General features: G+C 53.4%; 1 protein-coding gene across 1 annotated transcript; it reads left to right on the top strand.

Moving 5' to 3' along the window:
* Positions 1-24,449: 24,449 nt before the first annotated feature.
* Positions 24,450-222,848, top strand: GSG1L (GSG1 like). The gene is made up of 7 exons (XM_012759022.3): positions 24,450-24,881; positions 99,300-99,347; positions 155,867-156,019; positions 182,671-182,782; positions 195,124-195,291; positions 210,002-210,072; positions 221,679-222,848. Exons 1-7 carry the CDS (start codon positions 24,551-24,553, stop codon positions 221,774-221,776), a joined length of 981 nt encoding a protein of 326 aa, XP_012614476.2. The 5' UTR covers positions 24,450-24,550; the 3' UTR covers positions 221,777-222,848.
* Positions 222,849-228,418: the final 5,570 nt, after the last annotated feature.

Below are 228,418 nucleotides of genomic sequence, written 5' to 3'. Positions count from 1 at the left end.
GAGGTGGGGGTCTCTTGATGGATTGCCTGGCTAAGGACAGAGGACTCTGTGAGGGATGGCGAGTGCATGGGACTCTGCTCTAGGGCGAGTCTGAGACTGGGACCTCGCCCAGCCGTTCATGTGTGGACACAGCACTTGCCCTGGAATTTCTCAGAAGAACTTATCGACAGCTCCTTCTGCTCTACTTGTCACAACTGGACAGGCAGGACCAGGGTAGATTCTTACGGGGAATACAACACCTGTCAGGAAGAGATTTGCTTACCTGGCAGTGACAATGGGGTTATCCAAGAAGGGGGAGGGTGAACATGGATTGGCTTGTTGGTAGAACTGGGGAAGAAGGCAGTGGTGGGCACATGACCTCTGTCTCTGAGGCTTTGTAAGAATCACTTGCGGGTTGTGGTGGTTTGAAGCGTGTGTGCACGTGCACGTGTGTTGCAGTTCTCTTGCTCCGTGTCAGTTAGTCTCCCAGCTGCAGCTGGCCTCACTGCAGAGTTCAGAAAGGAGGGAATTGAAACTCTGTTGCTCTTCTGCAGAAAGGAATTAACATTATAGCATGATTATCCCCATGCTATAAATACACCTTACCTGCTTGCTAGGGAAGGCCAGGGGTGCTGTCACTGCCTGAGATGGTGAAAGGGCTTTTTGTATGCCTGGAGAGAGGGTGAGGGGATGGGATTTGTCTCTTGTGAGCCCCAGACAACAGAGCACAGGCCAACAAGAGCACAGGCGGGTCTCCAGAGAGTAGAGGGAAGGTCACACAAGCTAGGTGGGCTGGGCTGGGGTATTTCTGTTCCCAGGCTGGTGGGCATGGCCGTTCTGGAGATGTGCAGGCAGGTGCCTGATCTGGTCCCGCAGGTACAACCACAGTGCCCACATGGGGCCTGGCACAGGGCAGGCCTTGGGGAGTGTAGGGGGAAGTGGATGAGTTCTCAGGCCCTAGACAAATCTGGAAAACGTCTTTGTGTCCTGAGGAAGGGGACGGGGAGAGGACAGAGATGGCCAAGCGTGTGGCTTGGGGCAGTGTCAGGTGGGGGCTGGAGTGTGAGGAGGCTGTCCTGCGTCGGAGACTGGGATGGGGTCTGCTTTTCTTCTGGTTTCTGTCTCTCACATGTGCCCAGGGCACAGCCCCTGGCTTTGGGAGGAGATCTGATGAAGCTTTATCTTCACAATTTCCAGCATTTGCCTCCACTGCCTACCATTGGCCTCAGGCCACGGTTGAATTCTTTTTTCTTTTAGTCTGCCATTGTTGCCTATGAATTCTTTTTTAATGGCATTTATTTTTCTCTTGACAAAATGTTTGCTGTGAAGTAAGTGAAATATGCAGAAAACTCTAAAACATAGTCATCGAATTCCACTGCCCAGAGAAAAACCACTGTTAATATTTTGGTATGTTTTTCTTTCCACATTTCCCTGTGTGTGCAAATATGTATGGCTTTGGCTTTTTCTTTTCCTTTTTTTGGTAAAATTGAGCTCCTTCTGTTTTGTAGACTCCTGTTTATTTACTTAACATGTTGTGACCGTTTTCTCATGTTACCGAATATTCTGCAAAAGCACGATTTCTAACAGCAGGTGGTATTCCATCATATGGATACACCATCATGTGTTCACAGTTTTTCTTCATTATAAGTGACGCAGTGGTGAGCATCCTCGTGTAGAAATCTTCGTGCCTGTCTGATTGATTCTGTACGTTAAATTTCCACTCGTGAACTTGCTGGGCAAATGTTTTTGAGGCTTGTGATGGGTCTTGCTGGGGCCTGATTTCTGTTCTAAAGAAGGATAAATGTTACAGACGTGGCTGTAGAACGTCTGTGCAGTGAGGCTCCATTGGGTCCATTTGACCCATTTCTCCCTGGTTTTGTGGATCTTGGAGATCAGAGCTCTTACTGCCTAGTGGCAGGGCCTCGCTGGGCTTCCTGCTCACTTGCGAGCCACATCCTCTTCCGGTGCTCCTGCAGGGCAGCTGAGACCAGGAGAGGAAGGGAGCTGGCGATTCTAGCTGGCTCTTTGCACCTTGGTGGAAGAACCATGACTGGTGGCCGTTCATTAATTTAATAAATGTCATTTGTTGAATTCTCCTACAAGCCAGGTGCAGGGCGGCAGGTGAAGGACTGGGAGACTAATAAGATACCTCCTGTGCCCCCCAGGACTTCACAGACCAGCGAGGGGAGAAGGACAAACGGACTGGTGCAGAATGATGTGCTGAGTACTGTGATGGTGGTGGGGGTTGAGGAGGATTTTAGAAGGAACAGGTGAGGCTAAAGATCAGGGAAGGTGCCACTGCAGGTGACAGTCATCTGGGCCAGTCCCCAGAGCCCGTGGAGGAGGAGCTCACCAGCAGGCAAGTGGGTGGGGTGGAGAGGGCTTCCTCTGGGTGGGGAGAAGGGGCAGAGGTGTGACAGTGTCTTCAAGACTGGCATGCCGGCTGCAGCTGATGGGAGACATTGAAGGTGGCCAAGAAGCTTTGCTGTGGTCATGGGTAGCACGACTGTAAATTTCCCTCCCAAGCCTGGATGAGTTGAGTGACAACTGGTGTAAACGGGGACTTCTGTCTCCCTAGTCACGGAAAAACTTGGGGAGGCTCCTTGTGTCGCCCAAAGTAAGCAAGGACAGAGTCCCAGGAGTGCTCCTTCCCCTTCATGTGCAGCAGCCTGGCTCCTCGGGAGACGCCCATTCCGAGTGGCTGAGCACCGAGGCAGCGGCGTGCCCTGCCCGTCCAGTGTGTGGGTGGACGCAGTGTGACCAGTCGGGCTCATCGCCACGCCCAGTCCTGGGGGCAGCCAAGGTCTCCGTGGCTCCTCAGACTAGCTGGCTGCGGGCCCAACCCCCCTCCCAGCTGCCACCCCTGCTTCTCTGTCCTCTGTGACGCTCCTGAGCGCCCCCGCCCCCTCACCGCCCATGGCACCCTTCTTGTCACCAGTGCCATGGTGTCACCCCACCAACATGAGGACCCCAAAGCAGGGGCTGTGTGTCCCCAGCACTCGGCGTAGGGCTTGGCTCAGAGCAGGAGCCCCACGAATGTTGAGTGTGTGAGGATTTTTAAGATTTATGCAAATAGATTTTTCCTCACAGGAAGAAGCCTGGAGTCATGCTGAGGTGTCTTCTAACTAATTTTCTACAGAATGAAACTGCGTCCTTGGTGTCTGCTCGGCACGCCTCGGCCTTACCTCTCAGGCTCCTCCGGGAGAAGCACTTAAGCGAGAGGCTCTTCAGTGGAGAATTTCTTGAGCTCAAGGACTCCCTTTCCTGCGCCTTCCTGTCTGTGTCATTTGAATTCCATTCAGAAACGTCTTTGAAAAGCCTGGGTAATTAATTGGCCAGGCGCTTGGGGGTGGCTTTTTTGGTGGTGGCGGGGTTGTTGGGTTGATTGTGGGCGTAGGTTTTGTGGCCTCCTGGGTGCGCGGAGAGCCCCTGGTGGTGCCAGTCTGAGCCTGGCTCGGAGCCCCCAGGGCTCCCTGAAGGGCGTCGGGACCTTTCTGGGGCAGGGTCAGGGTCAGGGACCAGGCACTGTGGTGGAAAATCATTTAAATGAATCATCTAGGAGCTCCACAGGCCCAACACAGGCGGCATCTTGGCAACAGATTTTCTTTTAAAAATAAGCTTAGTTCTTTTTCCCTTCTCTTTATTACAGAAATAATACATCTTTGCAGATAAAAAAAAAAAAGAAAATAAGACTTTCTCTTAGTCATTTAATAACATCTTAATGGGTGGCCTTCCAGACCTTTCCTTGTATTTATACACATGCTCGTCCACACCTCTTTTGGTGGGAATAAGGTCAGGTTACCTGTGTGACAGGCTCTGCCACTGAGGTGCACACACCTTCTGGAGGGTCTCATGGCCCCAGAGCCCCCTGCTGTGTGTGGCTGCTTGAGCCCAAGCCGTGCGCTGGGCCACTCAGGTGGACGTGGCCTCTGTAGAACATTGTGGGAGGTGATCCGGGGCCTCGTCCCTGACCCGTGCTGCGCCTGGGGCTTTTCGGGGGTGCTGACGCCAGTGACAGGTACTGTTGTCATTCTCGGAGCCCCTGAGGATGGCGTGTCCCCATTTTGCAGAGGCAGAGCCTGAGGTCTGGAGGCTGCCCTGCCCCCTGCGCCCTCCCCTGCCCCGCATGCCGCGCCAGACTCGGTCCCCAAGCTCTGGAGTCTCAGCAACCTTGGTTGTAGCCTCTGAAGGGCAGCAAGTGACAGTGATTCAGACTCTGGGGAAGGATGCGCACGGCATCTTAATCTCCCCTCACCACGCCTGCCTGGGGAGGGCCCAGGAGCCCCGACGAAGCTCTGGTGACCTACCTGTGTTGTGGCGTTTCCAAAGATGGTTTCCCTCTCCCGGGGCAGGACTGGGATACCAGCCTGTGCTGCCTTGCGCAGGCACTCACCTATCCCCTTAGGATTCCCTGCGCTCAGAGCAAATGCTTGTCCATGAGGCAATGGAGGCTCAGAGAGGGGAAGTGACTTGCCCAAGGCCACACAGCGAGTCTCTGGCAAAGCTGGGGTCCAATTTCAGGTCTGGGTTCAGAGCTGCTTTCTTTGTGCTGCGCCAGTGCTTGCTACAGTCTGCTTCTGCTCGGCCACACTGAGGACACTGTGCGCGCCTTGGGTTTTAGGGGTCTGGGAGTCCCCTCTGTGCTCACCACAGTTATTCATGAACTTCACGTTCTGATGGCTCAAGGAGACAGGGCATTTGTCACTGTTCCCAGTGAACAGGAAGGACATGGAGGCCCAGCAGTTACGAGACTTGCCTGGCTCTGTACCCAGTTGGTTCTGCTTCCCCTAGTGGTTCAAGAGCTGTTTGCAGAACCAGGTTTGCAGGTGACCCGGGCGGGGCTGTGCTTGTGGGAGGCCCTCGCACTTGGCTCCGTCCCTGAGTGTAAGGTCCCTGGGTGTCTCTGTGGACAGGGCTGTGTCTTCCCTTTGCAGATGGCAAAGCATGTCTGAACTTGTGCTCCCACTCTGAGCTCAGGGACACATCTCTTAGGCATCAGTCTTTCAGTCTTGTCACTAGACATGTCCTAAAGCTCTGCTCTGTGACAGGTACTGGATCCAGAAGTAGGAACAAGGCATGGGTGACATGGTTTCTGCCCTCCAGAAAGGAAGGGGTGGGCTGGATTAGGTTGCTTTTTACATGAACATAACTCACGTGCATATGCGTGCGTGCGTAAGGCGGTTGGAAAAAGGTACTCTGTCCTCTGGCTTGACTCAGATGTACACAAAATGTACCTGTTATAACTGCTCCTGTTTTGCACTGAAAACTGATGGCAGGAAAAATAACATTTAGAAAAACTTGCCAGTTAAGCAAAGCTCATTCTCACCAGATATAAAATGGCCTCTTCTGAATAAAATATTCAGTTAAATTTCAAACTTTAGACAGGTTTTGTGGAAATTTCAAAAGGCATCTCTTTCTTCAAGCAGCTGGTACAGCTGTGCCAGGTGAGTGGACAAGGTTCCAGCCACCTTTGCTTCCTTGCACAGAGAGCAACCTGTGTAGCTGTCCATGGTCGTTTAGTCAGACTCCCCACTGAGACTATTTGGTCTCAAGAGGTCTCCCTTCTCCTTCCTCTCTCCTCCTCTTTCTCATGCGGCTTCCGGGGAAGCAGCTCACGTGTCTGTGGGGTTGGGAGAGTGACTTCTGGCCCTCGTTTTGGACTTTAGGTCCTCAGATCAAAAGGCCATGTCTACCTCAGGACTGAATATCCAAAATGGACTCAATTCTGTCTCTGAGGCTGGCTCCTCTGCAGGCCACACCCCCAGAGTGCAGGGACAGGAGGCCACTGGGGGCTGGAGCTGGGGTGGGGGAGAGCTGGCCAGCAGAAAGGGGCTGAGCAAGGCTGTCCCTGCCTTCCCTGGTCCTCCCAGGCTGGGGCGGGTGGCCGATGGACAAGGCAGAAGCTGCAGCCACTCCCTGCCCCGCCTGTGGGCCTTGTCTCGGGCAGGCCTGGGGGCCTGGGGCTCTTGAGTGGCGCGTTTCTTCCCCTACCCTTGAAACCAGACTCCATCCTCCGGCCAGGTCACCTCCCTCCAGTCCACCCAGGCACTGGGGCCTTCGGGGCTTCCCACCCTCAACCACCCGCTTGGGGTCCAGCTCCCACTGCCTTCCAGATAGCTCTGGAGAGGCCATGGCCATTGAAAAGGGAGCTGGCAACTACAAGTGACGTCAGAGGGGCAGGGCCCCAGCTTGGGGCACAGGTGGCACCAGTTCTACCCTGGGAAGTTCTGAGGACACCAACGGGAAGCTGTGCTGCTGTGGCTCTGGAGGGGCTTTGCTTACTTGCCAGCCTTCCCTGCAGCAGCTCGAGCTGCTGCCGTCACCATGGTGATGGGCATGGTGTTGGGCGTGGTGACAGGTGGCGACTGCTGCAGGTCCTTGGTGACTACATGCTCCTCCCCTCTCCTCACCTGGCCCCTTTCCTCCTTGTCCTGCCTCCCCTCTCCCCCTAGCCCTCCCTCCAGCCTCCCAAGGGCAGTCTGGGGGTCAGTCCTGGACTTACATTCCTGCAGGGACAGGAGCTTTGTGTGCTGCCCGAAGGGGGTGAAGCAAGGGAATGACTCCTGGGTTGGGAAAGGGCGCGTCCACGATCCAGTCGGAATAATCCCTCCCCTGCCCCAGGGCAGCTTGGGATTGCGGAAGAGGCTGCTTAGAGGATCCTTAGAGAATCAGGCTGGGAGTGGCAGCACGAGGGTCCTCCTCTGGAGCATTGGTCACCGGGGACTCCACCTCTCCCCAGTTGGACCCTGTGTGGGTCCGTCCGATGGTGATGGTGGCGCCTGCATCGTTGCAGGTGAGCACCATCTTCCATACTGGGGGGGCCAGACCCAGAGTGTGGAACTTCCCCTCTACGCAAAGGCTCCTTAGAATGTGATGGGCTGCCACACATGTGACCTACGCCCACCAGGTGTCTCTGGATCCCAGGGAGGCCCATAGACCCTCCCTCAGGGCAGGGTGGGCACCAGCGCAGGGGGAGCTGGCCTGGGCCTTCCTGGGGGCCCACCCCGTCTTCCCTCCCAGTCCCAGGCCCCTGTGGAGGTGCCTAGGTAGCTGGAGAGGTGGGTGTCCGGGAGCTTGTGACGGAGTCCATCTGTCCTCACCATGGAGGCCAGGGTCGTGAGAGCCAGACGCAGGCAGACCTGGGTTCAAGTTCACAGGTTGTGACTTACTAACCTCGAGCCAGACCCCAAGCACCAAAGTGTAGCGCCCACTGCCTGTCCCACCTCAAAGTCATTGGAAGCCCAGACAGTGCTAAGCTATTGAACTAGCTTCACTATTTCAGAGTGATGCTGCACTGCGTGGCCTGAGTTCTCTGAGCACACGGCAGTCAGCCCAGCCACGGGACCTCAGGCACTTCGTTAAGGCTCAGGCCCCATCTTCAAAGGGGAGCTGGTGCGAGTTCCTCCCAGGGGTGCTGAAGGACCACAGGAGATGACGGACGTAGGATATTTCGCTCTAAGCCTGGGCCGTAGTGAGTTGCGTGGGAAGCAGTGGGCCTCGGGGCTGTCACTGATTTGAGCTCCGTGGTGTGTAAGCCACAGCGCAGTGGCCTGGCCTCAGCGAGCCAGCAGCGGGTGTAGACATGAGGCAGTTTGTACTCGATGCGTGTGGCTTTCCCATCATTGTCAAGTCAAGAAATTGGAAGTTGAACGTTGTAAGTCAGAGACTGCCTGTATTATAGCAATTAATAAAAAATTATAATATCACAGGGTTGTCCTGAAGATGAAAAGAGTTGTTGAATCTAAAGAGCCCAGCACTGCGGCGGACACACAGGAAGCCGTGTGTGTGCATGCGCGCGCGCGCGCGTGTGTGTGTGTGAGTGGCTGTCATTAGCATTAATTACATTACTTTTATTATTCGAGTAGCCACCCTCACCTGCACTCTGTCCCCAGTGGCTGGTCGTCTTACCTGCTTGGCTCTGGGTCCCTTCCAGCTGTTGGAGCAGTCTCACGTCTGAGCCAAGGCCAGGCCTGCCGTGGGCAAGCCCCGTTCTCCAGGTGGGCACAGGGCCCCCGCCCCTGCAGCCCGGAGCCGGGCCTGGACGCTGGAGTGGGTCTCGTGGGGGGGTCAGCCTGCTCTTGGGTACTTTCGTGTCCCTCTCCCACTTAGTAGCTCCTCAGGGTTGGAGGCAGGGAGGAGCTCTGGGGAGGGTTGCACAGAGGTCCCTGTAGATGGAGTGGGGGGAGTCCCTGCATGAGCTGTGAGCTTGGTTCTCCTGGAGCAGAGACCAGCTTCACCCTGGACCCGTTTGGCATTGAGACGGCCAGTATTTTCCTTCCCGCCCCTTCTTCCATGGTCCAGTCCTTCATTATTTTCTCAGGGTGGAGGGTCTGTCCTGTGCTCTGGTTCTGTGGTCCCTGGAGAAGTCCTGTGGCTCCCTCTCCTTGTCTAACCTCCGTGGGGACAGAGGAAGTCCTTGCCCACCCCGTGAGGGTCACAGAGGAGAAATGTGACCCCCCTCAGTCTCCCCAAGCACACACCCCACAGGCGCTTCCAATGGAGAGCAGTGTCCAGGCTCCCAGGGCCGTCCCCAAACTCCAAGAGTCAAGCGTTCTGCAGCCAGGAGCGTTACTGACTCAGATTCTACCCCTCCCGGTGCCTTGTGACTTGCGGCTCCGAGGAGTACTGTGTCTCCTTGCCCTTTGGCCTTGAGTTGGGACACATGGCTGGCGTTGGCCGGTGGAGTGAGGCAGGCGTGACAGGTCTGAGGGAGGCTGTCACAGGCCTCATGCTTGTCTTGTTGCACCTCTGCCGTCGTCATGAGAATGTGCCTGGACTGTCCCAGGGGGAGGACAAAGGACACATGGAGAAGAGAGAGCTGAGCGGCCTCAGCCCAGGCCAGGCCAGACCAGCCCCCACCAGAGATGGGGCTCAGAAAACGGCACCCTGAAACGAGGGCCTCAGAAGCCAAAGTTCTCCTCTGCTCTTCCTTGTCCTCCTGCCTCTGGGTCCCACTCTCCCCTGCGCTAGCCCTAGACTAGCACCCCTCCTCCCCAAGGCAGCTCATAAAAGCCAGAACCCCTTTTCCCAAAAGCCAGCCATAAAACCTGAAGTTATTCTACGCAAAAGCTGCCATGGAGTAATTATCTGACCCACCTTGTTTGACTGTAGGCCATAAGACCCCCGTTCCAGGAAGGGCCCTGCCCCGCACCCGGAAGGAAGGATGCAGCTCAGAGAGGCCAAGAAGAATCTAGACAGACAGGCCTTGCTGGGTTCCCCACGCAGCGTGTTAGCATTAGATCGCACACTTTCTGTCCCGTCGTGTGTCTACACGGCTGTGCCTGCTGTGTTGAACCTAAGCATAGAAATGGGTGAATTCCTCTGTATCTCTGAGTTTTCATTCGGAAGCCTCTCATGTATACATGTTACAATAAATAAATCCTCTCTTGTTAATCTGTTTATTGTGAGTTTTCAGCGAACCTCCTGAGGGTGAAGGGGAAGTAGTCCCTTCACCCCAACACCAGCCTGCTGCGGACACCCAGAGAGCCCACGGAGGTCAGCCCAGGGCGGGGAGCAAGCTGACTTGAGGTCAGCAGACCTCGGCCATTCCCCAGACAGAGGAGGGGCCCAGGCAAGATCAGTAGAGCTGTCCCAGCCAAGCTATGGGACATTCTAGATCATCCTACTGCCGTCAGCTGCCCCCTCCCCCAGCTCAGGCAGCCCAGAAGCCCCGTAGCCTGTCTGCCCCACGTAGGGGGCAGCGGACCCCCGGGGAGATGGCTCCAAGGCTATCTGCCAGTGTGGCCCGCCTGGTGCGGGTGACACACCACAGATTGCCAGTCACCCGCTGGAGGTGCGCTTGTGGGGACTGTTTTCTGGGACGATTGGCCTCTTTGAAAGTCACAACAGGACAATCAGCCGGCCCCTCCCAAGCTGCTCCGAAGCCAAAGCTGCCTGCTGTCGTGGAAAACTCATTTGCCTTTAGCCTGGGCCGGGCTGCATTTCTGTTCCCTCCAGTTGTCCTCCCTTTTTCTTCTTTGTTTCTAGAAAGCCCCTTCTGCAGGTGCTGTGAGGAAGCAGTGGGGCTGGGCACCCTGGGCTGAGATGCCAGTGCCATGGCCTACTCCCCAAGTGACCTCCCACGAGTCACCTTACTGTCCTTGTCAAAACAACGGTAGGTGTTTTAATATTATCATCCAAAGAGTGGGCATAAACAAACTTCTAATGGAAAAAACAAATAGCGCTTTTCTCTCTACTCTCACACTGGACACAAAACACTTCTAGGTCCAAAACGTGTGGGGGTTTCTCCCGACAACCCGTTCTCCTGTGGACACCGGCGGGTGTCCTCTGATTCGGTTCAGTTCTGACATTATCCGCCTGAAGTTAGCGCCAGACCCCACGGATTGAGGGCTCCGTCTTGCAAGAGGCCCCCACGCCAGATGCCAACCCCCATCCCCGGATGTGACCTGCGCTTCTGACCCCCCCCCCCACGGCCCCCTCCTTGGATTGGATAAATTTGCCAGAGCAGCTCACGGGACTCAGGAAGCATCAGGTTTGTCCATTGTTACGAGGGGTGATGTTACGGCCCAGCCAGGTTCATTGCCCGCTGCTCAGGTGAAGCCAGTACGCCGAGACAGCAGGTTACAGCAGAGAAAGGGTTTAGTATCGCAGGCGCCATGCGAGGAGATGGGGGGACTTTCTCAAATCCATCTCCCCCAAAATTTGAGAGGAAGCATTTTGAAAGTTAGTTTTGGGGGGGCAAAAGGCGAGGCAATTGGGTCTGCTGGTTGGCTGGGTTGGGGGCGAATCATGGTGGTGCAGCAATGTCGTCTTTGCTGCGTCTGTTCTTGGGTGGGGGTCGCAAGACCATATTAATGCTACAACTTGCTGCCCTCTTTGAGGACAGTGGCCATGTTATGATTATTGTGGTTACGGTGGTGATTCGATTGCTCCTACTACAACCATAAACCTCAGGACGCCCACACCCGCAGCCCCACACACACCCAAGGAGTAAATCTGTTTTAGCCACCCGGCTACCAGGCTGCGCCTCCTCCCGCCGCAGCCCGCCGCTGTTTGGTTCCACCCAGCCCAGCCAGGCCACCTGGTCACCTTCGGTGGCAGGCGGCAGGAAGGTGACATTCAGGTTTCTGGAGGGACAAAGCCATGCAGGAGATGGAGAAGTGACCGGGCACACGCACCCGTGTCTGATGGAAGCGGCTGTCACTCGCGTCTGCCACGGAGGCAGCGCTTGTGCGGAGGAACCTTGGGAAATGGAGGTGGCCGCCGGGCTGCGCTCTTGGGGCCTTGGATGTGCTCGGCGGGCAGACGGCCCCTTCTGCCCACCCCTCTGTCTCCCGCTCATGTCACAGTGCCGTCAGAATTGACGACTGTGCCAGGGAAGAAGGATTTGCTCTTAATGAGTCTGCCCAGAGCCGCCTTGTTTTCTTGGCGTAGACAAACTATATCCCTTAATAAAAGTTTCATGGCTCAATTTAGCGTGGGAGACAAGTCATTCCAGCCCCTCCTGCCCTGGAACCAAAGATCGTCTCTGAGTCTCGGTCCCAGGGACACTGCTGGGTTTGACGCAAGCTCCGTCTTTAGGGACACGGCCCCAGGAATCCAGTGGGGTGTCGTCCTCAGGCAGAAGGCGCCGCCTCTGGCCAGGGCTCTCTGCCATTCCCTCTTTCTGCCCCCTTGTGGTGGTGGCAGGTCATTCTGGCTGTCCAGATCTGTCCTGGTCACCTGTGGTAGGTTGTTGGCAGAGTCAGCCACAGCTGTTCCTCCCATCCCAGCAGCCCTTCGCAGCGTGCGGTATGCAGGGCCAGGAGGTGGAGTCTCATTTCCCCTGCTCTTAAATTCAGGGCACGTTGCTTTGCCCAGTAGCGTGTGGCAGAAGTGGCTCCGTGTGAGCGTCCACGAGAGAGCTGGGGGCCTTGTGGCTTCCACCTTTGCTTTCTTAGACCCCGATGCTGCCATGCAAAAAAGAAGTGCCACCTGCCCGCTGGGGGTGAGGGCTCGCGTGGAGGAGAACTGAGGCTCCCCCCCCCCAGCAGCTGCCAGATCGCGAGTGAGGCCACCACTGACCCCGTGGGCCCAGCCACGCCATCGGATAAGACTGCAGCCTGTGAGTGATCCAGGAGAGAGGAGAGAGGAGAGGACTGCCCAGAGTCCAAGCCACAGAATTTCAGGGAAACATAATTGTAATTTAATAATAATAATTTAAGCCACTAAGTTTTGGAAGTTTATTATGCAGCAATTGGCAACTGATATAGCCACCTCTCTCAGTCTCAGCCGGGACATTGGAGGGAATGCCCTCCTCCGCCAAGCTCCGAGGGTGGGTCTAGACTGGCGTAAGCCAATCAGGACACCCCATTCTCCCTGTCCACGGTGACGTCAGGAACCATTTGCAGTGGCGAATTGCTATCTGAGAAAGGGATGGTGTGGTGTGAGAACATGAGGTCAGGAATCAAGGCAGCATTTTGCTCTCACGTGGGACTTCCACGTGGAGACAGAGGACAACAGGATGAAGTTCACACTGAGGAAAGTAAATCAGAAGGCCAGAGAGGACCCAAGTCCTTGACACCTTTGAGCTGCTAGATCAAGCCATACCTAAAGCTGAGCTTTTCAATGATGTAAGCCAATGACTGCTCTTTAAGTGGTCATCTCCTCCAAGGTGTGGCCAAGTATACACAGGGATGTATTTATAGTTTTTTTTTTTTTTATAGAGGCATAGACAAAGAAGCATATTAAAGGACGTGCATTAGAACATTGTTTCTATTAAAAACCTAGAAATAACCTCAAGTGATCCTCCTACTTCGGCCTCCCAAAGTACTGGGATTACAGGTGTGAGCCATGGCATCTGGCCAATAACAGGAGATTTTTAAAGGAAAAATCCACACAGTGAAATACCCTGAAGCCGTTAGGATACTATAGAGGCCATCAGATCTGAATTGAAGTCTTAGCCACATCACTTATTTACTGTGTGATCCTGGGCTAGTTATGTAACTTCTCTGAGCCTGTTTCTCCATCTGTAAAATTGGTATAGTAACACTGCCTACTCACAGGATTTTTGTGAAACTTAAATGAATATATAAAGAGCTCAATACAGTGTCTGGAACATTCCTAACCGTTTCATTAATGGTTATTATTATTATTAACATCTAATGGCATCGAGCAGTGATCATGATATGATTTCAAGTATAAAAAGCCGGATATAAAACTGAGTGTGCAGTGTAATTAAAATTTTTATAAAATGTACATAAAATTTCACATGAAGATGCTGAATTATCCGCCAAAATGAATATCAAATAATTGTGAAATTGTTGACCACTTAAAAATTCTTTTTTGATTTTTCTGTAACACATTACCTTTATAATCAGAAGAAAGCGATTAGAAAGGAAAGAAGGAAGGAGGAAAAGAAGGAGGGAGGAGAGGGGGAGGAAGGGAAGGAGACAGGAAGGAAAGTGGTTTTCAGGTGGTAAAAATTTCCAAAAAGGTTGAAGTCTGGCCTGGAAGTCAGTTTTCTGTGGACTGGTGTTGGTCTGCTGACCAGGTGTGGCAGGCAGCCTCCAAGGTCTCTGTGATTCCTGCCCTGTTACTCACATCTCTGAGCACTCCTCTCCCACGCTGGCTAATCCTGACCTGTGTGAACCATAGGGTATTGAAGAAATGAGAGTGGGTGCCATCTACCATCCTAAATGTTTAATGAGTGGTTACTATTATTGTGAGCATTGTATGTACATCAGGAAAGACACACCGTTTTCACCTTGCTTTCCCTGAGATCACGCTAGGGGAAGCTAGTCAGCCATATTGTGAGGATGTTCAGGCAGTCCTGCAGAGACATCAGCACCGCAGGGGTCTGATGGTTTCTGCCAGCAGCCTGCATGAACTTGCAGACCAGCCGTCTTGGGTGGACCTTTCAGTCCCAGGCAAGCCTTCAGAGACTGCAGCCCTGGCTGACATCTCGACTGCAGCTCCATGCGAGACCCTGAGCCAGAAACCACCCTCCTAGAGCAATCTCAAATTCCTGACCCAGAGGAACCATGAGATAATAAAGGTTTATTGCTGTTTTAAACTGCTATGCTTGGGGTACTTTGTCACAGAGCAATAAATGACAAACGCACCCAGAGAGAGAAGACCATATTTTTTGAGCACTTGGATTGTTCCAGGAATTTGCAAACATTGTTTTCATGTCATCCTCTCAACAGGAACCCCTCAAGCACTATGTAGCACTTATTATGAGTCAGGTATGGTTTGAAGCATTTCATATGTTGTTCATTTAATTCTCACAACTGTATGAGGTGGAGGCTATCATTACCCTCATTTTACAGAGGAAGAAACTGAGGCATGGAAAGATGAAATGGCCAAGGTCACACAGCTATTGGTGGTGGAACCAGGATTCAAACCCCGATGGTCTGGCTGGAGACCACGCACTTGCCCATTGTGCTGTTTGCCAGGGAAGGTCACGGTCAGAGCAGCCGGGTATCTGTGAGGACAGCTCTTTGCTCCCCCTTCCCCATGGCACAGGGAACATTTGTTAACATCTCCGGGACACATGGTGGCCGTGGCAGCTCCTAACACTCTTCAGATCGCCTGATCCCATGTACTTGGTTTTCAAAGAAGCTTTGGGGGTTCTAATGGGGAGATGCCTCCAGCTCCCTCTTCCCGTCTCGCTGGTCTCCTGCCTTGCTGAGCTGCTGCCTGGGTGCTCCGGTCTTTCCCACTTGTTCTCTCCTCGTTGGGGACGTGCCACACACACAGCAGCAGGGAGAGGGCTTGGGAGTCAGAAGTGTGAGAGAAATAACTAGAACTAATAACTAGAACACGGATGCCCACTGCATCAGTTAGCTTTTGCTCCCAAAATGCTACATGACAAATGACCCCATGAGTTCACCCTATAGCAACACTCACTGATTTATTCTCGTGGGCCCGTGTGTGGCTTGGTTGCCTGACCTAGGCTGGGCTTGGCAGGGAAGCTATGTTGGTGTTGGCTGGGCTTGGTCGTGTAACTGGGGGTCGGCTGGGGGCTGCTACTCAAGGTCCTCCTACAGGGGCCAGTGGGCTACCTGGGTCTGTTCTTGTCATGGCGAGGACAGAGGTGCACCTGGGAACACGCATAGTCTCTTGAGGCCTAGACAGAGAACTGACCCATCAGCAAAGCAAGTCACACGGCCAAGCCCAAAGTCAAGAGGCAGGGAAGCAACCTGCCCACGGTGGAAGGGCACACAAAGAAGCATGGCAGACGGCATGGACAGGCCAGGGAGGGACGCGGACCCAGGGCCAGCAACATGATCGGCCACAGCTCTCCATCTCAACCGTGTTGCCCCGGCCTCCTTTCGTGTCTCCCCAACCACACGGCAGAGCGCCAGGGCCAGAACAAACAGCGAGGCGGAAAGGCCACGGTAGTGACAAGCCCGTGCTGTGCAACTCCAAAGCCACCAAGAAGCCAGGCTCCTCCCCTCCAGGGCTGAGGTCCCCCAGGGAGCCAGGAGAGCTCCCCTGAGTCCCACCTGTCAGCGCCCACACCCCATCTACTCTGGCTGCTCTAGAGTGAGATGCAGGCTCGCCCCGCCGAGACATGCCTGAGCTCGCGGACGTGGCACGATCGATCCCTTTGACTCGCAGCCCAGATCCTCCCTCCTGGGAGCCCAGCCGGCCCCCGCGCAGGCCGGCACCCTCGAAGGCGCTGCTCCACCCTTGCCACGGGGCTGCACCCCGGCTGCGTGGGGGCGTGCCTCACTCTTGGGGAGCAGGAGGGGACCGCCTCTGCTCCTCCTGTGTCTGTGTCATGCTTTTCTTTTCTTTTTTTTTACTCTTCACAAATTGCCTTTAGCTGCTTTCCTGACTTCACCTATTAATATTTCAATGAAACCCTCTTGTAATGAATAGACTTCTTTTCTCAAAAACTCTCAATACACAGAATGGGGTTGACCACGCAGAGGGGTCTTGGAGAGGCCTCTTCTCGAGGTGACACCTGCCAGGTCGAGGCATCCTGGGCCACTGAGATTGGGGTCGCACACCTGGAGTTGAAGCCTAGCTCTGCCACCAACCGTGGGCAGGTCACACCTCTGTCAGCCTCAGTCTTCTCATCTAGAGGATGGGGGTGTACGAGCACCTGCCTTATAGGGCTGTGGCCAGGAGTAAATGACGTCGCGTGTGTAAGGCCCTGGGTCCACTGTGTGGCACTCAGTAGCTGTTCAATAAATTGTCTTTCTCTTTGCTTTACTTGGGAGACTGAACCAATAAAAGACGTGCAGGGGAGCGTGTGTGAACATCTGCACTGGTCAATACACGCTTTGTGCGGCGAGAGAAGGGGAAGGGGCTGCAGACGACATGTCTTGATCATCTACCCGCGTAGAGAAGGCCGTGCTCACTGAAAGCAAAAATTCACCCTTTCCCACCGGGCTCTGGGCCCTGTCCCTCCATTAGAGCCCGGGACTTCGTGTCCCTTGTTCCCTGGGCCATAACCACAGGCCTGGACCCAAACCTGCTGGAAACTCACGGTGTCTCCTGGGCGGTAGGGGAAACTCTGGTTCCCTGGTTTGAGGGTCCCCATGTTCTCAGACTGACCCACCAACAGTGTCCTCTTTGAGGGTATCCTCTGTCACAGTCACAACAATCATGTCCTAAAATGCTTTCCAAGGGACCTCTCCCAGTTCTGCCACTTCCGTGCCTCAGTTTCCTCATCTGTCAAAGAGGACTAGCATCATACCTGCCTCACAGGTTGTCTGTGGGCGTGATGACTCAGGACCTGGCACTCTGCTTACCACAGTGCCCGACACAGAGGCAATCCTTTTTATTGTTATCTGTCATTGATACCGTTACTACTCAAAATGAGACCTTCCTGTAGAAGACTCTTCACTGGTACTTTGTTACGAGGCGGGGAGCGGCTGCAAGGCCAACTCCAAACAGCCGCTGAACCTGAACATGTTTTGTCATGGCTTTCCTTTATGTAAAAGACAAATAACCACATTTACTGACCTCTTCTGGGGTGACACGTGACTGTCAGCTATTTGCCTGCCCCAAAACAAAGCACCTAATCTGCCTCTTCAAGAGGAAGGTGATTTTTAAACAATGAATGAGAAGGTAACTGTTTTTCCGAGAGAAACTCATGTTTTGGAAGAGCCATTTTGAAAGCAAATATTTGGAATGCTTCCATTGTTGTGAGGTTTTTTTTTTTTTTTTTGTTTGTTTTTGTTTTTTTTTTTTGAGAGTCTCGATGTGGGTAGAGTGGTGTGGTCACAGCTCACCATAGCCTCAAACTCCTGGGCTTAAGTAATCCTCCTGCCTTAGCCTCCCAAGTAGCTAGGACCACAGTCATGTGCCACCACACTCAGCTAATCTTTTCTATTTTTTTTTTTTTTTTTAGTAGAGACAGTGTCTTATTCTTGCTCAGGCTGGTCTCTAACTCTTGAGCTCAAGGAACTCTCCCTCCTCAGCCTACCAGGGTGCTAGGATTATAAGCGTGAGCCACTGCACCCGGCCTGTTAAGAGCTTTTATTGCCAAAAAGCAACGAAAGTGTGTTTCTTTTTAAAAACTCTCCATGTCTGCATACTTTAAGAACTGGGAAACAAAAAATTCTACCCAATTTCAAAATCTTCCAAAAGAAAACTTTTAACGCATTTTGAATCCATTTGTTAAAAATCCATGAATGCCAATCTTCTGATTTGTTTGTAAGACCACACAAGGGACATTAGGGAAGATGGATGTATACAATATAAGCTAAACTTCAGCAAAAAAAAAATACACTATTTGGCAAATGGGATTAAAATATGAGTGTTGCTATTCAGAAAAGTACAGCCTTGAGACACTGCTTCCGTTTGGATTTACAAATCTCTGTAAGGCATTGCTTTTAGCTGTAAAAGCCACTGAAACCAAGTATGGGAATGACCCTGCAAAGAAGGGAACCCTTGAATCACCATAGCACTGGTGCTAGCCCAAGCATTTTGAAAAGTGAAAAAAGGCAGATCCAATCTCATTGCTATCAGTAAAAAAATTAAGAATGTTTAAATGAAAGTCAACAACAGGTTTGTTTGTACTGTTGGTAAATGAAATAAAAACATTTAAAAGTAGTGCTTATTTAATCTTTATGTCCTCCTTAAACAATTTCTAGTTTTTATACAAGTTGAACATTGTAAATCTGAAAATCTGAAACTACATGATGCTCAGAGGAAATGCTCCACCGAGCATTGTGGATTTCTGCTCTCTGGATTTGAGATGCTCAGCTGGTGGGTATGAAGGAAATATTCCAAAATCTGAAAAAATCAGAAGTCTTAAATATTTCTGGTCCCAAGCATTTTGGGTAAGGGATACTCAACCTGTATATGATTTATATGCTGTTCACGGTATATTTGTGCATCATCATGTAGTTTATAAATATTTCTACCCAGTTGGAAACCTCTGCTCTTAACCACTTAATTGAATCCCAGCTCCCTCTCCCTGGCAGTTTTTGTTCCCTCCCATGGAGGGCTGGAAGGGGTCTCTCTCCTTGGTCCAGGTGAGCCAGACTGCTGGCCCAGCTCTTGGCCACTAGGGGGCAGCAGAGGGAAGCAAACAACAGCTTTGAAAACACCAGAAAAACAGCCCAAGACCGGGAGATACATTATAATGTCTGCTTTCTCCCCAAGCTTCCTTGCCGTCCCTCCTCAGGACCAGAGTAAAACAAACCAGCTCCAGAGGGGTACCTGGAAGGGAGTCAGTGACCCTCGTGGCCCGTTTTGAGCTTTGGGGCTTTAACCTGAACGCGTGATTCGTCTGAAGACGACAGAGGGATGGATGATGGGTTGAGGGGACCCAGGATGGCCCTGGACTCTGAGTCCTGCTCTGGTACTTCTTAAGCCTCAGTTTCTCCAGCTGAGCTCTAGCAAGAATTCTATAAGGGTTTATTTAATTTCATCCCTTTGGTCAAAGTGCCTGACATACAGTTGGTGCCAAATCAATGCTCACAGACTCTGACGTGAGTAACTATTTCTCATCGTGATGTGTTTCTGCTGCGTCTCACCAAAATCTTCCCTGACCTCGCTCCGGCTTTCCTCCTGGCCCGGAGGTAGGGGTCAGGGCTCCTTTGCTGGCGGCCGTGTTGCTGGGGTCTGGCGGCACTGTCCAGCAGACAGACGCGCTGGAGCCCTTGCATGGCGGGACTGGGGAACAAGTTTGCGGCTCCTTCTCAGCTCTCAGAGCAGGCTTCGGTGCCCGGCATGGACCACGTGGGAGCCTCCTGACCCATCTCCACGCACCTCACCTCCCAGCCACCTGCCTGCCAGCCCCGACGGCCACCTTCCAGAAACGCAACCCTGGGGCACATCTGGCACCTGCCCCACGGTTGCCCATGTGTGGAAAACTCTCCTGTGGTGCGGATACTTGGCACGTGTTGATGCCCCTTCCCTGCCCCATTTTACAGATGAGAAAACCGAGGCTCTCAGACGGAGGTTTGGGAACGGGTCCAAAGACGCACAGCCCAGATGTGGCAGAGTCAGGATTAGAATTCAGACCTTCCCACCTGTGATCTGGAACAGCTTCTAACTCTTTACAGTCCTTTTTTTTATTATTATTATTAAGTAATTTTTAAAGTTTACAATTAACACACAACAATTCTGCATACTTACGGGGCACACTGCGATGTGCGGATGGCGCATTCGCACGTGGTGTGTGACGATCTCTTCCCAGGGATTCCCTTTCCCTCCCTCCCCTGCATGCACCACCATCTGCGATTATGGGATTGATTAGCTGCTTCCTTGTTTATTGCTGTCTTCCCTTCTAGAATGGAAGCCCCATGAAGGAACCGGCCTGGTCTGTCTGGTTCACTGAATGCCCAGCGCAGAGCAGGGGCCCAATGAATACTTCTGATGAGTGCCAAAGAGCTAGGACAGTTTCAAAGAACACGCTGAGCTCCTGCTGATCATGTTCTGATGAAGCTGGTTTCTTTCTGCCAGGGAGAATCTACCCCCTGGGGTGTCTTTGATTGCACACAGCCCCAAGGCCTTTCTCCCCTGGGACCAGCCGCCAGAGAGCAATCTCGTAAACGCACCGGTGCTGTGAGTCCAGCTTTGCCGGGGAAACCCAGAGCGATGGGTTAAACAGGGTAGTAAAATGGGCATTAAGCCTCGATACCTTGGGAGTCAATGTTTAAAAGACCTCCCTGATCATTGGAAATTGGCTAATCTCCTTCTATAATTAGGACGAGGCTGGGATGTTCGGTTTTCCCAAGCTCTGTTTTGAAGGTTTAGGAAACAGGAAGTGACTTAGGAAGCCCCAAAGCTAGTGCATGTCTTTGTAGCAGCGGACCACAAGGAAAAGTGGAGAGCGAAATGCATCTGGGACACGGCCCTTCAAAACAGATTCACATTTCCTGAAAAATATGAACTTCATCATTAATGGCAACAGTTTTTCTGGTAAATTTCATGGAGCAGAAAGAAATACACAATTTCCAACTGTATAGCTCCATGAGATTTCAGAACCTGAATGTGCTCATGTGACCGGCCCCCAGAAGTCCCCCTCATGACCCCCCCCCCAGGCCCTATTCCACCTCCTGAGGGTAATTGTCACCTGACTTTCAGCATCATACGTTGGTTTTACCAAGAACGTTTTGGGCTTTAATAGCAGGTTCTCAAATTCAAATGCTCCCAGGGGCTGGACAGGTGTCCTTCCTTAATGCCGGGAGGGCCCGTCTGCCCCTGTACAGGTGCGCTCACCAGCGGTAGCCAGGCAAAGACTCGGGCCCAGCGTCGCCAGGTCATTTGATTATGCAAGAGAAGCTGGAATCTACATGTTGATGTGCAATCGCATGATTCTGGAATGTTGGCAACTCATGAAAATTTAACGAGCGGTGGAGGCCAACTCCATCCAGGACGAACAAAACATGCTTACGGGCCAAATGTGGCGGGCAGGGTGCCAGCAGGGACAAGCTGGAGGGGCCCCCAGATGTGTGGGGAGACAGCTGTGACATCCCAGTTCAGAGGGACTCACTGCCATCGAAGACCAGTGGAGGGGTGACCGACTGCTGGGGCGTGGTGGTGGGTCAGGGCGCTCGGCAGTGGCAGTGAGGTTTGGGTGGGTGCCCTGAAGGGTGACACCAGGGTGAGGACAGCGAGGACCTTCCAGGCAGAGGCCTGGGCTCAGTCTGAGCATTGGGCGGTCGGGAACTGCAGAGCGACCTGGCGGGACAGGCGCTGAGCCTCAGAGGGGGTTAAGCAGAGGCACACGTGGCTGCTCTCTCTGGCTGCAAGTGCGGGGTGGGGATGGCTAGGGGACACCAGGGACACAGGAGGCTTCTGTGGGGCCTTGGCTGATAGTTGTGGGTCAAAGAGAGGCTGCCAGAGCCTTGGGCCCCAATTTGTGGCCTCCTAAACAAATCTTAGCCCCTGCCCACCCTTGTCCATGCCCAGGGCAAATCCAACTATATGACTATTTGGGATAAAAAAAAGTCCCCATCCTATCTGAGGGGCTTGCTGATGAGTTTGGATTCGCTTCAGGAAGGCTGCGTAGACACCCTAAGTGGCAGATCTGCTTCCGTTCCACGCAGCAGCCCCGTCCCTGCAGGAGCTCTCTGGACACCGGGGAGTCCTACTTCTCTCCCACCCCACGTCCCGTCCTTGAGCAAATCCTGCTGCATCTGCCTTGAAAGCCAGTCCGGACTCTCCACCGCCGCCGCCGCCGCCACCACCCTGGTCTGAGCCCCGGCATCTCGCGCCAGGGTCCCCGCCAGCCCGCAGGCTGGTCTCCCTGCTTCTGCCCTCCTCCCTGCGGCAGCCAGGGTGGCCCCATCTGGCCCTAAGCCAGACGTGGCGCCCTCTGCAGGGACCCTCCACCGGCTTCTGCCTGGTCAGAGTGAAGGCCCGAGGCCCGGTAGGGGCTACGCAGACCTGTGATCTGTCGCCCCCAGCACCCCTCGCTCACCCAGCTCTGGCCATGCCGCCCCGCAGTTACCCCTCCCCACCCAGGGCCAGGCAGGGCTTCCGCCTGGCTGTCCCTGCCTGGAACTTTCTCCCCCGGATCTCCTCGTGGCCTGCTCCTGTGTCTCCTTCAGGTCTTTGCTCTGCTGTCACCTTTTCAGGGAGGCCCTCTTTGAGTCTCCCCCTCTTCCCTCCCTCGCTGCTTTAGCTTCCTCCCCGGCCCTTACCCCTGCGCGCTCGCCAGCGTTCCTTCTTGTTAAGGTTGTTGTTCGTGTTCTCACTTCTCCCCGGTGCCGAGCGTTCAGCGGGTGCTCAGTGAGTGGACAGAAATGTCAAATCCCTCTGGGTGTTTCTTAAAAGAGTGTGGTCCCTGAGACGTAGTTCACCTGGGCTCTCCTGGCTCTGGACGCCCCGGACAGGGTTCCCAGCCAGTAGGGCCCCCGAGCCCCACACATGTGCGCACCAACCACAGTCTTAAGCCCAGAAAAGCACCTGCTGGAGCACACATGGAGGGACTGGTTTTCAATGGCATTCACACACTCTTGTGATGAATGTTGTGTGCCTGTTTAAAAGTGCTACTGGGTTCCTTGTAGCTGTTTGGCCATGATACATTTCCTCTGTCAACCAACGTCCTCAATGTCACCATTAATACACGGAAGTCCTTTCCCTCAAAATAGTTGGGAACCTGTTGCCTGGAGCCAGAGAAGGGCTTTAATAAGCAAGGCCGGAGACCCCTGGCCATCCTTCATGTGGGCTCCCGCCGGGCACACTGGCCACAACACTTTACTCTCACCTACCCCCGGGCAGAGTAGCCGCAGCTGACAGCGAGCATGGGCTCACCCACAGGAGTAAGGCAATTCATACTCTGTTAACCTTGAATTCTGCAAGCCCTGCCACTTGGCAAGCCAGGGGTTGTTGGAACAGTTCTCAGCTTGGGCAGAATTCAAATTAGCTCTTGCAATCAACATGCAATTAATTGTTGCATATCTTGGGCATCCGGGCACTCTGCGCTGTGCAGTGTGAGGGGAGTTCAGGGAACATGGTCATCTTAGAGCAGAGGTGGGGATGAGGGGGACACAGTTCTCACTGGGCACAAGAGCGCCTAAAAAGGTTTGTGTGAATTTGGCCAACTTATCTTGTTCAGATGTTAATAATAGCGGCTAGCGTTTATTGAGTCTAGCATGTGCTAAATGTTTTCTACAGGCACGATCTCATTATAGCAGGCCAGTGTGATATACCTCTGAGGCAGGGGTCTTCAAACTACGCCCACAGGCCACCTGCGGCCCTCCAAGGACATTTATCCAGCTTGCAGGGTGTTTTTGCGGCTGCTGCCTGTCCTGCTTAGCAGCCAACTTGTCCCGGGCCCACAGTGCGCATGTGTGGAATGCGCCCCGCACTCTCCAATGGCCCTCCAACAGTCTGAGGGACAGTGAACTGGCCCCTGTTTAAAAAGTTTGAGGACTCCTGCGTATATTTCTCCCCTTTTTATAGTTATGGAAATTGAGGCTCAGAGAGGGTAAGTGACTTGTTCAAAGCCACATAGCTGCTCAAACCCCAGGTTTGCCTGATCCCAAAGTCAGTATGCCTGACCCTTCTGTCCTCCCCAACCTTGAAGATTTCAGGTTGGCAGCCCCTGCAGGGTACCCCACAACAATATTGTGTCTGGCCTGGGGCCTCCTGGGGTCATTGGGTCATGCTGTTCAGGATCTTGGAGGGAGGGTGGCGAGAACCTGCATGCAGAAGCCGTTTGTCCCAACACTTGCCCCCCTGTAGGGCTACGTCTTTGCCACTCTTCCTGCTGTTCCATGCCATGACAGAGAGCACAAATGACTGCTTCGTCCTTGGACGGGAGCTCTTCCCAGACGCTGGAGGTGACCCCTTCTCAGACACTGGAGGTGACCCCCGGGGGTAGACAAACCTTTCAAATCTACAACCCTGCGTTCCAGGTAGGGAACCCCCTGACCATTCCTGCAACTCCAGGTCCATCATGAGGCGTCCCTTCCCGCGGGCCCTGCAGCTCCTGACCGGCAGCCCTGCGGGCTCTGCAGCTCCCACCCTTTGGAGAGCTCCTTTCTCAGGGTCTGGCGTGGGGCTCCTTTCTGGGACCCCTTCTGGAAGAGCGTTCTGCTGGTCTGTGCCCCTCCTGGGGAGCCCCAGCAGGCTTGCCCCAGTCTCCCCTGGGCAGGGCCTCTTTGGGTCTCACGTGAGATGCCCCCTCCGGCCGCTTCTGTTGCCCCACGTCCAGCTGTGGGGATCCCTCTCTGGGAGCGCCTAGCACCGTCCTTGCTTCTCAGCCCCTCCACTCGGGCGAGGGTCTCTTTCGGGGCGTCCCTTCTCTCCCAGTCCCCCACCCGCGCCCGCGCGGGCGCCCCCTCTCCCCGTGCGGGCGGGCGCCGGAACAGTGTCGCCGGCCGCCTGCAGGTGTCTCCCCACGGAGGGGCGCGCGTCCCTGCGCCGTGGCCGCTGCCAGGCGCCAGCGGCTCCTCGCCGAGGTGCACTCGCGCTCCGGGCTCCGGGCGCGCCGGAGCCGCTCCGCCGCCGCCGCCCGCCCCCCGCGCCCCCCGCGCCTCCCGCGCCGCGCCCCCACCCGGGGGGGCCATGGGCCCGCGCCGCGTCCGCCGCCGCCGATCGCAGGCGCCCCAGCCCCGGGGCGCGGCAGGCAGCGGCCGCTGACGCGGGGCGCCGGCTGCCAACTTCGCGCGGAGCTCCCCGGCGGTGCGGTCCCGGCGGCGCGGGCGGCATGAAGACGAGCCGCCGCGGCCGAGCGCTCCTGGCCGTGGCCCTGAACCTGCTGGCGCTGCTCTTCGCCACCACCGCCTTCCTCACCACGCACTGGTGCCAGGGCACGCAGCGGGTGCCCAAGCCCGGCTGTGGCCAGGGCGGGCGCGCCAACTGCCCCAACTCGGGCGCCAACGCCACGGCCAACGGCACCGCCGCCCCCGCCGCCGCCGCGGGGAACGGCCCCCCTGGCGGCGCGCTCTACAGCTGGGAGACCGGCGACGACCGCTTCCTCTTCAGGAATTTCCACACCGGCATCTGGTACTCGTGCGAGGAGGAGCTCGGCGGGCTCGGTGAGTGAGCGGCGGCGCCCGCGGGCTCGGCTCCGGCTCCCCCGGGCTGCGCGGCCCCCGCGGCCGAGCCCCAACCCGCGCTCCCTCTCCCGGCAGGGCGAGGGGCCCCGCGCCGCCGCCGCGACACGGATCCCGGCGCTCGGCGGGGCTGGGGACGTTCGGGGCGGGGGCCGCGCGTTCGCAAGGTCCGGGGCCAGAATGTTGGGCGTCCCGGACGCCCCGCGTTTGAGGTTCGAGGCAGCGGTCCGCCGTGGCGAACGCCCGCTGGCTGCTTTGGGGACGTTGCCGCGCACCGGGAAGGTGCGTGTTCCGGCACCCACCCCAGCGGCCGCTCGGAGGGGCGCGCGTTCCTCTCCGCGCCCGAACTCATCTCCGTGCTTGCCCCCTCCTCTTCCTGTCCCGGGTACTGGGCACCCGCACCCACCCCGGGGCGCCTCTGGGGGTGGCGGTGGTGCAGGGACTCCTGCTACGAGCCACCCCTCCCACCGCAGATTCTCAAAGCCAGGAGCTGAGGGGTCATTCTTCTACCCCCACCTTCAACCGCACCGCACCTCCCAGACGGGAGTGGGAAGTGGGGGGAGTCCCGCGGGTCCCCGGGGAGCTGACCCGCCCAGAGACACCCCCATCTGCAGAAGCCAGCGAGCCCCCGTGCCCTGGCCCTCACCGGGGAGAGGACGCGACTGGGGAGAACGGAGGCAGGCGGGAAAGCATGGACCATCAGCGAACTCCAGGTTGTGGAGTCCGAGGGGCTTAGCTTAGCCCAAGGCTGCGATCAGAACGGGGGGCTGACTTTTCAGAAGCCGAATCGAAGCCCCCTTGCCTGTACCCCTTTCTCTGCCCTCGGAGGCAGCAGGGCTGGAGTGTCCCAAGGCAGACAGCTAGGCAACGGCAGGGCTCAGGGGATTGAGGGTGGTGCCTGCCGGCAAGATCCGGTCCCTTTAAAGGGGTGCTGCTCCACGGGCAGGTGTGGGGACCCTCCTGAGTGAATTGACCTCTGTCCCCAAGGTTATAGCTCCCCCAGGCATGCATAGTCTCCCCTATGGACATGGCATGTGTGTGTACTCAAGGGTAGACGGGCGACAACGCCAACTCATAGTTTGCCCTGAATGAGCAATTGGCCTAAGCGGCTCAAAGGACAGAGGGGTGAGGGTGTAAACCCAGGAGCTCCAGCCCTTTGCACTAGCTCCCCCCCACCTGGGGTGCCCTTCCAGGCCCCATAGTTCCCCTGGCTGGCTCCCCAGTGGCTTTGGTGGGACTCTCCTTCCTGCCTTCCGAGGCATGATCCTCTGCAGAGAAGACCTTGGGACCCCCCCTTTGGAGGCAAGTCTTGTGGTCTTTGGATCTCACCACTGCCTTTATCTCCCTGTCATGCTTGGCACAACCTGACATTTTCTGGGGCCCGTCTTTGATCCCAAGCTTGTCGCCACCCTCCGCATAGGATGCCACTCTGCAAGGGCCAGGCAGGGTTGGTCTCATTCACTGCTGCACCCCCTGCCTCTGGGTGGTTTCTAGTGCATAGCAATAGGTTTTCAATAAGCGTTTGCAGGATACATGTTGGATGAGGTCTTGGGACGATGGACCACAGGAGGCTTCCTGGGGTGCTGCTGGCTCTGGCTCGATTCTGGGGGCGTCCAACAGAACTTTGCTGCAACTCTACTCGAACGGTGCTGAAAGATACGTGATCTTTGAGTAGATCCCGTCCCCAGCTGGTTCCATCCCATCAGACTTACTTCTGATGCACACTCAGGACTTGAAGTTTTACTGTGGGATGCAATAGAACAAATTAACTTCAAAAGGTATCTTGGCTAAAATTCCCTGCCCAACTCTGCCCTGTCCTACAGAGGCCTTGTCCTCGGAAACATCTGTGCCCTTCGAGGCAGAGGTCCCCACACATCCTTCTCCAAGTTCAAGATGTTTCCAAGGTTCGGGACTGAACACCTCTGCCTCTCGCCAAGGTTCTCGTTTGTGGGGAATCCCAGCCTCCGAGCTCCCTCGCTTGGAACTCCAAGGCCACGCCTGGCACCGGCGCCGTCCCCACCTCCGTGGAGTGTCCTGGCCCAGGCTGGTCAGCTGAGCCTTGTAATTGTCCGAGGTCTCTCTCGGCCTGAAGGTCACGGCCCCGACACTCGAAGTTATTTCCATGTAGCTCATCCAGGGTTGACTGGGGATGTTTAAGCCTGAGCAATTAAAAAAAAATTATTAATTGAAAAATATTGAAAAACAATGTCAGCTAACATCGACATAGCCCTTAGCATGCACCAGGACCTGTTAAAATTTCTCACTTCCAGAATTTTGTCGAATCCCAGCCACCACCTTTGAGGTAGGCATTTCTTGGGGAGGGGTAGGCCACTTGATCAGATGAGGAGGAATTGGAGGCTCAGTGAGGTTTCTGGCAGGGGAGCCTGGATTGTCTCCTCGGGGACAGAGATGAATCCCAGTAAAGGACTCGGAGGAGAATGGCACAGGTGGGGGAGGTCAGAGAAGGACACATTTTGCCCCCCCCCATCCCCGCTAAGACCTTCGCTCCCAGTCCTCTGCTAGTTAAAAACACGGATGGTTCATTTGTTGGGTAAATAAATGAAACAAACCCACAATTTTCTCTTGGCCGCTGTTGGCTAGAGATCATCCCTCTCAGAAAATCACAGTTTTCCTCTCTGGGAGCTTGGAAAATAGTTATCGGCTTGTCAGTGCCGGTGAGAAATTTGGAAGGCTCGAGCCGGCTGGGGTTGGTTTCTGGGGCTGATCCCACAGGGCCCAAATCCTGCCTTTCGCAACGCTGCGGTCCTAAAAGGATGTTAGGAAGTACCTGGCCGCAAACTTTTGTTGCCATGACAACCCTTTTTGTGGGTTCTGCGACCATCGTTTCTTTTTTTTTTTTTTTCTTTGACCTGAAGAGGGGAAAAAACCACCTCAACAATCCCCTGAACAAAACCCTGCCTCCCACCCCCAGACATCGAGGGTGCACTAACTTCCTTCCGTCCCCTCCCGTGAAACTGCAGGCGAAGCGTCCTTCCCGTCTGTGTTTTCCGCGCGCCCAGATGAAAACGCCAACCCGCAAACCCTCACCTCCCCGCGAGAGGCGGCTGCTAACTGCTCCTTCCTTCTCCAACGCCTGTTCGCCTGTTCGCGATTTCTTTCTGTGCTCGGAAAAACCTCTCCCCACTCTGGGCAGCCACAGGGAAATCGAATAAGCCCTTTTTCCCACACTAAAAATCTCCAGCGTTCACAAAGGAGCCTGCAGCCTGCCCTAAGCAGACACACTCTCGCCAGGCCCCGCACAAAGGAACCTTTTCTCCTCGCTCCAAGAGGGAGCATCTCGGCCTTCCACTCGCAGAGGGAGGCGCGGCCTTGACACAGACTCACCCCAAGCCCTTCACGCAAATTGGATTTCTCTTCTGGTTTCGGTGTGCCGCGGGGAGGATGCGGTGGGGGCGCACGCGGGCCTTCTGGGGGGGTGGGGGTGGGGGAGCGGAGGAGAGGCCTGGAGGAGGGAAGAATGAGGGTCTGGGCTGGGAGCGACGGCGGGGCAGGTGGGGACTTGCGCCAGCTGGAAGCACAGGTGACATTCGCGGGCATCGGGCCCACGGGTTGCACTTCATCCTGCACCCGATCGAGCCTGAGAAGATAGGTGGCTTGGGAAGACTGGGGGGGCAGCAGGGTCTTGGGGGGCAGGTTGTAAAGCTGCCAGGAAGGAAGTGGGATCGGAGAGAGAAGGGAGAGACCAGTCACAGGGCCAGGTGTCCGGGTGTCCAGCCAGAGGTGCAAGCGGGACCCAGGCTGGGAGCCAGCGCGCCCCGCACAGTGGTGGCCCCACCCACAGGCCCAGAGACTTTGGAGGAGAAGCACGTTTCCATTGGCCTCTAGAGCCACTCTCCCCTGCAGAACAGGTGGAAGTTCAAGGCCGGGCTCCGCCTCTTACTAGCAGTGTGGCTTCAGGACAGAGCCTCCCTCGGCTGCCTGGTGGACGGGGATCGAGCAGCTAGCACCTGCCAGAGGTGTGAGGAGTCAGTGAACACCCCGGGCACGCTCGGGCCTCAGGGCCTTTGCATAGGCTGCTCCCCCGGCCTGGAATGCTCTTCCTGCAGACGTGCCCAAGAGCATTTCCCACAACTTCAAGCCTGTGCTCAGCAATCTCCAACCACCTGATTCAAGACCGATCCCCCCACATCTCCTGCTTAACTTTCAGCCAAGCGCTTCCTGCCATCGACCTCCCCTCAGTGTCACTTGTTTTGTGAATTGCACTGATGTTCCATCTGCACCGCTTGTCCCGGGTTCCCTGGTGCTCACGGTGCGGGCACGCGGCAGGAGCTCAGCGAGTATCTGTGACCCCCACTTTGGTGGTCGTCACTGCCGTTGCTGCTCTTGGGATCCGGTTCTTTCCCCAGGCTGAGGTGGGGGTCAATAGGGGACCCTCCCCTTCTAGGGAGGCGCCTCTTCCACGCGCTCCCCCTCCTCGCGTGAGCGTGGGAAGAGAAGCCCCCGCTAGCCTCCCAGCACCTCCCGTGCCCCCTTCTTTTCTGCAGCGAATCCCAGCTCCTCTGCCCAGTCCCCTAAATTATGCTGCTACATTTTCACCAGCGTGAGGACCCGTGTGATGTCCCCAACCAGAAGGCTTTCAGTGCTTGGGAGTGTGTTGGTATAATATATACTTTCCGGCTTTTTAAAATTTTTAATTTCTATTTTGTAAATTTTAATACATTGAGGGGGTCCAAGTTGAACTGCATGACATGTATATTTTGTATAGCGGTGGGGTGTCATGTTACGTTAGCCAGGCTTCCTGCGGGAGCATGTGACGGGCAAAGGTGGGGACTTTGGAAGGTGTTGCTCTAAGCCCTCCACAAGCGTTACTTGCTTTACCTCCCTAATAGCCCTATGAGCTGGGTGCCATGGTCACCCCCATTTTCCAGATGAGGAAACTGAGGCACAGAGAGGTGAAGTGACTTGCCCAAGGTCACACAGCTAGGAAGCTCCAGAGCCTGGCTGTCACCTGCCCCCCATACCCACCGCCATTCATTCAGGCTCCCTGTGCTCCTACGTCCGGCCCCATGGGGAGGAGTCACGGGCTCAGGCTGGACTGTGGGCTCTGATGCCAGAGTGCTGGGTGGCTGTGGGTGAGTCACCGCCCACCCCGGCCCTTTCTTTCTCACATGCAAAATGAGGGCTTTGTTTTGTTTTTTGTCTGGATGATGGAGGTGGCTGATCACTGTTCTCCTGATCACAGGCTTTGGGGCCAGACACTTTGGGTTCCAGTCCCCAAGTCACCACTTGCCTGCTGTATAGCCTTGGGTAGGGGTTTGCCCTGACTGGGCCTCAGTTTCCCTGGCGGGGACCTGAGGTTGATACCTGCCTCGACGTCACATCGTGTTTGCTGTCACCTGACCCTCGTGTCAGAGGCTGCACGCAGCTGGCCCTCGGTCAGACCGAACTGGAGCTTTGTCTTGTTTGGCCCTGCAGTGTTGACGGCGTGTTTGGATGAGCTGCCAACATATGAAAAGTGAGGAGCTTCACAGAAACATCTGGATTGAAGGCTTTTCTTGCAAAGCTGGCCAATCTGTCGGTAGCAGGCCCAGGTTCCTGTGGGAGGGGGCTGCCCCCTGTTCTGCCTCCTCCCCGTTTTCATGAACTGCCACCCGCCAGGTGCTCGGGCCTCTGTGTCCTCACCGATGCCCACGTCTGGTCCACTGGCCAGTCCTGCTGGCTGGTCATTCCTCGTCCAGCCCCCGTGCCCCCCGTGGCAGCCCTCGCAGGGCCCTGCTTCTGCCTTTGGCCCCCAGGGTCTGCTCTCCACCCAGCTGCCAGAGCGGCCCTGTTACACCCGAGCCAGATGGCCTCTGGCCTCTGCTCAGGACCTCCGATGCTTCCTGCCTCACTCAGGGTCACAGCCTAAGGCCTTTGATGCCTGCCAGCCTGCTGTGACTTGCCCCACTGCCTCTCCAACCATCCCCTCTCTTCTCCACCCCCACGGTCACTCCGCCCAGCCTTGCCAGCCCTCTTGCTGGGCCTTGGGCAGGCCGCGGTGCTCCTGCCTCAGGACCCTTGCACTTGCTGCTCCCTCTGTCTGGGACTCCTCCCCCAGAAACCCACCAGGCACAAACACAGGGACACACTCAGGCAGGTCACTGCTCAAATGTCCTCTTGTCAGTGAGGCCCTCCTGGCCTCCCCCACTGAAATCGGCCACCCCATCGGCCTCAGCACGTCCCCCTCCACCCAGTTTCCCCGGTGCTCTGTTGCTGTCTGGCTACACAGCACGCTTGTTTCTCCTTAGTCCCCTGTCCCCTGCCGGCGCCGTGGGGAGGCCGTGTCCGTTCCACATCACGCTCCATCCCAGAGCCTGGGCCTTAGTGAGGGTCGGTGTGCCAGCCGGTCCAGGCTCTGGGGCGACGTTATGCGATCGCACCGAGCCTTGGGAAGGGCTCTGAGAGTACTTGCGTTTGGGCTTCTGGGAACTTCTGTGTGCAGAGAGAGGCCTGGGCCCGTCCTCTGTGCCCCGTGTTCCCTGGACTCATCGTGTGTTCTTTCTTCCCTCCTCCCTCTCTGGTTTTGCTCCTGAGAAGAGGGACACCAGAAGAGCTGAAGGGACTCATGGTCATCCCGTGTTCAAATCCTGGGGTGCCAGACTCAGAACCATCTCCCGGGGGTGCTGCGACCTCTGGCCTCTGCGCTGCCTGCAGGGCTGGGGTGCTTAAGCTCTTTGGGTCCCAAGCGACAGCAGTGGGCTCGACCCCAAAGAAGAGTAACAGGGAGTTTATTAGGACAGCGCTGCTGCTCAGAGGAGCCAGGGGGAGGGGAAATGCCAGCCCTCAGGCATCAGAGCCAGGGCTGCTGGGCTGCTGGGGGCTAGACCCTCCTCCTGGTCCAGGGCCACCACCCAGAATCTTGCGGGGGCCAGGCCGGAAACCTAAGAGGGTGACGCGAAGAGGGAGCGGTGGGGGCTGGGAGGACGGGGGCACCCGCTCATCACTCCAGGTGATTGTCGGCATTGCAGGACGGGGGCCCAGGTGGTGCCAGTTGTCCATTGTTGTCAAAACTCCAGGTTTTTCTATGATTGTTAACATTTGATGATGAATTCAATGTAAAGAAACGACACCTGGTCTGCGGGCCAATAGCAAACACGCCCGGGAGGTGGGCAGACCCTCGTCCCGCCAGGCTGCAGCTTCTAGGCCAGAGGTTTGTGTCACAGCCCTGGGGCCAGCTCCAGCGCCCGCGTCTGATGGGCCGCGGTCTTGAGAGAGAGTCTGATCGGACAGTGCGGATCGGGCGGCCCCGCCGCTCTGCGCTGGAAGCGGGACGTCTGCCGCACGGCCCCGTCCTGCGGGCAGCTGAGCGGAACCTTGAGACGGGTGGACGGACCGGGCCTTGGGCGCACGACCCCAAAGGAGCAGCCCTGGCGGCCAGGACTCCAGGGCTCCGTGCCAGCGAGGGCTCAGTTGCAGTGGGCGCATGGAAAAGCGTCTCTCGTCTTGGAGTCTCACGGTAGAGAAGCCCAGGGCGGTGACGTGGCTGGATCGAGCGATGCTATTGGGACTCTGTCTCTTCCTGGCACTTGGCTCTTTCTACCTCTGGGTTAGTGTCATCCGCAGGTGGCCCTCCCTGTGTGGAAGTCCCTAAAGACTTTGAACTTACCTCTTAACCTTAACTTGAGGGGAGAAGAGAGCTCTCCCTCCCCAAGGCGTGCACGAAGTCCCAGCCCTGGTTCTCACTGGATCAACTTGGACTGTGTCCTCACCCTCACACCTGTCGGTGGGGCCAGTGGGGATGGATAGTGTTGAAAGGGCCAGGCCTTGGTCACACGCCCACCCTGGGACGGGAGATGAGGACAGCTCTACCTAAACCATGTAGAAGAGAGGGTGCATCGGTTAGCTGTTGCCACCGCCACGCTGTGTAACAAGTGCAGAGCCTCAGTGGCACACAGCTGCAAGTGTTCATGCAGCCGCAGAGTCTGTGGTCAGTAATTCAGGTTGGGCTGTGCTGGGCCATTCCCACGTGTGGCTTTTCTGGAGCAGTGCGGGTAGCTGGGCGGTGTCTCTTGTCCTCCAGCAGGCTGGCCCGGCCAGACTCTCGTGGCGGTGGCACAGATGTGAAAGCCAGAGCGAGCCATGCAGTGCCCACGCTTTTCAAGCCTCTACTTACATCGCGTTCGCCTATGTCCCATTGGCCAAAGCAAGTCGCCTGGCCGAGCCCAGTGTTGGCGTGGGAGGGCGCCTGCCGGGTTACAGCCACCAAGGGCCTGGGCACAGGGAGGGGCGAGGAATTGGGTCATTGAAACAATCACTCGTGGCCGGGCACAGTGGCTCATGCCTGTAATCCTAGCACTTTGGGAGGCTGAGGTGGGAGGATTGCTTGAGCTCAGGAGTTTGAGACCAGCCTGATCAACATAGCAAGACCCTGTCTGTACAAAAATAAATAAGTAAATTAGCCAGGCATGGTGGCACAAGCCTGTAGTCCCAGCTACTCGGGAGGCTGAGGCAGGAGGATCGCCTGAGCCCAGGAGTTTGAGGTTGCTGTGAGCTAGGCTGACGCCACAGGACTCTAGCCAGGGCAACGGAGGGAGACCCTGTCTCAATAAACAAACAAAAATCCGAAAAACAATCACTCTGCTGCAGGTGGTTCCTCAAAATTGGGGATGATTCTATAAAGGGGTAACAGGTGCTGAAGGAGTCTGTGGCCACGTCCTCCATCTTTTTAGCCAAGTCATTGCAGCTGTGAGTTCGGAGTCTTTATCGTTTGGTGCAAGGGGACGCTATGAGCACGCACTGGAACCACAGACCTTCCTCCCAGAGACGTGCATCCTGGAAACACACGATTTGACCCAGGTTTTCCTCGGCCCCGTCACCGGAGCCCACCCCAGGCGAGGAGCTCTGATCCATCTGGTGAGTTTCAGACTTGCCAGGGCCACAGGATGATTGAGGGGCCTTGGCGAGATTTAGAGGACCAGGGCCTTGCCCTTGGATCGTCCGCTTGGTGGGTCTGGGGGAGGCCCCAGAATCTGCATTTCTAATCGGCTCTCCAGGGCTTCCTGGAGCACAGCCAGGCAGGGGCCGGGGTCCTGGTCCCCTTTCATTTTGCAGCCCAGAGTGGCCGGGCTGCGTGGGCTTCTGCAGCGCCTGGGGCAGAGCTGGGCGTGGGCCAGGGCCCTGCCGTCATCCGGTGCTTGCTCTTGGTCTGGCCCCTGCCACTGCTGTGACCTCTCCCGGTGCCACCTTCCCTCACTCTGCTCCACCTTGCAGGCCTCCTGGCAGCTCAGGGGACACACCAGGCTCATTCGCCACCTCAGGGCATTTGCTCTTGCTGGTCCCCTGCTATCTCCTCCCAAGGTCTCTTTCCTTCACTGCATGAGCCACTTGCTGAAGTGACCTTGTGTCGTTATTTCTGCCTGTGTTCATGGTTCGTATCTCTTGTCCTAAAGTGAGCGCCTTATGAGCAGAGCAGGCACCGTGGTCAACTTCCCCACTGTGGTGTCCCCAGGACCCAGTGGCCCTTAGTAGGTGGCAGAATCCCTTTGGATGGGAAAGCTGATACCCGTGTCCCGCCAGGATGTCTCTGGTCATTCCGTGGAATGTGCGCGTTACCTTGGAAATGCTCGAAACTGAATTAAGAGCAGGTGTACGAAGCAAAGCATTCGGGGCCGCTGGGAGCGGGGGCCGCTAGGGGAGGGGGGAGAGGTGGCTGCAGGACCAGACAGACCAGGGCAGACGCCCTCCTGGGTGCAGCCGGACTCCAGGACCCCTTGACCCAAGGCCCGGCAGGTGCTCGAGGGTCCCGAGGAAGGTGTGGTCCGGGAGGGAAGGGGTGGAGACAGTGTTCAGGACGGAGGGAGCTGGAGGTTTTCGGGGCTGTCAGAGGAAACTCGAAGTTTCCTCACCCAAAAGGTGGGGATCATAGTGGCACTGAGCTCTGGATTGTTCCTTCCTGTGATTCCTGATTGCTCTTTACCTACTACAGCTGAGAGGCCAGAATCTCCATACCAAAATAGTCCACTGACTCCAAAAACTAATGCAATGACACTGAGCTCTGACATTGGATTCAGCAAGGTGTGGAAGGTGGCCTGGCCCCAAATGTGGCTGTGGGAGGCAGGGTCTCCTCTCGGGGGCTGTCCCTCTCTCTGACGGTGGGGCCTGGGCTCAGGTGCCTGAGTTCAGCTTCTGGATGCAGAGGGTGTTCAAGACCCGGGGCAGGGCAGCGGCTGTGGCAGCCTTGTCCTGTGTCCCAGCCTCCCTGGGGGGTGGGTCAGGGATGGCCGTGGGGCAGGGGGGAAGGAGACAGGTGCTGTGAGGGCTGACAGAGACACAGAGGGCGTGACACATGTACTCAGGGGACACATGAAATGGCTGAGACGGGGCAGAGGGAGCCAGAAGGGCAGGCGGCGGGGATAGAGACAGAGTGGGAAGGAGACGCAGGGACAGGGAGACGTGAGCAGAGGGAAGGAGGGGGAGAGATGGAGGCCCGGAGACAGACAAGGGACGTGGAGGAAGGTGGAGGCACAAACACAAGGACACACGGGGAGATACAGAGAGAAGCTGAGACAGAAACAGAGACGGAGACACGTGTGCACACGCATGCACACATACACGCACACACATGTGCTCATGCACAGGGAGGGGACAAGTGAGGGGAGGCGGGCGGTGCACACATGTCCCTTCCACTCTCTGTCCCAGGGCAGGTGTCTAGGCAAGAGGAGGCCCCTGCAGGGAGGCGGGCGCGGGCCAGGCCCTCCCCCAGCCCCTCCTCCGCACCGAGGCGGCAGTGGGTGGGCACCGTGTTTGGAGGAGGGGCTCCAGTTCCTCTCCAGCCCCTGTCCAAACTGCCCAACTCACAGCAATAACAAGTCTTACGTAAAGTATGAATAGAACAGTAAAAACATCCTAGGAGAACTGTGCTATTTATACGAGACTCTCACTCTAAGTAAACCTGGTCCGTGGGGAGTCACTCGGAATGTGCCCCGTCCCCTCTGGACGCGCTCGTGGGGCCTTCACTCTCCTGTCTGTATCCGCGCCTCCCGTCTCTCCACCCTACTTTCTCTGCAGGGTCTGACGCTGGAAGGAGGGGAGGCCACTGGCCACCCTGCCTGCGGCCTTGTCCCCGCAGCCCCACCCTACGGGAGAGCTTGGGGGTGGTCCCGGAAGGAGCCAGGACCTGGGCCACCTGGGCCACCTCCCCAGGCCACGGTTGGGTGGAGCGTGGGGACAGGAGACTTGGACACGAGTCACTATGTCCCTGCTCGGTGGCTCTCTCCCTGTGGGGGCCTCACAGGCATCTCATGTTAAGTCCCAAACCAGCCACCTGCTCCTTGGCCCTCCTTGGCCAGATCTGCCGATCCGGGAGTCTTCAGACAAGTGAAGTTTGTTTCTTGCTCAGGTGACATGTCCTAGCAGGTCAGCTGGGGCCATCTCCTGCTGTCCTCTTCTGTCTCTGGGTCCCCTGGCTGTCAGGCAGGGAAGGCAGAGTTCTTGCCTGCAGGTGGCATGTACCATGCTGCCTGCATGTCACCGGCCAACTCCACCTGCTCAGGGACTGGAGAATTGCAGTCCTACCGTATGCAGAGAAAGCGGAGAGCTGGGGACATTGGCGACAGCAAGGTGACGCTCCTACCCCCACGCGACCCTCCCTCAGTCCCGTCTCCACACGTGGCAGCCTCCTCCTTCCAGTTCTCAGGCAAAAGGCCTTGGACTCTTGTCACTCTCCTTTTCTCTCGATCCTTCTCTCTCTCTCTCTCTCACACACACACACACACGCACACCCATAGTGTGCCAGTCCACACAGCCCGGCCATCTCTCCCTGTCCGTCTCCTCTGCCACCCAGCCTGCACCGTCTCTTGTCTGGACGACTCCAGTCCCCTCCCTGGTCTTCCGGCTGCCACGTGTCCCCACAGTCTGCTGGGCAGTCCCCCTGCCCACCGGGATGTCCCTCTGCACAGACCCTCCAGTGGCTCCCCTCGCTCTCTGGGCAGAGCCAACGTCCTCCCAGCGGCTCCAAGTCCCGTTGTCCCCTTCTTTTTTATTTTATTTTATTTTTATTTTTTCCCAGCATATTGTGGGGGTACAAATGTTAAGGTTACGTATATTGCCTTTGCCCCCGCTACCCCCTTGAGTCAGACATCCCCTTCTTCTTCTTCTTCTTCTTCTTTTTTTTTTTTATGAGACAGAGTCTCGCTTTGTTGCCCAGGCTAGAGAGAGTGCCGTGGCGTCAGCCTAGTTCACAGCAACCTTAATCTCCTGGGCTCAAGCAATCCTCCTGCCTCAGCCTCCTGAGTAGCTGGCATGCGCCACCATGCCCGGCTAATTTTTTCTATATATATTAGTTGGCCAATTAATTTCTTTCTATTTATAGTAGAAATGGGGTCTCACTCTTGCTCAGGCTGGTTTCGAACTCCTGACCTTGATCAATCCGCCCGCCTCGGCCTCCCAGAGTGGTAGGATTACAGGCGTGAGCCACCGCGCCCTGCCATACATCCCCTTCTGTTCTATTATCTGACCTACCTCTCCCCCCCTCCCCTGCTCCAGCCCCACTGTCCTCTCACCTTTTGCTCACACAGCTCCAGGCTGCTCCTGCCCCAGGGCCTTTGCACTTAAGGTTTCCTTAACGCTTTCCCCAGTTTCCACTCCCTCCCTTGGCCCAGATGCTCCCTCATGACTAGTGCGGTCTCCCCTGGTCACCCTGTTGGAGATTGCAGCCCCCGCCCCCAGCCCACACCCTTTTCTACTACGCAGCTTCATTTAGTTTTTCATAACAGTTCCCCCCCCCCACATGCTGCCGGTGGCTGGATCTCCCTCAGTGTCTCAGCGAGGAGCAGCCCACGCCTGGAGAATCGCTGTTCGCATTAACGCTTTGTTTTACCAGCAAGGAGACTCAAGTCTCTGCAGGAAAAGACCTTTCCCAAGCCATCCCCCAATCACTGGCAGAGCTGGCTGAGAACCTGGGGCCTTGCTTTCTGGTTGCTGCCCTTTGATTAGCCCTTAGGGATCCACTAGACCTTGCCCTTCAGCTTTATGACTTACGGCCTGTTCGTCAGAACGACTGTTCTTTTCAAAATGCTCCCACACCCCACCCACAAAAGCCAAATTTCCTGGGACAGGTAGGAAATGAACAGTTGGAATTACTTAGAGGAAAGGCTTTGAATTCTCATTCATTCTTTTGTTCGTTTTCAGGAGCACCTACTATGTGCTAGGTTTTGTCTAGGTGCAGGGGATTTTAGCAGGAAACAAGACAGATGGTGGTTTTACATTCAAGAGAAGGAAAACAGACCACAAGAGTCTGCTTATCCATTCCTGCATGGAGACTATATTTACTGAGCCCCTGCCAAGGCCACCGTGGATTCAGTGGTGGGTGAAGCAGACAGAGCTCTTGTCTTCACAGCTTACATTCCAGTGGGGACAGACAATGAGAACAGATACATTGGTGACTGTGGCCTAGACAGCACCAGACTCAGGCTAAGATTGGCCCCTTGGGACTCAAGGGGCCATAGGAGCGGCTGGGCCCCTCTGAGGGGTGGAAGCTAACAGGCTCTTGATCGTGTAAGCCAGTCACAGCGTCTCTGTGACTTTTGAAGCCTGTATTTAATTCTTCCTCTAATTGTAATGGAGTAGAATTTTGAGACCCATGGTCAACTTCCCATACACGGACCCTCACCTGCCGGCCGAGTTGTTGGGCCCTTGGAGTATTTTCTAGGACTGTTATTACTATCTTTAAAGATTTACCCTCGTTTATAGCATAAGAGATTCCTTGGAAGGATTTTCTGGAAGCTGACTTGCTTCCTTTGGTCTCCACTCATCCATCACACATATGCCTACCAGGAATATTGGTGAACATGAGAAACACGGTCCCTGCCCACAGGGAGCTTCCGTTCCAGTGGAGGGAGAGCAAACGAACAAGTTAAAATGTAGATAAATCGATAGTTTCATACAGACACCAGTGCGGTGAACGCTGCGAAGCGGGGCCATGAGGTAGCTTTTGAGGGTGGAGCTTTTGATAGGATGTCTGGAAGTTTCTTTGAGGGTGACATTTGAACTGAGACCTGAATGGCCGGAGGGGGCCAGCCACACGGAGTTCTGGGAGGTCGTGTGTGTGTGGGGGAAGCATTCCTGGCAGAATTAGTTTGTCCTGGGTGATCGGTCACCAGTTTTCTACTTCTCGAGTCAATTTTTAGTGAGTTATCGTTTTCTCAGAAAATCATTTCTTCACCGAGAGTTTCAAGTTTATTTGCGTAAAATTTAGCTTTGTATATTCTAGGGATTAAAAGAAAAAGCCCCTCTATAATGAGTTTTCTTTTCTCAATTCTCATTCTATGTATTTGTGTTTTTTTTTTTACTCTTTCCCTTGTCTTGCCCAAGTCTGTTTCGGGTGATAATCACTTTGCAGAACTTCCAGAGAGAGAAGACTGGCTTGGTGATTTTGTTGCAATCACTTCTTTTTTTTCTCCTCCCCCAGTCTCGATCTTGCTAGCTTGGCCATTTTATTGCTCCCCACCCATCCCTCCCTCCCTTAAAAAAAAAAAAAAAAAGAATCCTACTCTTGTATTTATTGATTCTGTTTGTTTAAATTTTCTGATACAGCCTTGTTTTCTTTTGGCCTACTTTTCTGAGCTTTGTTCTTGTTTTCAAGTTTTGGAGTTGAAAACTTTATTTTCACAGTTAAAAAAATAATGAATGCATTTTAATGCTATGAGTTTGCCTCTGAGCACCACTTTGGCTGTATGCTATGAGTTTGAAAATGTAGTGCTTTCTTTGGAATGATTTTCTAAAAATTCTGCAATTACACTTTTGTTTCTAAAAGTCCCGAAATTTCAGTTTTGTTACTCTATTGATCCAAGAATAATTTGGTAGAGTGTTTAGAAATTTACCAGTGCTTTGTGTTCTTTTGCCTACATTTTTGTCATTAATTTCTGATTTTACTGAAGGGTCGAGGGGCAGGTAGCCTGTGCAATTTCTGCTTCATATTTTTTTGTTGGTAAATGTTTTATTTGAAAAAGCTGGCATATTCCCTGTGTGTAGTTTAAAGCAGCTTTATAAATAGCATTATTTAAGGACTCTATATTATTTATTTATCTTTACTCTCTCGATCTGCCAAAAACAGAATGAGGTAGGTCAAACTTTTTCTCTTCAATAGGATTTCTTCCCTTTTTGCTTGAATTTCTGATGGTTTTTGTTTTTATAAAGTTTGATTCTATGTTATTCATCACAAAAAGATTCATGACAGTTATATTTTCATTGTGGAATTGTGGATTTTATCTTTTGTCAAGATAAAATGACTATTTTCCCCTAGTGAATGCTTTTTACTTTGAATTCTATTTTTTCATATTTTAATATTGCTGTCCCTGCATTCTTTTGTTTGTGTTCCCTTGATAGATCTCTTAGTAGCCTTTTTATTTTAACTTTTCTGTGTCTTTTTGTTAGGTGCATATCTGGGAAGAACAGTAAAGTTGACTTTATTTATTTATTTATTTTTGGTGTAACCTGAGGGTCTTTACCAAATAACATTTATTTCTATAACAAATGCATTTGATCTCGGGTCTTCCTTTTTTTGTGGAATGCTTTCAATTCTTAATTCTTTTTTCTTGAAACATTTCCTCTGTTTTATCTTTTACTATAGATGAGGTTTTGCTGCTTTTTTCTTTACTAATGATTTAAAAAGCATATATACTGATGCTAAATTCTGTTTATAAGTGTTAGACTTCTATTTCTCTTATAATTACGAAGAACAAAACTGTATATGTTGCATTTTCCCTGGTAGAGTGAAAAAATTAGTTGCTCTTGAATGCTGTTTTTCACTCATAATAATTGCAACTGGATTCTGTGCTTAACTAATTTCATTGATAATTGCAAGTCTGTTTAGTAAACTTTTGCCCTCTTTTTATTCATGCGTCTTGGTGGTTTTGGAACGATAGATATGACGGTGCATGGGCTGGCCACGGGCTATGCTGTGTGCCAGATCCCTGCTGGTGGTTAGAGGCAAGGAGGACCACTAGCTTCCTGCCCTTGTGGAACTACCGATCATGTGTTTGTGTTCATGTGTGTGTGCACGCTTGCACATGTATGTACATGTGTGTGAACGATACACAAGGAAGCAAATTCATCCTCCTCTGAGGAAGTGACATGTAAGTTCGACTTGAAGAGTGACAGGAAGCCAGCCATGAGCAAACAGAGGAAGTGGTGCCCAGACAGAGGACACGGCACACGCGAAGGCCATGTGTTATGGAGCAAAGGGTGGCGTGGCCGGAGTGCCGTGAGCAAGGGTGTGAGTGTAGCGGGAGAGCGAGGCTGGACTCTGTCCTCGGTGCACGTGACACCCTCTCAGCTCGTTTACCTAAGAATATCTCCGCCCGGCCTGAGGCTGTGGGTGGCGACAGGGGGACAGAGAACCTGCAGGTTTAACCCTCCCCCCAACATCTCCCAGGCATCGCTCCCTCCTTTCTGGCATCTACTGTTGAGGAAGAGATGTCTGAGGGCAGCCCAATTTTGTTCCTTTGTGGGCAACTTATTGTTATTTTTTCCTGAATTCTTATATGATTTTTTTCCCCATTCATCCTCAAAATAGAGAATTTCTTTTCTTTTCTTTCTTTTTTTTTTCTTGAGAAAGAGTCTCACTCTGTTGCCTGGGCTAGAGTGCCGTGCCGTCAGCCTAGCTCACAGCAACCTCACACTCCTGGGCTCAAGCGATCCTCCTGCCTCAGCCTCCCGAGTAGCTGGAACTACAGGCATGTGCCACCATGCCTGGCTCATTTTTTCTATATGTTTTTAGTTGTCCGGCTAATTTCTTTCTATTTTTAGTAGAGACAGGGTCTCGCTCTTGCTCAGGCTGGTTTCGAACTCCTGACCTTGAGTGATCCTCCTGCCTCGGCCTCCCAGAGTGCTAGGATTACAGGCGTGAGCCACTGCGCCCGGCCAAAATAGAGAATTTCATCATGGAATGTAGACATGTTGGTTTTCTCATTGGCCTGGTACCTGTTGAGGTCAGCTTAGGAAGGCTTGACTGGATTATCATAACTTTATTATTGAGGAAACTTTACTTTTTAAACAGTTTTAGGTTCACAGTGAAATTGAGCAGAAGGTGCAGACATAGCCCACCTACTGCCTCGCCCCACACAGCCTCCCCCATTGTCAACACCCCTGCCAGAGTCGTGCATTTGTCACAGCTGATGAACCCACTTGACTCATCATCACCACCCAAGGTCCATAGTTTACATTAGAGTCCCCTGCGGTGGTGTGTGTTCTGTGAGTGTGGACAGCTGTAGAATGACATACATCAGCTACTACAGCATCATACAATTGTTCACTTCCTTAAAAATCCTCTGTGCTCTGCCTGTTCATTCTTTCCTCCCTCTAACCCCTGACAACCACTGATCTTTTTACTGTCTCAATCAGTTTGCATTTTTCAGAATGTATATAGTTAAAATCATATATAGCCTTTTGGGATGGTTTGTTTCTTTTTTTTTTTTTTTTTTTTTTGAGACAGAGTCTCATTCTGTTGCCCGGGCTAGAGTGCTGTGGCGTCAGCCTAGCTCACAGCAGCCTCAAACTCCTGGGCTCAAGCAATCCTCCTGCCTCAGCCTCCCAAGTAGCTGGGATTACAGGAATGTGCCCCCATGCCCGGCTAATTTTTTCTATATGTTTTTAGTTGGCCAATTAATTTCTTTTTATTTTTAGTAGAGACAGGGTCTCGCTCTTGCTCAGGCTGGTCTTGAACTCCTAACTCAAATGATCCTCCTGCCTCGGCCTCCCGGAGTGCTAGGATTACAGGCGTGAGCCACCGCGCCTGGCCTGGATGGTTTCCTTCACTTAGTAATATGCATGTAAGTTTCCTCCATGTCCTTTCCTGGCTTGATGGTGCGTTTATTTTTCATGCCTGGATATACTACAGTTGATTCTTTCACATCCTGAAGGACATCTTGGCTGCCTCCAAGTTTTGGTGATTATGAATACAGCTGTTATAAACATCTGTGTGCAGTTTTTTGTGTGGGCGTAAGTTTTCGCCAAAATACTAAGGAGTGTGATTTGGGGGTCGTATGGCAAGGTTGTATTTAGTTTTGTAAGAAAGCACCAAACTATCTTTCAAAGGGGCTGTGCCACTTTTCATTCCCAGCAGCAACGAGTGAGAGTTCTGTTTCTCCACATCTTCGCCAGCATTGGGTGTTGTCAGTGTTCTGGGTTTTACGTTTTACATTGTTTTTTATCATCCTCTTTCCTACTTCTTCCTGCTATCCATCCAAGGTTTTCCTGAGGAGCACCACTTATTTATGGGATTGGTTTCTGTTGTCTGACCTCTTGCCTATCATTTTAATGTTCTTTTTGTCTCATTCTTTTGTACTCTGTAGTTTAGAAAGTTCGTTCTCCAGCTGTTGGTGTCTCCGAATGTTCGAGAGAGAGGACTCCCAGCCTCTCAAATCCTTTATCCTTTCCTCCACTAGTCATCAAAGCCAGCCTCTGCTAGACCAGCTTTGAGGATGCCTTTGTCTGGACTGAGAGCTCCCTTCCTTGCTGCCTCTCCCCTGCGCTCCAGCCTGACTCCTGTTTGGTCTCCTAAGGACGGGAAATGAGGTACTTCCACCAAAGCGGGAGAAGGCTCTAGGCCCTAGTTCCAGTTCCAGCTCGGAGAAGACACATAAAAGAAAGAGAAATTCTCTCTGCCCCTAGTGTTGTGCCTAATTATGTCCCTGACTCATATCAAAATGCCTCCTCCTTGGCAGCGAATTCACTTTCTAGAGCTCAGTGTCACAAACACTCTACATTGTTGATTCAATTTTCTGTAGGATTGAGTCTGCTCTTTGCTGCTTCAAATGTGTATTTAAACGCTGCTTTTGCATTTTTAGTTCCTTTGCAGTCCTCCCTTTCCTCATTTGGCTCCTATTTCACCTAGACTGCCTTTCTGGCAGCTCTCCGTAACTAAATCTGTTGTCTTATCTTCCAATCTGCCAAGTTTTAGTTATAGCGTTTATATTTTCTTAGGGACACAAACACATGCTTTCATGAATGATTTCGTGTTTCCCGTAATAGTTACATTTCAAAGACCTGCTTTTATTCTCTACCTTGTGTATATCCTTCCTCTGGTTAGGTTGTAGAATTGTCCCCAGTGTCCCACTCGTAGTGATTTTCCCTCTTCTCCCCTTTCTTCTGGGCGTGGACCCGTCTCAGGCCTCGTGTTTTACTCGTAAGTAGGGTGAGTGGGTTCTCTTGGATTCCTCTCCCCTTTCATGGGGTTGCTGTCAGCCCTCCTCTCCCATGGTACCGCTGGCTGGCATTTGTGTCACCAAACAGATTTCCGTTCTCTCAGGTTTACATTTTGTGACTTTGCTAGCTTGAGGTAGGATCTGCTTCTCTCACCTCCTGGCGGTTTAATTATGGAAGAAAAGGAACCATCTGCGTGTTATTTGGAGCACTCTGGAGGGCCTTTCTTAACAGAAATGGTTAATGTAAAACCACAATTCCCAACGTGCCCCGTTTCTGCATTTCTTCTAGTTTTTGCCCAGTTTTCTTTTGCGACTCTAGATGCGGAGTGGGTGGGAGCGGGGAATGCACGGTCCTGGTCTGCTCAGAAACTCCCAGCCATTCAGCGGCTGCTGCAGGGAACGAGCCTGGGGTCTCGAGCGGCGAAGAGTTTAGTGCTAAGACGCCAGCCAGCGTTGGCACCGACGACATGAGAGGAAGGCTCGGACGGCAACCAGGTGAGAAATGAGGTGGGTCAAAGGACAGCCACCTGCTCCATTCGTGAGTAAATGTTAGGCCGGGAGACACCTGGGAAGTGTAGGTTTTGATAAAGGGCAGGGGGGAGAGTGTGGCAGGCGTCACCACAGGCTTTAGAATCAAAAAGATGTGAGCAGAACTATGGTCCATGTATGCATTCACTGACTTCCTCATGCACTCGTTCCTTCCGTGAGCGCGTGAGTTTAATATTAGGGGCTCTGTCCTCGTGAGTATCTTTGTCCCGATAGCTGCTGGGAGCGAGCCACCAGGCACTGGGTCTTCGTCCTGTGAGGAACCCTGCCTTTGCTAGTTCTTGAGAAAATGGCTCCACCTGATAGTGCCTCATTTTACCCAGCAATAAAATGGGGATGAAGACCAAACATCTCGGGAGCTGTCCTGCGGTTGGGAGGACACGGCACACGACACACGCTTGCACACGACACACACACCTCGAGGTCTGTTTAGGCTCTCGGAATGCACAGAGATGGCCTGAGAGGGGACGCAGGTTGGGACGCTAGAGTTTGGCTAGATCCGAACTGATTGTAAGGGACGCCGGGCGGCCAGCAGCACCCTGTCTGCACGTCCCCCACCTGCCTGGTGGCCAGAGGGGCTGCCTGGCGGAGCCTGGCGGAGGGAAGGTTCTCAGGCTTAGGGGGGCTGTGAGCACATCCTCGTCTCCTGGCAGTCTCGGGTTGCTGGAAGGGCATCTGTTCTTGACATTTCATTCATTCTTTTATTAAAATTTCTTTGAGTACATACTGTATGCCAAGCACTGACTTTTTTTCTTTTTCTTTTTTTTTTTTTGAGACAGAGTCTTACTCTATTGCCCTGGCTAGAGTCCCATGGCATCAGCCTAGCTCACAGCAACCTCAAACTCCTGGGCTCAAGCGATCCTCCTGCCTCAGCCTCCCGAGTAACTGGGACTACAGGCATGTGCCACCGTCCCCAGCTAATTTTTTCTATATGTTTTTAGTTGGCTGATTAATTTCTTTCTATTTTTAGTAGAGGACGGGGTCTCGCTCTTGCTCAGGCTGGTTTTGAACTCCTGACGTTGAGCGATTCGCCCGCCTCGGCCTCCCAGAGTGCTAGGTGTGAGCCCTTGCACCCAGCCTGTTTTTGATTTTTGATACGGAGAATACAGTGGTGAACAAGACAAGATCTCTACTCTTATATATTCTTAATTAATTTGGAGGAGGCGTGGCAAGGCAACAAATAAAACGGTTTTAGAGAGCGATAATTACAACGAAAGAAAGAGAAACAAATATTGATGGCGTGGAGGGTCACAGAGGAGCTGCTATGGTTGGGTGCTCAGGAGAGGGAGGCCTCTCTTGAGACCTGAATGTTGAAAAGGAGGCTCCCTGTGACGATCTGGGGAACAGATAGCGGAGGGGGGCAGCAAGTGCAAAGGTCCTGAGGCGGGTGCAGGGAGTTGAAGGGAGGTGTGCGTGGCTGGGGCCCGGTTAGGAGGTGATTATAATGGCTCGTGGAAGAGATGATGGCAGCGGGAGCAGGTGTTTCCCAGGAAGAACTGGCTGGACTTGGTGAGGCCAGTGAAGGAAACAGGAGTCAGGAGTCCAGGGATTTGGGCCTGGGAAACTGGCAGGTGATGTCATTTACTAAGATGGAGAAAAAAAGGGAAGCAACAGGTTCAGGGAGAAAATCGGGACTTTTGTTTCTTACGTATGAAGGTCTGGATACTCACGTTCGCTTCCGACCTGCCGAGGATGGAAGACGGAAGCCCACGCTGCTGTGTGTTCGTGTGTGGGTGTTTGCTGGGAGTTTCTCAACCTTGGCACCGTGGACGTTTTGTACTGCATCGTTCTTTGTGGTGGGGGCTGTCCCGGGCACTGTGGGGCTTTGAGAGGGCTCTATGGCTCCTCCCAGCCAGCTGCCAGTGGCACCCACCCCAGCCGTGAACGTCTCCAGGCATTGCCAAATATCTCCCGGGAGGAAAATTGTCCCTGGTTGAGAACCAGCATGAAACCTTCCCAGGGACATTTACTATTGTCATAGGATGGGATGGAAAATGCACAGCACCAGCTCTGGCACCGCCCCTTCCTTGCCCATGGTCAACATCCTTAATTGATCACATTGCTTTTTCTTACAAATCTCAGGTACAGCCTCAGAATCCTCCTTAACACAGCTGACCACGAGCCATTATCAATGACTCTGACTGGCATGTAGATAAAACCCATTTATACTCTCTCATCTAGAGTTAGATAGAGGAAAGGGACCCAGAATGCTCGCCGTGGCCCCCCTAGGGATTTGCAGCCAAGCCCTAGACAGCACTCTTTACACATCGGTGCCTCAGTGTCCCTGTATGTAAGTGAAAACAACCCGAACTGTTTTCTATGGATCTGACAGAGCCTTAAGTGGGAGGATCAATGAGATAATCTCAGTAACTCAATTCGAGTTTTTGGAGGTGGGCAGAATATTACAGAAATGTGCAGCAGGAGCGTTATCGCACGAGGCGCCGTGAAGGCGAACCTGTAAATAATTAGAAAACATTTAGCTGTTATAAAGTGCCAGGTTTAATAACGGGAGTGATGAAAAGGGAAGGCTGTCAGAAGCGGGGGGCAGGTAGGAAGGCCTGGCAGCCGGCTCTCGGGCTGCCGCGGCAGGACGAGCCGCGGTGTTCAAGGCTGCGGAGTCTGTGTGTGATGTTTTGTTCAGGCTCAGGGTAACCATGGAGACAGACTTTCCCTCCTCCTTCCCTGCAGCCGACTCCACTCTCCTGCGCAGACGCAGACGTGGGCGCAGCGAGTTCGGCTCCTCACTCCCTCTGCCCCGGCTCCCTGTGACTTGGGCAGAAGAGGGGAGTCAGGGGAGACCCCCCCCACCCCCCCCCGGAGGCGCAGGCTCTTGGAAGCTGGACTCCAGTGTTGGGAGCTCAAGTCCCGCCTCTGCCCCTTCCTGAGTGTGATCTTGGATAAGTCACTTGGCTTCTGGGCGATGCCTTTCTTCAGCTGTAAAACGAAGGTCAAGTCCGTTTTCCCCAGCAGGGTGGTTGGGAGGGGTCCCATTCTATCCATCAGCAGTGGGGGAGCGCGGTCGGCTCTCAAGCATCGCCGTGTGGCGGGCTTGCCGTGTTGGGATGGACCTCAGAGACCCAGAATTACAGTCATCAAAATCTCTGGTTATGGCCGGGGGCGGTGGCTCATGCCTGTGATCCTAGCAATCTGGGAGGCCTAGGTGGGTGGATCACTCAACGTCAGGAGTTTGAGACCAGCCTGAGCAAGAGCGAGACCCTGTCTCTACTATAAACAAAAAGAAATTAATTGACCAACTAAAATATATATATACAAAAAAAAATGAGCTGGGCATGGTGGTGCATGCTTGTAGTCCCAGCTACTCAGGAGGCTGAGGCAGGAGGATTGCTTGAGCCCAGGAGTTTGAGGTTGCTGTGAGCTAGGCTGACGCCACGGCTCTCACTCTAGCGTGGGCAACAGAGTGAGACTCTGTCTCAAAAAAAAAAAATAAATAAAAAAAATTGGTTACAATGAAACAAAACAAAACCAAAGAAACCAAACCCTAGATTTGCCACGTCCTCTCACCCAGGTCTGTGTGTGGCTTTGCTGTGTTTTATTTGTGTATTTAATAAGAGCCCCTGAGCGCTAGACCCGTGGCCTGGAGTGGTGCTGGGTGCGGGCGCTGGGGCCAGCCTGCTGGGCTCCGTCTCGGCTCAGCCTTACAGGATGTGGGACCGCAAGGCCACGCTCTGTGCCTCAGGCTCCTCGTCTGTGAAGTGGGATGAACCTGCCCCTGCCGCAGAGGTCCCAGCCTGCTGATGGGGACACATTTAATCCATGATCTGCAAGAGGGAATGGGGCACTTCAGGCTCAAATGTGTAGATACCAGGCAGTCCCGGGAGGGCTTGGGGTGCACAGAGATGGGAGAGGCTGGAGTTGGCTGCATCCCACTGGGGAGGTATTAGATGGAAAAAAAAAAAAACGTACCTTGTGGCACTTAGGTACGAGCAAACAGACAGGATCTAATGGGTGAGTGCAGCAACACGTGAGAGACTCCTTAGGGCTTTGGTGAATTTGGCAGGAGAACAGGGCCTGGCACATAATGAAGATATATATGGGTCTTTATATTGTTATTGTTGTTGCTGCTGTGATTTTTGTTATTGTTATTTTGTATCAACAGTGAGAAATGGTTTCCAAAAACCAGAATATGACCTTAGGTTATATCAATAGGAACATTATATATAGCATGAGGGAGGTGATGGTCCCTCTCTTCTCTGCCATAGTAGGGGCACACCTGAAGCATTTAGGTTCAGTTCTGGGTGGCTTCTATTGAGAGGGACCTTAATGAACTAGAATCTTCTGCAGAGGGACTGGGGGGTGACTTATCCATGGGGAAACAAGCTGTGTTTTATTCATCCACTAATGGCTTGTGGTTCTAAGAATTAAGAAAGACACAAAGAAGAAAGTGCCCAGGCAGAGAGCACAGTCTTCTAGGGGCTATGAACCAGGCACGCGACTCTCTTACCTGCGGGAAGTGCGTTGAAAGGGTGGGGAGCACGGCGTGGCGTTTTAAGCCAGGGCAAGAGGAGAATGGGAGTGGGGGGCGTCTGGGGGTCTGGGCGCTGTCTTGAGTTGTCAGGGGCTTCTGTGGGGAAAAGGGCCTGACTTGTCCTCCGAGAGCCAGGGTCACCATCAGAGGGAGACAGTGATGGGGACGATGTAGTGAGGACCCAGCTCACACTGAGACCGAGCGGCTTGGCTGTGACAGGGCTCCCCCCCCTCATGAGCCAGTCAGTCCCTTGGGGCAACTCGGACTCCCACTGCAGGGCCCTGGGGGCTGGGGCTTCCCCACGACTCCCACCGCCAGTGCTCCAGGGCTTCGCTGGCTGGGCACGTGCTAGGGCCAGAGGGAGCCCCAGGAGCTTGCAGCTGGGGACCTCTGGCCTTGCGAGGTCTGGTGAGTGCTCTGGGGGTGGTAGTGAGTTTCCTGACACGGGGCCATGTAAGTGGCGCCTGCCTGGATGGCCACTCGGCGAGGAGTCGGGCCGCATGGACTCTGGCAACGGGGAATCTGTAGCACGTTCTGTGCGTGTTGCCCACTTGGGAGATGATGTAATCCCGGACCTCGTCATCCTACAGATGATGTGGGAGCTTGCAGGTGGGTGCGTGCGGAGGAACAATAACTTTCCAAGCTGTTTTTTCTCCCCCTACACCTCCCACTCCAGCCTCTCTCTCGGGCTCATTCCAAATAGGGGAGCCCACTCATTTGCTCAGCTTTCGGTCACAAGTGCCCCTTTGCCGACCCGATCGAATCGGACCCCGGCTGCTGGTGTTTTCCCGAGGCGGCGTGGTCTGGCGGCAAGGGGGCAGCAAACCAGGAGGACGGCTGTCAAGCCGGCTGTGTCCTGCGCGCCCTGCGGCTTCAGCCGGTCGCTCTCCCTCGGGCGGGAGGAGCTCAGCCTTTCGGCCTGCGCACAGAGGGGTTGGGCGGGAAAGCCTCTCGTTCTGCATCTGTCCTCCTCGGCCTCTGGCAGACTTCGAACCAGACTCCCGGTATTTCACTGATCCACCAGGGCCCCGAAGAAGCCCCGCCGCCTGCCCTTGTGGGGGCGCAGACACGTGCCGGGAGACCACCAGGCTGCGCGCGGGGCGACTGGACGGCGAGGGGTCTCTGTCCCTGAGGCGTGCCACCGAACAGCTAGCAGTTGGGATTCCCATGGGAGAAGGACCCTCACCTATTTTAATTTAAAAGGCACTCTAAAAAATCGTTTAACGTGTACATACTTTAAAACATATGGCGGCAATCGGTGCGTGCCGGGGAGGGGGCAGTTTATCTCCGTGCTGGGCCCTCCTCCCCCCGCTGTGCGGCAGGGGAACTGGCAGTCAGAGAAGTTATTTGCCTGGTACAGGGGGCATGTACTGTGTCCCAGGGGACATTTGGCAACGTCTGGGGACATTTCTGTTTGTCGTGCCTGGAGGTGGCGTGCTGCTGGCATCCAGGGGGCAGAGGCCAGGATGCTGCTAGGCGGCACCGGGCGGCTCCCACAGAGAAGGATGCAGCCCCCGAGTGTCACCAGTGCCCAGGCCGAGGAGCCCTGGCCCCGCCGAGATCCCCCGGGTCCTAACCTTGGCATCTCGGCTGCCTTCGCTGCCGCCCCCAGTCCCGCTCGGGAAGCTTGGGAGCCTCCGTCACTGACCTCTGAGATGGGCTGGGGCTGGAGCTGAGACCTTACCGACAGTTCCCACGTTGGCTCCCTCGAGAAGGGGTGGGAGCGAAAGACCCTCCCTCCTCAGCGGTCTCCACTTTGCACTGCACTGTTTTCTCTTCTTAATACACTCGTTTACAGGCTGCTTCTCCATTAATTATCCTCATAAGCCTTTCTCCACATTCCCGCAGTCTTCATAATGATCATTATTAATGGCTTCATACTACTCCCTCCTATTCACAAAGCACTGTTTCCTGAGTCATTCCTGTGTTGCTGGACATTTATTTTATTTGTTTCCTTATAGTTTAATACACAATGGTTATTTTCTTGAATAGAACATTTTTGTTTGTTGAATTATTTCTTTAGCACAATTTCCTGAAGCTATTTCTCTTTCTCCTTCTCTCTTTTCCCTCCTTCTTTCTCCCCCTCCTTCCCTCTCTTCCTTCCTTCCTTTCCTCATTTTATTTGATTTAATTAAAACGTTTATTTGAATAATAACATATGGGCGTGATTTAAAGTTCAAAGGTGTGAAACAATGCACAGTAAAAAGTCTCCTAATTTCCAGCCACTCACTTCTTCTCCCAGGGGCAGCCATGGGTAGCCTTTTACAAGTGTTTGTCTACATCAGTTTTTTTTTTTTTTTGAGACAGAGTCTCACTCTGTTGTCCAGGCTAGAGTGAGAGCCGTGGCGTCAGCCTAGCTCACAGCAACCTCATACTCCTGGGCTCAAGTGATCCTCCTGCCTCAGCCTCCCAAGTAGCTGGGCCTACAGGCATGCGCCACCATGCCCAGCTAATTGTTTCTATATATTTTTAGTTGACCAATTAATTTCTTTCTATTTATAGTAGAGACGGGGTCTCGCTCTTGCTCAGGCTATTTTCAAACTCCTGACTTTGCACGATCCTCCTGCCTCAGCCTCCTAGAGTGCTAGTGCATCTGATTTTTATGAATGGCATCACACTGTCTGCACTCTTCTGCCCTTGTGGATGCGTATGGGGAGCAGATCTCCTTCAGATGGGGAGGACAGAGGCCTCTCTGAGGAGGTGACACTTGAGTTACCTAGAGGATGGTCAGAGTGGGAGGAAGAGCGGTGCAGGAAGAAGGGGTGGCAGGTGCAAAGGCCCTGGGGTGGGAATCAATGGGCAGATTGGAAGAACTCCAAGGAGGCTAGTGGGGCTGTTGTGTAACCCAAGAGGTCAAATTGCTTGGGAGGGTCATGCAGAGCCTTGTTGGCTGTGTATATGATTTGGACTTTATTTGAAATATACTAAAGGGATGCCGTTGAGGGCTTTAAAGTGGGGAAGTGTTAGGATATGATTTGCATTTAACAAAAGAGCATTCTGACCGATGGGTGGAGAGTCCCGCACAGAGGCAAGCAGAAATAGAAGGGTTAACAGGTCCAGGTGAGAGGTGCTGGTGGCTTGGTCTTCGGGGACATGGAGAGGACTAGGCGGCTTCAGGATGTAGTTTGATGGCGGAGCCCATAGGACCTGCTGACCAATTAATTCGACGAGAGTAAGGAGAAAAAGGCATTGAGAATAACCCCTAGCTTTTTGAAGAGATAGTTGTGTCCATTACTGAGATGGAGGAGATTGAAGTGGAAACAGATTTTGGTGTTTGGTTGATTATTTAGCGGGAGGGGAGAGATCTTGGATTCAGACCTGGCCTGTCACGTCTGTCACATCTGTGTGACAGCCCAGAGGCAGTGTCAAGCAGACAGGGGAACAACAAAATACATCCCGGAGCCCAGAATGCGGTCCAGGCTGGAGACGTCGTCGGCGTGGCGTGAGCTCAGGACCGGCTGGGACGACCGGGCGGGACCCGGTGCACGCATCTCTTCGCTGCCCCCTAACTACGCCAGCGTCGTGTGTTATGTTCATTTTTGTTATGTATTTTGTAATTTTCCAATTTTCAGAAGCAAACGTGGCCTACAGTGAACGTAAAGAAATTGTGCGGCCGCCTGTGTTTGCATTCTAGGGGCCTTTGTGCTTGTTTTAGTGGCTCCACCTCATCCGAGGTGAGAACCCGAGTCTGACGGATACTGAAATTAAGAAAAGCAGCCTTTCTGGTTTCCCCGCCATGTTCGTGCGTCTCCAGCTATCTCTGGCTCGGGAGTGGAGGTGCTCACTGGAGGGCAAGCTTCCCCAGAAGCGCCGGAGCTGTCTCCTCTCCCGCGTCTGCTGCGTGCCCGAGAGACGCGGCTCCCTTGCGGTCTCGCCGTGGTGAATTCTGGTCGCTTTGTCAGAAGTCCTCACTCCCTCCCCTTCCAGATGATTTCCCTTTCCGGTGGGGTTATGATTCCTTGTGGAGGCGCAAGAAGCCCCGGGACGTATTTTTTCCCGCCCTCTGACTTCAAGGCAAGGGATTAGGAAATGCACGAGTAGTGGCTGCTTGCCTGGAAGACCGCCTTCTGTCAAACACAGGTCTAGGCACATCCAGATAGTGACTGTCGTGCTTACGGCAGCATTTCCACAAGGTAGCACTAGCTAATCTAACTAACAGATATTGATGGAGCACCACCGTGTGCTAGGGATAGAAGGGAGGTGTCCCTCAGCTTACCACTGAGAATCTGGGATCTCTAGGAAGGCAGGAAAGGGTAGGTCACCCCTCCGGTCAAGCCTGTCACAAACGGACAAATGGTGCACCCTTTTATAACCAAGCTCTTGGACACCGAGGTCCGGGAACGTTAACAGGTGAGGGCAAGCCACAGTGTTCCCAGTCTCAGCCAGGCGCGGTGGCTCAGAGTCGTGGCCTGGGCGTTGGGATCCAAAAATGAATTAGGAAACCTGTTTGTTTGCAAATGACAGAATCCAACTCAAACCAGCACAAGCAACTAAGGCGAATTTTTACCCGCTCATGTGGACAGGAGGGTAGTGAGGCCGCAGCTCAGCCGGATCCAGGTGCTCACATGGCGTTGGCAATCCCAGCGTGTCTCTCCCTCTTGACCTCTCTGCGTCCCTCGTCTCTGATTTTTTTCTCTGTCCTCCTGTGTCTCAGACTTCTGCATCCTCTGTTGGTTTCCCCTCCAGCGGCTCTCTTCATGCGGCGGCCCCAGCAGCTCCAGGTTTCTGTCCACCCAGCTTAGCACCAGTGCAGTCCCCAGAGGGTCCGTTGCCACCCCCAAGCCTGCCGCTGATGCGCAAGGGACGGGGGGCCCCGGCGGGCCAGGCCTGGGTCATCCACTGCCCTCTGGAGCCGGGGTGGGGCTGTCCCCAGCGGAGTCTCAGACTGACCTCCTGGCTCCCGAAAGGAAGGTCAAGGCGCGGTGACCAGGGAGGGGGGCAGGGACGCTGGCAGACAGAGCGCAGACGAACGCTCCGCTCCCCCTTTCTCCAGAAAGCTGCTTCACGCCCCTGTGCCTTTTACATGCAGTTCCCTTCTGAAATGGCCTCGTCTGGTCCTCCTGGAAAATTCCTCCTTGCTCTTCCCTCAGGGTTGTCTGAGGCTCCCCCGCCTGCCGGTCTGTGATGTTTGCTCCTCCCCACGGCCCCGAGTGTCTTCCTGGGCCCTGCTCTGGGTCTCCACAGCCCCCAGAGACGCTTGGAGCCGTGAAGGCGCCTCTCTGCCCACATTCCCTCGTGACTGTCTGTTTACCAGCCAATGCACAGCCCGCACGAGGGTGAGCCCCCGGAATATTCTGGACTGTGTGCTCTGCAAGCCACCCCCAAGACCTCCGGGTGGTCTCCTACGTACTCTTGAGGCCTTAACTCGAAGTCAAACACCACTCCCTTGCTAAAACTTTCTCCGCCCTCATAGACGTGGTTGGCTCTTCCTCCTCTGTGTTCCGTTGGCGAGGTTAGGCAGAGGGGCTGCGAGTTGGGACAGGCCAGTTGACCACCTGTCGACAGGATTATTGCCCTGTCTCCGTCTCCGGCCCAAGGAGGCCCCAAGAGACCTACGGTGAGGCGGGCAGGCTCTGAGCCCAGCCCATCATACGCAGGCTTTCTAGAGCATGGGCCACTCCAGGCGACAGAAAATTCTGGGGATGGGCAGTTAGCGAGAGAGCTCTCATTCCCAAACATTCTGGAAAATCCTTCTGAGCTACATTAGTGCCCCGGGACTGTGCAGTGTTGAACAGCGCAGTGGGTGCCTTCTCAGAGGGTCGTTCACCTTGATGGACCGGCAGCCTCCTGAACACCAGCCGTCCCTGCGCGGGGCTGGGCGTAGCTGGTAGGAGACACAGGAGCGCGCAGATACGCGGAGGGCGTACTCCTGAAATTGATTTCAAAGTACACGCTTGTTTGAAAATTTTTCCCCACAACCTGCTTTCTCTGCCAAATTCTCCCTCCCGCCAGCAGAACCAATCAGCGTGCTTGCGTGCATGCGCGGTGAGTGTACACGCACACACACACACACACACACACACACACACACACACACTCTCTCTCTCCTTGTGGCTGAAGAGTTTTGTGTCGTCGGTGTCCAGGACTAGAGTAAGGTTCCGACTCAGCAAGGGTCGCATCCTAAACTGCATTTGGGTTTCATCACCTATCCAGCATTTATCCACCTACCCATGATCCATCCATCACCCACGAATTCATCCTCCTGAGCATAACACCCATCCATTCGTCCATCCACGACCCATTCATCCATCTACCCATCACCCGTCCGTCCACCCACCCCCGACCTCTCCTGGCACCCACACATCCACACCTCCAGCTATCCATTTATCCCTCACCCATGACCCATCCATCCGACAAGTATTTTTGGATGCCTCTGCCGTGCCAGGCACTGCCTTAGGCAGTGAGCTACCCAGATGGATAAGAAAATCCCTTTCCTGGAGAGCAAAATACGGGAGGGAGACAGACACAGAAACAAAGGTAATCCAGAATGAAACAGGTGATCCCTTCTCACTCTAGTGTCAGTGACTTCTGTTGATGATCCCACTTATAAATAATGCACTTGTGTTCAAGAAATGCAAAGAGCAACCGTCACATTTGTTCAGTTCTTCACAGAGCACGGCGTTTGTTTCTTAGGACTATTCTTTTAGGGGTAAATATTGTTCTGTTTCTCAGATAAGCAAACCGAGGCCCACAGAGGGCAGAAAGCAGCTCAAGGACCCTCACCTTGAACCTGATAGAGAAGGTACCTTTGGCTCCTAACCCTGTGCAGTGAGGCAAGGTGCTTCCTGCAGTTCCACCTTCCGCAGGTCGAGGGGCTGTTCTTTAGCTGATTAAGGCTGTGGGGTCGCAGAAGGCTGTTCCCCGGGTGCCCTGCCGTCCATCACCCTCCAAAACATGCCTGGGCCAGGAAGAGAGCCTGGCTGGCTACTGGTCACCACTGCAGGCTCTGAGAGCTCCTAGAAGCCCAGGCCTCCCCTCTCTAGCCACTGCCTTTCTGGCTCCAGGGAGCCACAGCAACTGTAGAGGGAGGCAGTTCCCACATAAGCTCGGGGTGTATAGCACAGAGGTTAAGCACAAGGCGTAGTAGGTCCCCTCTAGACACGAATGTCTGCTCTGAGCCTGAGGCTGTCTCTCTCTTTGTTCAAAAGAGAGATTAGCAAGTGCTCGAGAGGCATTAACGACATATCAGCACCAAGCTGAGACTTTCTCCTTGGTATTAACAGAAGGACAGGAGGAACATTAAAAAGGAAATCGTTTTCTTTCTCTGAGAGTTAAAAACTGGGGCTCTGAAGCAAAACTGCCTGGGATTTAAACTCTCGGGCATGCAATGAGTGCTAACTCTTATTAATATTACTCTCATTGTTACTGTGCACAGAGTTTAAAAGCCACAAACAGACCAATGCAGCAGTGAAGAGTGTACACACTGGACTCATAGGCCTATGTTCCAATCCCAGCTTTGTCACCTCTTACTTTTGCTGATTTGCAAGTGAATTACCCTCTGTGAGCCTCAGCTTATTTGCCTTGCGAGATCAGGTTAAAAACAACAAAAATATTCAATTCAATATTCAAATATTCAAAAACAACAAAAAGATTCAATGGGAACATTGACTCTGTGCCTGGTTCCGTGCTAGGCAGTTCACTTGCAATAACGCCCTTGGCCTTCGCAGTGCTGTAAGGTTGGACTGCCATCATCCACACTGGATGGATAAGGAAACTGAGGCAGCTGGAAGTTCAGTCCAGAGCCCCACAGCCAGTAATGGGTGAAAGCGAGATTCAAACCTAGGTATCTGACTTCTGGGCTCAGGAAAGGTTAATGAAATGACACATATTCAGTGATCAGCCGGATGCCTGGCACGTGGCATGGCAGAATAACTAGAGCAAAGGCATTAGTGGAAACACCTGTTTCTGGCGATGGAAACACTACTAGCTTAAGCAAAACAAAGAAAGTTCTTTGCTCTTACAAACTACCAAGTCTAGGTGGCATCAGGTTCATTTGGACTCAGGGGCCCCAAAATGTTACAAAAGGCTCTTTTATTTCTTAGACTCCCTCTGTCTCTATTCCATGCAATACGGTAGCCCCTAGGCACATGCAGCTCTCAGATTGAAATGTTGTAAGTTACTGAAAACCAAATAAAGTTTCAATTAAACTCCAAATAAAATTTAAAGCTCAGTTCCCCATTTGCACCAGTCACATGTCACATGTGGTTAGTGGCCACTGTGTTGGACAGCGAGGACATCTCCATTATCACTACCAGATTGGGCTGTGCTACTCTCTGTGGAAATCGGTGCAGCCCCTTGTAAGCCCTGCACTCGAACCCCACCTGCCTTAGAACCCTATAGGGAAGCAGGCTGCTTTCCCATAACTTCAGCAGAAAAGCTCAGGGAAGACTCTCATTGGTTTGGTGCATATGACACGTCTATTTTTCAACCAATCACCATGGCCTGCAGTTGAGAATGAAGTACTCTGATTGGCTGGCTTAAATCATGCCCCTGCCTCCATGGTGGGGATGGTTAAGCCTGCACAAAGCATGTAGAATATGTTTCCAGAATGGGGGAGACACATGGAGCCCAGAGCAGCCACGACCATCCAGCCTGCTGCCCTCATGCAGCAAGATCAGGAAATACATGCTTGGTATGAAAACTTCTGAGATTTTAGGACTCTGTTGTGGCAGCAAAAGCTGACTCACACATGCCCTGACCCTCTTCTCCCAGCGTCTTCCTGCTCTATAGTCAACTGTGGGCGTCTGCCGAGGTCACACGGTCGCGCGTGGCAAATCGGAGCAGGATCACACTCCGGTGCAGAGCAAGCCCAGGCCGGAGTAGAAGAGCTCATGGCATTTCTGATTTCTTGTAAGCTCGCTGCCGTTCATTCAGCGGTAAGCATTGACTGAGCCCTGTGACGTGCCGGGTGCCAGAGTTGCAAGCTCCCACAAGACCCAGGCCCTGCACTAGGGTGCTCCCAGCCGTGGGGGGGAGGTGGACGAGCAGGCGGTGAGGGCGCGGCGGGACCAGGGCTCTGGCAGGCTCAGGCCCAGGCTGGGAGCTCCTCAGTTACCAGCGGGCCTTGGACCCAGAGCCATGTGCTGGTCTGATTAGTTACTTTAAAAATGGCCCCGGCTAGAAGTGCTGTCCTAACCATGCAGGTTGTCTGGCAGGGCCGAAAGACTCGGGAGATTCTTCTTCTCGAAGCGAGGAGCCTTCTACCCATGCTCATTATCCCCCATCCAGCGCCTGCCATGGCATTTCGCTGCCTGGGCGCTGGGTCACATTGCATTCCTGTTGCAGTCCCTGGGGCCATCAGAATGACAGGAGTGTCACGCCCAGCTGTCAGCCTCTCCTGTCCCAACACCCTGTTCTCTTGACTTCAGACTTTGCCGGTCCCAATTATAAAAGGACAGGCAAGGGATGGGGTCCCCGCTCTTTCATAGAGTTCCAGGCAAAGGCCCAGCACGCGCGCTCATTTATTCATGCATGTATCTGACATCTATCGGAAGCCAATTGTGTCTGGCTGCTAGGGTGGGCAGGGGTGGCAGAGATGATTAAGATACAGTCAGCCCTGCTAGCTGGGGCCTGGGTGGGGGGTGCTGGGGAGCCAGGGAGGGCTTTCTGGAGCAGGTACAGCATTTGAGCCGGGCTTGGGAGGATGTTGAGGTCGATCCAGCACAGAGCATTTTGGGCAGAAAGAACGGCACAAAGACATGGGGGCTGGACACAGGGTTTGAGCACGGCCCTTTGCACGTGGGGCTCATGTCGTCCTCATGTCCAGTGCTCCCAGAGGAGACAGCACGGACCTCTCTGGGGAGGTTGCAGGATCTCCCCAATCCCAGTCCAAGCTGCGGGCTGGCCAGGCCCAGTGTCTCCCTTGTGTCCCTTTCCTGCACCTGCTTTCCCGGTGACGTGGCTCTCTGCGTGCATCTCCCCGGCAGGCACAGGACACAGTGACTCCTGGTACACTTGCTCTTCCTGGCGCCCCAGGCTCTCTCGTGCAGGCTGCCACTGAGTCACGACTCGTTCCTCTCAGTCCTGCAAGGGTGGCTTTCTCCTGGCTCGGAAGGGGACCTCTTCTCCCAGCAGTGGCCAGCGTGGCCTGCACCCTCCAGGTGGGAAATCTGACGCCCTGATCATGACCCTCCTGTTGACTGAGCACCTGCTGTGTGCCAGGAACTTCCGGGACTGCTACAGTACCTGGGGGGCTCTGGTGAACCTGAGCGAGCCTCCCCGTCTGGGTGTGGAGGATGGGCTCGACTGCAGCCCTGCTCAGCCTCGGCTAAGTGTCCTTGTTTATGCACAACATGAACAGCTGTGCTTGGCAGCCCTGGGTTTTCTAGTCAATGTGTCATTTAAGCCTCACAACAGCCCTGTGAGGTAGGCACAGTCTGTTTCGAGTCCTATTTTACAGTCAAGGAAACTGAGGCTCTGAGAGCTTCAGAAACACATTTAAGGTCACCCAGCCAGCAAGGGTGGGAGCCACTTTGCACCAGCCGTCTCCGGCTCCAACTTCCGCCCTCTGGCGCCAAGGTCTCCCTTCCGATGGGCTCTCAGCTGATTTCCCAGTAATTCTCCCCTGCTGCTCCGGGGCCTGTTACCACTCATTATTGCATTTTCATCGCTTCCTAGATTGTTTTATTTTTCGCTCCCAGTGGCTCGTTGCTCGGGAGCAGCTGAGAACCTGGCGGTGGCCCTGCTCTAAATGCATCGCGTCAGATGCAAGTTTATCTAATTTACGATCAGAGTTGGCGGCAGTACCTTGTCGATTCCATTTCGAGCTAATTTCCTCCCCGGGGATTTGCATGGAGGTGGTGGTCTACCTGCCTTCCGGGATCTGCGCCAGCCCTGAGCCGGGCTCCACACGCCTCACCTGGCTGTGAACCCTGGGGACGGGGAGCTGCCTTCGGCCCAGGGCAGAGGTGGCTTAGGGCACGTCTCGGGAGCACCCGCTCTTTAGGGAGCACTGTCTGGTGTCTTGGGTTTGGAGGCAAAAGATCTGAATTTAAGACCTCTTGCTGATGCTTTCCTGCTCAGTTTCCTCATCTGTGAAATGGACAATAATGAGGCACTCTTTTTCTTCCCCAAGATGGCAGGAAATGGAACACTTTGATACTATCATTAGTTGGTAGGGAAGTAGGAACATGGTAGTCTTCACACAACGCTGGAGGGAGAGGAACTGGTACAACCTCAACCGACAATTTGGCAACGTTCATTGAAACCAAAAATGTTCCTGTTCTTTGTCCCAGCAATCTCCACTGGGGACGTATCTAGATGAACACACACGTGCTCAAGGATGTTGGTTGCAGCCTTGTTCGAAATAGAGAAAAAGAAACAAACAATATGTCTGTTAATAGGGGGATGGCTAAGTAAACTGTGGAACACTCTAGAATATGCTGCAGCTGTTAAAAAGAATGCAGTGACTCTACAGGTGAGAAGTGGATACAATTATTGGCAAGTGAAAAAAAGGAGTGTTTAGAAAGATACTTAGGAAATAGAATGGTAAATTTGATATGAAACAAAAACAAAGGACAATAATTGACATTTTCTTGAACAAAACACCCTTTAAAATTGTGAGTTACAAAATGTATACAGGCAGGTGCACAAAAAAAAGATGCCTTGCTTAGTGATTTATCCCAAGTCGGGCCTCATGCCCCAGGTTGGACCTGTGAGGTCAACAGCAGGACATTGCCACCACCCTGGAAACCCCCCTCACGCCTCTGCCAACCGTCCTCCCAGCCACGCCCTGAGAAGTGCCTGCTGTCCTGGTGTTACGGTGGCCAATTCGTTCATTCACTGTATACTTTTGCCACCTAAGCCTACAACCCTAGACAAATTATACGGTATCATTTTGCCTGTTTTTTTTTTTTGCATTAAAGGAATCACAGTGTTCTCTTGTGACTGGGGTCTTGCACGGTGTCTCATGAGACTTACGCTTAGGGTCGCTCTGCAGTGTAGTGACTCGGGGACATAAATGTGAACGTAAACGATTAGGAGGAAAGGTCTGGGAAGGTCCCCACTGAAGGGATGAGGTCAGTTTTGGAGAGGGCCCTGGGGGTAGGGACAGGAGTGTTGTAAGGGGATCGAGGGGGCTTATCTCCTAGTTGAATTTTCCTAAAGGAGAAGAGGTATCAGTGCATTATTTGGCTGATTAAAATTTTAAGAGAAAGAATAAAAGAGGGAAAATCAGACCTGTTTGCCCGAGTTGTTGGGAAGATGAAATTCGTTAAAGTTGGGAAAACCAGGATCGCGGAGCAGGCACTCAGAGGGAGGCGAATACAGGGAAACAGACTGAATCTTGTTTGGAAGCAGCCAGAAGGGTGGTGTAGTGGAGGGCTCAGCTGTTCTAGCCGGCATGGCCTGGGTTCAAATCCTGGCTCCTCCACCTGCCAGTTGTGCATCCTTGGGAAGATCACTTACCTCTATCTCCCTCCCTGAGTTTTTCCGCCTGTGTTAATTATCACTCGCTGCCTAGCCGGTCACCCCAAAACTTAGTGGCTTAAAACAATAGGTGCTGATTATCTTTTGCCATTTTTCTGGGCCAGGAATGCAGCTGGGTGGGCGGTTCTGGGATCTCTCAGGAGAGAAGCGGGTTGGGGCCTCAGTCGTCTCAGGCTTTGGCTGGGCCAGAGACCCCCTCCAGGGTGGCTCGCTCTCGCGGCTGCGGAGCTGGGGCCGGCTAGCTGGCCCGTCTCTGCTTGAGCGTCCGCAGAACATGGTGGCTGGTGTCCCCAGAGCCAGCAATCCTAAAGACCAAGCCAGGAGTTGCAGCGCCTTTTGTGACCTAGCCTTGGAAGTCACACATTGTCACTTCTGCTGTTCTGTTGGTCACGAGGGCCACCCCCGATTTGAGGTGAGAGAGGGACCCCACAAAGGCGTGAAGGCTAGGAGGTGAGGCTCACTGGGGCTCATGGAGGGGCTGGCTGTGACATCCTCTTTGAAACGGGGACAAGAGCACCCTTGTCTCTATCTTGTTTTGGTGAGGTAGTTAAGTGAATTAATCCGTGTGAAGATACTGGGCACAATGGCCGGTGCATGGCAAGCATCAGGTGAACGCTCGGTGCCATTATTATTTCAGAAATGCTGCCAAATGCCTCTCCTTTATGCATCCATCCTTTTGGGTTTTATTTTACTTCCTAATTTTGAAATTGCAGACTGGTTCTCAGGTTCCCTGGCACGACACCCCATGTGACAATGACTGTGAACAGCGGCGCTTTGGAGTAGCCGCCAGAGCGGCGTCTGAGCCACTGCACAAAGACGGCACCCCGCCTGGCCATTTTGCATGTCTGCTCCGCTGGGTGGACGGAGTCGCCCATGCCCAGCAAGACAGTGGGGCCGCTTGTGATCTCTTTGGGAGCAGGCATCGAGTCTTTGACTTCAATCCGCCGCCGCATCAATGCCTCGGAGCGAGCGAAGGCATTGATGGGAGAGTAGACTTGTCACTTTCGCCGTAGAACGGGAAACTTGACCATCTCCGGTGCTTTAGTTGAAGGCCCCAACACTCAAGTGCCTGCATGGCCAGACAGGTGACCCGGATCTGGGGAGTGGCCAAGGGTAGGAGGAGCCATCGGCCCTTGGCCTTGGGGTCGGAGAAAGAACAGCGAGTGGCGGGGCCCAGCGTGGCCTGAGTTCCTACTCCCTTCTCTCCGTGTTCTGCTACCGTGTCGCACCACCGCGATGGCCCTGTGGGCCCGCGACACTTGAGCCCGCCGACTTGCATCCGTTGTTCACAGGGGCCAGTGGCCGCCTTGCCCAGCCTCCCCCCTTTCTCTGGGCCTCTAGCATGGAGGGCCCACCATGCACTAGGGTCCCGCTGGGCCACATCCCGCCCGTGGGGGGGTTACTGACCTCCTTCATCTGGGGACGCACGTCGATTGGCAGCCTGAGGGTCTCACTCTGTCCCTCCAGCCGACATGGCAACGGTTCATTTGGGCGCACCGTGGCGTGGCCCCCAGTTTCCAGGTGAGGTGGGATCTGGGTTATTGGGCAGGTCGAAGGCATCGTCAGTGGGGCAGCTGTACTTAACTTGCCTTGTGGGGCCAGGTTGTGACAGGCATTGTGGTTTCCTGCCCAGTGGCCATTCCCTCCTCTTCCTTGTCTTCCTTTGTCTATCTGACAAGGAGGTTGAAAGGGCAGATACTCTCCCAGCCTCCCTCGCAGCTAGCAGTGGTTTTGTGATCCAGTCTGGTCAGTGAGATGTAAGCAGGACTCTGCTGGGGACGTTTTGGGATGTATTTGTCCCTTGATTGAAGGTTGTGGGCATATGAGTGAAGTCTGTCTTACCCTCCTGGATGCTCCCTACTTCTTGTATTCAGAAGTGATTGGATGAGGATGTGATGTCTGGAGATGCAGCAGCTAGATCGTGCCTCTAGAAGTCTTAGAGAATTGCAGACTTAAATTCCTAGCATTACTGAGCAACTGGATCAACCCTTAACTACCCACTTCCAGCCTTCTTATTATGAGAGATAGTTGAATGCCTTTGTCATTGAAGCCACTGCTCGTTAGGTTTTTGTTGCAGCCCAAAGTCACACTCCTAATGTTCTAGAGAGTGCTTGAGCATGTTCTCTGAGGGTATGGGGTAGAGAATTGGGTGCCCCTTAAACACCTATCAGGGCTTAGATTTGGCTATGCTGGCTCTATCCTATCCCTAGAACCATTTTCTATTTTGTTAAATCTCTAAATTAAAAAACAATTAAATTTGAAATATATCACTTATGCAAAAGAATGTTTAAAACATGTTTGTACAGGCTAAGTAATAATAATAAGATACCCATGTACCTACCACCTAAGTTAAGGCTTAGAACATGACCAAATCTTAGACACCCCTCCCCATCACGCCCCCTCCCCAAAGCTAACCATTATCCTTAATTTTGTGTTAATCGCTTTCTGCCGTTCTTTATAGTTTTACCACCCACATATCCCTAAACAATGATGATGTTTAATTTTACCTGTCCTTGAATTTTATGTAAACGGAAGCAGACTGTACCCATTCTTTTGTAACTTTCGTCTGTTGTCCTCCACGTTGTACATTATGTTTTTGAGTTTGTGCCTGTGGATGTGTACAGGAGAGGCTCTGTGTCTCTCACAGCTGCCTGGTTTTGTGTTCTGAGATCCGCTGGCAGGCTGTGTGCTTGTTCTGAGGTTGACAAACAACTGGGGTGCCTCCAGTTCTTTCGCCACCACCAAGCAGCCGCTCTGAACACCTTTGTCCATGTCTCAGGGTGCAGATGGGCAAGGGCCGCTCTGGGGCGTGCCCATAGCGTGGAGTGGCGGGGTCGTGGGACTGCACACCTGACCTTCAATAGGTGACGCCAGAAGGTCTGCCAAGGTGGCTGCGCCAGATCATGCCCCCCCTGGCAGTGTCTGAGCGCTCGCGTTGCCCACATGCCCCCCGACATCAGGTCCTGGGCGTGTCCTGCTCTGAGTGGCCCTGTGTCCCAGTGAAGTTGACCTCTGACCTTTGAAGTCACCTTTGCCTCATTTGGCATTCATTTTCAGCTCATACTTCTTTAAATGGTCACCCCAGAATGGCGTTGGAGTCCCGAAACAAGGCCATTGTCTCACCCCTGGCCTTTATTTTTGGGTTCTGCTGAGTTTCTAATAAGGAGGAAAAAACACTTTGATATATATTATCAGACAGCAAAACTGCACCTGATTCTGTTTGCCCACGAGACACCGGGAACTTAAGAAGGTTAGCGCCCAGTGTCTCTCCTGGGTCCCCTCTGCCTGTGCACTTGGAACAATCAACCCTAAAGGTGCAGGCAATTCCAGGGTTCTCAGATTTGCACACCGCAGGGAGAGGAGGGCACTGCGGACATTATGGGGCAGGCAAGAAGATGTCAGAGGTGAGAGGGTCCTCTCCTGGCTCCAGTGACGGACCTGGGCCAGATGGCTTGACCTCTCTGAGCCTCAATTTCTCCTTCTATTTACATAGGGATGGTAATGTCAGGTGACTGTGAGGAGAGGGGGTGTAGAAGTCGTTCAGCACAATGCCAGCGTGCAGGAGGGACTCAATAAATGTCATCAGCTGCTATCAGTGGCAGTTCTCATCCACACAGTGGTCTGGTGGGGCTGAGGAAAGTTCCAGGCATTACTGCTAACATGCCCTATATGTATTCCTATAAAACCTCGTGATCTGTAAAATCCCGTGCTATTAATAAGAAAGAGGCTTATGAGGAAAATAGCGTTGGGGTTAGATGGAGCAGATGGCGCACAACTTAGGGAAGCTTGCCACCAGAGCACCAGCAAAATCAATAACAATCCCAATAAAAACCTGAGCACAGGCACTCGCACCCGGCCACACAGTCAGTCAAACATTTCAGCCTTAAGCCCCGAGGCGTCCGCTTCCTTCTTGGAGCGGCAGGTCCGGGAGGGCATTTGCTTCGAGTTGGGACCAATTTCATCCACATTAAAAATATGACCAAAAGCGTAGCCTTTGCCGTTAGTTTATTATTTCAGTAGAGGTGGGAAGGGCTCTTTGTAGCTTCTTCGTGTAAACGTGCCATGTCCCCAGGCCGCACGGCGCAGCGATAGCAGGGAGCTTCTGGAAGCCACCAAGCCAGCCACCGCTGCTACCAAGGGGAGACACTTCTACAGACTCCAGCTTCCTTCTCAACTTCTTCAAATCTGGCTGAGGATATTTCCTTAATTGTGCTTGTTCCTGACTATGTAAAGACTTTAATATGGTATGGCAGATCAAGTATGGATGCACTTTTCTTATCATCTCACCGCCCTTCCTTTACTTGCTAATCATGAATGAAGTAACCTGTGTCAAAGGAACCTGCCTCGTAGCAGAACAGACTGTGCCTTCTGAGGGTCACAAACCAGCCCAGGGGCCAAATCCAGCCCATGACCTGTTTTTTCTTGTTTGTTAATTTTAATGTTTTTGTTTTTGTTTTTTTTGAGACAGAGTCTCGCTTTGTTGCCCAGGCTAGAGTGAGTGCCATGGCATCAGCCTAGCTCACAGCAACCTCAAACTCCTGGGCTCAAGCAATCCTGCTGCCTCAGCCTCCCGAGTAGCTGGGACTACAGGCATGCGCCACCATGCCCGGCTAATATTTTTCTATATATATTAGTTGGCCAATTAATTTATTTCTATTTATAGTAGAGACGGGATCTCGCTCTTGCTCAGGCTGGTTTTGAACTCCTGACCTCGAGCAATCCGCCTGCCTCGGCCTCCCAGAGTGGCTAATTTTAATTTTTAAGTGTAAAAAACACATGAGATTTACTGTCTTAACCATTTTTAAATGTCCGGTTCAGTAGTGTTGGTATATTCACTGTGTTGTGCCCATTGCCTGTGTTTGTAAATAAAGTTTTATTGGGACACAGCCATGCCCATTTGTTTGTATGTCATCTGTGGCTGCCTTTTTGTTACGATGTCAGAATTGAGTAATTGTGACAGGGACTGTATGGCCTACAAAGCCTGAGATATTTACTACCTGGGTGTTTACAGAAAAAAATTTTCTGATCCTTGTTGTAGAATTAGGAAAATTCCCAGTTTTCTATGTCCAGGGCCTCTTCCTGCTCTGAGTTCTTAGAGCCCCATCCCTTTGCCAGAGTTGGTGAGTACAAGTGAGCCATCACCAGCCAGGCTGCCTCAGTTTCTCCTTTGTGACTGAGGACAGATCAAATTTGAAGAGTAATCACAGCAGCTGGGATTCATCTGGACATTTTTTGAGTAGCTACCTTTTGAGCTCCCCTTCTGAGTCACCATCCACCCCTGGTGCCACCAGGGAACAAGGACCTGCCCCGCGTTTGGCAGGACGTCCCGGCCCAGGCAGAGAGGGTGCACTCCCTGCTTCTGAGACTCTTGCCTCTGGGAGACCACTGAGCTCTGATCTGGTTGGAAATTGATGCCCCAAACGACAGCATTGGTCTCTGTCCTGAGTTCTGTAGGGGGCTCTGAGGACTGGCAGTCGCACCAGCGTCTCCTCTCAAAGCTCAGGACCCGGCGGGGCAAGGCCAGCGTCCAGCTGAGTGCCCAGAGCAGCTCCTTTCCCGAGAGGGCAGGACGAGCACGTTTCTAACTTGCTTTAGAAATACAAGTAAGTTCTGTCACACCATAATAGATTTTCATCGCCAAAAGACGTAACAGCCCAGGAGGATGAAAAAGTGAAAATTAAGAGAATTCCACCCCTTTCCTGTGCTCGGCCCCTCTCTCCTGTTCGGCCCGCATTTTCCCAGTTGTTTCGTGTGTAATCAACCCCACACTTACGTAAAGAAGTGGAAGCATGGAGGTGTGATTCTGCCCTTTTGCTTTCTCCCCATGGCAACAGAACCCAGGCCCTTTCCCAGGTCTGCGCATGCGGCTCTGCCTCGTGTCTTTAATAGCTGTCGATTAGTGTTTTCCCCCGTGGATGCACCTTTATTTATCCAGAATCTAGACTTCCTTTTGGCCTAGTGCAAATGCCGTCTTCCTCCAGGAAGTCTTCCTTGATTGCTGCAGCTCAAAATGGCCACTTCCTGCTCCAAGCTCCTGGGTTCCTGTCCCGTTCTCAGGCCCCACGTTGGTCAGGATGAGGCTATGTGGCTATAACGGCGAGACCCTGCGCTATGGAGGCTTGAAGAACAGAGAAGCTGCTTCCCTCTCAGGACGTCGTGGTGGTTGGTGGGGCAGCTCACCCACCATGGAGGAAGGGAAGCAGGCTTTGGCTGGTGTTTGCCACAAACCTTGATGCCCTAAGCTGGTGTTTGGGGTCCAGGCACTGGTGTTTCCTGGCTTTGGGAGGGGAAGCGCTGGGAGAGCAGGATCCAGGGCCGGTCCACCTTCACATCTTCCTCCACGTCCAGCACAGCACCTGGCACAGGGTCGGTGCTTGGCAAGCACTGAGCCAGTGCGTGGCGGCGTAGTCACTGCAGCAGGGGCTGGTGGGCCCCAGACAGGGTCACTCACTCTTTTGGCGGATTTCTAGTAACATTTCCTATGTGCCAGGCACTGTTCTGGGCCCCGGAGACCCACAGACACGGTTGCTCTGTCCTCAAACATCATTGTCATTATCCTTTTGGGTTCCTGGAAAGGCAAGTCATCTTCCTGCGGTAGGCCCTTTGCACGTGCTATTTCTTCTTCCTGAAACCCCCTTCCCCCTCTACTTGCCTAGTCAGCGCCTACTTTATGTCACTTCACAAATGTTTCCTCCTCAAGGAAACTTCCTCCGACGCCCGTCCCAGACGAGGTTGGATCTCCCCTTTGCCGCATGTGTATTTCTCCTTTGTACATTTTATCACAATTGCACTGAAGTCACTTTTTTGGCATAAGATTTTTATTTCCGTCCCCATTACGAGTTTGTAAGCTCCAGAATGACAGGTGTCTTTTTGTCTGCTCAGCACCCAGCAGGATGCCTGGTGCACGGCATTCTGCCTATGCTTGTTCAGTGTCTAATCAGTATTGTCACCCATTCACAAATGAGGAAATGGAGGCTCAGAGAGGTTGCGTGATTGGCCTAAGATCACACAGCAAGTGAGTCTGGGCACTGGGGTTTCGGTGGCTGCCTCCGGCGCCCTTGCTTTCCCAGTTGATGCGGTTAGAATGCCACGTGCCGTGAGCCATAATAGGGTATTAATAGGGTATGTTGAAGGGGTGGTGGGAGGGCAGAGGAGGGCGTGACTGACTCAGCCTGGGGGAGGGGACGGCTGCTGGAGGAGGCGGTGACCTTGAGCGCTCAGAGCCCGTGGGTAGTTCGCAGCAGCTGCGGCGACCGCGTGGGAGTGAGGGAGTGGAGACCAAGGCAGGGCTGGTCGTAAAGCCCCTGCCTCGGGTGCCAGGGAGTTTGGGCTCAGCTGAGCTGGTGGGAACTCTCGGAGGTTCGTGAGCAGGGGAGGGACGTGATCCAGTAGGTTCCATGGCTGCACACTGGCGGCTGCTGGCTGACAGAGCTGGCCGGGCTCGCTTCGCATCTTAAAATGGAATTTGTATTAGTTAGGATTTAAGTCCGACTGCTGAGCCTAATGCCCCAAAATAACAGTGGCTTAAACGAGGTAGAAGCTTTGTTTCTCTTTCTTGTACAAGTCCTAAGGAGTCAGGTGTCTCCGCTCCCCATCCAGGGCCCAGGATCCTTCCAGACAGTTGCTCTGCCACCCCCCAGGCACTACCTGTGGCCCCTGTGGTCCAAGGTGGCCCCGAAGCCACCAAAGAAGGGGGGCTGTTGGGGGCCAGAGAGCAGTCTCTTTCACTTCGAACTTGAAAAATCAGGAGGTTCCACGTGAAAGCCGGTTCTGGCTTCTCCTGGACGTCGAGAAGGATCTAGCAGCTCTGGGTCACGCCTGGCCACAGCAGGCTGGAGTTGGGCAGCGTCTGCCCCTTTGGATGGAGCCTTGTGTGCTCCAGTTCTCTGTGGTCCCCACTGCTCCCTTTTGTCCCTGACCACCAGGTGGTGTGTCCGCTGCCATCGAATCCTCTTACATCAGCCCCTTTGCTCAGTTTCGTCACATGTCCCCGAGGCATGTGAGTGCACGGCCGCCACTCGGGCAGCGGACGCCAGGTGGGCTGCTGAGCTGGGGCTCCCACTCAGCGGGGCGGCCGGCACGAGGCAGTGCTGGCTTTGTGTGAGGACTCCCCTTCCGTCCTCTGTCCTGGCGGTGCCATTCCAGCTAGTCCCTCTGCCTTCAAGACCCTTAGATGCCCCAGGAAACCTTGCTGGCAGTCAGCGTGAGGTTCTTCTAACGGCCCTTCGGGGCTGTGCACAGGGCTGCCATCTGTTCCCCGGGGAGCCCGTGCTCACGGGGGCTCCGACCCAGGGCTGAGCAGGCACAGGGGAGACGCCGCGTGCCCTGGGGTGGCTGCTTAGACTTCCTGCCAGAGGCCAGGCAGTTGGGCTGCAGGTGAGTTCTGCGGCCACAGTGCCGTGGGAGCTCCGGTTGACATTGTCCCCACTCCTGCCGGGAACCAGTTGCCAAGGACTGATTTCCTGTGCAGGGACGTTTGCTGCCATCTTTAGCCGTCACCCTGACCCCAGCCCTCCACGGCTGTGACGCGTCAGGCAGGACGGGGGACGAATGGCTTCTCCTTTCGGGGGTACACGTGAACACGTCACCCCAGCGGGGAGCAGAGAACCTGCTTTCCAGCGGGCGCAGGTCTGGTGGACACCGAGGGCTGCTGTGGGCAGGAGGCAGCTTGGGGTGCTGGCACCTCAAGGTTGAGTAGCACTTTGTGGTTTGCAAAAGGTCGGCTGGAGCCTCCTGTGCCCCCCTGGGGCCTCCCGGGCACATTTTGGCAAACTTCCCCACAGAGCCCTCACCTCTGGGGTCCAAGCCCACCACTGTTCCCAAATGCCCCAGAGGCCTCCTCTGTGCCCGGGGTCTGGGTTGCTCATGGCTGACTCCTCCTCAATGGGGTTGGCTTCAAGACGCGATGCTGTCCCTTCTTGGGTTTCCATAGTGACAAATCCCTCTCAAAGAGCGTCTGAGGACTTGGCTGACTTTCCTGAAGATCCGGGGGAGGTTCCGTCGCACAGTGCAGGTTCCAGCGTGCACCTGGCTCCCTCCTCCTGCCACCTGGGCTTCCCGAGGAGCCCGGGCCGCTTGCTCGCTCCCGCAGAGCTGCTTCCCTCCTCCCGAAGCCTTCTCCGTTGGTGGCCCATGCACAACTCTGTGTGCACATGTGTGTGCGTGTGCACGCGTGCACGGGCACCTTGGGGCACCCGCCTTCTACTCAAGCACTTGTCAAAACATTTTTCTCCACGAAATCATTTCTGTCCCCAAGAGGAATTCCGGTGCTGGCAGCCGGCACAAGACAGTTTCTTCCCCTGGTCACACTAACAGCTGTGAAGTGGGCTGAAGCATCGTCACCACCCCCATTCTACAGATGAGGAAACTGAGACTCGGAGAGGTGCAGTGACTCCCTCAGGGTCACCCACTGGGTGAGGGCACCCTGGGAGTCAGTGTCCCGCCCGGCACCTCTGCCTTATGAAGCCTCTTTGCGGGAGCGTGGTCCCGAGTTTGCTGCCGTGGTGAGCCTTGCCCTGGCACGACCGGGGACCGCGGGTGACAGCAAGCGTTCATTTACTCATTCAACAAATACACGGCGAGCCCGCGCTCTGTGCTGGGGAGTCGGTGCCCAGTGAGGTCCCGACAGATGCAGACACACAGGCGCCCTGTCCCCACAGTCGGGGGCAGGCAGGGTGGGGTGCCATTTTATAATGGGGGGTCAAGAAGGCCTCCTTCTGAGGAAGCCCCAAAGGTGTCTGGGGTGGCAGGGCGAGCAGGTGCAGTGTCCGAACCGGGACAGAGTGGACACTGGCCGTGGCTGGCTGCACGGTGCCCTCCTTGTCTCCGTGGGGCCCTCGGGTGTCTGCCTGCCTGGGCACAGATGCCCGCGGCTTTCCCTCTGCCCTCAGACGCGGTGCCAGCTGCAGAGGCCAGTGCGTTGGTCCCACCCCTGTTCCTGGGGGTCCTCGCTCCCCGTGGCCACTAGAGTGGCTCCCTGCCCCTAGGGGGCGCTGGTGTCCACCTGGTTTCCAGGGGGCGGGCTTGGGGGGCCAGGTCACCCGCTCGTATTTGACTGACGTTTTCAGAGTGTATGAGTGCCCTGTGGCTGCTGTAACAAATGACCACAACGGCACAAACTTACTGCTTCACAGTTCTGCAGGTTGCAAATCTGGTACGGTCACATCCACCTAACATCTAGGTGTCGCCAGCTTGGTCCTCAGCCCTCGGTGTCCATCTGAGTCACCTGGGGAGCTCTTAGAAAAGAGCTGGTGTCCAGGATGTGGGTCCAGGTGTCAGTACTTTTTTTTTTTAACTCCTCCGGTGGCTCTAAAGAACAGCCAGGTCTGTTCTGGAAGCTCCGGGAAGAATCTGTTCTGCTCATTCTGACTGTGGGCAGAATCCTGTTCCCCAGTGTACGGGACTGAGGTCCCCATTTCCTTGCTGGCTGAGGGCTGTTCTCAGCTCCTCGGGGTCACCCTGTTCCTTGGCTGGGCACCCCCCTCCGTCTCCAAAGCCAGGAGAGCCCTCACGTGGCATCTCCCTGTCTCCCCACCGCAGGGACCGTTCTCTGCTGTTAAGGACTCATGATTACATTGGTACCACGCGGCTAATCCGGGATAATCCCCCCATCTCCAGGTCTGCAACCCTAATTGCATCTGCAAAGCCCCTTCTGTTTTGTAAAGTCACATATTTACGGGTTCTAGGGATGTTTTGGGGGCCATTATTCTGCCTACCACACCAAATAACGAGAACTACAATGCTAATGTAACTGACGCTTCCTGTGCCTTTACCACTCACCCTGCCGCGCGGTCCGTTTGGGAGCTCACCGACTCCTTGGAACGATCCGCTGAGGAAGGGACTATGACTACGATCACTTTATTGTGAGGAAACTGAGGCACAGAGAGCTTAAATAACGTGATGGGCTGAACTGTGTTTCCCCCAAGTCCATATGTTGACGTCCTACCCCCAGCGCCTCAGAATGTGACATTTGGAGATAGGGTCTTTATGGAAGTAACTGGCGTCCTTATAAAAGGGGGAAATTCAGAAATGGAAACGCGGGGAAGACGCCCAGTGAGCGTGAAGACAAGCCAAGGGGAGGCCGGGCGGATTCTCTCCCAACAGCCCTCGGGGGACCCAACCCTGCCTACCCTCGGTTTTGGACTTCCAGCTTCCGGAACTGGGAGACAATAAGCGTCTGCCGTTGAAGCCACCCGTTTTGTGGCACATGGTTATGGTGTCCTCAGCAAACGAGTACGTGTCACTTGTCAGCTGTGGCAGCTGGACCCGAGCCCGGGCAGTCCTCCCTCTGTGGCTCTCTGGCTGCTTTTCTCTTTGCTGCTGTCCCCATCTCTCTCTGTTTTGGTCTCTTGGTCTCCGCTTCACTCTGCCCCGATCTTTGTTTTCTCCCTCACTCTCCCTGCCTCCCTCCTTCCCTCCTCCCGGCCCTGCAGGCAGAGCAGGGCCCCACCGGAGCCTCTCAGCTCCCCCTGCCCCCTCCAGCTGCTCTTCCTCCCAGAACACCCTTCCGTAATTAAACCGCGACAGACTGAGGCCCAGATGCCAGTGTCCCAGATGCCCGCCCTGGCTTCTTGGGGTCTCGAGAGAGCAGCCAGCGCCGAGAAGGGCGGGTGGAGCGCTTCCCCCTCCAGGAGGAGCCCAGCTGCCCCGAGTCCCGAGGGCTCTGTCCTGCCCGCTCCACACTGCTGTGCACACGGGTGCCTTGGGGCTGAGTGGCCGGCAGCCCAGCTGCCCCACCAAGCCCGGCTGGTGCATGACACCCGCCATGGGCACCGGCAGCTGTTCCACCAGTGTCACCCTGCCACTTGGGCTCTCTTTTTTCTGCTCCTGGTTCCTGGCTTCAGGGTCTGCAGACTAGTCTTCCTGCCCTCCAGATCCCAGAGGGTCTTTACCCTCTGTTGCCCCTGTTTCTGGGGTCCCTGTTCCTTTGAGCGGGAAACAACCCCACTCCCTAAGCTCCAAGGAGCACCATGGTCTGCCAGCCCGGGTCCCCGTGTTGAGTTGGGGGCGGGGATTGAGACGGAGTAGGGATAGAGGAAATCAACCTGGAATTCTGGGGAAGGGCCAAGGAATGGACACTTTGGAGGGGCCTGCCCACCCCAGCCCTCCTCTGAGACATCCTTACCCACAGTCATGGCCATCGCTGGCAGCCATGTTTCCTTGGGCAGTGCTGATTGGCCAGTAGAACTGGACACCTGAGCTGAGCCAATCGGCTCCTCTCCCCTGGGAATCTGGGGGACCCTGAGAGACTGGCCAGGCTGGGTACAGAGCAGGGAGAGTAACCCGCCTGGGTTTGTTTGCCCAGGACAGGAGCCCAGGGGGCATGGGGAGTGTGAACTAAAATAAAATCTTAAGGGTGCCCCCCACAGGCTAACCGAATGGACCCCCTCTTGGCCAAGGGGATAACCTAAACCTCAGTTACTAGCCACGAGAAGGGAGGTCAGAGGTGCCTTATCATGGCCCCCTCCCTTCTTGGAGATATCCTTTGTAACTCATTATTAGGCCTACGGCTATGTAAGACAAACCTGCAAGTCCTCAAAACGATGTGCCAATGCTGGGTGTAAGTGCCACTCCAGGACTCTCTCCAGGCCCCAACAAGCCTCCAGCCATGGACCACCTCGTTAAGCAAGTGGCAGCTGGTTTGAAAACACCCCTGGAAATGCCCAGCACTGAACACTGCTCCCTTTGGGACGGTCCCCCATGCTAGGAAGAACAGCAAGCTGAGCAGCCCAAGTACCACTTACGAAACGTTGCACATCATGTTTCCCCAAATAAGCCTGGTGGTTGCAGGGGTGGCCTAAGTGTGCTTCCCAAGGGGGGGTGCTGGAGGAGTTGCGGGGGGTAGGCCTGTGCTCAGAGGAGCAGAGAGGGGCTGCCCTGGCTCTGATGGCTCCCCTGCCTTCCCTGCAGTCCCCGCTTCTAGGTTCAGCGGCACACTCTTGTACCTTTCCATGTTAACAAGCTTCCCTGCTCAAGCTTGTGTGAGTGGGTTGCCTTTTGCAACCACCCAGCCTCCAGATAAAGCTCTTAAGAATGTAAATCAGATCACAGTGCTCTTCTGCTGCGATCTCTCCAGCAGCTTCCCAGAGCTGCAGCGTTGCTCCTTGCAGCTGTCCGGCTCGAGGCCGAGTGACCCGGCCCTGCCTACTTGTCCAGCTTCCTCTCCTGCTGTGGCCCCAGGACCCTCTCAGCCCCAGGCCTCCAGTCTCACTGCGGCTCCTCCGGCACTCCAAGCTTTCCTGCCCCAGGGCCTTTGTTCTTGATACGCCTTCTGCCTGCATGCTGTCCCCCTAGATCTTTGCATGGCTGGCTTGTCCTCATCGGGTTTTGGCTGGAATGCTCTCTCATCAGAGAAAAGGCCCTGCTAAGCCTGTCAGAGAAGCCTTGCTCACCCGCACACTCCATCTCAGCACCCCATTTTATTTTATTCAGGGTGCACACACCATCTGTTGTTTGTTTATTTGTTTACTTGTTTGCTGTCTGTCTCCCCTGCTGGAGTGAAAACTTCACGTTTTGTGCACCACAGAATCCTCCGTGCTTCCATCAGAGCCTGACACGTAGTAGGTGCTTAATGAATGTTTGTTGGTTGAATGCAAAAATGAGGCAGGAAGGGGCCAGAGTTTGATTGTCAGGAGTTTGGCCGGGTTCTTGGAAGACAGTTAAGGGACCCATCCCCTTCTCTCCCACAGGGCCCCTACTCTTGGCCATAGGCTGCTCCGAGCTTGCAGATGACAGTTCCAAAGGTTGCCAAGCAGCGGGTGGAGACCAGGCTGCTGGGCTGCGGGAGGTGGGGAGTGTAGCCAAGGTGACTCGGTTGTGCCTGGGCAGAACTCTGGCTCCCTTCTGGGCTGACACACACTCTGTCCACTGGTCTAGTGTCTGTTCTCTCTCTCGTGGGCCCCAGGATGATCTCCCCAAAAGGATCCCCAGTTGTCCGGCAGTCCGCCTATAAGGGGCCACGGTTCACATTCTCCAAGACAGGGGCTTCGGGCCTGGGGGAGAGCCTAGGGCCTCTTGTCTGAAAACCACCCCCATCTCAGCAGAGGGGACCATGTCTTGTGAGGGCGAACTGCCTTCCATCTGTCTCTTTCTCCGCTTTGTTTTTTAAAATTCATTGTATTTATTAGATATGCTATTACACAATGGTCCCTTGACACAGTTCGCGCTGCAGAGAGGCGGCCCTGCCATCAAGCTGTACGCGGCAGCTGACAACATTGGGTGTCTTGTGCACGCACACGTGCACGCTCAGACGTGGGCACGCACCGCTGTCAAGCATGCAGACATCACGGGCTGGTGTTGGCCCTACCTCCCTCTCCTTCCTGGAAAAGTCTCGGAGACTCTGAATTATCCATGCTAATGGGGGAGAGGCAGCAGGAATGGACCACGTGCAGGGTCCCAGTCCCCTCCCTGGCCAAACACAAATGGTTAACGAGCCACTGGTTTTGATGGATGGGAGTTTGGAAAACTTTCCTTTCTTGCCTGCTTGTGGAGGTGCTAATGAGTAGTAGGAAGCCCACAGAGAAAGGGGAAGCAAAAAGCCTGAGCAATCCACTCCCTGAATAATCAGCCCTGAATAATTGACAGCTGACTTGTAATTGCGATGGTCTCAGCACAGAGACGCTGAGGTTGGAAGACGGGGACCGGGCAGAAGAGAGTGGCGGGGTTTGGAGAGAGGGCTGCCACTCCGGATCGATGCAGGGCAAAGCAACTGGGGTGGAGGGCGAGGCTGGGGGGGATGAGGGGAAATTTTTTATTACAATTTTAAACTACAAGGGCAAAGGGCTAGCACTGCTGGGGAAGGTTGCAGGGAAGAGGAGGGGAGCAACAGACACAGGAAGGAGCAATATTTCTTTCCCGACAGTAAACAACTGCCAAATAAACCCCAGAAATGACACCGTGAGAGCGTCTGTGGGAAGCTCAGAGAGCTGCTCGTCCTGAAAGAGTTATTGGTTTTGTTCAAGCTTCATCTGATGCTCGCTTAAAAAAATAGATTTTGTTTCCCCTCTTGCAACAGTCTGGAGGGGAAAATCAGCGCATAACATCTGCCTCGTGTCATCGTTTAGACGCTTATGAATAAACTGACACTGGCAGGGATGAGCAAATAGATCGTGAAATTCGGGACCCAGCCAACTGCCGATTATCTCTCGGTGGATTACCCACTGGGGGATCGTTCAGAGGAAATGTCCCACCCCAGGGCGGAGTCCTTCCTGCCACGCAGACGGAACTAGGCTTTGCCTTCCAGCTTCTGAGCACACAGAATGTGGACAGGCAGTGGTTAAGAGCGTGGTTGGTGCAGGCAGGCAGGCAGATCTGCGGTTGAATTTGTCCCTTGCACGCACTAGCGGAAAGGTCTTGGGCAGTGTCGCCATTTCTCTGAACCTCTGTTTCTTCAACTCTAAGATGAGGAAGACAGTGATTGTGGCTTTACCTGCTTTGCTTATCAATCAATAGCCATGAGCCGTGCATTTCTAGCCTCCTTCGCACTTGGACTGGCCACGTGACTAGTCCAGCCTGTGTGGTTTGAGTGAGGGTGATGCGTGTCACTTCTCGGCTGAGGCGGGTGCATGTACAGTGCGCCCTCCCCTCCTTCCTCTCCCCCATCTATGGTGCGGCTGCACCATGGAAGATCCTGGGTCCCTGAGTCACTGCATGGATGTGAGCCATGCAGAAGAGGCAGCTGAGAAAGAAGGCTTTAAGGTTTTGAAATGTTTATACCAGGAGCTGGTATCAACTACCCCAGTGAATACAGCAGTGCTTCCTTGGGAGTTACTGTGAAAAATTAAATGAGGGAAGCAGAGCTTATAAGAGCTTAGCAAAGTGCCTGGCATATAGGAAATGCTTAGTACATATTAGGTATAAGTATAAATTTATTTGCTCAGCAAGTATTTATTAAGGTTGGATCATGGGCCAGGCATGTGGAATAACAACAACAACAGACACATAAAGTCATAGTTTGGATTGCATATTGAATGGTGGGTGCACTCCACAGCAAAATAGAGAAGATTCAGTCATTCATTCCGTCAGTGTTTCTTAAACCCTACCCTGCACCAGGCGTTGTGATGAGTGGTGGGGATGTGGGGTTGAATAAATCAGTTTTTACTCTTAAATTGCTTGCAGGCTACTGGAAGATGTACAAGTAGACGCATAATTCAAATGCCAAGTGACAAGTATCAGAGAGAGAGAGATTTTCCTAACATACTAGCCGTGTCACTAGTTCTGCTTGGGGGAATTAGGAAAGGCTTCCCAGAGGAAGGGGGCTTTTGAGTTCAGCCTTGAAGGTCTGAGTAGGAATTGGGCAGACGAGAAAGAACTTTGCAGGCAGAGGGACCAGTACACAGTGATGAGGTCTTGTGTTTGATGAGATGTGATGAGTGCTTTGGTGGCCGGAGTCTGGGGTATCTCTGCTCAGCAAAATAATGTCCCCTTCTCCAAAGATGTCCACATCATAAACCCCTGTAACCTGTGACTATGTTATTTTACATGGTGAAGGGGACTTTTTTTCAGATGTGATCCCATTAAGGATTTCGAGGTGGGGACATTAGCTTGGATTATCCAGATGGGACTGACCTAATGACACGAGTCCTTGAAAGTGGAGAACCTTCCCCAGCCGTCGTCAGAGACAGAGGTGTGTCTGTGGAAGGAGAGAGATTCAACACGGCAGGTTTCCAGAGCGGAGGGAGGGAGCCCCCAGGCGAGGCATGTAGGTGGCCAGGAGGAGCTGCAAATGGAATCTTCCCTGGACCTTCCACAAGGGAACGTGGCCGCCCCCACCTCCACTGTAGCGCATCGGGACCGTGGTGGACTTCTGACCTGTAAGATAGAGATTTTGCATATTTTAAGCCATGAAGTTTGTGGTAATCTGTTACAGCAGCAACAGAAAACTAACGCAGTGTCTGCTGGGGAATGTCAAGAGACCACAGGGGACAGGAGGGGCAGGCGGAGATGTCTGGACTTACCCTGCACGAGCAGTGGGTCTCAAACTTCAGTGCGGTCCCCACGTTGTTGTGTGACGTTAATATTCTGCATACATTTAAATTATTATTGATAGTCCGTCTTAATGATATCAGAGAGAGAGAGAGATGCCTTATTTGTTTTAATGGGTGTGAGCCTTCCATAAATTGAGTTTATGTTTCTTATTTAATTAGTGGAAATTTAGGTTATTTCCAGTCCTTTGCTATTAAAATAATGCTGCAGTGAATGATCTTGACCTTGTGTTATTTTGTACACGTGAATAATGTCTGTAAGACGAATTCCCAGAAATGAAATCGTTGGGTCACAAAGAGCACGCATCTTTAGGAGCCTGCATTTTCCATAAATGTCTGAGGGCGCGGTGATTGTCGTGAGAACGGAGGGCAAGTGGAGGTTCCTGAACAGAATTCAGATATGGGCTCTGCACACTCCCCCGTGGCCAACGGTGCAGAGGCAGTGGGCCTGGAGAGAGATGAGTGCGTGTGTGTGTGTGTGTGTGCGCGTGTGTGCGCTCTCTCTCTCTCTCTCTTTTAAATCAGTGCGGGCAATTCCTTGGAAATGACAGGTCCTTCTTCAGTGGCCCCAGGTTAGAGAGCCTCTGGGGATGGCGTCCCTGAGGACAAGTGAGGCCCACTATGTGTGCACGTCAGGCCTGAATTCTAATTGTCCCTCTCTCCTGCCTGGTCGTCTTAACCTGGGGTAGATAACTAACTTTGTGGTTATTAGAGGGCAGGGAAGGAGAGAAGTGTGTCATTGCAGTCTTTAAACCAGGTGTTTCGAGGATCAGATCACTTCTAAGAAACACGTGGTGACTAGCGTTCACCCTGCATCTGACCTCCTGTTGTTTGGTTTTTCTGTGATTTTTATGGTATCAAGGTGCTCCGGCTACAGTGTTTCCAATTGTTTCATTTTGGTCGTGTGCTTACATAGATTCCTTACTCGCCCTGGTGTTTTTACTATGAATTCCCCATTCCTTGGGTTTATTTTCATGCCTCCCCGGGTGCGCTGGATTTCAGTGTCAGCTAGCTTTTTCCAAGAGTGGCTCATGGATACGATTGTCTCCAAGCGCTTCCACGTCTGGGAATGTCTGCCTGCAGCCTTCACGCTTGAACCTGCAGCTCATCTGCCTGCAGCCTCGCCAGGACTATGCTCACGAGTCTCCCTGGGGAAGAGCCCCGGGCCTGTTTCTTCCATCCTTCCTCCTGAGGATGGGTTGGGGTCCAGTGCTGCTTGGGCTGCCTGGTGGCTCCTGAGCTTGGGGAATTCCGTAAGGGGGTCAGGAACAGAAAACAGCATAATTTGGAGTGAGGAACTTTGGCTGCCAATTTTAGGGCAGCCGACCAAGAGATTATCTATTTCTCTTCCCTCGTACGTTTGGGATATTTGTTACTCTAAAAATATCCGCGGCGGCTGTGTACAGCCGTGCAGGCTCTGCGCTGCATGACTCCGAGGAGTGACATTCCCATAAACCGTGACGTGAAAGGCGCTCCCAGTTTTGTGTACTGTGAACTCTCAGCCTGGAGCGGACCTAGAATGTAGGATTCTTTTATCCCAGTGTTTTCTAGACTGGTCATTTTTATTTCACCTGTATAAATTTATTCCTAGCCACATTCCTTGTTCTACTATGATATTTTTTAATTTACATTTGGCTCCAATTTTCTTACATAAATGAATTTAAAAGGGAAGCTTTCTATCATAATTGCAAGTGGAACACCAGTGCAACTGGCTAAAAATAGAAGAAATATATACGTACAGGTGTGTGTGTCTATGCGCATGTGTGAGTATAGAACAAAAACAATGCTATCAAATGCCGGCTGAGTCCTTTGGCCTTTTCTGTCTTTTTAAAATAGGAGATCAGCTAGTATTAGAGTGATGTTAAAGACAGGCTAGCACGAAACTGAAATTTTCTCCTGGAAGTAATCTGAAGGGTGGGGAAGGAATTGGGAGGTGGAATCGTTCCCCACGATGCAATTCGGTGTAATTTAGCACCACGTCCCCTCGTCACGAGCATCCGAGGGACCTGTGCAAACAGTGGCCCGGCCGATCCTCCACCAGCTGCTCCAGCATCTTGGTGGCTGCTTCACCTGGTGGTCCAAGCCTTTTGTAGATGCTTTCGCTGCTGGGAAGTTTAATGCCACCACGGAGGGGCTTTTCCCGAGGCCGGACCGTGCTTTGGTTGCACTGGACGGAGTCCTGCTCCCTGGGGCCACTGGGTTTGGTTCTGCTTCCTGGAGTCAAGCGGAGTAGATCAAATCCTTCTTCCAAGTTCCACCCCTCCAAGTGGGGGCACTGCAAGTGGGGGCCCCTGCAAGTGGGGGCTCTGGAGTTGTAGTGCTTGGGTTGGGGTCCCGCATCCACCACTTGCTCTCTGCGCCTGCAACGAAGGTTTACTGTGCCTCAGTTTCTTCATCCGAAAAATGGGAATAACAAGAGTACCTTTTTAATATGGTTGTTATGAGAATTAGACATTCAAACAGCCCCTGCCACATCGTAAGTTCTCAATCTGCATGAGCTGCTGCTGTTATTTTCTGTGGCCGGGGACCGTGGCGACCTAGCCTCTCATGCCTTCTTCTGGATCGAAAGGTGGAGGACTTGCGTCCCAACTTCAGCTTAATATCTGACCCACGATGAGATCTTAAGCTGCTTAAGATCCTCGCTGGGCCTTGGATTCTGCATCTGGGAACTGAGGGAGGTGGGCTCTGTGACCCCCAGTCCCTCCCCCTCCCATCTGTAGCAGAGCTGGGTAATTCGGCGCCAAGGGAGGACAGAGGAAGGGCTGTGCTCCTTGGTGGGCAGGTCTATGCGGACCTACCTCCAAAGGCTGTAGGAGCTGAGAGGCCAAAGAACTGGAAAATCCAGTTTCTCAGAAAGAAATATTTAATAGGGACTCATGAACAGAAGTGATGTCTCTGGTGGCTGTGAGACGGTGGGTCCCCACACCCATCCTCCAGAAAGTGTCCTTTATATAGCAAGCGTCCAGGGTGACACGTGCAGCGGGTCATGCCTCACACTGTCTTGCAAAATTCGTGTCCACTGGGGGAGTTAGAAAAGCATCTTTATGAGGAGTTATCTACACTAGGGCATTGCTGCTGCTGCTGCTTTCTTTTTTTTTTGAGACGGAGTCTCACTCTGTCACCCAGGCTAGAGTGAGTGCCGTGGCATCAGCCTAGCTCACAGCAACCTCAAACTCCTGGGCTCAAGAGATCCTCCTGCCTCAGCCTCCTGAGTAGCTGGGACTACAGGCACGCGCCACCATGCCCGGCTAATTTTTAAAAAATATATATATCTATTTTAGTTGTCCATCTAATTTATTTCTATTATTTTAGTAGAGATGGGGTCTCACTCTTGCTCAGGCTGGCCTTGAACTCCTGAGCTCAAACAATCCACCCGCCTTGGCCTCCCAGATTGCTAGGATTACAGGCGTGAGCCACCGCGCCCAGCCAGGCATTGTTTCTTTATGAGGGTTGTCTATGCTAAGGGCATTGTTTAAAGACCTTGCTGCAGGTGTTTTGGTCCACTATGGCAGTTTCGCTTCAAGATGGCGCCACTTTTGCCATGCAACAAGCTGTTTTCCTATCCTCCTCCGCCCCTGAAACCGGCAGTTACAATCTCATGTGCCCACCTCTTCCACAATAGTCTCTGGGCCTAGAGGGAGGCTGCCTCATGTTGTACGGGTTAAGCAGCGGTGTGTTGCAATGGGAAACAGATCAGGCCCAGGAGGATTCCATGTGAGGAAGGTTCGCAGGCTTTGCTGAATCATCTCGGGTCTTTGGAATACCATGATCTTAGTTTTCTTGGAAAATGTAAAACAATGAGAGATACATAACAATAATTTGAATAGTAGAAATACATTGCACGCAAGGATTACGATAACAAAGAGAATTTGTATGTCAGAACAGGGGGGAAAAAAAAGCAAACCTATTCCATTAGGTATCCAACTAAAAACATCACGAAGAAAACTAAATCCCAGTTCTTCTTTAGAGACTTCTTGTAGCCATGAAATAATTCAGGATTCAGTCCAAATTGTAGGCAAATGATGAAAACTCAAAAATAATGGTCAGGGTTGGAATCTAATAACAGTGTGTTGTAGTTTTCTTCTGAAAGAAGAAATCTTTTCTGAAACATAATTTTTCTCTCTCCACTCCTTTTTTACCAAAGAGAAATCATAGTAAGACCAATTTATTTGCAAAATAAGTTTCAGTTTTGTTTTACTTGGCCTGATTATTTGCATCAAGAATAATGATTTGCAACAAGAATTGTGATTGGCCATATGGGCTCTTTTTAAGTTGGCTTGTCTGGAACTTTCATACGGAATTTCAGATTAGACTTTTAAAAGCTGCTTGAGGCTAGAAAGCCACGCCAAGAATTCGCCATCGGACCGTACCAGCAATGTCTGTACAAATTGCGCGAATTCCTCTCTTCCTGAGGTCCAAAAATATCTTGAAGTTCCTGGGCCTGTTAGAAAGTCACATACTTTACTAACTGCAAGGTCAGGAACCTGGTAAGGGAACCGTATAGATGAGGCACCAGGCCAGTCCTTCCAGAGGGCCTTTTATGGGTTCTATAAAGTCAACCTCAATTCCTCGAAGTGGTCTGATCTTGGCTTAAAATATGTCATTCCAGTCAGAGCCTTGGCAAAATAACCAGTGTCTCCAATGTGTCCTGCTACAAAAGGAAACATATTCTTATTGAACTTATGCAAATAACTGTATTGTCATAAAATAAGAATGCTCACGAACAGTTTCCAAATTTTGGAGAAATCAGGTAGAGGGAAAGGTAAATGTTTCAGTTTTGCTCACAAAAGTCTATTTTGACCAATTGCTGTAAGCTGTAAATAGCTCAAAAGAAAGAAAAAAATTTTTTTGACTCTGAAAAACAAAACATAAAAAGAATTAGCAATGTTTCAAGCAGAAGAGTCATTAAAATTATTTCAGTCCTCTATTAGTTCAGTCCCATGTAATTAATTCTTGTTCTGCTTGATGTTGAGTTAGAAATCCTCATGAAAATAACCATCTTTTAAATTAAAGCCCTGAATGTTTTTTTCCTAGTTCAGTGGTATGATCTCCAAAGTTATCAGATACCTGTATTCAAGATTACTTGTCAGGGTCCTTTGCATGAATTTCCTTGAAGATGTAACACTAGGATTTGCAAAAAACATCAAAATAAAGCAATTTACTGCATATACCAAGACATATCAGATTTTTAGGAACCACATGCAATTTTGGAATACATATTAATAACATACTTATACAAATATAACTCAAAGGAAGTTAAATACCATTTCTTATTTGACAATGTTTCCCATATAATTTTAACATGCCAAAGAAGCCTAATATGTCTCTCTTGGCCTTTCAGGGCCCTATGTGTTATGACCAAGTTAGTCTGGGTCAAAAAGACTTAATTTTAGAATTTGAAATTTGATTTTGGGAAGTATGCCAAATAGCAAAGGTTTAAAACACTTGGTATCAAAATAAGAAAGGTTTAAAACACTTGATCAACATAGGATCACAGGTCATTGTAAAATAATAGTCATTCATTTAGCCAAAGTGATAATTCAAAGATTTCTAAAAGCAAAAACCTTTACTCTTTGATGGAGAGGAGATTCAGTTTTCCAAACAATCAAAAGACCTAGTAAAGACAGCATGAGACTGTTTCTCCCTCTCTCCTTTTTCAAAAAATTATAGTTTACTCAAAGGTAACAAAAAATGTTATCTCTTATTAATACTGCATGGAAAACATGTTCAAAGGAGAAAACCAAATTTTACTTTCATATTAATATATTAAGGCTAAAGCTAATTTTAATAAAACCCATAAACAAATCCATCCAATCACAGTTTTTGACCATACAAGATAAAATTTCCATAAATGTTTTATAACCTCTTATAAATTTTTTATGTAATTTTTTTTCTATTTTTCACCAACTTCTTGGATCCATTTAGTTTTATCTATATCATTTTCCTTCATTTTGAAACAACCTTTAAATAACCTCTAAATTAGACAAAACTACTTTTCCTCTATCAAAACCACATCCTTGTGTCTTTTTAATAACTTCATCATCAAAACACACTTACTTTCTTTATAAACTCTCCATATAGAATTGTCTTATATTTACTAGTTTTAATTACATGCATTAACTACAATTTTAACTCTTAGTAACCCTAATTTCTAATAAAACACCTAATAAGTAAGTAATTTTAAACTGTTTTAGATCAGTATTTGTAGATGAAAGCCGTTTCATAATTTTTCAGAAAGATGTGTCCTCAATTTTTTGTTTATGAACAGATCAAAATATATTTAACTTTTCTATACCATATGAAAATAAGATGCCAAAGTATGTAAACTTAAACTTATGTTTAATAATTTAATGTTTCATTATTTTAACTTACCTAGAAATGACTCAGACATTTTATGATTATCTGTTCCTTAATGTCATATGACTTTAACATTCTAAATTCCTGAAAAGAATGTTGAAACCATGAAATAGGTGCTCTCTCTAATGTCTTCCGTAGTCATTCTGGGTCCCAAGTACCCACGTGGTATCCAAGGATGACTATGAAGGGTGGGGTCCATTGGGGTTCTGAATTTATACACCAAGTGTATACAGAGGACAGAGCTGGGAAGAGAATGTCTGACCCTTCCCAGCATACTCAGGTGGCACAAGTGGGCCAGGGACAACTCCACGTATGTCCCAAGTCTCACCATGGCCATTTGTTTAGAGCCCAGAAACTAACGGCTCTATGACATAGGTTCATAGATAGAAGCAACAGCTTTATGATCTTAAAACATCTAGCAGAGATAGCCTAAATCTGACCAGTGGGCCCACGTGAAAATGTCTGACTTACAGTTAATACTGACAATCCTGAAGGCATTCCTATTTTGTGTGTGTGTGTGTGTGTGTGTGTGTGTGTGTATATATATATATATATTTTTTTTTTTTTAGTTGTCCAGCTAATTTATTTCTATTTTTTTTTTTTTTTAGTAGAGGCAGCGTCTCGCTCTTGCTCAGGCTGGTCTTGAACTCCTGAGCTCAAACGATCCTCCCGCCTCAGCCTCCCAGAGTGCTAGGATTACAGGCGTGAGCCACCTCGCCCGGCCTCCTATTTTGTTTTACTAACAATTTAAAAACTAGTTTTATTTACTGAAGACAACTAAAGTCATGTGAACTTGAAAAATATTTGGGCTTATTAATTTGTCGCCACTCATTTATTTATAAGTCGATCTGGTACCAGGTAGACAATATACAAACCGACAGGTGCACAGGTATGCATAAAAATACAGACAGATAAAGATTTTATAGCTTTGATTTCAAAATTTTAACCACGCGGTAGGTAAAACTCACTAGTTTAAAAGGACAGTTGGATTCAAACTTTATTAATGGAAAAAGTTAAAGTTTATCCGTTCTACATGGCCAAAGCCCTTACTGAGTTTTAGAGCAAACAAGGTAGCAAATTTACACATTGAAGTACAGAGCCAGAATGTAAGCTTTTTAAAGAAGGATTTGGATGGGTTAGAGGGAGATTAAAAATGAATGCCAAGGTAACACAAAATCATAGGAAATCACCACAGGATTTTATAAGGAGACCAATTTTGTTTAGATCGTTAGCTTCTAATTTAGTCTCTGTGCTCAGGGCAGAGCCCGTTATCACACAGGGCCGACAAAGCATCGGCAGTTTCCAGGGCCTGATACGTGCACATGTGAAAAGCAGGCACAGCTGGAAGGCAGAACACTTAGGCGGCCCAAAATCAAGGATCCCATTTTGAAGCCTGGGTCCCCCAAAAGAGGGATGCACCATGGGACTGGACAGTGCAACCCTTCCACAGTGCACCTTGCTGCAGGGACAGCCCCGGGGCTGGTGGGCAGCCCAGCGCCCATGGGCCCACTCTGTGGTCAGCCCATCCCCCACACGAGTCTTATCCCTCGGTGTCGCATGTCTTCATACCTCTGGGTATCCAGACCACACTCTCCCTGTCTAAACACACAAAGAGACGGGCAGTCCCCTGCAGTGACAGCCACGCACTGTGAACGCTGCCAGCCACTGCACACGCAGGGGTCATGTTCTCTCATAGCGCAGAGTAATTCCCGGGGCCCCCCCAAAGCCAAAGAGATGAGGGGCTCAGTGCAAAAGACAGCAGCACTCTAGACCGGAGGGACACCCTCCCGTGACCCCTGGGACTCCGAGGGGAAGACAGAAGAGCCCCAAAAGGAGGCGTGTGGGACTATCTCCTGCGTTCTTCAAGAAGTCCCAGGGCCACTAGCAGTCACCTCTAGATTTCTTCATGTTGTACCAAAGATGGCAACAGGAAGGAGCAGCACAAGTGGAAGGGGATGGAAAAACAAGTCTTAGAGGCAAAAATCATACCAACGAGAAAGGCACCAAACATATAATTTTTTTTTTTTTTTTTTTTTTTGAGACAGAGTCTCAATAGTCTCACTCTCTTGCCTGGGCTAGAGAGCCGTGGCATCAGCCTCGCTCACAGCAGCCTCAAACTCCTGGGCTCAAGCGATCCTCCTGCCTCAGCCTCCCAAGTGGCTGGGACTACAGGCATGCGCCACCATGCCCGGCTAATTTTTTCTATATATATTAGTTGGCCAATTAATTTCTTTCTATTTATAGTAGAGACGGGTCTCGCTCTTGCTCAGGCTGGTTTCAAACTCCTGACCTTGAGCAATCCTCCCGCCTCAGCCTCCCAGAGTGCTAGGATTACAGGCGTGAGCCACCGCTCCTGGCCCAAACATATAATTTTTAAAAGGAGTTTTAGTCAAATGAAAAAAAAATTCCCAGAAACAGGATAAAGGCCTTTCTCCTCCCTAAAAATGATAGCCTGATCATCAACTTTTAATTAAGCAGACTTCTGACCATAGAGCTCTTAAAAAATCTAATTGTAATTCCTCCTTAAGCTGTTTTGCTTCTGCTGCCAGCTGGGCTTCCGTCGCCAAATGGGCAGCCCATGGGAGTGGCCATGCTAGTGTTTTGGGCCATCTCCGTTCCCACGTGGTGGTCCACAAGCGCCTAAAAGGTGAGCAAACCATTGCACATAGACGTGGCTGTCTACACTGGGATTTGCCCTACGGAGACTGCCTGCCTTTTGTCCACATCTTGTCATATGCTCAGCACTGAGCAAGTATGTACAAACCTACTCTCAAAGGCCAAGGGAGCTAAGAGGCTGAAGATGGGCTGATAATTCCAGTTTCTCAGAAACATTTATTTTTTTGAGACAAGGTCCCACTCTGTTGCTTGGGCTAGAGGGCAATGGTTTCAGCCTAGCTCACAGCAATCTCAGATTCCTGGGCTCAAGCAATCCTCCTGCCTCAGCCTCCTGAGTAGCTGGGAATACAGGCGGGTGCCGCTCCGCCTGGCTAATTTAAAATTTTTTTTGTAGACATGGGGTCTTGCTATCGTTCAGGCTGGTCTCGAACTCCTGGCCTCAAGTGATCCTCCTTGGCTTCTCCAAGTGCTAAGGTTACAGGCGTGAGCCGCTGTGCCCAGCCATAATGGGGTCTCATGAACAGAAATGATGTCTTGGGCAGCTGTGACATGGTGGATCCCCACACCCGCCCTCCAGAAAGTGTCCTTTATATAGCAAGCTTTTAGGGTAAAACATGAGCAGTTGGTCGTGCCTTAGATTTTCTTAGGATCGTGACCACCGGGGAGGTTAGATAAGCATCTTTATGGGGGTTATCTATACTAGGGCATTGCGTCTTTATGAGGGGCTGTCTATGCTATGGGCATTGTTTAAAGACCTCACTGCAGGCGTAAAACATCAGTCACCATGGCAGTTTCCCTTCAAGATGGTGTCACTCTCGCCAAGCACCAGGCTGTTATCCTACAAACTGGGGTGCAGATAATCCTGGGCAGTAATCTCAGTGTTAGCTATCGTATGCCTCAGACAAGCTACCCAATAGCCCCCTCCTGCCTTTTTGATTTCTCTTTCAAAACATGCTTTTGGGGAATGGCATAGGACAGCTCCAGAAGGCTTCCTCCTAGTGTCATAAAAGGGCAGGAGTAAGACTGAGGTAGAGAGGAGAAAGGTTTGCCTCACTTTAGACCAAACCCAACATACGGGGTGAAATAAAAAAAAATCACTAAACCCTTTATGTATCAGGCTTCCCTGTAAGACAATGGCCATCACTAAGTCCTTGTCACGTGCCAGGTGTCTCACCCGTGTTAGTTACCTGTCTGAGCCCCAGCTGCCCCGTGCATGGGGTGGCACCAGCTAAGCCCGGAAATGTCGCAGGGTTAACCATAGATGTTTATTTCTTGCTCACGTGACCCTTCAGTACAAGTCATTCTGACAGGTGGCGGTTCTACTCCATGTAGTGATTTGGGGACTGGACAACTTCTATATCGTGGCCCTGCCATTTCCTAGGGCCCTAGAACCCCCTGTGTGGAGGTGGGAGAGGAAAGGGGAGACACGCCCAGTTCGTACATGAGGGCCCCCCAGGAAGTGCCCCACATTCGCTCATGTTGCACAGGCAACAGCTAGTCACACGACCCCACCACGGTGCAGGGGCTGCTGGGAAATACCGTGCCCGGCTGGGCAGCCCCTTCTTAGCAGCAGCTCACGCTACGGAAGGAGCAGCATGTTTGTCGGTGGAGAGCTAGCTGTTCCTGTCACACCTTACTTATGCGGTGGAGATGACAGTTACACCCATTTTACAGATGTGGAAACTGAGTCCCAGAGAATCTGGCCCTGGGTCACAGAGCTTGTGAGTGGCAGAGCTGGGGCTTGAGCTCAGGACGCCGGGAGCTCGGGGCTCTTATATTTAACCACTGCGATGCTGGCTTTAGATAAGCATGTAGGTTCTTCCGCTTTAAAATGCTTCCCTTGGTTTACCCACAGTGCCCCAAATGCCCAAGCAAGGGATGACTGGGGGCTGGGACCACACAGTCACGATGCCAGGCAGGGTTTCAGTCTTCCGTATTTCATCCACTTGTAGAAACGATCATCCCCAGAAAGTTGACCCACATTTTGGACTCCAGCCAGAAATCAAGGCATGGCACCATCTGTAAGAGATAAATAAATCAAAATATCATCAGCAGATAAGTGTGTGCCATCTGCTGCCCTGTCAGTTGAACTGGCAGAAGCCTCCGGAGAATTCCAAGGAAGCGCTTGCCAAGCCTCTACCGCCGGCCCAGATAGCGAGAGGAGAAGCTTCGTGCAAGATCTGCTGGTATTTTTTCCCTCCTCTCAGCTCCTGGTGCCGAATTCCTTGAATCCAGCTGGCGAAGATGCGGGAACTTTTGCCCTTGCCAGACAGTTCAAATCGTTTCACATTGGCCACGTTTTTGGGGGAACGAGGACCGATTCTACTTTGCCCTCCCAGCAAGTCGAAAGCACTTACCATAGAGAAAAGCAACCGTGCGCGGCCAGGAAGCCGAGCCGCTTGTGCAATGCGGGTCCCAGAACCAGAGCCAGACTCAGAACCAGCCAGGGTCGGGTCCCCTTGGCTGGGCGTCTTGAACTGCAGCCGCATCTGGAAGGCTGCTGGTTTCTCTTGCCACATGCGCAGTGTTAGGAGGGCACCTCGGGCTTCTGCTAGGAAGGATGGGTTTCTCTAGAGCCTGCCTACTCGGCTGAGAGGGGGTGCAGAGTAGCGAGCGGCCAAAACAACGGCCCCGTGCCAGCCTGTCTAGCTCTGCCACTAGCTATGCGATGTTAGACAAGTGGCTCAATCTTCCTGTGCCTTGGTTTCTTCATCTGTAAAATGGGAGTGGTAGTAGGACCTGCTGCATAGGGCTCTTGTGAAGGTTGGCCGGTTGGTACACACAAAGCACTTAGGCCAGGGCCTGGCACAAAGCGGGCGTGCCATGTATGTGAGCACACGTTGTTCATCAGCAGACTTCACGAGACCGGTGTCACTGCCTCTCTCTGCCGTCCCTGCCTTCCCCAGCCTCTCCCCGCCTCCCGCTCTGCAGAAACCTCAGCAACACCATCTGGTGGGGTGTGGGACTAAGTCACGATCCTCAGACCCGGGATCTGGGGACCCGGCCAAGGATGCCGGGCTCCTCTGTGCTCCTCCCCCTCGTTGCGCGCATCTCCGCTGCCGGCCAGCCCTGGGCTCCGGCGTCCGTGCCAAGGGTAACTTGGCGGCCCCTCCACGCTCTGCACACCTTCTGCCAGGCCGGCATCTGCCTTTGGCCACCTCCCTGGGATCCTGCCTGTGGCCCTGCCAGGTCCCCCCACCTGCCCAGGCTGAGGTTGCGGAATGGCAGCCTCCTGCTCCTGGCCTGGGAAGTTGCACGGGCGTGAAAACAGCCTCGTGTTGATGGAACCAAGCATGAGGCGGGCGTTTGCACACACTCCCTCCTATTTGCTTTCTTTGGGGAAAAGGCTCCAAGAGGTTCAGCGACTCCATGAGGTCACATGGCCGGGAGGAGGCAGAGGATGGATCGGAACTCGTGTCCTGTGGCTTCTGGGCCCTCCGTTCGCCTTAGGTCACCCCCTTTCAAGGAGGGAGCTTTGAGACCTGTCACGAATGATGTTAGGGGAATGGGTGTCAAAACACCGAGCTGATCCCTTTGCAGATGTTGTTTCTGATTTAAATCCGAACTGGAGACGTCTCGCTTTAGACCCGTGACCTTACTTAGCCCACACAACAATGGCGGGAGGCTGGAACAGTCAGCCTCAACTGGCACAAACACAAACACGCACACAAATCCATCATGTACCCCAGGCCCACAGCGAGCAGATGGCAGAGTGGGGATTTGAACTTGCGTCCCTGTGAAGCTGGAGCCCAGCCATGAACTGGAGAGCACGCCCCGCCCAGTGTCCAGGCGACCCCTGTGTACTTTCTGTGCCGCCGCCCCCCCCCCACGGCACTTCTTTCTCAATCAGACCAGGCCTGGAGGAGGAGACCCGGGCCGGCGTTCCTGGAAGCGGGCCTGGGTGCTGCGCCAGAGCGGGGCAGCCGGGACCGGCCACTTACTCCATATCTGCGGCGCATGCCTGGAAGCCTCCTTTCTGTGCCAGGCGCCCCCCTCGGTGGCGGGCTTGAAGCCAAGCTCAAGCCGCTGCGTTGAGGGCACATTCTGAGTGACCCCCCTGCCCCCTGACCTCAGCTCAGCCAGACCCCCCCCCCGAGACAGTGGGTTGGGGACCAGCAGGAAGGGGAGGTTGGGGCCTCTTGGGTTGTGTGTTTTATTCCCATGCTGCACAAAAGCCAGCAGCCCCATAGGTTGACACCACCGGGTCTCGGAAGAAGTGACCTTCCCTTTGTCTTTTCTGAGCAGGCGAACAGGCCCTCAAAAAGACATCTGAGATCCAACTGCTGGGATTTGTTTCAAAATAACCTCCCGGTGGTGGGGCGGGTGGGGTGCAGATGAGACGGGACTGACCACGAGTTGACAGATATTGAAGCTGGGATGGGGACCTGAGGTTTCCTGTACTAGTCTCTATACTTTTGCAAAAGAGTGGAAATTCCCCATAATAAAAGGTTTAGAAACTATATTTCAGAGATACCCAGTCTGCTCGGGGAATGCCTTCTGGAATGTGTCCCTGCCCTATCCCCAGCTCAGTCCCCTGCATGATGAGCTTTGAAAAGACACGGACCTGGGTCCAGATGCTGACTCCGCCACTTGGTGGCCGTGTAACCCTGGGGAGGTCCCTTTGCCGCTGTTAGACTCGGTTTCGACATCTGTAAAAGGGGAGTGGAGACGGACCTCATGCCACGGTTGCGATGAGTGCCCAGTCCTTTGCGTGGCGCTTGCCCCGGACCTCCCTTGGGGTCGTCTGATCCTGGCTCTACGGCAGCTTGAGCTTCCACCCGCTGGTCTTGGGACCCACCACTTACAGGCCCAAGGGGGCCAAGCCGCGCTCCAGATGGAACATGAGGATATAATGAGAGAGATCACAGTGAAACCCTGGAAATTCAGGCTGGGGAGACGTGTTCTGGGTGGAGCCGGTGGTTGGCGAGCAAGGCAGGCTCACGGCAGGAGAGCAAGCGGACGTTTGAGCTGGATCTGCAGGCTGGGGGCTGGCTCAGACTTGGAGAGACGGAGGCTGTGAGACTGTTGAGGTCGAGGGAGTAGCGAGAACTGAGGCAGGGAGGTTGAGAAAGGTAGAGAGGGAAATGTGAACCGGTGGGGGTGGCGCACCGGGAGAGGAGGGCTCTGGTGGCGTGCAAAGGTGTGAGGTCCACTGTGACCTCCCCATCTCCAAGTCCTCTGCCTCGTGGCAGGTGCGAGGCTCGATGTGGCTGCCCAACGGCTGCCCTTGGGACCACCTCTTCCCAGGATAGCATGGACACCCCCTTTCTGTTCGCCTCTTCCCTCTTTGGCCCCAAGGCTTGACTTCTGTCTCACCTTTGCCTACAGGTGTGGTGGCCGCACCATTTGGATTTTGCAGAGTAGCTCCCCCGTTTGGTGGAATTATCGATAAAGGCAATTTACAGAATGCTATTCATTGATCCGCCCCACAGTCATGTCTGCGGCACTGACCACTGTTCCAGGACCCGAGGACACAGTGTTGAACAAGACACACATGGCCATGAAGCTTCTGTTTGTTGCTGAGAGCACCTGGCCTCCAGGTTGCAGAGATATTATTTGGGCATTATTTCCACGAGCCGGGGAATGGCCTCTTTTGGTGAGAGGGTTCCAAAGATTTACTGATACGCTTTAAAGTTAGAAAGGAAGCTTGTCCTAAGAGGGCAGGGATTTTGTCTGTGTGGTTTGCTGTCTGATCCCCGGCACCTTGAACAGGGACTGGCACATAGTAGGTGCTCAATAAACGCTGCTGGAATGCAACTGCATGGATATAAAACGTTGACATTGGTGACTTCAGAAAAGTATACTTTTAGGGATCAAAATTAATTCAAATACCCGCAGATATGACCCCCTTGATTCCTGTGGGGAGAGGAATCTGAATTCTGCACGATTTCAGATGTGTGTGCAGCCTGCAGCCTGGTGTAGAATGTGGTCACGCCTACAGAGCATACATGTCTCCGTGTACACAGAGCCCAAAGCAGAAGAAAAGTCCATCATGTGTCCTGTAGCAGACCCAGACGATAAGCAAGTCAATAAATGCACAAACAGGGCGGTGTCAGGTAGTGATCGTGATGGGCACTGTGGGGGAAAACAAAGCAGGGTGAGCGGGTGGGGACCCTCTTAGGCAGGAGCGTGCACTAGCTGTTCTCCGTGCACCCTCCGTGTCTGTTCCTTGCCGTTCTCTGTGCCCTGGAGTCATCTGGCCTCATGCGCGCTGGCCCCTCATTGGCTTTGGCCATTGAGAAGCTGCACAGGGGATCGGAGGGTGGCAGGAGAGACGTCACCTGATGCTCGTGTACCTGTGGCCTCGGCTCCTGGCAGCATATCCTCTCTGTGGCTTTGCCACGCAGGCTCCGTTGCCCATGCTGCGCCGTGAGACCCGGGTGGTGAGGGCCCCCCACTGTGGCCAGCCCTCACCCCTGTCCACTTCTGTAAACAGTCCCTGCACTTCTCAGTCTTCAGTGAGCCCCCAGGGGTGCCATCTGCCTCCCGCCGGGACCCGGGCTGTCAGACGGCCAGTGTGTCGCCTCATCCCCACTGGACAGGGCGCACCCTGCCCTGGCCACCAGTCCCCATGGGCTTGCTTCAGTCGTTGCTGGTCGTTGAGATGGCCTGAGCTGGTGACCTCGTGTTGGGGCTGGGGGCCAGCGCATGACAACCCCCTGTGTGCTAGTCTCTGATGGTGCCTGCGTGTCACTCTTGTCTCCCTGAATTAGATGGCAGAGGATGGTGTCCCGTGTTTCCTCTGACCCATGCATGGGCAGGAGTGACACTGACGACAGCCACCATCTCCTAAGCACCTCCTGTGTTCCAGGCACCGTGTCTAAGCTCTTTGCCCATGTGGCATCTTCCCAAAACCCCTCCAGCTGCTGTGCCCGTCTCACCAACAAGGAAATCAAGGCACAGAAAAACTGAGGACAGGAAGTGACGGAGACGGCATTTGAACTCGGCTCTGCTGATCCCAGAGCTCAGACCCTTGGCCGCTGTCCTGTCCCCTGAACGCTGTTGCTTGAAGGAAGGTGTGGTGTGACTGCACGAGCCACCACCGAAACGACTCGCTATTGCACTAGTGTTGAGAGTCCATTTCTTGTAAGTCAGTTTGGAGTGCGATTCTCACCCTGGGTGCCCGTTGAAATCGCCTGGGTAGCTTTGAAAACCCTACTGATGTATAAAATTAAATGGCACCGATTAAATCCAAGTCCCTGTGGGTGGCGCCTGGGCTCCCCAGAGCTGAGAACCACTTCGATGGAATGACCTTTAGGATCCTTCCCGGGTTCCGGGTCCCGCGGCTTACGAAAGGTATGCTGCCATCAGGTGGCGGTCACCTGCCACAGCTCTGAGATCTCATGGTCATGCCTCAGCCTGGAGCGCCTGTGGTGAGAGAGAAGTGCTCTTGTCTTCTGTTGTACGCCCCAAATAAATCCCTTAATTAAACATATAAACTTGATAATAATTGACACTGATGTTAATGTTTTATGGGTCACTTCCAGTAGCAGTAAGTCAATATGGTGCAGTTGATGTTTATCTCGTTAATCCTTAGCTAATCTTTATCATGGAGACTTAAGGATTTGGAGAAAAAAATCTCTGTGTTTGCATTTCAGCGGTTAGACTTCTGACCATTGAAGTAGCCTGTGTTACTCGTGTCATCTGTACGATTTTTCCTTAAACCTCAGCTTTGCCAGGCACAAGGAGTGTGGGCTCAGTTTGACCATCTTGGCTCAAACCTCTGTTTAGCCTTGTCCATGTAGCAGAATTAGGAGTGTGAGAGACATTTATTTAGCATCTCATGGGTTTTTCCTGTCTGCACAGAGGTATGTTCCCAGGGGATTCCTTTTGGGACTCAGCAGCTGTCCCCAGAGGGAACAGCTGGCTGTTATAGGAAATACTGACATAGCACATGGGAATAGACAGCTAGGAAGATTTTAGGGAGTGGAGTTTAGAGTCTGTGGACCCGGGTCGAGTCCTATTCCATCACTCACTGTCTGTGTGGTCTTGGGCAAGTCACTAAAAGTTCAGAGCCTCAGTTTGCTTGTCTGTAAAATGGGGATTCTCACTGCAGGATGTTGTGGGATTAAAGAGAAGACAAATACCCTTTCATGATAAAAGCACCCAACAAACTAGGAATAGAAGGGAACTTCCTCAACCTGATAAAGGACATATATGAAAATCGCACAGCTAACAACAAACTTTATGGGACAAGAATGAATGCTTCCCCCCTCTCTGCAAGAACAGGAACAAGAAAAGGATGTCTGCTCTTGCCACTTCTATTTAACATTATATTGGAGTTTTAGCCAGAGCAATTAGGCAAGAAAAAGAAATAAAAGAGTGAGATTGGGAAGGAAGAAGTAAAACTATATCTATTTGCAGATGACATAATCCTGTATATAGTAAATCCTAAGAATCCACCAAAACTGTTAGAACTAATAGATAAGTTCAGCAAGATTGTAGGGTACAAGATCAATGTATAAAAATTAATCATATTTTACACATTAGCAATGAATAATCCGAAAATGAAATTAAGAAAACAGTTCCATTTATATTAGTATCAAAAAGAATAAAATACTTAGAAATAAATTTAATGTACGAAGTGTAAAATCTATACTCTGAAAACTATAAGACATTATTGAAATAAATGAACAGATCTAAATAAATGGAAAGATATCCTATGTTCATGGATTGGAAGATTTAATATTGTTGAGATGGTAATACTCCCCAAATTGATCTACAGATTCAGTGCAATCCCTATCAAAATTCCAGTGTGCTTTTTGAATAAATAGACAAGTTGATCTTAAAATTCATACTGAAATGCAAGAGACCCAGAAAAACCAAAATGACCTTAAAAATGAAAGTCAAAGTTGGAAAACTCACACTTCCCAATTTCAAAACTTACTACAAAGCTACAGTCATCGAGACAGTGTAGTAGTGGTATAAGTATGGATATATAGATCACTGGAATAGAATTAAGAATACAAAGTAAACCCTCACACTTACAACCAATTAATTTTGACTAGAATACCAAGACAATTCAATGGAGAAAGAACAGTCTTGCAACAAATGGTGCTGTGGCAATGGGTTAAACACATACAAAAGGATGAAGCCATCTACACCATACACATAAATCAACTGTAAATGGATAATTGATCTAAATAGAAAAGTGAATATTGCAAAACTCTTAGGAGGAAGAATAAGAGCGAATCTTCCTGATCTTGGGTTAGGCAAGGCTTTCTTAGATATGACACCAAAAAAACACAAGAAGCAAAATTAAAAAAAATAAGATGAATTGGACTTGATTAAAATTAAAAACTCATCTGCTTCTAAAAATGGGATGACAGAGGAAATAGACACAGAGGGAGAAAATATTTACAGATCAGATATCTGATAAGGGACTTGTGTGCAGGCTATATAAAGAACTCACAAATCAGTAATAAGAAGACATAACTCAAAAAGTGGGCAAAAGACCTGAATAGACATTTCTCCAAAGAAGATACACAAATGGCCAATAAGCACATGAAAAGATGCTCAGTATCATTAGTCATTAAGGAAAATGCCAGTTAAAACCACAATGAGATACCACGCCACACTGGCAAGGATGCCTATAATAAAAAAAGACAATGGCAAGTGTTGGGGAAGACGTGGAGGAACTGGAGTCCTCATACATTTGCTCGTGGAACATATGATGTTGCATCTGCCTTGGAAAACAGTCTAGCAGTTTCTCAGCAGGTTAAGCATGGAGCTGCCCTATGACCCAGCAATTCCACTCCTTGGTTTTATACCCAAGAGAAATGGAAACTTGCCCACACAAACTTGTACATGAATGTTCATAAATAGCCAAAAAGTGGCAACAAACCCAAATGTCCATCAACGGATGAATGGATAAATGAAATGTGTCATATCCATATAATGGAATATTATTCAGCCATCATGAATTATTGATGCATGCTACAACATGGACGGTCTTTGAAAACATTATGCTGAGTGAAAGAAGCCCATCACTAAAAACCATATATGGGATGATTCCATTTGTATGAAATGCCCAGACTAGGGGAGTCTATACAGACAGAAAATAAGTTAGTTGTTGCTTAGGGCCGGGAGGGTTGGGGGAAATGGGGAGCAACTGCTAATAGGTGGGGCATTTCTTTTTTGGGGTGATAAAAATATTCTAAAATTAATTATGGTGATGATCACATAACCTTGTGACTATCTTGTCACAAAGAATATACCAAGAAAATCCTAAAATCCATTGAATTGTATACTTTAAATGGATTAATTGTATGGCATGTGAATTATATCTCAATAAAACTGTTAAAGAGGCTGGGTGCGGTGGCTCACGCCTGTAATCCTACACTCTGGGAGGCCAAGGTGGGAGGATTGCTTGACCTCAGGAGTTCAAGACCAGCCTAAGCAAGAGCGAGACCCCGTCTCTACTAAAAATAGAAAAATTAGCCAAATAGAGTGGCACATGCCTGTAGTCCCAGTTACTCAGGAGGCTGAGGCAGGAGGATTGCTTGAGCCCAGGAGTTTGAGGTTACAGTGAGCTATGATGATGCCACTGCATGCTAGCCTGGGCGACAAAGAGTGAGACTCTGTCTCAAAAAAAACAAGCAAACAACTGTTAAAGGAAAGAGAAGGCAAAATGCCTAACACATAAATCTTAAATATTACCGAGAAGTCCAGTCGGTGGTGGGGGGGGGCCGGAGCCTGGTGTCGGAGGGCCCGGGAGGTGTAGAGCTGATAGCCCATAATACTTTCACAGGCTCATGAAAATGTTTTAATTTCCTTTGGAATCAGAAGAAAAAAAACAAAAACCTTTCAGGTGAAGAAAATGTTTCATACTTAATACATTCATCTTTATACCAATATGGTTGGAAAACAATTTTGAGTTTTTAAAAAAAATTTTAAAATCTAAAAATTAATTTAGCAAGGGCCCACGAAGGCAAAAGTTCACAGGGCTCCCCCAAGTCTTACTGTGGCCCTGGACGGCTGGTCTGAGTTTGGCTATTACATTTCTCCCCTCCAGCTTTTGAGGAAGCAATGTAGCATTAAAGGAAGTTTAAAATAATTCATTCAAAATCCGTCTGCTCTAGCACAGCACTTATTTACTTTTCTCTCTCTCTCTTTTTTTTTTCTTGTTAATCCTTCCTTCCAATTCTTGGGGGTCAGCAAGCATCTCTTTCAGCGGGTTATGATCTCGGTACTAGCAGTGTGCATCCAAGAGTCACGCGTGGTGGGGACTGGGCGCGCCACAGGAAAAGGCCAAGGCCCCGGGAGCCCGTGTTCCAGGCCGGGGAACAGCACGTGCAAAGCCTCGTGGTGGGAGGGAGCGCGGGGCGCACAGGAGCCGGGCCAGGGGGGAGCGGGACGGGGGCGTGGCTGGACAGGCCCGCGTGTGTGGCATTCGGACTTGACTTTTTTTGGGCGACATCAAGGGTTTCCAGCAGGAGCAAGCTGTGCGTGCGTGCATGTGTTTGACATGACCAGAGCCGTGCATTTTGAAAACATCCCTCCAGCCGCAGCGTGGAGAGAGGATGGGGCGGAGGCCAGAGCGGAGGCCTGGGGAGGCCGGAGGGGTGCAGCCTGGGCTGGGGGGTGCATGGAAAGGGACCAGGGCTGTCGTGGGGGTGGGAGCGGGAGGACGGGCTGGGGGAGGGGGGAGTCGCAGGTCTGCCATCGACATTCCTGGGACGCCGAGTCTCTAGGAGTCGGGGTTAGAGAAAGATGCCCTCGTGTTGGGTGGGAGACGCTGGCTCGCTCCAGGGCTCACGGGGGTGGGGTGGGGGGTGGGGAGCAGGCAAACCCCGAAAGCCACGTGTCCCCTCGTATTCTGAAAGCCCTTCTTTTCTTTTCCAAGGTGAAACATGTCGCAGCTTCATCGACCTGGCCCCAGCGTCGGAGAAAGGTGAGTGTGGCCTGGCTCCGGGGTGGCAGCCCCAGCCTCTCTGGAGACATCGTCCCTGCCCTGGCGGCTTCTCACGGCCTGCGACGGTTTCTCCTCCGGCGTGCCCGGGTGGTGGCCCCGGAAGCCACACGTCCTGTTGCGAAGCCCTGAGTTTCCTGAGTGCGCGGTGGGGAGGGACAGGCTGGGGAGGGGGCCGCGTGCCTTCCCTGTCCGGCGGGCAGTCCCGGGAGGCGTTACCTTCCGCTCCGTCCGTGCACCTGCCACCTTGGGTGTGGTGGGTGTGTGGAAGTTGGGCTCGGGCCGGTGCCGTGGTGGGGTTTGCTTCCAGCTGTGGGGAGGGCCGGTCTGGTCCAGAGAGGCCTCACTGGGGTGCAGGGCCCTCCGCAGAGACTCTGAGCCCGTAGCAATGCCGAGAGCTGTGGGGCCAGTAGGTGGGTGTGAGCAGCAGGCCACGCCTCCAGCGGGGGACAGCAGTCAGGGTTAGGGTTAGCTGCAAGGAGTTGTGACCCGAAAGGACTGGCTTCAGTGAGGAAATTTACTTGTATCTCTTATAAAAGTTTGAAAGTAGGCCAGGCACAGTGGCTCATGCCTGTAATCCTAGCACTCTGGGAGGCTGAGGCGGGAGGATTGCTTGAGGTCAGCAGTTCAAGACCAGCTCGAGCAAGAGTGAGACCCCATCTCAGCAAAAAATGGAAAAATTAGCCCGGTGTTGTGGTGCGCGCCTGTAGTCCCAGCTGTTTGGGAGGCTGAGGCAGGAGGATCACGTGAGCCCAGGAGTTGGAGGTTGCTGTGAGCTATGATGATGCCACTGCACTCTAGCCTGGGCAACCGAGGGAGACCCTGTCTTAAAACAAAACAAAATGAAACAAAACACCAAACAAAAAGAGAGAGAGAGAGAGAGAGAGAAAGTGAGAAAGTATAGGTGATCTAGGTATGCTCTGCTCCGTGAAGTCCTCAGGATCTAGGCCCCTGCTGCCGTTTCCGTGATCCTGTGGAATAGTTTTCATAGTCTAAAATGGCTGCTAGAGTGCCAGCTATCACATCTGCATTCCAGGCAGCAGGATGGAGGAAGGGCAAAGAAGAAAGGGCAAAGATCTCGCGTCAACTCTAAGATTCCCAGACATTGCCCCACAACACCTGCCTGTATCTCCTTGGCTAGAACTAATCACATGGCTACACTCAGCTGTGAGGGAAGCTGGGCAGTGTGGTCTCTATCCTGGGCAACGCTGTGCCCAGCTAGCAGTCAGGGATTTTGATGTTATGGAAGAGCACAGAACAGACACTAGACGGTAGCCTGCCAGAGGGACATAGGGGCGTGTGGCCGCCTCCCCGCCTGCCACCCAGGTGCCCCTGCCACCCAGGAGAAAGGCTGCTAAGAGAGAAACAGGTGTGCAGGTTTCTTCCAAGAGCCTGGAGATCAGGAGAGGGCTCTGGGCCTGGGAGTCGGGGGAGGGGAAACTGAGGCAGAAGTCCAGTCATGTAACTTGTCCAACATGGAGAGTGTGGGGTGCTCGGCTCAGGGGAAATGCTGAAGTCCAGCATGCGTGCCCACCCATGCAGCCTGCTGGTGGGACAGAGCCGTGTTTTCACTCCCAGGCAGTCAGCGAAGGCAGAGGGGCCAAGGGCCACGTGTCATGGGGGCAGGTGACGGTCCCGTCTTGCAGATGCCATCTTCACCAAGCGCCAGCTGAGTGGCAGCTGGGGAGGCTGAGGGGAAAGTGACAGGGAACCCACTGGGCGCTCAGCCCCAGAGAGAGGCCAGGGCCCCCTGAGCAGCTCTTGGCGGGAGGGGACCGCCTCTGTGTCCCCGACTTCCCCGTGGCTGGGCCCGTTTGCTTCCTGCATGTGGACGTCTCTGAGCATTCGACGGCTCAACTGGGCCACGGCTTCCAAATCACCGTCTCCAGGAAAGGCTGCTGCTGGCGTTGGCTACCACTGGCCGGCGTTCCCCCCAGTCGCTGCGCGCCGGCCCGTGCCGGGCATTCACGTGTGTTGACTGAGGAAGCTCGCGAGGAAGGGGCTGTCGATCTCAGTCCCGCTGGGCAGAAGAGGAAACGGGGGCTTAGAGAGCTTAAGCCACGGAAGTCCCCGCCTCCTAAGGGGCAGAGCTGGGTCTGACCCGGACCCAGGCTCCACCCTCTGTCGCCCGCAGCCCTCGCCCGTGCACATCCCACGGTCCCCGTGGCCTTGGAGCTCCTGGGTTAGCCCTGCTCCAGGTCTGGCTTCCAGGAAGCAGGGCCTGTGTGCGTGCACGTGTGTGCGCGTCCCGGTGAGGGTACGTGTGCACACGGGCAGGCGCTCCTGTGTGCGTGCACATGTGTGTGCGCGTCCCGGTGAGGGTACGTGTGCACACGGGCAGGCGCTCCTGTGTACTAGCACAATGGAGGGTGAGCTGCGCGAGCGTGCATGGGAGTGGAGGAGAGTGCACATATGTGTACATGTGAGCGCAGGTGTCTTTTGTGCCTGTGTGTGCATGTGCACAGAAGTGTTCAAGCGTGAGTGCGCACGGGTATGTGCCCATGTGTGTGCACACGTGGATGCGTGTACACGCGTGTGAGTGCGTGTGTGAGCGCAGGTGTCTTATGTGCCTGTGTGTGCACGTGGACAGAAGTGTTCAAGCGTGAGCACGCACGGGTGTGCCCACGTGCGTGCACATGTGGATGCGTGTACACGCGTGTGAGTGCGTGTGCGTGCCGTGTATGGTGGCAGGCGGGTCGCTTGTGCTCCTCCCAGGAGGCGCCAGGCCTTCATTCCTGCTGCTTTTATGAGGACCGAGGGCCCCAGGGAGCTCGTATCGTTGCATTTTACTGGCCTCGTGATTTCTCTTTGGGGCTTGGCGGCGCACGGAGAACCTTCTGGCTGTGTGTATAAAGTGTTTACAGAGAGGCCGGGCGGGCTGGCCTTGCCAGCCAGGGGTCCACCTCCTCGCTTCCCGGACGCTGTAGCTTTCGCCGTGTGGCCCGCACGCAAGCACCTGCAGGGATGGGGGCACTGCTGGGTCCATCCGTGGGCACACGGCGGGGGCTATGTGTGGAGTCTCTGTTTCACAGACGAGGGACCCGGGGGCAGAGAGACGGAGTGACTTGTTTGCAGCCACTCTGGAGCCAGGCGTGTTCCCACCCGAAGAGGGTGCGCGCCCCGATTCTGGCCCCTGTGGTGGCTCCCCGTCACTTCCCCCTGCGTCCTCCTGGTCGGCCGAATACGATAATAATGACGACAACAGCACTAGCGGGCCTTCATGCACTGCACGCCCTGCGCCAGGCGCTGTTCTGAGACCGTCGCACACATTGGCTCATGTAATCCCCGTTTTACAAATAAAGAAACTGAGGCTCAGAGTGACCACATAGCTAGGAAGCGGGGGAGCTGGGATGTGCACCTGAGCAGCCTGACTCTTAAACCCCTGGTCCTTCTGCTAAAAAGCTGGGCCTCCCAGGGCCTTGGGGGTACGCCCACCATCCTCACCACGCCCTCTGGCAGGGTTCAGCCTAGCGCTTCCTTCCTGTCGGAGCTCTTCCCACCTGGCACAATTCCAGGCCCTTCTCAGGGGCCACCTCCTCGTTCCCATTTTCTCTGCTATCCTCCTGCCCCTCCCCACCCACGCTCTCCCACCTGGCAAAATGTTTGTTTGTGCTCAGTGTTTCCTACCACGGCTCGATGCACTTGGCGTTGTTTGTCTGGCTGCCTTGGTTTGTATTTCACGTGGGGAATATCTTGTTTGTTTTACCGTTGCCTGAGCCACAACCAATTTTTATCTGGATTCCTGCCACAATCTCGTAAATGGTCGTCTCCTTCCATTTTTGTCTCCTGATTGCTTTGGTATCCCAAAGGATTGTTTTAAAGCATAAATCATGTCATGTGAATCCCGAGTTTAAAGCCCTTCCGTGGCTCCCATCTCACTTGGGGTAAAAGTCAGCGTCCTCACTGTGGCCTACAAGGTCCTGTGTGACCCGGCTCTGCACTTGGGCTCTCATCCCCTTCCATCTCCCCACCCCATACTCCGGCTCTCCAGAATCCGTGCTGTTCCTTGGGCCAGCCAAGCTAGCCTGTACCTCAGGGCCTTTGCACGTGCTGTTCCCTGCTCCCGAACACTGTTCTCTCAGTTCTCTGCATGGCTGGTCCCTTCTCATTGTTCAGGTTTGGGTTTACATGTCCCATCTTTTAGGGAAGTTTTCCTTGAACATTGTGTTTCATGCTCTCCCCCTCCAGTCCCTCTCCGCTCCCTTCACCTGTTCAATTGTTTTCCTGTTGCTTACTCCCACCTGAAATCATCTTATTTATTCGGTGGCTATATGATTAGTGGTCATTTCTCCCAACAGACTGTCAGCTCCCTGTGGGCAGGGATTTTGTCTTGCTCAGGGCTCACTGTCTCCCTAGTGCTCGGAGCAATGCCTGGCACCGATTAGTGCTCCAAAATGCTTGTGGAATGAATGAAAAATGAATATTGACTCTAAACATCCTTATTAAGGATAGGAAAAAACCAGAGCGTTTTTGCTAATCTCACGCTCCACTTAACCCACCGCTTCTAACGCCAGATGTGTGTGGGGTCCCCCACACCAGGCAGTGCTGCAGCGGACGACAGTGGGGCGTCCTCCACCTGGAGACACGTCGGATCTCACAGGTCACTGTCAGTCCCACAGGCAGCCCGCCACTGCTGAGGCCGGTCGCCAGCGCCGGGTTGCCCTGCGTGCTGCTCACCGGCCGGTTCCCGCGGCCCCTCCGTGGGTTCGGTAAATAGGCGAGAGTGGCTCTCGGAACTCCGAGGAACGCTTACGTTTTCTGTCTGGCTGGATCCATCTGCAGCAGACACCCCTGACCAAGTAACTGCATCGAGTGAGTGTTTACTGTGTGCGAGGAGCGGCTTCCAGAAGCTTCTTCCTCTTTCTTTAGCGTCCTTTATGCACTCGTCTTCCTGCAACCACCTTCCCGTCGTCTGTGTTCCTCAGTTTCTCCCCGCACGTTTCTAACCTCGCTCCACGCGTTCCCTGCTGCAGGGGCGATTTCCCCCACGCTGTGATACTGCAAAAGTTATTTTAATTTTGAAATATCGAAGTCGTACATGTATATTGTTTAAAAAGTCAAAGAGTTCTATGAGCCCCGTAGTGAAACAGCCCCCTGCCGGCTCCCTGTTTCCGCTCCCCAAAGGCAATCGCTCTCACATCCTTCAGCTCATTCTCCTGTGATTTATCTCCATATTTTAAGAAAACTGCTTATTTTGCTATTTGTTGACTATTCGCTTTCATTGCTTCTCTTATGGTACCTCCACCATTCTTCCCCTCTTTTAATCGTCCCGATATAGTCAGGCCACGACTTTTGGTTAAGCCAATTGTTTATGTTATTATGACTCATAAATATTATTTACAACTAAGCCACGTAGTATGCTATGATGACATTTCCTCTCCTGCAGAACTTGCTGCTTTTAGAGCAAATAGTTTCCTGATTTTTAAATTAGTTTTCTGTGTATCTATTGTAAATTCATCTTCAGATTCTTTGCAAATGTGTAAGTAGTCTCTCAATATCTTCACATACAACCAGGTAATTCATAAGGTTTCCTTCCTTCCTTCCTTCCTTCCTTCCTTCCTTCCTTCCTTCCTTCCTTCCTTCCTTCCTTCCTTCCTTCCTCCCTTCCTCCCTTCCTCCCTTCCTCCCTCCCTCCCTCCCTCCCTCCCTCCCTCCCTCCCTCCCTCCCTCTCATCTGGAGCCCTTGGGCTCCAGCCCCAATTTGGCCCAATGATTGTCTGGCATTGTTATGCTGGAAGCCCTTTTACCGTTATTTTGAAATTTCCTCTCCTATCTCATGTTGCACCCCCTGCCTCCTGGGTCCCAGGTAGTCTCTTTCTGGTTTACTTCTTCATTCTGGGGTAAAATATCTTCCAGTAGCTCCCTGCAAAAGAGAGCACGGCTGATTGAGCCTTCATGCTTACTGTTGTCTTCTCCCCTCTGTTACCCTCAAGTCAATATTATATTTGGCTGGGTATAAAATTTTAGGATGAAAATAATTTCCTGCAAGATTTGGGAAGTGTTGGCTGTCCCCTTGTCTTCCAGCTTCCAGTGTTGGCGAGTTCAATGCCATTCGGATTCTTTTGTGCAATCTGATTTTTTGCCTCCCTGGAAGCTTTTAACATCTTTCTTTCTGTTCTTATTTTTTTATTTCCTATTTTCATTTTTATTTGCCTTCTTATTTAATCCTGAGATTATTTACTCAACTTTTATCTCTGAGCCATTCTATTTTTAAAGTTTCTGCGGTAATATTTTTAAGAGCTTTTCCTTGTTATCTGAATGTTCCTTTTTATAGTCTCCTGCCTTTGTTTTATGGACACGATATCTTCTCATATTTCTCTAAGGATATTAATTTTTTAAAAGTTTTCTTCTATATCCTTTAATGTCTCTGTTTCTTCCAAGTTCTTTTGTCTATTTGGTTTTAATATTGCCCTCTGTCTTTCCTATTGTCAGTTTCCCTCAAATATCTGATGTTCATATCTAAGAGTGAGGCATGAACTTGCTATATTGAGGCTCAACGTGCAGCCATGTGGGGTAGGGGAAGGATATCGACCAATGGGCTTCCCAGACATCTAGGTGGTAAACCCCAATCCAGAAAGTTCATCTGGTCAACCTGTACCTACCTTCATTAGGCTTCTTCTCTTGCGATGATTGGTTTCCCAAAGAGGAACCCTCCCATCTCTAGTGCGTTAACTCAGCCACTAGCATTCTGAATCAAGGAGGGGAAGGGTGCTGAGTGGGCAGGTATCTCAGCGTCCCAAGTGTAGACTTCCTCTTCTTTCTTGGTTTTCGGTGTGCAACTCAGCTGGTGCCTGCATTCCAAGGTCTTCCCGAAGCTTCTTTCTCACCAGCCCCCTGCATGCAGGTGGCCAGCTTTCAGCTTTCTCCTGTCTGTTAAGTCGTTACCCACTGATCCGTGAACTTTCCAGCTTTTAAAACGTTGTTGCCATCTTTTTTCTGCTCTTATCTCCTCTCCCACCCTCTTTGTCCTAGTGGATTAATGACTTTCTTATTCCTCTGCTGTAATGCTTGGCGGCATGGAAAGGGAGCAGAGATTAAGCTTTGGTTCAGCTGCCACGTTCAATCCTGCTTTTGACTCGCTGGGCCCAGACCTCTCCCCTGACTTCCAGACTCTCCCTCCAGTGCTGCTGGACACCTTCTCCTGAATGCCCACAGGGCCTGCAAACTCAACTTGCCCACAGTGGACATCACTAGACCTTTCCCTTTTCTATCCATTGCCCAAGCCAGGGACCAGAACACTGTCTTTAACTCTTCCCCCTTCAAATTCGATGACTTGCCAAGTTCAATTTCTTTTTTCTTTTTTCTTTGAGACAGAGTCTCACTCTGTTGCCTGGGCTAGAGTGCCGTAGCATCAGCCTACCTCATAGCAACCTCAAACTCCTGGGCTCAAGCAATCCTCCTGCCTCAGCCTCCCGAGTAGTTGGGACTACAGGCATGTGCCACCGTGCCCGGCTAAATTTTTCTATATATTTTTAGTTGGCCGATTAATTTCTTTCTATTTTTAGTAGAGACAGGGTCTCGCTCTTGCTCAGGGTGGTTTCGAACTCCTGACCTTGAGCGATCCTCCCGCCTCAGCCTCCCAGGGTGCTAGGATTATAGGTGTGAGCCGCCGCGCCCGGCTGAATTTCTTTTGTCTCCTAAATATCTTTTGCATCCGTCCTCCCCTGTATCTCCCCTGTATCTCATATTCTCATCACTTCTTTCCTGGAATACGGCAATGATCTCTTAGCCGGCCTCCCAGACTCCAGTCTGGACTGCTTAAAATCCATTCCTCAACGTCCATTGACACAGTAGAATGAATACAGCAACGAGAACGAACAATATACGATTGCTCACAACAACATGGATGTTGAGCAGCTGAGTTCAAAAGAATATATTCTTGGCTGGGCGTGGTGGCTCACGCCTGTAATCCTTGCCCTTGCAGAGAAGGTGGAGCTGGAGGGAACTTGTAGAAGGCTCTGGCAGCTGGCAGTGTCCTGTTTCGTGATCTGAGTGCTAGTTTCGCACATGTGTTCAGCTGATGGAGGTTCGTCAAGCTGTATACCTATGATACATGCACTTTTCTGTATGTGTTATATTTCATTAAAAAGGAAAGAAAAGGCCGGGCGCGGTGGCTCACGCCTGTAATCCTAGCTCTCTGGGAGGCCGAGGCGGGCGGATCATTTGAGCTTAGGAGTTCAAGACCAGCCTGAGCAAGAGCGAGACCCCATCTCTACTATAAATAGAAAGAAACTAATTGGCCAACTAATATATATAGAAAAAATTAGCCGGGCATGGTGGCACATGCCTGTAGTCCCAGCTACTTGGGAGGCTGAGGCAGCAGGATTGCTTGAGCCCAGGAGTTTGAGGTTGCTGTGAGCTAGGCTGACGCCACGGCACTCACTCTAGCCTAGGCAACAAAGCGAGACTCTGTCTCAAAAAAAAAAAGGAAAGAAAAGTATTTCCCACACCGAATTCTGAATTATCTTTCTAAAGTGAACATCTAATTTTAACAGGCCCCTGCTTAAAATCTTTCATGGCTCTCAAACTTGCTACACAGGGCATTTTAACCTGGGATTCATGGTCCACCATGATCTAGTCCTTTCTGCCTTTTCCACTGCTCTTCCAATCTGTGACCTAAATCTCGCGCTCTAGTCCCACCTGTCTGCTCACATACATTGTCCCCAAATTCTCCACTCTATCTCTCGTGGCTCTGAGCCTTTGCACATGCTGTTCCCTCCACCTGACCTGCCTTTACCACCTCTTCATTGCTTTGCAAACTTCTATTCATCCTTCAAAACCCAGCTTAGACATGACCTCTTCTGAAAAGCCATCCCGAACCCCCAGAGGCACCTGCCTGCAGGGACTGGTCTTGTTAGCACCCGTCATGCTGTACAGAGGTGACCTCCTCTGCCAGCCTGGACACCCTCTGAGGACCAGGCACTGCATCTTGTGTTCTGTGGCTCCCATGCCCCATATGAGGTTGGCACAGAGTGAGAATTTAGGAAAGGATTGTTGAGTGAAGGGAGGAAGGAACGAACAGGGACCATGTTAAAGATACTGCGTGGCCCATTTGGGTTTAGAACTGTCCATCCATCTCCTGAGGCTATGATCTCCTCTGACCCACCTGGGTTGAGCTGTGTTTTAAGTCGTCCCTGCCACCTGCCCCTTCCCCAGTAAGCCGGGATTTCTGGCAGCCGCCAGCCAGCAATTCCTGTGAAACAATCTCCAAAGCTTGTAGGTTTCATTTGTTTAATATTTCAGGGCTGCGTAACAACGTGGTAGGCTCCGTGGCCGCAATCCTGAGTCTTGCGTGAGTCATTTCTCACTTCAATTCCTATAATAGTCTCTTGTTGGTCTCCTCAACCTCTCTGTTCCCTGCCTGAAATCGATTTACAATTCTGCTGCTCACTTAATTTGTTTAGTGTATTTTATTGATTTATGTCATAGAACTGAAATGTGCATAGATCAGAGCATGCTGAGCAGAGAAGGGAGAGAGGAATCAACCTCCGCAGCTGCCCAAACTCTGACATCGGAGCCAGAAACAGGTCAGCCTCCTGGCTGCGGCAGGGACAGGCCGTGTGGCCCGTGCGTCCGTACCTGCCTTAGTCCTGGACGGTCTTTTCAGCAGCCCTGGCTGTCTGGGCAACGCTCCGTTGACCTTCACGAGCCAACCCCAAGGCTCTGCCTCCATGAAGCCCTCCCCTGCCCCCAGCCTGTGTCAGTTGCTGCCACTCTGTGCTCCCAGGTGACCAGGTGCACACCTGTGGTCCGGGGCCCAGGAAAGCGGGAGCTCCGATTGCACCCATCCCAGGGAGACAGACATGTCGAGACACAGACAGGCGGGAGACCGGCCCAAGTGGTCCGCACGTCTGTGACTCCCTCTCACCTGCCATTCCCAGACAATGTGGGAATAATTATTAGTAATACTCACAGCCATCTGGCCCACAGTGGGAATTGCCAGCCGTCTGAATGGCCCTGGCCCATTGTGGAGCTCTGGAATCCTCCTGTCATTTCCTGGACATTCTGAACAAACTCACGACAGAGGCCAGCTAACCTGGTGCCAATGGTGAGTAATCTCAGAGGCGAGGCAGACGGCCACTGGGCTTTCAGGGATGGGCTGCGGGGGACCACGCGTCCCGCCAGTGTGCAGTGTCCCTCGGTGCCAGGCTGTGAGTCAGGGGCTAGAACAGTGAGCAGAAGCCCCCAGCCCCTGCTCTTGAGAAGTTCGCCTCCCAGTGGGGACACGCACAAGGGGACAGAGAGTCACAGTCCGTGAGGGAGCGGGGGCAGAGGGCTGCAGAAGGAGTAGGCTGCATGGAGGAGCACCATGGGGGAAGGTTCTGGAAGGAGGAGTGGAATCCTTCGTGTATGTAAGGGGCAGCAGAGAAGTCACTCCCGGTAGAATGAAGAGCTCGTGTAGAGGGAGGAGACCAAGTGTCTCAGTGCTGTGCCCGTGGCAGGTGCTCAGTGGATATTGCTGAATGAATGAAAGGTGGGGAGAGCCCAGAGAGGTTAAGTGCCTTGCTCAAGGTCACACAGCAGGTTTAGGTCCGGGTCTGGCTCACCCGCCAGGCTCCTGAGGTCTTTTAAGCAGCGCCCGCCCGCCCTGCCGCCCACCCTTCCTTCCCAGCCATCCCTCCAGCCTAGTTTGCCGGAATATCACACCTGGCCCTCCCACCTCCTTAATTCTGAAGTGCTGGTTTTGCCACGTTCTTTTCTGAAATTCTGGATTCCTCTAATTATGTGCTCTTACTGAGGGTGATTAAATCCCTAAGCCTGGTGGAGGATTGCTCCCGGAGATCACAACATCTAATAATTGCTTTAGTTGCTCTAATTCCAATTATTCAAGATTATCTTTCCAGGTAATTAGGTATCTGGGCAGTCTCGCCTGCTCACTCTCTTGCAGAGCGTCACATTAACCCCAAACAGTGACCAGCTTTCATGTTTCATAATTGGAAACAGTTTCTCCACGGTGAGAAGATTCCGTTAAGGGTAAACAGCGGTAATTTAAATTTCTAAATAGCTCTGTGGTCTTATCGTACTTTGGTGTGAGAAATGACTGTGCAGCTCTGAGGCTTATGATTTGTACTGGTCTATGTGAGTGGCATAGGGTTGCTCAGTGAGCATCCCGCACAACTGTACCAGGGGTTCAGGGATACACAGAGGACAACATTCATCGTACGAGTCTGGACTTGCATCTCATTGCTAAACCACACTGCTGTGATGAGCTGCGAATTTGTAACCCTATTTTGTCATGTTTCTGATTTTTTTTATAAGCCATATAATTTCATTGGCATAATTTACAAGCAGTGAAATGCACAGGTTTTAAATGTACTATTCAATGAATTTAAAGAAACGCATGCATCCATATAACCCTTACCCTTGTTAAGGTAGAGAACCAGGGCCAGCTTTGCAGGCAGGTGACCTGTACGGTCACATAGGCCCCATACACAGAAGGGCTCCACACTTGGTTCCTTGCTCTACTGTCACTGTCTTGAAATTCTTTTTGTTTTTTTATTTTTTTAGAGACAGAGTCTCACTTTGTTGCCCAGGCTAGAGTGAGTGCCGTGGTGTCAGCCTAGCTCACAGCAACCTCAATCTCCTGGGCTCAAGCAATCCTGCTGCCTCAGCCTCCCAAGTAGCTGGGACTACAGGCATGCGCCACCATGCCCGGCTAATTTTTTGTATGTATATTTTTAGTTGGTCAATTAATTTCTTTCTATTTTTAGTAGAGACGAGGTCTCGTTCAGGCTGGTTTCGAACTCCTGACCTCGAGCAATCCGCCCGCCTTGGCCTCCCAGAGTGCTAGGATTATAGGCGTGAGCCACCGCACCCGGCCTTGAAATTCTTAATAATTTTTCAGAAAGGAGCTACGTAAAAAGTCTGTTTTAGTCTCATAATAATAAAAATAATAATACCCAAAGCTTATTTCTGTGTTAGCAACATGCCAGGCTCACTTGGTTCCCCAACAACTTGAAGAGGTTTGTGCTGTTGTGACACCACGTTAAGATGGGGAAACTGAGGCCCTGCAGGGCCTGGGCTTCCCCATTCCACTTACTGCCCCGTGTGAGCTATGAACATGGGAAAGACTCCAGCCATGCCTCGGCTGCGGAAGGAACAAGATCCGGTGAAAGGGAAGGATGAGGTCAGTGTCAGCCAGGTGGGCAGGGGAGGGAGAAGGGGCTGCCATGCCGTGAGGATGACACTCACGATTCTCAAGGCCCCCAGGCCTCATGCGCCTCCCTCTGCGTTCTTCTCCTCGCGCTTCCGATTCCAGGAAAGGAGTCTGAGCTTCACGTACAGGTTGTCACAGCGTGAAGGGCTCAGAGAATTCGTCTCGCTGGGTCCATTTTACAGATGAAGAAACTGAGCCCCAAGATAACGCTCTTTGTGGGTGCCGTGGACTGAGGATAGTGACTATCCCTCCTGAACGCCAGTCCCTAAGAAATGGGGTCCCCACACAGGGGCAGCCCCCCTTAGCCTGGCCCTGCCACACACAGTGAACACTCGCTGAGCGCCTGCTGCATACCAGGCCCTTTTCAGGCATGTTCTCCCACTGAACCCTCCCAACAGCCCACGGAGTAGGGGCTCCTCTTCTCTGTCTCACGTCGCAAAGCGGTGGCTCAGAGAAGTCAAGAAACTTGCTCCAGGTTAAGGTGACAGCAGAGCTTATGTTTAAATGCGGACCTTCTGAGCACGCGCTCTGGGTTCAAATTCCAGCCGTCTTTCCAGCTGTGGGACCTCGTCTTTATGACTCGGTTTCTTCATCTGTGAAATGGGGACCACAGCATCGACGCCGTGGGAGTCTTCCGAGAAGCAAATATGATAATCCGCAAACGGAGTTAGCACAGGATTTGGCTCAATAAATGCCAGCTTGAAAACTCTGTTGTGTTTCCCCCTCTCTTCAGTTCGGCCCAGCCAGCTGGAAAGCTAACTTGGAAAGCAGCTCAATTTGCGTTTATTTCTACTCAACTAACATTCAACTAACCTTTATTGAATAATGCGCACAATTCCACTCACTGCCAGGTGCTTTCACACCCCTTGCTTCGTCTAATTCTGTTGACAGCTCTTTGGGGTAGGTGCTATTATCTCTGGTTTCTGGAGGAGTTGCTAGGCAGCTGGCTCAGAGAAGTTGAGCTACTTGCCTGAGGTCACACAGCAAAGCGATGTGTCCCATTGGTCCTGTGCTATTTCTGCCACACCTCATGGGTCTTTCCACCCTGCCTGGTGCCTCCTGGTCCCTGCTCTGCTTCTCGGGCCTGGGGAGGTGGAGGGGTGGGGGTGGGGGGGGTGTGCCTTCATCTGCTTTGCTGTGTGTTCTGACCTGGCTGGGAGGCGCCTGGCTCGCAGCTGTCGGGGCCTGCGAGGAGCAGGAGGGAGGCGGCAGCTGAGGGCACCCGAGTCACCCTCTGCTCCTCACGCATCCCATCTGCTGGCTCCCGCAGCCTCGTCATTTGCAGCCATCTGCCGGGCTCCCGGGAGGCGCCGCAGAGTCTGGAATGTCACGCTGAGCCTCCAAACACGCCGCCTTCACTCAGCCTGCAGAGGAGCCCAGGCCCCGAGACCCCCGCCCACGCCGCGAAGCCGCCAGGAAGCGGCAACTCGGGAGGAGGCCCTTGCACGGGGGATGCCCCTGGAGCGGCGGAACCCGTGCCCGGTTGCCCAGGAATCGGCTCCGCGGGCCTGGCTCGGGCTCCGGAGCCGGCCGGACTCCCGCAGGGCTTGGCTGTGCCCAGGCTTTTGTTGAAATTTCATTTCGAATTGGAAAGGTCCTGCGTCTCTTGGCGGGAGCGCCCGGCCCCGCTGGCCTCCTGGGCTTCTGATTGTCAGCGCGTGTTTTGCCCAAGGACTCCGCGTGGCGGGCCGGGGCCTTCCGGAGCTGGAGAAGACGGACAAGCGGTTTCTCCCAAGCCTGTTTCCGTCCCGGTCTCATCCCACACGCCCTTCCCAGGCCTGGTGACAAGGGCAGAGGCTGTTGATTTGATTCATTAGTTTTAAATCAGAGAAAAATGTTTTAGTAACAGCCTCATTGAGATGTAATTCACTCCCCACACAGTTTGCCCACTTACGGCGTACCCTTCCGTGGTTTAGTGTGTTCAGAGTCGTGCACCATCACCACCGTTAATTTCGGGGCGTTCTCATCATCCCGAAAAAGAACCCATTTCCTTCCGCCGGCACTCTTCAATCCTCCCACCTCCGCCAGACCGAGGCAGCCCCTCATCGACTTCCTGCCTCCGTGGACCTGCCAGTCCCGGCACATGTGAATGGGGTCATGTGACATGTGGCCTTCTGTGGCTGGCTTCTCTCACCTGGCACGAGGTTTGCAAGGTTCGTCCGTGTTGTGGCGCGTGCCAGTGCTTCGTTTCTTTTGATCGCCAAACAAAGCATCGTATTGCACGTTTTGTTGATATGCTCGTTATTTATTTTTAAAACTTTTTAAAAATCGGGAAATAGTAAAAACTCAGAATAGTACATAACAGATAAATATATATAGCTTAACAGATTGTGGTAAAGCAAAAACTTCATTACCACTGAGGTCACGAAATAGGTCATTGTCAGCCTCCTAGGAGCCCCCCTCTTGGCCACTACCAAATCTCTTCCCCGGGAGAAGGTTCGTCACTGCCTTGCTCAGCTTTATAGCAAGGGTGGACAAGCTAGGGCCCACTGCCGCTTTTTTGTAAATAAAGTTTTATTAGAACACAGCCACGCCCATTCCTTTTTGTTTCGTCTGCTAATGTGGCTGCATTTGTGCCATGACAGCCGAGCTGAGCAATCGTGACGGAGACCATCTGGCCTGCACAACATAAATTGTGTGTCCTCTGGCCCTTTACAGAAAAAATCTGCTGCCCTTGCTTTATAGTTATACTGAGCATCCAAACTTAAACGCTCTAGATTTGCTTGTTTTTGAACTTTTTACATAAATGTGATCAGTGTGGTTTATTGTGTCTGGCTTCTTTTGCCTGCTATTATGTTGATCATGTAACTGTAGTTTGTTTCGTTTCGTTGCTGTGTAATAACCTGTTGTAATGACAACACCACCCTCTATTTGTTCGTTCTACTCGTAATGGATATTTGGGTCATTTTCAGTTTTTATTATGAATAATACTGCTGGTTCTTCAAACGTGATTCTCAGACCGGCAGCCTCAGTGATACCTGGGAGCTCGTTAGAAGCGCAAATTCTCAGGCCCCACGACAGACCTCCCGGACTAGAAGCTCTGAGTCTGGGGCCTGCAGCCCGTGTTTAACGAGCCTTCTGGGTGATTCCGATGCACACTCCAGCTTGGGAACCACTGCTCTGTGTTTACCCAGAGGCAGAATTGCTGGGTTGACTTGCGTATCTTCAACTTTACTAAGTAAAGCCATCCTGTTTTCCAAAGTGTGTGTACCAATCTACACCCGCCCTAGTGGGGTATGAAAATGCCCATGTCCCCTATCCTTGACCACACTTGGCATTATTAGATTTATAAATTTTGCCAATCTGGTGGGTGAGAAACGGCATCTCATTGTGCTTCCAATTTGCATGTCTCTGGTTACTAATGAGGTTGAGCATCTTTTCATATTTATGGCTATTTGGATTTTCTCCTGCATGAAGTGCCTGTTTGATTTTTTTTTTTTCCCTGTGTCCATCTTTTCCTTATTGATTTACAGGAGTATTTTTTATTTTTTACATGCTATAATCTTTTGTTGCTTATATGTATTGCAAATACCTTTTCCCACTCTGTGGCTTGCCTTTTCTCAGATGTCTTTTGATGAACAAAAGCTCTTAATTGTTTTTATTATGGTAAAATATATATAATGTAAAATTTACCATTTTAACTGTTTTTAAGTGTACAGTTCAGTGGAATTAAATATATTCACATTCTATGCAACTATTGCTGCCGTTGATCTTCAGAACTTTTTCATCTTCCCAAACTGAAACTCTGTACCTATTAAACTCGGACTCCCTGCTTGCCCCTCCCCAGCCCCTGTAGTCACCATTCTCCTTTCTATTTCTATGAACTTGACTACTTTAGGTGCCTCATAGAAGTAAAATCACCAATGTCTGACCTTTCGTGTCTGGTTTATAATGTCTTCAAAGTGCATCCACGTGTCAGAATTTCATTCCTTCATAAGGCTGAATAATATTCCATTGTGTTTATATTCCACATTTCATTTATCCATTTATCGGGCAAGGGACACTTTGGGTTATTTCCATCTTTGGGCTGTTGTGAATAATGCTGCTGTGATTATGAATGTATAAATATCTGTTTAAGTCCCTGCTTTCAATTCCTTTGGGTGTGTACCCCGAGGTGGAATTGCTGGATCACATAGTCATTTTACACGTAAGTGTCTGAAGTACTGCCACACTGGTTTCCATAGCAGCGGCACCATTGCATGTTCCCACCAGCAATGCACGAAGGTTCCAGTTTCTTCGCATCCTGGCCAGCACTTGGCATTTTCTTTCTTTCTTTCTGTTTTTTTTCTTTTTTGATAGTAGCTATCCTAATGGGTGTGAGGTAGTAACTCTTTGTGGTTTTGATTTGTATTGTCCTAATGATGAGTGGTGTTAAACACCTTGTCATGTTCTCATTGGCCATTGTACATCTTCTTTGGAGAAATGTCTATTCAAGTTCTTTGCCCACTTTTGAGTCAAAGTGTTTCTTTTGTTGTCATTGAGTTAGGAGGAGTTCTTTACGTAGTCTGGAATTAACTTTTTATCAAATATCTGACTTGAAAATATTTTCTCTCATTCCACAGGTTGCCTTTTCACTCTCTTGATAGTATTCTTTGATGCACAAGTTTTGATGTCGGTGTAATTCCACTTACCTATTTTTTTCTCTTGTTTTTTTCTGCGCTTTTGATTTCACACTCAAGAAATCATAGGGTATGAAATCAAATCCAATGTCAAGAAGCTTTTCCTCTACATTTTCTTCTAAGAGTTTTATAGTTTTAGCTCTTACACTTAGGGCTCTGATTCATATTGGGTTAATTTTTATAGATGGTGTAAGGTAAGCATTCAAAGAGGTTCTTAATTTTAGAGCTGCTAAATTTATCCACCTTTTTCTTTAAGACTTACGCTTTTTTGGTCCTATTTAAGAAATCATCCCTTGTCCCAAGTTCATGAATGTCAATATTTTTACAAGTGTTCTTATTTATGTCTTCATGTGGGTGCCTGGTGGGAAGTACTGAGGGGCAGTACTTCCTGGTAGGAAGTACTGAGGGGCAGTACTGAGGGGCAGCACCACTGGCCCCACCCTTACCCTGTCATTGTTTCTTCCTGCTTCTCCCTGGGAGTCCCCAGCTGTAGGCCCTGCCCAGACCAGACCCTACGTGGGATTGGCTTTGCTTTGAACACATTCCACAGTTGCCACTGATTCCCCCTGTCCTTGGACTGGTGGGTTTCTGCCCCTGATTAACATGGCACACGGTAAATGTCCAAGGGCTTCTTCCAGGAGACGCAAATTAAACACCGACAGGACACAGACAGAAATCCTGGATGAGGGAATGGGTTGGGTGGGTCCAGGGTCTAATCAAAGCCAGGCGCATAGTAGGTGCTCAGTAAACATTGAAGCTCAACCTGGATTGTGCCTGGCTCATCTGGGGCGGCCACTGCTACTTAGCTCTAGTCAGTCTTTGCCTCGCAGACACAGGGCCCAGGTATGCCCCATGTGGCCAAGTGAACTGGAAATGTGGATTTTTTTTTTTTTTGGTGTGAACTCATCCAGTTAAAAAAATATACTAATGATGCTGAGCATGGTGGCATATGCCTGTAGTTCCAGCTACTCAGTAGGCTGAGGTGAGAGGATCCCTTGAGTCCAGGAGGTCAAGGCTGCAGTGAGCTATGATCGTGCCTGTGAATTGCTACTACACTCCAGCCTGGGCGACATGGTGAGACCTCATCTCTATTAAAAAAATGTACTAATGGTTAAGTGCATAGGGTTCTGGAACCAGACTGCCTGCATTCAAATCCGACCACCTGCACTTTCCAGCTATGTGATTTGGAAAAAGTTATTTAATTCTTGTTAGATCTCAGTTTACTTATCTGTAATATGGGGATAGTATCTAATAATATCTGTCTGGCAGAGTTGCAATGAGGCTTAACTGTGGCAATTCAAATAAAAGATTATAACTGCCACCAAAGAAAGGGATTTATGTCTGATTTGTTCATTACTGTATTTATGCACTTAGAACAGTGCCTGGCACACAGACAAACAAGGACATGAACACACCCAGAACTTACTCATTCATCAAACTCACCCACTCACTCACCACCCATCTATCCACCCATCCATCTATCCATTCATTCATCCACCCACCCATCCCTCTACCCAGCCACCCACCCTTGTATCCATCCATTCATTCATCCATCCATCTACCCACCCATACACCCATCTACCTATCCATCCATCCACCCATCTACCTATCCATCCACCCCTATCTACTATCAATCCTCCCCCCATCCATCCATCTACTCACTCTCTATCCATCCTTCCATTCATCATCCATCCACCCATCTACCCACTCCTCTATCCATCCATCCATCTACCTGTCTATCCATCTATCCATTCATTCACCTATCCACCCATCTACCTGTCCATTCACCCACCCAATCACCCATCCATCCATCTACTCATCTACCCATCTATCCTTCCACTAAATAAACACTCGCTGGGCTCCTGCCATGTGTCAGGCACTGGGAATATATGGATTGATCTGGGTAGATCCTACTGGGTCCTTCTTAATCGGACCTCAAAGCCTCATTAGTTCTGCCGATTCTCCAGCTACATCCACATCACTTTTGGCCTCATGACAAAAGCACCCCAGGCTGTGCCAGTGTTGTATGTCTGGAAACCCACTGCAAACATTCATTAGCTCCTGCACCATGCCGGGTGCAGGATAACTCTTGAATCTCGCTACTCTCCTCTCCTTGGGAGACGGGGTGGTCCTCTCTGCTTTAAGGCTTTCCTTTTACAGGTGTGCTGGTGTGTATGTGTGTGGGGGGTGCAGGGCCACTTCTGTGATCCACTCCAGTGTCTCTGCTTTCTTTGCTTCTCCTGCGTTAGTAACACCAGCTGCTGTAACAAACAAGGCCCCCAGTCTCAGGGGCTCTTCATGATGAAAGGTGGCTTTGTGCTCAGACCACGTCAGGGGTAGGTGTCCCTGTGGCAGGCAGCCTGCCACATACTCATTCAGAGGTCCGGCGTCTTCCCTTTGGCGGCTTTGCCTCTGCTGGGCTGTGGCGGCTTTGCCTCTGCTGGGCTGTGGCGGCTTTGCCCCTGCTGGGCTGTGGCGGCTTTGCCTCTGCTGGGCTGTGGCGGCTTTGCCCCTGCTGGGCTGTGGCGGCTTTGCCTCTGCTGGGCTGTGGCGGCTTCTCCATTCAGCCAGGGGCTGGGGAGAGAGGGAGTAGGGGGTGGTGTGGAAGTTCTCTGCGGGCCAGGTTGGACGTGGCTCACTCGTTTCCACCCACACTGCAATAGCCGGAGCTCAGTCCCACAGCTGCACCCCGCTGTGAGGGAGGTCGGGAAATGTAGTTCCATTCTGTGCCCATGAGGAAAAGGAGAAGTGGATTTTGGTGATTCCTGGAAGTCTCTGTCGTCCCCTCTGACTCTACTTCCCCCATCCCCCAGGCCAGGGGAGGTTCCAAGCAGGGATGGGCAACCTTGGGGCCACATGTGGCCTTCTGGATCCTTGAGTGTGGCCTTTTGACTGAATCCAGATTTTACAGAACAAATCCTTTCAATAAAAGGGGTGCGGCAGAGAACGATGAAGCTGCTATCGCCTCCTTTGGTGCCTAGAAAAGAACAACCTTGAACACAGAAGGCCGCAGGTCCCCCACCCTTGCAGGCTCTTGCAACTCAAAAGTTCTGTTTTGTGGCCTGCGCGCTCTCTGCTCGCCACTGTGTCATCCTCCCACTCGGCAGTGGGCGGGGGCGGGGGGTAGAGACAAGTTCAAGGAAAGGCGTGGGGAGATCTCAGCTTGGGCCTAACATCTCATCATAACTCAAGAATTTTGGCTGCAGGGTCTGCCGCCCTTTATTTGCAGATGTTCCTTTCTCCCTCTGAAACTGGAACGTCGGTACGTGCTTCCAGGTGCTGGGTTCTTCCCGAGTTCCCCGGGAGTCTCCGGGGCACACTGACAACGGCGCGCCAGTCCACGCAGAGGGCCCCGTGCCCCGGACTGCGTTTGTTCGCACTGGGAGGCTGGAACAAGTTCAGAAAGCGCAGAACCTTGGCCTGCATTTGGACTTCGGTTCCGCCCTGCCAGTACTCCCTCTGCCTTTCAGTTTAAATCACCTTCTTTCTTGCCAGAGAAGTCCGAAAGAAAGCAGAACTGGGGGAGTTCTGCTCATTTCCTGTCTTGCTTTTGATATCCTGCCTTTGGCTCCGAGCAGCCTGTTCAGCCCTGCCTTGTGATGCCTGTCCTGAACGTACCTGAAGAGCCCTTTCTTGCTCTTGCTAGCAGTTTCCACGGCTCAGCCCCCGGTGTGGGCGCCTGCCCATCCCAACAGGATCCTGGTGGCCTTTGCCATTCCCCAGTGTTCACCCCGTCGTGCTGCCTGCGCAGCCTTTTGGAGTCTTCTTCCCCATTCGGGCATCTGCGTCTGTCCCTCCCAAGGCTCCAACCAGCCCGTCGGGGATGCTTGTCTCTATGGCAACCTTTGGGAGCCTAGAATTTTGGACCCTTAGGAAGCCAATGGTCATCCTCTTGGACCCTGTGCCCTCTCATGGGACCACCTCCCTAAATCCTTGGCACCATTGTTGGGTTGAGGTTGGCGGGGGTCTTTAGAGAAGAAGGAAGATGGGCTGCTGGGGCCAAAAGCCCACTCAATTAGCCCAGCTACAAAGGAGCTTGTGAGCAGATGAGGGAACTGTCACCAGGCCCAGACAAGAGGTATTGGAAGCCCAGCCTTAGAGCATGAGACAGGGACTCCCTCTGTCTGACTATTGGGGGTCTCACCTCGCTCCTCTGCACATGGTGACCATGGCCCATGGTGGTCTACCCCACCTTCCAGCTCAGCACCGCTCCCTGTCACCCCACAGTTAGCTAAGGCTCTAGGTCTCATTTAAAAAAAAAATTCCAAATATCTGAGGAGACAGATTCTGATTGGTCCAGTTGGAGCTGGGACCAGCTCTCGTCCAATGAGCTGAGGCGGGGGTGGGAGCTTGCGGTGCAGGGACACTGCCCGGGGCTGTGGCCAGTTTGGTTAGGAAGGGGATGTGGTTGGGGAGGTGATGATCGGCCTGGCTACTCCAGGTGGGGGATGGAACGTGCACCGTCGTTTAGTTTTGCAGAAAGAGGACGATTTTCAGCCAGAGGAACCCAAGATCTGGGTTCATATCCCGGCTCTGACTTGCAAGCTGGGCAACCTCAGCCCTCTGAGCCTCCCTCAGTTGTCTTATTTGTGAAGCGGGCAGGGCTATCCCGAAGTAGGGGTTCTGTGAGCATGCGCACCTCCTCGTCCCTCCCTTGCCTGGGTGTGGTCGGCCTGCGCAGGCGAAACGCTTAGTGTCGGGCTGCCTGTGTCTCGTGGGGTGCGGTCGAATCCTGAGTCCCAGGATATAGGGGTCTTAGGTTATGGCGCAGTTGCCATGCGGGTCCCAGAGCCGGACCCGACCTTGCTTGGGGCAGGGGTTCATGGGAGGCGTATCTGTTATGCATCTGACAGGCTGAGCGGCTCCGGTGGGAAGGGCACTCCAGGTGGGAGGAACAGCATGTGCAAACCCCAGCAGGGTAGAAGCTTGTGGCCTGTCCTGTCCCCAGCAGCCACTGGCTCTCACTAGACTTTGAGGAGCTGAGTGGGAGGGCTCAGCAGGGCCGGGGTGCAGTGAGCCTCAGATGTCATGCCGAGGAATTTCATCTGGATCTAAGAAGCCACCGGGAGGACTAAAATGAGATCAGAGGTGACATGATCCGATTTGACCTCTGAAAACTGATTCACAGCTGCCCCAAGCGTGGGACAAGGTCAGGAAGGCAGGCTGGTCGGAGGCTGCTCTTGGAAGCCTGGGGGCCTCGGGCCGGCCCAGCGCAGGTGGGAGCTGTTTGCACCGGGAGTGGGGTCCCCTTGCCCCTGCACGTCAGTGCTCCCCATGATGGGTCCCTTCTCAGCTCCAGGTCTCTCCTCGGTGTCATCTCCTCGGAGAAACCTGGGACCATCCTGTCTAAAATAGACTCCCCCTCTCAAACCACTCTGCTCTCTCCCTCCTGCAGATCCCTGAAATGACCGTGTTTTGTGCATTTTTATGCTGATTTTCTGTCTTGTTCTCTTTACAAGACCTTGAACTCCACCAGGGCACTGCCTTGCCTGTATTGTTCAGTGCCGAATCCCGGCACCTAGTAAGCGCTTGGCAAATATCTGAGTTATGTCATGAAGCCTTCTCTCAGCCTGGCACCGTGCACAGACCATCTCAGGGTCTCATACATTCTCCCAACAGCCTCATGAAATAGGTGCTACTTTTGTCCCCATTTTGCAGATGGGAAAACTGAGGCTCAGAGAAGCAAAGCACGTTACTCACACTTGCACAGCTATGAAGTGATGGAGTCAGGACTCGAACCCAGGGCTGGTGCATGCCAGAACCAGAACTGTGGCGGTGCCGTTCTGCTCTGGGTTTCTTCAACTTCCCATTCGGCATCCTCCTTTCCTTGGAAGTGAAATTTATAGCTCACTTTTTAAGCCTTCCCTCCCTTTTCTGCACCTCAATGACTCTCTTGCCTTGGAGGTTTATTTCAAATTAAATGAGCTGGAGGATAGCGTTGGGGGCAGTGGCCATCACAGATTGACCTAGTGACCTGCCCCCAGGGCAGGTTGTCCTGGCTCCTTGGTGCCCTGCACCTCAGGCTGCTGCTGTTCCATTATAACCTGTGGAGCTCTCATCAGCGTCCCTTTAGGACTGAGGTTAACCAGCTAAACTGGCTGTCACGGTGCGGGAGATTTAATTGAGGGAAACTCCAAGCCCTTCACCCTCCCAGTGGAGGGAGGCTGGGCTCCACACAGGGGCTTCGGCCCCGGCAGGTCCAGGGTGGGATGCAGGGCCCAGCCCTCAGCAGCCTGCTTCCCAACCTCTCTCAGACTACGAGATAAAGGTGACAAAGACGCCTCTGCACATCGGACTTTTGCATTTTGACAAGTCACATCAAACTTTCTTCCAGGGGGAGGTTCTGGGGTTCTAAGAGGCAAAGAAGGCTTCAGATTTTTAATCTTAGTCGTCGGCTCAGCAAGCATTTATTAGGCACCAACTCTGTGTCTCCCCAGCATGATTTCCAGGGCCCTGCCTCGTGGACTCGTTTCTGGTGAGGCAGAGAGTGAGCTGGCATACTGCACAGGTCGTGGCCTGGTCCCCAGTGGTCCCTGTGAATGATCAATCAGTTGCTCTTTCTTCATTGCCCTTCCTTCCCTACTGGCAACCGTCCAGTTCCACTTAAAGGGTTTGTTTGTATGTTCTTACAAAGGAGTCACTTTTTGCATGTACTTTACGTTCGTATGAATAACATGTGTATTAGTTAGCTATTTTCTGCAATAAAGTTGCATAATAAATCACCCCAAAACTCAGCAAGTGGCTTCCAAAACCGAGCATTAATTTTCTTTCTTGTGGGTCTGCAGGTGGGGTGGGCTGACTGTGTCCAGGCTGAGGGTTGGGTTCGCATCTTGCTCTAACCGTCTCCTGTGGCTCTGGGCCCGTCTGCCCCGAGAAGATGCTGGCAGTGGCGGGAATGCCAGAGGGTGGGCAGCAGTTTGCGATGCCTCATAGGCCTCGACTGGGGTGTGGCACCTGGTCACCTCTGCACCTGTTCCACCGGACAAAGCATGGCACATGGTCTGAGTGAGGCTGTGACTGTTTGCTGGACAGTGATCCAGTGGATGTCGTGTCACACACAGGTCTCACCCTATTTCTTCAGCTTTCAGCACTCCACATTTCCGATCCATCCTCGTGGCTGTGTCTACACCTAACCTGACACCTGCTCTGTGTCGAGCGTCCCCTGCGTGCGCCTGTCTGTTCTCACACCGAAGTGGTTTCCAACTCCTGTCGCCACACATGATGCCGCAGAGAACCCCCTCGGGGCTGTCCTCCCGAGGGCCTGTGTGACAGCCCCCGGGGTGCACACAGCAGCGGAGCCGCGGAGTCATAGGCTAGATGATACTTGATTTGCAAGATCGATGCCAGCCCTGCCTGAGGTTCCCACGTGCAGCCCAGCGCGGGGCGTCCCGACGTTTGCATGCCTAATCAGCGGAGAGCACAAAGCGAAGTCTCATTGCCTCCATTTGCATTTCTCTGATTAGCGGCGCGTCTGAGTGTCTCCTTATGGGCTCCTCGGGTTTGGGTTTCCGCTTCTGGAAATTGCCTCTTCCCGTCCTCCGCATGGTGTGTTCCCCGAGAAGGAGGAGAGAGGCCGGCGGGGCTGGGCGGGGCAGCGGCACGCAGGCACCATCTGGTGGCGCGGGCCGAGGTCGGAGGGGACAGCCGTGGGCACGGGCAGGAGCTCTCAGCCGGGAAGAGGTCCAGGCGCATCCTCCTTTGTCCCGGGCGTTAATTATTTAACCTCCATTAGCAGCTCTGAGATGGGAAACTTGTTGTCCCCTTGATTAGCCCCATGAAGACCCGAGTGAAGGAGCAGATGTCAAATGATCTGCCTGATTACGAATGACCCGGACAGACATCTGGCGAAGCCGCCGCCGAGTCCTCCTTCCTTGGCTGGCTCTGCAGACCAAGGGAAGAGCATTTCGGAGCCACATCAATCAGGGACCTGCCGCGGGCGCAGGGCCTCCTCCACGTGGCATCCTCAGGGAGGATGATGTCGCCTTGGGGATGCTATAGGACTGCCCTGACTCTTTGCTCGTGAGGATCGAGTCCATTCATTCAGTCCGTGCACACTTCTTGAGCACCTGCTGTGTGCCAGGCACTGCACTAGGCTCCCGGGATGCAGCAGTGAATAAAAGAGGAACAGCCCTGCCTTCCTGGAGCTTGCCCCAGTGGGGGGAGTCAGATGAAAAATGAATGTGTGACACGTGGGGCATGTTACATGGGACAAAGAAACAAGCAGGCAGGCTTGCAATTGTGAACTGGGGGGGGGCAGGAAGGGCTCGCCAGAAAGGTGTCGTCTGAGTAAAGGCCCAGGGGAGCAGAGGGGGCAGCCACGTGGGCCAAGGAGACATCATAGGAACAGCGGTGGCAGCAGCACCTGACACCTACCTGGCACTCTGTGCAGTCCTTACAGTTTAAAATAGAGGAAGCAGAGGCTTGGAGGGCTTACATGACCTGCCCTAAGTCGCTCAGCTGCTAAGAGCAGGCTGGGACGAAAATTAGGGACCTAGGGCACAAAAGTTGAGGAGACCCTCACTCAGAGGTACGTAAGTCCCAGCCCTGGCCAACAAGTGGATCTGGGGCTCAAACCCAAGTCTCTGACTCTAGCTCACGCAGAGTGGGGCCCCCTGGAAGTGCCACATGCGTGGGACTTGCTTGGGGTCTTTTCTGGGGTGTGAATGGGCTGTGAGAGATGCAAGCAAGCAGGAAAGGAAAGTGATGGGAAGGAAGAGGGTACAGTGAAGCAGGGCAGAGCACGGGGCTCTTCCCACCCCTTCCTCTCTCGGTCCACTCCTGGCACTCTGGGGCGTGTGGAATGGAATCTGAGCCACAGCCTCCCCTCACCCAGCTCACCATGCAGAGACGTACCAGTAGCAACTGCATCAGTGTAGGCTTTTAAAAACAACATGTAACAGAAACCCAACTCAGACAGGCTGAAAGGAAAAAAGGGAATTTATGGGCTCAAGTAACTGCAAGCAACCTTCAGGCATGGCTGGATCCAGGACTCAAACTACATTACTAGAAAGAATCTGTCTCCTTTCAGCTCTTGACTTAGCAGTTTCATACATAGCGTTCTCTGCGGGATGAGAGCTTTTCTTCCTCAGCAGCACTCACAGAAGCCCCGGGGCTGAGTCTCCCTGGGCTGACTTGTATCACAAGCCCTTCCTGAATCAATCACTGTCACTAGGTAGGATCTGAACTCTGATAGGCCAATCCTTGGTTATGTGACCATCCCTGGGGCTAGGAGACAGACCAAAAGTCTCAAACCACAGAGACTGAACTGGGAGAGGGGGTCCCCTAAGTCAGCTGTTCCCAGAAGAAGGGGGAATGGGCTGGGTGGGTCCACCCCACACACTGTGATTTCAAACTCTGTCACATCCAAGGAGCCATTTATTTGTCCTCTAGCACAGTGGTTCTCAAGAGAACCAGTCCTCTCCCGGGTCCCCAGCCCTGAGTGAACTCTGTGTCTCACCATTCTGTGATGAGGAAAGAGTTTTCAGTCTGCTCGTTGGTAAGGACGACGAGGGACAGAAATCCCCACCTGGACTCTACACGAGCCCCTTAGCCGTTCTCTGGCTCATATTAAACCGAGCCCTGGCAGGTGTCTGGTCTCCTGGGACAGACGTCAGGACAGCTTCTGGGGGAGTGTGGCTTTTGACATGCATCACAGCTGCCGAGGTTAAACCCCCTACTCCGGACTAGCCAAGGACCACGTGGCGACCCTCCAACCTAGCCCCGTGCCATGCCGAATGTCACCACCAGCCACGTGTCAGCAGGAAGCAGGGGGTAGCTGTACAGAATCCGGTTAGCGGCCTCTCACCTGGGGTCAGGTGGGCCAGACAGACCTAGCCTGGGCTTTGTTTTGTTTTCTCTGCACTCACAAGAATTTTGTTTTCCCTTAGAACTGGGCTCGGGGGCTGTCTCAGGAGGGCCTGGGCACTGGGAGGACCTGGTCACACACTTAAGAGAGCTCACGGGGGCATCTTTACAGAAGCTGTTTTTACAATGTCCCGAGGAGCTAGGCACGATTGGGAGGGAGGAATCTCCACAAGGCGAGTTTTGGAGCCAGCTGGATGGGGCTGGAACCCACGCTCTGGGACTTGCTTCTCTCTGACCTCCTGAGCCTCAGTTTCCCCACCTGAAAAGTGGGGATAGTGCTAATACCCACCTCACAGGGTTGTTGGGATAATGAAATGGGACATAATTAAATGCTTCTATCCCAGTGGGCACTTAATTGGTGTCAGCCCTCTATGTATGTGAGTCCCTCTCACTGCTAAGTACTCACCCCACATGCCACGCCCGCCAGCTCTCTATTCTCCGCTGGGTCCTTATCAGAGCATCTTACTGACCATCTTGCTCTTGCCTACCTCCACCATAGACTGTCCATGAGCTCTACAAGGGCAGGGATCCATTCCTAGCCCAGTGCCTGGCACACAGTGGGTACTTAATAAATGTGTGTGGATAAATGAATGAATGAATGAATATGAGAAGGAATAAATAAATGGATAACCCCTTCTTGATTTTATAGAGCCAGGTCAGAGTCCAGACTGGCTTGCGGTCAGGTGGTCACAGAGCCACACACACCTGACACACCCATGCCCCCATCTAATGTCCAGAGCCTTTCCTTAGAGAAGGCGGGACCACAGCAGTAGAAAAGGCTTTGTCACTTCTTTTCACTATCTTGAATTTATGAAGACTCTTGTTTAAAAATCCTGTTAGAAGCCCCACCTCAGCTGGGCACAGTGGCTCATGCCTGTAATCCTAGCACTCTGGGAGGGTGAGGCGGGAGGGTTAAGGTCAGGAGTTTGAGACCAGCCTGAGCAAGAGTGAGACCCCATCTCTACTAAAAATAGAAAGATTAGCTGGACGTCTTGGTGCATGCCTGTAGTCCCAGCTACTCGGGAGGCTAAGGCAGGAGGATCGCTTTAGCCCAGGACTTTGAGGTTGCAGTGAGATACGATGACACTACTGCACTCTCCCTGGGGTGACAGAGCAAGACTCTGTCTCAAAAACAAACAAAAAACACCCAGAAATCCCACCTCAATTAATGTACAATACCTTTCCCAGCGCATGCCACCTAAACTTTGACATGCACATCATTTTGCTCAGCTAATTTTTCCCCTTCCCCTCTGAAGTTAGCATAAGTGCATTTTTGCTCCAGCCTCCTGGGCTGCCGTGCCAGGTGCTGGCACCTTGCCTGGAAACCCAGGACTCTATGCACGGCCCAGGCAGGGCCTGATTCTTGCTAGATCCTTTGTCTTCTCTCCTTTGCTGGCTTGGTTAATGATGGCATTGTTCAACTTGTCACTCCCTGCCCCTGGGCTCCTGTCCTAACAGGAAGACACCCACTGGTTCTGTGGAGCCCACCTTCATGCCTAGGGGCCGTGGCTCACCTCCTTGCCTTGAACACTGTGTGGTTGGGACGAGCCTGTGGTCCCACCCTTGGATGGTCGTGGCTTGTTCCTAACTGGTCCACCTGTCCCTTGCTGTGCATTCTATATCCACTGCCAGGCTTTTCTCTCCCCAGAGCTCAGCTTTTCTGTGTCTCTTTTCTTCTATGAAATCTGTGGCTTCCCATGGTCATGACCTTCTGGGTCCAGCCCCCTCCTCCAGCATTTAAACACTTCCTCCACTTTCACCCCAATCTAGCCTCACCTTCCACCACCCAACACCCCAACCTTCCAGAGACACTCATGCTTTCTGGAAAATGCCCCACCATTTACTCCTCTCTGACCCTCTCCCTGTGCTAGAACCTTAGCCTGAAACGTTGGCCCCTCCCACTGTTGACATTTACACATCCTTTAAATCCAGATCAAATGCCGTCTCCTTTACAAATTTTAATTCCTGTACTCAGAATTAATTGCTCCTCCAAGTTGGATGTAAGTGAAGTGTCCAAACTAGGAACAGTCACTGTTAGCTGTCTCCCCAGTGTCTGTCCACCCTGCTGTCCTCCAGAGACGGATTTGGTTTTGTTCCCTTGTCCACTCTTAGGGAATGTGCTCTTAAATCCCCAGCCCAATCCCCAGGACTGAATCCTGATGGGTCTAAATCAACACGGTTATCCCATCACCTTGACAGATGGGTGTAGAAGCAGGTGTGTTGAGCCAGTCCTGCTGGCAGACTGTGGGACGGTTTCCCACTCTTAAGAGGAGACATGAGTTAGCCTCTTCGTCCACTTCAGCCGGGATTGCTGCAGCCACATTATAGCCATAAGGGTCAAAATTAAAGACAACCCACCATCCATCATACTAAGATGTCAGAGCACAAATATAGAAAGGTCCTTTATTCATGATGAGATTGTTGAGCTGCTAAATTAATCAACCGCAGAGATGCTTTCCTTGCAAGGTTTCTTTTATGTGAGATAAGAAAATCCTTTATTCCCCAGGGGAATTGAATCAAGGCTACCTGTTACTTGCAGCCTAAAGCACCCCAGCAGATACGGGGGAATAGTTAAGTTGATTCAGGTCTGCCTACTTGTTGGAATATTGTACAGTCATAAAAAAGAAGCTCTAAGGTTGTTGTTGTCACATGAAACAATGTTCATGATATTATTTATGCAAAACAACTTAAGACACAAAACTGTAGGTCCATCATGATGTAAAAATGTATGCAAAGAGAAAAAGATCAGAAGAAAATAATTTTTAAAATGATAGCTGTATTAGTACGGTAAATTTGTTCATTTCTCCCCTCCTGACAACCTTTAATAAGGTGTGTGTATACACACACACAGACACACACATACATGCATTTACATATATTAAATATACATACTCTATCAAGTATAGTATATAGTATACTATAGTGATATACATTTACTATATAGGTCAATAAGTATACATAGTAGATACTACATATATAATACCATATATAATATATTTGTGCATCTATACATTGTATATGCTTAGATATACATGTATGTATATTTGTGTATATGTAATTCTACTCTTACTGATTTAAGCACTTATAAATACTACATTTATAAATATTAAGCACTTTAATTTTAAACTGAATTAATCCTCACAAACCCTATGAGGTAAGTACTATTGTTATTCCCATTTTACTTTGAGGAGGACAGAGAGGTTAGGTAACTTGCCCAAAGCCACAGAGCAAGTATGTGGTAGAGCCAAGATCTCAGCACAGGCTCCAAGTTTGTTCTCTTAATTACTATGGAGCACTCTCTCCGAGCATACCTGAAAAAATGGCTCCCCTCCCATGATATGATTTGTAATCGGGCTTTCTGGTTCTTTCTGCAGGGCAACCTTGCCATTAGACTGTGGGTGCCCTGAGGGTGGGGCTCTGACAGAGGGTGTCAGGGAAGTGGAGTGAGGACGGTCCTCGTGCTGGGGAGCTGGAGCCTTCTGGGAGCACGGGGGCAGAGGCAGCGGCTCAGTCACGGTCCCCAGATGGCTGTGGTGTGCTGAGTGCCACACGGACGCCTGACCCTGGCCGGGAGCAGCAGAGCCAAGCTTGATGGCTGAGTCCGGCCTATATCCCAGCACCAGGCTTCACACAGCCCATAAATACTGGTTTGATTTGTCAGATCTGTTTATATCAATAGTATGTTTAAAGGATGATATGTTGGAGCAGTGGTGGAGGTTAGGAGGGGTGAGGAGTCTCATCCACATGGGGTGTTCTACCTGTCTGTGTTTGGGGAGGAGGCTGGAGCATAGGATGGATGCATTGTCATCCATCATTGGATGGTGCCGGGGAGCTGTCCAGAAGGCAGTGCTGAAGGCGTGAGCCAGGAGAGCAAGAAGAGTGTAGAGTGAGCAGGGGGAGGTGTGTATGTGTGTGGTGGTCGGTGGGGCGCAGGGGCTGGGAATTCAGGCCAGCAGCTGCATCAAAGAGTCCCATCTTCCCCCAGAGGTTATTGGTCATATCGACCTGGCGGTGATCTATTATCATTGAGCAGGGAAACTTATTAGGTTAAGTGCGAAGTATATAAAATGCAATTGGTTATAGGAATGTGAAGGAAAAAGTATAATGATATGGCCATCCATGTTGGGAAATATTTTGTAGTTATGTTTTGTTGGGAGAAATATAATATGTTGGATCAATAGAAGTAGACAAATATCTTGGGCAGCAGGAGACCTGCAGACACAGGGATGATGAAGAGGAGGAAACCGCGGTTTTGACATTCTTGAGGCCACAAGAGAGATGGAGGAACTAGGAGAGTGCAGAGGAGAGAGAAATAAGTCATTTTCGGGAGGGGAGGAACAGTAATGGATACGGAGATGCCTGTGGGCATGGTCACAGCAAGGGCACATAAATGAAATGTTGATGAATTTGTTTATTATGTTCTGTTTATCAGCACAGCTGATTGGGGGACAAACTGGGATTCAGGAGGGCAAGGACACCTCCTCTGGTGGTCTTTTGAGGGTTGGCTTGAGCTATTAGAAACTGTGACATCCTGATGCCTCCGTCTCCCTGTCTCTTGGTGCTGCCCAAAATGGTGGGTGAGGCGGGCACCATCAAAGCAGGGTCCTTGTCTTGGGAGGAGGCCACAGCCTAAGACATGCCACTAAAATGGGAACTTGGAAAGGCAACAAACACAGAGATCGGGTTATATACAGGGCAGTATCCAAGCTGTCCAGCCCGTTCCCTGACTGAGCAGGAAGCCTGGTTATGTGAACTGGGGCACAATTTAGAAGACTTGTGAAGGATGAGTAGGAGTTTTGGAGAAAAGATGAGGGAGAAGGAAAAACCAGGCAGGGAGAGGTGTCTCGCATGTCTCGTTTTGGGGAATGGTGGGGAATTCATGTCTCTGGGATCATGGTAGTTGTGTTGTGAGAGATGAGACTGGGAAAGTTAGTAGGGGCGATGTTTAAGATGGACACGGCAGATGCAGACTTAAATAGTGCTAGGAGATCACTCCAAATCTGTTCAAATCTGCAACAACACAAGGCACCAACAATCAGAACAGATGCTGGCTATGGTCCTGGACCAAGTCTCGGAAGGGAAACCCCGGGGTCTGGGACGGCGGTGGAGGAAGTAGTGTATGTTGGGGGGAGGGGAGAATGACAGGGGGACACCTCGGGGGAGGTGCTCAAGATAGCAGCTACTTACTGGTATGAACTGGCATGAAAGTATCTCAGCATTTGAAGGATCAGAATGGTTGTACAGATGCGTGTTGGCCGGCCATCGGGCCTGAGTGGGGAGCGGGGGAGTGATACAACTGGATTTTTGCTTTGAAAAGTGGCTCTGGTCACAGCAAATGTTTGTTCATCAGGTGGATGGATGGGCAGTAGAATTTCAGACTGGGTAGGGACCTGGGCTCGTTTCTTTCCATCTGATGGAATGTAAAAGTTTCCAGCCCTTCTCAGCCCGGACCTGGCCAGAAATCACCTGCGTCCATCTGGCCCCTCATTCCCTATGACTAAGCATCTCCCAGCTCCCCATGATTTCTGCTCTTGGCCACTGCAGCCCGAGCTGCCTCTGTCCCTGGCTGGTTGTCTCCGCTCAGCCCTGTCTGGACACGCCTGCTGTGTCTTGCTCTTTCCTCTCCTCACCAGCGGGAGAATTGGCAATCTTCTGGGATTTAATTACAGCTTCCCTGAGGGCCTTTCAGCCCATCACAGGACTCCTGCAGGCTGCCGGCTGGGAAGGTGACAGGCGCATGCAGTGATGAACAGCGACTTCCCGGTATGGCTGCTGTACCAAGTGGCCGGCCCACGCTTCTTAGGCTGCTCTGCATTTTCCTGAGCAAAACATGCCTCACTCCCATTTTGCAAGATCAGATAGCAAACGGGGAAAACACTTGCAGCAGGGAAGATGATAAAAGAGAGAGGGCCATGCAGCCAGGGCGGAGGACAGAAAGCACAGCAGTTCCCCTGGAGGTGGTGCCTGCCTCCTAACGACTCCTGGAAACTCTTCACATCGTTAAATAATGACTTGGTAATTCTGCTCACTTTAATTAAGTCAGCCTGGTGTGCTGACAGCTCAGGTCCAGGTGGGGTTCTTTTTGGCCTCAGGCAGCCACGCTTCAGTCCAGAAAAGTCCACAGACTAGGGTCACCAAGCACACAGAAGGCATGCCATTGTTCCCCACGCCTCCACCACGGCAGACATGGCTAATTGATCATGCACGACTAACTCTGAATGATTTAGGAGCCTGGATGTGAGTTCTGGCTATTCCGGGATTGGGGATAGCTTAAATTAAGACAATAGGAGATTCCCCCTACTCAAGATTCCACAGTCTTTTCCAAGCCCAGCCCCCTCTGAACATGGCATTTGGTGTGGGGTAGGACGGACCACACTGGGAGGGATGGGAGACACCCAGTCACCTCTGCACCCTCTGTCCTCGCTCCTGGGAAGATAAATAAGCGTGGAAAGATCTGGGTTTTTCTGAAGATCCTGTCACTTATGTTCCTCCTTCCGGGTGAAAATCAAATCATATGGGCTCTGCATTATCAACTAGGGCGTAACGCTGAGCCCACTGCCCCTCCTTTGCCAATGCAGTGCGGTTTCTCCATGGAGCTACCGCGTCTCCATCCCTCTCGGTCCGTGTGGTCAGCGTGAGGCCGGCTCTGTCTCCAGGGTGGGCACGGGTCCCGGCCTGGCCAAGCAGAGTTGTTCATCTTCTTGGCTTTCCTGTCCATTTTCTTGGCATGTTTTGAGGAACAGAAAGACAGAATGGTTGGGGCAGGGAGCAGGAAGGACGGGGTGGAAGGAGATGGAGTCGGAGAAGGAGGCAGGGACCAGATGAGGGACAGCTTGGAAGCCATAGTAGGGAATTTGGAGTTTATGCTAAAAGCAGTGGGGAGCTGTTGCCACTTCGGGCGTCCCCGGACCTTGGAACCTTCTTTGCTCCTGACTCCTTCCTTCGTCTTGAGCCATCTTGGATATGAATAGGTTTGATTGGGAGTTGGAAGACTCCAGGTGTCCCTAGGTTCTGCCTCAGTGAAATGGGCAGGCTGCACTCCTCCCTGGGCCTGTTTCTGCTCTAGCTCACGGTGGAATCGGACTAGTTTCAGGAGAGCAGAAGATTTACTCTTTCATCCCTTCTTGCTCAGTTGGTGGTGCCTGCCTGGAGAGCCGTGTGGTGAAGGATCATGAGGCGGCTCCCGGGCTCCGCGGGAGAGTGCTGTGATCGATTAGTCATGCCTGCTCTGGGTAAAGGAAGGGGAATGGTGAATCATTCATCTCAAGACCGTGTGCTCCCAGAGGTGTCTCCTATAGCATCTGATGGAACTTTAAGTCAGATATATCAGCAGCCCGGAGCACCAGACCAAGAATAAAAGCATCTAGCAAGTTAGAGAACCTGTGTGGGGCTTCTCATTTTATGAAGACTTTGCATGACCATTTCCTCATTGGCTCCTCTTGTCCTGTTCACACTGCCTCAACAGGAAAGCAGTCTGTTGTGTTTGCCTCCCACCCCAGCACCCCTTCTTCTGGCAACCATGCTCCAATTTCTCCGGGACATCCATCCCTTCCTCTGCTCAGGCCGTGTGCTTGGGGACTGAGGGTGAAGCAGGAGACCTGGGCCAAGGACAATCAAAGCATCACAGTCCCCTGGCCTTGGCATTGGGTTGGAAGATGGGTCCACGACCAAATCAGAGGTTATGTGATGTGATGACATATTTGCTGCAACCTCAGGGAAGGGGACTGTGCCCAGTGGGTTTGAGGGTGCTGGGATATGGGCCTAGGTGTGCCGGGGATGTTTGCTATGGACAGACAAAACCGAGAACCAATTTTGCACATTTCTTCTCAATTTGGCATTCAAAATAAGCCACAGTAAAAGTATTTTCTACAAATCAGGGATTTTTTTTTGCCCCCCGGACAGTTGGGTTGGCTTCCAGCCACTTTCTCACCACTGCGTGGAGCCTGAGACCCAAGCCACAAACTGGGAAGTGGAACCAAAAGATAGAAAAAGACTGAGTCCTCATTCCAGCTGTGCCCGAAGATAGGTCTGCCTTTAAACTTTTTAGCTGATAAATTATTTTTCTGTTTAAGCCTGTTTGGGTTGTATTTCTGTCCTTTGCAACTACAAGAGTCCTGATATAAATTTTATATTCAGCAGGCAAAAGAAAAGATGATTTAATACTCATCTCTTTTTTTTTTTTTTTTTTTTTTTGAGACAGAGTCTCACTTTGTTGCCCAGGCTAGAGTGAGTGCCGTGGCGTCAGCCTAGCTCACAGCAACCTCAAACTCCTGGGCTCGAGTGATCCTTCTGCCTCAGCCTCCCGAGTAGCTGGGATTACAGGCATGCGCCACCATGCCCGGCTAATTTTTTCTATATATATCAGTTGGCCAATTAATTTCTTTCTATTTATAGTAGAGACGGGGTCTCGCTCTTGCTCAGGCTGGTTTTGAACTCCTGACCTTGAGCAATCCGCCCGCCTCGGCCTCCCAAGAGCTAGGATTACAGGCGTGAGCCACAGCGCCCGGCCAATACTCATCTCTTTAAAACTCTGGGAATAGTTTCCCACTGCCTTGGGAGGAATGTCCAAATTCTCACCTGGCACCCAAGGTTTTCCACAATCTGGCTCTTCTTTCTCTCTCTGACCTCAGATTAAGTTCTCCTGTGCTCTGGGTTAATTGAACTTCCTAACTGTCCTCAACAAAGCCTCCTCTTTCTCCTCTGTGCCTTTGCTCATTCTGTTCCCTCTACCTGGAACACCCTTTCTCTCTCCACATCTGCGTTCCTGTCACTGTTTAAGATCCAGTTGTTTCTACCCTGCTTTCCCTGCTCCTCCCTGTCAGCACACAGCACTTTCTAGATTGTAGAGTCATAGGGTCTAGGGTCACTGCCCTTTCTGGATTTGAGCTCCCCGAGGTCAAGGAATGCATCGGGTTCATCTTCAAATCCTTCAAAATACCTGTTACATCACTTGCACAAAACAGGCCACGAGGAATACTTGTTAAGCCAACAAATCTATTCTTGACCCAGAAACCAGAGTGATCTACTGCAAATGCAAATTAAGTTGGGCCACACCCTTACTTAAAACCATCTCAAATTCCAGCCACACTGGCCTTTCTGTTAGCTTGTTCCTACCTCAGGGCCTTTGCACTTGCTATGCGTGGATTTTTCTTCCTTTAGCTCTTCACTTAGCCAACGTTTTCCCATCACTCGGGATTTAGCTCAAATGTCACCTCCTCATAGACATCTTCCCTGTGTACTCTTAACTAATGTAGCCCCTTTCTAAACACTTTTTCTTGCATTAGACAATTTAATTTTTTTTCAGTAATGATGATCAATGCTAAAATAGCACTTATAATGTGCTACATACTGTCCTAAGCATATATAGAAATATATTGACTCTTTTCATCTTTAACAGGCCCCTAAGGGAGGTAACTCCCTTTACCAATGAAGAATGAGAATCTAAAGTTGTTTTCCTGGAAACATAGCCTGAGATGGGGATTCTGGCACCTGTGATTTTTAAAGAGATTCTCTTGGGAAAAGGGGAATGGCAGGGAAGGGGCTGAGCAAGGGTGTGGTCTCCCTAGTTAGGGAGACCTAGAGAAAGGAAGCTCTGGAGTGAGGACTGTGCCGCAGAGTTGGTTCCACTTTTAGCAAAGGAGGCAGGTCTTTTGTCCTCATTGGCTGCCTAACGGGTAGGAAGGAATAGCCTTCCAGGTGAGGTGGATCCAATCTAGCCAAGGGCCTGATTTTCCGCAGAAGGGGATAGCGGGAGGCTAGCAGCTCAGTCATGGCAGCCAGGGGGTCGTGCATCCACTGTGGAGGGGATCCGGGTAGGGCACCAGGATCATTCACTGCAGAGCTTAAATAACTCACCGAAGGGCTTCTCCTACTAAGTGGCAGAGCCAGGATTTGAACCCAGGCTATCTGTCTGGCTCCAGAGTCTGTGCCTTCAACTGCTCTGTTGTGGCTGTCACTATCTAGCACGATCTTATTGCCTTTTTTTTTTTTTAAGAGATGGGGTCTGGCTGTGTTGTCCAGGCTGGAATACAGTGGCTATTCATAGGCACAATCATAGTACACTACAGCCTCGAACACTTGGCCTCGAGCAGTCCTCCCGCCTCAGCCTCTCAAGTTCCGTAGACTTTTGAAAGCTTATTCCCTACCTCCTCAGGAGAGCAGATGCATTTGTCTCATCCACAGCTGTGTTCCCAGCACCTTCAGCGGCACCCAGCACACAGTCGGCGCTCCGGGAATATTTGTGGAGTGAGCGAGTGAATGAAAGAATGAATGAATGAATGAGGACCGTGCGACTATGGGCTGTGAAGAGCTGCCAAGCTGACGCTCTTGCCTGTGGGCTGTTTGTTTAGTGCCCTGCCCTGTGCGCCCAGACTTTATTTATGGCCCCACAAAGCCTTCTGCTGTTCATGGATTTCTTTGCTTTCAAATATTTCTTTTATAACTGAAATGAAAGTCTGGCGAACTCCCCCTAAATCACCAGACTCCCTTGGCTTTTCCACCCCCACCCTGCCCCTCCTTCCCTATTCTCTGGTGAGTTTTCAAAGCCAGCACGGGTGTGTGTGTGTGTGTGTGTGTGTGTGTGTGCGCGTGTGTGTGTCCCCTCGGCGCAGAGAGACGCCCCCGCTCCTCTGTCCCTTCTGTAGACGCCCCGTCGTTCAGCTTGGGCTCAGCCCCGATCGATAACTGCTTGGTGGCGGCTTACGTATGTATGCAGTTGGGAGCCGTTTGCTCCTTTCTCGCATGCAGTAGATTCTCATCAAAGCCCATTTGGGATCACAGCCCCTCAATTATTATCACACAAATGATAAGGGGACAGTAATCACAGGGCTCTGAAGTCCAGGCAGAAGAGTGCCACCTGCCACTTGTCTGGGGTCCCTTCCAGACACTCTTTGCTTTCACTTAGGTGGGTGTAGCCTTGGGCAATCTTCAAAACATTTAGCAGCTGGTAGGATGCAAGACAGACCTACCATCCTGGTTTGTATCCTTTTCCTCTCCCCCAATTTAATATTATCACTATTTAATAATAACAGCTCTAGGAATACAACCTATATGCCAGGCTCATTTGTGCTCGATGCTTTCAAAAATCCTCTTAAAACAACTCTGGGAGGCATTATCCTCACTTTGCAGATCAGGAAACCAAGACTCAGAGAGAGAGGCTCAGAGAGATAACCATTTTTCCATTCTTCATGATCACACTTAAGAGCTAAGAATATTCCATCCAATGATGTACCAAGTTCATACGACGATTCTCCTACTGCCAAGCCATTCATATTGTTCCCAGTCTTTTTGCTGGTATAAATAATGCAACCGTGACAGTCCCTGTATCATCAGAGATTCCTTGAAGAATTCATTTTGGACGACTATGTAATATTTCATGTTGTCAGTGAAGACGTGTGTACAAGGATACTAATTGCATCATTACTTATGATAGCAAAAATGGAATGTCATGAAGACACACAGAAAAATGCTCCTGAGATGATATTAAGCGAAAGTATCAGGGTATAAAAATTGCATAATCAGCGTGCTCCTTGTTATTGGGGGGGAACTTACATGTGTAAAAAAAAAAAAAAAACTGGAAGGAAATCATTCTCAACTTAACCAATGATTATTGCTGGGTGGTGGCCTTATATGGAAAACTTTATGTTTCAAATTCTTCACAATGAGCATGTATTACCTTTACATTAAAAAAATGAATAGAAAATAATTTTAAATAATGAAGTTTAACCTGTAATTTTAGATCATTGCTCTAGCTCTGGGTTGGCAAACTTTTCTTAAACAGAGCCAGGTAGTAAATATCTGAATAGTCAATCCTGGCCTCGTGAGCCATACAGTCTCTGTTGCAGTTACTCAACTGCACCATCGCTGTACGTATGAAAGCAGCCATAGACAATATGTAAATGAATGGACATGGCAGTGTCCCAATAAAACTTTATTTACAAAAATGGGAGACAGGCCAGATTCGACCCATGGACTATAGTTTTCCAGCCCTGGTTTAGCCTACCCAAATCATTATTTTCCTTTTATAAACTGACTGTATTAAATATTGGGGTAGATACAAAAGAATATTTATGAAAATAAGTCAATCACCAGTTTAATCAGCAATCATTGCTATTAACTTTGAATTCCTGGGTCCCTCCACACTTAGATCCCAACTCCTTCCCTCAAAGGGAACCTCTTTCTTGACTTCTGTATTTAACATTCCCTTGTATTTGTTCATAGTTTTCCTCCAAGTTAATATCTCTAAACACATTGTTTTGCTTATCTTTGAACTTTAGAGAAACTGGATCATGGTATATGTGTTATCATGTACACAATGTAACACAATGTTAACTTGTTCACTTTGTTTCTTAAGATTCCTCCATGTGGACGTGTGGAGCCATAATCCATTTCTTTTCACAGCTGAGTAGCATTCCATTGTGTGAATATGTCACAATTTATTTATCGATTCCATTGTTGATGGCCATTTGGTTGTTTATGTGTTTTTTTTTTTTCCATTTTAAACTGTGCTGTTAGGAACATTCTTGCACCTGTATTATGGTGCAAGAATTTCTTTAAATTATATAAATAGGACTGGGATTATTGGGATATAGGACAAAAAGATCTTCAACCACACTAGTAAAGCCAAACTGCTCTCCAAGATGGTTGCATCCATCCATACTCCCTCTACCATTGATTCACATTCTCACCAACATCTGCTATCTCCATACCCTAGAATTTTTCATCTTAATGTTGTTATTGAATATATTAATTACCCCCCAAAGATCTGTGAAACCTGAGGATATAACAACCAGATCTTTAGTCTTCATGACAGTTATCTGACCTTGGGCGGGCTTGGCCTTGAGGTATGATGGGAACTTGGATGCATGGATGGGGGTGTCAGATCCTGGTAGGGTTTGTGGGAACTCTGGAGGGAGTCATTCATTTTCCTTGGATATCACATTTATCCTTGTCCAAAATGTGTACCTGACCCGAAAGGGCTACCAGATAATGTCCCAGGAGGTGCATGGACACATGCGACTTCATTGCTGTGTGCTCATGGGCAGGGTACGTTTCTTCCCTGAAACTTGGTTTTCTGAACAACAAAATGGGACTATGAATTCCCTCTTCAGAGAATCAGCAGTGGCCGCTTACAAAGAGCTGGGCGCAGTGCCGGGGTAGGGCAGGTGTCCGGCGAGTCCCTTCCCCTTCTCCATCATTCCATTAGAATTGTCCTCTCCCGCTGGGCCGTGCGCAGATAGTGCTGAACCAGGTGAGGGCCCCGGCTTCTCATAAGGGAGGGGAATAGTTGCATTTTGGAGGGAGAAGCACCATAGGGACAAGAATGACTGCCACGATTTGGAACACTCACTGTGTGCTGGACACTGCGTGAGGTGAGGTGAGCGATGTTGTCATCATCCCCGTTTTCAGGTGGGGAAACTAAGGATCGGAAAGGTTGAAGATGGGCCCAAAGTCCGCAGAGCTGGTGAGTGCTGGCGCCAGGGCTGGAACCATACCGTCTGAGTCAGACTGTTTTAACGAAGAGGTGCTGCCAGGGCACAGGGAATGAGCTGTCACCCTGTGCAGGGGGGCAGGAAGAGGACGTTGCTGAAGGCCTCTGCTGGATGGGACACTGAGCTGAGTCTTGTAGGATGTGTAGGAGTTCGCCAGGCAGGTCACTATGGTTTGAATGTTTTTGTCCCCTTCCCAAATTCATGTGTTGGGACTTAATCCCCAATGCAACAGAGCTGGGAGGCGGGGCCTTTGAGAGATTTTTAGGCCACAAGAGCTTTGTCCTCAGGCATGGGTTAATGCTGCTACAAAGGGGGCTTGCAGGAGCAGGTTGGTTCTCTGCGGTCCTCCCACCTCCTGCCATGGGAGGGTGCAGCAAGAAGGCCCACGCCAGATGCCAGTGCCTTGATCTTGGACTTCCCAGCCTCCAGAACTGTGAGAAGTAAATTTCTGTTTTTTGTAAATTACCCAGTCTCAGTATTCTGTTATAGCAGCACAAAATAGACGAAGACACAGATCAAAGTGGAGACAGGAAGGGCACTTACCAAGGCTCAAGGGATCCGGGGGAACTGGAACCTGTATCGCTTCTCTACTGTCACAGTAATGCCGTGGACTGACAACAGCTCTCCGAGGTCTTACAAGAAAGAGTATTTATTGCTCAAACAGGTGGGGAAGTCAGCTAGACAGTTGTGCTGGTTGTGGCTGGCTTGCTCCCACGTCTAGGCGCAAACTGGCTGTCAGCTGACCTCAGCCAGCCTCAGCGAGGATGATTAGAACACGACTCTGCCCAGTGGGTCCCTTGTCCTCCAGAAAACTAGCCTGGATCCTGTCCCTGTGGTGATAACAGGTGCAAACGGGAGGCATTGCACCAGTTGTGCAATGTGCTTGTGTCTCATTCAATAACATCCCCTTGGCCAAAGCAAGTCCCACGGCTGAGCTCAGCGTCACAGTGGGAGGGTGCTGCGAAGGGTGCAGACCCAGAGGGGTGAAGAATTTGGGACCCTGCTTGTAATCTGCCATGAAGGGAGTCGAGGGGAGTTGGAGGGTGGGGATGGAGGAGCTGCAGATGAAGTTGCAGGGGTCACTGGGGACGAGGTGTGGAGCGGGGACAAGCGTGGTCCACGGGAAGTGGGGAGGAGTTTGGAAGCTGTTGCAACCACAAGGAAGGACACAGGCCTCGCCCCGGGCAACAGCAGTGGGGATAGAAGAGATTGATTATGCTACATTTGTCCTATAAAAGCCAAGACAGTCAGGCTGAGGCACTTGGTCTGTTACACAGATGTCACGGATGGCCCCTGGGATATAATTGGCCTTGGCCTCTGCAGAAAGGTTAATTGCTCAGATCACACAGTCTGACGCTTCTGGGACTGACAGAGCAGCTCCCCAATTAAGGCCCCGGAGCTGCCGAGCTTGCTGTCTTCTCTGGTCACTTGGCCAGGGCTATGCAGGGCAGTGGAGGGGCAGAGAGGCTGGGGGCCCTTTCCTGGGCCTCAGGGAGCTCGTAGCCCCAGAGGGACACTAACCAATAAGCAAACATTCTGGGGCTGGGACAGACATCCCTACAGGGACAGTGAAGGTGAAAGTCTGTTTTGGTGGCAAGAGAGAGAAAACTCATTTCAAATAGGCTTGAACCAAAGGAGGAATTTACTGGCCTAGGTAACTCAGGGATCAGGGACAGATTTTGATCATGTGTGGTGAGGTCCAGGTGCTCCACCGGTGCTCTTGGCTTCTCCACCTCTCCACTAAGCTCTCCTGGGCTATGTGCTGGCAGGCAGCTCCAGGTTGTCCCCACTCCCCGGTTTAGCGATGCCCAATGGAAAGGGAACGCCTCTTGGCAGATGTTTCTACAAAGTCCCAGGACAGGCTCTGATTAGCCTAGCTTGAGTCACATGACCATCCCTAAACCAATCATGGAGGACTCTGATGATGGGCCTGGGGCATAGCCCACCCTGCAGCTGGGAGCAGAGGGGCTGCCTCACTGCAGCAGGAGGGCTCAGAGTGGGGGAGTGGGGTGGTCTCTGAAAGGAGCCGCAGGTTCTATTCCCAGGAGGGATGCTGGCTGGCCCAGGGCGCAGGAGGGGTGGCGGAGATGGTGGAGACAGCGTGTCAGTACCCACCAGGCTCTCTGGAGTCACGACAGAGAGGAAAGGGCCCTTAGGAATTGTTGAGTCCGACTGCCCATTTCACACATGAGGAAACTGAGGCAAAGATATGATCATTTCAAAATGGAGACGCTGCTAGGAAGACAGCTGAGTAAGATGTCTGAATGGGGAGTGTCCTGGGGTGGGTGGAGAGGTTGAGACCTTCCTGGAGCCTCAACGAGGAGCTGATATTTGAACTGAGATCTGAATGGAGAAGAGGAGCCGGCCGTGCACGTATAAGAGGAAAGAACATTCCAGAGGGAGCAGCTAGGTGCAGAGGGTCCCAGGCTGATGGACACACTGACATCCCAACATGTGACCTCCCCAGTCCCCCCCAGCAGGCGGCAGGGGGTAAGAACCGGGCAGGTGACACACCAGCTATTTTATGCACCGTCCCTGAAGTGACACATGTTATTTCTGCTCAGTGCCTGGTGGCCGGGACTAGTCACACAGCCGTCCTTATCTGCAAGGGAGCCTGGGAGAGGAGGGGCTTGCCTGGCTTCCGAGTGAGAAGTTTGCAAATGTTTCCGCGAGAGAAACACACTTCCCCTTCACCATCTGATTCTACCCCAAGCTCTTACTTGAAAGATCTTTGCTTAATATGCTGGCTATGAGCGCTATCTCATGGGTGTTTTAATTTAAATTTTATTACTAGTAAGGTTGAATCTATTTTTCCATGTGATTTTAACTAGGTTGGTTTCTTCTTTTGTGAGCTATCTGGAAATCTAACCTTTCAGGCCTCCTTAAAAAACTTTTTTCTTTTTTTTTTTTTAAAACCTGAAACAGAAGGCATTTGGAAGCTCCGATCTCAAAGGCCCCGTCCAGCTAGCATATTCCCTTGGATTCTCTGATCTTTAAAAATACCAAAGGAAATGCCATTTATATTGGCAAAAGCTTTGTGGGTGCCTCCCAGATGAGAGAATAAACCCCTGAAGTTGTGAGTCTAGATATTTTTAGACTCTTCTGCCGGAGTGATCCTTTTGGTCAAGGTGGTGGTGGGAAGTGGGGGGTAGGGAGAGAAAAGACGCTGTCTGGTTCCAGGGTAGTAAAACAGACATTTTGCACACACAAAAGACTCAGGCAGAACCTTGCATTACTTCCCCCCAACCCCTGGCCAAGACAGATGTCCTACTCAGACAGAAGTCCATCCTTTGTGCTAAAGCAGCCCTTCATGTACCCTTGCAGATAAGCCTTAAAAGATTTCTGCCCACAAACATTTTTTTTTCATTATTCTGTCTGTGCCTTAAAGATGCTGAAAATGATCTTGAACAGCATTTTCCCCTCGTGTGGTCTAGCCGAGTGCATAGTAGGAGTTCTGGAAATGTCTGTCGTTAAGAATCAGAAGTCCTGTGCTGGAGCCATGTGACCGTGTCCAGGTCTCCTTCCCTGTCTGGAATGAATTTTTTACCATCTGGACAAGGAAGCGGAGTGCACTCAAAGGCCAGGGGGTTTCTGAGCTCTGCGAAGGGTCGTAGCTGGTGTCCCGGGGCCCTGCCACTGCTCTAATGTGGATTCGCTTGACATTTGAAAAAATTTGAATTCATTGTTCTTTCAAAATGGGGAGATTTCACATAAAAATCAGGGTTTCTGGCTTCTTTTGAAAAGTCAGAAGATCTGGCAGCCCTGGGCGCACATTCCAGATGTGCTTGGTCTGGGGGGCTCGTCCCAGCTTCAAGGCCACGCTCCCCGCACAGCGCCCGCGACCCGGCAGCGGCCCCGCCCCGAGCACTGCCAGCCGCCGGGATGCAGGGGTGGGAATAGGGTTGTCGGAGTTGGGGTGAGTCCCACGGTCCCTTAGGTACTTGTCCTTGTGGGACACATCAGACGAATGCGACCCAGAGTCCGCAGGGGGCAAGCCCTCTGTCGCTGCCTCCTGGCAACGTCCGTCCGTCTTGCCTGGTGCTGCCTTGGTGGCCAGTGCTCAGGGGACTGCGGCAGCTCACAGGGATCCCCATGGGAGTGTCCCCGAGGGGTGGCCGTGGCTGCAGGCATGCTCCTCCCTCTCTCACGTGGCAGCCAGCTGAGTCTTGGGGTGACAGTGTTACCCCCCTGCGGGAGCCCTGTGACAGCTCCCTGCTGCCTCCAGATCAAGCAGTCTCCTCTGCCCGCTCCCAGCCCTTCATGGCTTGGCCCCAGGGTCCCGCTGTGCTGGCTCCTTGCTCCCGGGGTCTGGCTCGCCTGGCCTGGACACCCTCTTGTCCTTGAAGGCCTGGCATGGCAGCACTTCCTCCAGAAACCCTGAGGACTCCCCAGCCAGGGCCAGGCTGGTCTCGTCTCTGTCCCCACACCCCTGTTCACCCGGTGACTGGCTCAGCGTGGCTGGTTTGCCGCTGTGCTGCTGGTCTCTGTGGCCCAGCCCCCAGCTGCAGTAAGGAGACAAAGGATTACACTTACGGGCACGTCCTGGTACCCCGCCATGTTCCACAAACGTCACTGAACCCTCACTACGACCCTTGAGGTGGGCATTGCTATTGTTCCATTTTACAGATGGGGAAACTGAGGCCAGGCGAGATTTAAATTGCCCCCCCAAGTCACCCGGCTGGTATGTGGAGGAGGTGGGATTTGAACCCACCCCACCTGGCTCTGGGGCCCTGCCCCTGTCCTCCCTTGCCCCTGCCTGCGGAAAGCGAATTAGTGAGTGAGTCGGTGGAACCAGAGGACCAAGCCCCCGCGCTAGTGGCCCTCCTCTCCCCGCCTCTGCTCTGAGGCTCGGGTAAACCTCCTGGGGCTCGTCCGTCGCTGTGGGGTCCGCCCCGCAGCCTCACACCCCTCCGTCCCCACCCCTGCGGTCAGATTCCCCCTGGCTTCCACCCCTCTGGAGAATCTGCTTCCCTTCCCCCAAATGCACCAGAAGGTCCAGATCACCAAAGCCGGTGGCCTTTTCTCCAGACTCGGTCCTCGTCTTCCTTCCCTTGACCTTTCGGTGGCATTCACGGTGGCGGCTCCCTCCTCCTGGCAGCAGCTGCTTCCCTTGGCCCCTGTGCTGCTGAGGAATCTGGCTGTCTCCTCCGCCTCTTGGCTGCTGCCATTCCTTCACTCATTCACGTAGCAAGTGTTTGCTGAGTGCCTCGTGCCAGGCCAGATGCTGTTCGGGAGCCGGAGCGGATGGCAGCCTGCTAGCCTGGAGCTGTCCTTGCAGAGGGAGGCAGACTGGACCCGAGCAAACCATGATAACGCCACTTCCAGGACTGGTGCAGGCAGGGGAGAATCCAATAGGAGGAAGGGCAGAAAGTGACCGTGTGTGATGGTGTCACCTAAGATGGGGGAGGGCAGTGACACCTGAGCTAGGAAGCAGCCAGCTGAGTGACACGGAGGGGGAAGAGCATTCTGGGCAGAGAGAACAGCAAGTGCAAAGGGCCTGGGGCAGCTTTGGTGGAAGGGAACCACCCGTGTGGCTGGAGTGTGGGGGGCCTGTGAGGGGATGACAAAGGGTGGGCAGTGGCCTGACAGTCTGGTGGAACATCGAAGACCAATGCAGGGAGTTGGGGTCTACCCCAAGTGTAACGGGAAGTCACAGGAGGTTGCAGCAGGAGACAGACCCAATGGGATTGACATTTTAAAAAGACACGTCTTTCTCACAACACGAACACGGCCCGTCTTTCAGAACGACCCGGGGCGCTTGCTCCAAATGCACACCCCAGCCTCTTCCTGAACCTGCAGCCTCCGTTTCCTTCGGGCCCAGCCCAGGACTCTGCATTTTAACAAACACGTATAAACTTGAGCACCTCTGCGTTAGCAAAGGTGCTTTCCCTGGGTGTTCCCAAGGGGCCGATGGACAGAATTCAGAGGATCTGAGAACCTGGGTGGCAAAGTACGACATCTCTGCTCTCGGTAGCCTCTCGGGTGTCACGTGGAGCCCGCAGCCCCGACCTCGGATGCTGGTTGGCAGGGACCAGCCAGGCCCCCAGCAACAGGGAGGGCTTGGGACCCCGGCCACTGTCCCAGAGCTGCCACTTCCATGCCCGCTGTGGCCCTGTCTGTGCCCCAGCCGCTGCCATCTGGAACCTGGAGGCAACAAGGGCACCCCACCACAGGGCGGTCGCAGAGCAAGTTTCTGTCTGAGAGGACGCGGTGTGCTGCTCTGCGCCCGTCGGGTGCTGCAGGATGTGGCTGTCGCTTGGGGTTCCCAGAGGCCCGGAGCCCAGTCTTGCCGCCATCTGCATGCCCCACAGCGCCTGACTCAGAGTCTGGGGTTGGGACATTTGTTTGGTGCAGTGACTGCCAGTTTTCAGGTGGGATATGAGGAGGGGGGACTTCAGCGCTCAGGGTGGGGACAGCGAGGCGCATTCCGCCAGGGCGCAGGGGGACCCCGGGTTCAGCAAGGAGGGTGTGGAGAAGCCAGGGGCAGAGGCTGGAGCCTGCCGGTCCCTGAGTGCCTGGGCAAATGCCGCGTGCACGTCACCCGGTGGCACGGCGTCTCCCCACCGCCCACGCCGCCTGGCTCTGTCAGGCTTGAGACCGCGGGGTATTTTTCTCTGTTCTTCCTTCCAAGCCTCAGCTGTTGCATGGGGACAGCTGGCGTGGATCGGGGCCCATCACGAGTGAACCTGGGCTGTGCCTCCTTACGTGTCTCGCGGAATCTTCGCAACCTCCCTCTGAGGCTCAGACAGGGCAGGAAGCTCGCCCAAGGCCACACAGCGAGCCAGCTTGCCTGGGGGTGGTCTGGCGCCCCAGGCCACCCCTAACCACTGGGTGACACTGCCACATCACAGCGAGTAAGCATTTTCTTTCTTTTCTCCCCTCCACTCCGCAGGGACCAGCCCCATATCATGTTCACAGGCATGTTTTTGAGGGTGGCAGCAGGTGGCAGCTGGAGCGGGAGCTAGCGGGTGTCCCGTGCCAGGCTCCTCGCTGAGCCCTGCCCACCTCTGCCCTCCGTGACTGCACACCGCCTGGCATTTCCTTCCCTCCCACTGCTTTCCTACAGCTCTCGTCGTAGAGGCCCTGCCCGCCCTCTGGGATGGTTCTATGGGCTGTAGCCCTCAGAGTCTTTGGTGGGAGACAGTAGGGAGGAGTGGGGATTGCGGCAAACAGCACACCCACCCCGCCTGAAGGGGGCAGCACTGCTCGGCTCAGCCCCTGTCTGCACGTGGGAACATGGCCCCGCCCTGGTAGATTTTCCAAAGAATCTAGAGTTTCATGTGATTTTCCCACGTGTCAACATTGCCGTGGTGTCTGATTCAAATTTTTAAGAATACCACGAGTACCAAGAGAGAAAGAGAGACAGAAAGGGAGGAGGAGATAGAAAGAAAGAGAGAGAGAGAGAGAGAGAGAAAGAGAGAGACGGCAGTAGAGGTTGGGGGAGGAGACAAAACCAACAGAAAACAAAAGTGAAACAAAAAGTCTCAAAACCCTGTCTTCGGGCCAGGTGGCGACTTGTGACCCAGCCCATCTTAGTTCCTCTGCCTGCGTAGCCGCCCGCTTTTGGACACGGGAGAGGGAGGCCCAGAGAGATGAAGGACGTTCCCCAGACAACCTGGCAGGGCGGGGGGCGGGGGGCCTTGGGGCCAGAGCTTCTCAACCTTGGACTTCTAAGCTCTTCCCGCCGCCCCCGCCCGTCACCAGGCCCCCAGCCTGAGTGGCCAGAGCTTATTTTCCAAGTTCGCTTGCGGATCCCGAAGAGAAAGAAGAATCACTGTAGTCTGATGCGGAAGGCCAAGGTCACCATGACAGATCTCAGCTGCGCGGCCATTGTCCCCAGGTCCCAGCAGAGCCGTTTCTAAAGGGCATGTCTGCCAGAGACATCTCTGAAGTGACAGGGACTGAGCCTTGTGGAACCGCAGGGGCACTAAGACATTGTCAGAATCCCTTCCCGTGACAAACTAGTTTGCTCAGTTGTGAGCGTGGCGGAGAGAGGACATCAGCTGACGGTCACCACTTAACCGAGGGCCCGCCACGTGCCAAGCACTAGACTGGGGCTTTGCAGCCATCACCTCGTCGAACTTGCTGGGAAAACCTGTAAGGTTGGTAGTGTTGACTCCACTTGCTAGCCAAAGAGACTGAGGCTTACAGAGGTCAGGTCAAGGCCAAGGTCAAAGCCAGACCTGTTTGACCCCAAGTCAGGCTCTTCCCGCCACAAGGAGGCATCTCTCGTGGAATGATGGAGAAGCTTCCTTCTTTGCTGCAGCCTGGGGGTGGTCAGGGGAGGCTTCTTGGAGGAGGTGACCTTGAACAAAGAAAGGAGGTGGGTTCGTTTGCTATTGCTGATGTAACAAGTCACCACAAACTTAGTGGCTAAAAACAACGTGGCTTTGTCTCGCAGTTCTGGAGGTCAGAATTCCTAAAGGCGTCTTACGGGGCTAAAATCAAAGTGTCGGAGGGCTGCGTTCCTTCCGGGAGGCTGCAGGGGCCCACGTGCTTTTCCTGCCTTTTTTGGCTCCTAGAGGCCACCTGCATCCCTTGGCTCACGGCCCCGTGTCACGCCGACCTCTGCTTTCGCCTCTGCCTCTGAGCCGCCCGCCTCCCTCTCTCGGGGCCCCGTGATCACAGGGGGCCACCCAGACGGTCCGACTCTCTCTCCGCCTCAAGACTTGAGCCACATCTGCAGAGTCCCTTCTGCCAGGCAAAGGGACGTGCTCACGGGTTCCGGGGATCGGGAGGATGTGGATGTCTTTGGGGGCCGTCGTCCAGCTGCCCCTAGAAGGGGACAGCAGTCTCAGGGGTGGGGCGTGGGGGGACGGAATGACCCGTTTCCAGCTGCGCTTCCGCCTTGTCCAGGGCACCGAGTGCTGGCTGAGACGTGAGCGTCGCCGTCTAGAGCAGTCCCCACGTGCATGCTGTGTCAGAGCCGGCCCCGGCCCCGCTCCCGAGTCGGTGGGTCTGGGTGGGCCTGAGAGTCCGCGTTCCCTGCAGGCTCCGGGTGGGCCCTGATGCCGCTGGCCGTGGCCCTCACTGTGAGCAGTGAGCGGTTGGTCACGCAGAGAACAGTCACCGCCGCGGCCCTGCGTTTCCGAAGCAGCGTGGGCTGGCGTTGGAGTGCTGTTGTGTCCCCAGCGCTCTCTTGGCCGGCGTTTCTGCACATGCCACCACGGCAGCCCCTGACAGGCCCTCTAGGACCTTGAGCCAAAGTCTGAAGGGTTTCCTGACGCATTAAAGGAAGGTTCCAAGCGTCGTGACCTTGGGCAACTCGTTTGCCCTCTCTGGGCGTTTGTGGAGAGGACGTGGGCTGTCTGGACAGGAGGACTCTCGGGAATAGATCTCAGATCCGTGCTCCGGGCTCAGACAAGCCAGCCGGGCACCTGAGCTGAACGTCCTGCCTTTTAGTCTAGCTCTGAAAATCGACGCCCTGGGTGTGTATGGGACAGCGGCGCGGTGTCTGCTAGAACCCTGGTCCCCGAGAGAGCCGGGTGACAGAGTCTGTGGGACAGTCACTCCTTCTGTAGATACCGGGGGACATACAGGGTCCTAATGGGCGGCGCTGCTGCGGAATGTCCGGGACAGACACGACGGAGATCGCCCTTCGGGGAGGCTGCCAGCAGCTGCTCACGGGCGCCCGGCGGGAGCCACGAAGGGCCGAAGGGGGCCGGGCAGGGTCTGTGCGCCCCGTCTCCGGGGACAGCTCTGGCCGAGCCCCACGGCTGTTCTCACGTGAGGACGCAGGTCCAGTGTTGTGGCATCCGTCTATTTTGCAAGCGAATCCAGAAATCTGGATTTTTTATGTGAAGTCTCCTATTTTTAAATGTTGATAATGAATTCAGATATTTTTAAAATACTGTGTGGGCCAAACAAGACAGTTCTGTGGGCTGGATGCGGCCTGTTGGCAGCTTGTTTGAGAATCCACTCACTTTGCCGAGAGGGAAACTGAGGCTTGTGGCAGCGAAGGGACCTTCCAGAGGTCTGCGGCGCCAGGGTCTGAGCTCCGGGCGACTGACACTTGGTGTGGCCACCCTGTGCCGGTCTCGCTACATTCCCGCTTCCGGGCAGCCCTTCCCCCCAGTCCCAAGCCCGGGCGGTGGAAGAGAGCCTGCCTCCCACCCCGCTCTGCCCCCGTCTGGCCCTGTGACATGGGCACGTCCTAGCTTCTCTGTGGGCCTGAGAGCTCTCATCTGCAGAAGGAGGGACGGGGGCCTGGTGCACCCAAAGTCCCTCTGGCCTCTCCCTTCCCGCCCCGGAGCACCCCTGCCTCTGAGCTTCCAGGATTGACATTTCACAAACAGCAGCTGTCACTGAGCCGTCCCCAGCCCCAGAGGTCCGGGCCCACGCCATTTACATGATTTAACATGCTCAGTATCGGGAGGCCTGTCACCCATCTCACAGCCAGCGGCCACCACGCTGTGCCTTATTGATTTGATGTATTAAACTGATGGATTTTTTTTTTAGGGGAAAAATGTTTTCTCTTGAAATGCCGTTGCATCTTGGGATTTCATGACTGTGCAACAATTTCCCTCTGATCCTCGTAAAGGTTTTATGTGTCCGCTGGCTGATAGGCATTTGTTCCTGGCCTCCTAATCCTCCCACATCACATTAGGAAAAAACAGCAACAGTAACAGCTCACACGAGGCGCTGCCCTAAACACTCACCAGTTAGTTCACTCCATCCTTACAGCAGTCCCTGAACGGGGTATTACGTTTACGCCCAATTTACAGGTGAGAAAACTGAGGTTCACTGGGGACACATAGTTTAGCTGGTGTCTTAGCTAGTCATCGGCAGAAGTGGGAGTCACCTGGGTGGGCTGGCCCAGCTTCACGATCTTCACCCCTGGGCCTTATTGCCTTGTATCATTATTATAATTGCTAGTAAGGACGCTTATTAGCGAGGAATAGTGATGCCTAGCTTTCTCCAACACTCTCCCAGTGCCAGGCTTGTGTGATTTGCACACCTTGCTCTCATTGAATGCTCACAGCTAATCTGTCGTGCCCATTTTAGGAATGAGGACCCCAGGGACAGAGAGGTCAGGCTGCCACTCAAGGTCACACAAGACACGGTTCCCACCCATGTTTTCCCACTTGGCCAAGGAGCTGGCCCTGGAAACGCCCTCCGCCAGGGAAGGATCCGGGCGAGAGGGAAATCATTCTCGCAAACCCATCAATTCCATCAATGAAGGGTCAGAGTGGGTGTCACGAAGCTGTTTTTTAAAGAGGCAAAAAAGTGCAGCTAACAGGATTAGCTGTCACCCCACAGCCCCAAACCTGATGAGATATCATTTCATTTCTTCCTCCCCCCAGAGGTCACCTGTTCTCAGCTGCAGATGGAGCCATTAGTGAAAGTTTCAGAGACTTGGGACAATCATCTCCACCATTAATGAGCCTTTCCCCAGCGTCACCCAGGCAAGGCCTGGCCGGCCTGCCGGGAGGCCGTCATTTCTGCCTTCCTTTCTCACGTGTGAGCATCGTGGCATCAGCGACGAAGTGAGCATGCACTGCAGGCCGGGCACTCTGCAATGATTGCCAATCCTGTCATTACTCCCATGCCACCTTCCATCTGCCAGACGCCAACCCCTACCACCCCAGCATTGACTCAGTTTTTCCTTAAGTCGACTCATTTTTTACATGTACATTTAAAACTGGACTTTAGATCACTGGTTCTCAAATTTAAGCGTGTATATCAACATCACCCATTAAAACACAGAAAGGGTCCCACTCTCAGAGTTTGTGATTCAGCAGGCCGGGGCTGGGGCTGGAGAATTTGCACCCCAAGTTCACAGAACTTGCACCCCACGTTCACAGGTAATGCCGGTGCTGCTGGTGGGAACGGCGCTGGGACCCACGGGCTTAGGTCACTACTTTAAGTGGAAACCAGGATTCTTGGCCATAAAGAACAGATGTGTCACTAAAGGTCCCTGCAGGGCATAGGTTCCCCAGATGGCTCAGGTGAAGACACTTCAATGAAGGAACTCCTTATAGAAGCGTGGGAAGGGTTAAGAGTACCCGAGGCCCCCCAAGACTAGCAGCAGTGGGGAGCTGTCACTACCCTTGGGCTGGAAGGGGAAAAGGACAGGAACAGTGTTCTAGGGGACAAACGGGGAACAGTAGCCCTGGACAGGAGGGCAAGGCCATGCACAGATGTGGCTCACACAGGGAAGGAGCAGGGGAGAAATACCCCACCCCCTCCCATACCCCTGCTCATCTCCAGCAGGTCCTCCTATTGGCTGAACCCAGTGGCAGGGCTGGGGGCCTGGGTGACAGTTCTAAGGGCTCAGACTCCTGGTCTGGGGGAGGAGGAGCACCAGGCCATGGGGAAGGACCAGCACCCAACCAAGGTCACTGTCAAAATGTTACTCGAGTTTGTCTGGGAACTGTGGAAGATTCTGAGCCTGGGGCCTGGCCTTGTCTTTGTTTTGAAAAAGTGGCAAGTGTTAGAAAGGTGTTAAGGACATATTAGCACCACACAGAGACTCTTTTGATAGAGGTAATAAGAATTTTAAAAATAATGAGAAACCGAATAGGTTTTTCACTCTTTGGCTCAGACAGCTTCATGTTGTGACTCAACACCACCTTAAGCCACCTCTCCCCTGGTGGGAAACACAATGTGTAGATCCCACCTCCTTCACGGCATGGCGAGGGCTGTTGTTGGGGTGGGGCCAGGGTGGCCTGTGTGCCCCAGTGTGTCCAGCCTGCCTCCGAGGTGGCAGCGTGGGCTCTGGTGGCAGGACAAGCCCCCAGGCAGAGGGATGCAGGTGCTGGCTGGGGGGCACCCACCGTGCCTGCTGCCCTCTGCTCCTGCCCCCTCCCCTTAAGTATTGATGGCCCCTTGGGTCCCACCCTCTTCTCTTTTGCCCCACCTGCTTTCAGAAGCATCCCATCGGCTCCAACTACTGCCAGTTTGACAATCGCAGCAAACACTTAGTGAGTGCCTATGCCTTGCCAACGCTCCCTGTCTGTCTGAGCTCCTGCTGCCTCCTGGGCATCCCGGATGGACATCCCGCAGCTAATGTAGACTCTGCATGCCATCGTCCTCCTGCCTTGGCGTCATCCCGTGCTCAGCGAAGAATATCACTCTCTGCTTAGGTGTCCATGCCAAGAACACGGTACCACTCTTGCATGGACCCTCACTTGCCTCTGAGCACAGTGGCGCCCAGCTTCCCCAGCCTGGCTTCCCGGAGTCCTCAAGACCGTCTTCTCTACCCTGTGGACTCCTTCCGCATCACACCGCCTGGTGGCCGCCTGGGCTCAGGATCTCTGGGAACCCAAGGGCCGCTCCGCCCCACTCAGTGGCCACCCCTTTCTGGATCCTGGCTCAGGGATTGCTTGTGGCTCTGGAGAATATCCCCAGCGAGAGCTGTGGCCGGGGCCAAGAGTGGGAGAATTTGATCTCAAAGTGGCCGCTCTTTCCTGATCGCAGCCTCCCTACTGCTACAAGAACAGCTTTAGACAAATTAAATTTAACAGTTTAATTGAGCAAAAAATAATTGGCTAATCAGGCAGCCCCCAGAGTGCCTCTGGGGATGCCACATGGCCATATAACATGTATGGACAGAAAAAAGAAAGTGATGGACAGAAAACAGAAGTCAGGTCCAGAAACAGCTGGACTGGTCACAGCTGGGTCATGCCTTACTCGAACATGGTTTGAACAGCTGGCCGCTTGTGATTGGCTGAAACCCTGTGACTGAGACAAGAGTAGATGACACTTCCAGCCCACTGTGTACAGAGAAACCTTTAGGCTGAACCTAAGTTTTCTCATCTGCAAAACGGGTGATGCATTGCTACCTTGCAGGGTTGTTAGGGGGATTTGGGGCTATAATCCACCTGGATACTTGAGTCTGAGGTCAGACTCTCTAGAGGCAGACTCTGGGATGAGGACACACAGCAAAGTCATTTGCAAAGGAAACGCTCCCTGCGGAGGCTGGTACGGGAATGGGGTCCCAGGACAGGGAAGGGAGAAGGGAAAGTGAGGGGATGATGTCAGGCCGGTCTGACCCTGTGGGGGCTTTGCAGTGAGAGTCACATCTCAGAGTTGTCCCAGCCAAAGCCACAGGGAGCATTGTTGGTCCCTGTTGGTCAGCCCCGTGGTGACAACAGTGCAGAAAGGGAAATGTAAGTTCCCAGTCACTTTTCAAACAAAGATGGACAGAATGGGCTCCAGTGGCCCGTGGACAGTCCCCCAAAGACAGAAACTCTAAAAGGAAAGCCGAGGAGATCGGGTGGGGGACACCAGCATTGTCCCTTTTGACCTGGCACGTAATAAAGACCTCATAACTTTTGGCCCTTATTTTGACTGGTGTTGCTACAACAGCAACAATTATTACTGTTGTTATTGTTGTGAATTTCCATGGCATGGGTGGGCTGACTCTTTCAGACAGATGCTCCCGAGCCCAGTGAGAAGACGAGGAGACAAACCTGGCGATCTTTCTAGCACAATCCCAGCCCGGCGTCTGCGCAGCAGTGCCGGTTTCTGCACGGGTAACTTACTCCGCAGCCCCCAGCCCCCATGGCCGGCCCATCTCCCATCGCCTGGAAGAGCAGAGCCGGCCCTGCTGTGCGGGGCGGTGGGTGGGAGGGGGAGGCCTGGCCCGGGGCCCATGTGGGCAGGGATGAGCTCACCCCCCGGGGCACGGGGGCCGTGGGAGGGTGGCAGCTGAGTCAGTGAGCCGCCCTGCGATGAGGCTCTGCAAACCCAGCAAGAGAAGCAGTAGCAGCTCTGAGCGAAGGCTTGGCGTTGGGGACGCAACCTCCTGGGGGCAGCCACCCTCCTGGCAGGGCTCGGCGCTCTCTGAATTTCCTGCCTTCCACCCTGCTGCCGGGCGGGCCCTGGGCCAGCCAGGGGCCTCAGACACTGTGCGTGTGCAGTGCCAGGGGGTGTTTTAACAACATCCAGGCTGCCAAGAGCACATTATTCTCTTGCAAAAATCCAGGGAATTGCCCAGGAGATGTGATATTTTTGTAGCATGAAAAAAAAAGGGAAGAAAGAGAAAAAGAAAAGTTCTCCAAAACTCTAAAAGCCCTGTTGTGCTAGCAAGGATAGTGGGTGTTTCAGAATTTGGGTTCTTCGTCAGGGAGCAGATAAGGGACTCAGCACTGGCTGTTTGTTTCATTTGGTAAGTTGTATTTATCGGATATCCCCGGGACATTCCAGGTAGAAGGAACAACTTGTGCAGAGGCAGAGTGAGAGGTAGGAAAGGACATGTTTGACAGCTCCGGAGAACAGAAAAGCTGAAGAGGAGGGCTCTTGGTTGTAAGTGATGGAAATTCTACCTTGGACTGGCTTAGGCATAGACAGCAATTGGTTGGTTCACGAGACTGAAAGAAGAAAGGATTGGTAACTTCAGGCACAGCAGGATCTGGGCGCTTACACAATGTCATCAGGACACAGTGTTCCTTTGTCCCTTGGCTCCGCCTGCCTCGGCATTGGCTTCGCTCTCAGGAAGGCTTTTGCCACCTGGTGGTTTAATAAGTTCCATCCTTCCAACTTCAGACCTGGTAGAAAGAAAGGGCTTCTCTTTCCTAATGGTTCCCTGCAAAAGTCCCATGGCTGACTCTCCTTGAGTGGACTTGGGTCATAGGTCCAGCTCCGACTGTCCATAGTCCCTTCTCTAAAGTGTGGGCCTTGTTCACGTGGTCATGGTCCTCGGGCTCTCGTCTGGGCTTCTTTCTCCCTCCTGGTCCACTTCTGTGGTTCTACACATGGATTCCTAGAGAAGGGCTTTGATTGGCCAATTCTAGGTCAGATGATCATATTGGACCAATCATCTGTACCCAGGAGGGCGGGATCACACCAGAACATGGCAGCTCCTGGGGGGAACCACGTGGTTGAAGCCGTTGGAGTAACAGTGGTCGTTTCTAGAAAAAAGTGGGGTAGGGTACAGGGCAGATAAAAGTGCAGGTGTCCCTTGAAGGCAAGCCTGATGTGTGTGTGTGACTTGGGATACTTACAGCTGCAGGGGACAGAGAACCTCGCACTAACCGACTTACCAATGGGGCAACGTGTCTCACAGAAAGTGCAGAACAGGGTAGCCCTCAGGGCTGGTGAGTGTCCCCGTGATGTCATCTTTCCGTCACTCGGCTCAGCAACACCAGTATCAGCCCCATCCTGAACTGGTGCCTGGTGGCCCTGGAATGGCTCCCAGTAGCAATCGTCTAACGGGTGAGGAAGAGGAAGGGAGCGCCTCGTCCAGCCACAGGATAAAAGATTTTCCCCAGTAACAGCCACCCAGAGGATGCCGTGCTCTGACTCAGTCTTAGCCGTGGGTTCCCGAGCCAGTCCCCGCTGACGGGACTGCGTGGGGTGGAGTGGACGCAGGGAGCGCCTGCCGGAGTGGGCCCCCCGTTTCACGGCCTTTCTGCCTCTGTTGGACAGGGGTCCTGTGGCTGTCGGTGGTCTCCGAGGTGCTGTATATCCTCCTGCTGGTGGTCGGCTTCAGCCTCATGTGTCTCGAGCTCTTCCACTCCAGCAATGTCATCGACGGGCTCAAGCTCAACGCCTTCGCGGCCGTCTTCACGGTGCTCTCAGGTAAGGCCGTGGGCCTCGGGCCAGCAGCCCAAGAGCACACCTAACTCAGGTGCGGAGAACAGAGGGGAGGACTGGAGCCACCCGGGGGGGGGGAGTCCAGGTTGTACCAATGGGGAGACTTTGGGCGAATCACTTCTCTTCTCTGAGCCTCGGTTTTAGCGTCTGTATAAAAGTCTGCTCCCTATCCACTCATTCGACTACCGCGTGCCAGGCACTGTGCCAAGCACCGGGTTATGACGATGAATGAAAGCAGACAGTCCCAGCACTCAAGGAGTGTAACACACGTGAGAGAGAGAGGCGGATTGACTCGAGATGTCTTTGGGCGATGCCCGCCACGTGGTCTGCGATGCGCTGGGTCTGTGGCGTGGGGGAGAGGGCAGTGGCTGCAGAGTGGGCTGACGTGGTGCCTCTCACAGGGACATTAACGAGGGGCCTGTTTGGGGTGGAGAGCAGGCATGTCACTACTCCGCTTGAGCTCATTGGCCTCTGAGACAACCACATATAGATGCCAGGTCGGACGCTGAATGATCAGACGCATCCAGAAGTTCAAGGGCAAGTGGGGGGTGGGGTGGGTGGGCAGAGATTGTGCGCAAAGACCGCAGAGCCAGGGGTCTTGAGGGTTTTAGGAAGCATGGGATGGCCAACAGCATCACACAATGTAGACAGGTGGGACTGAGGACTCTAAGAAAAAGCTACGGGACTAGGTGGCCAGATGCCCAGGGTCATTTCAAGAGACCCAGGTGGTAAGGGGTTAAGCGGGGAGTGTGCCAGAGGGAATAAAGGAAGCCCATAAACTAGACCTTCGGGGAGCCTGACACAGAGAGCAGCGGCTTGGCCATGTAAGACATTCGTTCCTAAAAAGCCAAATGTAAATTGAATTTCTATAAATCTAATCCTATTCTTCACGCATTGGAAGAACTCTCTAGTTAATGAAACCGAAACGATGAGCCTTTGGGTAAGGGAAATAATCGCTCCCTAAATGCGGTATGTACATATAACAGAGGGACCCCTCAAAGAATAGAGAGTGTGGAAGAGATTATAGCACACGCCAAAGATCAAAACATGCTGACTTGTCTTTCTCAGAATGTGGGAAATCTCACCATCATCATAAAGAAAAGAAGAAAAGTAGAACAGTCGTCACGACACACACAATGTCAAATTTGGCCCCCACTTGCCCCAATCCTGGCTATTCAGGACTGACAGCCTGTTTTTTCTTTTTTTTTTTTCTTTTTTCCGTCTTTTATTTGTTTACTCCACCGACGTTCATTGAAGGCCTTCTGGGAACCAGGCGCTGTACCAGGCTTGGGAGAGTCGAGGGAAAGGCTCAGTCCTCACCCTCACGAAGTCTGTGACCCTTTGGAGAGGCGTGTTGACCTCTGTGCACCAGGAGTGGGGCGAGCCCTGCAAAGGGGACACCCACATTTGCCCTGGGGGTGGGGATGGGCGAGGCAGAGGTGGGGAAAGCCACATTTGAGCTGAGACTTGGGAAATGGGTGAGAGTCTGCTTGCCGGACAGCTCGAGGAGGGCATTCCGGCCGGAGGGCACGGCACGGGTGAAGGCCGGGAGGTGGCGTATTCTGGGAACGTCATGTGGCTCAGAAGGGCGGGAAGGTGGAGAGTGGGGAGAGCGGGGAGGGTGGAGAGCTTGGGGGTCTCGGTGCTTCACAGAGGTCTTTAGATTTTACCATGCAGGCAATAGGGAGCCACTGAGGAATTCAGAGCATGGGGCGACATGGTCAGGTTTGCATGTTGGGATGATCTCTTTGGGTTCAGGGTGGAGTGCAGATGGCGTGGAGCAAGAGTGCTGGGGGGGGGGACGCCAGCCAGAGGGGCTGCCGGAAACGACGAGGCCCCAGGAGAGTTTCGGTGTGGATGGGGACCCCGCCCCCACGCAGGAGGTGAAGACAGCAGGGCTTGGGGGCTGGTTAGGGGAGTTGGGGGAACTGGGTGGTTAAGGAAAAACAGAGAGTCGAGATCAGGGGTTCCTAGCTCCGAGTCCACAGAATTCAGAAGGTCCGTGAGCCTGGATGGGGGACGATAACATCTTTATTTCTCTGACTCAATACTGTCATTTAGCATTTCGTTTAACAAATGCAGTAGTGGGGGCAAGACCCCTGACATACTCACGGATAGTAGCCCATCCTCATCATGCCACACGAACGTTTGTGCAGCTATCTCGAAATGCACTCTTCCCACAGTACGCTTATGAACACTTCTACTGAATGTCGTTTGAGGTATTAACGAAACAGCACGGAAATTCCTAGACAACAGTGTGTCTGAATAGTTTGCTAATTATATTTCGGTGTCATCAGTTTCCTCTGTAATCCTGGGCATTTTGCTTTATGCAGCTGGACACATGCGTCCAGATGGCCAGAGAGCCCCAGGTCAGGGTGACGCCTTGGCTGTCCTGTGGCGTGGGGCGGGATGAACTGTGTTCTCACCAGATGGGGAAGGCAGGAAAAGGGCCGGAGAGGAGATGACCCGTCTGTTTTGCACAGCCTGGGTGTGCCATGGTGGGGGCTTCAGGGCTTCTGGCCTCTGTCAGTGGCTTCGTCTCCCCTCCTTGCCTTCCACCAAGCATCAGAGAGTCCCCTCCTCCGTCCCAGACACCCAGCCCTTCCTTTCCACCTGCTTGCTCCAGTCACACAACCAAAACCCGCCCAAGGGCAGCCACCTCCAGTTCTGCAGGCAGGCTCCTTTTGGGGCAGGAGGTGGGGAGGGGGCACTTTCCTCCACCTCCAAGGGCTTATCAAAGTCTATACCCTTCCAAAAACCCCAACTTTCCTCCCAGTGGAATCCCACCACTAAAGCAAAAAAGATTGTCTCCGTAATTCCGGGCAGATAAACAATCCAGGGATCAGGGAGGTTAATTAACTTGCCCAAGGGCACACAGCTGGTCAATTATGTAGTTGGGATTAAACCCCCTCCGGTTTGCTTCAAAGCCCTACGCTTTTTTTCACAGGGTCACGGGGTCACACTGCTGGAGTGACCAGTTGGGAGGAAGAAGTTCTTTAAGTTCTTTAAATTCTCAGAAAATAGCAACCCAGAAGTATGTAGCAGCCAGATGATGTAACAAGACCAAAGTAGCCAGCGAGTGGTGGAGAGAAAGGACTTTGCATTCACGCCTGGGAGGTGGTAAACAGGAGAGAGGCAGGATAGGGGGCGATCAGCTTTAAGGCTGCCGTGGAAAGAGCCCTACTGCCAGGAAGCCATGGGCAGGGAGGCTGGTCGTTAGGGAGCCCTTGAGAGACGGGCCAGGTGGCGAGGGGCTTGGCGGAGGTGGGGAGGTGGCACGCACGGCTCTGGCTCGCCCCCGTGGGGCGCCACAGACCAGCCGCCGCGTCCGTCTGGGGGGAGGTCGGTTCCCGTCATCTGCTGGAACAGCTCAGCCCGAGGCCAGTGTCTTCTGGCCTAGACGAGAGAGCAGAATCTGGGGCAGCCCCTCCTCAAGCAGTGACGGCCCTCCGTATCCGGCAGTTCCGCAGCACGGATTCAACCCGCCACAGATGAAAACATTTGGCCTAAGAAGAACACTACAGCAATAAAAGCAATACAGACTTTTAAAACGATGCAGAATAACAAGTATTTACATTGTGTTGGGTATTTTAAGCAATGTGGAGATGATTTAAAGTCTACGAGAGGGTGTGCGCAGGTTATATGAAATGCCGCACCACTTCATGTGAAGCAGCGGTCCCCAACCTTTTCGGCACCAAGGACTGGTTTGATGGGAGACGATTTTTCCACAAACTGGGGGCGGGGATGGTTTCGGGATGATTCAAGCGCATTGCATTTATTGTGCAGTCAGACCTCTCTGCTGATCGTCATCTGTGCTTGCAGCTGCTCCCCAGCGCTGGCATCACCGCCCCAGCTCCACCTCGGATCGTCAGGCTTTGGATTCCCATGAGGAGCCACAGCCCAGATCCCTCCCATGCGCAGTTTGCAGTAGGGTTCGCGCTCCTGTGAGGATCTGATGCCACCGCTGATCTGAGGCGGTGATGCCAGTGATGGGGAGCGGCTGTAAATACAGAGGAAGCTTCGCTCACTCACCTGCTGCTCACCTGCCGCTCACCTGCCGCTCACCTGCCGCTCACCTGCCGCTCGCCTCCTGCTGTGTGGCCCGGTTCCTAACAGGCCAGGAACCATGCCAGTCCATGGCCTGGGGGTGGGGGGCTGCAGATATTGAAGACCTGAGCATCCACGGAGTTTGGTGTCCATGGGAGGTGCTGGAACCAATACCCTGTGGATACTGAGGGATGACTGTATTAAAATCAATTATTATAATTAACCAATTGATGATGACTTATCGTAATAGCCAATGTGGACCGAAATGTGAAAAAGCCTCTCTCTTTTGATCCACTTTGAAGCGGGCTCCTCTGAGCCCTCTCTCTGACCAGGCCCCGACCTTGGGCTCTGTCCTTGGCCCACTTAGTCCAGTTTTAGCAAGAACCCTGCTGATCGGTTTATTGAAAATTCCACACCCTTGGTATGTGACCAGATTCCTCCTCCCTCACCCTCAGTTATGTTATCACGCCTTAGCCTTCCTTCCGCAAAAGCCCCGTCAAGTCGGCTCAGCCAGAATCCCCTTACCCCTAGTGTGTCCTCCTAGTAATTTTCCATCCACAGATGTCCGCCCTGCTCCTTGGCTATAAAGCCCCACTCGTCCTTGTGTTCACAGCTGAGCCCGATCTCTCGCCCCTACTGCAGAACCCCATTTCAGTGGTCCCTCTTGAATTAGGTCTTCCTGTTTTTAGCTAATATGAATTATTTTTTCTTTAATAGATGCTACCATGCACTGGCCCCAGGGTAAGCCTGCCACGTGTGCTAATGTCTTTACTCCTCCTAGTGTCCCTGTGAGGGAGGGACTAACATTACGTCCATTCTACAGATGAGAAAACTGACTTGCTTGTGGCCACATAGTTGTTGAACCCTAGAGTCTGCCACGTTGAAGTGCTCTGAGCAGGCCTTAGCACCTAGGACTTCAGGTTATCGTTGTTATTTTATTTTTATTTTTGAGAGACAGGGTCTTGCTCTGTTGCCCAGGCTGGAGTGCAGTGGTAAGATCATAGCTCACTGCAGCCTCGAACTCCTGGGCTCAAGCAAGACTCCTGTCTCCACCTCCTGAGTAGCTGGGACTACTGATGCATCACTATGCCCAGCTAATTTGCTTTTGAAATTTTTTTGTAGAGACAGGGTCTCACTATGTTGCCCACACTGGTCTCAAACTCCTGGCTTCAAATCATGCTCCTGCCCCGGACTCCCAAAGTGTTGGGATTACAGGCGTGAGCCACTGTTATGATTATTCCCACTGGCCACAGCTGCCCCCTCCAGCAGGTGCAGGGGTTTGAGCTCAGGGTACTTCTAGGGACCCATGAAATGTTTAACTTATTTTAAAATAAGGAGAAAATAATGAATATAATAATGATGAAGATGTGAGAATGAATCTAGACTGAATTGTATTAGCCTTTATACCATTACAGTCATAAAAGGTAATTTTTAATATATGTTCTATGGAGGAACAGGCCCACGAAGGCAAAAAACGCCTAGGGCCCATGAAAGTCATAACGTGGCCCTGAACTGGGCCGCAGCTTTCCTGGGGCTCTCGGGACTGAGCAAGACTAATTCCAGACCAGGCGCAGCTCTGGCGGCCCGTGTCCCCGAGTCCCTGTCTGTGACTGCAGCCGGGAGGTGCAGGAGGAGACAGGGCCCCGCCACCTTCTCATGCCCTGGTGACAGGGACTCAGATCCCGGAAGGGCTGTGAGAGCAGGCTGGGCAGGTGTCTGTCCTCCAGCTCCTCTGAAGAACGAGGCTGAAAAAGGAAGTCATTTAGAAAACTCCTGCATGGTCCAGCTAATTGTGGGCTTTTAGTAAAAACTGTACTGGCACCAAGAGAAACCTGTCCATGTTAGGAAATGATTGTTTCGTGGAGAAGTCAGCAACAGTGACAGGTTTGGGGACCTGGGGGCCTGGGGCCCGAGGGACACAGCGCACAGACCCGCTGCACTGCCAACGGCCACATGCTCCAGAACTAGGCTGCGAGCAGGCGGAGTGCTGCTCCCCTGGGGCATCGCCAGCCCCAGCACCCAGGAAGCACGCGGCCACCCGGGAAAGCGCGTCTGCAGAGCCACTTGCCCGACCACATGGCCTGTGCGCCTTTTCGGAGCAAACGTGAGCTGTGTGGCTCAGCAGGTGAGCCTGCCCATCGGCTGCCGGGAAGCCGGGGCCTGAGTTCTGTGTTCTGCCCTGGTTCCTTCCCCCCAGCAAGGCTCCTCCCCTCGCTTCATCCCTTGGCTTTTTCCTGGAGTTCATTCTTGTTGCAGTGATTTGTGGTTTTATCGTGTTTGTGCTTCATACCATCCACTGCCACGAATTATTTTAGGACCCCAGTTTCACTGGCCACCTCGGCCACCTTGGTCTGTGCTGAAAGAATCCCCCACCGTGCCCTCCTCTGTTCCCTCCCCCTGCCCTGGCACACTGAGTCTCTTGCCCAGAACTTAGAGAGCAAGTACTTTTGTATATTTTCGCATCTAAAAATGCAGATGGTCTAAATGAGAGAAATGAATATTTACATATTATTAAAGATTCTTTTGGTCGCAAGTGACAAGAATCCACTTAGCTGAAAGAGAAAAAGGGGGTGGTACTGGAAATCTATTGGTTCGGTAATTAGAAAGTACAGTGGTAGGTTTCAGGCATAGCTGCATCCAGGAGAGAGAGAAGGATGGTCCCAGGCAGCTCCAGGCTCACGTAAGATTCCAGAGATAGCAAGAGCTCCTTTCCAATGGCTCCTGCCTGGAGTTTTCTCCACGGAGGGCTGTGATTGACCAATGAGGATCATAGACTTATTTCTGAACCAGTCATCGTGCCAGAGGTGAACTACTCTGACTGAGGCCAGGCATGCCCACGGTGTGGGCTTAGTCACGGACCAAGCGGGATTATTACGCAATGATGGACAAGCGGTTGCCTGAACAAACTGGCTGACTACAAGTCCAAATGTGTTGTCAAATCGGGAGACCATCAGAGGGTCAGTGGTGGGGTTGAAGGACTCAGAGCTCCAGAACTGGCAGAGGTCTTAATTTGGGTTCCTGCAAAGCAGACCTGAAGGTGAAGATACAGATGCGAGTAGTTTATCTGGGAAGTGATCCTGGGAGAGTGGAGAGGGAGGCCCAGAAGGGAGAAATGCCAATCAAAGGTGTTATTGATGAGGAGGTGACAACTGTGTCCCACCGGGTTCAGTCCCACTCGGAGGCTGTGTAGGACACACCCCTGAACTGCTCACTCAAGGGCTGAGCAAGCAGTGTTATGCATTTACCAGCTCTCATCTGCCATTAGTTTAGGGTCGCTCCTGAGGCATTAGCTCCCCCACTCTCCAGCCTTCCCCACCTAAGCAAGCAAGTGCTTAACAAGAGAAACCACCGACATGCACGGGGACTTCCCAGCCCCAACTGCAGGGCCAAGGGCGGGCGGCTGGGCCCGACGACGTCTGCTGCAGAGTCAGGTCAGAGCGTGTGTCCTGACACCAGCTGGTGTCCGTGATGCAGCCCTGATGCTGATGCCCAGAGGCAGCATCTGACTCCCAGGTTGAAGTGCACGGTCCCCAGCAAGACCGTCCCCACTTCAGACGCCAGCCGTAAGTTGGGGGGGGGTCCCCAGGCCACCCTCACTTCTGGCCAACTGGCTACCAGTTCAGGATCCCCATCCTCAGGCTCGATAGTTGACTAGAGCAACACACAGGAACGGCTGTACTGAGGACTATAGTTTTATTATAAAAGCATGATCAGTCTGGGAAGGTCCAAACACTGAGCCCCTGTGCCCTCTCCTCGTGGAATCAGGGAACGTCACCCTCCGTCGCCAGGAAGCTCCCCTGGGCCTCGGTATCCAAAGCTTGTGCTGAGGTTTCATGGCAGAGGCAGGATCGACTGCATCCCTGGCCATGTGGCGACCTCGGTCTCCAGCCGCCCTTCCACCCCGGAGCTCAGCCTGGCCGGAAGCCCCAGCTCTCTAGTCCTGTGGCTGGTCCTCCTGGTGCCACCTCCTCCATCCGGAGTCATCTCATCTCACTGGCACAAACTCCGGTGTGATCCAAGGGGCTCATGAATAACAAAGACCCTCAGGAAATTCCAAGGATTTAGAATGTCCCTCCCAGGAATCAGAGACCAGGGCCAGTTAAATTCTTTATTATACAATAGGGGGTCTGGCTGGGCAGACGGGAGCAGTTCTGCAGCTGAGCCGTCACCTGCTCCCAGCTGTGTTGTGTTTGGTGTTTGGGTGGACTGGAGCCACTGATAACATTTGAAGGAAGGAGGGGCCCAGACAGTCTTCCCTGATTTGGGGCAAATGCCTTTAGTATTTGCAACACGGCTGGGGCCGCTTGGCCTGGGCCCGGTGGGGAGTCCCTGTGAGTTTTGGAGGCTGCAGCTTTGTCCTCTGCAGCAAATGCATTTCACCCCCTGCTCTGCCCTGAGATGGTGGCCCACGCCGAGACTCTCCAAACTCAGTCCTCTAAAAGCAGTGTGGCCAGTGCTAGTCTCATCTCCTGGACCTAGGTGTGCAAGCAATGCTACAGCTGTTTTGTTTTTGGAGAGGGCCTTAATTTTAATTCTAAGCTCCCTTCCCTCTGGGCTGGCAGATGATTTATCTTCAGAATTTGGGGGGTTTTCTCCCTCCTGCCTTTGCCTGGGGCTGCGCCACAATTTTATGGTCTTATGCAATGTGAGGCTAAGAGGGAAAATGGTTTGGTTTTTCTCATTATCGTCCTCATCAAGCAGGTCACAGTCCCCGATCTGAAACCCTTGAGGCCAAAAGTGTTCCAGAATTCAGAACTTTGCAGATTTTAGAAGGTAACATAATACATAGACCATCTATTTCGTAACCCCCCGGCAGGGGCTGGGGAAGAACCCGGTAATCAAACACACGAATGTGCACAGTGGGGGGATAAACAGGGACAGTACATAACAGCCTCACATTCATTCAGTCGGACTTCTGTTCTAAAGCAGGTCAGGCCAGATGGTCTTTGGTCTTGTGGTCAAATGAGTTATGAAAAAGCTTTTGCATTTTGGAACTTCTGGGAATGTAAAACTGCAAACAGGAAATTATGCAGTCAGTAGTCACATTTATTGAGCACCTACTGCATGCAAGGCACATTTCTTCTGGCCTAGGATGGCAGGTGCTCTTCTCTGATTTCGTAGTTAGAAAAGTGAGGCACTGAGCTGGCCAGTGGCAATGCCGGCTTCAAAGCTCAGGTGTTCTGCTACTAGACTGGTCCATGGTCTAGTGCTAGGTCACTGCCAAGCACCCACGGCCCTGTCCACATACATGGTCCCTCCTGGTCCTCAGGACTCTTTGCTGCCAGGGCCAGACCTGAGATGGGAGAATGGGGCTGGTAACTTCAGTACCCATGGTCTCATCACTCCAGATCGGGGTCTCATGTCTAATGCCCACAGGGACCACATAGGTGACATAAATTTGTGAAGCTGCCCAGAGGTAACACAAGAGAAAATGGGGGGCCGTGTCAAACTCGGGTGGGCTCGCCCCATCGGCAGCCCATTGCTGCCAGACAGAAATGTGCTGGCATTCAAGGAAAGCTGAAGTCTGGGGTTTTATGAAAAAAAAATCTGATTTTTAATTCAAAGTGTTTTTAAAGAACTTTATTGAGGTATAATTTACAAATCATGTTTAAAGTATATATTAAACTTTCAATGATTTTTAGTAACACCATTGCCATCACCTAATCTCAAAACATTTATAAATACATCATCCCAAAAAGAAACCCCATACCCATTAGCAGTTGCTCCTGTTTCACCAAACCCTCTAGGCTTAAGCAAGCACTGATCTATTTTCTATTCCATAGACATATGTATCTATTCTAGACAGTTTATATAAATGGGATTATATGATATACGGTCTTTTTAAACTGGCTTCTTTCACATTAACATAATGTTTTCAAGGTTCATCTACATTGTGGCTTATATCAGTACTTCATTCCCTTTTTAGTGGCTGAATAATATTCCATCACGTGGCTATACCACACTTTCTTTACACATTCATCAGTTGATAAGACACCTGGGTTGTTTGTACCTTTTCCCTTGTATGAATAGTGCTGCTGTGAACATTCGCCTGCAAGTGTTTGTGTGGACATATGTTTTCATTTCTTTTGGGTAAAAACCTAGGCGAGGCATTGCTGGATTACGTGGTAACTCTGTTTAACTTTTCATTTGGAATGTTTTAAATCATTGTACCAGCCAACAAAACATCACCCCAGTTCCTCATCTCCCTCCTCTGCCTCAGCCAAGGACAACCCAATGTCTTTTTGTCCTGAGAGTTAGAAGACAACTACTCTTTCCCTCCCTCCCACAGAGATCCAGGCATAATCTCCTCAATAAATTAAAGCCAGGAAGGAAAGTATTTTGCAGATGGGTTCTGCTTCCTCCTTTCCTGCAAGAAGTCCAGAACCTCCTACTTGTTGAATAAAAGGAAAGGAAAGCAGGAAAATACAGGGGGACAAGCAGAAAACATAAATTAGCACTTCAAAATATTATCTAGGTATACCCACTTGCATCATGATCCATTTATGTGCTAAAGCCTTAAAGTCGATATTCATCAAATGTACAGGTCTCTGTGTGATAGCAAAGTTCCAGCCCCTTTAGAGAGTTAAAAATAGATAGAAGTCTTTCCTTAGCCTAATTTTACCATTTTAAAGATTTATTAGAAAGTCTCTTTTTGGTCATTTCTAGTTGGTATTTATCAAATGTTACATTTGTAGAGTAAAATCCAAAGTCCTTACCATGACTGCAAAATGTGGCCCTTGCCTTTTCCTTTGACTTTGCCTCCTAACACCCAGTCTCCCTCATTGCTGTTCCTCTCACCCTCAGAGCTTGTCCCTGCCCACGGCAACTCTTGAGTTTTCAGCAGGGAATGTTCCAGAAGGAGGCTCCCCTCGGGTGGCTGGACACGGAGTCAGGATGGGGAAGTGGAAAGTGGGGTCAGATCGTGGCTGGCCTCGGGTGCCAGGCCAGGACATGGGGGCCTCGCCCGGGGTGGGAGTGCAATGGGGACCCACTGAGGGCTTTAAGCGAAGGAGTGACGAAGTCAGGGCGAGTGTTGGACAGACTGTTCTTTCTGGCACAGATTAGGGATCCTGGCTGGGAGGCGACTGCAGGTGTCTGGCCACAAGGAGACGGTGGCAGAGGGAACTGAGGAATGTGGATGGGCTGGAGAGCAGTAGGACGGGCAGGACTTGACGATCCGTGAGCTGGAGGGCAGGGGTGGGCGCCACTGAGGACATGGTGCCCAGGCTGTGGCTGTGATGGGGTAACGGCAGACATGTCCCCTGAGGTCAAGAACACAGGGGGAGGACAGCGGGTGCATTCCGGGTGTGAGAGGCTGCAGGCGGGACCTCCCATGGGAAATACATCATCATCACATCTGGCTCTCTGCAGGGCTGGGAGGGAGGGGCGGGGAGGAGAGGGGAGTGGACGCCCCGATGAGGAAGGACATGGGAGGCAGAGGAGGATGAACAGAGCCGCTGGGGCAGAGGGACAGGGACAGAGAGACAGATGGAGACAGGGAGAGAGGGAGGAAGAGAAGGAAGAGCGGGAAGGGGGAGCAAGGGAGAAACAGGGAGAAAACAGCAGCAAAGAGGCCAGCATTTACTGAGTACCTACTGTATACCAGCCTGATCCCAAAGTTAATCCTGGGGGGGAGGGTCACTGACTCTTCTCAAAACCCCCTCCCCCCTCCTAGGACCTTGAAGACCCTCCTTTTTATGTCCCCTGTGCCTCTGTGGCCTACAGTCTCCTGTAGCCTTGTTCTTACCTGTCCATGGCAAGTCCAGAGCGGAAGGAGAACTGGGACACCATCCTCCATCAGGACTATAAAGTTTTCCGGCAGTGAAAGAAACAGACAGAGAGAGAGAGTGGGGCCAAACAACATGGCTTTATTGAGAGCTCCCGGGCAAGGTTTGCGGGTCCCACGAGAGGGGGGGCCTGAGAAGTCACCTCCATTTGGAGGGGGTTAGGGCGTTTAGACTGTTTGAGGTGGACTGGAGACTTCTGGCAGGAAGAGCTGGGGATTTTCCACTGTGACCTTTGGTGGACATCGAGAAACAGGAGGGGCTGGCAGTATTTGCGGAATCCAGGAAATGAAAACTTTCTTACCCGGGTGGACATCTGGGTGTGGTGGTTCTTAGTGGGGCCTGGCTGTTGTTTTTGGTGGATCTGGTCTCGTGGGCCTTTTCTTTTTGATTTAGGGAGGGGAGGGAGGGCCTGCCACCAGCCTTACAGAGACCCCCAGCTCTGGCAGGACTGAGAGGCCCCGAGCCCTGCCTCTGGCCTCCGCACTGCCCCTGCCTTCCTCTTCCTCCCCTCCGGCCTCTTGGGGACAGTGCACTGGGCCTTCCCCGCCCAGCTCCAAGCCCGCCTCCTCTTTGAGGGCTTTCCCCACGCCCAGGGAGCACTGGCCTCTTCTCTCCTTCAGGCCCCTCCCCGGGTCGAAGCTCACATGCCTTCAGCAGCTGGAGGGGACGTGGGTGACGGAGTGAGCGGGGGACATTGCAGCAGCCACAGCAGAGGGCAGCGGGCGGGCCGTGGGCGGGCGCCGTGGGGCTGTGGGGTTGGCAGCCGCAGGCGCTAAGTGGGCCAGCTCCGGCCAAGGGTCGCCAGAGAGAAAATGTGGATCCGGTGTTGCCAGAGTTTCTGATTTTTACAAGAGAAGCCAAAACCCCCATCTTTTCATGGAAATCCTCCAGATTTTTAAATGTTGTCCCAAAATTCCTCATTTTTCACAGCTATCGCCAACATCTGCAGGTTGGATTTGGCCCATGGGCTGCCAATTTTAGATGGTGGCTGCATCTATTTCTATTTTAGCATTTGTAATAATTGATTTTACGTCACTGTTTATGTCATTCTCCTCATTAGCCCCCGGGGAATGGCCGCGCAGTATTTACGGCTGGATCCCCGTGGCTGCCCCGGTGCTTTGCATATAGAGGATGCATAATAAATGTTAGTGGAATGAATGAGCTGGAGTGTTAGAAGCAAGTCAGCGGCCTGCAGAGGGGTCTGGAGACTCTAGAAGGGAACCAGAACCTGTGGGGGGGGGGCAGCCAGTGAGTCTTCAGGAGGCGGGACTGAGGGGGTAGGCTGCGTCCTGTGTCCTGCTGTCCTCCCACCCGAGGCTGGTCATTCTTAATTTAAATTCTGCCACATCCTTTGCATGTTCCTAGAAGCAAGAACTGGGGGAGTTTGCAGGCCACAGGCCCTTTCATACAAATGAGCCTGGCCCCAGGCACAGGACCAGGTGGAAACTGGGCTCTGGGGAGGTGGGAAGAGGTAAGAATTTTAACAAGTTTAATAAATATTGTAAGTAAAACCTCCAACGAAGGAATGGGGGTGGGGGATGGGGTTCTAGCAGTTCATAGTGACTGATGCTGGGGCAAAGGACACTTCCCCAGGTGACCAGGAGAGTGTAAAGCCAGAGGAGCCTGTGGGGGATTCTCAGTCAATTCAGGGAAACACGATCCAAGGTCCAGCCAGGAGCAGGTGGCAAAGGGTCAGAGCCTGGCGCACCTGAGCACAGCGGGATTGAGGTGGGAGAAGGTACGGAGGGTCCCAGGAGATACTGGCCCGGAGCTCGGCGTGACCAGGAGGGGTAGGTCGGGCTGGCTCACGGGAGAAAGGGTGTGGCTGGTGCCATCTTGATGTCAGGCACCAGACGTCACAGCTAGCCCCAAATCTATGGAGACCCAGCAGCGCAAACCTGTCTCCCAGGCCTGAAGCCTCATGGCAGGGACCAGGTTCTGTTCATCTCCGTGTCTCTGAAGCCCGCGGGGCCTCGGTGGGGCCTCTGTGAGTGTCAGATGAACGGCGAATGACCGGGCGTGACTGTGGTGTTCGAGGTGGCCCACGCACATAGTCCCAGGAGAGCAGGTTTCACCTCCAGCTTTGTGGGCTGAGGTTCAGAGCGCTCCTGAGGGTTCGCGGGAGGGCTTTGTGACCTCCATCTCGCTGTGTCAGAGACTTTTTGGTCTCATTCCTGGAGTTTGGTTGTCTCGTGGTCCTAGGGGCTGAGGCCTGCTCTATCTGAGGCAGAGCCACACTTCTGTAAAGGTCAGTCTGTAATTTCATCGCACAACACTTTTCTTGGCGGTGGCTGCAGGCGGGCAGAGGGGAGGGCAGCCGCCTTTGAGAAGATTAAGTCCAGTTAGTGACCCTGGCTTTAGGGATTTTGCTAAGAACTGCAGGGCCGTGGCTGTCTTAGGAGGGAGGCAGTGGAGGGCTGTGTGGCATCCAGCCTCCGACTGTCCCCGCGTTGCCATGTTTGTAGTGGTTTTGTCTGCGGCTTTGTCTTTCTAGCATCCTTTTCCACTGCTTCGGCTTAGAATGCCGTGATTTCACTTGGGAAACCATCTCTTCTCTGCTCCCGGGCCCTGTTGACCGCACCCCGCCCACTGCAGAAGTGGCCCCGGGGCCGGCCGATCAAAGCGTTCCATCCCCCTGTCCACAATGGATGGTTCGGGGATGAGCATGTGACACAACCAGGGCAGTGAGGTTCAGTTCTAGGATGTCTGTAGCAATTGTTGGAACACCAGAAATGCTTTTTTTTAAGATGAAAGAGTGTAAGCTTGGAGCTGACGGGTTCACCGTCGGGGGAGCCTACCTGAGAATGAAGCCAACACAGAGGAAGGAAGCATTTGAGAGAGATTCCTGACCTCACCATCTGAGCGCCTGGATCATGCTATGCCTAAGGCCAGACGATCCAGGGACCTTTCAGTTACACGAGTTTTTAAAATATTTCCTCCACTTTTAAATCCAGTTTGCGCAATGTGGCTACCACTTGTGACTGTGAATCCTGATAAAGCTGGGATAGGCTTCGCCACAAAGTACTGTGGGTGTTCACTGCAGGGCAGCTGAGAGGGGCTGAGCCAGGGCCACAGGAATTCCCTGGGCTGTTGACTCTATTTCTCCTGCCCCAATATGAGGAGCTTGGGCTTGCTTTTGGCTGTCGCCTCTAAATTATAATGTTTCCCTGAGCTGATTCAGGCCTCTGCGTTTGGGTCCCCCTGTTGCCCTGCCAGACCGTGCCTCTGGGATATCAGTGGCACAGTTAGTAAGCGCTGGAGTTGGTAGAAATAAATTCAAATTACAATAAATGTAACTGGGTTAAATTCACCAGTTATAATTCAGAGCTCTTGGGCTATAGAAACAAAAGCAACCAGGTCCAACAATACAAGAAGCACACTTTAAAAGACATAGAAGGGTAGAAGAGAAAAGAATGGAAAAAAGATATGCCTAGAAAATATGAACAAAAGAAAGCTGGGTTAATAGTTTTGTTGTCTGATTGAATAGAATTTAAGACCAAAAAGTTATAAGGGACAAATAAATAAATTATAGATGGGTAAAAAGAGTAACAAAGCAAGAAAAACATTTATCCACCATAAGAATATATTTAACAACATAAACTTTAAATTATAACAAGCAAAAAGTGATGGAACCTCAAAAAGAAACAGATAAATCAAGATGACAGAGATTTTTAACACACACACACACACACACACACACACACACACATCTCAGAAACTGACAGAGAAACAGACAAAAAATTTAGCCGAACCTCTGAAGATTTGAACAATAAAATCAATAAGCGCAAATTATTAAGACTATGTAGAACTCTGTTACCCTCCACCCCTCAAAAGACGCTAGAGAACACAGGTTTATTTCAAGCCCACAGATACAGAACATAAGCGCACACGCTGGAGGCGGGATTTGAACCGAGAACCCCTCGTTCTGTTTCCAAGGCTCTGCGGTGTTCTGTGTGCTGTGTACGTCTGTGTGTGCAGGGAGGGTGTAGGTGCTGTAGAGAGAAACTGGCTGCAGCCAGGCTGGGCTTTGGGCTTTGAGGGGACTGATCTCAGCAGGGTAGTCGGGTGTCAAGGCCCCACGTGTGGCCTGGGCTGGGCCGTGAATGTGCCCCCCAAGGGAAGAGCGACCAGCCCAGCCCCACCAGCAAGCTGGGCTGAGCCCCGGCCGTCTTGCCTGTCCTAGGCAGGCCTGGCTCGGGCGCACAGCTGCATTTTCCAGATGCTTACCTGTGCACCTGTTACCTGTGGTTGTGTGAACTTGGCAACTTCAAACAGCACATGTGTATCAGCTCACAGTTCTGTGGGTCGGGGGTCCTGCTCTGGCCGAGGCGGGTCTTTGCAAAGCTGCAAAGTGTCAGCCGGAGCTGGGTTCTCCCCGGGAGCCCCTCCCCCACCCCCAAAGGGTCCGCCTCAAGCTCAAACGGTTGTTGGGAGATTTCGGTTCCTTGTGGTTCCTTTCGGGGCTTCGGCTTCCTGCAGGTGGTAGTCTGGAGACCACCCTGAGGAGGTCGCCTTCGGTCCCTGGCTGTGCGGCCCCCACGTGCCTGCTTGTTCCATCAAGCCATGGGGGGGGGAGCGTCTCCTCGCCGGAGAGGCGTCACAGTCTTATGTAACGCAGTCACGTACATCCTGCCCCTCTGCTGTCCCCGACTGATGGTGCCACCAACGGGAGGGGATTACGCGAGGGCACGGGGACACCTGAGGATCGGCTCTCCGAGCCTTAGCGAGTGGCAGTTTGGCGGGCGTGGCAGACGGTGCCCTGTAGCTAGAGAGCTGAGTGGCGTGTGACCCTCCACGCAGGCTAGGTCACCTCTGAGAGAGTCGAGACCCCCTGGGCCACCGGCTCCTGTGGGCTTGAGGGTCTCTGGCCACCCCCCAGAGTGGATGAGTCTGCGCTGGCGTTTCCGAAGCCCGGGGAATAGGGCCTTCAAATGGCCACAGACACCCGTGTGGTGTGGGGAGGACTGGAGTCTGAGCCTGAGACAGTGATAAATAACAACGCATGTGGATATCCGGGGCAAGAAGGGCTCAAGCAGCAGGAACAGCAGGTGCAAAGGCCCTGAGGCAGGAATATGCCTGCGGCATTCAAGGGACAGCAAGGAGGCCAGAGTGGGGAAGGGGCAGGAGTTGAGGTCAGGGATGGACACGTAGATTTCCACTGCTACAGCGTAATCTATTAGTTCCCTGTCTGTAGACTTTTAGGGGATTTTCAGTCCTCTGCTGCAGTGAAAGCCCTTGTCCATACTTCTTCGCCCACACTTGCACATATGTCTGAGGGCAAATTCCTAGCGGTGGAATTGCTGGGTCAAGAGGAAGGTGCATTTTCAGTCTGACAGCCGTTGCCAAATTCCAGCGCCCCTCCCCAAAGAGTTGACACCCTCGCCGGCCCCTGCCCTCCAGGTTCCTCCCTGCCTGTGACTTCCTTGGTCCCTGCCTGGGCCTGGCGTCCCGTCCTGGCTTCACAATGAAGAGCCGCTGCTGTCTCCCTGGGCTGCCACCGTCCCTGCGCCCCCGGCCCCTCCCTGCAGACACTGTTCTGCGCCGCAGACGGCCGGGGGCCTGAGCGCCCCTCGGAGGACACTTCCCCGAATTCTCCACGCCGGGAAAGTTCTCCTCACAGACAGCATTTTCCATGTGCTTTTCCCAGGGTCGGAAACGCCCTGCTGGCTATTCTGGGACGGCCTGCGAACTGGCGTTCACCCACTTCCTCTCTGGAAGGTGGCGGGCGGGCAGAATGTGCCGGAGAACAGAGAACACCTTGTCTGGAATGAGGGGCTGCTGTCCTCTCATCCCCCCCCATCCCCGATAAAGCCAAGCCGCACATGCCCGTGTGACGTTGTTGGGGCTGGAGAGGCCCAGGGCTGAGACCCGCCGGGACAGAGACCACCGAGCAGCCACCCTGTGACCCCGGCAGACCCCACCTCCGGGAGGGTGGCCCCTGTCCTTCTGCTGCCCGGCCAAGGCCTGCTCAGAGCCTCCCTGGCGCTGGAACCTCCCCTCCCGGCCTCCGCTCCCCAGCCGAGCCTTCGTCTCTGGTGCTCGGAGGCTCCCGGGGCGGAGGTGGCCTCGCAGAGCCTGCCGTCCGCTGGTGTCTGCGCCCCTCCGCGAGCCCCGGCCAGAGATCAGGAGAAGACCCGGGCCCGAGGGACACTCCAACTGAGATCGGGCTGACAGAGTCACCCCGGGGCTCCTCGTGGGCCCTCTCCCGCCCGGTTCGCAGCTCCTCACCTCTGGCCCCGTCCAACCGCGGAGACGCCATGTTCCTTCCCGCCTCCCGTTCGCTCGGCCTCGGCCGCTCCCCCCGCACGGCCTCACACTCCTCAGGTTTCAGCTTAAACGTCACCTTCCCGGGAGGCCCCCCCACTTCCTTGGCTAAACCCAGTCGTTCTCTTCCACCCGCCTTTCTTTTCCTCCAGGGCATCTATTAAACCCTGGGTTTTTAAATTTGTGCGTTTATTTCCTGTCTTCCTTCATAACAACGGCAGGGACCTCGTTTGTCTTATGTACGCCTTTGTCTCCTGAGCCACAAAGAGGGCCGGGTATACAGTGAGTGCTTAATAAATATTTGTTGAATGAATGAGCGGAAGAGGCTGCGATGGAATGGCGGAGCATCTGGACTGGCAGTTGGGCAGACCTGGGCTCGAATACACTTCTTGGTCCATGCTGTGTTACCCTGGGTGGGTTGCTCCACCTCTCTGAGCTTCACTCTCTCATTTGTCTAATAGGGTAGTAACCAAACCTAGCCTTCCTGGGGTAAGGCAAGGATTGCACGGGACGGGAGATGGCTGAATGCTTTATAAATTGTAAAGTGCCCGGGGAAAGGAGGGGCTGCCGTTTTTGCCTTCCCGGAGGCTTTGTGGTAAGGCCGCCCCTCATTTTCTTGGGTGCAGGCAGCGCCATTAGTTCCTGGGCAGTGAGACTGACGGGATGGCGTCGCGGTGGCGGCGACACTGTGGGTAAGTGCGGAAGCTCAGCGCTCAAAGTCTGACTGGCCAGAGGAGCAGGACGAGCCTCTCAGCGACCGGAGGCTGGAGGGGAGTGCTGGGAGGACGGTTCTCGAGGCCGCTCAGGAAGGCCGGGCTCTGCGCGGAGGGATTGTGTTGGCAGGGTCCAGGTGGGGCCTGCAGTTGCAGTCCCCAACCTGTCCCAGGTGTCCCTGTGCAGGTCAGGGGCCCTGGTGGGCAAAATGGGAGGAGAGGGGGAGGCCCACCATGGATGCCTGAATTCAGCAAATACTCCTGCTTGTAACTTGGGCGAATTTAACTAGACATTCTATGGAGGGAAGGAGAGAAAGAGAGAGAGAACAAAGGAGAGACAAAGGCAAGATAGAGGGAATGAAGGAAACAGACATGGAAAGAGGCAGAGAGAGAGAAAGACCAAAGACCCCCCAGAGAGAGGGGGGACTCTGCCCAGTGTCCCCGGAAGGAGAGTGAGCCGGGCTTGTCCAGGGCACTGCCCGCCCCCTGCACCGATTGCAGATCCCTCCATCCCTGCCTTTCCTGGTGTGGGCGCCTTGCCTCAAAGAGCGTGCTAGTGTCTAAAGATCTTTATCTTTCCCCCACAGTGGAGCCAGCCCCTTTCTCTGGTGCCCGACCAGAGAGACAGCACCTGTTGCCAGGCCGGAGGAAAGTTGGCCTTGAACTTCCCAAAGAAAGCGTGCGCACGCCCAGGTGGGACCTCCCTGAGGGATTCCCGGGCCTGTCCACGCATGTGCAGCACGTTCAGAGCCCACCCCCACATGCACATGGGACCTGCCAGACGTGGCGTTTCCCGCCTTTTACCTGTCTGCATTCCCCACCCCCACCCGCTGGGACCACCGCGCCACCCACCTGCCACAGGTGCGTCGTGCACTTAGCATTTTCCTCTAAACCACTCATGTTTTTTGCAACTTATATTTATTCAGAAAGGAAATTCCAGCTCACTACCGGAAATGAAAAGCCAGTATCAGTTGCAATACACAGAAAAGAACTGTAAAAAAAAAAATTACCACTGTAAAAACGTTTGTGGAGCATCTAACCTAGTGTTCTCAACCAGGAGGCGATTTTGCCCCTCCCTGCCCTCCCCAAGGACATTTGGCCAATGTCTGGAGACGTTTCTGGTCTTTGCGACTGGGGTGTGCGCGCGGGGGGTGCGGACATTCCTGGAATCGGGCAAATAGCGGCCAGGGATGCCGCTAGACGTCCTGCAATGCCCAGGACAGGGCCCACAGCAAGGCTCCTCTGTCCTCAAACGTCCTCGGTGCTGAGGCTTAGAGATCCCGCTCCACAATAAGCTTGCACACCCCAGAAGGGGGTGCCCCGAGCCCTGGGCAGCACTGACCTGGTTGACCCCTCCTCATCCTCAGGCGCCGCTGCAACGTCTCGTGTTGCCTCCGGGAAGCCTCCCGACTGCCTGGGCAGAGGACCCTGTACCGCCGTCTCCGACTCCCCGGCCCCTTGACGGTTGTTTCCTGCCGGTGTCTGTCCCTTCCACTGGCGCGGGAGCGCCCAGCAGGCAGGGCCACTTCTGTAGCTGGTCTCCCTTTCCAGCTCTTAGCACAGCGCCAGGCCCCTAGCACGACCCGCTTTGGTTCTCACCTGTGAAGCGCACACCCGATAGGCCTGCTCTGCAGATCACAGGGACGGTACCTGGCAGAGGACAAGCTCTCGGGAAAGCAAGGGCATCCGCAAGCGGAAGGGTCCCTGGCAGACTGGGAGCTCCTTCCCTCCTTCATCTGTTCTGCCTTCGTGAGCGATTGTCCCGCACGCCTGTCGTCCCAGGGTGATCTTTAGTAGCGCCTCCGTTCACGCTGAGAAGCCCCCCGGCCTGGGCCGTGCATTACACGGGCCCCTAACGCTCAGCCGTTCTGGTCCAGTGGGGCACGTGGTGAGCAGAGAAGGCGACGGAGGCTCCACGGGGGCATCTGCACAGGGCCTGCGACGGGCTCTCTCTCCCACCCTACCGGCCCACTCCGCACGTGCACGGCGTCTGCTGTAGCGGCTCGTCTCCAGGCGGGGGCTGGGCCGGCTGGGGGCTGCTAAGAAGGAGCCAGTGGCAGACAGGGCGTGGGGGTCACGGCCAGGGCCAGAGGCCATTCCCCGTAGGGGCAGCCAGAGTCCAAGGCTCGGGCAGAACATCAGGAGCATAGTCCGTGGCCTGCGAGTTTCTGGCAAAGACACGTGGGAGAAGGGAGGAGGCGAGGGGGGCAGGACCATGACGTAGGGGTGTGTGCACCCAAGGGCGCCTTCGCCTGTGTCCCGGCCCTCTGTGCGAGACCTCCGGCTTGTTTTACACATTGCCACCAAGCCCAGGCCTGGGCACTTTCTCCCGTCCTCCCACCACCATCCTGGAGGTGGGGAGCCCAGCTCTTGGGGGGCAGGGGCATCCCAGGCCACTCGGTGGGGCGCAGCCCATGTGAAGAGGCACCGGAGAGTCAGGGACACAGGTGGACGCAGGCGGGGGGCACACCAGCGGTGTCTGTCACCCCCTGGGTATTCGCTGTCACTCGGGCTGGGAAAGGACCCTCTGTGGGTGCCGACTTCGCTTGTCGTGGCTCCAGGGATGTGACAGAAGGGGCTGGAAGTGAGGCTGGGCCCTTTAGGGCTGTCCTGCTGCATGTCTGCCTAGTTGAGTACATTCCTTCCTGGACTCACCATCCCCCTTTTCCTCCTCCCCCGCCTCCCACTGTCCCCCAGGCGGGTGCTTTTACCTGGTCTGCAGGTGGAGGGGGGGAGAGAAATGGGGCCTGCCTGATCATGTATGCTTCCAAACCTTTTTCTCCCAACACCCGATGTAGGCTTTTGGAGTCCCCAAAGCCGGCGTTTGGCTCTTGCTTTCTTGCTCTTCTGCAACAGCTGTGCCCGGCAGCCGAGGATGCCGTGTGCCTGTTTATCCACACGGGGAGGGCAGCAGGGCAACACGCAATGCTGGGGGCGTGGGGGCATAGCCGTTAGTATCAAAAGTCGTCCCTCTACCAGTTGGCCCTGGGCCACCCCAAAACCCACGAAGACCTGGGACCAGGGCCTCTGGACTCATTCTGGGCCCCCACCTGGGTGGGGGGAGTCTGAGCCCACTCACTGCCTCAGGGCTGGGTGGCACGGGGGGGGGGGGGACAAGACTGGTGGGAGTTCAGTAAACCCATTGCTTGAACTCGGAAGGTCCCCATTAGATGCCGCCTCGATTTGGCCACTTTGCTTTAAAAGGCAGAATCCAAACAAGAGTGACGCTAATGACTCAAGCAATCTACAACGAGCCCTTTGCAGAAAGGGCAGAGCAATTGAAGTGGTCCAGACACGACGAGGTCGGCAGGGGGGTGGGGGGGTGGGCACCCGGGTAATTGCCGAGCTCCCGAAAGGCTCCTCTCGAGATGACACGGGCCGGCTCGGCTCCCTTGTCCTCAGAGGGCAGAGCGAGAAATTAGCTCAAATTGGAGCTGGAAAGATTTAGGTTATGTGTAAGGAGGAACTTTTTAAACCCTGAAATATGCTACCAAGAGAGGCTGTGGGTTCTCAAGAGAGTGGCTAAAAATAGCTTTTTCTTTAAAAATAGGTCTGGGCAGGCTTTAAACATAGCATCGGCTCAGCTTCCCGGGGCTGGTTTTAAGCGCAGGTGCACCTGGCCATGTGGGTCCCCCGGGCTGCAGGGCACGAGGACGAGTCAGCCTTTGGTCTCCGTCGTGACCAGCAGCTGGATATTTTAGATATGTGTACACAAGGGATTTATTTTTTCACCTGCCCCCAGCGGGCTGGTGTCATGAAATGCCAGGCTTTAGGATTTCAAGGTTTTCTTTCTGCGGGAGCACATTCCAGGGCTGATGTAAATTGGGTCAGTCCCCACAGCTTCTCCCAGTCGCTCCCAGTCACCCAGAGTCCTTCCCCATTCCTGAGCCCAGGCCCCCCGTGCCCGAAGGTTTGCCGGGACGTGATCCATCTCAGTGGTGCCAGGCGACGCCTGCATCTCAGCACCCCTGCCGGCCTGGGGGGGGCGACAGCTGCCCGGCCCCCACACCCTGCCCCCTGCCTCCCCAGCAGCCAGAAGGGGCTTTAACCAAGCATGTCTGATGCTCGTTCCACCTCCGCCCCTTCCAGTGATTTCCAGGGATGCAATTCCTGCCTACCGCCCTTGGGGTAAAGTCCAGACTCCCTCAGATGGCTTAGGACTTCTCATGGAGTGTCCTTGTTTATACTTCCAGCAGCACCTCTCACCTCCCATGTGCCCTGCTTAACTGCCTGCGACTGCCACACCCAACCACGTTGCCTGTGAGCTTCTGCATGGGCCAGCTCCCTGCCGGCCCTGCCTTCCTCCCTCTGACTGTCAACTCTCAGCGTGGATTATTGCCGCCTCTGGGGGCCTTTTCTCACCTCCCCACCCCCCAGAGCCCTGGACCTCCCCTCTAGGCCGCCCTGACACACAGTGGGGCCCAGTCTGTGTGTCCGTCCCTCCCAGCCCACTGGAGCACTGGGAGGGAAGCCACATCTCCCCAGGAGGAAAGCCTGGGGCATAGCAGATGTTCGGTGTTTGCTCAGTGACTAACCGAATGTCCAGGGGTTCCCTTTGCCACCGCCCTTCCCCATCTCATCCGGCTCCCGCTTCCCCCAGCCCCCCGCCACCCCTCTGTGGCTCACGTCCCCGACATGACACGCTTGGAATGTTGGCAAGTCCGGCTCCGCGCCCGACATCGACAAGGAATATTTATTTAGACATGAGCGCTCTCCACGTGTTCTCAGTAATAACTTAGCAACTTTAATAATAAACCCTATTATAAATTAATTAACCGGCTACCTCCCTGATATCTCAATTAAATGGAGCATGGCATCCACATAAAACATCTAAACCCTGCAAGAGAGAGCCAGGCTGGTGGCGGGAGGAGTCTGGGATTCGGATGGCCACTGTGCTCCGTGTCCTTACCCCGCGGCGGCAGGGCCGGGCTGGAGGGGGCTCCCTCAGCAGGGCCCCGGGGTGCTGGTCCACCCCACCTCGGGGGACAGCCAGGGACCTGCCGCCCCTCCCCCAGCGGCGGGACAAGGGATGGTGTGGCCCCGAGCTGGCACTCCTGTGCGTCCTCAAGACCCAGGAGGCTCCGCTGCTCACCCCCGGGCCGAGTCCTCCCCCCACCTGGACGCCGTGGCCCGCCCGCTGCCTTCAAGCTCCCGGGCACGATCTCACACGGCGCGCCGCGCTGGCCCGAGACCGCGTGCACTTGCGCGGTGTGTTCGTGCCTTTCCACTCTGGAAAAGACTGTTTCACACCTTCTCCCCGCTCCCCGCTCGCGCCCATCTGCCGCCTGGCGCTCAGCTGGCGACCCCGCCTCACGCTTGCTGGAGAGGAGGGGAGCGAGCTGCCCGAGAGCTGGGAGCTCACCCGCCGGCTCTCCCGCCCGGCTCCCTTGGGCGAGGCGTCCCAGCACCGTCACAAGCCAGCCTCCTGTGTTCTAGAACCTCCCCCACCTGCTCGTCTTCTCTCCGCCTCGCTCCCACCGCCGCCCTCTCGCTCCTCTGCGCTGTCCGTCTCTCCTGCTAGATCATTCTGGAAGGGCATGGAAACATTCTCTATATCCCATCTTTAAAATCCCTCCTGCACCCCAGGCCGCGTCTCCAGCTATCGCCCCGTTTTCCCGCTTGTCCTGGCAGCATCAGGCTTTGGGAGCGTCCTCTGTCATTTTCTGTTGTCCTGTCTCCACCTGTCCCAGCTGGAGACCCCGCACTGCTCTTCTTCCCGATCCCCTTCCCCGGCCTCCGAGCACCCTTCGCCGTCCCTCTCGCTCTGCTGGAGCGCCAGATGTTGGCTCCTTCCCGGCTCCTTCCCCTCTCTCCCTGCAGCCTCTAGGCACACAGCATCATTTATCGCCCCTATGCCGATGACTTCACGCACCTTCTGATGCTCTTGACAGCGTCTCTTCCTTCTGAGCCCGCGCCAGCCCCCCGGACTTGACGACAGAATCCGGCTTCCTCAGTCCGGCCCACGGGGAGCAGGGCTGGGAGTTACGGCAGCTCTTCCCGCGCTGGGTTCCGGGCGGCACCACAGCCGGCCAGCGCTGGCCCCTTGGCCAACATCCCACAGCCCCCAGTGTTCTTCCCGGTTCCCCGGGGTCCAGGGGAGGCCATACTCACATGTCCACTCCAGCTGGGAATTCCGTTTTTGGTGTCAGGAGTTGGGAGATCCCCGAAACCACGAAGAGGTATTTACAGCTTTGGGTTTCCTGGTGTGCGTCCAGGCCAGGAAGTGATAGCAGCGGCAGGAAAGTCTCATTCCTTTAGTCCTCCCTAATTTAGGAGGTGCAGTAACTCAGCAGAAAGTCACTTTTCAATTCAGCTGAGTTGGAAGTGATCCTTTCTACCGAGGATTCGCAGGACAGATGCCTGGGAGGGCCCTTGCTTTGCAGAACAAACGTGCTTCCAGAGATGTGGACAAGGGCCAGATTTTTGAAGCAGAATCTTTAAAATGCAAACAGGGAGTTCCACCCAGGTATCTTGGAGTGAATTGTAATTTTCACGTATTGAATTTTCTTAAGGCATGGCCTTTCATATTTAGCGATAAACAGAATTCAATTTAGGAATCAATGCTTTTCTAAATGAAAAATTTGGAAAATTAATTATTCTGCCGCCAGGCTGGGTCCAGCTTCTGGGTCTAGCTGGGAGATTTTATATGAAAATACTGTTATGGCCCTGCTGTCCTGATGGAAGGTGTGGTCATTCTCATGAATGTTTTCCTTCATCAGTGGGTGCTCCCATGTCTGCTACAATCCTATTTCATACATGAGGAAACCAAGGCTCTGAGAGGTCACATAACTCAGAGAGCACCTGGATGGGTATAGGGAGGAAGGACTTGGAGAAGTTGCAACAACTGAGGATGTGGAGGGCCAGGCACAGCCCTCGGAAAAGGGACAGGCAGAAAACTAAGGCTGCCCTGCCTCCTTTCGTCGACTCTCCACAATACCTGTCATGATCCTCATCTTCCGATGAAAAGATTTGGGGCTCAGGGGGGTGAAGTGCCTTGCCCAGGGCTACGAGGGGAAAGTGTGGTGGGAGAGGATGCCCGCTCAGATCCTCTGGGATCGGAGTTCTCCAAGCCAGTGGGTTTGTGAGCCACAGAAAAGACATTTCATGTTATTAATGCAACCACTGCACACACATACACATGGATGGAAGTGGAAAGTTTCACGAAACAGTATTTCCTCCTGCTGCATTTGATGGTATAAGATAGTCACGTCCCATTCCACATTCCATTTTATTTTTATGCTGGTTGTGCTACAGATCCGTGAAGTTGATTTCGTGACACACTGGTCTAATGAGTCAAGACATGCACTTTGAAAACCAGTCTCTAGGCTGCTTCTCTCAAAATGACCTTCTAACACAGGTGTGAGAAAACTACGACTCAACTCACAGGCCAAACCTGGCCCGATGCCTGTTTGGCGTATAAAGTTTTACTGGAGCACAGCCAAGCTCTTTCATTTACGCATTGTCTATGGCTCCTTTTGTGCTACAGCAGCGGACTTGAGTCGCTGCAACAGAGACCATGTGGCCCGCGGAACCTAAAATATCTCCTTACCTGGCTCTTTACGGAGAAGGTTTGCTGAGGCACACAGACCCGACTCTGTGTCTCCTTTGCTTAAACTTTTCCAGGGCTTCTCTCGGCCCTCTGGCCCGAACTCAAGCTCCTTGGCCTCGGTCAGAAAACTGCCCCCATTGGCCTCCCATGCTCTGTTCCTGCTGTTCTCTCTCTCCCCGGGGTCCCTGTTCTCCCTCAGCACCAACAGGCAGGCAGGAAAAGCCTAGAAAAGCCCCTCCTTGCCTCCTGACACCTGTTCTTCTCCCTGCCCCGCAGGCCTCCTGGGAATGGTGGCCCACATGATGTACACGCAGGTGTTCCAGGTCACCGTGAGCCTCGGCCCTGAAGACTGGAGACCCCATTCCTGGGACTACGGGTGGTCCTTCTGGTAAGTGGCTTTTGACCTTCAGGCAACAGAGCCTTTGAGGCCTGCCGGCACTTCAGCTCAGCCCAGGTGGGGAGGGGAGAGAAGGCGGGGTGGGGGGCAGTAACCGCCCAAAGGTGTTTTGAGACGCTAGAGCTGGGATTGGCAAACACGGCCCGCTGGTCACATCCGGCCCAACACCTGTTTTTATGCAGCCCTCGAGCTAAGGATGGTTTTTACGTTTTCAAATGCTTGAAAATAAATCAGAACATAATATTATTTCGCGACATGGGAAAATAATATGAAATTCAAATTTTGATGTCCATAAATGAAGTTTTCTTGGAACACAGATACCCCCATTGTTTGCGTAGTATCTACGGCTGCTTTCACACTATGGCAGCAGCCTGAGCGTCGAACGGAGTCTGAGATGTTTACTGTCTGGTCCTTTGCCGACCCTGCCTTAGCAACCTGCTCTGGAAGGGGAACGGAAGCTGGCAGGATGTGCAGTCAGGCGAGCCGAGCCTCGGAGGGGTCTGGGTGGTCTGATGGGGGAGGGGGACCCCAGCGAGGGCCCCGAGTGCAGGGAGTGGGCCAGCACCTCCGAGCAGGGTGAGCACGAGAAAGGCGGAATTAGTCAGGTTTCTTTTGCCTGCGAGTGGTAGAATCCTGAGCTTAAATAAGCAAGGGGTGTTTATTATTAGTTCATGTAACTGAGAAGTCCCTGTGGGGAACTCCGGGTCGCGGCAGAAAAGTCCACCCGCATCGGCCTGAGCAAAGGAAGACACCGGTCCACGGAAGGGAAAAGCACAGTGGGATGTGGACGTGGGGCCCGTTTGATCCAGAGTGGCTGGACTCACCAGGGCCCAGTTCTGTTCCTCTGTGATCCTCCGAGCACGGTCCCCTCCACGTGTTAACTCTGCCCCTGGGCTGGCGTCCTTCCCCCTCGAGGGAGAGAAAGCTCCTCCTGGGGCTGTGCACATAGAGGCGAGAAAGGGCTTCTCTTTCTAACACTGACTAGGCTTCCTTCTGATGGGCTGAGGTCATCTTCTCTCTCCTGAATCATCCTGCGGCTGGGGCAGTGTCATGAGCTTATTAGCTCAGCCCAGCCAGGCCCACCTCTGAAGCCAGGGATGAGTCCCAAATTCCCCAACAGTGAGCAGGTGGAGCAGACGCTGGGTGAGCTACCGCAAGGTCTGCTTCAGGCACAGCTGGATCCAGGTGATTTCTTCAGGAATTCAGTCATTCTCTCCCCTTTTCCTGTCTCTGTTCCTTTTGCATTGATGTTGGCTTCAATCTCAAGCAGCTTTTCCTTAAGTGCTAGCAAAAATGGTCACCATACCCAGTTCCAGGCCTACATCTTAACAAATGTAGCAATGTCAACAGAGAGATGGGGTTTCTTTCCAATATTTCAAGCTAAAATTCTGGTTATGACTTTCATTTGTTTAGCTTAAGTCATGTGATTATCTCTGAACCAATGATGTAGACCCTGGGAAGACTGAGATGCTCCAATTGCCCTGGCCTGGGTCACATGGTCCAGAGAAGGGCGTGGCCCCACCCAAACCCTGGACAGAGAGAAAAGGAGGAGAGGTCTCCCGATGGAAAATTGACAGGGGTGATGGAGTGAGCTGCTATCAGAAGAGAGAATGGGCCGGGCGTGGTGGCTCATGCCTGTAACTCCAGCACTTTGGGAGGCAGAGACAGGAGGATCGCCTGAGTGCTCAGTGCATGCCAGCTCTTCTTGCTGCTAGTGACATGAAATTTAACACATGCAACAAGCTCATGTTGCATATGTGGAACTGAGGCTCAGAGAGGTTGGGCCACTTGCCGTGGTTCTCACAGCCTTAAGTGAGAACTGCCTTCTCCCCCAGGCCTCTCTTCCCAGAAGCCCCTGCGTCTGCAACTGAGCCTGCCGGTGTCGGCCAGGGGCACCTTTGCTTCCCTGGAGGGCTCCTCCCTGCCCCCTGCTGCCTTGGTGCTGGCCTCCGAGGGGCACCGATTCACGCTGGACTTGGTACAGGCCGGGCCCACCGTGCAGCCCCTCTGAGGGCTGGTCCCTTTCTCCGCGCCACTGAGTGCAAGATGGATCAGCTCCATTTTTCTCCCTCACATCTGTGGCCTTGCTGGGGCTGCGCCATGTCATCGCTCTCGTTTAATACCTGTGAGGCCATTTGTCAAAGCCCTGGCCCCAGGGCCTCCCCTGCTCCTGCCCCGGCACCGGAGAGGAGACTGGCTCTGGGAGAGACAGCGCCAGCCTCTGCGTTCCGGTCTAGCAGGGAGGAGGAACAAACAGGCTCTGAGGAGCTCGGAGGTCCCCATGTCACCCTGACACCCGGGCGGCAGAGGCAGCCTGGGGGGTGGGGGTGAGGGGGTGGCCCCTGGAATCAGGCAGCTTGGTTGGGTTCAGGTCCTGACTCCAACCCTCGCCCGCTATGGACCTTGGCCAAGTCACTCACCCTCTCTGCACCTCAGTGTACTCAGCTGTAAAATGGGGACAGCCCAAGCTGCTGCCTTGTGGGGCTCTCATGAGTGGCGTTCCAGTTCTCTGTTGATGTGTAACACGGTGCCCCCAAATCTAGTGGATCAACACTAAAATTTATTATTATCGCTCATGGTTTGGGTGGTGGACTGGGCTCGGCTGGGTGGCGCTTGCTGGGATCTGACCCCGCAGCTTCAGTCGGGTGTCAGCTGGGGCTAGAGCCACTGGGGCGTGACCGGGTGGGTGTCTGAGATGGCCCCTCGCGACGCTGGCAGCTGGAGATGGCTGGCAGTGGCCGGCGGCCAGAGGGACTCCTCACAGCATGGAGGCTGAGTCCCCGGGGACAGGGTCTCAAGAGCAAGCATTCCAAGACACCCCAGTGGGAGCTGCAGGGTTTTATGACCGTGCTCAGAAGCCACACAGTGCCACTTCTGCTGCATTCCGTGAGTGACGGGGCCAGATTCAAGGGGAAGCACGAGCTGCCGGAGCGGTGGCTCAGTGGGGGCATCTTTGGAGACTGGTGAGGGGCGAGTGGAATGATGCATGCGGAGCACTCGGGAAACAGGCTCAGACAGGGCGGATTCTGTCGTCCAAAGTCATGTGCAGCCTGAGGCCGAGCCCGGCTGCCGACGTTTCGTTTCACCTTGCACTGTGTTTTATAAAAGCTTGTATTTGTTCCTAACACCTATCCAAAAAGGCAACATTTTACACAAAATCCAGGTTCCTGGCTTGTCTTGACCTTGAGCAGATCTGTCCCCGTCTAGCCAGCACTGCCTGTGGCAGCAGGCGGCGAGAGCTGAGTAGGGCTGCACCTTTGCATGGGGCGCATGCTCTCCAGTTTGCCCCAGTCCCCTCCACTCCCTATTGCCTTACACCTCCCACACGTCCCTCACTTAGTCATCTGCCGGACCCTGCAGGAATTTGAGTGTTGGCCCCTGCTCGGAATGGCAACACCTCAGCTTCCCTGGTGCTGGCGGGAGAGTGGAAAGCTAGTCCTGGACAAACACTTTCTGCTTCTGTTTTGCTTTTGATCAAAGGGAGAAGGGCATGGAAAAGGGGCACCTCCTGCCCCAGCACGCACAGTGAAACCCCACCCTGAGCATCCACTCTGCAGACTGAGGGTGGTGGGACATCACAGAGCTGCAGTAGATCATAAGAGCTGGAAGGCCCAGAGAGGTTAGGCAGTTTGGCCCAAGTCACACAGCAAGAGAGTGGCAAGTTGGGCTGTGTTCCAGGAGAGTTCTCCTTCCTGTCCTGCTGGTGCCTCTCTGCTTCCAGGCCCCTGTCCCTGTGGAATATGTGGCCTCATTGCTGCCACCCCTCCTGTCTAGTCCCCACAACCCTGTGGAGACAGCAGGGCAGGTCTCTTCCCTCTCTGGGGACCCCGGGCCACCTCTGCCCTCTGTGCAGGGCTTGGCTGGCATTTCATCAGGCTCATCCCCTCGGGGCTCGGGTCTGCCACTGTGACCCTGTGGGAGCCTCGGCCCCAGAGCCCATGGGGCAGGTCACCGTGCAACTGCCGAGAGGCTGTGGGCAGCAGGCAGCTGCTCTTACTCGTCCCTCCCAGGGCAGGTGGCTCTGGCCTCCTTTTCTCTGAGACCAGACTTGGGGAAAGGGGTGTGGCTGCCCAAGGGTGCCCTGCTGGCCACGCAGGGACCAGCCGGGCCCTTAGAGCCTGCCGCCACTCAGCTCCCAGGCCCACCAGCTCTTGGGCCCCGAGGGTGGCGCACACTAGGCATTTGTGCCTGTCCCTGTCCCACGCCGGGAATCTGTGCCCCTCCGGCCCGCAGGCAGCGAGGCCTCCCTCAGTGGTCGGTCACAGCCTTCCCGCGGAGCAGGGCCTGGAGTAGAGAGCACAGTGGCGTCCACGCGTCTCTGAATCTGCTGCCCCGTGCCCCTCTGCCCCCGCCCCTGCAGCTCCCGGGGGATGGAGAGTGGGCTGACGGCGCCCTCCTCCCCCGCCACCGCCCTCCCCTCCCCTCCCCTCAGGGTCCACTCTTGCTCTTGCTCTGGAAACGAGGCTAACCCCCCACGCACCTCCCTGCACCAGTTCAGAAATGCACGCTGCCAACCCCGGCAGGCGCGCCAGCCCCGAAGTTTTCAAGCCGCGCCCTGTGTGGGCACCTCGAGGACAGGGGGTGAGAGGACCGGGGAGATGAGGGCTTATGGATGTAGCCCTGAACTGCTCCCCCAAACCAGAGCATTGTTTTCACATCTGTTTTTACCAATCTGTTTTTATTTTATCTGTATTTATTAATTCAGTCAGTCATTCCACAAGAATTTACAGAGCACCTACTATGTGCCAGGCACTGTTCTAGATGCCGAGGGCTAGTGGTGAACCAAATAAGGCCCTCGTTGTCATGAAGCCGACATGCCGATGCGTAAGACCAGATGATGGAAAACAAACGCTAAGGATTTCCACTTCTAGGAAGATGGAGTAGACGCGCCTCTTCCCTATCCCTCCTGCTCAGAACGACTAGCATCCCTGGACAGGACACACAAAGCAGACGTAAGAAGACTCTGACAGGTGGAGAGAAGTCAGCAGGCTGGCTAGGGACTGAGGAACAGCACATCGGTGATCCTTTCTGTGTTATAAATCCCAGATTTGGAGCTGAAGAAGTCAGCAATGGCAATTGCAGATGAATTCAGCAATGGCAGAATTCAGAAATGGCAAAAAGCACAGACAGGGAAAAAAAAAAGGCCCCAACGAAAGTCGTCTTTCTCTAGCCAAAGGACCAGGAAAGGGTCAGCCTGCTGCGACAGAACTTTCAGCAGTACCTGCTCTGCTCCAGTCACATTTCATAGGAAAAAAAAAAAAGACCTGTGACTCCATCCCTACCCATGCCAGCAAGTGAGTGAGGAAATTGGATTTTGCCGGAGCTGGGACTTTTATGCCCCCTTGAGAGTAACAAGCCCACCCACCCCTGAGTGCCATGGAGACCACATGGCGTGTGGACTCCCATCTGCACCAGGCAGTAAGGAAGTGCCCCTCCCCTCCCTGCTGGGATGGTGACCCAGGAGAACTGGGGGACAGTCAGGATTTCTGCCACTGCTCAGTGGTGATGAGACCACTCCAGGCGAATTCACGGTTATACTTAGAGATTGACCATACCTCTGTCAATAATTAGCAGAACAGCTAAACAGAAAATCAGAAAAGATAAATAAGAACTCAACAACACCAGACTCCAAAAGGATCTTTTGACATTTATAGAACACTCCATCTAGATTTCGGTTTCTTAGAAAAAAAAAAAAAAATAGAAAGAAAAAAGTATAGAACACTCCATCCGACAACAGCAGAATACACGTTCTCATCAAATTCCTACATAATATATACCAAGGTAGACCATATGCTGGGCCATAAAACAAACTTGAACACATTTTTAAAAATTTTAACACACTCATCTAGAGTATGTTCTCTGGCCACAATGGCATCAAACCAAGAAGACAGGAAAATCTCCAAACACTTGGAAACAAAATAATATACTTCTAAATAATCCATGGGTCATAGAGTAAGTCTAAAATTTAAAGGTATTAATACACTGAACTTATGAAAATGGAAGTACAACCTGGGAGATGCAGCTAATGCAATGCTGGGAGGGAAATGTGTAGCCCTGAATGCTTACTTTAGAAAAGAGAAAATATTTCAAATCAGATTAAGCTCCCAGCTCAGGAGCCTAGAAAAAGAAGAGCAAAATAAACCCAAAGCAAGCAAAAAGAGAGTAGAAATCAATAAAACTGAACATAAAAAATAATTAATAGAGAAAAGCAATAAAATAAAAAATGTTGGTTCTTTGAAAAGATAAATAAAACCTGCCAGATGATTGCAGTCACTTAAAAAAGAAAAAAAAAAAAAAAAAAGAAAAGATAAATAAAACCGACAAACCTCTAGTGATAGAGAGAACACACAAAATGCCAATTGCCAGTGTCAGGAATGAAACAGAGGACATTGTTACAGACCCTGAGGACATCAAAAGTATAAAAAGGGCACATTACAAACAACTCTACACACATAAATTTGTCAACTTGGACAAAATGGATCAATTCTTCTAAAAGCACAAACTGCCACAACTCATACAATGGGAAATAAGTGATTTGAATATACCTATAATGACAAAGCAAATTGAGTTCATAATTTTAAAACTTTTTAAAAAGAAATCTCCAGGCTCAGATGGTTTTACTGGAACAGTCCATCAAATATTTAAATAAAGATTAACATGTTTTCTTTCAGAAAATAGAAGAGGAGGGAACACTTTCCAAATCATTTTATGAAGCTAGTATTACTCTGTTATTAAAACCAAAGACAGTGCAAAAAAGAGAACCACAGATTAATGGGCCTCATAAATACAGATGCAAATTTTTTTTTCTTCTAAGAGACAGCATCTTGTTATGTTGTCCAGGCTGGTCTCAAACCCTGGGCTCAAGTGATCCTCCTGCTTGCTCTCCCCAGTAGCTAGGATAACAGTGCACACCATCATGCCTGGTGATGTAAAAATTCTTAACAAAATAATAGCATATAGGAGTCAGCAGCATATAAAAAGAATTATACACCATGATAAATGGTTTTTTTTCCAAGGATAAAGACTGGTTCTGCTGGGAGCAGTAGCTCACACTTATAATCCTAGCACTTTGGGAGACTGAGGTGGGAGGATCACTTGAGCTCAAGAGTTGGAGACCACCCTGAGCAAGAGTGAGACTCTGTCTGTACTAAAAATAGAAAAAAAAAATAGCCAGGTGTAGTGGTGTGTGCCTGTAGTCCCAGCTATTCCAGGAGGCTGAGGCAGGAGGATCACTTGAACCCAGAAGTTTGAGGTTGTAGTGAGCTATGATGGTGCATTCTAACTGGGGTAACAGAGAGAAACTCTGTCTCAAAAAAAAAAAAAAAAAAAGAGAGAAAGAACAAGAAAAAGACTGGTTCAATATTTGAAAATCAGTCAATGTCATCCATCATATTATTTTAATAATAGGCTAAAGAGGGAAAATCACATGATCATATCAATTGATGCAGAAAAAGCATTTGATACAATTCAACATTCATTCATAATTTTTTAAAATTCCCAGAAAATTAGGAATAGAGGTGAAACTTCCTCAGCTTAATAAAGAACGTCTACAAAACACCTACAGCTAACATTATACTTGATGTTGAAAGACTGAAGTTTTCTAAGATTGGGAACACCACTGTTATTCAACATAGTACTGTAAGTTTTAGCTAGTACAATTAGGCATGCTAAGGAAATAAAAGGCACACAGATTGGAAAGGAAGAAATGAACCACACCTACCAGTAGATGATATGATTATTTACATAAAATCCAAAGAATCTACCAAAAAAAAAAAAAAAATACCCAGACCTAAAAAATACCCAGATCTCATCATAGTCTTAGGATACAAGATAAAAATACAAAATCAATTATATTTCTATAAACTCGCAATGAACATTTGGACAACAAAGCTTGAAATATTTACAATACCAGGCCGGGGGCGTGGTGGCTCACGCCTGTAATCCTAACACTTTGGAAGGTTTGGTGGGAGGATTGTTTGATGGCAGGAGTTTGAGACCAGACTGAGCAAGAAGAGTGAGACTCCATCTGTATACAAAAATAGAAAAGGTAGCTGGGCATGGTGGCACAAGCATGTGGTCCCAGCTACTTGGGAGGCTGAGGTAGGAAGCTTGCTTGAGCACAGAAGTTTGCAGTGAGCTATGATGATGCTGCTGCACTCTAGCCAGGGTGACAGAATGAGACCCTGTCTCAACAAACCCCAAAAAACAAAAGAACAAAAACAATACTATCTATACTAAAAAAGTAAAATACTTAGGTATAAATTTTAACAAAACATATACAGGGCTTCTATGCTGAAAACCATACAACCATACAAAAATACCAGTGAAAGAAATCAAAGAAGACCTTAAAAAATGGAAAAGTATACTATGTTCATGGATCAGAATACTCAACATAGTGAAGATATCAATTTCTAAGCTGGTATACAGGTTTAATGCTATTGCTATCAAAATCTCAGCAAGATTTCTTTATAGATACAGACAAGATTATTCTAAAATTTATGTGGAAAGGCAAAGGAACTAGAATAGCTAAAATAATTTTAAAAAAGAAGAATAAAGCAGATGAATTAGTCTACCCAATTTCAAAAACTTATTACATAACTACAGTAATCCAGACTGTGTGGTATTAGTAGAGGGATAGACACATAGGTCAATGAAACAAGATAGAGAATTCATAGATCCTAAGACAACTTAGGTGGAAAAAAAAAGTCCAGAAACAGACTCATATAAATGTACCCAACGAATTTTTGACAAAGGTGCAAATCAATTCACTGGAAGGGGAACAGCCTTTTCAACAAATGGTACTGGAGCTATTGGATGTTCAATGGCAAAAGAAACAATCAGCCTTAATTAAACTGCAAATCTCTTAAAAAATTAATTAAAAATGGATCACGGACTTAAATATAAAATGTAAAACTATAAGCCTTTCAGAAAAAAGTAGAAGAAAATCTTTGGGATCTAGGGCTAGGCAAAAAGTTCTTAGATTTGACATCAAAAACATAAAAGGAAAAATTGATCAATTGGATTTCATCAAAATTAAAAACATTTACTCCATGAAAGACCCTATTAAGAGGTTGAAAAGACAAGCTACAGCCTGGGAGAAAACATTTACACACCACTTATCTGACAAAAGGCTAATCTCTAGGATACATAAGGAGCTCTCAAAACTCAACAGTAAACAATAAGGAAACAATCCGATTAGAAAGTGGGCAAAAACCACCCACAGACGTTTTGCGCAAGAGGATGTGCAGATAGCAAAGAAACAAACAAAAGGTTGTTCAACCCCACAAACTGTTGGGAAATGCAAAGTACAGCTGCAATGAGATACTACTACACATCTATCAGAATAGCAAAATATTTTTAAAAAATGACACCACCAAAATCTGGTGACATTATACATAGCTTATACATTATACAAGCTTATACACTGCTGGCAGGAATACTGTTCAGTATTTAGGAACAAGCTGCTGATACAACTTTGATGATTCTCTACAGAAATATACGTAGTGGAAGAAGCCAATCCCACACACACATACTGTATGATTTCATTTATATAAAATTCTCAAAGGGGTAAAATTATCAAAATGAGGAAAGGATTCGTGGTTGCCAGGAGTTGGGGGAGGTCGGGAGGGAAGTGGGTGTGGCTATAAAGTGGCAAGGGGGGGATCCTTGGTCTGTGTTTCGACTGTGGGGACGTCAATGTCCTTCTTGGGATGCTGTGCCGTGTTATGGCACTAGTTTTGCAAGATGTCGCCACTGGGGGCGACTGGCTAAGGTGTCCACAGGATCTTTCTCTGTAGTTTCTCACAGCTGCAATGTGAATCTGTGATTACCTTACAAGGAAAATTTTAATTTAAAAACAAAGGATACATAAATGAAAGGGGAAAAAAAGATGCAAGAGAATTACAGGGTGTGATGAATGAAACAAGGACAGGTGGCAGAGTGACGGGGAGGGGGCTTCTCGGAGATGGTGGACAGGGACTGCCCACAGAGGAGGGGGTGACATTCGAGGGTAAGAAGGGACCAGCCTTCTCTACCCCCTGCCTGGGCCATCGGGGTTGAGAGTCAACCTTGGCTCCATGGTCACAGTTTCTGGCTGTGTAGACTAGAGATTCACTTCGACTAACTTATGCAAAAGGAGACAATTTATAAAAAGTAATTGTTTAAGAACTTTTGCTACCAATGACAGAAACCCAATTCAAATTGGCTTAAGGGGAAAACAATTTTTTTAATAAAAGGAATCTGGGCTCCCGTGATTGAAGAGTCCAAGGATAATAGCTTCAGCTTGGGGATCTGGCTCCTTTTCAAGGCTCTGCTGTCTTCTGGGTCAGCTTCATCCTCAGGCTGGGTGGTGGCCAGAGGGTCCCCGTCAACTGCTGGCTCAGATCCCACTAGCTCAGCACCCCGGAAGAAAGAGGAGCTTTGAGGAGCTCAAAGTCCTGGGGAGTGACTGTCACGAGTCTGACATGGGTCACACGCCTGTCCCTGAACCGATTACTGTGGCCAGAGGAAAGCAGCACTCTCATTGGCCAGGCCGAGGTCATGTGCTCACCAGGAGAGGGTGGGGTGGGGCCAGCCCACATGGCCTGCGAGGAAGGGCGGGGTGATCCCTTAGCAGAATCAGGGTGCTGTCCCCAGAAGGAAGGAAGGAAGCATGGATGCAGACCGGGCAAAACCAACGTGCTCACAGAATGCCGGAGAAAGCCTCCTTCTGCATTCTCCATCCTCAAGTTCTGAGTTTCCACCATGCTGGTTCCAAGAGATATCCCAGATTGAACTAGAATCTCCGGCTTCCCTCTCAGAAGAGAGTATCCGATGGGACCAGCTTTGGCCAGATGTTCAGCCCATGTCCAGTCATCTGTGAACAGGGAGTGGGTCACATGCTGGACCTTTTGGTGGACAGAGAAGTTCTTAGAGGGGCCAGGCCGACACCCCAAAACTGTCTATCACAGACACTCAGGGCTTCCAGGAGATCTAGATTAGCTCCTCCTCATGAAAGTGTCAGGAGAATCTATTAGCGGGTTTGGTGCTAAGGGAAATACATCATTACTGTGGATCCCTTTGGGAAAGGCTGAATCCTCAGATTTTCCCTGCTTCCCCTGGGGTACTCGGAGGCTGACCACGGGGGCTGCAGGGGGTGACGCTCAGAGACCAGGTGCGTGTGCCAGCAGCAGGGGGGCGCGGAGTGCTCAGGCCTGGAGTGCTCAGGCAGGGTGGGGCTGGAACAGCAAAATTGAGCGCTTGATTTGGGGGGAAACAGTCACCAAGGCAGAGACGGAAATCGGGGCCCCAATAACCGGGCCGGGTGTCACCACAGCCAGGAAAGCGCCGCACTCCTGGAACTGAATGTGCATGCGCAGTCTCGGTCAGGGGAGCCAGGCCAGAGGCCCTTCCCAGAACTGGACCCGCTTGTCCCACTCCCGCCTTTCCCTTCTTTCCAGGTGTGGACAGGTGTCGCCTCCAGCACGGGGCTGGCTCAGCACACACCGGGTGAGGGCAGCCACGTCCCAGCTGTGCAGAGAGAGAGGCGCGGAGGAGGGAGCCAGGCAGGTCATTGTAGCGTCGCCTCTCACAGGGAGGGCTTGCAAACCAAGCCCTTTAGAGATAGGTGGGAAGGACGTCACTATAACGGTAACAATGACGGCACCCGTTTCTCCAGTGCCCGCCATGTGCCGGACACGGTGCTAAGATGTCAATGGATCGTCTTTAACCCTTGAAACAACCCTCTGGGGTCGTGCTATCGGTATGCCCACCAACATGGGCTTGAGGAACGCGAGGCTGAGTGAGCATCTTGCCCAGGGCTCGTGTGAGCAAAGGTGCTTTAGCACTCGCGGACAACAAGCCCGCGTCTCCTTCTCCATCATCAACTCCGACGAATCTCATCACCCTCGCTCCGGTACCCCGAGCCCCCCACGGTCTTTGGAAGGCTCCCTGTTGTCGCATGGCTCCGTGCCGAGGCACACACTGCTCCCCTCTCCTGGAGGGCCCTGTCCCCTGGCCGGCTCCCAGCAGCCCTGCCAGAGCCAGCAGGAGCATTGCTGTTTCCTGGGTAAACTTCCCTGTCGCCAGCCCCCTTGGACGGCATGATGTGCCCTCCTTGTGCCACCCTGTAACCAACTCTGTCTTATCACTGTCGCAACGCACAGGTCACTCTGTCCCCAGACCAGCCTGTGAGTGGAGCAGGGGCCAAGTCTGTTCTTCTCTGCGGCAGCACCTGCTCGGGGTCTGGCCCAGAGGAGGCAGCGAGCAGGGGTGCATGCACGTGTGGTGGACGGGCGTGTTTCCTGTCCCTTGCCCTCCCTCACCGCGGCGTCTCTCTCCTGATCTCTTGGCAGCCTGGCGTGGGGCTCCTTTACCTGCTGCATGGCAGCCTCTGTCACCACGCTCAACTCCTACACCAAGACGGTCATTGAGTTCCGGCACAAGCGCAAGGTCTTTGAGCAGAGCTACCGAGAGGAGCCGACCTTCATAGACCCTGAGGCCATCAAGTACTTCCGGGAGAGGTCAGTGCGCACGCGGTCACCTCTTGCCACCACTGGCCATCTGAAGTGCAGGGCCCGGCCTCGGTGGCCACAGGGCCCCCAGTCACGAAGTGGAGCGCGTGGTCTGGCGGAGGCGTTCCGGGAGGCTGTGGGCGGAAGGGGCAGGCTGCGCGAGGCAGAGTGTGGCCCCCACTGGGCTGGGATTTCTGGGACATTTCCATGTTTTATGGGGCATGAGGTTGCCTTGGGCTTACGTGATCAGAGCATGCGAAACCCAGAAGGGAGCCAAGTCTGGGTGTTTGCCACCAGGCCCCGTGCTTCTCAGAACCACGATACAGGGGCTGAAGCCAGGTTTCCTTCCGGGCTCTGTCACGGCACTGAGCGTAAAGAGGACCCACTGTGGGGACGGCTGCTAGAGGAGGTGGCTCCTCAGGGGCAGGGACTACCTCTGGTCACATGAGTCTTCACATGAGTCTTCCCACTGTATCCACCCTCGCTCCCCTGCTTTTCTCCTGGCTCCCTCCAGAGCCGCTCCCTGGTCTAGCAGCAACCCACACCCCGGTAGCAGCTCCAGTCTCTTCTGGGCTGTGAGGGGCGAGGTCCCCCTTGGTCCATCCCACGTCCCTGTGCCTGTGTGTGCAGCAGGCCCCATGAACCACAGCTGCACCACTCTCTGACTCCATCTGCCTCCCACGGCTGTTGCAGTCGGTGGCAGTAGAGATGGTGCCCGGGCTGCTCTGATTCACACCTTGGCCACACCCCAGCCCATCCTACCTGGTCCCCTGTACCTGTAGGGCCCAAGAATGATCAATGACCAATATCCTCTTGGGAGAGGAGAGACAACAGCAGCCCCAGGCCAGAGCCAACCATCACAACTGCTATTTATGGGGCGTGAGTTGTGTGCCAGGCCCTGAGCCTCAGGCATTTAATTTCATCCTCAGGACCTCCCTATGCAGTTAGTACATCAGTCCCATTTTACAGATGGGGAGAACTGAGGCTCAGAGAAATTAAGGCACTTACTTAAGCTTGCACAGTGATGGAGGTGGAGTCGGGCCCTAGGTCTGGGTGGCTGTCTCCAAGACTGAAGACAGTCAGAGCTGGCAGTGTCCCCAGGGATCAGGCCACCCAGACGGAAGGAGCAGGGCTGGGATCACACCCAGGCAGCCGCTGGAGTCCAAGCAGGTGCTGTTGAGCCCCGGGCAGACGTGCTCAGTGTGGGTGGCTCGTGTGCAGGCTGGGGGCTCCTCCTGCTCTCTCTGACGCGGGTGCTTAGTCTCCCGCGTGGGGGAGCTGGGCTGTCAGGAGCTGGTGCTGTTGGTGGATGAAGACCCCAGCTTCCCACCCCTGGGTGAGACAGCGCTGGGGTGTGCCCTGCAGCGCCTCTCAGAGGTCCCCAGCGGGACTGGGTGCCAGGTACCCTCAGCAGGGGCCTGCCTGTCAACACCCCTGTACTGGCTCTCCCTTCCCTGTCTCACTCCCCCTCTGCACCCCCATGTGTCCTGGCACCTCCTCCCCAGTGAACTACCTGTCCCCAAATCCTTGTCACTGGGTCTACCTCTGGGGACCCGAACGAGACATGCAGTGACGCCTTTCTGTGGCACGGAACTGAAAGCGCCTTGGGGCCTGTGACAGCAGAGCAGGAACACGGGGACCGTGGCAGGGCCACACAGGCACCCTCCCTGTCCCAGAGCCCTGTCTTCCTCTGCCGCGTGGAGCTCCTTTCCAGCCCTTGACACTGCGTGCTCAGCCCCGGCGCAGGGCGTCTGTCCGTGCTGTGCCCCTGCCTGGGATGCTCTCGTGAGGCCTTCCCAGTCACCTGATCTAAATGTGCACACCCCACGCGCCCCGTCCTGGCCACACTGTATCCCGTCGCTATTTTGGGTAGCACCTGACACCCGCTGCCAGTGTTTTCTGTGCTTCTCTGCTTGCTGGTTTGCAGGCTGGGAGCTCCGTGATAGAAGGTCTTTGCTGTCTTGTTCCCTGCCGTCTCCTGAGCCCCTTGCCTTGGGGTGGACACTTGCAAGTGCCCACACAGGGAGTTTTGGTGACCGATGGACGCTTCTCTTTGGAGGCCCCAGCCGTGGCTCCCTCATGCCCTTTCAGCGCCAGCCCCACCGCCACCTCTTGGACACCGAGTGCCAGCACCTCCATGCCAGAGCCCCGGGAGAGAGGATGTCATTGCCAGCCTAAGTCAGGTGTCCAGTGCCAGGCCGGGCAGCTGTGGCCAGGGAGGTCAGGCTAACCTGGTACCTGGCTCGCCTCGCCCCGGGCTGTGGGGGTCGTGGTGCCCGGCACAGGGCCCAGAGCAGGCTCTGGGTGAGCGCTGAGAGCAGGCCCTCGGTGAGCGCTGAGAGCAGCCTGAAATGCCCCAGCAGCGCTGCAGTCAGCTGTCACCTCCGCGGGGGAGATCTGCCTCCTGGGGCGTCGGTGGGTACAGCGCCCCGTTCTGCTGAGGCGGGGGGCAGGGCCTCTCCGAAGGCCATCGGCAAGAGCCGCTGTCTGCTGGTGCCCCAGTTCCCAGGGTCCCTCACAGCTCAGGCCCTGATGAACGCTCACCAGCGTATGAGCAGAGCGCCGTTTTGCACATTCATAGCTGGAACGTTGTGCAGAGGTTCATCAAATTTTATTTCCCTTTCCCTCTGAGGAGAGCATTTCAGCTTAGCTGGGCTGTTCCGTTTCCTCTGCTTCTTTTTTTTGTGTGCCTCCCCTGCAAAGAGCTCAGAGCTCGTAGGTCTCTGCACAGGTTTGCAGGGACTTGGGGGTCAAAGCAGGGCTGAAACCCGCGGCAGGCGGACGGCGTCCCTGAAACCACAGGCAGGGACACAAGCGAAGGAGATCCACGGCCCCGCCTGCCAACGCGTCCTGCTCCTTGGGGGACAGAAGGCGCTGCGGGAAGGGCAGGGGTTTGGAGCGAGGTTTCCAGTCTCTGTCCCTTGCTGCTGTGTGAGTTGGGCCGAGGCAGGGAGCCCCTTGGGCTAGTTTCTTCTGACCCACGGTGGGGCGTCCAGAGTCCCCCTGTCCCGGGAAGGCTGGAATTTGATCACCCGCGTGACGTGCTGGGCACAGCACCTGGCACGTGGAGGGCTTCGTGTGTGACAGTTCCTGTCCCTTCTGATCCTAATGCCGGACCTCAGAGCGAAGCATGAGCTTGGCAGTGACCAAGAGGTACTGCTAATAATCATGTTGTTGTATCTTGCCCTGAGTCAGGCCCTCCTTAATTCCTTAGATGTAACTCAGTTAATGTCCCCAACACCTCTATGAGGTGTAGGTGTTATTGTCATCCCCATTTGACAGATGCAAAATTGAGGCACAGAGAGGGAGAGTGACTTGTCCAAGGTCACACAGCTGGTAAGTGCCAGAGCTGGGATTTGAACCCAGGCCACACAGCCAATCTCCATGCTGTGCAGCTTCTCAGGCGTGATCAGCAGTCTGTGCCGGGCACTGAGGTGGGACCTGGCACAGTGGGGAGGGGAGTCACACAGCGGAAGAGCTCACCTTGTGAGGGGCAGGAGAGGTGCAGAATGGGGGTCTGGGGTGACGCACGCCCTGGGACGGGGTGCGTGTCACCCTGATGCCCTGCCGTTCCTCACTGCAGGAGAGGCCTTGGTAGAGCCCACTTCAGCCTGGCCTCTCACGCTGTCCTCCGGGGACTGGGGTCAAGGTGGCGCCCTGTGGGGGCTGGTGGCCGGGAAAGGCTTGGACTGTCCCTTCCCCACCCCCATCCCCACCCAGCTCCCCGTAGATTGTTCTCTGCAAGAGACGATTGCACGTCTAAGGATCAGTCGGGCAGATTCCGAATGGTTTTCAGGGCCTTTCAAGTATAGCGGTGTGTGTAAGAAAGCTGTGTGTGCACGCGTGCGTGCGTGTGTGCACTAGTGCGTGTCTATGCTCACGTGGAAGGGCCGGTATGTACCTGCGTCGGGTTGGGGGGGGGACGAAAAGCCTGTACCCCTCCCCCCCAGCTGGGAGCAGCCTTGCCTGTCCTAGCTCTGAGGAACGTCCCAGATCAGCGTCACCCTGCCTGCCGTCCCCAAGGAGGCTGTCTTAATTGGGCCTCCCAAAGGGAGGGTCGGAAGCTGGCGAACGAAAGGTAAATATTTGCAGATCGGGGCTTTCTTGAATGCTTAATGCTCGGATCTGGTTTAACAATGTGTGCAAGAAAATGAGACCTGTTGGATTAGACTCCAGAGGGAATTCGGCCGCGCTGAGCAAACGCCCCGCACCACTCAGGAAGTGGTGGCCGGGGGTTGACAAGGCCCGGGTGCTCCCTGGGAGGGCAGCCCGGCTCCTGGGGACAGCCTCCTCCCTGGGCCCCCGCACCTCTCTCCGTGGCACTGGGACTCTCTGAAATCACAGGTTCATGTCTGCCCCCTTCCTATGTGTGCTCCACTGCACGGGAGCAGAGCGCTTGGCTTTCTCTGTCCCTAGCACCTAGAACCACAAGGGGCTCAATAAATCGCGGTATTAATTAATAATTGTATTGTTAAGCATAGTAGAAAGTTATGGGGTGATTTCTGTTGCAGGCGCAGTTTGAGTGCCTGGCCCGTAGCCACGCATGTAGCCTTCGTGTCACGCCTGAAGAAATAGACCAGAGTGGGAATCAGCTCTGCAGTTGACCAGCTGCGAGTGCCCGGGCAGTCACTTCACCTCCCAGAGCTTCGGTTTCCTGGCTGGAAAATAGATTAATGCCCACTTCGAGGCTTTGTTGTGAGGGTTACGTGAGTTGCTGCAGTGAAGTTTCTGGCACAAAGCTGGGGGTTCCTTCTCCCTACACCCTCAGAGACCTCCCTCTCTCTGTGCAGGGCAAGTAAGACGCACTCCCTGCCTGAAAGGGGGCAGATAGCGCCTGGAAAACAGGCAGCCCTTGGGGAATCCTGCCTGAAGATGTGCATTGTTTGACTCCACGGTGGTTTTGAAACTTTTTAATTGTTGGCTGGGTTATAAAAACCAGGAGATTTCACATTAAAAATCAAGGTTTTTGGCTTCTCGTGAAAAAGATCTGGCCACACTGGCCCGTGTTTATGCATGGCGACAATGGCCTGAGGCGTTTGAGTTTGCAGCCCCCTGCTCACAATCTAGTGCCCACAGCAAAGCACTGTGGGTGCTGTGAGGTGGAGACTCCTGGAAGTGGCTCCGGGCAGGAGGGGTCAGGGCCTTTCTCCAGGGCCCTGGTGGGAGGTATCAGATAGAAAAAGCTTCGCAGAAGAGACCCTCGAGCCAAGTTTTTCAAGACCCGTGAAGCATTCACCGGGCGGGTGAAGCATTCACTGGCGGTGGGTGAGGAAGGGTATTTCGGGCACAGGCAAAGGCCAGGAGTGGCCGAGAAACCAAGTGTGTTTAGGCAAATCTGGGTGTCGTGGTGTGATTTGAGAGTCAGGTACGAGCGGGAGCCGAGACTGAGTCTCAGATTCCTCTCGTCCTCCCACGGCGGTTGAGGTTAGGGGCTGGCCGCAGCTCCGTGGCTACTCTTGGGATAATTGTGCCTTCAGAGAGAGAAGAGACGGCGTAGAAGCTGTCCCACAGCCACAGTCCTTGAGGCCGGCCCTTGCCTGGCTCCGAGCTGACACGCAGCAACCAGGTCCCGGGTCTGGGGGGACAGTGTGGACAGGAGTCACCCCCACACGGGGCAGGGGGACCTCCCTCCGGCTCTGCGCCCATCTCGGGGGCTGGCTCCGGCGGGGATGGGTGTGACAACCCGGTGCCCGGCCGGCCGTGTTCCCTCTCTCCTGTCTTTCCGAAGGGCTTGTCTCCCTTTGTCACCCCCCGTCCACCGCACAGCCCACGCCAATCTGGCTTCCTCCCCTCGCTCCACTGAGCTGCGCCCAGCAGCCTGGTGCTGCTCTGTCCTCCCCCGGTGAGCCGCTGCTCCTGCTCACAGGCAACCGTCCCCACTCCCTTCTGCTCCAGTCCCCCCACCGCCCCGCCCAGTGCCACGCCCAGTCGCCTCCTTAGCGGTTCCACTTTGGATTGTCTAAGGCGCCCACGCTGTCCACACTCCCAAGTCTCGTTCAGGACACTCGTCCCTGACCCAGCCCAGGCTTGTGGGTCTCTCTCTGTGAGTGCTGTACTCACGCCAGCCCGACGCCTGCACGTCGAGACAGATGCCCCCTTCTTCTCCACCCCCACCGCCCTCCTGTCACCACGAGCCCAGTGCATTCTCCACTTCCCTCCAAAGCTGCACAGCGCTCAGCTGGCGGATCTAGCCACCTCCTCGCTGGTCTCTGCACCTCCACCTTTGCCCCTCTAAGCTGGCCGCCCTGGCAGGTGGGGTGCCTCTTCGACGCGGGTGACGCCATCAGGGTAACGCCACCCCAGCTTTCTGCCTAAAACACTGGAGTGGCTTCCCACGGCCGCCAGGACAAGGGCCCAACTCCTCGCCATAACTTGTAAGCTGTGCACACAGCACCCCGGCCCCTCCCCGTGTGTGCAGCTCCCCTCACCCCTGCAGTTCCCCGGCCCGGCGCTCTCCTGCCTCCGTCCCTAGCTCTGACCTCCCCTTCTCTGTGCTGGAGACTCCCTGGCACGTCCCCTCCTGGCCTCGGTTATCCCCGCCTCTGGGGCCTTGCTCACCGGTTCCCTCTCCTGGTGTCCAGTTGGGCTGTGGAAGGAACTAGAAACATCCAGTCTGGAGGTTTTACGTTGACGGTGGGCCCCTGGCGGCTGGAGGAACCCCCTAGGGCAAGGGTCCTCAAACGTTTTAAACAGGGGGACAGTTCACTGTCCCTCAGACCGTTGGAGGGCCGGACTATAGTTTAAAAAAAACTATGAACAAATTCCTTTGCGCACTGCACATACCCTATTTTGAAGTAAAAAAAACAAATGGGCGAAAACACCCGCATGTGGCCTGCGGGCCGTGGTTTGAGGACGCCTGCCCTAGGGGCTGTTGCAAGTGGCGGTGGGGGTTCGGGGCAGGGGCACCGCCGATGCTGGTGATTACTTATATTTCCAACTAATAATTTCCCACCCACGTGATTGTAAAAATAATCCCAAGGTGTCAATACCTAGAGGTCCCTTTTTAAAACCTGGCATTGGAGAAACGGGGAGCGGACCGTAAGCTGTGCACAGACAGGGGTCGGGCTAAGGCACTGGCGCTGCGGATCGCTTTATCTTCTGTGGTATTTCCCGAATGTTTCGAATCACGATGATATTACTCAAAAAATGGGAAAGGAAAAAAAAAAACAGAATCTTTTTACAAAACCCATTTATTTCTCTCTATCTTGGAATGGCCTTTTTGATATGATGTTATGGAATCTTAATTTACTGTCTGTGGTCATTTATTTGCCAAAATTCCTTTTAATTCCATTTCTCATTCCATTGTAAATTGCTCGTTTAAAAATCAATGTGTTTTTTGTCCTCTGCGACTGTTTCCTGGATGTTTAACCTCTGAGACGTGATCAATCACGGCTCCGTTTTATCCATCTGTCATCTCTGCCTGAATGTCACTTCTCAGCAGCACCTTGCGCTTCACCGCTCTGCGCTGAGGGTCCTTCGAGGCTGCCATTTGTTCCTGCGAGGGGCGTGGTGCCCAAAAGTCAGCGGTGGCACCGCAGAGGTTGTAGGACCCTAGCATGGCTCACAGGACGAGATCACTGGCCAATGCCAGGGTATCAGGAAGGGGAGAAGCACAGAGTGGTCCTTGAAGTGGGAAATGATTGAAAGATGCTGGGAGGAACATCTGGGAGGAACATCTGGAAGAAACGGCCAACAGGAGGGACATTGAGAGGCTCTTCTGCCCACTGTCACCACAGCTGGCACTTGACGGTGGGGAGGGGACAGGAAGCCAGGTTGAGTGGAGCCCCTCACAGGCCCAAAGCCTGGCTCCCCTGGGACCCTGTTGGAAATGCAGGACCCCAGACTTGCTAAATCGCAGTGCCCTCGGGTGATCTCTGAGCACCGTACAGTTTGGGGAGTGCAGGGCTGCGGGACAGAGCAGATGCAGCTCCTGTCGTGGGGTTGGGAGGGAGATGTGACCTGCAGAGGCCAGAGGAGAAAGAAGCGTCCAGCAGACCAGGGCTACTCAAAGTGTGGTCCCCGGACCAGTGCCCATGTGCAAAAATCCTTCAGGATACGAGGACAGAGACTGAGCGGAGTGGGAACTCGTGTAGCAAGTTGACATTGCTGAGACATCCACACTGGCCTCTTTCCATTTTGCTTTTATTGAATATGAAAGAATTGGTCCAGGGCAGATTGAAGATTAAGGGGGAAGAAAACTTACTCCTTTTTTGCAGATAGTTTGAGAAGCACAGTGTACAGGCTGGAGTTTGGGAAACAGAGCCAGCTGGGGCCAGGGAGAGGGAGCTGGCTTCGAGGATGGCCCAGATTGGGCCAGGTGGGGTGGAGGAGGCAGGGAGGCTGGGCAGGCCGCAGGGCACCCGGCACCGGCACCTGACACCCCCTGGGCACAGCAGAGACGAGGCCTGGTAGCCCCTGCCAATGCCGGGGCCGCCGTGGCCACCTTCAGCCCTGGAATCAGGCCGCTGTTCCGGTTGTCCCTGAAACCTTCCCTCAGTGTCCTCAGAGCCTCCCAGCTCTGCCACCTGCCTGCACCTTCTCTGATCTCAAAGAGAGTGGACACGTGGCCTCGGCCATACTCCAGACTGCTGTGGGTTACCAGGCAGTAACCTCGGGATGGCGCAGTCACCCCCAGACAGCTGTTGGCGCTCCTGCTAAAGTTCTGGGAGAGCCAGCGGGGAGGGCTGTCCCCAGCCCGGCTTTCCACACGGCCCTCCCCCTGCAGGCCACCCGGGTGGGTGTGACCAAGGACCCGGCTTGTCCTCAGGGTGCGGCAGAAACACAATCCTGCTCCAGGGGCCCACAAACCTGAGCTCGGGTCCCAGCCCCGCCACAAGCCAACTGCAGGGGAGGAGCCACCCGGGGTGGCAGATGACAGCCCCTCGCGCAGGTCTTTTCCCGGCTTGGTGATGTCACAGGGTCAGCTTCAACTTAGCGGTGCTGGGAGGATCTGCCCCACAGAGCTGCACAGATACTTTGAATCAGGGATTTTTTTCCTGCTGGAGAGCCAGGTGGTAACATTTACCCGCCTGCTGTTAAACTCTGGGCAAGTTACACGTTCACCTTAGCCGCAGTTTTCTCGTCTGTAAAATGGGGATGATGCTGTTAGTGTCTGAGCAGGCACCACAGTTCCGGTCACCTGTCCCTGCGGCTTGTGCACTATCTGGGCATCGCTGCATCAGTTCACTTGTGGCTTCTGCTCTGACACTCCTTGTCCCCGATTTGGGAGACTGTCTCTTCTCGGGCAGAAAAGGCTTAGCTGTGAACTCCGGTGGGATCTGTCTCTCCTGAACCCAGGGATTTTGGGTGCTCTGAAGGCTTTTGCTCTGCTCCTTCCAGAGTGTCCCTTTCTTGAGGCAATGGCAGCGACAGCTCGGGACGATGGACGAAAGGGGCGTGTGCTTGGCGACGGGGCTCTGGGTGACGTGCTAACAAACGCACCTTCCACCGCTTCAACTGGGAGGTGGGGCTGAGGGTGGAGTCGCACAGCCACGGGACCACAAGGGCCCCGCCGGTGAGGATGGTGACGACGGAAATAGTAATGACATGACGACCATCAAAGTAAGTGCCACGCAGTGTTCTAAGTACCACCCTAGATAGACTGAGCTTTGCATTTATTAGTTCACGAATTCCTTACAACAACCTTAAGAGTAGGTGTATTATGTGCCCATTTAGCAGATGAGGAAATCAAGGCTTGTCCAGACACAAATAGCTGGTGAGTAGTGGAGCCACCACCCCACCCCCTAGGGGGAATGACCCACCCAGGGTGCTCGGGTCCCATCTGCTGCTGGCTCTGAGTGCTGTTTCACTCCAGGCATCTCCCTTAACCCTTCAAGGCACTTACTTAGATTTGTGGGTAATACCATATACCACCATTTTCTTAACAAAAGCAAATCTGTCTTTAGAGAACGCATAATACTTCCTGCAGGAAATTACCATTCAAATCAAACGGAATCATGCCTAGTGCCATTTGTGGTTGTTCTTTTCTTAACAGTGAGCTCAGCATCCCTGCTGGCCCTGGGCTGCTCTTAGCTTCAGACTGTTTTACCTCCTCCCCTCCCCCTCCTCCCCTCCCCCTCCTCCCCTCCCCCTCCTCCCCTCCCCTCCCCCTCCTCCCCTCCCCTCCTCCCTCCCCTCCCCCTCCTCCCCTCCCCTCCTCCTTCCCTCCCCTCCCCCTCCTCCCCTCCCCTTCCCCTCCCTCCCTCCCTCCCTTCCTCCCTTCCTTCCCATTACTTGAGATACTCTATGCTAAGCACTGTGCTAGACCCTGAGGCTACAAGCACAGAATGAGATAAACTCCACCCTCCTCTCTGAACTGAAACTGTATCAGGGAAGACGGACTAGTGAAGGAGTTTAGAAATAGTGGTAGTTGACATGCCCTGAGCCCTTCCTCTGTGCCAGGCCCTGGGCTCTAGTCCTTACAACCAGGCGGGCACTGGTGGCGGCTGTTACTGTCATGACTGTGGCCGCCACTGTTATGCCCATTGCACACATAGGAAAACTGAGACCCAGAGCGGCCAGAAGGGTTGCACAGGGCCGTGCTGCCTGCCGCCAGCAGAGCTGAGCTCAACCCCGATTTCTCCCCACTCAGGGCCCAAGGTCTCACGGTGCCCGAAGCCCCCCTATCCTCTGCGTGTTTCCTGCCGGGACTCGGCCCCTGAGGAAGCTGCGGAGGGGTCGTCAGTCCTGGCCCGGAACCACTGCCCAGCCCTAGCTGTGCCCACGTGGCTGCCAAGATGCCGCAGATTCTGCAGGCCCGGTGCGGTCCCTGGCGGGTCTGGCGGAGAGGGCCATGCGTGAGGAAACCAGCTCTGCCCGCGCTGGCGACACAGCCTCGTAGACGGGCAGACCCGGGCTCGGAGCTCGGCTCCCCTCCGAGAAGGAAGCAGGTGGTGCACGGTCTTCGGGAGGTGGCCCAGGCGTCCTCTCCCCGAGGAAGCCCCTGCTGGACCCTACACTGGTGGTCCTCAGCCCTGGCTGCACATCGAAACCCCCTGGTCATTAAAACCTCCCGGTGACATCGATGGGCGGCAGAGCTGAGAGCCACCGGGCTTGGCCACACACCTCCCCGAGCCGAGTCCTGCCCACCACCTGCTGTCGCGCACGATCGTCTGCGCGCTCCACGGCCATCTGTTTACTCGTCTGCGGCTGCTCTCGCACGGCAGGGCGGGGCTGAGTAGTTGCGCGAGAGACCACGTGACTCGCAAAGCCTCAAACACTTACTATACGGGGACCTTTATGGAGATTCGCCAGCCCTGGACTAGGCAGTTACGCATCTTGCCAACCCGCTTAACATCCTTCCAGCCTGACACTGAGCGTGTGGCCGTGATAATTGGTGTAAAACAAGCAGGAGCTCCTGGGGCGGGGGCCTCACTGGGTCGCCCCTGTGGCCCCCAAGCCCAGCACAAGGCCTGGAGCACAAGATGCCCACTAGTGGCAGGTGTTACTCGATACGGAGCTGTTGCCCTGGGTCTGGGCAGCGAGGTTTGGGGGAGCAGGGACGGAAGGTACCGTGCCAGGCCGGGCTGGTTCTCTCCTTAGACACCAGCTCTATTGCTCCCCGGGTCCCACTTCCCAGGGCTGAGGCTCCCAGCATGAGGCCTGCAGCAAGGTGAACCTCAAGGAACCAGGAGAAGAGAGAGCCTGGGGTGGATCGAGGAATTGGTTCCAAGCTAAGGCTGTGGGAAGCCGCCACTAACCTGGCAGGACTGGCATCTGTTGGCCCACAGGTGCTGGGTGTGGCCAGGCTGGTGTGCTCTGGGATCAGGATGGGGCTCAGTTCCCTGGCCTGGCCTCCCATCCCATGTTTGAGTCCAGTTACCGCTTAATGACTGGTGATCCTCCAGTCTTGAATGCCTCTGGTGACGGGGAACTCACCACATGCACCATTATTTGAAAGAGTGAAAAAATGAGAAAACACACAAATGTCTATCAATAGAGTATCGAGGCCAGGCACGGTGGCTCAAGCCTGTAATCCCAGCACTTTGAGAGGCTGAGGTGTGAAGATCGCTTGAGGCAAGACCAAGGAGTTCAAGACCAGCCTGAGCAACATAGCAAGAACCTGTCTCTACCAAAAAAGTTTTAAAAATTAGCTGGGTGTAGTGGTGTGCACCTATAGTCCCAACTACTCAGAAGGCTGAGGCAGGAGGATCGCTTTAGCCCAGAAGTGTGGGGTTGCAGTGAGCTACAACAATGCCAGTGCACTCTAGACTGGGCAACAGAGCAAGACCCTAGCTACAAAAAAATAAAATAAAAATAGAGGTCAGGTGTGGTGGCTCACACCTGTAATCCTAGCACTCTGGGAGGCCGAGGCAGGTGGATCGCTCAATGTAAGGAGTTCAAAACAAGCCTGAGCAAGAGTGAGACCCCGTCTCTACTAAAAATAGAAAGAAAATGATTGGCCAACTAAAAATATATAGAAAAAATAAGCCAGGCATGGTGGCGCATGCCTGTAGCCCCAGCTTGTTGGGAGGCTGAGGCAGAAGGATTGCTTGAGCCCAGGAGTTTGAGGTTGCTGTGAGCTAGGCTGATGTCACAGCACTCTAGCCCAGGCAACAGAGTGAGACTCTGTCTCATAAATAAATAAATAAATAGATAGATAGATAAAAGTAAAAGTAGAAAATTGACTATTAATTTTTCCTTCATATAACTATAAGAAAAAAAATGCCTGAGATCTAGGTGCCGCATGGGAAAATTTCTGGGTAAGTAAAAAAATAATCAGGTTATAAGACAGTATTCATTTGAGTCTATTTATGGTTATATATATATATATATATGTATATATATATATATATATATCAGTTACATGGATATATATATCAGTTCTGAAAATACAGACACCAAACTGCTAACAGTGGTGATCCCACTACACGGAGACGTGATTATAGGGGGACTTCTCCTCTCTCTGTGGCAGTGGAATTTCTTTTGTTTGTTTTTGGAACAAGCTTGTGTTATCAGGAAAATAAATAAGATGTTTCTATTAAAAGACAAAGAAAACAAAATATTCTCCCTTATATTGAACTAAAATGTGGCTTCCTATAGCATCAACACACGTGCCTTTGTTTTGGCGTCTGCAGCCACCCAGGCCACGGGAGATATTTGTGGACAGAAACTGTGTTCAGGGTTTGCTCCCTGGGAAGCACGGGCCTGGCCCCCGGGGACAGACGGCGTGGACAGTCCCCGTGTGGTGTGGCTCACAGCCTGCCTTTCTCTAACCCCGTGTGAGCGTGTGTCCCCTGCTAGGCTGGCAGCTGTCTGAGGGCAGAGACTATGCAGTGGACATTTGTGTCGTCCACACAGCATCTGGTGCCGGCCACGCAGAGCAAGTCCACGGGACGTTCCGGGTGGACGAGCGAATGGACGAATGGGCAATCTTAGGGGACCAAGATTACCCATGTACGAGTGGCTGTCTCCCTTCTGCGGAGGACTCTGTGGCATTGCTTGCCATCCTCCCCACGTCTCTGCTCCAGCCCAGGCTCCTGGACATGCAGCGAGGAGCAAGAGGTGTCGGGAAGAACCAGAGAACAGAGATGGAGCATTTGCTCTGGGAAGGATGGGGACATCCTCTCATGAGAGGAAAGAGGATAGCGGCGAGAAGACAGGGAGGGCCTTGCGGGGAGCGTTGGGAGTGAGAGGTTTCAGGACAGGTGCAAGGCAAGCGAAAGGCAGAGAGGGCAGTGGAGGAAAGATGCCGGGGTGTGTGATTGGGGGACCGTCCAGGATCTTTAGGAGATGCAAAAATGATTGGAGTTGTTTTTAGTTCAGGGACTGGGCACTGTTCCTGTACACGTGATGCCCGTTGGGACTGGGCCATGTGGAGCTCTGGAATTTATTTGGGCTACAGTCAAATGACACGTGCAGTGAGGGAACACGGCCCCACATGTTCTCCGGCCCAGCCGTCAGTGGGATTCGAGTGAGGACATACCTTTGGAGCCGAGTCAGAGAGTGTGTGGTGGCCTCCACTGTCCAGGTCCCTGTGACCCTCTGCTCTGTGCCACACCTGCTGCCACCCCGCAGAGCCTGCTCCCTCTGGGACCGCAGCGATCTTGAGATGCCAGAGAGGAGGGAACCCACACCTAAGAAGCTCTCACGGCGGTTGGTGGGAAGGAGCACTGTGCCAGAAGTTGGAAGACCAGGGCTGTGTTTGCATGCAGAATTATCTCTAGGAAGTGTTTTGATTTAGCTAAGACTTGTTATACGGCTCAGAAAAGACCCTTGCCTCTCAAATCGGAAAATAGAATTAAGCAAAAAGAAGGCTCCAGATTTAATACCCCGTAGTTTCAGTTTATGGGGATAATCACCACTAACCTCTTGGTATCTGTTCTGCCAAATAATGTCTGTGCATATCAACGCATAACTTCTAAAACAAATCAAACTGGACACATCTTTTGTAGTATACCATTTGCACATAACTGATGTTTATCTCTTTGCGAGAACAATGGGTTTGCGTCCCTATTCTTCCTCTAGTTCATTAGCTGCGTGGCACCAGTCCGTCACATCAACTCCAAACGCCTCAGTTTCTCCATCAACAGAATGGGAATAATGATGCTCAGCTCACAGGGTTGTGTGCCCTTTGAGAGCCCACGGGGCGGCAGGTGGAAAGTTACTTTGCAAGATGTTCCCTCAAGGGGAGGGACTGCCTGTTTTCGGTCCGGGGCCTCTGCCCGGCTCAGCCTGCTCTTCTCTCACACATCTTTTGTTTTCGTTTTTCCCTCTGCAGGATCGAGAAGGGGGATGGGAGCGAGGAGGAGGACTTTCGCTTGGACTGCCGCCACGAGAGATACCCCACCCGTAAGTGGCCTCGCTTGCATTCGCCTGCCGCTGCAGTTTCATGGGCCGTCGCAGGAGAGAGAAAGCCTGGGATGAGCTAGGCCAGGCCACCAGCGTCCCTGCATTCTCCCCAGACACCCAGCGCACATGCGGAAACTGAGGCTGGTGTCTCAGCCTGGCAAGTCCCCCGCAAGCAGCAGCCGCTGCCCTTCCGGCGGGCGTGGGCTGCTGAGAGGAGGCAGGACGGAGGTGCCCAGAGGCAGGCGGGCAGGGAAACCGCAGCGCAGGGGTCAACCTGAGGGAGAACAGGCCGGAGTAGAAGTAGCTGAGTCAGGGAGGTGACAGCGGGCGAGAGACGTTTGCGCCGCAGGTGCTCTTGGTAGCTCAGGATGCGGTGACTTCATACACCTCACGGTGAGACGCAATCTAGGGCGTACATTAGGAAAACAGATGTCAGGACCAGAAGGCCAAGGGGATGTCAAAGGAGAGAAAGGGCCTTGCTCAAGACAGAAAAGGGAATAACCAACATAAGATTAGAGTTACAATGGTCAAATCTCGGCTGAGCCTGCTGAAGGCCCCCACGTGCCTCCCTGCCCACCCCACCCTGTCCTAAGGGCTTCTCATGCCCGATCTCACACTCTTGCCGACCCCCAACCCCTTCGGCCGGCATTGCTACCCACATTTTGCAGATGAGGGAACTAAGGCTCAGAGAGGTGAGGTAACTTGCCCAAGGTCACACAGCTTGGTTAGTCAGTGGCAGAGGAGTTACAGCAGACACTGTCAACGCCCTGGGTCTCAGGTCTTTTAGGAAGCTCCAGTACTTCCATCTGTGTCTGCATCTCTGTGCCTGCAGGCTTCCCCACCTCCACCCCCAGAAGGCTGGGAGTGTCAGGGCAGTTGGCGTATAGACGCCCGGAGTGGGATCCCCGGGCGTGTGTTCTGCGCTCTCCCTGCAGCGCGGACAGTCAGTGGTCATCAGGGTGGCGGCCCCCTTCCCTTCCCCCTGCCCCCTTTCCTCTCTGCCCCCTTTCCACGCCTCCCTACCCGTCACCCGCACTCAGGTTCTTATCTCAGAGTTTGCTCCTGGGGAATGCAAACTAAGGCAGAAGAGATTTAGACGCAGGGCTGTCTGCCTCCTGACCCTGCGATCCTTGTAACTGAACGAGAAATGGCCCTGCGGGGAGGCCCGGCTGCAGCAGAGGAGAGGCTCTGGCCTTCACTGTGGGGAGGAGGCCCCTGAGGGAGGTGTCGGCCTAGGGAGGTGGCCAACGTGCCAGTCACCTGCTTGAGGAACAGGGTGGTCCTGAAGTGTTAGCGTGGGGGGCTTCCTGGAAGGAGGGGTCAGGACCAATGGGGTGGAGGTGGCCGGGGCACTCCTGCGTTGGGGGTGCCAGAGGGGAGGATCCGTCGGGGAGGACCCGTCGGGGAGGGGCTCAGGAGCACACAGCAGGGACGGATCTGGGGGCCCTGGCACGGCCCAGACCCCGTCAGCTCCTGCTCGGCCTGAGCCTCCTGGGCTCCCCGCACAGCAGCGGGCCCCTGCCCTGGCCCCCGGCTCATCTCCTGAGCAGCATTTGCCCATGAAGGAGCTACCCGTGCGTTCACCAGGCCTGCGGCCCGTGGGTAACCAGCTGCCACTCCCTCGGCAAGGACTTGTGGGCCACCTGCCGGGTGCCAGGCTGTGCCCGGTGCTGGGGAGGCGGCAGGAGGCCAGTCCCGGGGAGAGGGAGTCGTTTGATCCGTGAACTCGTAACGCGCACGACCACGTCCTGTACAGACAAGTGCCAGGGGAGGGACGTGTGGTGGTAAGAAGGAAGCAGGAGACTCTGTCCTTCAGAGCCAACTGTCAGAGGGGCCTCTGGGCTGGGACCTGCAAGAAAAGTCAGCCAATGAAAGAGCTCTCCCGGCAGAGGGACCCGCAGGCGCAAAGGCCAGAGCCAGGGGGAACGTAGCAGCTTGCTGTGCAATGGGGAGAAGGGCCAACTCTGCAGGGGTGCCGGGGTGGGAGCAGGTGGGAGACACGCCCAAGTCCCACCGCCTTTCTCTCCCCCCCATTTATTATCTCTATTTATTATTTATCTTTATCATGTATCTATCATCTACTTATCTCTCTATCATCTCTCTATCTCTATTATCTCATCATCTCTCCATCATCTCGCTCCTTCATCTCTCTCTCATCTCCCTCTCCCCATTTCCCTGTCTCTCTGTGCACGCGTCTCTGCAGTGTGGGAGGGGTTGGAGGGAAGCAGACGAGTGGCCGCTAGAGCACTCAGCGTGCAGCGTAGGCACAAGGCATCTGCTGTGGCCGTCATCCCTGGGAAAGGCCGTGGTGGCCTGACTTGTGGAAGTGGAGACACAAGTGGGTGGATTCCAGAACTCTCTGCTGGCAGAATTTCCAGAGTGTCCTAGTTTGGGTAGGAAACCCCTGAGACAAGGACACGACAGCAAGTACTTTATTTCGGTGATCTCAGGAAACCCAGGCAGGAGTGGAGAGGGGAGACTACGAAGGAAGGTGGCCAGGGACAGGCACCGGGCCCAGCCGCTGGGGACCTCGGGCAGCCAGTCAGGGCATGCGCATCCGCGTCACCCCCCAGGCAGGACGGCGACTCTCCTGGGTCACTGTGTGAGGGCTGCCGAGGGTGGGGTGCGGTGCACGAATTCTCCGGCACTTCCAGCTCAGGATGTGGGCAGAGGGCTTGGGCCGGGTGGGGAGGCCCTCCTCACCAGTGGGCCCCGGCACTGGGGCGGGGGGCAGGTTGGGGGATCAGAGTGGGGGAGGGGAGCAACCTGGGATGTGCACGGAATTGCTGCCGGGACGGTCAAGGGCGTGGAGTCCCTGACGGGAAGGGCCGGGGGAGGGGCAGTCTGGGAGGCCAGTGATGCTTTGGGTGTGCAGAGTGTGAGGGGCTGGCGGGGCGTCCAGGAGGCGCTGGCTCGATGGAGGGAGCTTAGACGGGCGGCAGTACGGGATGGCTGGGGCCGAGGGCCTGCTGAGACCCTCTGGGGAGCGTGCGGGGTGGGGAGAGGCAGCCAAGACGAGGTCCTGACCCCCAGGCCGGCGGGGAGGGGGCTGCAGAAAGCTGTTGGCTGCCCCGGGAGGTTTTCCAAATCCTGGCTTCTCGGGGAGGAAAACCCTCAGATCCCATGGCCCCTGCGCCGGGCATGCCCTTGATCGGGGACTGGAGCATGAGCAGGGATGGCCGTCTTCCCCCGGGCCACAGGGGTGCCGGGGACATGCATGTCAAACAGCGTGGAATGGGCCTGGACGCTGGCATCAGAGAGACGGTCACCTCCGTGGTCCTAAACGGCGGCTTCGTCTGTCCCCCACATCGCTATAGAGGAGGCTTCTCTGGGTCGGGCAACGCGGACACCGATAAGGGATGTCGCTGGGCCCTGGCGAGTTCCCGTCCGGGGAGTGAGACGGACCCAAGCCACCGTGCGGCCGGGGCTGTGGCGCGGCCAGGCAGGCCCCAAGGCGGCAGAGGCTCCTCACCCAGCTCGGGGGCGTGGGGGTCAGGAGACGGAGGGAGGGGTGGGAGGGGCTGCTGAGCCAGGGGCGCCCCAACTTCGTAGGGCCTCTACAGCTACGGCGACGATGCCTCGTCTTGGCTATGACAATGGCCAACAAGAAGAGCTCAGTGCCCCCGATCCGATCATGATCTCTCACCCTTGTGTGTGTTCCCGGGACTTTACGCTCACTCGTGTCATTCTAAATACAGCCCCGTTTTACAGAAGCGGAAACTGAGGCCCAGGAGGTTAAAACTGTGGCGTACCCAGCATCACACAGCCAGGAAGTGCCGGAGCTGGGGTTTGAACCAGCCTGTGTGACTCCACGGCCCACTGTCAGTGGCCGCACTTGCTGGGCGCACCCGCCCTGCCGGGCCTGGGCAGGGCACCAAGGGTGTGTGCGGCCCCGTCCTCGCGGAGCTCGTGGTCCAGATAAGCAGCCGATCAGACCGACTGTGGAAAGGGCGCTGTCTCCAGAATCCGGCCTCTTAGCTGCTAGTGGGTTTTCAGCCAAGAAAATATTGTGGAAATGCCTGGATGAGTTTTGCGATATTTGTGCAGGGAGCAGCTGCTCAGCTCCTGCCACGGGCTGAGTCGCCGGCAGGAGGACGGGGGAGGAGGGTGTCAGGGAGCCCGCGAGATCGAGCATGACTGTGTGCAGGTCTGTGCTCGGCACTTGGCTGCCTTCTCCCTGGACGGCCGGCCCAGCCCCAGGGAAGAGGGATTATTCCTCCTCTTATGCAGATGGAGACACTGAGGCGCTGAAAGGCAAGTTGACCTTGCTGAGGTCTCTGGTCCACGTGGCCATCAAACTCAGCCTGGCGTCTGGATCTTTCTCTTTCCCTGGGGACGCTCCTGCTCAGGTCCCCCGGGCCCCCGACCTCACTCCTGCCCCTCTCCCCTCTCCCAGCCTGCCCCAGCCCACCCGGCTTCCTCTTTCTTGAACATGCAAAACTCAGTCCTTTGCAGGGCCTTTGCACTTGCTGTTCTCTCTGCCTGAATGCTCTCCCTCCAAATCTGTGCATGGCTGGCTGTCTCATCTTGATGCCTCAGCTGAAAGGCCACCTCCTCCGAGAAGCTCTCCCTGATCTGCACCAGCGTCCCAGTCATCCTCATATCTCCACATACTCTCTTCTTCACAAAATTCATCCCTCTCTGAAATGATCTTTTTATATTGATGTGCTTGGTGTGTGTTTTATTTGTCTCTCTCCGCTAAGTGGCATGAGAACAGGGGCACCTTGTCTGTTTTGTTCATGTCTGTATCCCAAGAGCCTAAAATAGTGTTTGCACATAGTAGGTGCTCAATTGCCAGCTCTAAACCTCCAAGTTTCTCCCCCCACCTCCCATCTGAGAAACCACTTTCGTATACACAGTTACATAAACTTTTGGTTGTCCTAACTGCCCCCGAAGTTGCTATTTTTGGGGGGCTACTATGTTATGGATTCTGTCACAGTTTTTTTTTTCCTGAGGAAAGAGTTTGCTTTTAAAGCCTGCCTTTGGGGCTTTGCGGTGCCACCAGCCAGCTCGGGAGCACATCAGACGTGACATTTGATGGCGGCGACACTGCCATATGGTCCAGGTGTCTGCATCCTCCTTTCGGGGGCGACTGAGGTTTGCAGCTGATTGCAGCTGTCAAGTTCAATGCCCAAGACGAGCTTTTGATTTTGCCAGGTGTGTCTGGAAGGCTCTGGGCTCAGCGAGAGGCTGTCACTCGCCGGGCACAGAGGTGGCTTCTGGGAGCTCCGTCTAGATGGATCTCTGCAGACGCTGTCCCCAGAATAGCAGAGGGAATTTCAAGGAAGACTTTTTCTGGGCTCAGAGCAACTTGGCATTTTTATTAGATCAAAATCAAATCCAATATAGTACTGCTTGAGTTGCTTCTTTTATTAAAATGGAAACAGACAATATTTCTGAAATAAATACCAATGCGGGCCCCACCCTCAGAGTTTCCGGCTCAGGAGCTCTGCAGTGGGACCTCAGGATCCTGCATTTCTAGCAAGTTCCCGGAGTTGCTGGGAGCATTCTTCAGCCCTTGGCCGGTGCTTGTCCCTCTAAAGCTGCTGCCAGGAGCGAGTCTGCATTTTGTCGCTCGCTTGGGCTGTTCAGCAACTTCCAGATGGGAATTGCTGCCTCTAGGGCCAGTCCCCCTCCAATCCATCTTCCCGAGACGTAAACTTGACTGTGTCTTCCGGGGCCCCTCCCAGCCCCAAAGCCTCCTGGGAAGGCAGCCCTGGTGTGCGGGGCGCTGTGCCAGCCCCTCTCCCCTATTCCCATGGAGGCGTCTCCCCATCCTCTCCCCATCCTCTTCCCTCCGTGACTCTGACCTCTCTGAGCCTTTCTTCGCTTTGCTAATTGTTTATTTCCAGTCTCTCCCCACTAGACTGGAAATGTGACAAGGACAGGCGCCTTGCAGCTGCATCCCCTGTGCCCAGCACATAGGACGTCTCCGGTACATTTCTGGTGAATGACTTAGCTCACTCAGTCCTTGGGTAGTATTTCCATTTCACAGGGGAAGATTCCAGGTTCTGAGAAACAAAGTAATTCATCCTGGTTCACAAAGCTATGTCACTTCTTCTATGTGCCCATTTTTTTCCCACAGTGGTGGTAACCCGATCATGCCTGACCCTAAGAATCACTTGCACAGATGTTTGTTTGTTTTTTGTTTTGTTTTGTTTATTGGGACAGAGTGTCACTCTGTCACCCTGGCTATAGTGCAGTGGTGTCATCGTAGCTCACCAAAGCCTCAAACTCCTGGGCTCAAGCAATCCTCCTTTCTCAGCCTCCCAAATAGCTGGGACTAGATGTGCACACCATGACACCTGGCTAATTTTTCTTTCTTTCTTTTTTGAGAAAGAGTCTCACTCTGTTGCCCAGGCTAGAGTGCCATGGCATCAGCCTAGCTCACAGCAACCTCAAACTCCTGGGCTCAAGCAATCCTCCTGCCTCAGCCTCCTAAGTAGCTTGGACTACAGGCACGCGCCACCATGCTTGGGTAATTTTTTCTATACATATTTTTAGTTGTCCGGCTAATTTCTTTCTATTTTTTTTAGTAGAGATGGGCTCTCACTCTTGCTCAGGCTGGTCTTGAACTCCTGAGCTCAAACGATCCTCCTGCCTCGGCCTCCCAGAGCGCTAGGATTACAGGCGTGAGTCACTACACCCGGCTACTGGGACAGGTGTTAAAACACAGATTTCCCTGCAGAGCCAAATTCCTGGGGCAGGTCAAGAGTCTGTGTCACACAGCCTGGTGATAAGGCGGAAACCCCTGAGGTACAGGAGTTCAGGGGGCTGCTGGGCCTTGCCCACCTTGCACCCACCAACATTGGTGCCTGCGACCCTCCACTGTTTCCCTTCCGGCCCCATGTGCCCTGTTCTCTTGCCACTCTGCTGCTTGCCTGCTAGGATTGTCACACCTGCCGAAGACCCTCGTTCACCCGCCAGGAACCTAGTTCCCACCCTGCTCCTCCTGCCTGGCGTGACCTGCCCCCTTGCTCCACTGGGCGGAAAACGAGCCCCACCAGTGGGCCTGGGCACTGTCACCAGTGCTTTCACAGTGTTGCTCACGTGTCTGGGAATGGCACCCAGCCTTCTCCCCAGCCCTGGCAGAGGTGGTGCCTTCCTCTCTGCATCCCACTGTCCTGGTGCTCCATGGACAGTGTGTTGCGGTGGTTACGAGCTCAGTCTTTGCAATGAGGGTTCCTGGACTCAAATCCCAGTGGTGAGGCCCTGGACACATGGCTTAAATTAGCTGAGCCTCAGTTTCCTCATCTGTAAGATGGGACGGTAATGGTACCTAACTCATATTTTCGAGGACATTTTGGACAACAGAAGAGGGATGATGGTGTCACTAGCTGACAGGTCTCCAAAGCCAGATACCTTGTGCCAGCCTTGATTCATTCTCCATCACTCTCCACATCTCATCTCTTTCTGGAGGGCAGAAGTCAAGGTTGGGCAGCCGGACAGTGGGCTCTTTTCAGCACCTTGGACAGCAGGCGAGCAAGTTCCTGGAAGGAACTTCCTTGTAAAGGAACTCAGCTCTTCTTTGAGATGGGGTTAGGAACGCCAGTACCCACACCTGCCCACCCTCACTACACCAGCTTCAGAGCGATCTTGGCCAAGTCAGTTTTCCTCTAAGTGCCTCGGTTTCTCCATCTGCACATTCATGCTGGCATTGACATTCTTGGTCTCGAAGGGCCCTTCCCACCCAATGAATCCATTTGGGAGCAGTAGATGTGATTTGATTCAATCCAGTAGAACTGGGAGCTGGTCCCTGGGATGTTGGTGGCTTGGAGGGGATTTGAGAGAGCGATCTCCCTCTGAGGGATTGTGAAGTCGGGACTGGAGGGGATCAGATGTTAAGTGGGTTCATGTTTTGATATCTGGATTCAAAAGGGAAGAGAAATCACATCTTTCAAGAACCTCCTATAGGTCAAATACTCTGCCAACCCTGAGGGGTTTCCCAGTGAATTTAAAACAAAGTATCTGCTACCAACCCTCTGAGAGGGACCCTGGACAAACTTGTGCCCACCCCTGGGCCCGTTTCCCCACCTGCGAAGAGCGGCTGTTGAACCCCACCCCTCCTAGTGCCGGCGCCTCGTGTCTCCACACCCAGCAGTATCTGAGGCAGATGATGAAGGGCTTCTGTGCGGGGCCTCCTGGGCCCACTGTCTCTTTTGTGTCTTACATGCACTTGCGGGCTCAGAAGGGTCTGAAGTTGCTTGTCGAAAGCCACACAGCTTAAACAAAATCCACACAGCTTATAAGCGGCGGAGCCTGGATTTGAACCTTTGGCTGTTAGACCCAAGCACAGTCCCCCCCGAGCTTGCACCCAAGGAGGAGAGGCTGAGTGAAGAGCTTCTCTATGGCGTGCAGGCTCAGAGCACGGAGGGCGGCTGGGGCTCGTGCCCTAGGCTCAGGAGTCACTCCTTCTCCTCTTCCATAGTTTCATCATTTCTTTTAAAAAAATGAAATAAAAAAAAGTCAGCTCAGGACTTGCTCTGGGTGCGCCTGGGGGCGGAGGGCTCCAGGATGAAGCAGACCGGGTCCCCACTTGCATAGATGTCCCCCACCCCCAGGACAGTTGGGGAGAGCCACAGTGAGCCGGCTGTGGCAGCACAGTGACGAGCACAGGGAGAGGGTGTGTGCAGTGGCCGAAGGGCACAGAGGAGGAGCGAGGGCTCTGCCTATAGGGCCATGTTCTGCTTCCCAGGGGAGGGCAGGGAAGGGCACTCCCAGCCCAGGGCCCAGCATGCGCAAAGCCGTGTGACAGAGTCATGGAACAAAGACGCAGATTGGGAAACAGGCAGAGATCACGAAACGACCTCCCGTGGGCTGAGACCACCCTGAGCGATACTACGTGGCCCGTAGACGGTTCAAAATATTTTAAAAACCCTAATGGTCATAATTTTAAAGGCAGAAATTTTGATTTTGAAATCTAGATTTTCGGTTTCTTGGAATGTTTGGAAGCTCCGAGCCCACATTCCCTGGGGTGTCCACTGTGGGAGCTTGGAGACAGCTGGGTCTGGCCCACCCCACCCGCCTGCATCCTCCGCTGGCCCCATGGGACATTCTGGGTTGGGATTCCCAATCTACCACCAGGCCTTTTTCTCTGCTTGGTGACTGGCCCCAAAGTAAAAGGCCCTGGAGAGAAAGAAAGTGAGTGGGGGGTCCTCGTGGGCCAAGGGGTGCTCCTCAGGCATGGTGAGGAACCCCCTTCCCACACACTCTGTAATGTTCCAGGCCCCAAGCCCCTCCTGGAAGGCCAGAGAAGGGGACAAGGGACCCAGTCCTCAGTGACTGGCCTTCCAGATCCAGGGGACAGAGAAGCTGATTTTAACTCGAGGAAGAGCAGGGATGGTGGCCTTTCTTTGTCCTTAAAAAATGCACGATTCACTTACTGTTCTCCGTGGTCCTGCCTGTTGGCCACCGTGACAGCAGCTACAGTCACTTCTAAATGCTCACTTAGAAAAACAATCAAACCTTTCTATGTGCCAAATATTTACTTCTAGATTAAAAAAAAAAAACAAAAAATCACCAAACACCTTTATGTTGGCAGCAAGCACTTCCAAAACAATGCGACTGTTTCCTAGACTGAGGCCAAAACAAATGGTTTTTTTTTTTCCTAAGGCCAAATTATTCCAGAATGTTTGCAAAAATATTTCCTGCCGCTTTAACAAATACGGTAAAATTTGCAAAGCACAAACATCAAAGAATATGAAAAACAGAAGGAGAAAAAAAGCAAAAAAAAAAAAAAAAAAGTCCCCTCCCAGCACTGGCACAATCATCTTCTTCTTTGCTGCTTTCCTGCCAATTTTGTTATTAGGAAGAATCTCCCAACTGTCAGAGCTGCTTTAGAGATGAAGAAAGAGCAATGAGTGAGCTCTCTGTCATTATGAGTGTGCAAGCAAGAGCCTGGCTTCCCTGGGAATTCCCACCTCAGTGGGTTTTCTACAAAGAATCAGCGTGACCCTAAACTATGGCCAGGTTTGTCTGAGCATCCATTAGAGCTCAGAGTAGGAAAATAACATGACATGGAACAAATTTGTTTTTTAAATTTTTTATTTTTTGAGACAGGGTCTCGCTCTGTCACCCAGGCTAGAGTGCCATGGCATCATCATAGCTCATTGCAACCTCCAACTCCTGGGCTCAAGCGATCCTCCTGCCTCAGCCTCCAGAGTAGCTGGGACTACAGGCTCGCGCCACCACGCCCGGCACAAATTTCTTTTAATGCTGAAGTTTGGAGTCAGGAAGAAAAGGCTTCCATCCAGCCCCACCGGGGCTGCGAATTCTAAGGCAGCTGCTCATCCTCGGGGGCCGCAGCTCCCTGGTCTGTGAACTGGGCGGCGCCTGCCTGGCGGGCTGGCAGCCAGGTGGGGGACTCCCGGGGGCGTGGCTCCGTGTGCGCTCATAACCTGGTTTCCTTCAGCCCCCGGCCCCACCATCGTCTCCCTCAGCTTCTGTGTTCCCCTCCACCTCCTGGAGCAGCCACCCTGGGGGCAGTCCTTGCTGTCCTGGGCTCGGGGTCCCACGGGGGCAAAGCTGGCAGGTGTGCCACTCGGGGCTTTGCCACTCAGGAGACCCCCAAGTGCCAGGGAGAGGACCTGGGGGGCTTCCTGGAGCAGGCGGACCTCCAGCTGGGCCTTGAGTGTTTCCTTCGGCAGTAGGTACCAGGGCGTTCTAGGCGGGCCACGGTGTGACATGGGACTGCTGCTGGCGTGCTAGGAAGACTCTGCAGAGACAGGAGAGGGAGGACGGGAGTGGGCTTCCGAGAACCAGAGAACCAGGACACTGCAAGAGGGTGGGAGCAGCGGGCGGGGGGAGCTCCCAGCTCTCCCGTGCCTGGTGCCAAGAGCAGCGGGCAGGAGCTGGGGACGCAGGGCCCGTTGCCGGCTCTCCAGGAGTTGCTCCTAGTGAGCCTTGGGCTAGGCCAGGGAGGCCTCTGCTCTCCCTCTCCTCCTACGCCCACCGCGGCCCCTGAACACAGACGGACACACAGGGCGCCTCGGGGCCTGCCGGCTGGGGGATGGTTCCAGGATGTGGCTGGGTGCTGGGCGGGTCATGGGCTGGGGCTTAGCCGGGGGTCGGGGAGTGGGGGGGGTGGCAGAGGGACTGGGCAGGGGGAAGTGGGCGGGCGGTGGGCAGGAGGGGTGGCTCAGCGCGGGTGGGTGGAGGTGGGCGGGCGGGTGCACGGTGGCAGGTCATGCTGGGCTGTTGGGTGGGTGCGAGGGTGAGCTGGGGTCAGGAGGCAGAGTGTGGGTGCAGTGGGCGGGCATGGGGACGTTTGGGGAGAGGTGGCGGGTGGGTGTGTTACCCGGTGGAACAGGATGGATGGGCTGGCGGCGGGTGTGCCGTGGGCGCGGGCAGGGTGTGAGCAGAGTGGCGTCCACACTGGCGGGTGGAGAGTGGGCGGCAGCAGACGCTGGCAGAGGCAGGGTGTCCGGGAGGCTTGGTGGGCAGGGGGTGGGGCAGGAGGAGGGCTGGCTGTGCGGGTGGGTTGCCAGGGAGGACAGGTGGCGGGGTGGTGCATGGGGGCGGGTGAGGGCAGTGCAGGTGGGCTGGGGCAGTTGGGGTGTGGGTGGAGGAAGGTGGCTTTCGGCACTGACCACCTCGTCTCTTGGCAGGACACCAGCCACACATGGGGGACTCCTGGCCCCGGAGCTCGGCACAGGAGGGACCGGAGCTGAACCGCCAGTGCTGGGTGCTCGGGCACTGGGTGTGACCAGGATCCCAGCCCAGTCTCTGGAGCTCAGGCCGTCGCCGGCACCGCCCCCTGCCGCAAGACCACCGGTCTGGTACCCCTGCAACCCTGGCCTATGGGCTGTGAACTCGGCCAGCCTGCTAGGGAGACGCCAGGCATGTCCTGCCCTCTGCTGCCCGGGTCCCAGGGCCCTGGGCGGGAGCCGGCGGGCCTGGGGGAAGGCACAGGGCTGCACAGAGCGACTCTGGGACAGCAGCCGCTGATCCCTGCACCGTCACCGGGCGGCTGTGACGCCAGGAAATACACGGACGCTGGCCATGGAACGCCTGGCACCCGCAAGCCACCAGGACCCTGTGGGGGTGCCCAGAGGGGCAGAGCCAGGGGGGCAGGGAGTGGGCCTCCTGAGGGGGGATGGCGGCGCTGGCACCGAGGGCTCACGCAGCAGGCACACGGCAGGGGCTCAATAAATGCTTGCTGAACCTGTCTCCTTGCGGTGTGTGGAGGCCAGTTGCTGTCTGGGCCGGCTGCCCCCTCATCGCCCCCCCCACTGCTGCCCCGGGGCTCTCGGTGACACCCCGGAGCGTGCTGAGGCCAGGGCCAGCCATGGGAGCCGAGGCTGGGGACCGATGGACACAGGCTGGCGGGCTGCTGCGGGTCCCAGAGGGTGTGTGAGGCAGGGCCAGGCAGGCAGGAAGCGCGGGGAGGGCGAGAGATGGGCCCAAACTCAGGCCCTAAGCTGGGAGCAGGGAGAAGCCGCGTTGATCCCGAGAGCTTAGCAACGTCACACCACCCCGACCCCTGTTGGGACCCTTCACTCCGTGTCTAGGGCCACCTTTACATAAAATCCCAGGGCTGACATGCCTGGGAAACGGAGTCCGATTGTAAAGGTGAGGGAGCTTAGGGTTGCACAGATGAAGTAACTTGCCTAAGATTGTAGGGCTAGTGAATGGCAGAGCTGGGGTTGAACTGGGAGCCTGACTCCAAGTTCAGGCATCTCCCAGGAGGCCTTATCCCTTTCTGGAAGGATTTCTAGAGCTTTTCCCCAAGTAGAACTCATTCTTTTATTCCATCCCTCCATCATTCATTCATTACTCACCCATGATCCATCCATCCCTCCATCATCCCTCCATCCCTCCTTCATCTCTCCATCATCCCTCCATGATCCCTCTATCCCTACATGGTCCCTCCATCCCCCCATCATCCTTCCATCCCTCCATCATCTCTCCATCATCCCTCCATGATCCCTCTATCCCTACATGATCCCTCCATCCCTCCATCATCCTTCCATTCCTCCATCATCTCTCCATCATCCCTCCATGATTCCTCCATCCCTACATCGTCCCTCCATCCCTCCATCATCTCTCCATCATCCCTCCATGATCCCTCCATCCCTCCATGATTCCTCCATCCCTACATCATCCCTCCATCCCTCCATCATCCCTCCATCCCTCCATCTCTCCATCATCCCTCCATGATCCCTCTATCCCTACATGGTCCCTCCATCCCTCCATCATCCCTCCATGATCCCTCCATCCCTCCATGATCCCTCCATCCCTCCTTCATCTCTCCATCATCCCTCCATCATCCCTCCATCCCTCCTTCATCTCTCCATCATCCCTCCATGATCCCTCCATCTCTCCATGATCCCTCCATCCCTCCATCATCATCTCTCCATCCCTCCTTTATCTATCGTCCCTCCATCATACCTACATTCCTCCATCATCCCTCTATCCTCCCTCCATTCCTCCATCTTTCCATCATCCCTCCATCCCTCCCTCATCCCTCTATCCTTTCCATCCCTCCTTCATCTTTCCATCATCCCTCCATCATCCCTCAATCCCTCCATCATCTCTCCATCATCCCTCCATCATCCACCCATCCCTCCATCATCCCTCCATCCCTCCCTGATCCCCTCCAACCTTCCATCATCCATCAACATCCGTCCATTACTTGTCATCCTTCCTAGTATCAGACATCCACCCGTCATCGTTCCACGCACCCGTCCTCGCTATTCAGGCGTGCACCTGTGCATCCACCACCCGCAATGATAGGGTTCCTTGTGCCCTCCCGTGCGCCGAGCCCTGTGGCAGGCGGGCACCTGAGGCGGCACTGAAGCACCCCGACAGGCATGTGTGGTCACTGAGTGCCGTGCTGCCTGCCCTGGGCCACTGCCTGGGTTCAGACTCCCTGTCCTCCTCGTGTCCTTGGGCAAGTTACTCAACCACTCTATGCCTCAGTTTCCTCACCTATTCAATGGGGTAAACATTATACTTACCTCTTAAAGCTGCTGTGGGGATTAAATGAGCGAACGTACGGGAAGCGTGTCCAGAACGGAGCCTGGTGCACGGCCGGGGCGGGGTCAGGGCTTCCTCTCGCAGCGGTGAGGGAAGCGGGCTGCGGGAGCCCAGGGCAGGGGCGTGGGGGGGGGCAGGCTCCTTTGGGAAAACGACATTTAAGCCAAGACACGAGGGTTGTCTGGCTGTCAGCTGGGCGAGAGTACAGAGGGGAAAGCAAGCACGTTGCGGGGCTTTGAGATGGTCCAGAGGGCAGGCGTGGAGAGAAGGGGGTGAGGAGGGCGTGCTGGGAAGCCAGGTGGGTGGAGCGAGGCCAGGAGGGACTGGACGCGTCGCTAGGAAGCGTAGAGTTTACCCTGGGGGCAGAGGGCGGCGGGATGCTTTCAGAGGATTGATGCGCCCAGGTGTGTGTTCTAGAAACATCGCCGCGGCTAAGGGCAGAGCATGGGTGTGGGAGACACGCCATGCTGGCCACACTCCAGTGAGAGGAGAGGGGGTCTGGCTTAGGAGCTGTGAGGCAGATTCAGGAGTCCTTAGGAGGGAAAATCAGCGGGCGTGGGGTGGGATGGACGGATGTGGGAGGAGTGAAGCTGGCGCTGACTCTCGGGTTATGGGGTTCGAGTATGGGGCATGGGGAAGATGGAGACTTCGTGGTCCAGATGCCCCGAGTCGCAGGGGCCCAGGGGACGCCCAGGTGCGGGTGTGCGCTCAGTCATTCATTCACGCATTGACTAATCAAGGGAGTGACTTGTTAATTCGCTTTTCATTCATTCAGCAAATATTGAGGACCGACTGTGTGGGGCTGGAGACAGGCCTGGGAGAAAGACTGGGCCAGCTACTGAGGCCTGGAGACGTGGGGACAAGCCGTTCGGGCTCTGGCCTCGTGCAGGAGGGAAACACTGTGATTTGGGGCTGGATCTGGCGTGGGCCACCAGGCGCGGTGGAGCTCTTATTCTCGCCCGGAGTCCTTCTGTTTGAAGTTGGCGAGTGGACCACAGGAGGTCCAGAAGATGGTTTTCGTTGACACGTGGGCAAAATTTTAATCTATTTTAATAGTTGTGTTTATGTAAATGTGTATTAGAAAAAAAATGTATAATGGGCACATCAGTGCTTTGATTTCACAGACGTTGTCGCTTAGGATGAAACCAAAATAGGCATTTAAGTAAAAAGAAAGAGTCAGTTTAAAGAAAAATATTAAATAAATAATCGTGCAAATGGTATGTGATTATGATATTGGATGGCTCGAAGGAGGGCCATCGTCACAAGGGAAGGGAAAGAGGACCGCAGGGCCACCGAGGCTTCGAGTCCTCCTGTGTCCTTTTGGCCACCCCCGGGGCGGGGCTGGGAACAAGCCGCCTTTCAGCCTCACGGAGCCTGCAGCAAGAAGGCTGCTAGTTAGACAGAAGGAAGCACTTCCAGGCAGGCGGGGTGAGTAATCCAGCGGGTCACCGAGAGGGACTGTGCGTGTTGTCTTCATTCAGGGAGCAACGGCTGCTGTCTGCCCCAGTCTGGGAGGACGGAGGCACCACCTGGGGTGAGGACAGAGGGTGCCCGGGGAGCCCCAGAGAGACCTGGATCAGGAGGAAACGGCCCCTCCTCCCGCTCCTGCAGACGCTTTCCCAGCTAAGGCCCCCCTCGCTGAGCAGACGGGTGCTGAGGGGTTTCGTGTGAGCCTTTGATCGTGACCCCGGCACACCGGCCTGACCCCAGCCCAGGGCTCTGCGCCCGCTCCCAGCGTCTCTGTGTCCACGTGCCCTGGGCTGGTGTGCGCAGAGGCCCAGTCACACGGACACGTGAACATCTGAGGCTGACCTTGGCCAAGGGGTCGCCCCTGCACACACACACACACACACACACACACACACACACACACACACGCCGACATTGCACACGCAGGAGTCAGCACCTTGTACTGTGTGTGTGCCGTGCTCTTCCACACCGTGTTCTCCTGTGGATCCCGTGTGCTCGCTCGGTCACGTGTGCGTGTGCGGGCCCTGGACAAAGTGCCACACGGGTAGGTGCTGGTGCTCACGCGTGGCCCTGCGCACTCGTCTGTGTCTGCACACGCTGGGCGCTTCTCTCGTCTGCCCCCGTCACCCGCTGTCTGCCTCGGGGTCACCGTCCTTCCCAGGCCGGGCGTGGCCGGGCAGGCCCAGGCCTCCGGAGCAACGGGCTGACGTCCCTCCCGCCTGGTGGCTGAGATGAGCCGCCGCCCCCGCCGCCCCCGCCCCAGCCAGAGTCCCGGCCACGCACTCGCCTCCCCCGGGGATGGAAATGTCAGCTTGATGCATGGCGCTCGTCTGCCCAGCCAGGCCTGAGCACCGGGCTCCCGGGACTCGCCCGACGGAGAGGGGCAGGCCTGGGCTCAGCCCTGCTGCGGCCTCGCTCCCCCAGCGCTGGTTTCTGCGCCCGGACCTGCCCTGGAGCTGCCGCAACAAACAAGACGCACGCCATCTTCACCCTCCCCAGAGGGCGCCCTCTAGTGGACGAGACGGAGATTGTGCAAATAATCCTAAACAATAAAAAGATCACGTCAAAGAGTGAGAAGTGTTATGTAGGTGACCCAAGGAAAGGTCTGACTCAGACAGAGGGTGGAGGAGGCCCCTCAGAGGAAAGGTCATTGCAGCACCGACTGGAGGAGGGAGGAGGCATGAGTACAGTATGGGCGGAGGGACAGCACGTGCAAAGGCCCTGGGTTTGGGGGAGTGCCGTGTGGCTGTGTGCAACACTAGGACAGGACAGAGTGCTTGGAGCGAGGTCTGCTGCTGGCCTCAGAGGTGCGGGGCCACGTGGGGTGTGGCAAGGAGTCTGGCGTTCACCTTGAAGGCCACGGGAGCCGTTGGTCAGAGGGTCTGAAAAGGCAGATCAGCTCTGCACTGGGGGAGCTTCCTTCTGGCCTTCCTTCCGGCCATATGTGGGGCCGGTCTGGGAGATGGGGTGCAGGAGAGAGGCAGGGTGACCAGAGGGGCTGCAGCAGGGTCCTGTGGGAGGTGGTGGTGGCTTGGGCTGCACTGGCACTGGGGAGGGAGGGAAGCAGCATCTGGGCAGTGGCACCTACGGGCTTGGGGATGCGTGATGAGGTGGGGGTGCTGGCTCCGCCCAGGCTCCTGTTGGGGGCTTTATGCCTTGTGGTGGGGACGCTGCAGCCACACGGGGCCTCGGTGCAGATCAGGGCAAGATGCCTTCTGAGTGGATGGATTAGAGGGTGCCCCTGCCTGCCCCAACACAGACTATGTGGCCCCAGAGCACGCAGCTCGGAGGGCTGGAGTTGAGTGTCAACCCAGGGCCGTGGGGCCGTGACCAACTGCACCTGCCCTGGGCCTGGGCTGTCTGTGGGGCTGAGGACAAACTCAGCCCAGCCCAGGGCCATCAGTCACGAGGAAAAACCAATCTCCTCTGCGTGAGGATTTACTGCAAAGACAGACAGGAGATCACGGTGCAGGACCCCTGCCCTGTCCCCAGCATGGCCCAGCTCCTGTCACCCTGGTAATTGCTTCTTGGGCCACATCTCGTCCTGGACTGACACTGTCCGAGCCTCTGCCTTGGCGGGGTTAGTGGCCGGGCTGATGGCTGCAGGCCTGGCAGGGGCGTGGGCAGCGGCAGGGCAGGCTGGGACCGGGGAGTGAGGGCCCTGGGGCTCCAGGGTCAGGGGTGGGGCCCCTGAGGGCGCAGCTCTGTGGTGGGAGGCCAAGCCCGCCCGTGGGTGCACACCTGAGCCTGGTGCACCCACCCCGCCCTTTCCTTCCTGGCCCTCCTGGGGACTTCCGGGGTGCGAGTGTTGGGTGGGAGGTGCAGGCAGCGTGGGTGAGGGAGAGGAGGCAGAGATGAAGAACGGGAGGAAACTGAACCGCTGGGGAAGGGGTGAACCAGAGCTGGGAAAGAGGTGGCAGCGGAGGGGCGGGACATAGTCTCTGCCCAGCCAATGGGCCAGCTGCTCTAAGGCCAGTGCCCTTCGTGCACCAATCAGCTGGGGCCGGGAGGTGGCTCCTGCTTCTGTGATGAGCCCAGGCTCAGGAGTCACGTGCCAAGGTCACTCTTACTCAGCCTCAGGTTGCACACCTGTAAGATAACGGTGACTGTGAAACGTAATGCAGGCGTCTTCCCTCCCAGGAGGGCTGAGCTCTAGGGGCCAGGGGTCACTGATGCCCTCACAGCTCCATGACACAGGTCCCACAGGTGACCCTGCAGCCAGGGTAAGGAAGCCCAGCCTCCAGGGCGTAAGGTCACTCGCCAAGGTCGCACAGCCAGGAAATGGTGCAGCCTGGACTCCAGCCCAGGATGGCAGGTCCCGGGGCCATTGCCTTCGCTCACCACCAGCTCTCTGGAGAGCTGAGATCCCAGTGCTGCCACCTGCACGTGCCTTCAAGAT

Source organism: Microcebus murinus, chromosome 19, assembly GCF_040939455.1.
Source record: "Microcebus murinus isolate Inina chromosome 19, M.murinus_Inina_mat1.0, whole genome shotgun sequence".
NCBI classification, from domain to species: Eukaryota; Metazoa; Chordata; class Mammalia; order Primates; family Cheirogaleidae; genus Microcebus; species Microcebus murinus.
Note: the sequence above shows the minus strand (reverse complement) of the source record. Positions and strands in the feature narration are given on the sequence as shown.

Excerpts from the sequence above, each read along its gene's own strand:
- GSG1L (XM_012759022.3), top strand. The coding sequence starts at position 24,551 with ATGAAGACGAGCCGCCGCGGCCGAGCGCTCCTGGCCGTGGCCCTGAAC. Across the intron at positions 24,882-99,299 it reads GGAGGAGCTCGGCGGGCTCG|GTGAAACATGTCGCAGCTTC; the intron begins GTGAGTGAGCGG and ends TTCTTTTCCAAG. Across the intron at positions 182,783-195,123 it reads GACTACGGGTGGTCCTTCTG|CCTGGCGTGGGGCTCCTTTA; the intron begins GTAAGTGGCTTT and ends ATCTCTTGGCAG.